Consider the following 288,358-nt stretch of genomic DNA (forward strand, 5'->3'; position numbering starts at 1 on the left):
AATTAGGGCATATATTGGACTTCATCAGTTTCAGGATTTTTTTTTTCCTTTGTTCTTTATCGGAAAATGAGTTTTTATGTGGTGGACCTGTGAAAAACACTAAACAAGAACAACATATAATTTGTTTCACTTTAAAGCTCATTCATGTATTTATAAATTTATTTTTCTTCATAAATTTATTATCTATTGAATGGTGACTGCATGACAGATTCCAGAAGAAAATGGTTTCTTCTTATCTCAGGTTTTCTCTGGCTTCCAATAAACTGGGAGCTCTAGGAAATACTGCACTTCTTAATATTTGGCAGCTTGTATCTTCATTTGCATACAATTTAAATATTTTAAAGTAAAATTAGAAATTATAATATTTCTAAATTTACTTTAATATGCCAAATGATGTTATTCTCAGACTGTTAAGACTCATATAGCCCATCTAGAATGTTCCTCCAGACTATCCCTTTTTTTTTTTAAAGAGTATTTAAGGTATTATTTTTATTTGTACTTAGTTTGTGGATACAAATCTATAAACTGATATTATCATCAATGAGCTACTATAATCATATTGGGAATCAAATTTGTTACTCTGAGAGCTCTCTTATCTGTTATACTATTAAGTTTGCTCATGTATAGTTAGAATCATTTATTTATTTATTTACGTAGGCTCCATGCCCAGTGTGAAGCCCAGTGCAGGGACTGAATTCACAGAGATCAAGACCAGAGCTGAGCTCAAGAGTTGGACACTTAACTGACTGAGCCATCCAGGTGCCCCTTTAATTAACTTTTTAATTTAGGAATGAGTAAAAGCATATTTGCTAGAGATGATAATCCAGGAATTGCTTGGGAAATGGCTGCAGTTCATTTTAAAGTTCTTAAGATACTGCCCCCCCCACCAATCTGTGTTTTGTTAATTTTTCAGTCCTGACACACATTACCTACACTTGGAGCAATAAATTGTAAATACCTATTTTTATTTCTGTAAGGTAATACTGAGGTTTGTAAAAATATTGTTTTACAAGATATTAGTTATATACCACTAGACTAAGCACTATTAGTCTATTTTGATACATGAGGAAAAACTGATGTTTGTAAAATGTATTTAGTTTTTTGCTTTCTAGATTTGATAGTGTCTAGTGCACACTGCTGTTTCCTTTCAGAGACATAATTTTAAAAACAGTAACAGTGTAGAATAAAAATCTGTTATTCTGTCATATTTCTTAGAACATTCGGTCTCATCAGATAGGTGCTTTTATTCAAATACACTTAGTTGTAATTAGGCCAAATTTGGACTTTTCCTAGACTGAACTCTTGAGGCCTTGACAGTAAACAATTTGTTTGATGGTGATATTTTTAGTGCCATGACAGTTTCACTTTCCTTGTGTTAGAGTATGCTCACTGCTTTATCAGATATATAATAGCACAGTGTAGGAATGTTGTTCATGATCAAAACACTCCTCACAGGTTACACAAAGACCACCTTAATGACTGAAATAAGCCTACTTCTTTGTGCCTTAGTTCTCTCACTTGTGAAAGTGGGGTACTAGTGTTGTTTCCTATTCTGGAATAATTTAGATTTCCTTATTATTTTTTTTAAATTAAGGGAAAAACCAATTCCAAGGCTTATAATACTGTAATAATAAAAAGAAATGCCAGGTTTTCTTTGTATATACTCACAAGCCTACTTCCAAAAATTCCTTATTCCAGATATTAAATTACTTAATAAGAAAGAAATAAATGTAAAAGCCACTCTTTATTGCACATGTACAATATCTTTAACAATCTCTGTGTTAAACAAATCACTAAAGTAGTTACATTTTGGACATGCATTGCTCTTTAAACTACTGAAAGTCAGTAAGTATTTTAATTCTTCAGGTGAGTAATCCTGTAATTTGGAAAGGATTAATATATCTCTTTCTATTGGGGGTCTTTCACACTTACTATTCTGTTCTTACAATAAATAAAAATGTTGCATTAATGCTATTATTAGGTCTGTTTAAAGAACAGCCAGCTTTTTTGATAATAGAACAGAAAATAAGTAGAGATAATTGGAAACCAAAACTGAATATACCCTGCTAGATTAGTTCCCAGAAAGTATAATTTATGTTTAATGCACATAATTTGCCCAAGAATAAGTGGTGATTGGCTAAATATTTTTTCAGCAAAGATACTATCTACCCAGATTATCATTTCATTTTGCTTTTTCCTACTTTTCAGTGGAGAGAAAACCTGTCTTTACAATTAAGTATAAAAGCAGAATTGTAAAATTAGAGCCAATAAATCCTAAACCAGGAGGAATTATGAAATTAATAGTGCATTGTTGCTAAGTGCTAGACAGACTAGCTTCTCAGTAAACTGTAGTTACATGAAAAACATTAATAAATAAGTCCATTATTCCCATACCTATAAACACCGACAATTTATATAATGCAACATTATAAAAACTTCAAAGCACATTTTAAAAAGGTTTAATTGCTATCTACATCATTTGTGATTGTTCAACTATAGTAAGATATGAAAATTCCTAAAACGGAAAGAAAAAATAGCAAAGAAAGCAGAAAACAATGAATCCAATGACCCAGTTCACTGAATAAATATAGATGATCACCATATCCATGTCAAACCACCATCCACGGCTATCATCCTCAAAGTGCAGATAATCCATCCTGTGTGCACCATGTGGGAATTGCCTTCTTGTAACTGGAGCTGCACGTCTATGGAAACCTACAAGATGCATCAAAACGTTATTGTAAAGCGCATGGAATTCAGGTATGCGCTCAGAGAGGAAGCTGTTTATGAACACTGGGACCGTGAACAGAGCGTATCTTGATGTCACTGAGTGATATGTTGTATTCCTGACAGTTTTTTTTCCCCCCAATGATAAACAATAGTCAGAGTCTCTTTTAGTTATGGGTTTTAAGGGCAGGATCAGTAAAATTAGCAAAGAGTATGGGGTATGGAGTCAGGAGACCTATTCTTGTTCTGTCACCTTCTTGGGCAAGCTATTTGATCTCTTTGGGTCTCTGCCTGCTCATCTATACCATCCAATGACTTAATCACAGCAGATCCTCACAAATTTTTAAATTATTTTCACAGGTGAGCAATTTCTACATTTGAACTCGATTCAGGTTGTATTGTGATCACCAACTTAACCTTTTATCTCATACCTCGAGAATTTTATTGGTATTTGAATAAAATTCTATGAGGAGGGGCACCTGGGTGGCTCAGTCTGTTAAGCGTCTACCTTCGGCTCAGGTCATGATCCCAGCATCCCGGAATCAAGCCCCACGTCTGGCTCTCAGAGGGTCTGCTTCTCCTTCTACCTCTTCCCCTGCTCATACTTTACAAAAAAAAAAAAAAATTCTATAAGGAAAATATCTCGTTTTAGCACTGGAAAAACTGGACAAAATCGTATACCTTTGAAGAAATTTAGGTTTAATTTTTATAAATTTTAAAGCATGGGCTTACTTAAGGAGATTGGTATGTAAAAAGCCAATCTCAAAATCTCTAGCAACAACCTTGAAGAAAATGCACGGGGTATGTGAACGTGGAATGTTAGCAGTAAGTCAAGATGCTACCAGGTACTTCTGCAATGGACATAATTCTATTCCCAACCTGATTATGATCCAGGCCTCCCTAGTTTTCACATACAGATAGTTTTTTTTTCTGTTATATTCTGTCATATGGTGTTTAGATTGGCTCTAGCTGGTTTTTCATGCCCTTGTCTGCTCTTTGCTGATGATGTCAAGAGAGACATGAAGCTCTAAAACGAAAGCACTGCTTAAGAACATCGGAGAAGGAAAAACCGTAACAGGAACACAGGAATACATAAAATCATTTAAATTGAAAACAACATAGAACCTGGACCTGCCAATTGACATTTCACTATGAGACGTTAGTTTGTAAAAAGCCCTCTTGCTATGGTAAAAGTCACATCAGTGGTTGAAAGGATATGAAAAATGCAACCAGTCGGTCATTTGATCGGACTCCACATGCCAGAAAATTATAAAACCAACCAACCAACCAGCCATCAAACAAAAATACAAACGGACCAAAAATGCCCTACTGTATCCTTTGGCTACTCAGGGCTCTGAAACTCAACTAGTATACTACAGAAGCCAACTAGATCTGATCAGAAGTGTTTAGTAAAGGGACTAATTTTACCAGAAATTAATGCACTCAGTATTTAATAGGTGTGAAATTTTTTGTATGTGAGTGTATACTTGTCAGTGCTTACGTTTTGGTACCAGAAAAACTACTGGCCATAGCTAAAGAAAACAAAATCTATATGGGTAAAGGGAACATCTAGAGGAAACACCACCATGGGATCCTTCCCAGGCAGTTGGTGGCTCTTTGATCTCAGTTTTTAGCTGAAGTGTTTGAGAGCTGCCTTACAGCGCAGGAACACATGTGCAGGGAGGAACTTTCCTGGCGGGGGTCCTAAATGCAGAGCATTTCAGGAAACCATAAAACCGCCACAATGGTCCAAGTGCTGAGTCCTGATTTTAGCTGGTCAGGCCAAATGTCCACTTGCATTGCTATGTGTTTGTGGATTTTTTGGTCCCTATAGTGAAGGTAATCACCAGTCGGTGCCTGAAGGTGACCAAGATCAGAAGCAGCCTACAAGTCCCAAGCAGATATCTTGGAGACATTAGGATCCTGGTGCCCAATTCTCAGGCCAGGGTGATCAGAGGGTGATAGGATCATTTTGCTTGGCCCCCATGGCTGTACAGTTGGGTGAGGATATCCTTGCAGATCAAAGCGCCTACAGCTTCAGCCTCACTACTGCCAGCAGCCCATCGCTGCGCCACCTTCCACGTGGACTCCTTCTCTGACAGGTTATTTTCCAGAGTGGTGTCTATTGTTCACACAGAAGCCAGTGCCCCCAAAAGCTCACAGTTGTGTATTGCACAGGCCACTCACTGACAGTACAGACCTCTGGACTTGGGACTCCTTGGGGGTGACTGGTGTTGGACTCCAAAGTGGCTGCTGCAGCCCCAAATTAGCTCTATGTAATATGTGCATAGGTGCCACCCCCAAGGGTATAGAGGCCTTCCAAACACTCTAACACAGCCTTCCTCCCACCTTATTAAGGGAGCCATTTTTCCTATGGCTTCCCTGGACAAAGCTAAAATCCCATCTGTCCTGAGACTGACCTTGCTAGTCATGTTTCAGATGTTCTAGCCCTCAATTTCAGGCAGTAAAGTAGACCTTTCCACTCTGTTACAGCTATGGGTAGATCTATACATACAGCAATCTGGAAGAAAGACAGAGTATAGCAGGAGAGAGATGGAGGAATTTAGGACCAGATACATGTATCTACAGAAAGAGACATAAGATAGAACCTATGGAGCAAATGCAGATGGAGATACAGGTGTATCTGTGTATATGTCTAACTGGCAAATAGAATTCTTTTCTGATTTGCAGACTCTGAACATAAAGGTGTTGGAAAGTGGGCCTTAAATGAGGAAATCCAAAATCTCTCATCTCCCAGGGTAAAATGTTAATATTTTGAGGCAGAATTAAAAAAATAAGGAATAAACTGCTGGCACCCATATTAAAAAAAAAAGTGGTGGTTCTTGTATGACCAAATGAAAGTATTACTGAGAAATATTACATCTCCTTGTGATATATTGCACTTTTTCCCGGTAATAGATACCTGCTAATTATTTAGAGCTTGAACATAAGCTTGCCCAATGGCAACATCTCTTGGTTGACCAATACATAGTTTCAGAGTCTTCTAAAAAAAAAAAAATCCAAATTTTAAAGGACTGATAATCTGATCGTAATCTTTGGTTTTTACTTACTAATGCCTACTTTAAGTATTTCTGTCCTTATTAGTTTTAGTGGGGACAATACAATAAACTATGGAAAAGTTATAATTTTGGTAGCTGCTAGCAACTCCAGTGATAAAGGTTCTGTGAGGCTCAAGCTTTAAGCAGATTCTTGTTCATCCAATTTAACAATAGAAGAACACTAAACATGTTCCAGACTAAGCTGCTTATTCTGATGGCAAGGTTACACTCACTTGGGTAGTAGTATTTAAAGTCAAACTTCTTTGATCAAGGATAATTCTAGATAACTGTTTATAGGATTTATATTTAAGAAAAGTTGTTCATAGTTAAGTCATATGGACATCTTAATTTTTGTAATCAATGAACATGCAATAACTTTTTAAATAACATTTAGTTGTGTCTTTTCCGATTACTTTCATCAATATTTTATAATTTTCAGTAAATTATATTTACTTACATTATGTAGATGTAAAACATGAAATTAAAAAGGATGAGATAAAGGAGAAATGGTAAATTAGAGGGCCATATTTCAAATAGGTTTTTAATAATTCATAATGTTTTTGGCTGACTTCCTATCACATTTTATTTTTAAATTATTAATTTTTATTGCTTATAAAAGGTTTACAATAGGATGATGTTTCTTCCCGTCTTTTTTGTTTGCTTTGTTAGTATTAAGTCTCTTGTGTACTTTGCACTAATATTTATCTAAAACTAGATAATATAATGTAAAATCCATTTAACTGGGCATATGCAAACTTCAACATATTTTAACAGATAGAAAACACACCAACGAAGTCCGTCCTTCTGTTATTCGACTTCCAGTTTTCCTCAGCCAATATTACATACCATCATAACCTCTAAGTAAGAATGTCACTGTTAGTCTTTACTCAATATTACTGAAGCTTAACTTCTGTTTAGATAAGTAGAATATATTCTTTTATGTTCTCTTCCCACATTCCAGTGGGTTGCTTTGTACCCACCTGGGCAGGTATTCTTTTTTGGAAAGCATATTAAGGGAATTTCATCCCAACAGGTTTTTAAGACTATCTAACCACCATTTTCTAAACTGTAGTCATTATTTTAAGAGAAAAGGGGGTCTTTCAGTTAGTATAGGAGGGAGGGGAAGTGGGAAGAGTTTTTCGCACATTCAAAGATTAGCCTAATACACAAACACAAATATTTCCAAAGTAGCTGATATTCCTTTTCCAAAGCTTCTTCACAAATAGAGGCTGGAGAATAGGTAGCACTATTATTGGAAATTGTTATTATATAACAAAGTGATTTTTCTGACCTAAAGGATTATTTATAAACCTTAGATGTTTCAGATGTAAGCTTCAGTTGGTTGGGTCAAAGGAACGATGGTATTAATGGAATAGCCCTAGAAAAAAGTAGGGCCAAGAGAAGACATGGCACAAAAGACAAAGCATTATGGGTGGGGAGATCATATGTGCTGGTTTCCCCAGGACAATCTCAGTTTACTTTTGTTGTCCTGGTAGAAGTACTAATAGAGTGCCTCTCATTCTGAAAGTGTTCTCATTAATGCTAATTTTCAGCTCTAACCACCACAAAGATTCAGGCAGTAAGTTTTTATAGGTAAGGTAGATAAGGATCATTGGTTGTTTAATATTAATTTCTTTTTCAAGAAAAAGAGAGATGGGGAGAGAGAGGGAGGGTCAGAGGAAGAGAAGATCTTAAGCAGGATCCATGCCCAGCATGGAGCCTGATGAGGGGTTGATCTCATGACCCAAGCTGAAATCAAGACAGCCACTTAACCCCCTGAGCCACCCAGGTGTCCCTTACATTTTTTTCTAGGTGGGGAGTTAGTAAGTAGGTTTTTGTAAATATTTTGGGATTTTCAAAGCTATAAATTGGATGGGAGGATCATAATTTCTCAATCAAAATCTGATGAAAGGAAAATCACCTCACAGATATTGTTACTTGGTATGTATTAGATTATGACGTCAGAAGAATTGCAAGAACACTAACCAGTGATTAATTCCAGTAATCAGTAACTGATTCCCCTGTAAAATGATCACAATGAAAGGACCTAATCACTGGGCTACCATGAGGATTAGATGAATTAATACATAAAAAGCACAGGTCTGGTCCATTATAGAGGTTCAGTGCATGTCAGATTTTTCTTCTTACATTATTATTACTATTGTTACTATTAATATGTGAAAGAAGCTACCTTTTCTTGCCAGAGCTTGTTCTTCATATTATGTCTATCTTTTCTGGATAAATCAATGAGTTGACCATTGATGGTTCAAACAAAATGGTTTCTACTGTTTAAGTATGAGTTGATTTCTTCAAGGCAGTGGCTAATTTTAAGTACACTCTCAGAATCAGACACTGAAACTATGAGATCTACTCAACATTTACAGAGGCATATTTACGATCTGTTAGTCACTGAGGATTTTAAGGTATTTTAGGAAACTATTAGGAAATATTATTATATATTATATATATAATATATACTAAGAAGCTAAGGTAGTTTAGGAAAGTAGGAGTCTGGAACAGTGTTTCTCAATTTTTTTTTTTAATTAGCACCCCCATAAGGGGAAAAATAAGTTAAATTTAAATTTATGTATTCTAATCAATAAATTAACTTAAACCTACTTTCTTCCTAATGAGAGAAAATAAGTAGGAAAGAATAAGATTTTGTCAGGTACAGTTAAACTTTTGAGGGCCACAAACCAAAGTATTGTCTAGGATTTTTTGGTGGCTCCCCAAACCAATCTTTGCCCCCTAAAATCCTAGGATGGCCTAGGAGACAGTATGCCTAAAACTATCATAATAGTGAAATATATACATATATAGTGATATAGGCAACTACTTTATTCCAAGAGCATTTGGATTGGAATTAATGGAGTGAAAACTTCTGCACCAGGAATTCACTTTTACATGGACTTAACGACAACCTATTACTGGTGACAACCAATAATAATTAGTCTGGTATTCAGACATGGTTTAAAAAGTATCTAATAATATTAGTACTTCTACCTGTGCTATTTTAAAGTAAAGAACACAGTAAAAACATAAACTTCATCCTCCCCACCCCCCAATATATTACAGGGAAAAAAAAGCACTGTGCAGGGAAAATCATCCTCATCAAGAGATCAGAAAATTTAGATTCTTGTGCCAATATTAAACATAACCATTTGGTCGAGTCAAAATAGTGTCTCTGTATCTTGCAAGATGTTCATATGGTTTTCCTTCTTTAATCTGTTAAGGTGATGAATTCACACAGATTTTTTAAAAATGTTGAATAATTTAAATCTATTAAAGTGATGGATTAAAGTGACAGATTTTCCAATGTTTTATCATTCCTTCATACCTAAGACAAATTACATGTATTCATGATACTCATTTTCATATACTGATGAATTCAGCTTTATATATTTTATATGGAATTTTTATGCCTATGTTTGTAAGGAAGATTGGTGTATAATTTTCTGTTTTATGTTATTTTTGCCTGGTTTATCATTATTTTATTGGCTTTTTAAAATACGTTGGCAAATGGGTGACAATTCTATATTGGTCTCTGTGTGTCTGTGTATCTTGTAAACAGAATTAATGACTGCTTCTATTCTGTACTGTTTCTTGAAAGATATTCCTATAGCATACAATCTTGGCAGACAGGATGTTCCCCTTTGGGAACAAACTATATTTAAAATATATCAAATAATTATAATATATAAAATAATCATAAAATAATTGAATTTTGGGGCATCTGGATGGCTCAGATGGTTGAGCATCTGACTTTTGATTTAGGCTCAGGTCATGATCTCAGTGTCGTGAGATTAAGTCCCGCATTGGGCTCTGTGCTGAGCATGGAGCCTGCTTAAGACTTTCTTTCTCTCTGCCCCCACCTTCTGCTTGCACTCTCTCTCTTAAAAAAAATAAAATAAAACTTAGAAAAAGAACTAAATTTTATGAGCTCAGAGCTCTCCAGGTAACACAACCCAGTGTGTGTGTGTAGGTATCATCCGGACCCTATGTGTAATGTCCTAGGAGAAAAAAGGATCAGGTATCCATCATCAATTCTGCTGTTTTGGCTAATGTTGTGAGTAACAGACCATCCTTTGTTTCTGCCCCAGGAATCTTACACTTTTTGCAAACATCCTTGAAAGTGGAAGACTAATTTGTTAGCTTGCTAATAGGGTAAAATCTCAGACCCTTAAGAGTTCTCAACATTTACAGTCTTGTGTCCTTTTTACTCTATGAAACAATGTGCATAAAATTACAATCCTTGATGGTTTGGTGAATCTAGCCTATAAAACCATTTGGGCCTGTTGTCTTTTCAAGTTTGGGGGTAAATTTTTAAATTCCAATTCTTTACTAGTTGTATCAGTTTCTTTATTAATTGCTAGTCTGTTAATGTTTTCTAAGGTTTTCTTAAGTTGTTTTTGGCATTTTTATACATTATCCATTCAATCCAAGTTTTTAAACACATTGGACTAAAATTTGCATAACTGTGGTACATTTAGTGCTCCACGCAAATAATCTGGTCTTCTGAGTACATGGTTTATTTTGTACTTCTCTGCTGCTGAGAAGGTTAGGCATGGCCATGAGACTTGACCAATGAAGATGACTGTTCAAACAAAATATTCTGCATTGCTTCTGGGTAGAGCATTTATCAGTTTGAAAGGCTGCAGCAGTCTTTTCCCTTCCTCCCTAGCAGACAGACTGCTCAGTCAGCTTCGGTCATAAGGCTTAAGATGATGTAGCACAGAGGACTCAGCAGGTAAGGGAAAATTATTTCAACATCACTAGGCATTCTGGTTGAGAATCACAAAGTAATCTATAAAGCTATTCAAGAAAAGGATGATAATCCCTCAAGTTGAATCTGACTCCCCTCCCCCCCCTTTTTTTTCTTCATGTGTGAAAGTACTCTTGGAGAAATTTCATTGTGTGAAATTGAAGAGTGACAAAGGACTGTGGAGAAAATCTCCAAGTCAGAGTTAGGTTGAGAGAAAAATACAAAGAAGAAACCACATTCTAGAATTTTATAAATTCTATTTTCTAAAAACAATTTTACCTCTGAAGGATTTTTCTCCTATCCTAGAATATAAAGGCCATCACTCCTGCCCCTCTGTATGGTTTAAGTTTACATTCACCATCAGAGACTATAAATAAGGTAGGCTCCATTATTTTGAAGACTCTTTCAGAGACATAAAGATTGTGCACAATTATCTCATATATTTTTCAATTTTAGCAACTTTCACAGTGCTTATACTGGGTACTAAATGTGTTTGCTGAATGGATGGATGAGTGAGTGCCTGTATATAAGGAAAGACAGCAGAAAATAGAATGAATAATTAGCCTGTTTTCCCAGAATGTTTCAAATCAGGCCTCCCAAATATATTTTTAGCAGGAACGGAATATTATTATGAATGTATTTGAGATGCATTTTGTAGCTCTTAAGAAAAAATATTCTTTAGAAGTTAGTTCAGAGAGCACTGAAATTAGTATTAAAAGGGAAAGAGTCATCTGTATATGCCAAGCATTGGGCAAAGCCTCAGATATATCACTGAACAAGACAGACACACTGCATGCTCAGAGCTTAAACTCTGGTGGAATGAACAACGATGACAGACTATTACTGATTGATTCTTATTTTATAGTCATTGCAATAAGTATCAAATTCATCAACACTTTGTAAATAAGGGAATTAATTAAGGCTGATGGAGGTAGGATAACTTCTACTAAGATTTGAACCCATTTTTTTTTCTCTCATCTGGGGACCATTTGATTCCCAATTCTGCTAGTTAACAACTGTGCGATCCTGAGCAAGTTACTTCACCTTTCTTACTGAGTTTCTGGAGATAATGAATGAGGACAGTAAGATCCTTTCCAACCTTACCCATCTTAAATCTTACATGTAGTTAGGTGCTTTCAAAAAAGGATGTATGCGATATCCTTCATGTGTGATGAGACAGACAAAAGGCTGAAGCACAGTATTTTACTGCTGTCTTTTTCGTATTACATAAGACATTTATAGTGCCAAGTTGATTGATCTAAGTAGGCCTTAGCAGAGGTGGAGTGATATTTTTATAGTCAAAAGTAGGTATAGAGTTACTCTGTTAATATATTTGAAAAGCTAATACAAAATGAATTTTAAATGTCATCTTTTTCTCCTGTATTTTTAGGATACCAGAGTCAAATGTATAAGTCCTATAAACTTAATTTTTTTCTAATGAATACATTAACTATGTGTGGATTATTTATAATTCTATAACACCTGTTTAATTTTCAGTATACAGTTGAACCATGAACAACATGGATTTGAGCTGTGTGGGGGGTCACTTACACGTGGATTCTTTTTTTTTTTTTAAGATTTATTTACTTTAGAGAGAAAGAGAGTGTGAGCTGGGGAGGAGCAGAAGGAGGGAAAGAATCTCAAGCAGACTCCCCGCTGAGCACAGAGTCCCATGCAGGGGCTCCATCTCAGCACCCTGAGATCATGACTTGAGTTGAAGAGTCGGGGGGTTAAACAACTAAGCCACCCAGGTGCCGCACAAGTGGATTTTTTCCCAATAAATACATACACAGTAATGTAAATGTATTCCCTTTTCCTTATGATTTTCTTAACATTTTTCTCTTGCTTTACAGTAAGAATACTATATATAATACATATACAAGTAGACTGTATATCTTATCAGCCAGGCTTCCCGTCTTGTATATCTTATCAGCCAGGCTTCTGGTCAGCAGTTGGTTATAAGTAGCCTTGAAGGAATCAAAATTTAAGTGCGGATTTTTAATTATGGAGGGGTATTGGCAACCTTAACATGTGTGTTATTCAAGGGTCAACTGTAGTTTATAAAATTCTCAGGCAAAAATCACAAAAAATTCTCATGTTTTGTTTCTGTTAACAAGGTAAAAAATGAACACCATGATTTCTTTCAAAGATATTTTTGTGGCAAAAAAATATATAACACAAAATTTGCCATTTTAACCATTTTTTGGCATACAACTCAATAGCATTAATTACATTTACAAAGTTGTACAACCATTATCACAAAGACAACTTCTGTAGCCATTAAGGAGTAATTTCCCATTCTCCTCAGTCTCTGGTAACCTCTAATCAATGAATTTGTCTATTCCAGTTATGGCATAGGAGTCAGATCATAAAATATTCATCCTTTGGGGTCTGGTTATTTTACCCAGTGTAACATTTTCAAGGTTCACTGATACTGTAAGCAGGTATCATAAATTCATTTCTTTTCACGGTTTAATAATATTCCATTGTATGTATATAACACATTTCTGTTTATCCATTGATTTCTTTATGGCTACCTGGATTGCTTCCATTTGTTGTCTATGATGAATAATGCTGTAGTAAACATTGGGATACGAGTATCTCTTCGAGTCCCTGTTTTCAGTTCTTTGGGGTATATATCCAGGAGAAGATCTGTTAAGTCATGGTAATTCTATATTTAGCTTTTTGAGGAAACTCCAAAATATTTTTGCAGTGGGATGCATCATTTTACTTCACTACCAGCAATCTTTGAGGATTCCTATTTCTCCACATTTTTGTAAATAGTTGTTTTCTGTTAAAAATTTTTGTTAGAGCTGTTCTAGTAGGTGTGATCTCATTGTGGTTTTCATTCCCTTAATGACTAATGATGTTGAGCCTTTTTAAAATATCCTTATTGGTTATTTGTATATCTTTGGAGAAATGTCTATTCAAGTCTGTTGCTCATTTTTTAATTGGGTTGTCTTACTGAGTTCTTTATATATATTGTGGGTATTAAGCCCTTATGAAATATGATTTGTAAATGTTTTCTCGTATGGAGGCTGCATTTAATGAAGTTCAGTTTTTTAATTTTAGTGCTCATGTTTTTGGTATTATGCCCAAGAATCCAGTGGTCATGAAGATTTGCCCCTGTATTTTCTTCAAAAGAGTTTTATGGTTTTCTGTCAGAATGGCTAAAATTAATACAGCAAACAACAGGTGTTGGCAAGGATGCAGAGAAGGGGCAACCCTCTTGTACTGTTGGTGGGAAAGCAAACGGGGGCAGCCACTCCGGAGAACAGTATGGAGGTTCCTCAAAAAATTAAAAATAGAACTACCTATAATCCAGCAATTTCACTAATAGGTATTTACCCAAAGGATACAAAAATACTGATTCGAAGGGCACATGCACCCCATTTTTTATAGCAGCAATGTCCACAATAGCCAAACTATAGAAAGAGTCCAGATGCCTATCAACAGATGAATGGATAAAGAAGATGTGGCATGCATACAACACACACACACACAAATAGAATATTACTCAGCCATCACAAAGAATGAATGCTTGCCATTTGCAATGATGTGGATGGGGCTAAAGTGTATTATGCTAAGTGAAATAGATCAGTCAGAGAAAGACAAATACCATATGATCTCAACCATATATGGAATTTAAGAAAAAAACAGATCAACATATGGGAAGAGGAAAACAAAGGAGAGAGGGGAACCCTAAGAGACTCTTGAGGATACAGAACAAACTGAGGGCTGATGGAGGGAAGAGAGTAGGAGAACGGCTAGATGAGTGATGGATATTAGAGCACTTGTGATGAGCACTGGATATTGTATGTCAGTGAGGAGTCACTGAAATCTATTCCTAAAACCAACATTGCACTGCATGTTAAGTGCAAATTAAATTAAGAATAATGAACTAGTAATCTTATTATTTTCTGTTCTGTGTGAACTCTTAGGACATACCACATAAGCAATGTAGAATAAAACATAAATGACTAGAAACTTTGAGTTTCTAGAAACATGTAATCAGCCCTTTTAAGTTCTGTTTGGTATGTTTTGAGAAATCATCCTTATAGTCTTTCATTTTCCCAGATTAGAGAAAGCAACGAAAGAAAAAGCAGTCTCTGTGCCAATATTACTGTATTCGCTCTTTTCAATTTTAAGAAAAAGGAAATTTAAATGTAATAATGAAAAAAATAATGGGATAGAAATTAAATGGTGTTAGATTATATTATCATATTCTATTATAACATCTATGTATATAGCCTTGCATTATATCTAGTGTAGCTATAAAATATTTCAGCTATTTCAACACTGGTACAATTGTGATGTTTTTCTGTTTTAAGTATCTCAGGCTGTTTTGGTTAACTCTAACACAAGCCTAATTAAGGAAAGGTGAAAATTTGAAGTTTTATCTGTTCAGGCATTTGAAAGTTTTCAGTGCCAAATTATAAATCTGGAAACATGAAAATGTCTTCATATTATCCTATTAACTTTAGTGAGCTAATACTCTAATGCTATTAAAATTTGTAGGTATACATCTCATTTAATATTAATCTATTTTAAGCCATAATAAGTAAGTCCTTCTGCTTCATGTGCACTGCAAAAATAAAAGACGCAGCTACAGCTATGGTATAGTTAATCATAGTCTTTCTGCTAGTTGACAAGAAGGATCTAGAACTTCTAAGCATGTCTTCAGATTATTAGCATACTCTTCATGTCCCCAAAGGAAACAAGCTGGGACTTCCCTAGATACTTACTACTTTTTAATCCTTTTTAGAATTTATCTCTTGAGATTACCTTGATAGCCAATTCAATCCAATTTCCTCTTTTAACAGATATATTTTTTAATGTATTTACAGATGAACAGACAAATACTTAGTGCCTTGGATATAATACCATTTCATGGTCTCCCCAAATGTCCTGGCATTTTGCTCAGAGAAGTGTTCACAGCATATTGGCTAAACTCTAGTTTGTGCAATTACTTGTAGATTTCTTAAATTTGCACTGTAGTTTCAGTTGTTTGTATTTGCTATCCAAAACAAATGGACAACTGTCACACACTATTAAACTATCGCTACACTAAGCCAGGGTTAATTTCATTTTAGTGTAAAACAAACACCATCTCCTTTATCTATAGCGTTGAATTCCATCTAATTAATCTGCTCTTCATAATATTATGAATATGTTACTGCCTGGAAGTCAGAGAATTAAATAAAAGGTTTTTTTAAGGTCTTTCCATTCTGAGTCCACATTTCTGTATTGCTGTAGAACTACAAGTCCTAGCAGCTTCTAGAGTGATGTACCTCACCTTTGGTACTTTGGCTGCACATTGGAATCTCTGGAGGAGCTCTAAATACTGACATCTGGGATCCATCTCCAGAGATTCTGATTTAATTGGTCTGGGATATGGCTAGGGCACCAGGATTCATTCATGGTCACAGTGTGAAATAACAAATTAATACCCAGAAACTGTTTTGCTTCAAAAAACAAAACAAAGCCTTAGCTCTTTCCTTCCTTAATACAGGAAAAAAAAAACTATTTTCCATCTGTTAAAGTCAGTTGAGGACCTGGAAACTTTCCGAGATGAGAAGTTCTGTTTCATAATAATGGTCTTATTTTGTAGTTGCTCTATTTTAGGAAGGTTAATTCCTGAAATTCTGGATTAAGATTATGAATGCTGATGATTATCTCTCTTGGAAGTTTCTTTATCTTTTTATTAGTGTGATCAAGCTAACTGCTCACCTAAGTGGAGTGAAAAGAGTATGAGTAGTTTACATTTTACTTGCTATGAGGGATACATGATGCAAACCAAATTCCTTAGAAGCTGGTTATGTCATTCTGAAAAAAATGGTTTTTACTATGCAAATTTAATAATACTCTACAAAAAGAAAAAAAACCCCAAATTCCTTCCATAATGTCACAATTTTTGTTAGTCTAAAATAATATTTTTTTTAGATTTATATATACTTAACATAACTTACTAACAATTTGAAGGCTTCTGGTCAGTAAATATGAGTAATGTTAGATTGTATAACTATCTTATATGAGGAAATGCAAACTATAATTTGTTCTACTTAGTATCTGTCATGACAGGTGGTATGAGTGTTTTTGGTTGGACATGTCCCTATCTTAAAGAGAAATTCTAGTTTTCAAATCATTTGTATCTGAGCACTTAGCATCATTTCATTAAGAAATTGTTGGACTATAGATTCCATCTCTTCAATCCATCTATAATTAACACATTTTATTTAATGAGCACTTCCTTGTTACTTTATTTTTCTCTTAGATAAATGTTGAGGTTATTATGGTGCTTTCTAATAAAGTTATGGATGGAGGCACGAGTATATAGAGATATAAGAGGCATGAAACACTCTTGTGGATAGTTATCTCTTCATTGGAGAGATTGTCCTAAGGGTGAAGCAGCCACACCTGTAAATATAAATCCTATTTATCATGAAAAGAAATAAGATTTGGAGTGACTACAAGTGTTCACTTATGCTGTGCACTGCAGAACTCCAGAGAGCACCTTTCAAAAACATGACAATTTTAAAGGTCCTTCCAGGACTGCAGTGTGGCAGTCCTGACTTCAAAGCTCTGATTGCTTTTAGAATAGTCTAGGAGTTAAACTCAGGTAGATAATTCTCTATGATGAGGTAGCCTAGAATAAGCTAAGGAAGAGTAAGCTACACTGTATAAAATATATTATCTAGATTCTGGTGAATGCAAGACACCCATTATACTTGAGTTCAGGAAGTAGAAGTGGGAGGAGAACAAGGCATGTCAATTCAAGGCAATGGCTGTGAACCCAGAGACCTGAGCCACTGATACTATAGGACTCAGTGACTATTAATTCCCAGTGTCCTTTTTGTTGTTTTTAACAGCTTCCATTTTCTATTGACATTGTCCACTCTTTTACCTATGTTGCCCATCTTTTTCTCTCTTCATTAGCATTTGTTTAAATAGCTATTTTAATATCCTACTCTTATAACTCCAACATCTAGATCACTGGGGATCTACTATTTTTTGCTTCCTCTCAATTTTTGGTCACATTTTCCTAACCTTTGCTTGTCTCATAATTCTTTATTGTATGAATGATTCATGCAAATAGAAGTAAATATTATTTCCTCCCAAGACAGGGCTGACTCTTTTGTCAGACAGCTAGGGTGAGAGCCGGATCACCTGAACTTGATAATTAATCAGCTGGGGTAGAGGTAAAGTAAGGCTGCAGATTTCACTACACTCAGTTTACCTCACTCTACAGCCTATCCTATGTTTTTTTGCAGTCCTTTAATGGGACTTTATCTCTGTAGCCCTATGGAGTTCACAATGGGACCACAGGAGATTTGTACTCTGTTTTTCAGGTCTTGACTCCTTCTTGAGCATCGTCCTTTAGGTTTTTATTTAAGAGTTTAGTAGGTCTCTATCTTCTCTAATCTGAAAGGTCTGCTTTTCAGAGCTTGTAAATGGAAGTCTATTCATCCTATAAGGTTTAAAATAGGGGAAATGTCAGACTTCTGCAGAAGGTGGTGGAGTAGGAGGATCCTAAGCTTACTTCATCCCACAAATACAACTCGGTAATACTGACATCAGTGCAAATAACCCAGAAAAAAACCCGAAGACTGGCAGAACAGGCTGTCCACAGGTAAATGTAGAGAAGAGGCCACATCAAAGAAGGTAGGAAGGGTGGAGATATGGTGGAAAGCTAAACAGACCCATGGGGCTGTCTGTGGGAGGGGAGGATGCTGCAGGCTTGGAGAGTGAAGAGAAACAGACCCTCACACCAGACACCCCATATACGGGGAAACTGCATAGGAAGAACGAATCCCTCAACATTTGGCTTTGAAAACCAGAGGGGCATAATTTCTTGGATTTTTATAATCAGTAGGACTTAATACCTGGGACTTCAAAAATCAGTGGGCTTGGCTCTCAGAAACCTGCGAGGACTCAAGGAAAATGAGTCCCCACCTTTAAAGAGACAGCAAAACAAAGAGCCCCACTGAGATTTAGCATAGAAGCAGGAGTTTGAAAAACACATGGGGTGTATGAGAAGGGCGTTTGTTTACTAAACTCAGAGTAGTCTGTGCTGGAGGGGCAGGGATCTTTGGGAGACTTCTCCCAGAACAAAAGACCTGGTGCGTCACTCCAAAGTGACTCTTTTCCTGGGGAGCAGGGGAGACAACCACAAACACTAATTTGACTATGGCCCCGGCAGAGAGTTGGGGGCAGACATCTGGTCAGACTGCAGGTCTCACCAACCAGTGGAAGCTTCTTAGGGGACAACACAGGGAAAGTGCTCTGCAGTTGGGTGCTACCATATCTCCGGCAAACATGTGTTCTGACTCAAGCCTAGTGTGGCACCAGATTAGCCCACTAACTGCACAGGGACCAAATGCTCCCCAAAACAGGCAGAGAGAACCAGACTGAAGATAAAGGCAGCTCAGCCACAACACTGGGACAGAGGAGATACCTCTCATGTGCCAGGTTCTGGTGAACAGGGGACATGGTACTGCAGGGCACTAAATGACCTCTTCTTCATAAGACTACTACTTTCAAGAGCAAGAGATGTAGCTGACTTTCTTAAAAACAAACACAGATAATTAGACAAAATAAGACAAATATGTGTGAAATGAACCATAGCAATAGAGCTAAATAAAAGAGATAAGTAATACACCTGATAGAGAATTTAAAGTAATGGTCAGAATGTCTGTAAGACCCTAAGCAAAGAGAAAACAATAAAGAACAAATCAGAGATGAAGAACTCAATAACTGAAATTAGAGGAAGCAGAAGAATGTCTAAATGACCTAGAGAACAGAGTAAAGGAAAGAAATCAAGCTGAACAGGAGACAGAAAAAATATGGGGAACTCAGTGACACCATCAAGCTTAATAATATTCACATTATAGAGATCCCACAATGAGAAGTGAGAGAAAAGGGGGCAGAAAATTTATCTGAAGAAATAATAGCTATAAGTTTGAGTCTAGAGAAACAGAAATCCAGTTCCAGGAGGCACAGCGAGCCCTCAACAAAAATCAACCCACGTGGTTCCACACCAAGACACATAGTAATTCAAACAGCAACAAGTTCTTAAAAGTGACAAGAGAAAATTTTAAAAATTACATACACGAAAAAGCCCATAAGACACACAGTGATTTTTCAGCAGATACTCTGCAAGGCAGAAGGGACTGGCATGATAAACCCAAAATTCTGAAAGAAAACCTGCAACCAAGTATACTTCTATGATTCAGCATAGAAAGAGATAAAGAGTTTCCCAAACAAAAGTTAAAGGAATTCATCGCCACTAAATCAGCTCTACCAGAATTGTTAAATGGGACTCTGAGTAGAAAGGAAAGACCATAAAAGTAGGAGTAAGAAGAGCAGGAAGCAGAAAAACAGTAAAATTAAGTCTATTTTTAAAAGTTCATGGAGCCACAAAATGAAAAGATATAAAGTATGACACCCTATACCTAGAATGTGGGAGAGAAGTAAAAGAATGAGTTCAAACTTAAGCGACCATCAACTTAATACAGACTTAATAAGATATTACATACAAACCTAATGGTAACCATAAAAGAAAAATAGATATGCAAAAAATGAAGAAAAAGAAACCCAGGTACATCACTAAATAAAGCTAGCAGAGAATGAGGGAAAAGACATATATATGGAGACAAATAAAATGAAAACACAATGGTTCAAAAAGTCTTTGGATTCAGCAAAAGCTGTCCTAAGAGGGAAGTTTATAGCGATACAGGCCTATCACAAATCAGTACAAAGGTTAAAAACCACATTATCATTTTAAGAGATATTAAAAAGGCATTTGACAAATTAGAACATCCATTCATGATAGAAACCATAACAAAGTGGATTTAGAGGGAACATACGTCAACATAATAAAGAACTTGTATGAAAAACCCAAAGGTAACTTCATACTCAATGGTAAAATACTAAGAGCTTTTCCCCTGTGATCAGCAACAAGACAAGGATTTCCACTCACTTCTATTTAACATAGGACTGGGAATGGGAAAAAGTCTCTTCAACAAATGGTGTTGAGGAAAATGAATAGCTCTATCCAAAAGAACAAAATTGGACCACTATCCTATCCCATACACAAAAATTTCAAAATGGATTAAAGACCTAAGATGTGAGATCAGACCATTAAAATGCTAGAAAAGAGCACAGGCAGTAATTTCACATAGGCCATAGCAATGTTTTTCTGGCTGTGTCTCCTGAGGCAAGGGAACAAAAGCAAAAGTAAACTACTGGGACTACATTGAAATAAAAAGCTTCTGCACAGCAAAGGAAACTGTTAACTAAAAGATAACCTATTGAATGGGAGAAGCTATTTGCAAATGACTTATCTGATAAAGGGTTAGTATCCAAAATATATCAAGAACTGATAAAACTCAGCACCCTGAAAACAAAAATCCAATTAAAAAGGGGACAGAAAACATGAATAGACATTTCTCCACAGAGGATATACAGATGGCCAACAGACACATGAAAAGATGTTCAACACCATTAGAGAAATGCAAATCAAAACCACAATAAGATATCACCTTACACTGTCAGAATGGCTACAAAAACCAACAAGGAAATATCAATGGTTGGCAAGGATGCACAGAAAAAAGAACCCTTGTGCACTACTGGTGGGAATAGAAATTGGTATAGCTACTGTGGCAAACAATATGGAGGTTCCTCCAAAAACTGTAAGCAGCATTACATTTTGACCCAGAAATTCCACTACCAGGTATTTACCCAAAAGATATGAAAACACTAATTTGAAAAAATATATGGACCCCTGTTTATTGCAGAATTATTTACAATGGCTAAATTATGGAAGCAGCCCAAGTGTCCATTGATAGATGCCTGGATAAGAAGATGTGGTGTATGTGTGTGTGTGTCATGGGATATTACTCAGCCATAAAAAGGAATGAAATTTTGACATTTACAACAAAATGGATGGAGCTAGAGAATATAAATCTAAGTGAAATAAGACAGCCAATCGAAGAGAAATACCATATGATTTCACTCATATGTGGAATTTAAAAAACAACAAAAATGAACAAAGGAAAAAGAGACAAACTAAAAAACAGACTTGTTACTATATGGAACAAAGTGACGGTTACCAGAGGGAAGGTGGGAGGGGGTGGATCAAGAGTACATGTGCCCCGGGCACTGAGTGTTATATAGTATTGTACAATTACTGTATTATATACCCGAAACAAACACTGTGTTAACTATACAGAAATTAAAATAAGGGAAATTTCTTAAGGAGAATTCTTACTATATATTTGTTGTAGGCCCCTTTCTATATTATGACTTGATAGTTAAACTCTGTAAGACTGCAGGAAATTCCTTTTTTGGCACCAACTACTTAATCTCTAGTTTTGCCACAGCTCTTAGCAGATGTCTTAGAGGGGAAATTTGCCATGTTTGGATTACTCTTCCAATCTGACATGCCAGTCCATATGGTTATTGAAACCTCTGCTCATTTCTCGTACTCCTAGTAGACTTCTCTCCCTATGGCAAGAACAATCCTGAGGTAATTCCCAGCCTTAGAAAATACTCCCAAAGAAGCACATAGCTGGCAATATTAGCTTTCCTTGGGGACTTTCCCCACACTGGAATTTTAATTCAGTTTACATTTTAAAATTTCCATATCTCTTTATTACTATGATTTTTGTAATTTATTATTTCCCCCTAAGACAGGGGCATCGATACTGATTCTTCCCATCATTTATTATATTTTACTATATCTTATATATCCTGGAGGAAGAACTCTCCACTGTTACTCCCAGAAATAGTAGCTTGATATGTACTTATTCCTGCTGTTTTTCAGGGTTCTTTGGCTATTTTCTCATTGTCGTGGTCTGAATCAGGCCCCATGTACCCCTCTAATCTGGTTCCCTCATCCAGCACATCCATCTTTTGTTTTTGGTTTTTGTTTTTTTTGCTGATGATCAAATGAGATTGCTGAACCAAGAAAGAACAGCCCTGCATCCCATTTTATCACTGTATCTCAAATATGTAATAAGTCTACAACACAGTGGAGGTTTACTAAAATTGTTCATGTTTTCTGATCATTTGGGATAAAAGGTGTAATATAGCACAAACAATAGTCTGCAGCCACTGCACAGACCCAGAATCCTCATCAGAGAACCTTTATGTTCCCTGTTTACCTGTCATTACTCACAAGAGTACGCCACACACCTTAATCATAGAATAGGTTAAAATGATTACTAGGTGTTTCAGTGGTGGATTAAGTTTTTCATTTCTTCTCTTAAGGTCCATCTCCTTAATCTTCATTTTTCATTCCAAAACTGACCACAGTTTCCCAGGATGATTCATAATCAATACATGTATTGCTCACTGCCCCAACATAGTGGTCAGACATTAGAATAAATGAACACTGCTGAAATACTTTTTTAAAAAAATTAAATAACACCATTTACTAGACAATGACAGTCCAGTTTGAGTTTGGCTGTGCTGAGTTTCTTCTTCTTTTTTTTTTAATATATATTTTATAATTTTTTATTTTTTATAAACATACATTTTTATCCCCAGGGGTACAAGTCTGTGAATTGCCAGGTTTACACACTTCACAGCACTCACCATAGCACATACCCTCCCCAATGTCCACAATTCCACCACCCTCTCCCTAGTCCCTCCCCCCAGCAACCCTCAGTTTGTTTTGTGAGATTAAGAGTCACTTATGGTTTGTCTCCCTCCCAATCCTGTGCTGAGTTTCTTTATTCTTTCAAAATATTCAGTGTCCATCCAGTACCAGAGTCATCTTACTATTTTTCAGCAAGTTTAACTTTGTGTCATCCATTGTACACAGTAGTTAGGGAATGTACTGGTACTAGGGAAAGCAATTAAAATCATCAGCTCAGGGCCAATGTCAGATGCAGCCACTCTCTCTCACCCTAAGGATTTGTCTCCAGTGCTAATTTCAGATGCCAGTGGTCAGTGGGTGGGTTTTAAATTAATGTGCATATGGATACATTTATGTTATATATCCAAGTGTCTGGAAATGTATTTTCAGCCAACATCCAACTTCATATGGAATTAATAAAGCAAGTTCTATATATGCAAAATAATAAAGGGGATGAGTTTGTGTGTGTGAGTCTATAAGTATGTATATGAGAGACAGAGTGGGAGAGAATGAAAGTGCTGGTAGTTTTTAAGAGCTTTGGAGTGGTGATGTTTGCAAAAATGTACAATTTGTATTAGAATTCATCTGGATCATAAACTTAAGAAAAGGCATTCTAATTTTGAGTCCAGTGCCTAATGGAACTATTCTGCCTTAGATAGAGACCATGGATTCAATGACCCAACCCCAGATTAACACTGAGTCACATGAATGGGATGGACATACTCTAAATTAATGTGAGCTAGCACTTTAAACCTCTTGTCAGGTACTAGTTGCAGCTATGACTCTGTCAATCTTAGTTCTTTTCCCTTAAGTAACTGCTATTTCTAGACATTTCATCCTCAATTTATTAGTGTCCAATTTCCAATTGACATGGTTCCCAGCCCTGTTACTATCTCTGAAACAGGATCTAGAAACCAGATTCCATAAGAAACAGTTGAAGGAATGTGAATATTTCATGTATGGAATGAAGACTTGCAAAGAACATCAAATGTGTCTTTGTATATTCTAAGAAAAATCTCTGTATAATCTAGGAAGATAAAGACATACCAATAAAAGAAAACTTGTGAGAAGGCAGATTTTATTCAACAGAGATTTGTCTGATAGAATTGTTAAAATGTACAAACTTCCTTTTTTAGGTAGTGAACTCCCTAACACTGCATGTGATAAGCAGAGTATAGAAGCCTTCTCTGAGTGGGATCATTGAGGCTGTTTGTGTACTTGTTGGAGCAGTTACATTACGTATCCTCTGTAGCTCCTTATAATCTGTACTCTATATTTTGTGGGAACGCATCTAACTACTTGTTTTTAATGTAGTTTATGATACTGTCAGGCTTTGATACGTGGTTGGCTTCTGAAAAAAAAAATTTAAACTCCTAAGTAAATCCTACAGCAAAAATAAAGTCTGATTCTGTCACTGGAAAATAAATAGAAAGGAAAAGGTACTATGGAATTTGTAAGCCCTTTCAAAAAATTATCCTGTGAATAAAATTGCTCCAGTTTCAGAGGAAATATAAAGGTTAACGCACTCTCTGCTAAGAGGCACCATGAAGTCTGTAGCATATTTGAAAATTTCTGACTTATCTCCAGCTCTGTGAGAAGGCAAATTTCTGGTTTATATTCAGACTCCTGCTGTTTGAGCATGTATTGTTTTGTTTTCTATTAGAGATAAGCATTCTTTTCCATGTGGATATTCCTTCATTTATATTGAGCATGTATAAACTTGCAGAATTATTCTAACACCTTCAGATAATATTATGTCCAAATAAAACAATTCCCCAGGCTTTCACAAGAAATGAGTGAGTTTGTCATAAATAGATCTCAGATGCCTGAAAATCAGCCCCATGCTTTTTCTTACTGTCAGGAAAATTAAGACATGGAGTTTTAAATCATAACCTTTTTTTTTTTTTTTAAATTTCCTTGACTTGAGAGTATAGTCAGAAAAAAATTCAACATGGAACTTTTTTTTTTTTTTTACTGCAAAAGATCTTGGTAAAACTTCTTAGCTAGTTAGCTTCACATGCATAATTATGTAAAAGTGTTTGCTTCGAGAACCAACCAACATGACGTGAGTGGAAATCATGTCAACTGGATACTGATAAACTGAGGATACAATGCCTGGAAATGGTGGACACTTCAGGTAAGAGAACAAAGACTGACAGAGTCATCAGTGAAAATAGTACCTAATAACAAATAGAAAGTGTTAGCTCATGTTTACCTAGAATATTTCCATCCCTTTCCACATCACCCATTTTATGTATAAAATATGAATTTATAAGAAGAAAAACATTTAAAACATGTCAGCTTTGATCTGTCCACAGAAGCTTGGCAGGCCAGAAGAGAGATACATTCAATGTGTTGAATGGTAAAAATATGCGGTCAAGAATACTTTATCCAGCAAGGCTGTTATTCAGAAAAGGAGAGAAAAAGAGTTTCCCAGACAAACAGAAACTCAAGAAATTCATGACCACTAAACCACCCCTGCAAGATATAATGAAGGGGACTCTTTGGGGGAAAATAAGACCAAAAGCAACCAAGACTAGAAGAAGGAGCATCACAAGAACACCAACTTTGCAGGGAACACAATAGTACTAAATTCGTATCTATCAATCACTCTGAATGTAAATGGACTAATTGCTCCAATCAAAAGACAAAGGTTATCAGAACTGATTAAAAAAAAAATGGACCCTACAAGAGACTCATTTTAGAACTAAAGACACCTGCAGATTGAAAGTGAGAGGGTGGAGAACCTGTCATTCTAATGGATGTCAAAAGATAGCCAGATAGCCATACTCATATCAGACAAGCTAGATTTCAGACCACAGACTATAATGAGATGAAGAAGGGCATTACAGTATGATTAAGGGGTCCATCGATCAAGAAGATCTAACAATTAATACTTATGCTCCCAACTTGGGAGCACCCAAAAGATAAATCAATTAATAACACACTAAAGGAGGGGCACCTGGGTGGCTCAGTGGGTTAAACCTCTGCCTTTGGCTCAGATCATGACCTCAGGGTCCTGGAATCAAGCCTCCCCCCCCACCACCTCCTGCCCCACCGCCCCACATCGGGCTCTCTGCCCAGCAGGGAACCTGCTTCTCTGCCTACTTGTGATCTCTCTCTCTCTCTGTCAAATAAATAAATAATTAAAAAAAATAACACACTAAAGGAACACAGTGATGATAATACAATAATAGTAGGGAACTTTAACACCCTATTTACATCAATGGAGAGATCATCAAAGCAGAAAATAAACAAGGAAATAATGGCTTTGAATGATACACTGGACCAGATGGATTTAACAGGTATAATAAGAACATTTCATCCTAAAGTAGCAGAATATACCTTCTTCTCAGGTGCTTATGGAACATTCTCCAGAAAAGATCACTTGTGGGTCAAAAATCAGCCCTCAACAAGTACTAAAAGACAAGTCATACCATACATATTTCAGACCTTGATACTATGAAACTTGAGGTCAACCACAAGAAAAAAATTGGGACGACCACAGATATACAGAGGTTAAAGAATGAATGGGTTAACCAAGAAATTAAATAAGAAATAAAAAAATACATAGAATCAAATGCAAATGAAAATAAGACTGTCCAAAACCTTTGGAATGCAGCAAAGGCAGTCCTAAAAGGGACATAAATTGCAATACAGGTCTACCTCAAAGAAGCAAGAAAAGCCTCAAATACATCTAAAAGAGCTAGAAAAAGAAAGCAAATAAAGCCCAAATACAGAAAAAGAAGGGAAATAAAGATTAGAGCAGAAAAAAACCAATACAGAAACAGAAAAAAACAAAACAAAACCCCAAACCCAAAACCCAGAAGAACAGATCAATGAAACTAAGAGCTGGCTCTTTGAAAGAATTACTAAAATTGATATACCCCTAGCCAGATTAATCAAAAAGAAAAGAGAAAGGACCCAAATAAATAAAATCATGAATTAAAGAGGAGAGATTACAACCACCACCACAGAAATATGAAAAATTATAAGAGTATTATATGCCAACAAACAGTATTTTGGAAGAAATGGATGAATTTTAGAAACATAAAAACTACCAAAGCTGAAACAGGAAGAAATAGAAAATTTGAATAGACCCATAACCAGCAAAGAAATTGAATCAGTAATCAAAAATCTCCAACAAACAGAGAAGGCCAGATGGCTTCCCAGAGGAATTCTACCAGACATCTAAATAAGAGTTAATACCTATTCTTCCCAAACTGCTAAAAAAAAAAGAAGGAAAACTTCTAGACTCATTCTACAAGACCAGTATTACCTTCAATCCAAAACCAGATAAAGACCCCACTAAAAAGGAGAATTCTAGTCCAATATTCCTAATGAACAAGAATGCAAAAATTCTCAAGATACTAGCAAATCAAATTCAATGCTACATTAAAAGAATTATTCACCCCAAACAAGTAGAATCTATTCCTGGGTTGCAAGGCTGGCTCAGTATTTGCAAGTCAATATACCACGTTAATAAAAAAAGGATAAGAACCATATGATCCTCTCAACAGATGAAGAAGAAGCATCTGACAAAATAAAGCCTGCCCTCATCCTAAAACCTCAACAAAGTAGGGATACAGACAACATATCTCAACATCATAAGGCCATATACAAAAGATCCACATCTAATAACCTCCTCAATGGGAAAAAACTGAGAGCTTTTCCTCTACGATCAGGGGCAAGACAGAGATGTCCACTCTCACCATTGCTATTTAACATAATACTCCAAGTCTTAGCCTCAGCAATCAGTCAACAAAAGGCATCCAAACTGAGAAGGAAGAAATCACACTTCACCATCTGGAAGAAGATGATTCTCTATGTAGAACATCTGAAAGACTCCACAAAAAAATTGCTGGAACTAATACACGAAGTCAGCAAAATCACAGGGTACAAAATCAACATACAGAAATATGTTGCACTTCTATATAGCAATAATGAAGTAGTAGAAAAAGAAACCAAGGAATCAATCCCATTTACAATTGCACCAAAACCCTTAAGATACCTAGGAATAAACCTAACCAAAGAGGCAAAAGATCTATACTCTGAAAACTATAGAACACTCACGAAATAAATTGAAGAGGACACAATGAAAGGGAAAAACATTCCATCATCAAGAACTCTAAGACCAAACATTGTTAAAATGTCTGTACTACCCAAAGCGACCTACACATTTAATGCAATCCCTGTAAATATACCACCAGCATTTTTCACAGAGCTAGAACAAATAATCCTAAAATCTGTATGGAACCACAAAGACCCTGAACAGCCAAAGTAATCCTGAAAAAAAGGAAAAGCTATGGACATCATGATTCCAGACTTCAAGCTGTATTACAAAGCTGTGATCATTAAGACAATATAGTACTGGCACAAAACACACATATCAATGAAACGGAATAGAAAACCGAGAAATGGACCCAGAAGTGTATGATCAACTAATCTTCAACAAAGCAGTAAAGAATATCCAATGGAAAAAAAGACAGTTTCTTCAACAAATAGTGCTGGGGAAAACTGGACAGCCACAGGCAGAATGAAACTGGACCGCTTTCTTATACCATACACAAAAATAAATGAAAAATGGATGAGACCTAAATGTGAGACAGGAAACTATCAAAATTCCAGAGAAGAACAGAGGCAGCACCATTTTTTACCTTGGCTGTAGCAACTTCTTACTAGACACATTGCCAGAGGCAAGGGAAACAAAAGCAAAAATCAACTACTGGGTCTTCACCAAGCTAAAAAGTTTCTGCACAATGAAGGAAGCATCCACAAAACTAAAAGACAGCCTATGGAATGGGAGAAGATATTTGCAAATAACATACCTGATAAAGGGTTAGTACCAGAATCTGTGAAGAACTTATCAAACTCAACACCCCAAAACCAAATAATCCAGTTAAGAAATGGGCAGAAGACATGAATAGACACTTTTCCAAAGAAGACATCCAGATGGAAAACAGAATTATGAAAAGACGCTGAAAATCTCTCATCAACAGGGAAATACAAATCAAAACCCCAATGAGATACCACTTCACACCTGTTAGAATGTCTAAAATTAATAACACAGGAATCCAAAGATGTTGGCAAGGATGACGAGAAGGGGGAACCCTCCTGTACTGTTGTTGGGAATGCAGACTGGTATAGCCACTGGAAAACAGTATGGAGGCTCCTCAAAAAGTTAAAAATAGAACTATCCTCTGACTCAACAATTGCACTACTAGGTATTTATCTGAAGTATATGAAAATATGGATTTGACACGCACCCTGATGCTTATAGCAGCATTGTGAACAGTACCAAAACTATGGAAAGAGCCCAAATGTCCATTGGCTCATGAATGGATAAGGAAGATATAGTATGTATTTATGTATATTTATATATAAATATATAGATACATATACATGTACACACCCATATTTTTACACAAAGTAAAATATTACTCAGCCATCATAAAGAATGAAATCTTGCCATTTGTAGTGATGTGAATGGAGCTAGAGGGGATTATGCTAAGCAAAGTAAGAGAAAGACAAATACCATATGATTTCACTCATATGTGGAGTTTAAGAAACAAAACAGATGAGCCCATTGGAACACAAGAAGAGGGAGGGAAGCTAATCCTAAAAGACTTAATGACAGAGAACAAACTGAGGGTTAATGGAGGGAAGAGGGAAGGGGAGTGGGCTAAATGGGTGATGAGTATAAAGGAGGGTGCTTGTTAGGATGAACACTGGGTGTTGTATATAAGTAATGAATCACTAAATTCTACTTCTGAAACCAGTATTACACTATATGTTAACTAGAACTTAATAAGAATTTGAAAAGAAAAAGAGAAAACATGTCTGCTTGACTCTTCAGTATTTCCAAGATACTATTTAATAGGGTAAAAGGAATAGGTCTTTTCTAGTGTGAGTGAGCTATATGGCTAAATGAGTTCTCTAAGAGTTTATGTGAACTTTATTGATTTGGAAATCTAAAACTATGTTAAAATGTTTTGTTTTGTTTCTGTAGAACACTAATTTTGTGGATCCAAAGGCAGCTATGGGAATATCCATTCTGTTTCATACAACATCCCCCTTCTCACCTTACTTCCTTCTACCAACCTCAGAAAACTAGGCTGTAAAGAATATTTTCTTAGGAAAACAATTAACATGGCAAAGGTGGCATGGTATGTTGAGTATGGTAGTAAAACTATGGGAATCACAGACCCCAATTTTCAAATATGACCTCATTTCCTGCAACTGTATTATCTTTCAGGAAGATAATTCAATCAATATCTTATTAAATGTGGTTTCTTTCTTTCTCTCTCTCTCTCTCTCTCTCTTTTTTTTTTTTGTTTAGATTTTATTTATTTGACAGAAATCATGAAGTGGTCAGAGAAGCAGGCAGAGAGAGAGGAGGAAGCAGGATCCCTGCTGAGCAGAGAGCCCAATGTGGGGCTTGATCCCAGGACCCTGGGATCATGACCTGAGCTGAAGGTAGAGCTGAGCCACCCAGGTGCCCTAAATGTGGTTTATTTCTTATAAAAATATTAAGAAATGAAGAAAAATACTACATGTAATGTATATTATTGCCGAGAAGGAAATTTATGACCTAACTATTAATTTTTAATAAGTAAAAAGGATAAAAATTAATGACCTAAAAAGCCATGTTAATATGGCATAAAAAGGACAGAATAAACCCAAGGAGTGTAGCAATAGGGATTTAATAAAGTACAGAAATTAATGAAGTGGAAAGTAAAGATATAATAGAGTCAATTTCCAAAAAAATTTTTTAATGTTTTTTGTTTAAAATTTTTTTTATTTTTTGATTAAAAAGAATAAAATTGAGAAGTATATAGCAAGATCAGAAAAAGAAACCACCCAGGGTATGAATAAATAATAAGAATACAAAGAAAACATAACTTTAGATATGGGATAGATTAAAAGATATAAACAACTTTTTGTTAACAAATTTTAAAACAAAAAAATGGACAAACTTCTAGCAAAATGATACATAAACCAACTAAAGAAGAAATTGATAAAACAAATATATTCTAAAAAAGGAAATGGAGACAATTTTACTCATATATACATATATTTTGAGACACATATTTATGTCTCAAAATATTAGCAAACCAAATCTAGCAGGGCACAAAAATGATCAAATTGAGTTTATCTCAGGAATATAACAGTAGTTTCACATGAGAAAATCTATTACAACCTATTAATGCAATTCAGTACATTAACAGATTCATGAAGTAGAACTATTAAGATCACCTCAAGAAATGCTAAAAAAAATCACAAAATTAAAAATCTATTCAAGAAAAAATTAGCAAATTGGGAACAGATGGTGACTTTCTTAAAACCTGATATAGAGTATTCACTGAAAACACAGAGCAACAGTCTACTCCATGGTAAATATTAAGTGTATATTTTAATATCAGATATGCTATCACTTTTCCAATTCAAAATCAAATAGAAGCCCTAGCTCAGAAAGTATGGTAAGATAAAACAGAAAAAAGTATATTACACTGAAAGATATAAAACTGTCTTAATTTCAGATAAGACAGATATGATGGTCTTCACTGAAAGCTCTTCAAACTCTATAATTAGAGTGAATATAATTTATTAAACTTGCTAAATATTAGACCACTATCCCACATAATTACATGTCTATACAACAATAATTATGGAATAATTTTTAAAACCTAGCATCACTGCATAATAAATATTCAGAAGAGTAGGCTATTATTTAAAGAAAGAACTTCTGTAAATTAAGAGATTGATTCTAGATAAAGACCTAAACGAGAAGGTAAAACTATAAAGTTAATATAAAAAAAATCTAAGAGGAAATTTTTGGATTTGGGAATTTCTCAAAACTTCAAAACACAGTAAGGCAAAAGTAAGGTGGATTTAATTATATCAAAGTTAAGGATTTCTTTCAATGAAGGACAACATAAACAATATACAGATGATAAAGTGGGATAAGAAATCTGTAATGTCTAAAGCTGGTCAGGGATTAATACAGAGACTATAGAAGAAATGTGGGAAGAATGATAAAGGCAAAAACCCTTTTAGAAAAATGAGTAAAGGATTTAAAAAATAAGAATCCAAAAGACTAATAAGCATTTGACAGAATCTCAACCTGTTAAAGATCAGATAAATGCAAATTAAAATAATGGAGGTTCCTAAGTCTTATTCTCTAACACATGTCAATTTCCAAAATTCTAATTCTTCCCAACCTTCAAGCACTGTTAATAGGTACCTACATCAGTCTTTTGGGAACTGCTGGCACTAATTTAGTCAAGTTAGGTGTATGCATATTCTATGATGTAGACATTAGCTCCTAAGTCTACACACTAAATAAATATTCACTTGGTTCACATTAAGATATTCATTAGTGTTATGTATGGTGTCAGGGACTGGAAGGCATCCTGCGTTCCAGTCAGTGAATAGATAGATAAAATGTGGTAGATGCTTATCGAAGTAGAGCATTAATTAGAACCCACAGATTAGAGGTACAAATAGCAGCCTGGATGGAGCTAAAAGCTTGGTGCTAGGTAAAAAAGTAAGAAATGGGGGTGCCTGGGTGGCTCAGTTGGTTAAGCCTCTGCCTTCAGCTCAGGTCATGATCCTAGGGTCCTAGGATGAAACCTTGCATTAGGCTTCCTGCTTAGCAGGGAGCCTCCTACTCCCTTCTCCTGCTCTCCCTGCTTGTACACTCTTTCTCTCTGTCAAATAAATAAATAAATAAATAATTTTCCAATTTTAGTATATGTGCTGCCGAAGCGAGCACAATAAATAAAAATTTAAAAAAAGAGAGAGTGCAATATATATTTCTGTAAATTAAAATACATGCAAAGAAAATAACAAATACTATATAAGAATACTAACAAAAAGATACACATTAAATAAACCAAACATAATGGAGAGTAGAGTATGGGGATAAAAGGAAACTAGTGAGTGTGGACTAGTAATGATGGTATGCCATAAATTAAGAAACAGGACTTGTCCAACTCTGCACTCAAGGTTCAGAAATGGAGAAAAGAGGACAACAACATAGCAAGTATATAGAAATAAATCTATACAAAAGATGTCTAAGGCAATTTGTAAAGAAAATTATAAAGTTTTATTATAAGGCATTAAAGATTTAGAAGATCTATATAAAAGAAGATTAAAAACTAGTTAGTAGACAGGAAGAATTGTTGCTGTAAGATGTCAGTTCTCTCCAAATTGACTCATACATTGAATAAGACCTCTTTATTTCAATACAGTATAATTTTACATAGAACTTGACAAGATGATTATAAAATTCAAAGAGCCAGGATAAAAACACACAAAACCCAAAAACCAAGGCACTCTTACAGCACAATTAGTTTGAAAGGGGACATCAAGACTTATTATAAAGCTTTACTAATTAACACAATATGGTACTGAGGTTTTGGAAAGATGATGGAGTAAGAGAATCCTGAGTTCTTGTTCTGTGGACAGGAAGAGATAACAACTGCATCAATGCAACTGTCCTTGAAAACAACCTGAGGACTACCAGACCTTCTGCAGCTAATCCTAGAAAGAAAGTCACATAGAGAAAGGTAGGAGGAGTGGACACTGTTGGGACCAAAGTTCCTGCCTGACTAACCACAAATGGGAGAAACAAGAGGATCAGGTTACATGCCAGTCACCCTAGTCACCTGCACTGAGAAGATGAGTCCCATAGTATTTGGTTTCAAAAGCCAGCAGGGCCTAACTCTGGGAACTTTAAAAATCAGTGGGCCTAATTCCCAGAGAGCCATGGGGTGATAAGAAACTGAGTCCCCAAACATAAAGGGCCAGCATACTAAGTAACTTACCTTGAGACACAAGCACAGAAGCAGCACTTTGAAAAGTGCCTAGGATATACATGAAGAAGCTTTATTGACTATTCTAAGAATGTGTTTCCGAGGGGCAGGGATCTGTGGATTTTTCCACCAAAAGTACTGGTGAGTACCATTTCTCTTCCTCTTCCCTGGCCTAGACAGCCAGAGTCAGTGGTAACACTATTGACCTTGCTGGTACTGTGTATCCTGCCCTAGCATTTCCCTGCCAACCTGTCCCTTCTGACCGACCTACCTTAGCAGGCATTCCTCTAAAGTGGCTCCAGTCCTAACAATTCCTGTAGGTGGCCCTTGCTGGAATGGCACCACTCCAAAATGAATCCTGTCCCGGGAAAAGGGAGATAATCCCAGACACCAGTATGCCTGTAGTTCCTGCAGTTGGGCCTCTTAGCAAGCTACATAAGGAACAGCCCTGCCCTTCAGTATGCTTGCAACTATGGTAGAAAGGTTAACTCTAGACAAGTAGGCTCAGTGCTGTCCCACCCACCAATAAGCTCCAAGATAGCAGAAGGGCCTTTCAAAGACTGAGGGAGCAAACCCTGCCCAGTGTGCTGACAGCAAGTAAAGCTGGTCATTGCAGCTGGCTGGGCTTAAGACAATCATGGCTCAGACACAACAGGAGGGCACATGCAGCCCACACAAGAGATACCCCTGGAGCAGCTGGCTCTGGTGACCACGGGTAATTGAACTATAGGGCATCACAGGACCTCTTCTAAACTAGGCCACTACTTTCAATATCATGAGTTATAGCTGAACTACCTAATATACAGAAATAAACACAGAGAGTTAGAAAAAAGGAGGCAAAGGAATAAGTCCCAAATGAAAGAACAAGACAAAATCACAGTAAAAGAGCTAAATGAAACAGAGATAAGCAGCATTTCTGATAAAGAATTAATAATAATAGTCATACATTAACAGATATTTCTCCAAAGACATACAGGTGGCCAGAAGACACAAGAAAAGATGCTCAACATCACTCATCATCAGGGAAATGCAAATCAAAACTACAATGAATTATCACTTCATACCTGTCAGAATGGCTAAAATCAACATAAGAAAAAAATATTGGCAAGCATGGGCTGAAAAAGGAACCCTCTTGCACTGTTGGTGGGAATGCAAACTGGCAGCCATTGTGGAAAACAGTATGGAGTTTCTTTCAAAAGTTAAAAATCGGACTCTCCTACAACCCAGTAATTGTACTAGTGGGCATTTACACCCAAAATAGAAAAACACTAATTCAAAGTGATATATGCACCTTGATGTTTATAGCAGCATTATTTACAACAGCCCAGACATGGAAGCAGCGTAAGTGTCCCTTGATAGATGAGTGGATAAAGAAGATGTGAGAGAGATATATATATCATATATACATGTCTATGTATATATATATGATATATATACACACATGTATGTATATACATACATGTATATATCATGGAATATTATTCAGCCATTGAAAGAATAAACTCTTGCCATTTCTAAGTACATGTATGGAGCTAGAGAGCTACAGAGTATAATGCTAAGTTAGAGAAAGGCAAGTACCATATAATTTCACTCATATGTGGAATTTAGAAAACAAATCAGCAAAGGAAAAGAAAAAGAAACCAAGATACACACTCTTAACTATAGAGAACAAACTGATGGTTACTAGAGAGGGCTAGGTGGGGGATGCATGAAAGAGATGATGGGGATTAAGGAGGGCACTTGTCGAGATGAGCACTGGGTGACCAAAGAATTGTTTAATCATTATATTGTGTACCTGAAACTAATAAGACACTATGTTAACTACAATGGAGTTAAAATAAAACAATAAAAAATGGTCATAAAGATACTCATTGGAAACTGAGAAACAAGTGGAGAAGATCAGGGAGAAGATCTACAAAGAGACAGGAAATATTAAAAAGACCAGTCAAAGCTTAAATAAAGCTGAAATAAAATGCATGATAGAGGACATCAACAGCAGATTAGATGATGCAGAAAAGTTCTTTATAGATCTTGGATACCAGCCCTTTATCTGTAATGTTATTTGCAAATATCTTCTCCCACTCTGTGGGTTGCCTCTTCATTTTATGGACTATTTCCTTAGCTGTACAAAAGCTTTTTATCTTGACTCAAAAGTTCATTTTCACTTTCATCTCCCTTGCCTTTGGAGACATGTCTTAAAAGCAGTTGCTGTGGTTGATGTCGAAGAGGTTACTGCCTACATTCTCCTCTAGGATTGTGATGGATTCCTGTCACACACTGAGGTCTTTCATTCATTTAGAGTTTATCTTTGTATTGTGTAAGAGAATGGTCAAGTTTCATTATTTTTCCCAGCACAATTTACTGAAGAGACTATCTTTTCTCCATTGGATAGTTTTTCCTGCTTTGTTGAAGATTACTTGACCATAGAGTTGAGGGTCCATATCTGGGCTCTCTATTCTGTTCTACTGATCTATAAAGAAGTTCTCAAATTCAAGCCCAAAAAACAAATAATCAAGTCAAAAAATGGGCAGAAGACATGAACAGATACTTCTCCAAGGAAGACATATGAATGGCTAACAGACATATGAAAAAATATTCAACATCATTAGCCATCAGGGAAATTCAAATCAAAACCTGCTGAGATACCACCTTATACCAGTTAGAATGGCAAAAATTAACAAGGCAGAAAACAACAAATGTGGGAGAGGATGTGGAGAAAGGGGAACCCTCTTACTCTGTTGGTGGGAATGCAAGTTGGTGCAGCCACTTTGGATAACATTATGGAGGTTCCTCAAAAAGTTAAAAAGAGAGCTACCCTAGGACCCAGCAATTGCACTACAATTGCACTATGCAAAAATACAGATGTAGTTAAGAGAAGGGGCATATGCACCCCAATGTTCATAGCACCAATGTCCAGAAGAGCCAAATTGTGGAAGGAGGAGAGATGCCCTTCAACAGACAAATGGATAAAGATGAGGTGGTCCATATATGCAATGGAATATTACTCAGCCATCAGAAAGGATGAATACCCATCATTTTTGTCGACATAGATGGAACTTGAGGGGATTACACTAAATGAAATAAGTGAAATGGAGAAAGACAATTATCATATGGTTTCACTTATATGTGGAACATAAGGAATAGCATGGAGGACTTTAGGAGAAGAAAGGGGAAAATAAAGGGGGGAAATCAAAAGGGGAGACAAACCATGAGAGACTATGGACTCTGGAAAAAAAACCTGAGGGTTTCAGAGGGGAGGGGATGGGGGTTGTATTAGCCTAGTGATGGGTATTAAGAAGGGCACGTATTTCACTGAGCACTGGGTGTTATATGCAAACAATGAATCATGGAGCACTATATCAAAAACTAATGAAATACTGTATAGTTACTAACATAGCATAATAAAAAAACCCAAGCAACTAATATTCTTCAAATAAACTTGATAGTAATGAGAAAGTATATATCAAAGTTAAAGAAAAAAAAAGATGCCAAAGAATGGATCAGCAATCTGGAAGACAGGTACTAGACAGAAATGAAGCTGAAGAGCAGAAAAAAGATTAACAAAAAAATGAGAACAGGTTAAGGAAACTATGATATTATCAAGAGTAATAACATTTGCATTATAGGGATCCTAGAAGGAGAAGAGAGAGAGAGAAACAGGGTTATAAAACTTATCTTAAAAAAAAAAAAAAAAAACCAAAAACTTATCTAAAGAAAAAATAACCAAAAACGTCTCTAACCAATATCCTGGTCTAGAAAGCACAGAGAGTCCCTACCAAAATGAACCCATAAGGTCTACACCAAGACACATTAATAATAAAAGTGACAAAAAGTAATGCTAAAGAGAGAATTTTAAAAGCAATATGAAAGGTGTGCCTGGGTGGTTCAGTCAATTAAACATTCAACTCTTGGTTTTGGCTCAGATCTTGATCTCCTGGGTTGTGGAATTGAGCCCCCGTATGGTTCTGTGCTCAGTAGGGAGTCTGCTTGAAGAGTATCTCCATCTTCCCCCCCTCCCACTCATGCCTTCTTTCTCTCTCTCTCTCTCTCAAATAAATAAATAAATAAATCTTAAAAAAAAAAAATGGCAGCGAGGGCTGGGAGGAAGATGGCAGAGGAGAAGGGGACCTAAATTTCTTCTGGTCCCAGGAATTCAGCTAGATATTTATCAGATCATTCTGAACACCAACAAACTCAACAGGAGATAGAAGAGAAGAATAGAACAATTCTATGAGTGAAAAAGTGACCACTTTCTGGAAGACAGGACATGCAGAGAAGTGAATCCAGGGCGATATACGGAAAGATAGACCATGGCAGGAGGGAGCCTTTGTTGGCTGGCTACTGGCAAGTGAGAGAACAGCATAGCGCAAAATCAGAACTTTTAGAAGTCTTTTCCATGGAGGGACATCGCTCCAGTGGCTTAGCAAGGGGTGGAATCCTCACTGGGATAGTGTGGTCTCAGGACCCTCAGGGGTAGCAGAGCTCGGAGTGTAGCAAAGCTCCCAGGTATTGGAGAGGGGAAGCCTGCTGCAAGGACAGAGCCAAGGAGTGAGCTCTCAGCTTGGGGTTGCCATAAACCATGGTCTGAGGCATAGTTGGGCCACTACTCTTTGAGACAGATCCCACAAGTGGCAGATCCAGGCAAAACCCCCCACTTCCTCTACTGGGAGGAGCAGCACAGGAGCACATTGCAGGAATATGCTGGGTTTAGAGGCTCCAAATGGGGCTGTGTGCCAGAGATAGAAATGCTCCATCACAGGCTGGTTGAGCAGAGACTGGAGCTGGAGACCAGGGAGAGAGGAGTGACTGACTGCTTTTCTCTGAGGGCACACTGAGGAGTGGGGGCCCTGAGCACTCAGCTCCTCCAGGGCCAGAGATGGGGAGGTTGTCATTCTCATTCTCAACCTCCAAAGCTGTATAGAAAGCTTTCAGGGAACAAAATCTATTTAGAGCAAACCCAAGCAGATTACTCAACCTGGCCCCTGGCAAGGACCATGCAGCTCCACCTGAGGGAAAGACACTTGAGAATCACTGCAACAGGCCCCTCCCCAGAAGATCAGCAAGAACATCCAGCAAGACCAAGTTTACTGATCAATAAGAACTGTAAAACTCTAGCGCTGGGGGAATACAGCACATAGAATTCATGAATTTCCCACCATGGTTCTTTAGTCTTTCAAAGTTAATTTTTAAAATTTTCTTTATTTTTTTCTAATTTTTTTGAATTTTTCTTCCTTACCTTTTCAACCAACATCTTATCAATTCCTTTTTAAAAATCTTTTAATTTTCATTTTTACAGTCATATTCTCTCTCATCATTGTATTTAACCTTATTTTTTGTAAATATATCAGTTTTTCTTTCTTAAAAGTTCTGGGATACAGTTTCTTCTAACAGGCCAAAATATACTCTAAATCTAGTGTATGGCTTTGTTCTAATCTCCCACCTGATCACATCCCTTTTTTTTTCTTAAGTTTTTTTCTTTCTTTTTTCAACCAACTTATCAAGTCTTTTTAAAAAATCTTTTAAAATCTTCATCTTTACAGTCATATTCCATCCCTTCATCATATATATCCTTAATTTTGTATACATATGTTTTTCTTTCTTTAGAATTTTGCGATGCAGTTTCTTCTAACATACCAAAATACACCCAAAATCTAGTGTGTGCCTCTGTTCACCAGCCTGATCATATTCACACACACACACACACACACACACATATATATATATATATGGATTTATAAAAATATAATATAAATACACACACACACACGCACGCACACATACACACATGTTTGTTCACCACCCCCCCATACCCCATTTTGGGTCTCTTCTGATTTTTCAGTGTATATTTTTCTGGGGTCATTATTACCCTTTTAGTGTCTGGTTCTCTCATTCATCTATTATTCTCCGGACAAATGACAAAATGGAAAAGCCTACCTCAAAAAGAACAACAAGAGGCAGTACCAGCTGCCAGGGACCTAATCAATATGGACTTTAGTAAGATGTTGGAACTAGAGTTCAGAATAACTATTATAAAGATATTAGAGAATCCCTTTCTGGAGAAATAAAAGAACTAAAATCTAACCAAGTCAAAATCAAAAAGGCTATTAATGAGGTGCAATAAAAAATGGAGGCTCTTAACTGCTATGGTAAATGAGGGTGAAGAGAGAATTAGTGATACAGAAGACTAAATGATGGAGAATAAAGAAGCTGAGAAAGAGAGAGATAAACAACTACGGGATCACAAGGGTAGAATTCTAGAGATAAGATGTTTCATCACAAGATGAAACAATATTAAAAAACTGGGGTCCCAGAAGAAGAAAAAGAGAGAGAGAAAGAAGGTATACTGCAGCAAATTATAGTGGAGGACTCCCCCAATTTGAGGAAGGAAATAGGCATTAAAATCCAGGAGGCACATAGAATCCCCTCAGAATCAATAAAAATAGGTCAACACCTGTCATCTAATAGTAAAACTTACAAGTCTCCAGAACAAAGAATAAATCCTGAAAGCAGCTCAGGACAAGAAGTCTGTAAGCTACAAAGGTAGACTGGCAGCAGACCTATCCACAGAGACCTGGCAGGCCAGAAAGGACTGGTATGATATATTCAGAGCACTAAAAGAGAAAAATATGCAGCCAAGAATACTCTATCCAGCTAGGCTGCCATTGAAAATAGAAGGAGAGATAAAAAGCTTCCAGGATAAACAAAAATTAAAAGAATTTGCAAACACCAAACCAGCCCTATAGGAAATATTGAAAGGGGTCCTCTAAGCAGAGAGAGAGCCTAAAAGTAATGACCAGAGAGGAACAGAGACATATACAGTAATGGTCACCTTACAGGCAATATAGTGGCACTAAATTCATACCTTTCAATAGTTACCCTGAATATAAGTGGGCTAAATGCCCTAATCAAAAGACACAGGGTATCAGAATGGATAAAAAAACAAAACCCATCAATATGCTGTCTACAAGGAACTCATTTTAGATCCAAAGACACCTCCAGATTTAAAGTGAAGAGGTGGAAAACAATTTACTATGCTAATGGACATTAAAAGAAAGCTGGGCTGGCAATCCTTATATCAGATAAATTAGACTTTAAGGCAAAGACTATAACAAGAGATGAGAAAGGACAGCATATCATACTTAAAGGGTCTGTCCAACACAAGCCAACAATTTTAAATATGCCCCTAACATGGGAGCAGCCAATTATATAAACCAATTATTAACAAAATCAAAGAAACACATCGACAATAATACAGTAATAGTAGGGGACTTTAACACCCCCCTCACTGAAATGGACAGATCATCTAAGCAAAATATCAATGAGGAAATAGACTTTAAATGACACACTGGACCAGATCGGCATCACAGATATATTTGAACATTCCACTCCAAAGCAATAGAATAACATTCTTCTCCAGTGCCCATGGAACATTCTCCAGAATAGATCACATCCTGGGTCACAAATTGGGTCTCAACTAGTACCAAAATATTGGGATCATTCTCTGCATATTTTTTGGATCACAATGCTTTGAAACTAGAACTCAATAACAAGAGGAAAGTTGGAAAGAACTGAAATACATGGATGCTAAAGAGCATCCTACTAAAGAATGAATGGGTCAACCAGGAAATTAAAGAAGAATTTTTAAAAATTCATGGAAACAAATGAAAAAAACAACAGTTCAAAATCTTTGGGACACAGCAAAGGCGGTCCTAAAAGGAAAGTATATAGCAACACAAACCTTTCTTAAGAAACAAGAAAGGTCTTAAATACACAACCTAACTCTACACCTAAGGGAGTGGGAGACAGAAGAGCAAATGAAGCCTAAAGCCAGCAGGAGAAGAGAAATAATAAACATCAGAGCAAAAATCAATGAAATAAAAACCAAAAGAACAATAGAATAGATCAACAAAACTAGGAGCTGGTTCTTTGAAAGAATTAAAAAGATTGATAAACCCTGGCCAGACTTATCAAAAAGAAAAGAGAAAGAACCCAAATCAATAAAATCATGAATGAAACAGGAGAGATCACAACAAACACTAAAGAAATACAAACAATTAGAAGAACATGTTATGAGCAACTCTATGCCAGCAAATTTGACAATCTGGAAGAAATGGATGTATTCCTAGAGTTGTATAAACCACCAAAACTGAACCAGAAAGAAACAAAAACCTGAACAGACCCAAAACCAGTAAGGAAACTGAAGCAGTCATCAAAAATCTCCCAACAAACAAGAGCCCAAGGCCAGATGGCTTCCCAAGGGAATTTAAAAAAGAATTAATACCTATTCTCCTGAAAATTTTCAAAAAAACAGAAATAGAAGGAAAACATCCAAACTCATTTTATGAGGCCAGCATTACCTTGATCCCCAAATCAGAGAAAGAGCCCATCAGAAAGGAGAATTACAGACCAATATCCCTGATGACATGGATGCAAAATTTCTCACCAAAATACTAGCCAATAGGATCCAACAGTGCATTAAAAGAATTATTCACCACGACCAAGTGGGATTTATTTCTGGGCTGCAAGCTTGGTTCAACATCTGCAAATCAATCAATGTGATACATATTAGTAAAAGAAAGAACAATAACCATATGACACCTCAATAGATGCTGAAAAAGCCTTTGATAAAGTACAGCATCTTTCTTGATCAAAACTCTACACAGTGTAGGCATAGAGAGTACATACCTCAATATCATAAAAGCCATCTATGAAAAGCCTGAAGCAAGTATCATTCTCAATGGGAAAAACTGAGAGCTTTCCCCCTAAGTCAGGAACATGGCAGGAATGTCCACTATCACCACTGCTATTCAACATAGTACTTCAAGTCCTCGCCTTAGCAATCAGACAACAAAAAGAAATAGAAGGCATCCAAATTGGCAAAGAAGAAGTCAAACTCTCAGTCTGCAGATGATATGATCCTTGATGTGGAAAACCCCAAAGACTCTACTCCAAAACTGCTTAACTCACACAGGAATTCAGTAGTGTCAGGATATAAAATCAATGCACAGAAATCAGTTGCATTTCTATACACCAGCAACAAGACAGAAGAAAGAGAAATTAAGGAGTCAATCCCATTTACAATTGCACCCAAAACTGTTAGATACCTAGGAATAAATCTAAACAAAGAGGCAAAGAATCTGTACTCAGAAAACTATAGAATACTCATGAAAGAAATTGAGGAAGCCACAGAGAAATGGAAAAATGTTCCATGCTCATGGATTGGAAGAACAAATATGAAAATGTCTATGCTACTTAGAGCAATCTACACATTTAATGCAGTCCCTCAACTTTTTCCAAAGAAATGGAATAAATAATTCTAAAATTTGTATGGAACTAGAAAAGATCCTAAATTGCCAGAGGAATGTTGAAAAAGATAACCAAAGCTGGTGGCATCACAATTCCAGACTTTAAGTTCTTACTAGTTCTTAAGGGCTAGTATTCAAAATCTATAAAGATCTTATCAAACTCAACACCCAAAGCTGTACTCATCAAGACAGTATGGTAGTGGCACAAAAACAGACACATAGATCAATGGGAAAGAATAGAAAGCCCAGAAATGGATCTTCAAGTATGGTCAACTCATCTTTGACAAAGCAGGAAAGCATGTCCAATGGAGAAAAGACAAGTTGAACATCTATATGCAGAAAAATGAAATTGGACCATTTCCTTACACCATACACAAAAATAGTATCAAAATGGATCAAAGACCTCAGTGTGAGACAGGAATCCATCCAAATCCTCAAGGAGAACACAGGCAACAATCTCTGTGACCTCACCTACAGCAACTTCTTCCTAGAAACATCACTAAAAGCAAGGGAAGCAAAGGCAAAAATGAACTATTGGGACTTCATCAAGATAAAAAGCTTCTGCACAGCAAAGGAAACAGTCAACAAAACCAAAAGACAACTGACAGAATGGGAGAAAATATTTGCAAATGAAATATTAGGTAAAGGGCCAGTATCCAAAATCTATAAAGAACTTATCAAACTCAAACCCAAAGAACAAATAATCCAGTCATGAAATGGGCAGAAGACATGAACAGACATTTCTGCAAAGAAGACATCCAAATGGCCAAAAGACACATGAAAAAGTGCTCAACATCATTCGGCATCAGGGAAATACAAATCAAAACCTCACTGAGACACCACCTCACACCAGTCAGAATGGCTAAAATTAACCAGTCAGGAAATGACAGGTGTTAGCAAGGATGCAGAGAAAGGGGACCCTCCTACACTGTTGGTGGGAATGCAAGCTGGTACAGCCACTCTGGAAAACAGTTTTGAATTTCCTCAAGAAGTTGATAATAGAGCTACCGTATGACCCAGCAACTGCACTCCTGTGTCTTTACCCCAAAGATACAAGTATACAAATGTAGTGATTTAAAGGAGCATGTGCACCCGAATGTCCATATCAATGTCCACAATAGCCAAACTATGGAAAGAGCCTAGATGTCCACCAGCAGAGGAATGAATGAAGAAGACATGTGATATGCACACACACACATGTATGTGTATGTATATGTATATATGTATATATACATATATGTATACAGACACAGGTGAATATTATGCAGCCATCAAAAAGCCTCCAAATATATATTATGCAGCTATCAAAAGCCCATGAAATCTTGCCATTTGCAATGACATGGATGGAACTAGAGGGTATTAAGCTAAGTAAATAAGTCAGAGAAAGACAATTATCATATGACTTCACTGATATGAAGAATTTGAGAAACAAGACAGAAGATCATGGGGGAAGTGAGGGAAAAATGTAACAAGATGAAGCCAGACAGGGAGACAAACCATAAGAGACTCTTCATATGAGGAAACAAATTGAGGGTTGTTGGAGCGGAGAGGGGTGGGAAGGATGGGGTTGTTGGGTGCTGGACATTGATGTGCTAAGGTGAGTGCTGTGAATAGTGTAAGACTGATGTATCACAGACCTGTACCCCTGAAACAAATAATATATTATATGGTAATAAAAAAATGAAAATGGGGTGCCTGGGTGGCTCAGTGGGTTGAGCCTCTGCCTTTGGCTCAGGTCGTGATTTCAGGGTCCTGGGATCGAGCCCCACATTGGGCTCTCTGCTCAGTGGGGAGCCTGGTTCCTCTTCTCTCTCTGCCTGCCTCTCTGCCTACTTGTGATCTCTCTCTCTGTCAAATAAATAAATAAAATCTTAAAAAAAAATGAAAACATATAAGCAGTAAGAGAAAACAGTTACATATGAGGTAACCCCCATAAGGCTAACATCTGATTTTTTAGCAGAAACTGTTCAAGCCAGAGGAAAATGGCATGATATATTTAAAGTGCTGAAGAAAAAAATCCTACAACGAAAATACTCTGTTAGAGCAAAATTGTCAAATCAATATGTTGTACACCTGCAACTAATATAACACTGTATTTCACTTAAAAATATTTTTAATTTTTAAAATTATTTCAAATATTTAATTAAAAACTTAATTAAAAATTATGGTTTGGGAAAAGAATTAGACAAACAGATGAAAGGAACCCAATAAAGACCTCAGAAATAGGCCCACATACATTGGAATATAAAATATGACAGACTAGTATGCATCAGTGGAGAAATGATGAATTATTTTCAATAAATGATAACTGAAAAAAGATAAATAGGAAGAAACCCCAAATTAATTGTATCCCTACCTACAATATAGCAAAATAAACAACCCTCACAAAACTCAGGAAACAACAACACAATCAATTCCTAATACCTTTAGACTATTTGAAAAAGACACAGGAAGATATCTTAATGACACTGGGGATAGAGAAGAATTTCACGAGGCAGATAATACAGACCAGAAAGATGGTGAAACAAATGCAAAACCACAATTAATCAGAAGATTCCAGAAAGACAACAAACAAACCACAACTGGGATATGGTAGTGGCTATTCATTCATACAATTAAGAGAAAAAGGAGTCACCTGGAAATATTTTAAAACTCTCAAACATCAGTAAGAAAAATGCAACCAATAAGAAAATGGACAAAATTTATATAGGGATTTCACAGATGAAAAAAATGCAATAGTCAATATTCATATAAAGGTACGATTATTTCCCATTAGTTATTAGGAAATTGAAATTAAAAACCCAATGAGATACCACTTTTATACCTATCAGACTGGAAAATCTAAAGGACTGAAAATACCAAATGTGATAGACAAAGGTGATGATAAATCAGTACATTTAGGAAAAGCTTGTAACAAGTTCTGTGAAATCATATGGATAAGACAAATACAAAATCACAAAGAACCAAGTATTTAAATGATAGTTTCAGTATCTTGGGATACAAAAAGGTGAAGGAAATTGTTTGGTTATCTGAAAGGTGCACCATTCTTTTTTAAAATTTGGGTGTACAGTAGATGATAGGATACAAAGGAATCTTCTAAAGTATCTAATTCATATTTTTAAGTTTTCTTTGGTACAAAATCTTTCAAATAAGACTGATTTTCTTACACTTGCTTTCATATTATGCTTAAGTGTATCTATACCAAATCTGGGGATGAGTCTCTACAGCTAGTTATTACTTTATAAAATAGTACATGTTTATAAAATGTCTTTAAACTATTTTCTTGGTTCAAACCACTGTATAAAGTTATATCTGTCCTTAAACTACTTTCTTCATGCCTCAGGGATTTCATAAATCAATTTATTTTTTGCCTCAACCATAGAGGCCCCATTTCTATCTCCTTTTGGTTTCAAGTCATCGTGGTACTGATTTTTTAGGTCTTCTGTAGAAGCTCCCCTACATCCTGGCTCCTTGAAGATCAGAGTTCTCCATACCTGCAGCTTTCTAGTTGTAAATATCATAATATCACAAGTTGTAAATGCTAAAACTGCACAGTAGTTCATGCACTGACCATGGTTTTATAAAAGGAGAAATTACACATTATGTCCATATTGTATGATTATTCATTCTACAGAAAGAAATTCTCAAAGGTCAAAAAGGTATTAGAGATTGCCTCAACCTTATTTTATTAATTTAGGATGTGACTGCACATTAGCTCATTTGATACTTACAACTATATTAATTAGATTGCATATATATACATGCTCCCATTTTACATATGGGAAAACAGAAACAGAAGAATGGGTTCCTATGACACGTCTGAAGTCATTCCACTAGTCAGACCTGAACCCAGAAACTGGTATTCCTATTCCACTGTAATATCTCTGCAACACTCAGTACACCAAGACACTGCTATTTTCTACTTGTTTTAAATTTGGAGACAATTGTAAAATATAAAATTAAATAAACTTACCTATGATAATGAATTATTCAGGATCCTTATAAGGAACACTAGTGCTTTGGTCAAATACGACTTTTGTCAAATCTGATACTTTTGCAATGAGTTCATTACCCACATATTAAACATTATTGACAGCAAGGCAAAGTAAATTTAATCACTTGTTTTTCTCAATTTTTGCTCTTAATATATAGTCTCTATTTTCTTCATATATATATTGAAGATTTACCCAGAAGATACTTAGCAAAATTCTTCCTTAAAACTGATCAATGCAGAAACACGTTTCCACTAACACTTTAATTAGTAAAAAATGGCTTCAAAAAGAGACCTTGGACAAAGTTACCAAACTTTTTTGCATTAGTTTCCTTACCTCCAAAAAGATGGAATGCTTTTCTACAGCTTGGTAGTGGCCATTTTGCAGAGCTGGATTTCTGAAAGCTTTGTTTTATTTTCAAATATTCTTTAGGAAAGAATCTTTTTGTGGCATTGTTTAGTTCTAGAGTAAAGCAAAAGAAAACAGTAGTTAAACATTAATCTGAATACAGTGACAAGAATATGAAAAATTATTGTTGTAGTATTTTGATAATCAATTCAGATCACTTGAAGAGAGAAGGAAAAGTGGAGTCAACATTGTAATTTTAACTCAAGCAAACCTAATTCTCCCAAATTCACATTTCATACAACTTCGATGTGTCTATACATAGAATACAGACCTACTGGGTTATCTCCTATGTCCTCTGCTATGCCAGACACAGCCAAGAGTGAGACACAGTCCCTGTCTTCAAGAAGACTGAAGAGTAAAAGATGGAAATAAACAGACAAAAAAGGAGAAAAATGAATTCTAGATGTGTGAAAGAGCAACTTGAGTGCAATAATGGCTCGGGATGTATGACGAAAAGGAAAAACCTCTTGAGTACTTTTTCCTACTTCATAATCTCTATTTCATTCTATATGTGGTGGTCGAGCATTTACTGAATCTAATGCTACTGATTTTGAGGGAGTTTAAAAAATACGGAATCAAATTCTCAACCTTTCAGAGATTTGCTTATGAGCCAAAAAGAAAATAATTCAGTTGAAGTAAACACAGAGCAATCTGTGAAAAGGCAGGAGGATACTTATTTTAAGTTCTAGAAAATATCCAAACTCTATATAAGCCACAGAAAGCATGAGGACATAGAAAAGAAATGGTCACATTTAAGGAGAAAAACACAACTCAGGGAAAAAGAGTTAAATCTGCTATTACAGCCTGCATTCAATAGAATATGGCTAGTTTGAATCACTGAAATACAAGTCATATAAATTTTTTTTAAAGAAAATTCCTTATTTAAATTCAACTTAATTAACATATACTATATTATTAGTTTCAGGGGTAAAATTTAGTGGTTCTTCAGTTGCATAGAATACTCGGTGCGCATTACACCAAGTACCCTCCTTAATGCAATAATGTAGGTCTTAAAACCAAATCTTTTGACCTAGCAGTTTCTCACCCTCAGGTCCATTGGTAAGTACACACCCTATAGAATATGGAGTTCAGAAGAGTTCTGCATGCTGGGAAAAGAGAGGCCAGTCAGGAATATCTCACTCAGTATTGATGACTATTTGTACATCCTATGAAAATAAATTTAAACTTTATTTTCACATTCTTTACTAGTAAATCATTCAAAGCTAAAATCTGGCTTAGGAAGTCCCATTATTCAGCTAAATATGCATCCTAATGACAAAGGCAGATATAACAGAGACAAAAACAAACCAAGGAGTGTTTATTTGACAGTGTCAAAATTGAGTTATGGGTGTTACAGCCTGTGAGTCATGATAATTACATAATTTATGCTGAACTCATGTTTGTATTTAGGACTTCCTATTTTATTAGCTAGGCAAGCCATAGTTAAAGATTTATCCACTTTTTAAAAAAAGATTTTATCTATTTATTTGACAGACAGAGATTACACGTAGGCAGAGAGGCAGGCAGAGAGAGAGAGGAGGAAGCAGGCTCCCCGCTGAGCAGAGAGCCTGATGCGGGGCTCGATTCCAGGACCCTGAGATCATGACCCAAGCCGAAGGCAGAGGCTTTAACCCATTGAGCCACCTAGGCACCCCAAGAGTTATCCACTTTAATCTGATAATTCCATTTATTTCTATTACAATACTTTATACTCATAATATAATTTTTGTTCCAGAATAGTAAATGAACTGTTATCATTTTTAACCCTTCAGTCCCAGAAGAACTCAATTAATATTGTAAGACTTTTTCAAGTTAGAGCATTTATCCAAGCTTTCACCTCAAGCAGTGTGTTCACTTTGTACTTGCTGAGGTTCTTTAATGACTTTGGACCACTCAAGAATCATTTTAGTCAATGTTTCATCACCCAAGAATAAGTAGTTTACTCTCTGCTAGAGGAATAATAAGGGGAGGAGGAGATCTAGTAAATTAAGCCCAGTTTAACCATCACATTTACTGAGCTCTTACTATGATTAAGAGGAAATGTTAAGTACTTTATATTGTGATGATGCATACTTTTATTCTTTTGTATGTAAAGTTATACTTCAAGAATCAGAAAATGGCTTTTGAAGTCCTATGGATACAGATATAATACTGGATCCTCAAAAGACTATCACAGCATCCATTCCTAGCTTCTAAGAATCCATAATTCTGTCTTCTGTGTGTAAAGAAATTGGGTTCTCTCTTCCCTGTCCATTGCATCACATTCAATGCTACAGTCTGGTTTATCACTTTTAAAAACTGTCAAAGTCACACACGTCTATGATTTTAAAAATCCAATAGTATAGAGGGCAAAACCAAAACAATACAAAAAACAAAACAATCATGTGTACCCCCACTTCCAATCCCCAAGGACTGTTTAATTGTTCCTATTGTTAGTTTTTTTTCCTGGAGATCAACCTCCTCAAGTAAAAGTCAGTCATTTTTAAGACTTGGTTTACAAAGCACTAGCAATATGTGAAATGATCAGGGTAATACTGAATGAAAATGTTTAAAAATGTCAAAGTTACCTATTTAATGTGTAGAAGAAATGTATAAACTAGATCAAATAAATTCACAAATATATTGCTAAGGATGAGGCTTATGTCAGTATTTAAGGAAAAAATGGTGATATAAAGAAAATTCTTAAGAAAAAAGTAATTCAGGTGGCACATGGATACAGTAAAAATTGTAAAGGTGGTACCGGATGGGTGCTTCACATGGGTACAAAATGAGTTTCCCCAGAGAGTTAAGATCCCTTGCAAATGGCACTTTCTTGCCCCTCTTACACAGGTGCAAAGTAAGCACTGCCTTTGAGGCCCTGAAGATTTTAAGATACTTTGTGCACTTTCATTGTTTGAAAAGCACTGCTCTAAATATGCTTACTTTGATATTTCTTTATAATAAAAATATTTATTTCCACATATTAAAGCTTGAGAATGATTGCACTAGAAAATATCATGACACAGTCAGATACTCTTACTGATAAAAAGAATGAGTCTGGATTTCAGGCTCAGTGACTATTCTGTACAAGACAAACCAAAAAATAAAAGAGTGGAGGCATGGATGGACACAAGAACAAAACCACCATTAGCATAAGAATTAACAGACTGGGCTTACTGGTAGAGAATAAGAGGAAGTGTGAAATGCTCTTAATGGGAATAGGGATAATAGATGAAGACCAATTATAGAGCAGATAAAAAGAGAAGTGTGATATTCTTTCGAATGAGCTGCATGTCCTGGATAAAGCCCAGCAGGACATGAGAATGTCAGACGGAACACAGAAAAATTTTCAACTGTGTAGGACTAGCCCCAAAACACTAGGATAACTGTCATCACTGCTCCCGCTGACTAGATGCCAGTATCATCCCCCAATTATTGCGACAGCCAAAATATCCCCAGTGAAAAATCATAGGCCTCCTCCATGCTTAAAGTCCTGGATTAGCTTAAATGTCATTTCCTTATTTAGTTAAGGACTTCGGTAAAATTTTCTTTTCTTTTTTCCAATACAGTTTACCAGTATATCTGCTCATCAGCATGTTCTGCTAAGTAAAGGCCCGAAAATAGTGGGTATAGGGGTAGGGACATCAAAAGGGAGATGGAGCTTGAATGGAAGCAAACAGTGGAACAGGGGAGTCACTCTTGCTGAGGTTTGGTGCATCTGAATGGGGAGGAGCGATGGCGCTCAGTGATTTTGCAGTTGGGGAGGAGGTCATACTGACCCTAGCTCCTTTTGCAATCAATACCTGAGACACTCACATTTACTATATAACCATAGGTTAGGATCTCCAAACATGGATACTATGTCTGTAGTAGGACTGCCTATAGTAGGATCCTTCAGTGTCAGTCCACAATAGGGGAAGTGACATGCTTGGTTTGAAGGCTTCAGTCAGAAAGTCAATTCAAGAAAATACGACACGTTCCCTCAAACAAAAGCATGATATTCCTGTCTGAGGTATTCCTCCTCTGTCACCTTGACAACTCCCACTCCACATAATGCTTGTAAACCATGGCCTTTTCCTTTCCTTGATGTGCTGATTTTAGATGGCCTGCAGATCCTGTTATGAAGCATATAGCCCCTCCCTGAATAGACTAAGTGTTGGGATACTGATGTGGGGACCCTGCATCAGCAATGATGTGAGGTTGCCAGTCAATGAATGGGAAGGTTCTCACCTATCCAGTCTTCCTCCTCAGACCTGCCTACACTGGTGTCCTTCTCATCTTCAAAGAAAAAAAGTATTCTAATTAATTTGGGACATACCAGAATTTCCCCAATCTTACAAGCAAGCTTAGAATCTGCCTTGTCCAAACTTGAGGACCCTCCTTTTTTCCAAAGTGACTTCACCATTTTATGTTTTATTTATTTATTAATGTTTTTAGTTTATTTTTTTAACATGTACTGTATTATTTGTTTCAGGTGTACAGGTCTGTGATTCATCAGTCTCTAAGTACTCTAAGACAATAAACTAACTTCTCCAAAGTATCACCAAAAGCACTTGAAACCAGAAAAGGAAAAGAGTCTCTTTTACAATAGCAACAACAAAAATATACAGGCAGAAAGCTAGTAAGAATTGTGCAGAGACTTTAGGAAGGAGATTGCAGAAATGTATTGAGAGGTGATATACCATAATAACAATTACTCAATATTATATCAATGTAAATTAAAAATATGAATTATTCCCATATAACTTATAATTTTAATGTACTTTTGATTTATTAAAACATTCAAGATATAGTAACTTTATCAGTAAAGTAGGGGCACCTGGGTGGCTCAGTGGGTTAAGCCTATGCCTTCGGCTCAGGTCATGATCTCACAGTCTTGGGATCAAGCACCATGTCAGCCTCTCTGCTCAGCAGGGAGCCTGCTCCCTCCCCCCACTATGCATACTTATTATCTCTCTCTCTCTGTCAAATAAATAAAATCTTAAAAAAAAAAAGAGTAAAGTAATGGGGGTGGTACCTGGGTAGCTCAGTCAGCTAAGTGTCCAGCTCTTGGTTTCAGCTCAAGTCATGATCTCTGAGTCCTTAGTTGGAGCCTCCCTTGCTAAGGGCTCCGTACTCAGTGTGAAATCTGCTTGCGATTCTCCCTCTGCCCTTTCCCCTGCTCACAGGTGTACTTTCTCTCTCTAAAATAAATAAAAATCTTAAAAAAGCATAAAGTAACAGTTTATGGAAATATGAATGGAAAAGAACAGCTGCCAAGAAATACATTTATATTTTAGTAATTGTTGTTATTATTTTTTAAAGAATGGAAATTCAATTAGAATAGGAAAAATGGACTGTTCAACAATGTTACCAGGATAAATGTCTAAGGACATGGAAAAAAAGCACTCCATTCTTAATCAAACCAGGCACCATAAAGATGTTAAATGGAGTTAAACGTGGGGATAGAAGGACAAAATGGAAACCTAAAGTAAATGTAGTTAAGAGAATGTTTATATTATTCTTTAGTGGATAAGGCCTTTTAATACCTAACTTTGAAATTAGAAATAATAAACACCAAGGTTGCTACATGAGACCTCATAAAAATATAAAAGTTCTGCACAATCACAAAACATAATAAACATAACTAACGTACAAAGGACAAACAGGAAAATGATTTACTGCCTATGACAAAAGTTGACACTAATTAAAAAAAATATTTTTTAAAGGTTTTTATTTATTTATTTGAGAGATAGATAGCAAGAGAGAGAGAGAGAGCAAGCACAGAGAGAGAATGAGAGGGAGAAGCATACTTCCTGCTGAGCTAAGAGCCTGATGCAGGGCTTGATCCCAGGACCATGAAATTGTGACCTGAGCTGAAGGCAGACGCTTAACCCACTGACCCACCCAGGTGCCCCTAAAAAGTCTTCTTGTTAACAAGCAAGAAAAACCATAAGAAAAATCAGCGAAGGTCAGGGTCAGAGATTTAAAAAGAAACAGAACAAAACAAACAAAAAATGCCCAGAGTGTAGAGAAAATAACCCTTGGATAATGCTGCTTACAATAATTTTAGAACATAATTTTGCAACATATACATAGCTTTAAAACACAGAGGGTTTTAACTACCAGTTCTACTTCTGCAAATCCCTTGCAAAAAAATACTCAGTGATGTGTGCAAAATATCTATCCCTATATACCAGCAAATAATAACAAATAAATAACTAAACTAAATGTCCCATATAGTAGACAACTTAAGTAGATCATGACATAATGACAAGCATTTTTAAGTGAAGCCAAGCAGGTTAAAAAAAAGCCCTATGTACAATATGATCACATTTTTTTCTTTAAGAAAAATAATTAAGTTCACATATGTAAAATATTCTAGAAGGATACACAGTCAAGGTGGTCTCTAAATGTTAGGACTACGGAGGATTTTGAGTTTATAATTTTATCTGGACGTTCCAATTCTTCTCTAATGAAATTGTATTACTTACATAATTTAAAAAGTTATTTCTATAAGAAAACTAGACAATAATGTTTTGGCTACTAGCAATGTCACTTGCCCTAAATTATACTTTGGTATTTCCTAAGCATTTATCGAGTATACCGAAAGACACAGTGTCAGGAAACCTGATACTGCATTTGCTCTGAGGATGTTTTTGAGGACACTGCCTACTCTGTTTCTCAATATGCCCTAGAAGAGAAATCACATAAGAATTCCTTTTCAAGTGCCAGAAAAATGTTCGCTTATTCTTAGGAAGTGGGATGTTTCTTTTAACGAACCATGAGAATCACTTAATTGTACACTTACTTTTCTTTTTCCTTAGAAGGGAGAATATCTAAAACTAAACACTTCCTTTAATTATAGTTACTATATACAGTCATATGGTTTATGTATCTGCCCATCTACACTCACCTGCAGAATGTGGAGATAGCATTTTCCTCCCTAACATTTGGTCCACAGTAGTGCACTCAGTAAATACTAGCTCTGCTTACTTCTATCATTCTTCCCTTTTTCTTCAGCAATTCTCTATGTTCCACACTCATTAGTTTTTCCTCTCTCCATTAGTGTGTTTTAAATAGTATGTTAACTGGGTGATGGGCATTAAGGAGGGCCCAAGATGTGATGAGCTCTGGGTATTACACAAAACTGATAAATGATTGAACACTACACCTGAAACTAATGATATACTACTATAAGTTGGCTAGTTGAATTTAAATTAAAAAAGAAAAGAATAAATAGTATGTCATATTCCATCTTTACTGATACTTAGGTAATTATGTTAACGAAACAGAAGAGTTACCTGTCTGGAAAAAGACTCTGGAAATAACTGTCCGACACAATGGGCAAGGAGTGCTTGCAGGATTGTCTCTGGCAAGAGTCCGTAAGCAGGGCTCACAGAAGACGTGGCGGCACGGGTAACACATGTATGGGCTGAAATAAACATCCAGACACACTGCACAGATGTAACTTTCCTTTTCTTCTGCATATGCATTGTCATCATCTGTACTCATCTCATTATTCAAAGTCTGCAAAACATAAGCAAAAATAATTTTCCTGGCTCAGTATGAGATTGGTTTCCTTAAGAGTGAGTGCCTTTATATTTTGTTAAAATGAATAAAAATATTTATGAGAAGCACATTATATCTGTTTTTGTGATATGTTCAAAGTTACAGAAAGGTTACCTTGTAACATAAGAAGAAACTCAAAACATATACGCAAAAGCCAGAAGTCTTAATTTTTCTTTTTAGTTTTTAATATAATGCTGAATGCTAAAATATACCCCAAATACTGAAGCATACCCGTATCTCTATTTAACCAGTACTAGTTAAGTAAGTATCAGGTATGTCCGTCCCAGGATTATAGACAGATTCCCCATCTATCCTACTCCCACTAGGGTAAATAAAGTGCATGTCACAAGGTTATGGAGCCTTGTATTGGCACGTGCAGATGATGAAAAGTGAGGGCAAGAGGATATCATATTTATTCTCATACCATGCATGCATTCTCTATATTTTGTCCCTTTGTGGACCTCAAGGCCCCAAGAAATGGCCAAAGCCTAATGTACGTCAGGCAGCAGACAAGGCAAAAAGACTTGCAGTAATTCCGGGATGAGCCTTGTGCTGGGAAATAAGATGAGTCCCTTCCTGCCTCCCAAAGAAAATAGGTAAGAAAGAGGTACTTAGCAAAGAGGCAGCTTAGACATTAGCAGCATGAGATCTGGTAAAAGAATTCCTGGGACTTAGCCTCACAATTTCCCCATCTGTGAAGATGATGTGAGGATGACACAAGGTAATCCACTAGATAACAGGCACTCTGTGAAATCCCATATAAAAAACAAAGTTTAATACAGAGAGGATATGAAGTAAATGTCTCTCGCCAACAGAAAGCTTGTGGCTATGATCTGAACAATAATAAAGAAAAATCTGCAGGAAAGGCAACAAAATCCATAATTTTCACTCATTATTGACGTATGAATATTTCCTCCTAAACTTCTAAGATATTTGCAAAGCGAAAGGCATAAGTAAATAATTAGTACTGAATTGGGCATCCCAAATAAAAACATCTAAGGACCTAGATGCTGATTTACCTAAATTTTATTTCATAATGCCAACTTATTCTGCTTGCATTAGATGCTCAGGACTGTGCCTTGAGATTTGAACTAATTAACCTTGAAGAAACCCAGGGCATTAAAAAACCCCCATAATTTGTAGAACCTCTTAAAGCATTTCAAATTGTGACCCAAATATTTGCACAGAATTTTATTTCTATGAAGTACTTTTTGTCTCTACATATGCAACAAAAGTAACTAGATTTCAGTAAAATACACATTAAAGAAATAAAATCTTTGTTATTTAAAAACACAACAATATTTTAAAAATAAACTTGATGTAAGTTTGAAAACAGAAAGTAAGGTCACAACTATTCATCTATTACTTAAGCTAAGTGAAGCAACACTCCCCATAGAAATAACATTAATAAAGAAATGTGGAATTCACTATGTCTTAAGGAGTTAAACAGTTTAAGAGTTTTTATTAATTCAGAACAATTTATATCTGCCAATAAATACAGTTATACAAGAAGACAACAAAGTACCTCAAGGATAGAGTTCTACTGGGTTTTTCTCCAAATTGCAGAGATATACGGTTGTATAATAGAAAATCTGCTGTTGGATGGAGAACTACACTTTTTAAAGTTTTTTATTTAAATTCTCATTAGTTAGTCAATTATATTTAAAAAATTAATTACTCATTAAGGGAGTACTACAGACCTAGAAAGAGGTTTTTAATAGGTGTGTCTATGAACTCATCTTCTATCTCCTCGACAGTTTTTTTTTTTTAATTTTATTTATTTGTTTGACAGAGAGATAAAGCAAGAGAGGGAACACAAGCAGGGTGAGTGGGAGAGGGAGAAGCAGGCTTCCCCCAGGGCCCAATGCAGGGCTCCGTCATCCTGAGCCAAAGGCAGATGCTTAACAGCTGAGCCATCCAGGCACTCCTCAATATTTCAATTGTTATAGATGAAGACCCCAGAAATGTTTATCAGAAGTGGAGGAAAGAGGACAGAAAAGAGAGCTGGCAAGAATGAAAATCCTTTCTGGAACAAGGTATACCGTTAGGAAATAATTTAAAAATGTAAACTATGCTAAACCAGTTGGCAGAGTCAAGATTAAAAAAGATCGAATTTAACAGGGATATATATAAATTCCTAATTGAAGGCTCCAAAATGGACTGCACATGTAGAAGATGAACAAAACTTAGCTAAAAGCAATTTATGTAAAGAAGACCTAGGGATTTTAACTGACTTAACTAAGCTCAATATATGATGTGGTTACTTAAAAAGCAAATCTAAATTCAAGCGCAGGATAGGGTGGGTTTATGTGCCTCTCACTGTATAAAGATCACAACAGATTTGTAGTTACTTGGAGGAACACAGACAAACTAGAGTTATCAATAGAAACACTGAGGGCCACAGCAGCATGACTTCTGAAACTACCTCCTTGGAAGAACTGTTAAAAGATGGAGGATATTCAGGCACCTGGGTGGCTTAGTCAGTTAAGCCTCTGCCTTCAGCAGGGGTCATGATCCCAGGGTCCTGGGATCAAGTCCTGATTCAGGCTCTGTGCTCAGAGGGGAGTTTGCTTCTCCTTCAACCCACACCCCTTTGCTGGTGATCTCTCTCTCAAGCTCTTTCTCTCTCAAATAAATAAATAAAACCTTAAAAAGAAAATGATGGATTGTGAGGGTTGCTGGGGGGAGGGGGTTTGGGAGAAGGGGGTGGGATTATGGACATTGGGGAGGGTATGTGCTTTGGTGAGTGCTGTGAAGTATGTAAACCTGGTGATTCACAGACCTGTACCCCTGGGGATAAAAATATATGTTTATAAAAAATAAAAAAATTAAAAAAAAAAAACGATGGAGGACATTCATTCAGAAAAATATTAAGAGGCGATGAGATAAACAAGCATCTGCATGAAAGTGATCCTAATTTTCCTGTGTCGTTTTCATGAATAGATCTAAAAACAAACGGTATTAAGAGAAAGTAGATTATAAAATACCTATTTACAAGCCAATGACATGAACACAGAATACCATTTTTCCTCTTACACAGTACACTTGTCATGGAGCTAAACATTTATCTTGTGTTCCCCAGGAAATACTTTGGGACTAGAAATAAGACAAAGCTGTATATATTAACTAATTTCCTTACCACAAAACCCCTATGAAGTAGGTAGTATTACTATCAGCATTTTTTATAATAAAGAAAACTGAGAAACTGAGAGCTCATTAACTCAGATGGCTAGTGGTGCAGCTGGGATTTCAATCCAGTCCGTCCGGATCTGGAGCAGCACTCTTCTTCACTACCACATTCTTAAGTGAGTTTAGGGACTTCAAAATGTCCTAGCAAAAAATAAATGTTAACGTCTGATGATTATGATGTAGGTTAAAAGAGAAAGACAAATTTAGATAGGATCTACAGGGCAGTAAGTGTTAAGGCACAGTTATTAAAATTGGCAAATGAATATAATAGGTGTCCAATGTACAACTAGTTTTGGCTCCAAGGGAATTATTCCACAAAGAACCACACGCATGTAGGCTCTCAAACTCCTTTCTAGGGGCTTCCAGTCTCAGAAGGACAAAGTAAACTGATAAATAATCTAAAGCAATGTTTCCAAAAAACCCAGTAAAAACTAGCCCCCAAATTAACAGACCAAGAGTTGTTATTAGTAATAATGACAACAAAACAGCAGTGCCTCTAGCTCATTTACCATGTTGCGATTACTGCTATATTTGGTCTTATTCCTCCAACTTACTGTTTTTTAATAAGTGATAGGAGGGCAGAGAGTAAGAGCAAGACTCCAGAGCCTGTTTGGGCTCTGCCACTACTGCCAGTGAGACCTTACGCAAATCACTTCACTCCCTGGAGTCTCACTTTCCTCATTTGTAAGGTGGGGATACTGGAAGTACCTAACTCATAGATGCTAAAAGGATTAAACGAGGTAATATATATAAAACATAAAACCTGGAGTGTGTTTGCTGCTGTCATTATATTTAATGTTGTATATTTAATGTTGTATTAAAAAATGAGTTTTATGTTTACAGAAAAATTGTACAGAAAATATAAAGAATTCCCACATACCTCCTTCCACCAAACACACACGTGCGCGCGCACATAGTTTCACCTTCTGTTACCATTATGGTACATTTTTGGAGTTGATAACCAATACATTACTATTAACTGAAGTCCTTAGTTTATTTAGTATATAGGCTGCCAAAGCGAGCCCAAGTCCCTACTTTACATTAGGGTTCAGTCTTGGCTTTGTACATTCTATGGGTTTTAACAAATGAATGTCATCTATCCACAATTACAATATCACATAGGATTTGTTTCACTGTCCTAAAAGCCCCATGCTCTCCCTATTCATCCCTTTTACCTTTTCCCCAACTCCTGGCAACTACTGGTCTCTATATAGTGTTCCTTTCCCAGAACGTCATGTAATAGGAGTTACACAGGATGTAGTCTTCTCAGACTGGCTCCTTTCACTTAGTGTTATGCATTCAAAGTTCTTCCTAATTGATCTTGAAGTTAATCCAGGTCGCTAATGAGAACTGCTCTTAATTCTACATCAGTTAATATCTTGGCTTTTAAGAAAAGCAATAAATTTGCTTCATTTTCTAAGTAAATGCAAACTGCCTTCCACCCTTTGGATATTCCTGAAAGACTGTGGTCCAGTGATAGCAGGCTATCTTATTTTCTAGGACTGTTACATTTTTTTCAAAAACGTATCTTTATAATTCTATTTTCTTTAAATGTATGAGTTGAAATCAATATCATGATTTGATTTTGCTTCAAGCTGTCTCCAAAGAAAGTAACGAATATAATGAAAATAAGTTAAGATTTGCACCCAATTAATTTATTCTCTGTGTATATGTATTCTACCACATGCAGGGGAGAAAAAAAAGCCAAAAGCCAGTTTCTGCTAAGAATGACCTTGATGAAGCAGGAAAAAGATTAATTTTTATTAATTATTTATTTTTAATACACCATGCAAGAGAAACAGGACGTACACAGAAAGCATTTCTGCTGTATATCGAAGCTTTTTTTTTTTTTTAAGAAAAATCTCCTTTGTTATTGTTTTAGTTGTGAGCTTAACTAGCTATTTTTCCCACTGAATACCATTGTTATGTAATAAACAATGGCCAGGAAAACTCACTATTTAGATCTGGTTATTTGACAGGCATTTTTACAAAAATGAACAAAACAAACCCGTCACTTCAAAGGAAAAAACTGATAGTATTTGTTGCCAAATAAAATGATAAAATTTGGGCTTTCAAGCAAAAATCAAAATTTTAGAAATCTTCTGGATGCTTATAGTTTCCTAATACTTACAGAATTCTCTGAAGAGATGATATTAACAATTTTTTGATATTGCTTACTGAAATAAGATATTTAGAAGAGCTGTATGATTCAGTGAACTAAGAGTTAAAATGCATGATATTATAAAACTATGCATAAGTAAGTTAAGTACTCAAAGTGTAAAGACAGACCAATGGATTTCAATGTAACAGAGCAAAGTTCACATCAAGTGTCAGATTCCATATTGCAACTAACTTTTAATAATCTAGCACTTGTTAAGTTTTGGTGTAATATCAAAGACATCTATCCAAAATCATCTTGAAAAGCTATTATAATACAATTCCGTTTTCTATGTGTCTAGCTAGATTTTCTTCATATACTTCAATCAAAACAACAGAAAAAGCTGGGGACATCACATTGCTGGATTTCAAGCTTTGTTACAAAACTGTGATCACCAAGACAGCATGGTACTGGCACAAAAACAGACACACAGACCAATGTAACAGAGCAGAGAGCCCAGATATGGACCCTTAACTCTATGGTCAAATAATCTTTGACAAAGCAGGAAAAAATATCCAATGGAAAAAAGACAGTCTCTTCAATAAATTGTGCTGGAAAATTGGACAGCTATATACCAAAGAATGAAACTCGACCATTCTCTTACACCATACACAAAGATAAAACTCAGAATGTTTGAAAGACCTCAATGTGAGACAGGAATCGATCAAAACCCCCGAGAACACAGGCAGCAACCTCTTCAACATTGGCCACAGGAACTTCTTTTAAGACATGTCTCCAAAGAAAACAAAAGCGAAAATGAACTTTTGGGACTTCATCAAGATCAAAAGTACATCAAAGGAAACAGTCAGCAAAACTAAGAGGCAACCCACGGAATGGGAGAAGATATTCGCAAATGACACTACAGACAAGGGGCTGATTTCCAAGATCTATAAAGAACTTCTCAAACTCAATACCCACAAAAAAGATAACCAAGTCAAAAAACAGGCAGAAGACGAGCAGACTCTTCTCCAAAGAATGGAGAAATGGCTAACAGGCACATGAAAAAGTGTAAAAGGAACCCTCTTACACTGTTGGTGGGAATGCAAATTGGTGCAGCCACTTTGGAACACAGTGTGGAGGTTCCTCAAAACATTAAAAATAGAGCTACCCTATGACCTGGCAATTGCACTACTGGGTATTTACCCCAAAGGTACAGATGTAGTGAAAAGAAGGGCCCTATGTACCACAATGTTCTTAGCAGCAACGTCCACAATAGCCAAACTGTGGAAATAACTGGGATGCCCTTCAACAGACAAATGGATAAAGAAGATGTGGTCCATATACACAATGGAATATTACTCAGCCATCAGATAGGATGAATAACCAACTTTTGCATCAACATAGATGGGACTGGAGGAGATTATGCTGAGTGAAATAGGTCAAGCAGAGAAAGATCATTATCATATGGTTTCACTTACTTGTAGAACCTAAGGAATAAAATGGAGGACACTAGGAGAAAGAACAGAAAAATGAAGCGGGGGAGAGTCAGAGGGGGAGACGAATCATGAGAGACTGTGGACTCTGAGAAACAAACTGAGGGTTTTAGAGGGGAGGGGAGTGGCGGGATGTGTTGGCCCAGAGACGGGTATTAAGGAGGGCACATATGGCATGGAGCACTGGGTAATATATGTAAATAATGCATCAAAAACTAATGACATGATGATTCACAGAACTGTACCCTGGGGGACAAATAATACATTATATGTTAATAAAAATAATTAAAAAAAACTAATGACATACTGCATGGTGACTAACAACAAAATAAAATAATAAACAGAAAAATAACAACATATGGCAACAGATTGTACGCAGAAACAGATGTGAGAATACATATGTTGTTTCTTAGGCCAAATATTAAAGAGATTTGCAAAAATTAAAGCAAATACCATTCTCAATTTTTTTGAATAAATTATTTTTTATTTATGTGTGAAATTTTTGTTGAAGATTGTAAATATGTAAACCATATCTATAAAAATTAACACATTTAACTGAACTTTTTTTTAATTAAAAAAAATTTTTTTATTAACATATAATGTATTATTATCCCCAGGGGTACAGGTCTGTGAATCACCAGGTTTACACACTTCACAGCACTCACCATAGCACATACCCTCCCCAATGTCCATAACCCCACCACCCTCTCCCTAGCCCCTTCCCCCAGCAACCCTCAGTTTGTTTTGTGAAATTAAGAGTCTCTTATGGTTTGTCTCCCTCCTGATCCCATCTTGTTTCATTTATTCTTTTCCTGCCCCCCAAACCCCTGACATTGCATCTCAACTTCCTCATATCAGGGAGATCATATGATAATTGTCTTTCTCTGATTGACTTATTTTGGGAAGCATAATACCCTCTAGTTCCATCCATATCATCGCAAATGGCAAGATTTCATTTCTTTGGATGGCTGCATAGTATTCCATTGCATATATATCTTCTTTATCCATTGAATAAATTATTTTTCATAATATATGTTATGATTCCATATAATGAAATTATCTGTGTATGAATTAATAAATCTTTAGAATGTCTTCTCAGTTTTAATATATAACATGGTAAATATTTATAATCCATATACACAAAAGTTCTTTGGGATTCTCAATACCTTTAAGATTTTAAAGGGATCTTGAGCCCCAAACGTATGAGAACAAATACACTAGGAGGTAGAAAGCAAAGGTGAGTTGGGCCATAGGCCTGTATTAGATACTGTACTGAAGCATGTATGTTTTTAGTGAATTGGCAATACTAACAGTAATCTCATCTTACTAAGCAAGATGATTTAGGCAAAGAATATAATGCAGAGTCTAAATTATGGTCAGGTATCTGCTATCTGAGATCTAAAGATATAAAGCTCTAAGAAGTATGAAAAGAATGGCAGCACACAGTAGGTAAGGAGAGAGGAAGTAAGTATGGAGCATTTACTTCAGAAAGCCATACCTAGATACACCACCGTATAGAGAGAAAAATCAATCCGCTTAATATTTACAGTTCTATTAGATGACAAATAACCTCATTTATTTTTTTTAATTTTTATTTCTTTAAAGATTTTATTTATTGAGAGAGAGCATGTGTGCAAACAATGGGAGGAGCAAAGCGAGAGGGACAAGAAAACTCCAAACTGACTGCAGAGACCAATGCAGGGCTCACCTCAGGACCCTGAGAGCATGACCTGAGCTAAAATAAAGAGTGGGACAATCAACCAGCTGAGCCACCCAGGATCTCAATAAATAACATCATTTAAAATGAAAAGTAAGGGTGCCTAGGTGGCTCAGTGGTTAAGTGTCTGCTTTCAGCTTAGGTCATGATCCCAGGGTCCTGGTATCGAGCCCCACATTGAGCCCTACGTCGGATTCCCTGCTCAGCAGAAGGCCTGCTTCTCCCTCTCCCACTTCCCCTGCTTGTGTTCCCTCTCTCACTCTCTCTCTCTGTCAAATAAATAAACAAAATCTTTAAAAATAAATGAAAAGCAAGAGCTACTATAATACTCCGAGGTGGCCTCTAAAGCATCAAGGAAAGATAAAATGATCTTCAATAGGATTTTAGTTATACTTTCTACGTTATAATTATTTGATAACTGGCAACTCATATGGGGTTGCTTAATACAAATATTCACCTAATCAGAAAACCTCATTAATAAGCTATTCTAGATAGACTGCAAATTACTTTATCTGAACTCGTTTTTTATAGCACTTTGCAAAACAGAAATACGGCTTTAGATTAGAGCTAATTCTAGGAATCTATGTCAAAATAATCTAAATATCCTGTACTTAAAAAAAATCCAAAATAACATCCCAAGGTGTAGAGTGAATGTCAGTAGTTAGTACCTACAAAAGAAGAAACACACCAAATCCCTACAACCTGTGGTAAAGGAAAAACAAAATTCATGGGTCCTCAAATGAATACTGGGGCTGTTATAATTTAAAATTTTGAGTGGAAATTTCCCAGTATTTATTTCTGTAATTTTCCAGCATACCCATAGAAAGGAAGAGACTAAATGAAGTCTCCGCATACCTTTAGGAGGTGACCAATGATGGCTGAGAATATTTTTTCCCACACCATCATACTTCTCCGTATGTTTGTAGGTTATTACCATACTGAGTATTGCCCAAGCCATCAGATACAGAGTTATCCAGAAACCATTTATTCATTATGTTACTTCATAAATAAAAATCCCTTCAGGCTTCCACTCTGTATACTGATGAAACTAGATATGTGTATAAAATAGAACATTCCAAAGAAGTACATATGGTCACTTTCCCTATACTGGCCATGGGAAGACTTATATTTATCCCATTAAAAGCTCCGGGGGATGCAATTTTGTGGAGCTTATTTGTTCTCTTTTAAATATGAATATTAAACCACAGCAGTAATCAATTTACTTATGAAGCAAAAATCAAGTAAATGAAGTAAAAAACTAAGGAAATAGTCCTTGCCTTGAAAGAACAGAAAATGACCCACATTCACAGTAAATAATTGCAAATGCTCAGCCCAGAATTTATAAATTTCCCCAGATTACTTGGGTCTGGGGACTAAACGCAATGAATTAGAATGGAAACTCTTCTTCAGCAAAATTCGAAGAATATATTTCTGCCATTTCTGGCTTACTTTAGAGTACATATGTGCTCTAAAAATTTACTGTTTTTTTTTTTAATAGAAAAACTTATGACTTCTGGTTTATATAAGTTGTATTGCTCACCACCCCCATTTTTGGCATTTGAAATAAAATGTTTGCAATATTTTGCAATGCTGGTCACTTTTTCAAAGTATCTTCTGTTTTTAGTTTGAAAACCAAGGATGTGCTAGCAGTTATTTTAAAAATACTGCATGTTCTGCACAAGTTATTAGATCTTTATAAAATGATAAATGCTGCAGTATATATCCTATGCATATTTTTATGGAAGCATTTAAATTTAATAATTACATACACTAAAAAATTACTATCCTGTCTGAAATTAAAGGAAGAGTGTTTTGTTATATAACATTTCTAACATATTAGTGATTCTGAAAGTTTTCACCTCATTTACAAAGTCTTCTGCCATGTTTACTTAAGGGTAGAAAAGTGTGAATTCTAGGTCATTGGTTAGCTCCAAAAAGGAAAATATTGAGATATTATATCTTTATTTATGCTTATAGTTGGTAATACACAACCTCATAGTTAGAAGGCACTAGTTACCATTTTCTTAAAGACTACAAAAGGCAGTCATTAGTCTATGAAACACATTATTTTGTCTCGATGTTGGAGAGAGGAGAGGGATAGAGAATGTACTTCCCTTTGTCTTTTCTGGCTTCACTGTAACTATCCATCTGCTTTATTTACCTTTCTCTTCAAGTGTGTCTTGTGTACAATTTCTGCCTATTACTGACCTTTTTTTTTTTTTGCCATATAATTCATGTACCCTAAAACTCACCATTTTAAAGTGTACAGTTCAGGGGTTTTGGCATATTTATAAGGTGGTACAGCCATTTACCACCATTGACTATCAGAAAAAATTCCTCACTCTGAAAAGAAACTGCATACCTATTATCAGTCACTTCCCATTTCCCTCTCTCCCCTCCTCCTGGAGCTCCACCCTTGGAAACCACAAACGTACTTTCTGTCTCTACAGATTTGCCTATTCTGAACGTTTCATATAAGCAAAATCATATAAAACATGTCCTGTTGTATCTGGCTTCTTTCACTTAATGTTTTCAAGGTTTATCTCTGTTAAAGTATGTAACAGCATTTCATTCCTTTTTATGATCAAGTAATATTTCACTGTATGGAGATCCCTCATTTGGTTTACTGTTCCTGACTTCTTATATATGTATTCTCTGCCAATGGCCTTTTAGTAATGGTCTTTAAGAAAACTGTGTTCTGTACTTTCTATTCCCTATGTAAGCTTACCCTTTCTTACTGTCCTCAAAATCTTTTTCCTTAGTACTGATGCCAGCAAAATCTTTGTTTAATCTTATCCCTCTTCTCATCTCCAAATACAAATTTACTGCTGCCTTTTGTAAATGACTACACTAGGACTCCAATCTTAATATATTCTAACTTGAATTCACTTCTCCCCCAGATGTGACTCTTGATCCTTACCTCCTATATCCAATCCTTGCCAAGTTTAGTTCTTAAACTGTTCCAGTGTTTTCCTGTACTCCCTGATGATGCCCTTTATTTTCATTGCCATTTCCTAATTAAGCTTTTTAATCTTTATATTCTCTCAAAAAATATTTATTGAGTGCCTCCTGTGTACCAGCCACTTTCCCAGACTCTGAGGATACACTATGGAGCTTCTAGTCTTGTGGCACAGAATAAAAAGATGCTAGGAAAGCATAAAACAGAGGAACTTGAATTAGTTTGGGGTCTAGAAAGGCTTCTTTGAGGTAATGGTATTTAAGTTAACCTCTTGTTAGAAATCTTTTTTGTTATAAATGACAGAAAATCCAGGTTAAAATTGCTCAAAAGTTCAAATGGAATCTACTGGTGCCAGTAATAGAAAAATCTAGAACTGTATCTAGCTTTAGGCAAGAATTGACTCAGTACCCTAAACAACATCTCTAAAAACTATCTTTTTCTTTCTCAGGCCAAATTCCTCACAAATTTAGAACTTTTGCATAAGCTATTCCTTCTGGCTACTCTTCCACTTTTACTCTTCCCTAATTCCTACATACCATTCAGACCTGTGTTGGTTTGGTTTAGTGGAGACATTTGGGAAAACCTCTCTAGCATTCATTCCACCCATCTTCTGCCAACAGTTTATTGATTTTTTTTTTTAATTGGGAAATTCATCCTTCCTCACTTATAGCCATAACTATGTGTTCCAGCTGGCCTTAAGTGATTCAGGGGAAATGATATGGGAGGACTACCAGGAGGCTAATCCTGATATATCAGTAGCCCTACTGGAAAGACTGTACTATCTGTGAAACAAAGTGTCCTCCAGATTCTCTATACAGGACATCTACTCTCCATTTGCAAGTCCCTGTCATAGGAATCTAAAGTAGCTTGTGATCACATTAGATATAAAGGATTTTGAATCTGAAATTATTAAAAATATACCAATATTCATGTTTTTTAAAACTACTATTATTTCTGCTATTGTCAGAGCAAGGGAAGGGAGGCAAGGTAATAGAAGTGACTAGAAATGGCTAATAAATAGCCTTCAAACCATTTCTGTATAACTTCTGGCCATCAAAAAGGAATCACAAATATTATGTTTAATATATTTAATCTCTGTATTCCTATTACTTAGAACAATGCTTGGCACATAAAAGATGCTCAGTAAGTACAACTTATATTTGAGAATAGGAAGATTGGTAGAAGAGAAAATTGTACTTGCTGTACTGGAAAGACCCCAGAGAAACCATTCAGATGAATACAAGAAAAAAAATTAAAAATAAAATCACTTTATACAGAGAGAATGCATTATCTGGGGTTCTCCAGAATCCAAAGTACAGCAGAAGTTTACATGCTGTTATTTTACTAGGGAATGCAGGTGTGAGAGAAAAGAGGGTGAGTGAGATAAAGAGGAAGAGAAAATACGAGAGGCCTGAGTAGGCCTTTAATTGGTACCAAGTAGAGTCTTAGGAGAGGGTTACTAACTACTGTGTCCCAACTACATGTAGTGTGATCTATAGTCTGCTGAGGGAGGAAGGGAGAAAAAGGTATCTGCTGGTGCCCATCTCCTATTGATCCAAAGTGTGCTCCACTGGGCATTAACACCCCCTCATCTCCGGGTTACACACACATGAGAACTGAGTAGGCCTCACTGCATCTAATGCTTCAGTGACAACAGAGAAGCCTCCTGAGGCAAAAGCTCTTAACCTGCTTGCTGGAGTAGCTGTTGGACAGAGCCAAAGTGGAGTTGTTCTCCAAGGCAGTAGCTAGGCAAGAACAAATACTGCTGAGGGGATTTGTGGAGGCACAGATAAATACACTTTACTGTATTCATAGAGTGGAATACTATTCAGCAATAAAAAAGAAATAAATTACTTACATACAAAACATCAATAGTGAATCATAAAACCAGTGTTTAACGGAAGAACCCTTACACCGAAGAGGACATAACACCTGATTCTATTTTTGTAAAATTCCGTAATTAGTTAGATTACTCTGATCAGAATAGTAGTTGGCTCCAAGATATGAAACAGAAAATGGCTGAGAAGGGGAAGAGGAAAATTTTTGGAATGATGTAAGGTTTTGTACCTTAGTGGAGACTATATACACAGGCATGTGCATCTGTTAAAATAGTAAATGAACAACTAAGATTTCTATATTTCACTGTATGTAAAATTCATATCAAAAGAAAAACTACCCAAAAATGTGACATATTCATGCAACAGAATATGATTCAACAGGAACAAACTACTGTGGCACAATTTAATACAGGATAACACCACTTTTACAGAAATAACATAGGCAGAACAATGCCATGTATTATATGGAGATATATATTCCTAGATATGTATCTTTCTATACATATTTCTAGACATATATATCTTTCTATTTCTATATATATATATATATATATTTCTTTCTCTCACTCTCTCTATTATTTTTTCCTTTAAAAGACCAGAAGTTTATAAAATAAACTCCAAAGGCTGATTCTTTCTGTTGGCAATGGAAAATGATCTGGATTGGGAGTACTAACTAAAAGGTCTTCAACTTTTTATGCTTTTTTAAAGACAATATTTTAATTTTTTTTAGTTAAAAATGAACTAAGTCAGTATCTATATTAATCATTCAAAAACAGAAAAATAGAAGTAATACATGATTGTTATAGGAAATCTAAAAATTATATTAAAATATAAATAGATTCAAGTTCAATGTGGCAATTTGTATCCCAAACTATTTTTACTTCTTTGTCGGAAACACAGAATTTAAAAATGTCACTGGTTAAGAACAAAGAAACTCTGAAACTGCTGGCAGGTGGTTAAGAGAGGTCTACAAATTTTGAAACTCCTTCCACTTAATACCGCCAGGTGGTGTGAAGTATGTAGGTGTGTACGTGGTGCATACATAGCTACAATCTTCTTAAATGTATTTATAAAATGAATATGATCATGTATAATATTGAAGTTTTTTTATAAAACAATGCACTGGATGATCCTTGGTAGCAATATTATACTTTAACTTGCTCTCTAATATATTCACTTTCCAGAAAAATATATTCAAGACACTCCAATACTTAAATGAATTTCAGTATTTAGGATAATGCTGCTTTTTAAAAAAGAGATTATGTATTTGAGAGAAAGAGAGAGAAAGAGAGAAAGAGCACGAGTGGGAGGGGCAGAAGGAAAGGGGAGAGAGAATATTAAGCAAACCGCACGCTGAGCAGGGAGCCCGACATGGGGCTTGATCTCAGGACCCAGAGATCATGATCTGAGTGGAAACCAAGAACAGTATTCAACCAACTGTGCCACCCAGGTGCCCCAGAATAATGCTGTTTTTGATGATAGACATTTGAAAACTTCCTTTGAAATGAAGTTGAGAAAGAAAATGCAGAAAATGGAGAAAAATGGCAAGTAGATCACCAATAAATCACCTATGACCCCACTTCCCAATGAAACACTGCTAATATTTTATACACTTTCTATTTCTTTTAATTTTAAATAATATTTATAACTACCTGGTATTTAGAATTATGGTTTTACATTCTAATTTACTATGTTAGATTAAGAATTTCCCATAATACTAAATCTCAAAATAAACAACAGTTTAAAGACTGTATAATAATGTAACTATATGGTTTGCTTAAATAAGCTCCAATTATTAGCTATTTGGAGTACTTGCCTTTCTCTTTTTTACTGTTTTATATAACTTTGTGCTAGCTATTTACTCTGCCTCAAATGCTCCCTTCTATGTCTGTGAATTGCTGACTCTTTTCTTATTTCTTTAGGTCTCAGCGTAAATATTATTTCAAAGAGGCCTACCCATAAGATGCTATCTAAATTAAAGCAGCAACACCATCTCCCAATGCACACAACAAATGTGACACTTTATCACTGAGTTTAGAAAATAATGGGCAGCAGTGTCTGGGTGGCTCAGCTGGTTAAGCAGCTGCCTTCAGCTCAGGTCATGATCTCAGGGTCCTGGGAATGAGCCCCTTGTTGGGTTCCCCTCTCCTCGGTGAGTGTGCTTGTCCCTCTCCCTCTACCCCTCCTCCTGCTTGTGCTCTCTTTCTTTCTCTCTCTCTCTCAAATAAATAAAATCTTTAAAAATTTTAAGAAAAAGAAAATAATGTCAAGCCACTTAAGTTTCATTTTCTCTATATATGAGTAATAGTTTTTGCCTAATCTACTTCTTAGTATATTCATGGTTGTTACAATATTATACATAATATGTGAAAAGTTTAGGTGATATAAATTGTTTATCAGTATAGCATGTTATTATGGTCTTTTTATGGAAGGCAACACACACACACACACACACACACACACACACACCATTTCTGTCCAGCAGGGCTGAGGACAAAAACATTTCTAACCCAGGTTTCTTTGTTTATTTACTTTAGTATCTGGGTAGATTCCTGCTCCTGGCAATCAAAACAGCCTGAGATTCCGCTATTAAAAGATATGAGGACAACAGCTTGGTACAGCTTGGTACAGCTTGGTTTATCTCCATGGGAAGTCTGTACCAAAGATGGGATGGATTAAAAAAAACCCACAAGACTCATCTATATGCAGCCTATAAGAAACTCATATTAGACCTAAAGACACATACAGATTGAGAGTGAAGGGATGGAAGAAATGTTCCCCATGGAAATGAAAGCAAAACTAACAAAGAAAACCAAAAACCAAAAAACAAATCCAAAACAAAAAAATACTTCCTAGGAACACGTTTCCTAGAAATATACAACCTTTTGAAATTGTATTAGGAAGACAAAGAAAATCTGAACATACTGATAACTAGTAACAACACTGAATCAGTAATCAGAACACTCCCAATAAACTGAAGTCCAGACCCAGCTGGATTCACAGGTAAATTCTACCAAATATTTAAGGAAGAATTAATAAATATTCTTCTCAAAGTATTAAAAAATAGAAGAGGAAGAAAACGTCCCAAATGTATTGTACAAGCTAGCATTACTCTTGTGCAAAAACTAGATGAACACACTACAAAAAAGAAAACTACAGGCTAATATCCATAATGAGTACAAATGTTCAAATCCTCAAAAAATATTAGCAAACCACATTCAACAATACATGAAAAGGACCATTCACCACAACCAAGTGGGATTCATCTCAGGGAAACAAGGATGGCTCAATATTTGCAAATCAATCAGCATTATATGCCACACCAAAAACCAAAAACAAACCAAAAAAACTTCCCAAATAAAAACCATATGATCACTTCAATAGATGCAGAAAAAGCATCTGACAAAATTCAAAATCTATTCATGATAAAAACTCAATAAAGGGGGCTTAGAGGGAACATACTTCAACATACTTAAGCCCATAGATGACAAACCCATAGCTATTATCATCAAATTCAGTGATGAAAAACTGGTAACTTTTCCTCTGAGATCAGGAACAAGACAGAAGTGTCTACTCTCACCACTTTTATTCAATATGGTACTGGAAGTCCTAGCCCTAACAACAAGACAAGAAAAATAAATACAAGCCCTCTAAACTGGTAATAAAGAAGTAACCCTTTCACTATTTGTAGATAACAGGAGACTGTAACTCCACCAAGAAAGCTATTAGAAGTAAAAATGAATTCAAAAAAGTTGTAGGATACAAAATTAATATATAGAAGTTGGTTTCAGTTCTAAAAATAACAACAAAGTAGCAGAAAGAAAAACTAAAAAAGCAATTATCTTACCCTTGTACCAAAAAGAAGAAAATACTTAGGAATAAACTTAACCATGCAGGTGGGGGGGGGGGGACTGAAAACAATGGAAAGGCATACTATGCTCATGGATTAGAAGAACATCAACAGCATTTTTCACAGAACCAGAATAATCCTAATGTTACACTGGAACCACGAAAGACCTGAAGTAGCTAAAGCAATCAAACTGGAGGTATTATAAATCCCAGATTTCAAGATACACTACAAAGCTGTAACAATCAAAGCAGTATGGTAATGGTACAAAAAAAGACATGAAGATCAATGGAACAAATAGAAAGCCCAGGATTAATCTCATGTTTATATAGTCAATTATGACAAAGGAGGGAAGAATGTACAGTGGGGAAAAGACAATCTCTTCAATAAGTGGTGTTGATAAAACTGGGCAGGTACATGCAAAAGAATGAAACTGGGCCACTTTCTTATACCATATACAAAAATAAGCTCAAAATGCATTAAAGACCTAAATGAGAGATATGAAACCATAAAACCCCTAGAAGAAAACATTCATAGTATTCTGTTAAACAACCACCCTGTCAGCATTTTTCTAGGTATGTCTCTTGGGGCAAGGGAAATAAATGCAAAAATAAACTACTGGGAACTATACCAATCCATCAGTCAAACAATCAGTGCAAGCATTTTCACAATGAAGGAAACTATCCAGATAATGAAAAGGCAATCTACTAAATGGGAAAAATATTTGTAAGTGATATGTCTGATAGGGCATTAGTATCTAAAATATACAAATAACTTTACAATTCAATAACAACAAAAAACTCCCCAAATAAGCAGATCAAAATGGGCCCAGGATCTGAATAGACATTCTTCCAAAGAAGATATATAGATGGCCAAAGACACATGCAGAGATGCTCAACATCAATAATCATCAAGGAAGTGCAAATCAAAACCATAATGATATATCACATCACACTAGTCAGAATGACTAGAATGAAAAACAAGTGGTGGCGAGATTGTGGAGAAAAAGCAACCCTCATGTACTGTTAGCAGGAATGTAAACTGATACAGCCATTGTGGAAGAGAGATGGATGTTCCTTAAAAAGTTAAAAATAGAAATACTGTATAATCCGGTAATTCCACTACTGGGTGTTTACCCAAGAAAGTGAAAAGATATATGCAGCCCCATGTTTACTGCTGCATTATTTACAAGAGCCAAGATATGGAAGCAGCCTAAAATGTTCACCAACAGAGGAATGGATAAAGGAGATGTCACATGTAATAAACACATTGTATACAATACAACTCAACAAGAAAAAAAGAAAGTCATCTTGCCATTTGGGACAGGATATTATGCTAAGTGAAATAAGTCAAAACCAGGAAAGACAAAATCCATGTCATTTCAATTATATCTGGAATCTAAAAAAACAAATGAGCAAACAAACAAACAAACAAAAAGGCAGAAAAAGATCCATAAATACAGAATACAAAACGATGGTTGCTGGAAAGGAGGGGGATTGGGGGATGGGTAATATGTGGGAAGGGGAGTGGGAGGTGTAAGCTTCCAGTTATGGAATGAATAAATCATGGGGATGAAATTATTGAAATTGAAAATACAATTTCAAATGGTACTGTAATAGTGTTGTATGGTGACAGATGGTAGCTACATTTGTGGTAAATATAGCATAAGGTACGGAGTTGTGGAATCACTATGCTGAACACCTGAAATGAATGTAATGCCGTGTGTCAAGTCTACTTTTATGAAAAAAAATCTATACCAACAAAGAAACTTTTGTATTATAATTTAGAAATCACACTCATGTACTCAATAGTTTGGCTGGTAATTAGCTTTTTACTGTAAATATCACAAAACAATAAATTATAACTTAATTATATATAAAATTAAATTTTCATATGGTTTCTAGAAAGTACTGTAAAATTTAACTATACCTACTTCACAAATATCTTCATTTACAAAATGTGGCATAAGAGCTAAGTGACATTTAAGCAATATTTGCATTCTGATATTTTAAGATTTAATGGTCTATTAGTGTCTCTGAATCTTATTTCATAAAAAATTATGTTGATGAAACCAGTTTAGTATTTTAAAGACATGGTTAGCTAAGAGCATCTTCACATATATTTTAAAGTTTAAAAAATTTTATGAATATGGGTTGTTTCTTTTCTTGGGTGTTTCCATCTTGGTTTCTGCTTGTGCACTTGTTTTCTGATGTTAGCAATCAAACTTCCTGTCTGAAATTTCTGCCATTCAATTTTATGTGGATATAAAGCATTTCTATAATTATTGACTGTGCCAGAATGAATAATGCACTTACTAGTCTCATTATTTCCATTTCTACTATCCAGGTGGAAAGAGGTTATCTCATTTTAATAGAAAGCATTAAAAAGATTTTATATATGACTTGGTGCAATGTAAATAAAATATTATATTTTTCAACCCTTCCAACAAGTAGAGGACATGTATCTTGCATTGTGGAGCTAGAAAAGACATGAACAGATTATTATATTATGAAAATTTCCACAATTCAGGTCTGTATTAAGTCCCTTATATCTGAACTTCTCAAACATCTAATTTGTAAAGAAAAAGAAGGCATTTGTAATTTTAAACAAGGCAGTTGTGACATTTCAGAATTTCTGAGGTAAACCTTCAGTCAAGCTAAGGCCAAGGTGAAAGCATGTAACACCCAGAAGAAAGAAAAGATAGCTACAAAGTTATTACAGCACCATCTAAGTGAATTAGAGCTCCAGTACAAGCTGAAACACAGTGGAAATAAGGCCACAGGCCATACTTGGGAGCAGGACAATTTCTGACCTGTCCTCAGGCACCTCCTAAGTTAACAAGCTTAGGTAGGTTGGGTTCAGATGAAATGTGAGACTGAGTTGGGCAAAGCTGGGGCAGGAAATGATTTACCTTATAGATGTTTGTACCAAATAGGATTCCAATCAAAATAGTCTGATTATATGTATCTTTGACTGTAAATTGGTTTCTCTTGGCATTTTAACATTTCTGAAATTCATACGTAAGATACAGTTCTTTCATCTGAAAATCTTCCCACTTCTCTCCAAACGTATTAATTAAACTGTCAATCCACAGTGTCTTAAAAATTCAAGAAAAAAGGCAAATTTGCCCCTAAGTTTAAACCAAAGAAAAAAACAAAACAAAAAACAGAAAAAACAAAAAACTCAACAGCTGTTACGGGCTATGGAACATGACATTCATTTTATACTTGGTATGTTCTAGGCCTACTGTTAATGCTTTTACATACATATAATATAAAATTTAACTCTCAAAACAACCATTATCTTCCCTGTTATGGTCTGAACTGTAGTGTCCCCCCAGTATTCATATGTTGAAGCCCTAACCCTCAATGTTATGGTATTTGGAGATGGGGGCCTTTGACAGGTAATCAGGTTTACACAAGGTCAGGAGGGTGGAACCCTCTCCTGATGGGATTACCGTCCTTTTAAGAGGAGGAAAACAGAGAAAGTTTCTCTTTTCCCTGTACAAGCAAAGAACACCATGCAAAAAAGCAAGAAGGCAGCTGTCTAACCAAGAAAGTGGGAGCTCACCAGGAGCCCAATTTGCCAGCACTTTGATGTAGGACTTCCTAGTCACCAAAACTGTGAGAAATAAATGTCTGCTGTTTGAGCCACCCATTCTATGGATGGTATTCTTTACAGCAGCACAGGCAGACTAAGATAATCCCCCTTGCAGAGATTAGGGAAAGGGGGCTCAGAGTGACTGAGTAAGCTTAAGGTCAAGATAACTTATTTCAGCCACAGATCTGTTTAACCTAAAAACTAACTCTGAACCACTTCTTTATATTGCATCCATGAAATTTAAAGTTATCCTTTGAATCACATTTATTCTCTGTAAGTTTTTCCTGTATTTTTCATGTAATACACATTCTTCATCCTGGTCCAAGGTACAATCATCTTTTGCCTAAGGTGCTCCAAGAGCCTCCTACTAGCTTTTCCTACTACCTGGTACACATATCTTCTCTCTCCTCCTGTATTCCCCAAAGTCTATCCTTTTTTTTTTTTTTTTAAGATTTTATTTATTTATTTGATGCAGAGAGAGAGGGAGAGCACACATAAGCAGGGGCAGAGGGAAAGGGAGAAGCAGGCACCCCACTGAGCAAGAAGCCCGATGTGGGACTGGGTCTCAGGACCCTGGGATCATGACCTGCACCGAAGGTGACTGCTTAACTGACTGAGCCACCTGGGTGTCCCAACCCCAAGGTCTATTTTTAACACAGAAACTGGGGTGGGTGGGATCATTTCAAAATGTCACGTCATGTTATTGGACTGCTCAAATCTACAAGGTTCATAAAACCACTCAGAATAAAAACTATATTGTCTTTACAATGGCCTATAGGTCTTGCATGATCCTTCCCAACCACCCTTACTTCTCTGACCTCATCTTCTACCACAACTTACTTCTCACCATGCTCTAGCCACAGTGACCTGCTTGTTGGTCCTACTATTATCTTAGTTCAATACTCCTATGTTAAGACTTTTGCATTTACTGTTATGTCTAGAATGTTTTTTTCAGATAGTCTTCCCACCTCTTTCAAGTCTCTGATCAATTCTTATGTTCTCAGTAAGTTCTACCTTGACTAACCCTACTTAACACTACAGCCTAACCCCTATACTCTGACATTTCTAGTTGGCTCTACTTTTTTCCATGACATTTATCAACTTCTAATATACACATAAATTTACTTATTATGTTTATTGTATGACTCCTATGCATGAATGGAAGATCCAAGAGAGCAACAGACTTTATCTGTTTTACTCACTGATGTAATCCCAAGTGCCAAGAACGCTGCTTGACAAGTAGCAGGAAATAATAAATACTGGTTGAATGAATGAACGTAAAAGATAGATTGTCATAGAAGACAGACTATATTTTAGGTGAGAAATTAAGAAAAGGCCTCAGTCAACACTCATTAACTTACCAACAGAATGTAGAAGTAGGAGTTTAGGAGTTTAGATAACTCTAAGTCATTTCACATGTGTTTAAGGTCCATTATTTGTTGTGGAAAATTACGAAATATAGAAAAAAAAACACAGTAAAGATGAAAACCACCCATTTGCCAGAATAATCACTAATATTATATATAACTAGTATTTTTTCTATGTATAAACATACCATTAAATTTTTCTAAAAAAAATTAAGATTATCCTCTCTTGTTTTTCCCTAAAGGAGATATACATACACAAATGTCTTCCATTAAACACAACATAAAAATGTCTCCTTTAATGCTATATTTTCATCTAGCTATAATCACTTTTCTCTTTCCCTTCAGAGTCAAGTCCCTGGAAAGAGAAGAACATCAGTTCTGTCTATTCTTTCCCACAACCCACTACTAGTCTAGAACTGCTCCAGCCAAAGTCATCTACGACAAAATTGCCATACCCAATAGATTTTTAGTTCTCATTATACATAACAGTTCCACTGTCATGCATAAAACAATGCATTAAACATTTAAACATTCTCAGCCAATTTCTTCTCTTACAAACGTCATTATCAAGAATGCCACTTGAACAAAGTCTTCTTTTAATTTCTTACCCTGGTTCCTTTTCTGGCTTCCACTGACCACCACCCACAGAATGTTGGTATTCTGTAGTGCTCAGCCTTGGATCTTCTCTTTTTAAAAACTACCTATTCTCCTTAAGAAACCTCACCTTTCATTCTTATAGTTGTAGCTACTACCTTTTAAACTGATCACTCAATAGTCTCTAGCTTTAGCTCGGATCACTCTCCTGAACCCCAAATCAGTGAGTCTATAGTTATCCACGAATCTATTAGATATCTATGTCTCTCTGTATTTGCTACCCAGGCATAGGAAAACAGTGTGGTCAAAGACAGTTTAACTTTTTTTAACTTTCCCTCAAACCTGCAAAATCTTAGTGACTGTTACCATAATCCACTTGTTATTTATCCGAGAAAGAAATTTAGTAATCATTTTAGATTTTTCCCTCATCTTCATTTTCTATATCTTACCAGCAACCAGTTTACATAGATTGTTTAAAACCTGTGTGTTTATTCCCCTTTTCCCTTCCCACTGTTAATTCCTCAGTTCAGGCCTCATTATCTCTTGCCTGGTCTTAGAGTCTACTCCTCTTTCATGATCACTACAGTTCATGCTCTATGCTGTTGCCAGACAGATCCTTCTAAATGGAACATGGAATACATTGCTTTCTGTATTCCTACAGGGAAGAGAAATTTTTGCCATTCTTTTCAGTCCAGAGAAACTTAGGTCCAGCCTCAGTTACCTCTATCAGTTTAGAGGTAACCAATCAACCGATCAACTATTACTAACTGGTGGATGAAGCCACTAGGTTAAGAATACAAGCTCTGCCACCATCCTCTTTTCCTTTTTCACATGATACTAAAATACTTAGAAACGTGATGATTTTAGGCTAAGAGACTAGCTTGGTGCCTGGTGGCAAGTTTAAATTTGGAGCTTTATTTTCTAATTATAAAAGGAATCCATGCTTATGGTAACAAGGCAGAAAAGATGATGCAATAAGTCATAAAGGCAAAACACACTGTGGCAGACGCTACTGACTGGATAACTCAATACTTTTCTCAACCCCTTTCTCCTTTATAAGAATTATTTGTCATTACAGGAGCCAGAAAGTTTAAGTAGTTGTTTACCCTGGATTTCTTACAGCTAGAGTTGGCCCAAATTTGGCCAATGAGAAATAAAGAAAATAAGCTGAAAATTCCTGGTAAGACTTTGGATTTCTCTATGAAAAGGGCAGAAATAGCTGATACTCTTCCTGCCCTTTCCTTGAACATGATGATCCCAATATTTGGATCTTACCAGCCCTCTTACAACATGAGGCAACACACATGAGAACAGAAGTGGAGGCAAAATTAGAATCTTTATCTTGATTCTAATTTGATTCTTACCTTGATAGCAGAAACTATCTCTAGACTTATTTATTACATGATAAAAATAAACACTGACCTGTTAAGCTCCCTGTCTGTCAAGTTTATTTCATTTATGGCTATAATCACAATAAGCATCTCCATTCTGCCTCCCCACTCCCTATCTTTCTGGTGCAACCATCCTGGAGGCAACACTGGTGAATCCTTTCATGACTTTTTTTTGGCTCATACCACATATAAAAGCACATGTACACATAAATATTCTGCTGCCAATTTTTTCACTTATCAATATATCATGTTAGTAGACAATGATCTTTATTTTCCTCTTATTTGTCTAACCTAGTGCCTGACTAACCTTTTTTAAACCTATTTTACATACATAAATATTATCATCTCATAGCCTCTTTTGATATTTCAGATTTTCTTTTTTCTTTTGCTTGCCTTCCCCCTCCCTCCCCTCTGTCGCCCTGATCCCTTGCCCAGTCTCCCCATCTCATTTCTTACAGCATTCCATCTTATACTTTTCATTTCCTCTATGAGGCCTGATCATTCTCATTTTACTCTGCAAAATGTTCTGATTCCTTTGTTGTGCCCTTACTATTCTTTTCACACCTTTCATAATACCTATATGATCCCTCTATGACATTTCTAAGATCCTTCTAGGTATAGACTACTGTAACTGGACAGGAGTGGTCAAACTATTTGGCCTCTGGGTCAAATACAGCCTGCTGCCTGATTTTGTAAATAAAATTTCACTGGAACACAGCCATGATCATTGCTGCATGTTCTGTGTGCTGCTACTAAGGAGTTGTGACAGAGACTGTTTGCTCAGCAAACTCTACAGTACAGGCCATTACCTACTAGGCTAAGAAGTCTCATCATGCTTCTGAATGTAATATACTAATTTCTACCACAACCAACAAATATTTGTTGAGTCAACAAATAATTACGTCAGGCCCTGGAGATTTTCTTAGTCAGCTTGGGCTATGATAAAATACCATGAACTGGGTACCTTCAACGGGAATGTTTCTCACAGTTCTGGATGTGGGTATCCAAGATCAGGATACCAGCACAGTTGGGTTCTGGTGAGGGCTGTCTTCCTGACTTGCAGATGGCTGCCTTCTTCCCTTGTGCTCACATGACACTCCTTCACAAGTGTCTCTTCCTTTCCTTATAAGGCCACTAATCCTGTTGGATCAGGACTCCACCTTTATAACCACTTAGGCTTAATTCCCTCCAAAAGCCCTATCTCCAAATACAGTCACACTGCAGATCAGAGCTACAACACATGGATTTGCCAGGAAGGGGAGGGGAACAATTTAGCCCATAGCAGAGATACAAAAGGCACTATGGATGCAGCTGTGAACATATCTAGCAAGACTTATAAACTAATTCTTTAAAAAAAGAAGAAGTGTCAAGAGGAGGTATTTTCAAGAATTGGAGTGCTAAGTAGCAGAAAGAGGAAATAATTAAGGAATGGGACACCAAGGGCCTGATCTAGAGCTGTTGAACTGGGAATTTAAGATATTTTGAAACCAAAATCAGTAGGAGATATTTTTCATTTGAGTGGAGGAACATACACTGGTTTTATAAGGAAAAATTCTGATTTTTTTCCTCTTAAGCCTTAAAATAATCAAATCTCTTGAGTTTACATTTTTATTTTGATTTGCATGTTCCTATTTCTTTTGAAGATTTTTTTTAAAAGAAGTCCAAGAAGGAACACTGGAAAAAAAAAAAAGTCCAAAATATTATTTCCCGACTTCCAGGCAGGTGCAAATCCCATGGGGCTACCACTAAGAAAGAGAAAGAACACAGCTCCAAAACAAGTCATTCTTCAGCCTCTAGCAACCATCCTTATGCCTGCCAGTCAGTGCCTGAGCCACTGAACCCAGCTACTCCTAAGCCACAGCATGTCAAGGGAGAGGAATAGAGAGAATCTCTAGCAGACTCCCTGCTGAGGATGGAGCATGAAGTGGGGCTTGATCTCACAACCCTGAGATCATAACCTGAGCCAAAATCAACAGTCAGATATTTAACCAACCGAACCACCCAGGTGCCCCAAAATAATTACTGAATTTTTGGCATTTGATTTTTAAGAGACTGGGATTCTGAGTGTAAATGGACTCCCCCCCACCCCCACCCCCGCTCCTCTTATCTCTGTTACGTTAGCTCAAGATATACTAGACAAAGATTCTATGGGACTGGGCAAGAATCTGGTGGATCTCTGAGAATGCACTCAGCAATACATTCACCCAGGCTTAAAACCGGTGGGAGGAGGTCAGACAGGATAGAAAATCCATCAGGTTTAGAGTTTTGGTAACAGGGAAGCCTACAACCTCCCATCTCCGGAATGGAGTCTCAGGAGGAAGTCAGGTCTCGGAATTCTTTCCTGCTTAGTGCAGTAAGGGAGTGGCAGAGGCTGGCATTTATTTAGCAGAGTGGGTCGTAAAGATTTTTCAGTCAATACAAAGAAAAAGTAAAGTGACCAGGTAGATAGCTCAGAAGGTATCAGCAGGCCAAATATCCATCCCATCTGCCAACATGCTGTACTTGAAAGGTTCTAAAAATTTTAAGATGCAGACACTAGGGGGAAAAGAAAGGGAGAAAGGTTGTACTGATTAAGATCTGGTTTGTGGCCTTCAATAGAAAAATGCTCAAAATGGAAAATCATTCATTCATACATTTATTCAACAAATATCCACTAGGTACTTATTATATGTGAATAATTTTTCTTTAAAAAATAAGGAAAATTACATTTCCTGTATATGCGACTTTGTGGACTATGATTCAATCCTAGAGTAAATCTCTCCCTCTCTCATCTTTTCATTATATCATTTAATCTCTTTTAATAAAACTTAAATATGTCTACCTTTCTCTAATCTTACTCTTTTGCATTTTTTTTACACCTGACACCACGATATTAAAGTTATCAGAAAATAGCAGTGATTAAGAAATGAAACATGGAAGCTACTTCAAATATATAGACATATTACAGAACTCTTTTCATTTCTGATTCTTAAAGAAATATACATTTTTAAAATGTCATTGTTATGTCATAAGAAACTGTATTTCTAGTCTCAAAATATGACTTTAAATTTGCATAATACATATTCCAAATTTGACAGTTTTGGATTTCTAACATATGCTAGCTCCTGTATCAGTCATCAAAAATATATTTTAAGAAACAACTGGAAAAGATTTTTATATTGTCAAAAAAGATTTTTGGTCAATATGGGGAAGTAAGTCAAGGCAGTAAGCCTCCCTCCAGTGCTACTTAAATAAAAAAGCTAGATAAAATGTTCAAAAACCTAGTATCTATGTTGAGAATATAGGTCAGGAGTCAAAACTCTAGGCTCTATATAGAGCAAGCAAGCTAGAAAGCCTCTTTGGTCTGTGGAATGTGGTACAGAAGCCAGCTACACTGGACAAAGAGTCAGCAGAAGGATACCTGGACTTCAAACCTACACTATTTGTTGGTGTGAGATCTCAATTAGTACTTCCAAAGAACCTTGGAAACCCTGGATAGAGAAAATAACATAAAGTTAAGTCCTGTACTAGTGAAAGCAATATGATGACAACAAAGCCAAACACAAAACTGACCACAAGGGGTTTCTTCCACAATTCAGGGCACTTGAGAGTCACAGAGAACCAACTCCTACTGAAGTTAGTTTATAATAAAAAAATTATTAAGTATGCCATAAAACTGGTAACTAAAAATTATAAGTACATGTATGAATGGAAGAACTAACTTGGACAAATACACAGAATGGAGAAATTTATAAGAAACTTTAAGTGCATTGAAAGATTTTATTTTATTAATTTTTATTTTTAAATTTTTTATTTCTTTTAATTTTTAAAATTTTTAATTTTATTTTATTTTTCTTTTTTACACTGAAAGGAGATTTTAAAAGTAGAACAGCATCAATAAGGCAAGAACAGGTTACCATCAAAATATGATTAAAAAAAAAGCAAATTCGAAACTGGACCTAAATGGAGACTGTAAATATAAAAAAGGTTAAAAAAGATAAAATTACCAAACCAATAAAAAGTGCTAAAAGAAACATACAGAACAGCTAATCTTAAATATTCTCAACTAAGTTTAGAGAAAGTAGGCTCTTCCTTGAACTCTTCCAAGTAGAAAATAGGGCTATAAGGATTTCTGAAAATAACCTAATTCAGTACTACATTCAAAGCTTTTCTAAAGAGTTCTTTTAAATAATACTCCATACATTTCTCAAATAATTTTATTATACTTTTCTAGTCCAGTGGTTTCCAATTTCACTGTCATATCTGTGGGAACAGTTCTAATATGTTGTTTTTGGTTTTTCCTGCCCCTTACTAAGTCACTGCCTGGCTCTCTCCTGTGACTCTTCTAAAACCTTCACCATTCCTTTCAAATTCTTCCTGGGTCTACAATTTATCTTTCTCTGATGGCTTCTCACATTAAACACACACTCTGCACAGAATTCTCTCGGTCTTGAATTTTGTGCTCCCCCTCTCCTTCTTGTCACAGCAAAACTTTAAAGAACTGCCTCTACTTGTTTTCCTCATTTTTTTTTTTCACTTTTGCAAATATTCCTTAACCCCTTTCTGTTGGATTACTGTTACTAGATTCAACCAATATTTCTGTTTTCATCTCTTGATCTCTTAGCTACACCTGACACTACTGATTATTCTCTTTTTAAACATTTTTAATGTCTTGCAATATATGTCACTTCTCTTGATTTTTAAATACAACATTCTCAAACCTGAAACTAATATAATACTGTATGTTAACTGGAAAGAAAAGAAAAACAAAAAAAATAAAAAATCTAATACAACTTTTTTTCTTATCTTCCTGCTTGTTCCTCCGTGCATCTTCCTTTTTCCTCTCACAAACTGGGGGCTCCTTAAGGCTTAGTCCTAAACTGTCTTCACATTTTTTCTTTTCTATATATATAATTTCCCTCGGCAATGGACCTACAGCCTTTGCTAATAACTGTATCAAGATGACGTTCAGCTCTTTAACTCTGTCCTAGACTCTCTTTTGAGCTCTATAACTATGTATCTAGTGTCCATTTGGTATTTTTGTTGTGATTTCTTAAAGCAACTCCATTCAATATGTCTCAAACTGAATTCACAACCTTCTATCTGTAACGGAGTCAGCTCTGATTTTCTTTAACTTACTGAACCCATCCAGCTGCATAAGGTAGTACTCTAGTTGTTATCTTTAATATTTCTTCCTAATTTATCAGCACATCCTGTTTACTAGTCCTTGAATTTCTCTTGAATCTACTTCTATCTTAGAAAGATAAAGATAGGATTCTTTACAATCCTTCAGCAGGGGTATTTCCAATGAATTACTCACAGGTCCTTATATCCATTTTGCATCTTAACAACTTTTGCATATTTTGCCAAAATAATTTTACAAATTCCAATTCTTATCACACCACACCATGGTTTACAAAACCTCCAGAGGGGGTGCCCGGGGGGCTCAGATGGTAAAGGCTTTGACTCTTGATCTCAGCTCAGATCTTGATCTCAAGGTTGTGATTTCAAGCCCCACGAGGGGGTTCATGCTGGTCATGGAGCCTACTTAAAAAACAAATACAAAAACAAAAAACACCACAAAAACCAACCTCCAATGCTTTCCTTTTGCTCCCAGGCTAAAGAACAAATATCTATCCACTCTCCCTCCTACTCTTCATCCTTCACTATCCAAGTTATTGCACTCTGAGCTCTATCTAGCCTGTCCTTCTTGTATTTCCTTACAAGATACACATCTTGGCACATGTTGGTTTATTTATCTGGAATGTTGGGCTCTCATACCTCTTCAGTTACTTCCTACTCACTTATTAGATCTTGGCTAAAAAGACACTTTTTTCAGGGAAGTTTTCCTGACTCCTTAATCTAAAATAGGTCCCCCAATGACATGCTCTTATAGCAACATATTCTTCCCTTTCACTGCACAGTGAGTCTTTGTGTATGACAGCTTGATTAAGGTATGCCATACCCACTAGGCTTTCACCTCTGTGCCTCATACGTTTCCTGTTATGCACTAGCCATTGAATTACATCTGTGGAATACTGTGGGTTTAAGAAATTGCCAGTGTTTTAAAATAATTTAATTTTTAAATTCTTCGTTTCTAAACTATTCTATTTTATAATCCCTGCCCTCTAAGTCTATTTGCATCCTTATTTTCTTTCTTGATTGGGTAAAAAGAAGAGGATTATAGCTGGGGAGTTGAGAGCTGTGTATAAACCCAGAGATACTCTTCTTCATTTGTGTCACAGTATGGGAAAACACACACACACCTGATAACTGCTGCTCTAGACTGCCAAGTAATAAATTGCTTATTTTTCAAAATAAACCTAAAGCTCTCAGAAGAAGAGAAATAATTTTAAGACATCTGAAGACATGCCTCTTTAGGCTAGTCAGCAACATGTGACTAAGGGAAGTCACATTTTGTTCACTCTGTTGTATCCACTGTGTGGTGTCCTAGTTTTAACCTCTCCTCTGGGAATAAGCAAGTTTTTTTGATAAGTAACTATAATAGGCAGAAAGTAGAACAATCCAGTCTTCCAAAATAGTGCTTCAAGTTTACAGGATATTATGTTCCTTATACTGATGGTTACACAAAAGAAGAAGATATCAGTTTATTCCAGTTTTACAGACATCAACAAAAAATTCAGTTCACATACATAATATTTACTTTGATCAAGCTCTTCAAGCATGATGCTGTGTATAAGCTAAATTTTAAAATGTTGACCTATCTGTGGAAATCACTGCATATTACAGAATGTTTGTGTACTCCTCAAATTCATACACTGAATCCTAATCCTAATCTATATGATGGTATTTGGAGGTGGGGTCTTTGGGTGGTGCTTAAACCATGAGGGTAAAGCCCCTATGAATGGGATCAGCATCTCTATAAAAAGAACCCAGGGAGCTCCCTTTCCCTTCCCCAAGCTAAGAACACAATGAAAAGACAGCCTTCTATGAACCAGAAAGCAGGCTCTCAACAGGCACCGAATCTGCTTGTGCCTTGGTCTTGGAATTTCCAGCCTCCAGAGCTGTGAGAAATGTTTTTTTGAAAATCTGTCTGCCCATGGTAATTTTGTTGTAGCAGCCTGAGCAGACTAAGACATTGTATCATCCATTTAAAGGCTGAATATTATACAAAGTACATTATTGTTCTAATTAAAGAGGTAATAAATACAAGAAAAACACAAAGGAAATAAAATCCTAAATAACATTTTTTTTGATAAATATGGTTAATATTTTGTTATTTGAATTTTGGTTTCGGTGTGTATATGTATGATTTTCTACAAAAATAAGATCATGGTATATGTATTTTCCCACTGTAAACATTTTGTAAACTTGTATTCTTTTCTATCCTCATAACAGATGCAAAATATTCCAGAGCAGTGATTGTTAACTGAGTTGATGTTTTGGGACGTTGGCCAAGGTCTGCAAATAATTTTTATTGACTGGGGATGTATAAATGCTACTAGTGTCTATGCATCTGGTGTTTAGAGGCCAGGAATGCTGCTAAATATATTATAATGCACAGGCAGCCCCGTTAACAAAATCATCTAGTCCAAAATGTCAAGAGGGACAAGGTTGAGAAACCCTATTTTAGTGCGCAGTGCATTTTAAATGCTGCAATCATTGGAAGGTGAAATCAAATCTTAATGGCACTGTCACTAATTTCTGAAGAAGTATTACTAAATCTCCACTGTACTTTGTCTGTGGAATGCATAAAGTCTCTTTTAATATTCCTAAAACTCTTTGTGATGTATTCCTACTGGGTAGCTTTTAAAAAGCAAAGAAATATCCTTCAAACAATGCTTTAATATTCAGTCATAGAGGTATAATTTCTTAACTCAGCATATACATCTCTCACAGCACTCTGCATCTCTCCTTCCTAGAATTTCTCACAATGTAATTTCACATTGATTTATGTATCTCCTCCACTAAATTACAACTTCCATGTTTTTTTTCCTCATTATGTTTCCTAGCACAAGGCCTTACACATAGCAAAACTTAAATGTTAGATGAAGGAATGAATAACAGTAGTAACTAGTGCAATGAAGTAATTACTTTTTACACTTTGGTTACATAAGCAAAAGAAATTATAAATATAAATAAAATGAAAGTCATGTGTATTAACTGCACTTAATATTCAAAAGCAGCATACACATTTACTGTGTCAAATGTTCAACATTAAAAGGAGGGTTACACATAGTTAAAATGGCAGAAAACACCAACAGCATGTATTCGCACACCTTACAATCTGTGATTTTTTTTATGAATGACTTAACACCATAATGTAATTCATACCCAGTAATAGTTTGACTTCTCCATTCACTAATTCATCTATTTACTCTTTTTAAGAAAAGAAGATTTTATTTATTTATTTGAGAGAGAGAGATCACAAGCAGGAGGGGAGGGTAGAGGGAGAAACCTACTCCCCAATGAGCAGGGATCCAGATTCAGACTCAATTCCAGGGTCCTGCGATCATGACCTGAGCCGAAGGCACATGCTTAACCAACTGGGCCACCCAGGTGCCCATTATCTATTTACTCTTTTTTTCTGATTAATATACAGATGTTGAATGCCAAGTACATTCCTTCAAATTAAGTGGATTCCTTTAAATTAAGTATTTTATTATTCAATTTTGTCTCTTTCAACTCTATTAGGGATCAAAGACCAGAAATCATACTGAAAGAAGTTAGTTGAGTTTTCCTTCCCTTCCCTATGGTCCTCCTGACTATTTCTTATGTTATACAAATGAGTGACCCCATGTGATAATTGTCTTTCTCTGCTTGACTTACTTCACTTATCATAATCCCCTCCAGTCCATTCATCACAGAGAGAGACAAACCATGAGAGACTTTGGACTCCAGGAAACAAACTGAAGGTTACAGAAGGGACGGGTGTCAGGGGATAGGGTAGCCAGGTGATGGGCATTAAGGAGGGCACGTGTTGTGATGAGCACTGGGTTTTATACACAATTAATGAATCACTGAACACTACATCAAAAACTAATGATGTACACTAGATGTGGTGCATAAATAATGAATCTTGGAACACTGAAAAAAAAAATAATTTTAAAAAACAACAAAAGACTAATGATGTTCTATAAGTTGGCTAATTGAACCTGATAATAAAACAAACACATAAAGAAGTCAGTTGAAAGTATCTACAAGACTATTAGCTTATATCTCAATGATATAACATCAACAAAAAAGTACATCAGTTATGATGTGGTCACATGTTAAGTTCTTGATATTCATCAAAATTATCTGACTTTACCTTCAGATAATTGTTTTGTATGAACAAAATTTCTAAGTTATATCCTTTCCTCAGTAGCTCAAAATCTAATTTGGGGAAGCAAAATAGATGAAGAGCTAAAAAAAAAAATCCATTACAGGGATATACATTTTTAAAAAAAAATTATTTACTAGAGATAGAGTGCACAAGCAGGGGGAGCAGCAGGCAGAGGGAGAGGGAGAAACAGGCTCCCTGCTGAACAAGGAACCCCATGTGGGGCTCGATCCCAGGACCCTGGAATCATGAACTGATCCGAAGTCAGGTCTTAACTGACTGAGCCACCCAGGCATTGCCTATACAAACATTTTTTTTAAAAAATCTTTAAAAACTTATGCTTCAGAAAGGTGTTAAGTTCAATTCCCAGTTTTGCCACTTAATATAGTTTGTACTCTGAGATAAATTACTTAACCTGAGTCTCAGTTTATTCATTTGCACAATGAGACTAATACCACTTAACCTCACATATTTGTCATAAAGTTTAACTGAGATCTTACATATAAAGCATCCAATAAAGAGCCTAACACAAGTGCGCATTAAATAAATGACCCCTTTACAGCCATGGGCATACTCAGCAAATATAATCTAGACTCTGCCCTCAAATTCTTAGGCAAGAAAGAAAAGAATATTGTGCTATAATTTGCTTATAGTTAGACATGTGTACAGGGAAATGAATAATGCATTTACAAGTTAAGTTCCCTTTTCCTTGCCCAGATATTTACTGTCAAATTGAAGAGAGAAGCAGATGCTGCCTTGGTGGCATAATCCATTTATTTTCTCTTCAGTTGGGCAAGACGGCTTATCAATAGTGATACTCCCCTCTAAAATGGGATAGATATAAGACAGGACAAATGCAGTAGTTTGCCCATTTATTTCAAAGTATCTTTTTAAGTCTTTCTGTGAAATATATTAGTTCCTTAAAAGGAAAACAAAGCAAAACAAGACTAAAGAAATCTTTTGTTTTTGTGCCAGTATTCAGAAGGGAAGAGGTGAGCGGAGGAAACTCTTGTCAGCCTATTACATAGTGGGCAGGATTTACCTGGCCCATAGGTTTCAACTAGGCAGTGTTGCCTGCACTGAAAGCCCTTAATAAGTGAAAAGTGATGGGTGCCTCCAAGCTCCTAAGATTTAAAAGTAGGTCATTACTTCACATATATGACAAAACCATTCATGCTCCATTGGAAAATCAGCTTTATTTCAAAAATAGATTTAGAAGTTAGAAAAAAAGTCAGAGGGGAACAACTGTGACACTAATTCCAATTTCCAAAGGCACATGTGAGTTACTCTGATACCCCACAGCTCAGCTGAACAGTATCCATATTAGAAGAGCAATTTTTATCTTAGATGAACACATCAGGGCCTTTGTAAGAATTTTTGAAAACTATTTTCAATTTTGCTTGGAAAGGAACACACAAATAATTTTCAGGCTTTTATCTGGGCACATGAGAATACTAAAGAGAGACTGTAGCTCTCTATGAGGCACAAGTAAACACAGAGAAGGCAACTCAAATTTGTCACATGTGGGGTGCTGCTGGATATGACAGGCTATCGCAGCAGAAATTTTAGGAAAAACAAAACCAACGTGCATTTCCTCTTAAAAATTGTGACAGAGAGGTAGGATAGTTTTCAGTAAGTGGTAGTGATTTATAAATAAAGACAGCATAAAAATAGTAAAGCAAAGTAAAGTAAAAAAAGTGACTAGTGAATTTAACAGTGTTTCATTGGATGGGTTGTTTGAAATCATCCCTCAAAGGAATTGAAAGATATCAACCACTAAAGAACTGGCACACGAGAGCCAAGAATGGTATGAACAAGGCTATGGGCTTGGAAATCAGCAATTTGGATGTGGGTATGCAATAAAAGATAGAGATGGTAGAGGAAGTAATAGTAGATCACTGTGGGCTGGTGGTTTCCTAATCAAGGATTTTGATGCTGTGCTATGAATCAGGATAGGTTTCAAGGAATGGTTCCTGTGATAAAGAAAAGTGCTTAAGGAAGAGGGGTCCAGATCTGCATATGAGTGACAGACGTTAAGAGGGACTAAAGGCAGGACACATTCCCCAAGGCTGTTGCTGCAGTCCAAATATAAGATGACAACAGGCTGGACTGAGTTTTTGGCTGTAGCACTATAGACAAATGGGCAACAGCAGATGATACATTTTTCTTAAGTCAGTAAATCAGAATATACCAGTTCTTTTGGAATTAACCAAATGCTTCTCAGAAGTGGAAAAATTCAAAATCTTACTTTGGTATATTCTTCTTCTTCATGTATAAGATGTACTTTGATTTTAAAAACTAAAAAGAAGTTACTTAGATGGTAGTATCAGAAACACCAATGTTGAAATGTCAGCAGAGGATATACAGATAGGTTTTTGTCCCCTCCATGCAGATTCTCCATACCTAAGACATTTGAAAGTTTATAACAGAAAAGAAAAAAAAAAAAAGAAAAAAAAAAGCATGCCTGGGTGGCTCAGTTGGTTAAGCATCTGCCTTTGGCTCAGGTTGTGATCTCAGGATTCTGGGATTGAGCCCCACAACAGGTTCCCTGCTCAGCAGGGAGCCTGCTTCTCCCTCTGCCACTCCCCCTGCTTGTATGCCTTTCTGACAAATAAATAAAATCAAAAAGAAAAAGAAAAAGGAAAAGCAGAATGTCAAGTACACTAAAAAAAAAAAAAAAAAAAAAAAGGCAAAGATTTTAATACAAATCCTGCATTGCTTCCTAACTTACAATGTGGCTGGAGGGGAGAAAACCCTAAAATCTAGTACTGTAGTTAGAATTCCATCTCTTAATTAAGAACACTCAGATGCTTTGTCTGTTGTGTGAAAAAAAGCCCTTGAAATACAGTAGGAACCTTAAAAAATAATGCTAGCTGAAAGTTAAGGGCATGATGCGAATTCCAGCTTCATCACCTCATAACCAAAATGAATCAATACTGAAAGCTAATAAGGAAGATAGAAAAATTAATGGTGACTGGTATTTGTTTTTTTAAAAATATTTTATTTATTTATTTGACAGATGTAGGCAGAGAGAGAGGGAGAAGCAGGATCTGCTGAGCAGAGAGCCTGAAACTAGGCTCGAGCCCAGGACCCTGAGATCATGAACCAAGCCAAAGGCAGAGGCTTAACCCACTGAACCACCCACGCACCCCTGGTGACTAATATTTGTAACCAAAATCTCTTAAACTCATGGACAGAATGGGGGTGGGGATGGGTAAAACGAACTAGAATAGGCCATGAATTAAGTACTTCTCTAACCTCTATTTGAAATTTATCACTTCCTTCAATGATGAAAATGGAAGACAAACCTCAGCCATATTAGTGGTACCTGTGACACTGTCACCAACAGAAATTAAAGATATTTTGATATGACATGACAGTTATTACAGATATCCCCAAATAGCATTTATACTTATTACTGTGATGACTTTACAGTAACATTCAGACCCACAGCTAGATTCTGTTATTTAATGACTTAAAATAAAGAAGCATATATATTACTATACCACGAATGTGTATCATGTTCGTAACTTTTTCAATATGTTTACTTTCTTATTTATGTATTTTATTTTATACATCTAAAATTTTTTTTTTTAAAAGGAAGTGTATACTGGCTTTACCAGTTCACCAAAGAGGTCTGCGGTACAAGAATGGTGAAAAACTCATAGTCTAAATGTAAGATAAAGGCAATTCATTTTGCCGCAATTCACAATCTATTAATAGAACTCTTTGGGCCAGAGAAGTTTACGAATTCAGAATTTTAAAACATTCAGATTGGTGGAGAAGCTGCATATAACGTAATGTGCCAGCACAGTGTTGGGTAGCATCTTGGAATCAAGCATAATTCAGCAAAACAGATGAAAATACACACCAAGTGGAAAAAATAAAAGCAGTAAATACTTTCCCATTACTTCAAGCCAGGTCTTACTGCAAATGCATTCTAATCAGGACAGGTTTTGTGAGCGAAAGAAAATGAAATAAAAAATTTGGTTTTCAGAGGTTTTTGAATTTTGGAATTGTGATAAGGGATTATGGTCCAATTTGTTATGGATAAATAAATACCCATCTACTCTGTCTTCTTCCCTACTTACACCTACTTTTCAACTCCATAATTTTAAAATAATCTTATTTCCCCTTAAGTTTTGAATGTTAGTAATACGATTTTCTTAGAAGTTTGGTTGCAGCAGTTAAGCTTGTAGTAGAAAGCCATCATGTCTTTTTCTACAGTTCAGAGAAATCAGGTAATGAAATTCTGATAATCGGTAGTTACTCTGAGTGAGCAGTGAGCAACGTCTCTTTTAGTGAGGACTCTGGTATTTCTGGCTACTCATCATCTATAATATTCTGGGTTCATTCTCTCAGCAACAAATTATTCATTCAGTTATATGCCATACATATACATTATAATCATAGTAACTTTATAATGAGGAGCTAGTATATTATAACCACTGTAGTTATAACAATCCTTAACCATCTGGAGGCTGAAATGTGAACTTCAACTCTAAGTTTAGCTATTAATAGAGCTTTTTTAGTAACTATATAGAATTTTTCATTGCATTTTTCTTCTATGTAGCAACAACACATATTAAGATGTTCTATTGATGTATGACCCATTTTGGGGAAAACACATTCATTTACCAAAGAATACAGATATTGGAAAGAAAAAGCAAGAATAGAAAACAGAAGACACTTTATAATCCATCAACTTGTAAAAAAAAAAAAGGCATGTAAAATAAATAAACAAGGCACAATGTGTTTGCTCTGCTGGGAAGTTAAACTAGTATACCAATAATGATGTAAACCTAGCTTGGCAAACACTGAATAAAAAGTATGTATATTTATATCTTAAAAATGCATAAACTACATTAGAAAAAATATTGGTGAATCTTAGCAATGCAAGGTTAAATCAAAACATTATATAATTAAATTATAAAATATTATATAATTAAAACAAAACATTATATAATTTCAGAACAATAAGCTCTCCGTATAAAATTCAAAATGAATAAAACTAAATAATATACTGATCACACATTTGTGTATATGTGTTATAGAACTAAAACAAACCAGAAATACATTTAACAGAGGATACTCTATGTAGTTCTGCATTGGACATTGGGTTCCTGAGAATTCATCAAATCATTAATACCTTAAAAAAAAGAAACCCAAATAAGTAAGTAAATATGCATAAGTGAATGATTTCTTTTCATGTTCTATAAGAAAAGCCAATTTTGAGCAACTGGGAAAATACTAAGTATTTTGCATTAAAAAAAAAAAGTTAACAGGTCTTCAATGAAACTACTTACTTCAGGGCTGTTAACCAAAATATGACAGGATAAATTAGGAATTGTCAGTGGTTAAAAGGTTTTTTTACCTATTTCAGTTACATCTTATTAAGGGATATACTGGAACCAGCTCAAAGAGCCAAATGTGCATATCTCTTTTCAATTCTTCTTTCACTGACTTCATATTGGTTGCTTGAAATCAGCCTCAGTGAGAGTATTTATACTACATAACTAGGCAAGTGTTACAAGTCAGGGCTCCTCACCAACCCCTACTCCCTGCACAGAGAAAAATTTTACTCAAGTATAACTGGCATATAGAAAATTCATAAATGCACCATGAATTCTAACCAAATGAAAACACCTGTGTATCCACTATCTAGATGAAGAAATAGAACATTACTAACATCCTGAAGTACCTCTCATTCTTCTTCCTAGAAAACCCATTCTCAGGCAGGAAACTTACTCAAAGTCACAGAGACAGTAAGTTTCAAAGTCAGGACTTAGCTACAGCGTTCTTATACAATGTCGTTTTCATTGCCATCCTATCTTTTTCCCAGTTTTACTTGCTGGGACTCCCGTAACATAGGGTATCTGAACTAGCAGCTTAGGCAGAATCTCTTAGTTTGTAGTGGGAGTTTTGGCTGGGCAGAGACATTGTCAGTATACCACAAACACTCCTTTGGAAGGTTGCGGCGGGAGACTGTTAGAGGAAGAAAGGTACCTGCTGCTCACATAAATGTTGGAGGATTCTTTTTAAGGGTTTTAATGCTCAAAATAAACCACTCAAGGCTAAAATTAACTTTCTCTATGACACATATGAAATAAACAAAACTCCTTTGTTACTTATGAAAAGGTCTTTGAACACTGTATCTCAATGCCATTGTGTTTCTAAAAATTAATGTTAACTATTTCCCTATTTAAGAAATATGAAGCAATTAACTGATACTTTTAAAAAATTGATACTTTTGTTCATGATAATTAGTTACTAGTAAACTATATATTTAAAATTCATATTCATTGGTTGTTTCAACACTCAGGTATGGTAATAGGAATGAGTCATCAATTTCTACAAATACCTTAGATTAGGGGTGCTAATTCAGCTGTTCAGTTTTTGGGTTTTTTTTTTTGGCTGTTCAATTTTGAAACATGAAAAGAGTAATATATAAGTGAATGGTTTATTTTGGCATATAGCACAGTGCCCAACACATAGGTGACACTCAGTAAGTGATTCCCCAAGACTGGTTTTATTTATTTATGCATCTAGCAAAGGGAAGAAAGTAATCTTAAAGAATGGGTAATTCAACAACCTCATATTTAGGTTTGAAATGAATGTATCCCTTTTGTCTTTATTTTTCTATTTATTTGATTAAAATAGTTTGTGTCACCTTAGTGACATTTACCACTGTAAGTGAAGGAATATCCCAGGGGGTTACTACCTGAGATATAAAAGCTACTAAGGTAACTTAAATGCAGAAAAAAATTTTAAATAATAATAATAAAATGACAGTTCAAAAGATGTTCTTAAGAATACTGGTAAAACTGGCTATGAGGTCAATAAGAATATAATTTTGTTTTCTGGTCAATAAGACTCTCAAATTGTATCAGCTAAGTAGCATAATCCTATTCTCAAGCAGTATAAATACACCAAGATAAAACACCAAGCTTCCAAAGTTCAACTTTTGGCTCCATCTCTACCAGACAAGTAATCATGAACAGTGACTTAACTTCTTTATGCTTATGTTTTGTCACCTGTAAAAGAAGAAAAAATCAAAAAATCTTCCTCATAGAACTGTTTTGACATTAAATTAACTAATACTCATATGGAGTTTAGATGAGAGCCCAGAAGTCAGTAAAAGTTATGTTATTATTTTTTTTTAAGATTTCATTTATTTATTTGTCAGAGAGAGAATGAGAGAGAGCAAGCATGAGTACAAGCAGGGGAAGCGGCAGGCAGAGGGAGAAGCAGACTCCCCACTAAGTGAGAAGCTTTATGCAGGCCTTGATCCCAGGACCCTAAGATCACAACCTGAGCTGAGGGCAGATGCTCAACTGACTGAACCACCCAGGTGTCCCTACATGTGTTATTATTTTTACTTCTTTATCATGATATTTGTATTTATGGATACTGCCTTAAATTTGCTAAGAATATAAATATATGTTAAACATGATATGCTTAAATCACAATGCACATAAATTTTTATTGTTCACTATATGTACCTAACTACCAACCTCTCTGAAAAATAAGAAGTTATTTTAATATTTAGCATTGTAAATAATGGAATACATATTTTGCTAATTTATATTTTTACCACATTAAGTGATATTGAATACATCTTTAAGTACTACCGACAGCATGAACTAGCAACTCATTATCTACTATCAACTCAGTCTTGGAGGTCAGACTACTATCTCTATCAACCAGTCCACAAAGCCAAGCAATAACCCTTGAAACAACTGGCTCCAAATGGCCAGGGGTGGATTAATAACAGCCTCCTAACTTTGTGCCCCCACTTTCAAATTAGGACAAACTGAAGAAAACCAAACACTCACTCCTAACCAATCACATGGGACACCCTGCTTTTAGTTAAGTCCCCAATAGCTTCTCCATGACAACAATCTCTAATAAGGATACATCTAAAGCCTTTCCTTTTTCCTACCATAAAAACTTCCCATTTGCAGTGCCTGGGTGGCTCAGTTAGTTAAATGTCTTAGGGTCATGTGTTCAAGCTCCCTGCTGGGCTCCACACTGGGCAAGGAGCCTACTTAAAAAAAAAAAAAAAAAAAAAAGGTTTCCCATTCATCTCCCTGCCTTTGAGTCAGCCAAATGCAAGTGATGGTGGCTAACTCACATGCTATAGCAAGTTTAAAATAAATAGCTTTTGCTTATTCACATTTGCATGATCTTCATTTATCTCCATGTGGTATTCATTAACAAAAGACCCAAAAGAATTTGCCATTTAAAACATATATTTGAAATATTTAATCAGATAATGGCATTTTCAGAAAGAAAAAGAATTGGGGGAAGGGCACTCAATGAGGTTATTGTGCCTAAAAAGGTGTTTTTTTTTTTTTTAGAAAAAAGGAAAAAGTCCTATAATCTCATGTATTATAATACCCTGAGAATCAATGAACAAAAAATATTGGTATTAGAAGTATGTAAAAGAATACAATTAACAAATAAAGTCACTTCTATCCAAGGTTGCTCTTGTGGGCAGAAGCATGATACGCTAAGTGATTAAATGATTTCTGAGCTTACAGAGAACTACTAGAAAGCCAATTGTTAAATCTAATATTTCTGCATGTATTAAATAAATCTATTAGGAACAATGAAATTTTTTATGTATGAGGAAACTAAGGCTCAGAAAGATGATAAATAATCCTTACCTAGTCATACAGCTACTTATTATGTGGTTAGGGCTCAATCCTAAAATGAAAGGATTCCAAAGCAAGACAGTGAGGAACTGATTTTTCTAAATTAACAGATTATTTTACAAATGAGATAACTCAGAAAATGTTAGTAGTGGAACCTAAGGCTTTTAACCAAAAATTGCAGAAATTAATTTTTTTCCTTACTTAAATACAAAGTAATTCACTTTAAAAGAAAGACTATTCTTTTATAAATAACTCTCTGAAACCAAACAGGTCATACTGAGAAACACAAACACCATATGATTTCACTCATATGTGGAATCTAAAAAAACAAATGAGCAAACAAACAAAAGCAGAATCATACCTGTTAATACAGAATATCAACTAATAGTTGCCAGAGGGTTAGCGGGATGGGCAAAAGGGATGAACATCGGGTGGGAGATATAGGCTTCTAGTTACAGAATAAGAAAGTCATAGGAGTAAAAGCCACAGCAGAGGGAATATAGTCAACCATATTTTAATAGTTGTACAGTGACAGATAGTAGTTACACTTGTGGTAAGCAAAGCATAACAGAGAAAAGTTGTATCATGACATCATACGCCTAAAACTAAAGTAACATTATGTGTCAACTATACTCACCCCCCAAAAAAACCCCACCTCTGGAATCAGTTATAAAAAGATAGTAGAAAACAATAAAACTTCATTGATAGGGGAATGACTAAAGAAATTACGGCCTAGTGCTCGCTTCGGCAGCACATAGACTAAAACTGGAAGAAATTACAGCCTAACTATACAGTGGAATGTTTTGTAACCATTAAAAATGATGATGAATATCCCAGACCTGGAAAAATTGTCACGAGTTTAAGTTAGAGAAAAAGCAGTTTATAAGAGTCTATGCAGAATTAATCTTTTTGGGAAAATGTCTATATACATACATTCTGTATGTGTAAATATAGGCATTACATAATGTGTAATAGACATAATACTACATTCATATATTTATGTATTGTGTTTATTAAATTGTATATACGTAAGTCTACAAGAGATATGGATCTCTTATCCCAAAATGTTACAAGTAATTGTTTTTTGCTTCTATAAATAGAATTATCAGAGATGTTTATTTTTTCAGTGTTTGAATTTTTATAATGAGCATAGAGAACTCTTATAATCATAAACAAACATAAAGAAACAGATTGTGTTTATGTTAAAAGGTCAGAAAACAGAACCACGTCTCTAAGATGCCTTGGTGAGTAGATACAGAGCAAAGGTGTATCTGCAATGTTAAAAATTACAAGGCTGATTTTGTTAACTGTTTCCTTTGCTGTGCAAAAGCTTTTGATCTTGATGAAATCCCACAGACCTGTACCCCTGGGGATAAAAATATATGTTTATAAAAAATAAAAAATTAAAAAAAAAAAAATTACAAGGCTGAGAGCTGAATGACTAGCTTAAGTTTTCTTAGGACCAAGAAAATATCTCTAAATCAGAATAAGCTTCAAGAAAAGTATTCTGCTCCTCCAGATACTAATCTCTTGCAAACACCCTCATCCTCTGCAATCTCTCTCCAACTCATGCTTTTACTGTGGCTCTCCCACAGAACAGTCCTCTCTGTCCTTGGACTCACACAGTGAGTGTGGTCTCCTCAGCCTCTTCACAGACTTACAGAGACCTCCTTCCTTGCCTGAACATTTATTACCCAGCACATCACTTCTACAGCCTTCTCATAAAAGAGTGCTCCTCCTACAATACATTCTTCCCAGTAAGATCAAGTGGGGTTGGTATTCTCTAGCCCTAATTCCTCTTACAGAGTAGTGCTCTTCTACTTTTGAGAAAAACAAACAAGCAAAAAAATCCCACCAATAACACTCACACACACGGCTACCGAAGCTGCTGCTTCTACTCACCGCTGTCCGCCTTACTCCATCACTTAGAAGAATCCCACCTCTGTACCCTCACATTCAGAAAACCCACTCTGACACTCAATCCCTTCATTAAAGATGGTGTTTCTCTGGTTGCATGTACAACATTTCTCCCTTTCATTTTATCCACTCTTTCTGTAGAACTAGTCTTCCATATCTAATCAATTACCTGAGAAGAGATAAAAACTGTATCTCAGCCCAAAGACACCTTAAAAAATTTTATTATTTATTCATTTATTTGAAAGAGAGAGAGAGAAAGCATGAGCAGGAGGGGCAAAGGGAGAGAGAACCTCAAGCAGACTCCTTGCTGAGTATGGAGCCTGACACGGGGCTTGATCCCATGATCCCAAGATCATAACTTGAGCCAAAACCAAGAGTCCGACACCCAACTGACTACATGACCCAGATGGCCCCCCAAATATATCTTTAAAACTCAAACTTATATAACCATATAACCATATATACAAAATCAACTGTTGAATTCATCTGCCTAAATATCCCACAAACATGTCAGTCTTGGCATGTCTACCTATTCCTTACGTCACTCCCCTCCCAAACTTGCTCCTTAACCTGCATTTATAATTGAAGGAATTAGCATCCTCAATTCATTCACCACCAAATCTATTCTTTCTGTTTCACCATCACATCTAATTAGTTCTCCAGTACTGTTGGCACTCATTTTCTCTCAAATTTGTTGATATCCAATGTTATTTTAAGCTCCCTTACCAGGCTTTCTGTAACAACCTCCTAAACTAGTTTCTCTGATTATCATTTCTAAATCTTATCTTCCTCCCTTCCTCCTCTACACTTCTGCTATACTGGCTTCTAAAACACAGCCTTATAAGGTCATTCTTAATTTTGTTTTAAAGTTCCTAGCAAGGCATAAAATTGTCTTTTAGTTCTGGCTTCTACACATTCTTCCACCTTGACTCCTGGTCAGAAGTGCTCCCATTTATACTCTTCTTCCAACATTACCATTTTCTTGTTTAGCCTCTGAATAAGCAATGTGCTCTCCCCTTTCACTCTTCTCTGCCTCACCTCCTACTCAACTCCTGACTGACTGTCTCACAAGACTTCATGTAAGGATTCCCAGGCAAAAATATCTTCTGACCCTTTAACTTTCCTGTGCAGTTGCCTGTCTTTCCAGGGTCCTGTCTATATCTCTTTTATGGCACTTGTCAAAATTATAAGGACATCACTGCCTTATCTCCATCTCAGCTATTAGACTGTGAATTCCTATAGAGCAACCACTCCACTGTGCCTTTTCTTTATCTATTTTCCTAACCTAAGAGTATTCTGTACATAAAAAGTGTTCAGCATTAGTGAATAAATGAAATAAATCAAAAAAATTTTTAAGTTTACCCATTGTCAATTTGATTTACTTTTTAGATGACCGGTTTAAGTATTTTTTAAAAGTAAGGATCCATAACTTGTCTAGTGGCTGGTTAGTTTTTTTGAGGAATGTTTTTAAAAAAAATTAGTTCAAGGGACACCTGGGTGGATCAGTCATTAAGTGTCTTGCCTTTGGCTCTGGTCATGATCCCAGCGTCCTGGGATGGAGCCCCACACTGGGCTCCCTGCTCAGCGGGAAGCCTGCTTCTCCCTCTTCCACTTGCCCTGCTTGTGTTCCCTCTCTCACTGTCTCTCTCTGTCAAATAAATAAATAAAATCTTAAAAAATTTTTAGTTCAAAAATTGTGATCTTCCTTTAGAAATGTGGAAAACACGATTTATTTATGGGAAAATTTATCATAGAACAGTAGCAGCTGACTTCTGATAGTGTGGGTTCTCCTAATATCAAGGTATCAGGTATCATTTCAGATGGCTCAGATACATTTACCAAATGACTTTCTAAGGTACATTACATGAGTCCAGGGAAGGACATCTATTAATGTCTAGGGAAAAACATGGGAATTAAATTTTCTTTTCGCTAATGTTCTGTACATTTTCTTAGGCATTTTGTTTTATGCAGTATGCTCGAAGCTTGCCATATTCTATAGTTAGCTAGGTCCATTACAGTGTACAATATCCAAACAAAAAGATTATATAAGAAGGATGGATAATCACAAGAGACTGTCCTATATTTTTACTATGGCTTGCTTTATGACTGCATTATTACAAAACCTAGTTTTATTTGATGAGTCTATTTATAAATGCATTTTCTTCCAGCTCAAACTCTCCTAAATGCTTTCTGTAACATGACACATTACAAAAAGCATGTTGTAAAACTCCAGAGATTTTCTGGTGCCCCCAAGGTATAAAGTTCTTTATTACTATTTAAACAAAAGAGGAAATAAAGTAAACAATTTTGGTCTGAGGAGCCATACGTTACCAGAAACAAGACAACAGTATGGTTCTGTCAGTCCCCAAGGAGAAGGAATCATTAAATGAAACACCATCTCTACGAATTTCATCTTCATCTTGTCATCAGGCCCTATTCATCGCCATTCTGACCCTGCTTCTTAAATAGCAACTTCCTAGAAAATAGCTAAGGACAGACTTCAGACGGGTTTAGTTCTCCAAAGGTTTTAGCTGCCTAAGGAGTAACCTCTCTTTAAGCTAGAAAGTAACCCTTTATCATCTTGATTTTAAAAGAAAATCAATACATATAAAATATCTGTAGATATATAAGTAGATCTATAAATTTGTAATCTCTCTGTATTTATTTATCTTATGTAACTATATAGAATTTTTAAATATTTTCCATTTTTCAAAGGTGAAGTGGCAGAATTTGGGCCTGGTTTTCAGGCTCAGAACACCCAAATGTTCAATCTTACCCTTTACAAAAACACTGGGGTATAACTATTAAGAAAATGTTAAAGTCTAAGAAGAGAAGATATACACCTAATGGTAAAGGCAAATTTAACATAAAAAATAACTTTATTAATAATACTTGACATTTCTCTAATTCTTACTATATGCAAAGTACTGTTCTAAAATTAAAGTGTATTATCTTATTTAATCCCCACAGTAACCTGAGGTGTGGGCAATATTATCTTCAATTTATAGACATGGGCACTGAAGCCCAGAGATGTTGAGTTATTTGACAGCTATTAATAGGAAAAGCCAGGACTTAGTGAAACTGTTCTGATTCCAGAGCCCAGGTTCTGGGCTGACACTATGCTAAGCTGCTTAACCTCTTAGATTCTTAACCATGAGACATATAATTTAAAAAAAAAAAATGAGTGAAGGTTGTCAAATGGTACAAACTTTCAGTTATAAAAATAAGCAAGCGCTGGGAACATAATGTACCACATTAACTATAGGTAATGAGACTGAATTGTGTATTTGAAAGTTGTGAGAGAATCTATCTTGAAAGTTCATATCACAAGAGAAGGAAATTTTAACTATACATAGTGATAAATATTGAGATAAATGCCCTGAAAGAAATACAGTCATGGAAATGAATCACAAAGCAACCTGATCTAATCTGATGGGTACAGAAAAATTTCCAAGGAAGGGATGCTTTAACGGATTTGTGAAGGATGAGCAGGATTAAAAAGGCAAAATGGGGACGGAGGTGGGAAGGGGCCTCAGACAGAGGTTACAAGTGGGAGTGGAAGGAGCACAGATCTAGCAGAGAACACAGCAGGATGAAGCTAGAGAGGCACATGGACATGGACCAGGCTGGGCTTTTTCAGCCATGTTAGAATGTTGATATTCATCCTAAGAGCAAGGTATCTAGGGAGGGTTTCCAAGAAGGGAGAAGGTGTCTGTGTTTTGTAAAGATCACTCTGGCTGCAACAGGGAGGAAAGATTGGAAGGCCAAGAGGTTTCCCAGGTGATCATGCTACGTTACTAATGTATTAGGCAATGTGGAAAAAGAAGAGGAGGCAGAGATTTATAAAGTAAATAGCATTTTGAATAACCAATAGACTTTATACTTAATGCTTGCAAAATTATTTGACTTACGAGTAGTCATTTGCATATATATATATATATATATATTTTTTTTTTTTTTTGCTTTTCAGCCACATAACAAGAACTTACTTATTCAACTAATATTTATCAGGCCAGGTGCTATAACATATCAGGCACCATTCCACACACTAGGGTTACAGGATTAAAAAAAGTAAAACACTCTCTTCTAATGGAAATGAGAGATAATATACAAGTAAGCAAATGAAAAAATAAGACACTTACACGTAAGATAAGTACTGTCAAGAAAATAAAACAGAGATCCTTGAGATCTCTACCAGTGGTTAGAAAAGGCCTCTCTGAGAATGAAGCATTTGTTCAAAAACAAGCACAACCACCCATCTAGAGAAGGAGTCAAGAGCAGAGGCAAAGTCTGAAGGTGGGCCTATGTTTGAATATAACCAGGAAACATCAACAAGGCTAGTGCAGTCAAAATGAAGTGAACAAGGGGGAGAGACGTAGAAGAATGGTGAAGAATACCGGCTGGGGGAGGGGGCAAATCATTCGGGTCCTGACACTGTGATGAGGAATTCTTATTTTCTTCTCTGGCATTTTCATTATATGGCAATGGGAAGCCATAGGACATTTTGATACAGGGGAGAAACATGATCTGTGTTAGCTGGGGACAGGATGGAGTGAGAAGGTGTGGGAGCAAGCACAGTAGCAGGAAGATAAATTTGTACTGTGGTCTAGGCAAGTGACAGTGATGATATGATTATTGCTGGAAAGTCGAAACAAATGGATTCAGGACATACTAAGACAACTATACTTGGTTGATAGAAAATGTCTATTTTTGTTAGATTACAGAAGTTTGCTATTTCAAGGAAACCTATGGGAAATACTTTTGCAAAAGAAAGAATTTGTCCTCATTTCAGCCATAATATAAATTCAGATTTTGACATATCTCATTTGTTTAAAAGTGAATATTGTCTGTATTATTTTAACTCAGGGTTTTTCCCTACCTTTCCAGGGGCACACAAGCATTATAATGAGGAAACATCTCTTACTAGAAGCACCTTGAGGATATAGACTAGAGAGAAAAGTGAAAACTATGCCAGTACTAACTCTACCTTCTACTCTAAGATCTTATAGATTTTTAGTTTACCCTGCCCACAAAGCTTCTAGGACTCTACTGTATTTACCAGGCTGATGCAATAAATAAAACACATTAGAAGCCTCAGTCAGAAACTTTTCAGACTGAAAAAGAGTACCCTGAGTAACAGTTTGGTAACAAAAATGCTAAACCCCAGGTGAGCAAATTTTATCTCATTTTCTTTAAAACTATAAGAGTTATCTGTGAAAATTTCTAGTTTTTAATTTTTTTTCTTTGAAGAAAAAGAAATGTTAGTATTCCAGTAATTTAGAGAGACTATTACTTCAGTTGTGATGGTCCGAGGACAAGATGGATATAGATGATGTAAATATTTCTAGAAACTGAAGGCTCAACTGACAAATTTATCATAAAATATCTACAGGAGACATAAAATCCACTGACATACCTTAAACTCTTGGCATTAAGAAAAAAAACTTATAGAAGGGGACTCTAGAGCTTCATGTTTATCATCCAGCAAGTATAAATATTAAGTTCACTAAATTGACATGTGCAAGAACGCAAGTGAATCTAACCTGTCTATTTAGCTCTCATTTCCTCTGTGTAGAAAAGGACAACAATCTTCAGGGAAAAGCATTCATCTCCAGTTTAAAGCTTCATTTCTTGTGGTCAATAGTCAGAATTCTACCCTTCTATCATTTCTTGCCCTTCATCCATCCCTGATCCCTCAGAGGACTTGGGGAGTCACACAGCTCATATGAAACAGGGAATCTTAGGTGGGAGGCAGGAGGGTGTCCTCTGCGAATACTGGCTCTCGGCTGGGGAGGGCAGGCCTCCTTCCCAGAGTGTAGAAAGATTATCATCTGCTAACTACAAGAAAAATAAGCTTCTCTATCAGTTTCCTTTCCAATCAACTATTTAAGGCATAAAATTCATGTTTAACACCTTCAAAACTTTATCTGGATTCTCTCAAAACTCTTCGGTCAAGAAGCCTAGTTCTCACAAATCAAGAACATTTGCATCTAAAACAATTGTTTTTGTAAGAATTAAAAACACTGTGTCATCAACAACAACAAAATAAATAAGCAAGCAAAAAACCCAGACGCTCTACTTCATTAATTTGTTTTTTTTCTGAACCGTTTGCCCTCTAGTCACGGATAATGCAGGTACAGAACACAGCCAGCTGAACAGTGGAGGGAAACAGGGAGAGGCACAATGGAGGAGAGCGTCAGTTAATAGTTCATAAGATTATCTGCTTCAGTGAGACTTCTGTACTTCTTAAATTCTGTAACTGATAACTACAGCCCTAGGAAAGTTAATTTTTTTCCATCCTTAATTTACAATGTAGTATAGCATTGAGAATTAAGAACATCCAGTTCATTAAGCTGTTAAAAGTATTTAGAATGTGACCATTCCTCAACCTTAACATTCGAAGGCATAAATTAATATAATAATAGTTGCTGCAGAATCATCTATGTGGTGCTAGGCAACGAGCTTCCTTACCTCTTCCTTCTGCAGAGTTTTGTATGAGTTAAGAAACCTTCCAAATGCAATAAACACAATAACTGATTATATGTAGTTTTAACAAATAAAGTTTTATTTTCTTAGGCACTAAGAAGCCTGAAACTGTGGGCTGCAAACTTCCATAGCTCTGGGCCTTGTGTTCTTAAGACAGGAAGGACAAGTGTCTAGACCAGACACATTGGTTCCTTGTGCACACAAGAAAAAGCTTTTCCTAGAAGGTCCTGGAAGATTCTGCTTCTTTTCCACTAATTGCAATTATGCCACACAGTCAGTCCTAGATACAGGGCAGAATGGCTAAGTTTTTTCCCTAGGGTTTGCTTTGTTTTATTTTGGGGGAGGGTCCTCCATAGTAAAGGCAGGCGAAGAAGGAGGAGGCTAGAAACAGGTGCTAAATTAGTGAACTAACAATGTGTGCCACAATTACACTTGGTATAGTTCCAAAATAATATATCTTACGTTAAAAACAACAACTGGAAGAGGCCCAAATAGAAATCTATTTCTATGTACTTAATAAAATGTCATGCATTCACTTGTTCATATTGAATTCCTACGTATAGTAGTAAACACAACCTAAAAAGACTCTATTCTTGCGGTGCTTGGAGTCTAGTGGAGATAAAGAAACAATAAGACATATATATAGGTGATAATAAGTACTGTGAAGAAAAAGTACCTTTAGGAAAATAAAGAATATATGTGTAGGGTCACTTAGGGTAGTCAAACATTTGAGTAGAAATGTGAAAGAGATGAGAGACTCACGTGGGTACCTGGGGGCAGTTCCTTCCAGACAGAAGGTTCAAGCCCTCGGTATGAATAAAAGAACCAAGTGACTGGTGTGGCTATAGCTCAGTGGATGAAGGGATGAGTACTGATACCATCAGAGAAGGCAGAATGTTACAGTCCGTCTCAGTTTCAGTGAATAATCATTGGCTGAAGCAGACCTGTCACCCAGTTTCTACTGGAAATGTAAAACCAGTGACAGTGTACCAGGCACTCCAATACAAATCAGCATAAAATCCAGTTTATAAATGAGGGCTCTGAGGCTCACATTGGATAAGGCACTTACAGTCTCTATTATAAACACAATATGGCCTCATCATTTTGGCACATGGACTGCTGGTCCTTGTCATTTACTATGTCAGCAATGTTGGATTAAGCAAGATTTAACAGACTTCTTACATAGAGGATCCATCCAGACTGATCTGCATTTCGACCACCCAAAAGGAGAGCACAAATTACAGAGTATTTCCATATTTAATATACTATTGAAACAGAGATTAACATTTTGTGGAAAGCTAACTGTGGAATACTTCTATGTATTATAGTTCTATGTGTATTCACTGTGCTGATAGCTTATGTGCAAGAGAGATACAGTAGCACTTGCTATTCAGACCTATTTGGTTCCTGAGTTCAGAGGGTGAGGAGTGAAAGTACACAAAGAAAATGTGTATCTCTAAAACTTGCTGAAGTCTACTTGTTTCTTAAGTTTAAAGAGTGAGAGATAACTGTATATTTTGATGGCTGAATAATACTTTAGCGGTTTCATCTATGATTTTGAAAAGATAACATTAAAATATACTTTGTTATATTCAGCAGAAAATCGTAATCTCAAGTACAACTTTTATCAAGTTTCTTATTTTAAATGCATATTTGTTGTCCTTGAGACAATGGATTTGCAAGGTAAGCATTTTCAGATAAATATAATGCTTATTTTTAAGATGACTTATTTATATACAGGCAGACACATTATAAAATATTCATAAGGGCGAGCATATCTTTAAGAGAAAGGTAACAGTTCCATGACAGAGGGCACCATGTTTCATAAGATCACTGATTTAAAAATGTTTCCATTTGCCAAATGAGGCCAAATTAATAATTTAGTTTGCTCTAAAATGCCACAATCAATACAACAGCTTCTAACTCAAGTGAGCAACAATACTTTAAAAGACAATTGCCTTATAAAATAGATTCCATTCTTGTTTTGAGCCAGACACATAAAAAAGAAAGGGCAGTATTTTCTAGCAGACAGGAAAATGCAACACACAGCAAAAGCAATTAGTACAAGGAGCAAAGTGAGCTGTCTATAAATGACAAATGAGAGCTGGGTACAAAATAGCTGAAAGCAATGAATCTCGAACATTAAAGAACACATGAATCACCTGGGGGAACTTATTAAAATGCAGATTCTGATTCAGTAGGGAGAGTGGGGCGTAGGGTAGTATACTTCTAACAAGTTCTTGAGTGAGGTTAGTGCTACTTCCTCATGGACTCCACTTCTGCAGCAAACCCTTACATACACTGTTTTATAGATTTCTGACAACTGCGATGCTGTTTTGAGAACTATACTACAAGGGTCAAAGTAATACTCAAAGGCTTTCTTTAAAACATTCTGTTATGTTTTACTGGCAAGAGAAGCAATAGTAAGTTCTTTAAAAACAAAATCAAACAAACAAAACACCCAGAAAGCACCAATCACCATTATAAAGTTGCTCTTCAAAATTATAAAAATTTTAACTGATTCTTGAGATTAGGAGAAAAGAGACCAACTTGGATTTTAAGAACTCTGAGGTTTCTTACTGAGGAGATGTCACTCCCTCAGCCTAAGGCTGGGAATATTGGGTTAAAAGGCCTGTTATACCCTGACAGGATAATGACAGTGTAGCAATTGGACAGGACCAAGAGTACGAAGTTAAAAAACACATACCTACCAACAGTCACTTATCCTGAGGAATTTATCCTGAGGAAATAACAAGACTGGAGGTATACATTTAGAATATGTTGTATCAGCCAAAAAGTGTCAACTAACAAAGTTACCAAAGAAGGGGACTGTTTAAATAAATTATGGTATAACCATAAAACGAAATATTAGGTGGCCAGTAAAATGTTGAGATAGCTCTATGGTTATCAAAATGGGAGCATGTTTACAGAACACTGTTAAGAAAAAAAGCTAGAATATATTGTGTGCAAAATTGTGCCTCTTAACTAAATGCAAACTTTGGAATAGAAGGTCATGAGTCAGTTGGGAGGTTTTGCTTGTTTGTTTGCTTATCTGAATATTCTATTTTTTTCCAAACAATGATTACTTTAATAAAAGAAAATGAATAAGCATTTTTTTCTGGCACAAATATTTGGGATTTAGAGTTATATCCCACAAATTCAGAATTTGAGTAAACTACTTAACTTCTTTGTATGCAAATCAGTTTCCTCACCTATAAAGCGGGCATACTAACAGTACAAACTTTATAGACTGGCTGCAAGCATGAATATAGGCTTATAGAAGTAAAGTGCTTAAAAAAGAACCTTATACAGTGAGGGCTATATCAAATGTGGCTCTTACTTTTAAAAAAATGTTTAGTCTCTTGCTGATCCCATGTCTGAGATGAGATTATCACTAGCAAATCTGCTTTTGCACCTGAGTTGATATGCTAATTCTGGGACCTTTCAAGCTTCCTGGCAGAGGAGAGTGTAAATGAGAGAAAAAAATACCCTGAAGTGGTCAAACAGCAGGCAAAGCAGAACTCTGGACATAACTACCCGCAATTTTCAACGTGCAGAAGGACTACTTGTAAACTGCCAGTAAGAGGATAAACTTATATCTTTCCAAGATATAATTTGGTAGTGTGTTTTAAACCAAAACCTTAATAATTCTGCTCCTAGGAACTTAGCCTAAAGAAGACAGCAGTGATATTCAGAACACAAAGAGTTGAGATTCAAAGAGGTCAGTTTATATTAAAAAAAAATTTGTTCACAATCTAAGTTTTCAACAGTGGGATATAGCTAAAAAGAAAAAAAAAACAAAACAATACATCTGAATACAGAACCCAAGATAGACTAGAAAATCAACATTAACTTAAAGATTTTTAATATAATATGGATAGGAGAGTTTGGGGGAACTCAATATTTTAGTATATGTGCTGCTGAAGCGAGCAGAACTCAGTATTTTAAAAGAAAAAATAAAGACATAATATTTAAAAGAAAATTCTGTGTCAGACATATTTCCTTTATTTGGGTATTCAGGAGACAGTTTATATCCCCAAATAAAGGTATAAATAAAGCTGCATTTATTTGGGTCTTTATTAAGCCTCATTTGGGATATATGCAGCAACTGTACTAACACATCTAAAAATCAAACTGTTAGACTTCCTTCACACATGCTGTATTGTTTCCTGTACTTGAAAAGTAATAATGTATTTTACTTTTCTCAACAGTGACATTCCAATGCTTTTCAAGTGCTTTTCTCCATCACCAGATCTGCTTAATATTTATTCGGCTTCTAATAGAAGCCAGGTATAAAGGAAAAACAGTCACTGCCTGCAAGGAGCTGTAGTGAAAGCTGGCACAAAATGATACATGATGCCTCCCTATGGTGGCTCAGACCAGGCATTTATACGGAAAAGGGAGAAAGTGCCAAGCAATTCTGTGTGTTTTTATAAAACAAAATCAAATTTTTAAAAAAGATTTATTTATTTTAGAGAAAGAACAAGCAATTGAGCGTGCATAGAGAGGGAGAAGCAGAGAGAGAGAACCTCAAGCAGACTCCCCATTGAGTGTAGAGCCCCACGAAGGGCTAGATCGATGTCATGACCCTGAGATCAAGACCTGAGACAAAACCAAGAGTCCGACACTTAACCAACTGAGCCACCCAAGTGCCCCCCAAACTAAATTTCTGAGTGTACACTCTATAACCATACAAATTAAGTTTATTATCTACATGTAAACTTCAAAATATAATTTAGAGCACATATATGTTAAGTAATTTAAGTGTGAATTGTAGACTTCATTATCTCAAATTCCTTCCTCAAATCACTCATTTTTTTTTTTTTTTCCATTTAAAGGAGAAGGAGTATATTTAGGCATTTCCTCCCTCAGCAGTCCTTCTCTTGGTTAGGCTTCCTCAGAAGTATTATCACATTGTTTAAGACAGAGATTAATGGTAGTTTCTTTATTAATGCTTTCTTTCAGATAGTCAAAATAAACATTTACTTAAAAAGTAAAAAACCTTAGGGTGCCTGGGTGGCTCAGTTGGTTAAGCAACTGCCTTTGGCTCAGGTCACTGTCCTGGAGTCCTGGGATCGAGTCCCGCATCAGGCTCCCAGCTCCATGGGGAGTCTGCTTCTCCCTCTGACCTTCTCGCCTCTCATGCTCTCTCTCACTGTCTCTCCCTCAAATAAATAAATAAAATCTTTAAAAAAAAAAAGAGTAACAAACCTTAGAGAAATAATATTGAGAGCCACTTTTCATTTAAGGATTATTATTGATTCTCCATTATTGTCATATTGATTATATTATATTGGTTATCTATTGCTATTATAGATAACTTTTATTAAGTGTTTCTTGTTAAGTGTTTTAGTCTGCCCTAAGTACCTAGCATTTATTAGGCATAAACCCTCACAGCCATTTTAGCAAAGAAAGTAAGGCACAGGGATTTTAAATATATTTAAAGTTAGTTAAATAATAGATGATGGACTAAGATCAAAGCCCATAGTCAGAGTCCAGAGCCCATGCTTATTATCACTATCTCATTCTGACCACTAAAAACAAGAACTAGAGGTCATTCTTTAAAATGAAAGACACAAATTAAAGCATGAGTAGATTAATGTACTTCAAATGTAACAAGCATATGGAACCATCAGGAGCTTAAAATATTTAGGTAAACAGATAGTTGCTCAATAACGAATCGTTAGGAAAACTAAGATGCGCAAACAAAATACAGCCCCAGTCTGCTGGGGCCAGATGCTGACCTTTAACAAACAAACAGCCAGCCCCCTATCCACTGTAGTTCCCACAATATTTCCACAATATCTATTACCAACAGACCTAAAGGCAAATCCATTTAAATGGCAATCCCTATAAAAAGTCAGAGCAGGACCTCGCATAAAAGGGCCCAGGCTATCTAACGATTACCATCATCATGATGGCTGTTTACGTAACACACAGGTAATATTAAGGTAGACATAAAGCATACAGCACCAGTTGCACAAGGACTGCTTTTGTTACTTCTGGGATTCTGTCATATATTCTTATTTTTGTGCAAATCACCTGAAAGAGATCTGTGAATTCTCCTCTCTGGGTCTAGTGAACTGGATTCAGTGTGTTTTCAAAGTCTTCAAAGTCATTGGCAAGGGTGAAATTCAGAAACAATGTGTCCAGACGCCAAGGTTGTGAGAGTAATTTACACTGTTTGGTGTTACTTGGGAGATGGCAGGTAAAAGAGGCAAAATAAAAGCAAGCTGGTAACACTTGCCTTTCAAATTCCCAGCATTCTATACCTCTCTCAACTGTTAGGGGCTTACTCAATTTCTTACTTTGCTCTCTTCTTCAATGGTAGCTAATGAAGGCTGCTAATGCATAGCGCATGTATCATTTAATCACGTCAACAACCTGCCAGGCAGTTACTCTGCATTGTTCTGTTGAAGAGACAGAGACCTTGAAATTGGACACATTTGGTTTGGAATCACAGCATTGCCATATAGCAATTGTAGGACATTAGGCACATTTTGAGTCTCTTTGTATTCCAGTTGTTTCATATGCAAATGGAGAGTAAATGCAGAATATTACAAAATTAGAAATACCATTTATAGGATAGGCATTGTATAAATAAGCCTCTGCCACACATATTTTACACTTCCAAAAATTCTGATTTCTGTAATGCCATTTTAATGTTTTGCGATCATTTAACCCTATTTAGCTTTACTTTCTAATATTATCTCAAAATGGTGATGTTTTACCAACTGGGAAGACTTAAAATGTTTTAATAGTTCACACTCTATAAAGACACATATAGTTAGCATATGACAGTCTTTCTGCAAGGTAATTCGGTGATAAGTATCAACACTTTAAAACTGTATTTTTGATGAATCATTTTAATTCTAGAATTTACTCTAAGGAAATAATCCTGGATAAACACAAGTAACTTGAGGTATGTCATCTAAACATGTCCCAAAACTGTCCAACAATTAAATATATCTTCATATGTTCTGATAATTCATTTTAATATTATTTGGTTATTTAAACATTATAGAGGTATATGTACTAACATGGAAAGATCTCATAAGATTACCAAAAGAAAAGCAGTTTTGAAAATAACATACAAATTGACTTTCATTTTGTACAAAGAAGTGACAGAAAATGTATAAGAAGATGGAATTATAGGAAATCTATACATACATTAATAGCAGTAGGATACTAGGCACATACCTTTACCCTAATGCTAGCTCTAAAGCTAATCCTAACACAAACACTCACCCTAACGACTTACCACGAACCCCTAGCCCTAACCCTAAACTTATCCCTCTGGAGATGTCCCTGAACTACAGGATAGGCACATGCCTCACCCTGGCCCTAACCCTAAACTTTATTCTAGTCCTAAAACAAACCCTAATCCTAGATCTGAGGGGAAAAAAAGATTTGGTATATACATACAGTAGAATATTATTCAACCATAAAAAGCAGATTAAAATCTTGCTTGCTATTTGCAACGTCATGGATAGAGCTATAGAGTGTAATGCTAAGTGAAATAAGGTAGAGACAAACACCTATGATTTCACTCCTATGGAATTTAAAAAACAAAAGAAATGAGCAAATGGAAGGAAAAAAAGAAACGGGCAAACCAAGAAACAGACCCTTAGCTACAGAGAACACTCTGATGGTTAACAGAGGGGAGGTGGGTGGGCATGGATGAAACAGGAAATGGGGATTAAGGAATGCTCTTGTGATGAGCACAGGGTGACGTATGGAAGTGTTGAATCACTATATTGTACACCTGAATTTAATTAGTTGGCATTAAAATAAAAAGTTAAAAACACATGTTGCTGGCAGTTATTACTGTTGATTTCTATATCTTTTTATTTTCTCTTTTTTAAAAATAAGCCCATATTTTTGCTATGTTGTAATAAAAACTAGATAACAGTTTATGTAAATCTAGTTATAACGAAATATATATAAGAATTGATAGTTATTATATGGATATAGGGAGAAAGAGTCCAAGACAGAAAAATATGTATAGATTCTAAAAGCACCTTAGTAGGAAATTTAAGCATAAATTAGTATAAGAAAAGAAAGAATGGGAGGATGAAATGTCATCAAGGAGAAACACAGTAACAGTAAATCAAGGTAGAAAAATGAGGTAAATACTTTACAACTAGTACCATCTATGATATTTCGTGTTCCCTGTTCCTGGGAAATTGTCATCTGGATATGTCTGCCTATCTAGATACGTCCTGTAAGCAGTTATGGTCATTAGAACACATGGAAAATAAGGCACACCATTTTGACATCAGGACAGCTTTAAATTCCACTTTTCTAAAATAAGGACATGTTGGAACATATTCTGAGAAGAAATTAAGACAATGACAGGTACCTTAAAAGATGAGATTACTTGATCAAATGTTACATTATTCATGTTTTAAACTAAACTAAACTAAACTACCTACCTCCAGGTAGCTGACTATGAAAGCCCATATAGTTTTGTGTTTAATTGGTGTCTATAATATCAGCAAGAGAGTATATTCTTACACTCCCTGCCACTCTCTGCTTGCAACACTTTTTTTTTTCTCCACTCGTTAACACCGCCTCCTTCAGGGTGACATCATTTCCTCGAGGTCTCTGTTTGGGACCCCTAAACTTCACCACTATATATAAACAGGCAAACTCTGCACCTGGGTGGCTCAGTGGGTTAAGCCTCTACCTTCCACTCAGGTCATGACCTCAGGGTCCTGGGATCAAGTCCCACATCGGGCTCTCTGCTCAGCAGGGAACCTGCTTTCTCTCTCTCTCTCTCTCTCTGCCTGTCTCTCTGCCTACTTGTGATCTCTCTCTGCCAAATAAATAAATAAATAAATACCAATAATTTATTAAAAAAAAACAAAACAGGCAAACTATGGCTCTTTCATTATAACATTTTTCATGTCATACAGTATTTACTGGTTTACTATCTTCGCTAATAGACTGTGAGCTCCATCAAGGGCAGGGAAAAGGGTTGTTCTGCACTCTCTTGGATTCCCAGGGTTTAGCACTCAGGCTGATATAACATAGGAACTTAAACACTACGTGGACGAATGGACGAGAGCTATATGTGTTGATGGCACCTTGGTTCTTTGTAGATCTGGCATCGACTTACATTAAGGCTCATCATAAAACATCTCTCCCAAATTTATTTTTCTACTTACTACAAGGAAAGCTACCAAGAACATGGGTCAGCACTTCAAATATCCTCTTTGTGAGGAGCTTAATGGAGATGACTTTTCAGCAATACCAAAAATACTCATTTCCCCAATGGTTTTTACTTCACGGGCACTATGTATTATGTACCTAGTCTTTTCCCTCTGTCCTGGCTGTGTTGATCTTCTGTGCTAACTTCACTCCCAGTTTCATCTTCTTTATTTGGGCTTATCCTTCTCCATATTTCCTTATTTAAAAATATAATCTTTCTTCCTCGGCCTCTCTCCTTACTCGTGCTCTCTCTCAAGTTGATAAATAAAATCTTTTAAAAAATATAATCTTTTGTATGCCTCAAATCTTTCTAGGAAATAATCAGAAGACCTAAACAGATTACTATAAAAACTCAGAAAAAATTATAATAATCTGTGGCTAAGACAATACTCTGGGTAATATGGTACTTGAATGGATTGTTAAGGATGATCAGTTTTCAGTTCTCCTATACTCAATTAGTATCCCTTTTGCATAATTTAAGTTTGAAATATGAGTCTTTAGGAGGACATTTTTTAAATTCTACCTTGGCTTTTTTCCTCTGCCACTTCTTTTCTGTTTCTCCTCATACCTACAGATGTCATCTATTTAAAGCCCTCTCCAGATTATTTGATAGTCTTCCTTCTGATCTCCTAATTTCCAGACAGCTTGCCTCAGTCTCCACAATGAACCCCCAAGAGTAATCTCACTAAAATGTAAACTGCTGTCAGTGCCTCCTAATTCTCAAAGGTCTCCTCAGCATTGCCTGGGAATCTGTCACCAAATCCCCTCCAGCCCCGCCACAAGCTGATCAGTCTTTTGTCTAGTCATACTGAACTATATAAGGTTCAAAGACAGAACCAGGTTAATTCATGTCTCTGTAATTTTCTTTACGTTACTCTTACTGCCTAGATTGCTCTTTACCAACCTGAATAACCAGCAAAAAACCTTTCCTCTTTTAAGGTAACTAAATATCTACTCATTATACTGGACAGCTCAAGCACCACGTCTCTTGTGAAATACTTTGTCTTTCTCGGGTAGAACTGATAACTTCCTCCTTTGTACCCCCAGTATATCTGATAAAATACCTATCATTTTATTTCCATTTTTCTCCCTTCAGTAACCTAGGTTCTCCATGAAAAGGTCATGCTTCATTTATTCCTCAGTGCCTAGTATAGTGCCTGACACATGTCTGTTGAACTGAATTCCTCAATTCAACTGCTTATTTCTTTTCTTCTTTTTTCTGAGATGATTCTGCTAAGAAATGTTGCTGTGCAATGCTGAGGAAAAGCAACAAGAGCAGCAGCCCAATCAGATGGCTCTCAACACTCACAAACTGACTGACTCAGTCTGAGCAGGAGATGCAGGCTCCAAGATGAAGAGGTACAGTCACTATCCATCAACAACCTTCAAAGCAGTGTTTTTCAAACTGTGAGTTTTGACCCATTAAGGAGTCAAGAAATGAATTCAGCATGTCAAAATAGTATAGAGAGCCCTGAAAAACAATTCTGACAGTGACCATGTACCCTCCAGTTAAAAAAAAAAAATTCTTCCTTTAATTTTAGTCATTTTTATGCATGCAGAGTATAAGAATACCTCCAAGCCCTGAGCTAAGAGCAATACTATTTTATGACTGCAATAAAAAAATCACTTAAATCAACAGGCTGGGCTCTTACACATACTTCAAATTCTAACTGGGGCCATGACCCATTTCCTTCCCACTGCCATCTGCCAGGATCCCTACCATACTCCTTTGGCATATTAGATGTTGCCTTCTTCTCTTCAATCTTCTTGGGAAAGGGGACCCTAGGGCTGAAAGCTGAGTCTTTTCTGTAGGTCTCCTGTGCAACCAGACCCCCAAGCAACCCAGCTTTCCCTACCAAGTTCCACCCTTGCCTCCTTTTAAATTTTTTTCTGGACCATTTTCATTAGTGACCACACACCAGCTTGGCTTACTGCTGGCCTTAACCCAGCCTCGCCTGTTGAAGAGACTGTCTAGATAACCTGCCACTTCACATGGATTCTGCTATGCTGTTGTCTAGGGTATAATGTTACTATCCCAGCTATGCCAATCTACTCATTGGATGTACTTTTCTTCAGGTATGCTCTGATATTATTCTGTCAAATTCCACCAGTGTAAAGGATATGGGTATTTATTAATTTTGGTTCTCTAGGAACTACTGAAAGATCTGCAACTGTTTCAAATATTATAATTAATGTAGTTGCAGTGAAGAATAAAGCTCTACTTTATTTTTTTAAATTTTAAAGAAGATTTTGTTTATTTGACAGAGAGAGAGTGAGGGACATCACTGTTGGGATGGAGGGGCAGAGGCTGCTAAGCTGGGAGCCCCATGCTGGGCTTGATCCTAGGGCCCTGGGATCATGGCCAGAGCTGAAGGCAGATGATTAATGACTGAGCCACCCAGGTGCCCCTAAAGCTCTACTTTAAAAGCTTCAATGAAATTGATTTTCTTTATAAATGTGAATGATTGATAGTAGGTTGAATTTTATGCTATAGTAATGGTACCTGGTAAACAATTCATGGAAAATACTATTTGCTATTTGCATAAAAACTATGTTTACACAGATATGCACACATACATGTATTTATATTTCGTTTCTTTCTTTTTTTTTTTTTTTTGGTAAAGATTAACTGCCCCTTAAGAGTTCTTTCAAGTTTTTATTTCTGAACACTTAATTTTTAAGCAAACTTCACCTTCCTGAGATAGTCTTAGTTTTATACATCACTGAATATTTTTATTTTAATAAGTAGGAGCACTGATTGCCAGTTTAACAACAACAAAAAGCTCACTTCATTTAGTCATTCAAATATTACCTTTCACATCCAAAGTCACCTTGGTATTTTGAACAGAGTCTTAGCTATTTTCCAGGAAGAATCAACTCATTCCTAAGAAAACTATAAAACATATAAACAAACCTAATAAGAGCATATATATTAATAAACCCTCAAAATATGAGAAAAGAAGTTTTATTTAAAAGGAGAATTTGGAAGGGTACTTGTTCTTCAGTATGCTTTGCTTCTTTAGCAGTAAGAATAAAATTTTTGATGAGATGAGTGAATTATTATTTGTGTAATACGCAAATGACCTAAAAAATAAATACTTTATCAAGTCAGAACATCAGAAACATGTGAACAGTCAGAAACTCTTACATACACATGCTGATACACAAAAAAAGAAACACAGATGCAAAATACCTGTAAAAACTTGTAATACATATGCTTTTTTTTTTTTTACTCCAAATACAAGTGACTCAAAAGAAGACACATTCTAGCAGTTAGTAGATACAAGACAGATCCCCGCCAAATGAGGCCCACCAGAACTAACAGCATTGTTAAGTGCCAATCTATGTGCACGTGTAGGGCAGGGGGTAGGAATGGTGGCTGGATTAAAAAAAGATCATGAATTTATAGATAAGAATCTACTCTTATAGAGAAGTATTTAGGAACTAAGTTAACTGCTCATTTATAGATTATGTCAATAACAATATTTTTAGTATATGTGCTGCCGAAGCGAGCACAGTAACAATATTTTTAATATGTCATAATTAAAGTATTATTCAACTGCAACACATTGTTAAATTATACAACACCTTCCTGTGTTTCTTTTAAATTTCTTCCTAATGTTTCTTTTAAAACATTAACAATGGTTCTTTTGTATCTCAACACTACCACATACTTGCTACCTGACTTAGATTAAAATAGTTCACCCGTTTTATAAAATAAGAATTCCTATGTGATATGGTTACTGTACAAATTAGAAACAATGTATGTAAAGTGCCCCATACTCTTTGCTTAATCACACAGCTAATAATCAGTAGTTTCAGGATTTAGGGGTTTGAATGTAGTCAAAAGCAAAATTATTACCATTAGTACAAGTACAGTACCATCCTAAGTCTTAATACTGGTTTTCAAATAAAGAATGTGGGATTTTTTTATATAAGAAAACTAAGAGTAAATATTCCATATAAAAAAGCTCTCCCTCCCACACCAACATGCATACACTCAGCTATACTTGTTCTCAGTTATTTTATCTTTCATTATATGAACATTTAAGACTCGTGAGTGATCTTTGACAAACTATTCAATTCAGTTATGAAAGAAGAGAAGGAGGAAATTAGAAAACACCTTCTATCATATTCACCCAACAGTTAGTAACTGCCTACCTTGGCTGAACCTACAAAGCATCAGGAGGAAAGATACAGAGACCCTGCCCATTAGAGGCTCACAGTCTAGTCTGAGCATACACAGAACCTTACAGGCTGCTCCCTGTTATAAGCGGGGGCTTATAAAGAGCCTAGGAGACTGGGAAGCAGCTAAATGTGCTAGGGTAAACTGACCAACGATTAACATTTAAATGAGGGTTGCTGGGCGCCTGGGTGGCTTAGTGGGCTAAGCCTCTGCCTTCAGCTCAGGTCATGATCTCAGGGTCCTGGGATCAAGTCCTGCATCCGGCTCTCTGCTTGGCAGGGAGCCTACCTCCTCCTCTCTCTCTGCCTGCCTCTCTGCCTACTTGTGATCGTTCTCATCAAATAAATAAATAAAATCCTTAAAAAAAATTAAAAAATGAGGGTTGAAGGATGAGGGGGATGAGGAGGAAGAAAAAAAGAATTGTGGGATGGGAGCAAACTGAATGAGTGTGGGTCCCAATTTCAGAAACAAGGACCATGGATTTTTAGGTAAGAAACTGTTGTAGCCAGGTACGTTTTAGCTGTAATTCATGAAGATATTAAGGGCTTGAAAACAGAGCCTCACATAATGGGAGCAGAAGAAAAGAGATAGTTTAAAGGCAGGAGGTATTAATTTTAATAACCAATTACAAGTGGGATAACAAATAATATGTGGGTAACAAAGGAAATGGAATCATGAATAATTCCCAAATTTCTAGCTTTGGCAACTGGTTAAATGATGCTATAAATTTAGATAGAAAATCCATGAAAAGTGGCAAGAAATTCAACGCTGGGGTTGTCTGTCTTAGAAAACTTCAGAATTGTACATGGATTCAGTCCCTATAACAATAGGTATCTTTTACAAAGTAAGTGCATAAACCTAGCTCAGTGTGGCTACCTGTGACAAATGTATATATGAACAAATCTTTTTTAAAAAGATTTTATTTACTTATTTGACAGAGAGAGAGTACAAGCAGGGGGAGCATCAGGCAAATGGAGAAGGAGAAGCAGACTCTCTACTGAGCAAGGAGCCCAGTGTGGGACTGGATCCCAGGGCCCTGAGATCACGACCTGAGCCTGAGGCAGATGCTTAATGACTGGAGCCACTCAGGTGCCCCTGGCATAACATTTTAAAGGAATGACTCCAACAAAAATACTCTGAGTATTACGGTAAAATGACAAAGGATTATTGCTATTTAGAAAACCTAGACATATAAGACCATAAAGTTAGAAAGCGAAATAAAGTATTGCCACTGACCATGCTATTAATCTTTAAATTCCTTACTAATTGAGTAACAAATGGGGAAGAAGAGACATGTAAATAGTATCTATCCGTCAAATTCTTATTTTCTGTGAATGAGGCTCTAAACATGTAGGAGAAATTAAGGCTCAGGTACACAAGTTCATGGCCTGTACAAGACCTCACTGCTAAATTGTCAGTGGAGCCAGGATTCAAACCTCAATCTGTTAGTTCTTCTGACTGTCTTTCCCGTATGCTATTCTGTCCCCCTCAATACAAGCCACAAAGAATGACATGTTTTCTGCAAAGGCTGAGCGTATTCATTTTTAATGCAAGGAGATTATTCAGGGGAGTCAGCCTCAATTCTAGTGGCAGTGAATGAGAACAAGACAGGTGGGGTGGTAGACAACATAATTTCAGGGGGTCTTTTCAGTTCTAACATCTGTGACTGCACTCTTCACTAGGGCTCCTGAACTGTTTTCTTCCAGCTCCCAATTCTATTAGTTTTCCTTCACAGAATTTGGTGAGTATCACCCAATATACATTGAATGAGAGAGAAGATCTAGTCTCTTCTCAGAGGCTTGCACGCAATCTTGTTATCAGTTCATGGAGAGTGTACACAAGAACCCATAAGCAAAACTTGACCCTCTGTGCCATTTATAACTATAATGCTTCTTAATGGTAATTATGATTATTTTCTCATGGCATTGATTTTTTAAATGTTTTTCACTTCCAGTTTCCTTAAGAAATCATATGTTGGCTGTTTGATTTCCTATTTTACTACTTCACATTGCTTTAAACTAGAGGCATAATTTAAAAATCAATAAGGTAACAAATTGCTCTTTATCAGTTGTTTCACCTAATTTCTGATCTACTAGCACAAACACTGCTCACTTAAAAAAGAAACGAGATAATGAGCAGTATTCAGTGAACAGTAAGATGGTGGTTCAAAATCCTGGCTGTACGTCACTAAAATAACACAGAAAGCTTTTTAAATATTTTAATGACTAGGACAACTCCCGATAAATTTAATAGGACTCCTAGGGAGGGGAGTTGAAAATATGGTATTATTTAAATCTCCCCAGAGGGGCACCTGGGTGGCTCAGTTATTTAAGCATCTGCCTTTGGATTAGGTCATGATCCCAGGGTCCTGGGATCCAGCCCTGCAGCAGGCTCCCTGTTTAGTGGGAACCTGCTTTTCTCTCTCCTCCTCCCCCTGCTTGTATTCTCTCTCTGTGTCAAATAAATAAATAAATAAATAATCTTAAAAAAAAAAATATCTCCCCAGAAAAGTCCATTTAAGTTAAAGGGAAAAGTTACTGGGGGTAAATACCTTGGCTACAACAAGTTTTCCATGGGGTTTTCTGGATCAATCAAAGACAAATGAGGATTAATTCTTAACATTCTGAAGTATACAGCACTTGTAATACAGATTGCAAAATGGTCGTAATAACTCCTTCTATGGCTGTATTCATGCTCCTTCTCAATGTGACTTTTTTTGTTCCTCTCACCAAGAGGAAGAATCTGTTTCTCCACCTATGAATCTGGTCTATCCTCATGATCTACTTTGACCAATGATATATAGTAAATGTCATGTTCTATGATGTCCAAGACTAGATTTCAAGTGTATACAGCTTCTACTCTATCCATTTTAGAAGGCAATGTTGCCTTATGAAAATTCTTAAGGATGAAAGATCACACGGACAAAGAGAAAAAACTCAAACACCATCAACCTCTCTATGAGTGAATTAGGTCATCATGGACCTTTTAGGCCAAGTGAAGTGCCAAATGATGTGGGAGAGTAGTAACCAGCTGATCCTAGCCCAAACTGCTAGCCAAAAGATTTAGAAACAAATAATGTAGATGTTATTTTAAGCCAGTAAAATTTGAGGGAGTATTTATAGCAAGAGATAACTAATATAGTAGTCTTAATGGACATAATAAATATTAAAGACAAAATAATACATTCTGTTCTACTTTGCCAAAAGTAATACTTATGTGCTGTAAATACCTTGTATATTTTAAAAAGAGAAGGAAAAAAAAACCCAGAAGACCGTTTTGCAGACAGTCTTTCGTTTTGTTAATAATTCAGTAACATATATTTAGGTTAGAACTTGAAATATAAGATCAAAATGTAAGCAAAGGGGGCGCCTGGGTGGCTCAGTGGGTTGAAGCCTCTGCCTTCAGCTCAGGTCATGATCTCGGGGTCCTGGGATCCAGCCCCGCATCGGGCTCTCTGCTTGCAGGAGCCTGCTTCCCCCTCTCTCTCTCCCTGCCTGCCTCTCTGCCCACTTCTGGTCTCTATCTGTCAAATAAATAAATAAAATCTTAAAAAAAAAATAAGCAAAGACTTTTTTTTTTAAGATTTATTTATTTGAGAGAGAGAGAGCATGAGACAGGGGAGGGCCAAAGGGAAAGTGAGATTCTCTAGCAGACTCCACACTGAGTACAGCACCTGCCCCAGGGCTCAATCCCACAACCCCCAATCATGACCTGAGCCAAAATCAGGAATCAGTCGCTCAACCAAATGAGCCATCCAGGTGCCCCAAGTAAAGACCTTTTATACCAGAGAAAAATCTTCTGTAAAAATATTTATTTATTTATTATTATTTTTTAAAGATTTTATTTATTTATTTGACAGAGAGAGATCACAAGTAGGCAGAGAGGCAGGCAGAGAGAGAGAGGAAGAAGCAGGCTCCTGCAAGCAGAGAGCCCGATGTGGGGCTCGATCCCAGGACCCTGAGATCATTACCTGAGCCAAAGGCAGCGGCTTAACCCACTGAGCCACCCAGGCGCCCCTATTTATTTATTTATTTTTAAGATTTTATTCATTTTTTGACAGAGTGCAAAAGAGAGAGCCCAAGCAGGGGGAGGAGTAGGGAGAAGCAGGTTCACCCACTGAACAAGAAGCCCAACACAGGGCTCAATCCCAGAACCCTGGGATCATGGCCTGAGCTGAAGGTAGATGCTTAACTGACTAAACCACTGAGGTGCCCCTAAAAATAATTTTATATCATTTCATGTACATTCAACATTTAAAAATTGTCAATTTCTCACTTTGTATAGGAGAAAGCTTTTAAGTCTCAAAACTTTTTAAAAATCACCTAACCCAAAGTATATAATATTTATATTATAAATTACCCCAAATGTCCAGTTTTCAGTATATTGCTTTTGCAAAAATTCACTTCATTTAACAATTACTTATTGAGTGCCTATATACAATAATTAGTCACTGAGTGTCTATATAAAAAGCATGTCTTAGTTGTTATCCAAGGAAGATCCAAAAGAACGCTGGTTTGGTTAATTTTTCAGTGACTTTAAGGAATATGCCACATAGTAGAGGTAATAAGACAAATTTGGGGAGTTAGAGCTATAGGCACAATCATTTCTTTTCTTTTTCTTTTCTTTTTTTTTTTTTTGTAAGAACGGAATTGTTTATTGTGCGGTAAGCTTTGTCCTACTTAGAATTTTTTTTTAATTTATTTTTTATTTTCAGCATAACAGTATTCATTATTTTTGCACCACACACAGTGCTCCATGCAATCCGTGCCCTCTATAATACCCACCACCTGCTACCCCAACCTCCCACCCCCCGCCCCTTCCAAACCCTCAGATTATTTTTCAGATTCCATAGACTAAGTATGAAAGACTCTGAGAAAAAAAATCTTCTTTTAACTGTGTCTTAAGAGATGATCAGCATTTCAAAAGGATGCTCTGGTTCCAGGATGACAATTCATGTAAGTAAAACCACAGAATAATTAAGCTAAGAGGTGAAACATTTCAGATACAGTAAGCAGTCCAATCTGGCTGGAACAGAAAGTCTGGGATACAACTGACCGTAGGCCTGCAAAGACATGACATGGCATCCTAGATAGTTAGTTATCCTGTAGGCAATTGTAGTCAAAGAGGTTTGGGAAGACGTAAAAGGAAAAAATGTGGAGCCAAAAACAAAATAAAAGAGATTGGAAAAAGAGGATTTCTGGGAGGCCACTGAAATAGTTCAGATGTGAAGAATCTTATCTATTGCTGTAATAAACAGTAGTCTTGGGAGTAACAAGAGAAAGAAGCAGATACAGAAGGTATGTGGAAAAAGCAAAGGGAAATCCTAAGGGAAAGGGAAATCCTAAATCTTTCCACAGGTAGCGGTGTGATGAGGCTGTGCGTGCCTCTTCAGACTCACTAGAATTCAGAAAAGTAACTTTTAAATAAGATATCAAGTCCTGGCAGCTTTTTTTTTCTTCCTTACTGCTCAGGATCAAGACAACTTCATGTAAAGGAAAAGTAGGCAGTTTATCACCAAGGACACCAAGAAATGCCCAAAGGCTGTATTTCTAAGTTACATCATCTGCTCCTTGGGAGTCCTCAATCACTGATTACTATAATCTTCTTAGAAGACATAATACTGGTACCCCAAAGAATTCCCCCACGCCTTTTCCATGCCCCCTGAAGCAGAGTCCCTAGGAATAAACCACCTGTGCCCTGGTGCTTAGATCTTTCGTTTTAGCTTTCATGACACACCATCAAGAGCCTTTAAAAATATTGATGCTTTAAACTGGCCTAGATTTTTCTGCACAGAAAACTATAGACTTTTTGTGTCTCTTTGCTAGATGATCTATATACTGCTGAAACTGCTAAGATCTAACCACCCAATCAATTCCAGACAGTCATGTTAGCCAAAATATTTTGCTTTTTGGACTTCTTGACTGCTTGATACCTCAAAACTTAAAATAATGGTAATAATAGTAAATAGTAAAATAGTAAAAGTATTATTAAAATAGTAAATAGTAAAATAGTAAAGCTACCAATTATTGGGTGCTCCTTATGTAAAATGCATGTGCTGGACACAGTGCAAACATTTCCTAACTTAGTCTTATGCATGCCTTACGAAGAATATATTTTAAAGTTTATTTTTTGAATGAGGAAATCAAGGCCCAGAGAGGGTAAGTAATCCATGTAAGTGATTACCTAGCCAGTGTTGTACAGAGTCTGCCCACAAGCCCACAGTTTGAACCACATTACTACATTACTTCCCATTATATGCATGAAGCTCCAAGGCCTAACAGAATCATGAGATAAGATGGAAAGCAGTGGATAGAGCACAGTGATTAAGAACACAGATTCCTAAGCCCTAAGACCTGGGTTTGATCCACTTAGTTCTACCACTAGTTCTACCACTTAGCTGGGTGGTGGATACCCACCATTAGGTGGGTCACCCTGAACAAGATCCCTAACCTTTACTGGTAAAACAGCAACAATACAGTAACTATCTCATGGGGTTGCCATGAAGATTAAGTAAAGAATATATTGAAAGGGAATGGAAGAGTACCTGGTACAGAGTAAGCGCTATGTCAGTGTTCACTGTTGTTATTGTTGTTGTTTATCATTATCATTACCATTGTGTGATTCTGAAGCATGTTACCAACTTGAAATCAATTCTGTGTGATATACCATTTAAGAAGGTTTGTTCACTTGTTTTCATTAATATTGATCTTATGACTTTTGATAGATGTAGTCTAGTAACATCAAGGAGAGATGTTTAAACTTCAACTTCAGTCAACGTTAGAACAAGCATTTAAGAGTTAGCAAGTCTGTGTACTGGAATTAACTAGGGTGCTTTAAAAAAACTGTCTAGGGCCTGTCCCAGACTTAGGGCACTAGAATCGCTGAGGGATTGTAAAAAGCTCCCCTAGTGATCCTGATGCAGCCGGTCCAGAGCCGAGGATTTGACAACCACCATACCGTGTAATTCTTGAGGCATCAAGAAAACTTATCTGGAGAGATTAAAAATCTCCCTCTCTTCCCTAAACATGTTACTGAGATCAAGTTGTATCAGAAAGCTAAAAATAGAAACTTTCATGCTTTGGAAACCTTGTGAAAAGGAAGCCATCATATCCTCAGTATTTATTACTGCCTTGTGGGAAAGAAACTTTTGGCATTTGGTATAACAACAATCACCTACCAGGTGCCAGTCAAACATTGTGTACAAAGATTGTTTTGTTCTCAAGTATGCAGCCCCGAACTTTGATAAAATCTAAGTGTTTTTAAAAAGCAAAATATCCTAACACTGAAACTAGTCACTTTAAAATAAAAGAATTGGGGGTGCCTGGGTGGCTCAGGTCCTGATCCCAGGGTCCTGGGATCGAGCCCCGCATCGGGCTCTCTGCTCAGCGGGAAGCCTGCTTCCTCTCTCTCTCTTCCTGCCTCTCTGCCTACTTGTGATCTCAAAATAAATAAATAAAATCTTAAAAAAAAATAAAATAAAGGAATTAGTTCCTATCATTTCATGTGTGCTGAAATGAGCACTCTTCTTTGGTTTACACCTACCTATTGTGGCTGCAAAGGCTATCCATTCTCTTGGATGAGCTGGGACATTCTTTTTTCTTTCCTCTTTAGGCTTAACCCCAGGAGTAAACCCATTCATGTAATATAGATCACATGATCGCAATGCATGCAAGTTAGGGACTGCCAAAGAATGCTTCAGAACCTGCTAAAAGCGTGGAATTCAGCAATTCAGTTCTGGATAAGCAGGGACTCTTGATCCTATCACAACATACACTATTCTGCCAACCTACTACTAATTAGTTTAAAGGCTAACTCAAAGTTCTAGCTTCTAGATCTAGCATAATGATTAGAGACTTAGATAACTACTGAGTTAACTGAAAGAGAACGCACTTAACTAAGCAAGTTTGTGGCAACTCTTTCCCATTTAGTTTATACCATCAGAGAAGAAGTCATACAGTCTTTCATATAGCACTTAGTTGTTTCAAAGTATTATAAAAAATAACATTAAGACTGGTCTTTTAGGGTACCTAGGATGTCACTAAGTACTAAAAACTAACATGGACATCCTAAATGAAAGCTATCCTTTTTATCACCAATACACCTGTGGTCTCTGACTAGGATTTCTATGTACTAAAACGGACCTAGCAGTCAGTCTTGGTATAGTCTTGTGCTACTTGGGAGTTATTTATGTGCCAAGAAGGTGTGGTTTATTGTTCAGCATCCCTTTACCCAGAGTCCTGGTTCCAGGCTATACTGTAAGTTAGACCAATACTACCTTCAGTACCTTACCTTTTATCCAACAGCCCTTGCTCTCAAGCTGTTGTCTCTGTCCAGAGCCCACTAAACCTTTGTAAAAATGCCTTATGCCTCTTATTTTTTCTGAATCAGCTCCTCCATCCAAACTTAATTGCCCTTTAACCTACTTAGGTAAGACCTGAAGGACTAATAGAATTACTTCTGTCAAATTATGATGCTAATGTCCAATACAGGATTAATTAATTATGCCTCTGGAACACATATTTATTTTCAGAATAACCCAAGAAAACTACAAAAATGGAAAATTCCAAGGAAGGTCAGAGAAAACTCTCATTTTTCCCCTGAGCTTTCAAGATCTATGATAGCTGTTTCTTTCTCTCAAGATTGGCTTAACTCATAAATTTCACTAAAACTGTATGTGGTTTATGCAGAATAATCTCCTCCTACCAAAGATGCCAACATCCAAATTCCTGGATTCTGTGGGTAGGTCAAAAAGGTCAAAAAGAAGACTTTAGATGGAATTAGATTTGCTAATCAGATGACCTGAAAATAAGGAGATTAGCCTGGATTAATTAGGAAGGCCCAACGTAATTACAAGTCATTACATGGAAAAAGGACAAAAGAAGAGTCAGAACCAAAGAGATGGCATCATAAGAAAGACTCAACCAGCTGTTTTTTGCTTTGAAGATGGAAGGTAAGCATGAGCCAAAAAATGTGGACTCTGAAGCTAGAAAAGGCGAACAAATAAAATGGTTGCTCTCCTTGAGCTTCCAGAAAGTAATGCAATTCTGCCAACACTTCTCATTTTAGCCCAGTGAGACTCATTTCAGACTTTTGATCACCAGCGCTATAATAAATTTGTGTTGTTATAAGTAACTAAATGTGGGGAAACTGGTTATAGTAACATTAGGAAATGAATATACCACCAAAGTACACAGAGGGAGCTAGTACTCTAATTTCCTTAAAATACGTGCTTAGGATTTTTCCTACAGGATTATGCTGCTGCTTGATAGAAGCTGCCTCATTTGTATTTGCTAGTAATTAGAAAGCATGGGCAGATGATCAACTGTTGTGCCTCGAGATAAAAGGGAAAAAGAAAGATGGAACAACTATAAATAATTCCCCTTACACCATAAAAATGTCTTGAAATGTTCAACTGGAAAAAAAATACAATTACTGAAAAGAACTCATTGGCTGGTATGGCGTTATTCTGAATATTTTTTTATTCAAGAACAGGGGAAGGATGGGGACGTCTGAGTGGCTCAGTTGGTTAAGCTGCTGCCTTTGGCTCGGGTCATAATCCTAGGGTCCTAGAATCAAGTCCCATGTCAGGCTCCTTGCTCAGCGGGGAGCCTGCTTCTCTCTCTGCCCCTGCCTGCTACTCTGCCTGCTTGTACGCTCTCTGATAAATAGATAAATAAAATCTTTAAAAAATAAAAAAGAATAGGGGAAGGATGGTTTATCAGATGGGAGTTAACAAGACTCTGCTAAACATCAAAGTGTAAACGATTCATTGTGATCTATAAACTGATATCATTTCACTCGCCTCTGCCAGCACCCATCCCACACTGAAACACATCTGCCACTGGTTTTATCCTGAACTTAGGGGACAGGCCAGTTTCCGGAAAACTATACATGTCACTTGAACCTTAAACCAAAATAGATGCAATATTTATTGCTCCTTCAAATTACGGTATCCCAAATATCATCACAGTGTAGCTGTTTTATTCCCATATAATAAATGCCACTGGAAAGGAACGTAGTAAAAACACTGACAGATTTTTAGCTCATGGTAACAAGGGGAAGCATGCCTATTATTTTGTAAACTCCTTCTCACAAAGCACAAATTCTTTTACTGTTAAAATCTGATAAGAGACTAAAATTTACACCATTCCATACTCCACCCCCGTATATGAAATTCTTTGATGGAAAGAAATGCTTTTGTTTCCCTGCAGAAGGAATTTTGGTGCCCTCTGGTGTTGGAAAACTAGCTAATCCACCTCACCTTTATAAACTAGCACTCCAGGGAGGGTCATAAAAGCATACAGTTAAAGAGTGGAACAGCTTATCCCAACACAGACATACAGTTCTTTTTTAGTGGAAAGATATATAGATATACAGTTACTTAGTTATAAAGATATAGAATTATTTTTTAATGGGAAGTTTTGCTCTTGGTTTATTAATCAATGTTTATTCTGATAGAATATTAGACAAGTACTATTAAAAAAACCTGAGCCCATAGGTAGAAGACTCCTTGCCTACACTACCTGTTGGAGCCTCCCTAGTTTTACAAAAAGGATAACAAAGGTGAATGGTTTCAGATTTTGCATAAAAGGAATGAATAGAAAGGGTGACATTATTAGGATGATAGGATTTATAATTAATTCTTCAACTGTATTATACAATGTGAAAGGCATTAAAAAAATAGAATAAAACCTAAGATAACACCTGTGAAAAATACTATCTTTGGAACATAACTAAAAGAGTTTGAGCCCCCCCATATAGCACTCCGAATCATATTTTTCCTTCCTCTGAGAAATATCGACTATATTCAATTTGATGTTTAAATAATTGATGTGTAAATGTATTTTTTTTTCAGTTTCCTGAACTTTCTCTAACACTGTTAGGCTGCTTCTAAAATTAAAAATTCCCTTTAATTATTGCTTTTTCAAGAAAGCCCAGGGGACAGCAGTTATAACCAGTCATGCAGAACCAGGGAGAAGGTTCCAGCTACCTCCCCAGTTTGGGGGCATCTGGAAGCTGATATTGTACAGTTATTATGCATGAGAAGAGCAGGCGAGACTTACGTCTCAGCATCCAACAGTTTCAAGGAGGTTTGAGTAGGACAAGAAGGCTCCGACTATGATTTTTTTTTTTAAATAGGTTAGTACAGAAATGGGACAATGAAGGATGACAGGTGGACAGCATATACCACAATGGTCGGTGTGGTAAATGAAGTCAAATGTAGAGTTATAGAATGAAAACCAGGCAGTCTTCCCAGAGCACACAAGGCCAAAAAAGCTGAAAACATAGTCTAGTTCTATTCATCCAACACACCTAGCACTAAGCTCAGTCTCACCTGATAAGCTCCAATCTTCTCCAAGCGTCTCTCTGGCAGTAGCTCACTGATGATTCTGTTTTTTCTCTTCCCCAAACAAATCAGCCTTTTCCACATTTTGGGACAGGACAGCACACATCCTTGCCATTCTCTTACACCCACTGCCTTTTCCCCTCAGTGCCTGAGGAACTGACTGCCTTCACGCTCCCCTGTAATGTCCAAAGCCTGCCTTCCTCCCGCTTCCTCCTGCTTCACAAGCTACCAGCTCACAGGAAAGAGCTGATCCAAGTCAAACACCTTGTACTGCACCTAGCACAAACCGGAGCTCAGTAACTTTAAGCTGCTCTTTCCATCACTCCCACCGCTACAAACTCTCCATTCCATTCCCTCCCTCGGGCTTGCCTAGTCAAAACTCATTCTCTTAATGCCAGACTAAGAAAAGCTTTGTGAATATACCAAATATTACTTGGGCAGAAATATTCGTACTGTCTTTTACTACATGTAAGGAGCTATTTTAGGTGTTAGAAGGTAAGATAAAAGTATCTTGTCTTTTCCAGTATAGTTTTTCATCCAATTCCTTCTCCGCCTGGTTCTAGCCAGCTGCCTTTCTTCTGTACCATCCATCAGAATAAATTCTCATTGCTCTTGTAAATAAATCCTTCATCAAAGACTCCAGAAATTTACTTCTAACCCACTTTTAATTGCTTTTTTTGTTGATCTTCCTTCTTTTCAATAGTTCTCAACTCTGGCTACATGTTGGGATCACTTGAAAATTAAAATATACTGTATGTATATATATATATATATATATACATACATATAAACATATATACATATATATACATATATTAATAAACACAAACACATGTACTGATGCCCAGTGTAGACCAAGTGAAATATAACCTGATTGAGGCCAGGCAGTCGCATTTTTAGAAGCTCCTCAGAGGATTCCAACCTGTAGCTAAGGTTAAGGAACCAATGTTAGCCAGAACTGGTTAATTTTCCATGCCTGAATCATTGGATATGCCATTTATCTGTTCAATTCATATACTCTGCAACCACTTATTGAGCTCTCACCATGGATCTAGCCTAAAACTACTCAGCAGCTATATGGCATCCTCATAATCAAATATATGTTTCTGACTACTCCATCACAATTCTTTCTCAGCTAACCTCTTTTCTCTGTCATTAATCTTACCACTTCCACACAATCGTCCTACCCTTTCCCAATCAAGCTTGATTCTTTGTGAATTCTCTGGAATTCTCCAGTGCATCTCACGTCTTGGTCAAAACAACCCCAGATCAAATAAGCTCTTGGCCAAGATTCTCTACAATACGGCACCTCTGCAAATACCTAAGAAAAAGATCACTGATGTTCATATGTGTCTCCTCTCTTCACTGGAAGGTCCATGAGTAGAGGAATCCTATTCCATTCATTGCTGTATCTTCAATATTCTGCATAGTTATGGACCAAGAGTGTTCTACCCCATGGATATTAGTAAAATGCAGAAAAGGATGCAAAAATATAAAGGTATGTGGTAATAAGATATTTTCTTAATCATCTAAGAATGATAAAACATGTGAGGAGAATCTTTCTTCAGAGGTCATGGTATAATGGTTAACAGCATGGATTCTGGGATCTGTCTGCCACATATCACTTCTATGGGACTAGGGAACCCTCCAATAAAAACTGTGGGCATTGAGTCTATATTAAGCTTTCCTAGCACACAATACTGAACATGGTGTCACAATTTTTGATGTAAGAAGTTCATTCTATATAACTCAATGGGGACAGAACCTTGGGAGTATGTACATGGTTTTGTCCAGAATTTGCCCTATACATCTTTTCCCTTTGCTGAGTTGGTCTGTATCTTTGCATTGTAATAAAACAAGTCTTGAGTATGATCACGGGGTGAGTCTCTTGAGTCCTCTTAGTGAATCATTGAATGTGGGGTGGTCTTGGGGACTCATATAATCTATAACCCTGGCTTAATCATGAGAAAAGTATTTGTCAATATTAATTGAGGGACATACTACAAAATAGCTCAGCAGCATTCCTCAAAACTGTCAAAGTCATCAAAAACAGGGAAAGTCTGAGAAATTCTTAAAGGCAAGAGGAGCCTAAGGAGTCATGGTACCCTGGATAAGATCCTGGAACAGAGAAAAGAACTATGCTCCATATATATAATGGAGTATTATGCCTCTATCAGAAAGGATGAATACCCAACAATTTTTATCAATATGGACAGGACTGGAGGAGATTATGCTGAGTGAAATAAGTCAAGCAGAGATAGAGTCAATTTTCATATGGTTTCGCTTATTTATGGCGCATAAGGAATAACATGGAGGACATTGGGAAATAGAGAGAAGTGAGTTGGGGAAAAGCAGAGCGGAAGACGAACCATGAGAGACTGTGGACTTTGAGAATCAAACTAAGGGTTTTAGAGGGGAGGGCTGTGGGGGTTGGGTGAGCCTAGTGGTGAGTATTAAGGAGGGCACGTACTGCATAAAGCACTGGGTGTGGTGCATAAACAATGAATTTTGGAACACTGAAAAGAAATAAAATGGAATGGGAAAAAAATAGATAAATAAATAAATAAATAAATAAACTATAGGTAAAAACTAAAACACTGTGACTAAGGTAGAGCCTGATTAATACTAATATATCAATACTGATTCATTACTTATAAATGTAGCATACTAATATAAGTTATTTTTTTTTTAAGATTTATTTACTTATTTTAGAAAGAGAGAGAGAAAGTGTGTGTACACATAAGCAGGGAGAAAGACAGAGGGAAAGAGAGAGAATCCTCAAGTAGACTCCCTGCTGAGCATGGAGCCTGACTCAGGGCTCAATCCCAGGACCCTGAAGTCATGACCTGACCCAAAATCAAGACCCAGCCACTTAACTGACTGACCCACTCAGGATCCCCACTAATATAACTTATTAATATGATAAACTAGGTGCAGGCATATGGGAAATCTCTGACCTAGTTTCACAACTTTTATATAAATCTAAAACTATTCTAAAATAAAAAAGCTTTCATTATAAAAAATTCTTGACCACTTACTGTGTGTACAGAGTATTGTGCTAAGCATTAGAAAATTTAGATCTTAAGGTAAAGGAATTAGCAATTCCATGTAATTTGGTCCACAGTTAGTTATCTATATTTTGAAATCAATTGAAATGGCAGGAAAACAAAGTTAAGGTATTTGGTGATGTCTATTAAAACTGACTGCTTATTGATATCTTATTATCTCATGAGATGGTGACTTCCTGCAAGGTAGAATCAATTCCAAAGTCTCGACATAATGAACAAGCCCTAAATGTTGTTTCATTAATAAAATGTAAGAGCTGGCCAACAGGCTACATAAGAAAGATGCCCCAAATCCACATACCTCAATATTATCAAAGCCATCTATGGAAAACCCACAGCAAATATCATTCTCATGGGGAAAAACTGAGAGCTTTGCAGCTAAGGTCAGGAATATGGCAGGGATGTCCATTATCACCACTGCTATTCAACACAGTACTAGAAGTCCTAGCTTCAGCAATCAGACTACAAAAAGAAATTAAAGGCATCCAAATCGCAAAGAAGAAGTCAAACTATCACTCTTTGCAGATGATATGATACTATATGTGGAAAACCCAAAAGACTCCACTCCAAATTTGCTAGAACTTGTACAGGAATTCAGTAAAGTATCAGGATATAAAATCAATGCACAGAAATCAGTTGCATTTCTTTACATCAACAATAAGACAGAAGAAAGAGAAATTAAGGAGTCAATCCCATTTACAATTGCAGCCAAAACCATAAGATATCTCAAAATAAACCTAACCAAAGAGGCAAAGAATCCGTACTCAGAAAACTATAAAGTACTGTGGAAGAAACTGAAGAAGACCCAAAGAAACAGGAAAATGTTCCATGCTCATGGATTGGAAGAACAAATATTGTGAAAATGTCTATGCTACCTAAAGCGTTCTACACATTTAATGCAATCCCTATCAAAATTCCATAAATTTTTTTCAAAGAAATGAAACAAATAATCCTAAAATTTATATGGAACCAGAAAAGACCCCAAATAGCCAGAGGAATGCTGAATAATAAAGCTAAAGTTGGTGGCATCACAATTCCAGACTTCAAGCTATATTACAAAGCTGTCATCATCAAGATAGTATGGTACTGGCACAAAAACAGACACATAGATCAATGGAACAGATTAGAGAGTCCAGAAATAGACCCTCAACTCTATTGTCAACTCATCTTTGACAAAGCAGTAAAGAATGTCCAATGGAAAAAAGAGAGCCTCTTCAACAAATGGTGCTGGGAAAATTGAACAGCCACATGCAGAAAAATGAAACTGGACCATTCTTTACACCACACACAAAAATAGACTCAAAATGAATGGAAGACCTCAATGTGAGAAAGGAATCCATCAAAATCCTTGAGGAGAACAGAGGCAGCAACCTCTTCAACCTCAGCAGAAGCAACTTCTTCTTAGAAACATTGCCAAAGGCAAAGGAAGCAAGGGCAAAAATGAACTACTGGGACTTCATCAAGATCAAAAGCTTTTGCACAGCAAAGAAAACAGTTAATAAAACCAAAAGACAACTGACAGAATGGGAGAAGATATTCACAAATGACATATCAGATAATGGGTCTGTATTCAAAATCTATTAAGAACTCATTAAACTCAACACCCAAAGAACAAGTAATCCAATCAAGAAATGGGCAGAGGACATGAACAGACATTTCAGCAAAGAAGACATCCAGATGGCCAACAGACACATGAAAAAGTGCTCCACCTCACTCGGCATCAGGGAAATACGAATCAAAACCACAGTGAGATACCACCTCACACCAGTCAGAATGGCTAAAATTAACAAGTCAGGAAATGACAGATGCTGGCGAGGATGCGGAGAAAGGGGAACCCTCTGACACTGTTGGTGGGAATGCAAGCTGGTGCAACCACTCTGGAAAACAGCATGGAGGTTCCTCAAAAAGTTGAAAATAGAGCTACCTTACAACCCAGCAGTTGCACTACTGGGTATTTACCCTAAAGATACAAATGTAGTGAACTGGAGGAACATGTGCACCCAAATGTTTATAGCAGCAATGTCTACAACAGCCAAACTATGGAAAGAACTTAGATGTCCATCAAAAGATGAATGGATCAAGAAGAGGTGATACACACACACACACACACACACACACACACACACAATGGAATACTATGCAGCCATCAAAGGAAATGAAATCTTGCCATTTGCAATGATGTAGATGGAACTAGAGGGTATTATGCTTAGTGAAATAAGTCAGTCAGAGAAAGACAACTATCATATGATCTCCTGATTTGAGGAAGTAGAGATGCAATGTGGGGGGTTTGGGGGGTAGGAAAAGAATAAATGAAACAAGATGGGATCGGGAGGGAGACAAACCATAAGAGACTCTTAATCTCACAAAACAAACTGAAGTTTGCCGGGCGGTGGGGAGGTGGGTAGGGAGAGGTTGTTGGGGTTATGGACATTGGGGAGGATATGTGCTATGGTGAGTGCTATGAAGTGTGAAAACCTGGCAATTTACAGACCTGTACCCCTGGGGCTAATAATACATTATATGTTTATAAAAAAATAAAAGAATTATTAAAAAAAAGAAAGATGCCCAATATCATTAATCATTAGAGAAATGTAAATTAAATATGCAATGAGATATCACTTCACACCTGTCAGAATGGCTACAATAAACAAACAAACAAACAAACAAGAAATAACAAGTGTTAATGAGATTATGTAGAAAAAGGAATCCTTGTGGACTGTTGGTGGAAATGCAAATAGTGGCGCAGATACTATGGGTGAACAGTACGGAGGTTTCACAGAAAAGCAAAAATAGAATTAGCACATTATCCAGTAATTCCACTACTGGCTATTTGCCCAAAGAAAATGAAAACATTAATTTGCAAAGATCTATGTATCCTTATGCTTGCTGTACCATTACTTACAGAAGACAGAGAAGCACCAAGTGTCCATCCATCCATAAATAGATGGGTAAGGAAGATGTGGTGCGTATGTATATGTATAAGTGTGTAAATACACACATACATATTAATATACACACACACATATTCAAATGATGGAATATTACTCAGCCATAAAAAAGAATGAGATCTTGCCATTTGCAACAACATGGATGGACCTATAATACTAAAGATATAATACTAAGTAAAATAAGTCAGACAAAGGAAGACAAACACTATATGATTTCACTTGTATGTAGAATTTAAGAAACAAAACAAATGAATAAACCAAGAAAAAAAGAGACAAAAAACTAACTTTTACATACAAAGAACAAATTGGTAGCTGCCAGAGGGGAGGTCAGTTGGGTTATGGGTGAAAGAGGTGAAGGGGATTAGGACTGAATTTATCTTGATAAGCACTGAGTAATGCACAGAACTGGTTAATTGTTTTATTAACAGCTAAAAGTAAAATAACACTGTATGCTAATTATACTTCATTAAAAAAAAATGAAGAGAGTAATGAACTAACTGAAACCATAAATTGACACAAAGTAGATTGAGAAATAAATACCACTCTGTCTCCATATATGACCAAAGGTCATGACGTTCTTCCTAAAAGAAGACCGTTTCATGACCAAGTTTATGTGTTTAATGAAACCAGTAAAATCTGTGTTGTTTTAATTGTCAGATTTTCATTGCTAAGGCTTTTTCTTTCAATAAACCATTAATTTTCTGTTGGAGGCAGAGAAAAAATGAGGAATAATCGTTCAATATGTGGATTACTATTATAGTTCAGATATAAAAAAATTTCTCCTCTTTTAAAGGGACAACTGAGTATGTGTTTGGAATATGATCTCTGCATGATTTGAAGATGATGAATCAAGTGATAAAAGAGTAAATGAACTCCTTTAAAATCTACACAAAGTTCAAAATGATCACTATGTAAAAGTCCATGGAAATGAAATTTAGTGCCTTTGTGGAAGATATGTATCTTTTCTAGATAAACCCAAATAAGCAGGTCTTTGTTATAATTAATTGGGTCCTATTCTCCCCAGGGCCTAAATCACACCTTTGTAATATACAAGTAGTCTTAACTCATTTAATTCACTGAGAACAAAATAATATAGTCATTGTAAATGGTTCAGTGATTTATTACAAACCATGATATTAGGTCAATTACTTTATATTCTCATGCACAACACTCCAGAGAAAAATGAGGTAAATTCTTTGTTTCACAATAGTTTCCTGAGGGTTTTAAAGAGACATTTTCTTTTACTCATATTAAATAGACTTAAGGTTAAAAAATGAAAACATAATAGAATGAAATGCTGTTTACAAAGAATTGTTTTAAAAATATTATGCAATTATACTAGGGACAGTTTTACTTTCCCTCAATCCAGAGGAAGAAATATTTTCTCCAGGAAGAAATTTTTGATTAATTTCCTCAAAATGCTAGTATTCCAGTCTTTTCATGATGATATTAACCACTTAGACAAATGAGGTGGGCCAAAAAAAAAAAGAAAAGAAAAAAAAAGTCTCAAAAGAAATTAGAAAATAGTTTGAACCGAATTATAATAAAAACCATATAACAACCATAATGTTATAGGATGTAGCTAATGCAGTAACTAAAGGGAAGTTTACAGCATTAAATGCTTAGATGAGAAAGACAGATTGCCAAACAATAACCTTCTAAGATTCCAATTAATAAGCTGCTAACTATTTTTTTTCTAAAAGGAAAGAAAATGAAGGAAGAAAGAAAATATTACAGGTAAGAGCAGAAATTAAGAATTTAAAAGTAGCAAACAATGGAAAATATAATTGAAATCCAAGGCTGGTTCTTTGAAAAGATCCATAAAATTGATAATTTAGCAAAACTTAAAAAAAAAAAAAGAAGAATAAAGAAAAAAGAGAGCAAGAGAGAAGATACAAATCACCATTAATTATAAGCTTTTAAAGGGGTATCATTACCAATCCAAGACATTAAAAGAATTATAAGGGAATATTACAAACAATACTAATATACAATTTCAACAACTTAGATAATTCACTGAAAACAACAAACTATCAAAACTTAGCCAAAATTAAAGAGATACATAAATTGTTCTATTAAGTACTAAAGAAATGGAATTCAGTTCAAAACCTTCCAAAAAGCAAATCTTCAGGCCCAGAAAGTTTCATTAACAAATATTTAAGAAAAAATAACATCAATTCTTCAAAATATTTTCCAAAAAACTGAAGAGGAAAGATTACTTCCTAACTCATTTTACATGACCAGTACTATCTGGATATCAAAACCACACAAGAACAGCACAAAAATACAGAAAACCTTGGGCCAATATCCATCATGTGCAGAGGTTAGGAAAAAACTCTCAAAAATTATTACAAATAATATCCAGCAATATATAGGAAGAAAAATACAATATAATAAAAGTGGTGTTTATTGTGGGACTGAAAAGGCTGACTCAGTTTAATAATCAGTATTAACACTGAAAACACACAATTCTATCAATTGATGAGAGAAAGCATTTGACAAAATTCAACATCCATTTATAATAAAACTTTCAGCCAACTAGGAATATAAGGAAACTTCCTTAACCTGATAAAGGGCATCTATAAAACACCTAAAACTAACATACTTAATGGTGAGAAGCTGAGTGCTTCCTTCCTAATATCAGGAAAAAGACAAGGATGTCTGTTCTCCTCGTTTCTACTCAATACTGTACTGGATGCTCTAGCTACTTCAATAACAACAACAACAAAAAACAACAAAAAAAAAAGAGGGAAAAAGAAAAAAGGAAAAAAGATTCTGGATTGGAAAGGAAGATGTATTTAATAATGTATTACATAAATACATAAATAATGTATTTATTTGCAGACACTATGATCATCTACTAGAAAATACAATGGAATCTAAAAAACAACTACTATTCCTACTATGTTAGATTAGAAAGGTTGTAAGATATAAGATCATACTAACTCAATTTTATTTCTATGTATTATCAATGAACAATTGGAAATTCAAACTTAAGGAAACAGTATGATTTTACAACAGTAAAAAATATGAATACTTAGGAATAAATCTGACAAGATGTCAAAAGATCTGTACTTTCAAATAACAAGATACAAAATCAAAACAAAAATCAATTGTGTTTTTGTACACTAGCAACATACAATTAATAGCAATATAAAAATTTAAAAAATTAACAACATCAAAAAGTAAATAGGTATAAAGCTAACAAAACATGTATAGGTTCTGAATGCTAAAAAGTGTAAAATATAGATGAAAGGAATCAAAGACCTAAACAAATGGAGAGACATACCATGTTCGAGGATTAGGAAAATCAACACAGTAATGATTTCAGTTTTCCCCAAATTGATCTACAGATTTCATATAATTACAATCAAAATCCCAACAGGACTATTTTGGTAAATAAACAGGCTGGTTCTAAATTTTACATGAAAAGGTAAAGGAACTACAATAAATAAAACAAGTTTAATAAAGAACAGTTAAGTTAGAGGAATCACAGACTCCTACTTTATGATTTATTATAGCTACAAAAATGAAGAGAAAGGACTCCTGGCAATGAGAGAGACACAAAAATGAACTGAAGAGAATAGATAATGCAGAAATAGAACCCCCACACATACAGCCAATTGGTCTTTGACAAAGTTGCAAAAGCATTTCAATGGAGAAAGGTCAGTGTTTTCAACAAATGGTGCTGAAACAATCAAGCACTCTATGTAAAACAGTGAACCTCAACTGAAACCTCACACTTTATCAAAAAGAAATAAACTCAAAATAATCATAATTCTTAATGTAGTACTTAAAATTAAAAAACTTAAAAAAAATTTTTTTTTAAAGATTTTATTTATTTATTTGACAGAGATCACAAGTAGGCAGAGAGGCAGACAGAGAGAGAGGAGGAAGCAGGCCTCTCACTGAGCAGAGAGCCCTATGCGGGGCTCGATCCCAGGACCCTGGGATCATGACCTGAGCCAAAGGCAGAGGCTTAACACACTGAGCCACCCAGGTGTCCCAAAATAAAGAAACTTTTAGATGAAACCTAAAAGCACCTAAATCATTAGGAAAAAATCTTTATAACCTAAGAATTAGGCAAAAGAGATCTTAGGTATGACACCAATGACATAATCCATTTAAAAAAAAGGGAAATTAGGCTTTATCAAAATTAAGTATGTTTGCTCCACAGGGGAAAAAAAAATAAGAGACAAAAAGGACAAACTACAAACTCAGAGAAAATCTTTACAAATCACATATGCGATGAAAAACTTACATCCAAAATATATAAAGAACTCTCACAACTCAACACAATGAACACAACCCAATTAAGAATGGCCAAAATATCTAAACAGACACTTCCCTACACAATATATACAAATGGAAAAATAAGCATATGAAAAATGTTCAACATCATTAGGAAAATGCCATCAGCAAAATGCAAATGAAAACCACAATATGATGTGACTACATACCCACTTACAACAATTTAAAAAATATTGGGAATACCAGGTGTTTAAGTGAGGACTCACAGCAAAGGAAATTCTCATATACCAGGTCTTGAAATACAAAATGGTATAACCATTTTCCAAACTGGAAAACAATGTGACAGTTTCTTACAAAATTAAATAAATACTTACCGTGCGATCCAGTATTCTCATTCCTGAGTATTTACCTTAGAGAAATGAAAACTTAGGTTCACAGGATAACCTGTACAGGAATAGTTTGAACTGCTCTATTCATAACTGTCCAAATCTTGAACAACTCCCTTGTCTTGAACAGGACAATGAACAAACTGCGGTTTATTGGTATAATAGAATACTACTGAGCAACAAAAAAGAACAAACAATAGATACATTCAACAACTTGAATGAATCTCATAGGCAACTGTACTGTATCAAAGAAGCTGGTCTCTAGAGGTTATATATTATATATTCTAATTTTATAGCATTACATTATTATTTTACAACATCATCAAAAGACAAGCTAAAGTAATAGAGCACAGATCAATGGTTTTCAGAGATTAGAGATAGGACAAGGATATAATTACAAAGATATAATCAAAGCACAATCAAAAAGGCACAAGGGAGATGTTGGGGGTGATGGAATTGCTCTGTAACCCCACTGTGCTGGTTGTTATATCAATCTGTTTGTTCAGATCATAGAGCTATATGCCAAGAATATATTTTATCACATAGTAATTAACAGAAACCCAACAAGGTTATGGTGAATAAGAAAAGAGGTTTGTTCAGCACTTTCCCCCAAAATAGAAGTTTAATTAATATCTGTTGAATAAAACACTGAAAATTAGTTTTAGTTTCTATTTCAATATTAATCCCACTTATACCCTTAAGCTTCAAAAATTTAAATAACTTTTTATAGTGTCATTAACATTTTTATTATGGTATCTGCCACATAAGGATGTCTAGTTTGTGGGGAAAAAATTACTAAAATATCAAATGAAAGTCCTAAATCTAGATTTCCCAACCAATTATTTTAAACTTAAAAAATATTATCATTAACAATAGGTAACCTTTTCTTTATATCTTGTATGTTTATCTTCCTTATTTAAAAAAAAGCAGGAGGTACTCGGGTGGCCTAGTTGGCTAGGTGTTAGACCCTTGTTTCAGTTCAGGTTACGATTTCAGGGTGCTGAGACGGAGCCCCATGTCTGGCTCTGTGCTCAGTGGGGAGTCTGCTTCTCTCCCTCTCTCCCCCCTCCTCTTTCTCTCTCCCTCGTCACTCCCACTTGTGTGAGCACTCTCTCTCTAAAATAAATAAATGGATCTTTTAAAAATAAAGAAGGCAGGATCTACGTTGAAGTCATTACTCAAAGGCATGGTATATGAAACACATATTTGATAAATGTTTACAGAATTAACTACTCTTTACTGAAGATGGAATGAGCTGAATAGCTAAGCCATTAGTTTATCTCAGGGATGAAATCTTTCCGGGACTTATCTTTTGGCTTGAATGAACAAAACCGTTAAAAATTCTTCTTCTTAGGGCTCTAACTGGGGTGTGCACTCATATCACTAACTCATATGCCACTTCCAAGCTTCTGCAGACTTTTACGTTTTCTTTGCTAAGGAGACATTCGGCATTTGTTTGCCAGTAGCTCCCGTGCAACCAAACAGTCCTCCTAGGACCCTGCCGTAGTACTCCCTATACCGACCTGCCACAGGTCTGACTAGAATTCCTTCGTTCTGGTTCACTAGTCAAGCAGTTTGGTTAAACCACAAGTATGTGAATGAACAAAAGTACCCTTTAAAACAACAACAACAACAACACTGATGTTGGTCTTGCTTAGCTTTAAATTGTATAAAAATACTGTTCCTATACTGAAAAATAATCAGTAATATAGTTTAAGTTTTCAGAAGTACCCAGCTCAAGAATTAAACACATTTTTTTAAATTGCGAAGATGTTACCTGCATAAATTTATAATACAGAGCAAGTATAATTTTTATACTTCTTTTAAAGTTCTATTTGTTTGAGAGTTATCTGAAGCCCTCTATATCGTTTTTAAGGTAGACTTTCTAATATTCACTTAGCATATGACCATCTGCAATTAATCTATGGGTTTAAGTCAAATTTTCAATAAAAAATATTGGATTTCATAGCTTCAATATATTAACCATGAAGCATATTATAATGGTGCTAAAATATATTCATTTTTTACATTCTATAATATATGCTTTGATGCCACATTACACCATCACCTGCAAATAAACCGAACTACAATGCTCTTTTCAGCATCCAGTCAAAAATATAATAATTACCCATAATTATACTCTCTAACCAAATGATGAAAAATAATTAACCTGATTGAAGCACTCAATGTGGTAATTTTATTCTATTCAGTCTATGACTAGGATCATAAGCAATGAGTTTGCTGAATTGTTTAAAAAAATGATTATGCAAAGTTGCAGCTTTCTATATTTAAGCTGTATGGATGTTAATATTCAACATACTGATTAATAAGAATTGCTATTTACTATAAACAAGTAGGTAACAAAGACAATTTGCAAAAAAAAAAAAAGTGTACATAGAAATATCCTGGTCCTCAAACTTCCAAATTTTCAGGAGCACCTCATCCACTGGCTTTAATTGGTCTCCAGAGCACCTGCAATTTATTGCTCAGCACTTTTGCATAACCATTTTTGAACCTATCATTATAGATACAGGAGTTTAAACCATAGAGAAGCACTCTTTCCTGTAAAATTACAATAAGGGTCAATTGTTATTAAGATAAACTTCACAAATCAGTAGATTTAACCATATCTGGATCATATGAGCACATAATTACATAATGTTCCTTAAAAATATCCATTTAAGCTAAAAGTGATGAAAGTCAACTAATTTGTCACTCAATTAAATTAGAAAGACTTCTTTGTTTCAAACTGACCTGAAATAAAATCACTGCAAACAATCCCAACATGAACAAATTTTAAATGTATATGACAATCTCACCTCAACATCATGAGATTAGTATTCATGTAAAATACTAAGATTTAGGAAAACTTCCTGAAAGGACATTTCCTAACCATATGTGAACAGAGACAGGATTACACTTGCCGATTTTAAGAGAGGTGCATGATTATGAAGTTCACCTAGACAGAAATGTCATTTCAACACTCATTAAAACCATGTTTTTATAATATAGGTATTCAAAGTTAGCTCCTCTCCCCAAACCCCAAGATTTTACCACACAGAATTTTTAGTAAACCTTTTCAAAAAATTACCTGCTTCTGTAGCCATCTTTCATGCCTTCGTTGTTTCCTTCTCAGATTTTTCAATTTACTCCTTTCTCTCTTACTGAGCCTCTGGTTAATGGCCCCCAGGGAAAAACTGCCTGAGCGCAGAAAGTCCAGTGCTGAGAGGGGCTCTTCCTGGTCCGAGGCCTCCAGCATGCTCCTGCCAGCTGAGGGCAGGTCCATCACGAAAGTCAGGTTGTTAGAACTTGCATGGTCAGAGTACACCGCAGAAGCTTCTAGACCACACTGAAATTCTCCTCCTCTTTGTGTCTGGGTCTCACGGGGAGCCACTGAAAATCTGTGCAGCAGCAGCATATTAGGATCAAAATTGGATGAAATCTGAAAGGAACAGTTATTTTTACTAGATTCTAAAGGCAAGCCCGAAAGGTGAATAGGCTGTGTTTCATTTAGCCTGGGACAGGCAGCAGTCTTACTATGTATTTTATAAAAAGTAGGTAACAAAGTCAGTTTCTCGCTGATGTTCAGATCCAAACTATGTGATTTCCTATGAAAAGCTCTTGTAGTGCATCTGCCAGTCACAAGCTGAGGAACAAAAAGCTGGTATTTTGGATCTGATGCTTTGAAGAGCAGTTTTTCATTCTTCATCTGAAAATATGTTGACCGCACCTCCAGGCAGAGTGCTTCTGTTAATCTTCCAGAGCCATTATTATTTTGGGCCATATTTAAAACCCCGTGATTTCTGTTTCTGGAGGCACCACCTGTCAGCAGAGTTTCCTTGTCACAACCTGACTGAACTCTAGGATGTGACAAGTATTTCAGCGATGGTCTCATTATTTCTGCCCGTGTTGGCTGATAATCGGTCCAGCTCTTAGAGAGATGTACAGCTGCAAGCTGGCCACAGGAACATTTTGGAGTGCTGACAAAATTAAAGCCCCCTAAACGGGCCCCACAGAAAGGGCAATTCAGTTTTCCAACTGTCCACTGGGCCTACAGGTAATAAAGGAAAGTAAGACAATGCTTTCATTGTAAAGTAATCAAACAGAATGTGAGCTGTATTTTTTTTTTAAAGCCAACCACATGAAAGTTTTCTATGCCACAGAAAAGGCTAGCTTTCTGTTTTCTGATTGGTAGACAGAATAGTAAAGGGAAACAAGCCTTCTAATAAACAGAGATAAGCAACTCCAAAGTTCTAGAATGATAACATACTGCACATCAGCCCACCCCAACAATACTCCCAAGCATTCATTCTAAAAGAATCTCTCAAACAATAGGCTGAATATGGATACAGTGTGAACTAATGAAAAGAAAAATACACTATGGAACCAGGAAGCAAATCAGTCTACAGAGCTTAATTTGCAAGTAAAATCTCACAGAAAAGTGTCTGTTTTGATACCCTTCTTGCATACCAAACACTGTGGGAGGGAACCTTACCCAACCAACAGAATAAAGCTCTTCCTGCCTTTTTACATACAACCAAAAGATACTGGTTGCATACATAACAGTGCATTTTCTATATGTAAGTGCGAAATTAATAATGAACTGGCTTAAAATTTTTTTTTCAGGAGAGACAGTGGAATATCTGCAGCACCCTCATACATTTTGTAAAGTTCAGGACAGTGAAAGCCAGGGCACTGGCTTGTTCCCAGGAAATCATTACAATGTGAGAATGAATGCAGAGGATATCTATCAAATGTTATTTTTTAACAACAACAAAAAAGTCAGGGGAGAATGGCAACTATATTTTTTTCAAAAATCACATTAACACTTTTTCAATGCGTGTTTCACCCCAAATGTGAGAAATAATAATATCATACTGTTAACAAGGTGAGTTCTTGCTCTTATAATATTTCATTAAGGAGCCTTAAAAATTTGGTAATTTGATATTGATTGTACCACTGAGAATCATTAGTTATCCAGTTTATTTTATACACATATGCATACATGAATAATATAGGATATTTCATTTACTCAGTAGTCATTGTTCTAGGTGCTGGAGATAACAGTAATAAACAAAAGAGAAAAATTTCTGACTTTATGGAGTTTTTATTCTGGTAGGGGAGCTAGGCAATTAACAAGACCAGTAAGCCATATATGTATGTGGGTAAGCACGTGTGCATACATGCGTGTGTGTGTGTGTGTGTGTATTTATGTTTATATTTATATAGGTTATATATGCTCATGCATGCTTACAAGTACTATATATTACATATTGTATGTGTGTGTGTAAAACATAGCTATTTAAATCAGAGAGGAGGAGAAAGGAAGTGTGGAGTGATAATATCAGAGTAGGGGAACTGACAGTTTGCAGAGGCAATGCCTCATTGTGAGTAAAGATACATGGAAATAAGGGAAGCAGTAAATAACTGTGGGAAGAGCAATCAAGGAAGGGGAAATACCATGTTTTAAAGTCTGAGATAGAAAAGTACCTGGAGCTCTCCAGTAATAATGAAGAAGCCAGTAGGTGTAATCAAGAGTTACAAACCCTTTCTTATCTCTTGAAAAAATGAATTCAAGAAAAATAGCTCCAAAAAAAATCCTGGAAGTAGTAAATTCCCAATTTTACTCAGAAACTAAGGAACTTACTTTTTGTATTAGGCAGTTTATCCATTCTGGAAGAGCTTCTATATCCATGTGCCACACATGACAAATACTCTGATCATCAGCAGAATCATATCTGTCCTGTTGTATCAAAATGCATGATATTAGTTATTACCAGTCCTGGATTTATTTAACAAATTTCCTATTTGAGTAAAACACAAAAATATAAATTCAGTTTTATCTGAATTTATTTCAGGAAGAAAATTACCCCTGCATTCCTCTTCTCATTCCCAACCCCAAAGCAAACCCACAAAGACAAAAACAAATTTTCAAGGAATAGCTGCTTGTGAAAAAAAAAAAAAAAAAAAAAAAAAAAAAAAAGAAAGCCTCCATTCCATTGATTTTATCAAATTAAATTTAAAATTTAGCAAAAAGTCATAATAGACAAATCTGGCACCCTATTCCTTTTCCTGAATGTGAGGAAAAAATAATGCTATTCATGACAACTTTCCCAGGTCTTTAATCCCTGATTCCATCTGGACTCTACTAAGATAGAAAAAAGAAGCTGCCAAACAATCTATTGAGGTACTCAAGAAAAGTACAAGAGGATGGGGGAGAGGAATAAATTCATTGGCAACCAGAAAAGCCTCAACTAAATTTCAGCTGTATTAGAAGAAGAAAATTTCAGAGAGAGATACTTTTGGCTTTCTGAAACAGATGTGTAGGAAAATATGTGATATACAGGTGAAACTGTACACATATCAGAAAAATGCAGAGCAGGCTAGAATGGAGATACAGGACTCTTTATAAGCTTAATTAACCTTAGACCAATTTACCTTTACCTCTCTGGGTCTCAGTTTTCTCACCTGTAAAAAACTTCTTGATAATTGCTAAGATCCCTTCTGGGTATACAAAATTGCATTCTGTGATGGCAGAAAAGAGTTTCTTGAGAAGAAGAGGGAAAAATAATGCTTCTGTCCATATACCCATTCCCAGCATCAGATTTTACACAGCAGTAGCTTTTCCAAGTTGCCAAAGCACAAATTTTTTTTAGACTTCCCTAGCAGTGACACTATTAGGTACTATAATTACATTAACAAACTAAATAAGGAAATTACATAAACATACTTGCAAAGTCTGTATGCACAGTGATAAGAATGAAATAATACAGAATCTCTGTAAGAACCTTTTGCCAAATAATCTACATTAGATTATGATGTGGAACCAAGATCACCAAATTTCTAGGTTTAATTTCCCAAGTTGGCGCCTCTGGGCACTCTACCACTTTCTCTTCCATGAATACATCTTAAGATACTAAATGGTGGCCCAGTATACAAGAAAAGTTTCAGTATGATTTATTTACATGTCAGAAAGATCTATAAAGAAACCACCTTTACCTAATTTCTGTCAGGCTCCCAAAAGATCACAACTTAATTAAAATGCGAAAGGGAACTATTGTTGTATGTTAGACCACATTTCATTATTTCATATGCTGTACACAACAGTATTTGATATACTATAAATGAGAGCACTAAGCCAAATTCAAGATTGTAACAGAGGAAAAATACTTTTGTTAAAAGGTCTGAAAAAAATTTCCATTTCTAATGTCTGAATCAACAACACAGGCTGAAAATAGTTCAAAGACAAATACAAAGTCCTCTGAGAAGGGTATATAGTGGGCCAAAGAGAAATTTTATAGTTTTATTAATGATGCCTAAACTCTAAATCTGGCTAACAGACTGCAACTTATGACGTGAATAGAAAGAACCAAGATGCCCTTCAACAGATGAATGGATAAGGAAGATGTGGTCCATATACACTCTGGAGTATTATGCCTCCATCAGAAAGGATGAATACCCAACTTTTGTATCCACATGGAAGGGACCGGAAGAGATTATGCTGAGTGAAATAAGTCAAGCAGAGAGAGTCAATTATCATATGGTTTCACTTATTTGTGGAGCATAACAAATAACATGGAGGACATGGGGAGATGGAGAGGAGAAGGGAGCTGAGGGAAATTGGAAGGGGAGGTGAACCATGAGAGACTATGGACTCTGAAAAACAATTTGAGGGTTTTGAAGGGGCGGAGGGTGGGAGGTTGGGGGAACCAGGTGGTGGGTATTATGGAGGGCACGCATTGCATGGAGCACTGTGTGTGGTGCAAAAACAATGAATACTGCTACGCTGAAAAGAAATTAAAAAAAAAAAAAAGAAGAGTAAGAAAAGGCAAGGCAAATCCATGTCAAAATGAAGAAGGTATTATTGAATGAAAGCAAAGTTAGGAAGAAAGGAGGAAATACTAGAAACAGTCTCTAGCTCAATCATCTTACTGCTCCCTAATATATATGTCCTCACAAGAGTGTTGGGCGGACGTACAAAGGTTTATTTTATCCTAGATTCTCACAAAACCAAAGAAGGAAAAATTAGGTAGAGGGAAGTAATTACTGGCTCCAGTATAGTAAAGTAAGCACATAATCTGGTGTATCCTCCCTCTCAAAACAAAGTATTTATCAATGACAATTCTAAAAGTAACCAAGAGCTGAACTAAAAAATATAGCTGGGGAGATTTCCATGAACCAGAAATTATGAGGAGCCTCTGGAAGATCAATGAGGAAATAGCAGCACAATGTATTCAAGTTCCAAGTACATAATAGATGAGAACAACACAAATAATGGTACATATCAATGTGGTGAAAATGAGAAACAAACAAACAAACAAAAAGCCCTGATGGTTATCAGGGGTAGAATGGATGTCTGTCTGTCTCCAGGCAAGAGGTGTACCTAAGGAAGAGAGAAATAGAGCAACATCTTAGGGTAGCTGGAAATGCCTAGAAAAAAATGGAAAGCAGTTACAGAACTCCAGAAGATGAGTTACTAAGGATCAGTCTCTATTCTTGCTGAAAATAGTACCATGACATATAAAGAACATGAGCTAGATTTGTTTGTACTAATAAGATACACCTCTACTACTACCGTTTGCTATTTTTAAAAAGTCAAGTGAATTAGAAAAAAATGCACTCTGAGCTATGCTATTAAAAGCATACACAACCTAAAAATAAGTAGTACTACAACTTTTCTAAGGAAACAAATATAAATATAAAAAGTACCTAAGATGCCATGTACCGAGTTGACAACATTGGTTAGATTTGAAGGAAGAAAGACGAAGGTTGGGAGTTACTAAAAGGAAATGTTAACTTTCTCATTATTGCTTTACTGGGAGAATATATTAAATAATACTTGTATAATTAAAATTTAATTTGAAAATTGATTCAAGTAAAAATAAGAGAAACTGATTACTTCTGATTCTGGCAATGTAAAAGTAACTGGTATTAGACATGCTCTCAGCAAGCATTTTAATAGATAACACTTAGCAATAACTTACACCTGTCAGAAAGGCTAAAGTAAAAAGCTCAAAAAATAACAGGTGTTGACAAATATGTGGAGAAAAAAGTCATTGGCAATCACTTTTGGTGTGACTATAAATGGGTACAGTCACAGTGGAAAACAGTATGGAGGTTTTTTAAAAAATTAAAAATACGGGAGACAAACCAAAAGAGACTATGGACTCTGAGAAACAAACTGAGGGTTTTGACAGGAGGAGGGTGGAGGGGATGGGTGAGCCTGGTGGTGGGTATTAAGGAGGGCACAGATTGCATGGAACAGTGGATATTTCATGCAAACAATCAATCATGGAACACTGATCATGATGTACTGTATGGTGACTAACATAAGAAAAGGAGAAGAAGAGAAAATTTTAAAATTAAATAGAATTAAAAATTAAAATAGAAATACAGTATGATCCAATAATTCTACTAATGGGTAATTTGCCTGCCCCCTCAACAATGAAAACACTACTTTGAAAAGACAGATTCACATTTACACTTACTGCAGTCTTACTTATAATAGCCAAGATATAGAAGCAATCTAACTGATAAAGATGTGGTACACATATACAATTCATTCTCACTTTTTCTATACCACACTATATTGATGGTCCTAGTCAGCAGAGTATGGCAAGAAAAGGAAAAGAGACACACAGATTAAAAATAAAATAACAAGATACAACTTCTCATCAAATAAGATGGGTAATAAAGAAAAAAGAACATTAAGTGAAGAAGAAAGAAGTAAAACAGCGATACATGCTAGAACATGGATAACACTGAAAACATTATGCTGGGTAAAAGAAGGCAGACACAGAAGGCTACATATTGTATGACTGCATTTATGTAAAATATCCAGAGTCCAGCACATCTATAGACATAAAGCAGATCAGTAGTTGCCTGGGTTTTGAGGGAAGGGTAAATGGAGAGTGACAACTTAATGAGTATGGGCTTTCCTCTTGGGAGGATGAAGATGTCCTGGGATTAGACAGTGACGGTGGCTGTGCAACACTGTAAATGTACTAAATATCACTAGTAGTAAATTTTATATTAGGTATATTTTAGCACAATTTTTAAAAAAGAACAATGTAACTCTTTTATTTGTAGTCAGCATAGTATGAAGAAAATACTACTAAGGAATTCACCAAAATGGCTGTTTAAATTAAAAAGTTTGCATAATTTCAGTATACAAAGTCAAAGTCAAATTTCAGTATACAAAGGTCTGTGTATCACATTTCTGTATATTAACAACAAATAATGGGAAAGCAAAAATGTTTAAAATATCACTTAGAAAAGTATCCAAAAATACGCCCTCATTAGGTATAAATTTGATGCAACATATTCAAGACCTGTCCACTGAAAACGATAGAATGCTACACAAAGAAATTAAAGAAGACCGAATTAAACCAATGAATGTATCATATTTTTAAGATATCAGTTCTTCCCAGATTAATTTACAGATTCACCACAATCCCACTCAAAATCCTAACAGGCTTATTTGTAGGAACTGACAGATTACAAAATTTACATGAATGCAAATGATCTGAAACACCCCAAGAAATTCTGCAACAGAAGGCGAAAGGCAGAGTCCATACACTTCCTACTTTCAACACTTACTGGATCAGTGGAACAGGATAGAATCCAAATAGACCTGTATACATGCTCAATTACTTTTTGGTAAATATGCCAAGGTGATGAGAAAAGATACACTCTTCAAAAAGTGGTGATGGAACAACTTGATAACCATATGAGGCTAAAAGAAAACAAAAAAGTCCCAAACAATCTTTTTTTAAATTAACATACAATGTATTATTTGCTTCAGGGGACAGGTCTATGATTCATCAGTCTTACACAATTCACAGTGCTCACCATAGCACATACCCTCCCCAGTGTCCATCACCCAGCCACCCTATCCCTCCCATTCCTCTCCCCTCCAGCCACCCTCTGTTTGGTTTCCTGAGATTAAGAGTCTCTTATGGTTTGTCTCCCTCCCTGGTCCCATCTTGTTTCATTTTTTCCCTCCCTTTCCCCCACGACCCCACACCCTGCCTCTCAAATTCCTCGTATCAGAGAGCTCATATGATAATTGCCTTTCTCTGATTGACTAACTAGAGGGTATTATGCTAAACAAAAAAATCTTGATGCTTACCATATACCATACATAAAAATAACTCAAAATAGATCTGAGTCCTAAAAGGTTACACTGTAAGTACAAACTGTCTAGAAGAAAACATAGAGGAGAAAACCCTGTGATAGGAAATGTATTCTCAGAGTAGAAAAACACAATTCATTTAAAAAAAAATGATAAGGTGGATTTCGTAAAAATTAAAACAATCAACTATTTGAAAGGTATCAGTAAAGAAATAAAAACACAGACCACAGACTGGAAGAAAATTCACAAAACCTGTATCCAACAAGAAATTTTTAGCCAGAATATTAAAAAAAACTTCTTACAACTTAATAAGAAAAAAAAAAAAACTCACAATTTTAAAAATGAGTACAAGATTTTTAACAGACACCTCACAGAGGGCACATACTGATGTTCAAAACCACATTTAAAAAAAGGTAGAACACCATTAGTCACTGCAGAAATGCAAACTCAAACAACAATGGATTCCACTGTACATTTATTTTAAAAGTTCATAAAGAAGAAAAAGAGGAGGATGAAGAGAGAAAGAAAAAGAAAAGAACTAGCAGTATCAGTACTTACAAAGAGCAACCGAAAATCTCATACATTGCCAGCATGAAAGCAAAATGGTACAGTCATTTTAGAAAACCTTCAGTCAGTCACTTAAAAACAATAGCTGCACTAACCCTAAGACCTAGCAGTAGCTGGCAATAACCAGGAGAAATGAAAATAGATGTCCACATAAGATTTGTATACAAATATTCATAACAACTTTATTATAGCTCAAAACTATAAACATTCTAAACGTCCAAAACAACTATGGCATCCCTACAATGGATAAACAACCATAGGATCCACGTAATGTAGTAATATTCAGTTACAAAAAATCAACTACTGACATATGCAACAACATGATTCAATCTGAAGTGTGCTTGCATTTACTTCCTGTATTCTTAGAGAAAATTCCTTTAAAAATGTGAATTTTTAACAGTTTGAGCCAAAGCTCATCTTAACAAATTTAAGTGGACTATACAAATCTGTCTGTTAAAGAACCTTGGGAAAGTTACTGAAAATGACTCAATAAAAATAAGCAGTCTAGCTTTACCTAAATATCTTGCCTTAGAAACGAAACAAAGGTATGGATAACATCTTTGCAGAATAGAATTAATCTCACAAACCAGAACAGAATTAATCTCACAAACGTCTGGCCTCATACACATTAGCCCCTTACATTAGGAGCTGACCTTTATTGAGATTAGTCTAATTGTGACGAATTTTTTTTTTAATTTATTTGACAGAGATCACAAGTAGGCAGAGAGGCAGGCAGAGAGAGAGAGGAGGAAGCAGGCTCCCTGCTAAGCAGAGAGCCTGCTATGGGGCTCAATCCTAGGACCCGGGGATCATGACCAAAGCCAAAGGCAGAGGCTTTAACCCACTAAGCCACCCAGGCGCCCCTGTGATGAATTTTTTTAAAAGACTGTTATTGAGAACACAAGCTGGAATGCACAAATAAAGTCATTTTTACTTTGACATTAGGTCCGAAACTTTCTCTGAGTTTTCAAGGTTTTATCTATATATGGACTAAGTAAGTATTTCTACACTGGTACAAAGAGCAGCAGCATATTAATGTCAAAGTAAATTAATGGCAGTCATTCTATCAATATTTATTTATTTATTTTATTTTTTATTTTTAAAATTTTTTTATTTTTTATAAACATGTATTTTTATCCCCAGGGGTACAGGTCTGTGAATCACCAGGTTTACACACTTCACAGCACTCACCAAAGCATATACCCTCCCCAATGTCCATAATCCCACCCCCTTCTCCCAAACCCCCTCCCCCCAGCAACCCTCAGTTTGTTTTGTGAGATTAAGAGTCACTTATGGTTTGTCTCCCTCCCAATCTATCAATATTTATTGAATGATTACTAGACACTATGTTACCATATACAGGGAGATAAAATTTATACACACACACACACAGGCCGGGGACTATGCTGGGTACCTTACATTTATTATCTCATTTTGTTATTTCATTGTACATACTCCATTATATTATGTAATCAAATAAAGTGATCATATTTAATCTTGTAAGACTGGCCATAATAACAAAGAAACCATCATCGACTATAAATTGTAGAGATGCTTCTTGAACATTCTTACAAGAATAAACTGGAATCACAGTTCTCAGAACTATGAAGGGTATTTTAGAAGGTACTTACTTTTACTAGCTCACTAATATTTATGCTATATTTACTATGCCCAGGCATAGTAAGGACTGTTTTAAGGATTTAAGGATTTTTACTATTTTACAGAGAAGGAAACCAAGACAAGAGCAATTAGGTAACTTTTAAGTAACTCGTCCAAGGTCACAGAAGCAAGGATTTCCAGCAGAGAGTCGGGCTTCAGAACTTCCGTCTTCAGTCACTGAGGACAGAATGATACTACTGATAGTATCATGATACTACTTTTCCCTTACAAAAAAACAAAACAAAAAACCCCAAAAACCTGAGCCATAACTTATTTTTAAATTAACCACAAATGATACACTAACTTATAGAAGATGAATGGTAGGTTTAGAAAAAAATTCTACAACTGATTCTGAATGGGACCTAACCTGATTTTTATTTGACAACTATTAATATGAAGCAAGCACACATTTTTCTCTAAATAGTTAAGAGTTAAAGCATTGTTTCATGCCAACAGAGGAAGAAGAAAATCAATTACAGCAACGGATACACGTGAGGGGAATGTGAAAGGCTAGGTGAAGAATGTACAGTATTCTCTGTTTTTTCCTCAGGAAACTTAGGTATAGCAAACAAAGACAGCCAGGGTCAATAAAGTAGCCTCAATTATAAATGAGACTGCCAACTACTTCACCTGTACTTACACACAGTCTTAGAAAACATATGTAATATTCATGGTATTTACTTCCAATATAGTTTAACAGGTAAAGCAGGGCATCACACTATGAAGTTTATAAGTCTACTGTCAACTAATTTTTAAAACCTTTTTTTTTATTACATAAAATGTATTATTAGCCCCAGGGGTACGGGTCTGTGAATCGCCAGGTTTACACACTTCACATCACTCACCATAGCACATACCCTCCCCAATGTCCATAACCCCACCACCCTCTCCCGACCCCTCTCCCCCCAGCAACCCTCAGTTTGTTTTGTGAGATTTAGAGTCTCTAATGGTTTGTCTTGTCAACTTACTTTTAAAAATCAAAAACATATGTGATAAGACAAATTTTAACAGATGTATTTTAAGATAAATGACTACAATGGAAGCAACCCGATTTTAGGAATTTAAAGCCTTTAAAGTAATAGCATGAATGGTTATCTCCTTTGGGAAAAAATTAAACTGAAAATTACAAAAGCAGTATTATTAGGACTTAAAAAAACCTCACAAGACAGTTTTTTCAGGTCTCAAATTTATATTTGGGGGAGGAAGGAAGAGAAGAAGGAGGAATTAACAGCCAATTTCATTTAATGCTATCGAGAAATACTGACAAAATATTTTGTAACTGAAATAATTTGTTCAAGCAGCAGGGGGAGCCAAGGCATTGTTATTTTTTTGTTTATTCTTTAAGGGTAGGGAATGTTTCTGGTTGCTATGTATAGGGTGAACTTCATTTAATTTTAAAATTATAAATGTTATGCACTATCATTTTATCACTAAGTGATCTTTAAGATTTTTAATTAAGCTGACAGGTTTAATGTAAGAAGCTGACATAGACAATTTAATATTATATGATATTTTTGAAAGATGTTTAACATTTGGCATTTACAATGTTAGCATTATTACTCCCTCAGCTAATTCATTAAAAGTGAGCCAACTGTATATTTAACTACATGGCTATAAACATAACAGGGAAAAGACTGGGTAAAAAAAATATGTCATTTACATTATTAATTAGAGTGTTACAAATATAAAGGAATCAAATTCTATTATCCTGACCCTCCCCTTTTTTTTTCCTATTTGTACTCTGAGAAGGTACTTGAGAATGAAAACTTTTTTTACTCAAAAGGTCAGAATGAATAAAAAAATGATTTAAAGCCTCACTTAGGGTCTCCCCACATTCAACCTTGTCAACTTTCCAAAAATTCACTCTTCACACAACACACACAACAAAAATTATCTTTTTAAAATTCAATGGTCATATCACTCCTTTTCATTAGCTTCCCAGCTTTTAGAATAAAGATCAAAGCCCTTAATTTGGTTCACAAGGCCATAAATGATCTAACTAATACCTTTCTTTGTAGTTTTAAATCCTGCCACACTCCCTCTTGATCTCTGAACTCCAATCATGGAAATCTTCTAATTCCATGGATAGCCCATATTCTCTCCAGCACAGGGCCTTTCAACACGCTGGTCCCAAAGGGTAGAATGTGCTTCCTCATGTATTGCTGTCCCTAGTCTTCCACCACATCCCCACACAAGTCACTTCCTCAGACAAGCCTTCCTGTGACAGGTTAGTTCAATCCTGTCTATATCATGTTCTTATGGCTTTCTATACTTTTTCTTTTTGCCATTTACATGGCCATAAATTAATATTTATGATCAACCACCATCCCAAAAGCTTTGCAAGGACAGGGCATCTCCCTTGTGCTCTTGTTTGAATTTCCAGTGTCTATTATAGGAACTGTTTGTTGTTTCTTAGCTTGGGCTCCCTTACCAAAATACCAGACATAGCCTGTGTGACTTAAACAGAAGACATTTATTCCTCTCATTTCCAAAGGTTAGAAATCTGAGATCAAAAAAAAAAAAAAAAAAAAAAAAAAAAAAAAAAAAAAAAAAAAAAAAAAAGAAATCTGAGATCAAAGTGGCAGCATGCTCAAATACCAGAAAGATCGCTCTTCTTAGCTTGCGATGGTCATCTTCTCACTGAGACCACACATGGTGGGCAGAAAGAGAGACCTCTCTCTTCTTATAAGGGCACAGTCTTTTCAGGTTAGGGCCCTATTCTTAAGATCTCATTTAACCTTAATTACCTCCTAAAGACCCATCTCCAGATGCAAACACACCGGGGAATAAAACTTCACCATGAGCTTATAGAGGAGATACCATTAAGTCTAAGCATGTGGAAAGATTAGGTATGAAATAAATATATGCTGACACTAACAAAAGAGAACATAGAAATATTTCAAAATAAACAATATAAGTATGATTTGTCTCATTATTGTAGCTAAACAAATTATGTTTAGCCCCAGGTTTTTGTTAGTTTGATTTTGATTTTGGTTCTTGCTCATATTTTATGATCTTAAGCCTAAAAGCTGGGGTAGGAGCCCCTGTCCTCCTTGTGGACACTGTAAACTGTCTCAAAATTTCCTTCCAAATTCCTTCTTGCATGCCTTACTACAAGCCAGGGGCTGGAAAGCTAAAGTTCAAATGTCCTAGATTGCCTTACAGCTCAAGTTCCACACATGACCTAGCTTCCACCAGGCTGATATACCTTCTCAGTATTATGAAAGCAGAAGCGATGACTGTATCTGTGCTCTTTTTTTCTAATAGGCTTGGTTTTGAAGGTATTTGGTTATTCTGCACCAAGTCACTGTGATCCCAGTATCAAGTTTTTGATGCTAAAAAGCAGAGTGTGGGACCTCCATTTCCTGGCATGGATGGGGCTAAAGAAATGTGGTCCTTGAGCCAAAAGCTATGGATGCCATCTTCCCAGTTTCCTGATCCTCTGTGTTTTTCTGAGGGTCATTTCAAGTCCATGTGGGGTGCTGAGGTCAGCAGACATAGTCTGAGATTCACTCAAGGTGAGGAGATTCTAAGGGGGACCCCCTACATAAATTTGGGTTATAATCTCCGTACAAGGGTGAACGAATAGTAAATGTGTTGTACAAAGGAAGACAGAAGGAAACTTGCTAATGTCAACTGTGGTACTCAGTAAAAGGAAAGGGAAAAAATCTTCCCCTCAGGTCGCAGAACAATTTCTTAAACAAAAAGTACAAAAAATGAAGGAGATGACTAAGAGTCAACTACAGTACATGATGAACTCCTGTTCTTTTAAAAATTCCACAAAGAGTACAATATAAGTTACAAAAACTGGCCAAAGATATTTGCAATAGAAAAACCAATAAAGGATTAGTATTTAGAACACATAAAGAAAAACAAAAAACAAAAAACAAACAACAACAAAAAACCCCAAAGGAAAAGCACCTACTAAAAAACAGGTAAGAAAAAAAAGCCATTTGACAGAAAACACCAAGAGCCTGAGAGATGAGATGTGGAATGCTAGTGACAGTGACAATGGGGGTGATAAGCAATGCTCAAGCACTGCTCCTAGCATTGTCAGCAGAAACAGTTCAGGGCTACCCAGCAAAGGCTGAGCGTGCACATGCCTTAGGAGGCTGCTGCCTTTACTCTCAGAAATTCACTCCTGCCCATGGGTGCCAAGGTATGTATAAGAGAGCTCATAATAGCACTGTTTGTAAGAGCAAAACACTGTAAGACTCCGGTGTCTGACAAAGCAGGAATGCATTATACACTGTGAAGTATTAATGCGCCAGAACACTATACCAAAGTAAGAATCAGTGAGAACTGTACTAAACATGGCGATTTCAGTGAAAGCAACAATTCCTGGAAAAAGACCCACTTACAATGTGATTTCATTTACAGAAATTAAAACAACACAACACTTTCAGAAACAAACTTATTTTATACACATGACTTTTTAACTGTATAGTTTAATAGGCAATAAAGGTAAGAGGTGATAAATTAAGCATTCTTTCAGCATAGTATCTGATAAAATTATGTTTATGTTTAGGTTCAGTATTTTTAGTTTCCTTTCATTAAAACAGATCTTTTGCGGGGTGCCTGGGTGGCTCAGTGGGTTAAGCCTCTGCCTTCTGCTCAGGTCATAATCCCAGGGTCCTGGGATCGAGTCCTGCATCAGGCTCTCTGCTCAGCAGGGAGCCTGCATTCCCTTCCTCTCTCTCTCTGCCTGCCTCTCTGCCTACTTGTGGTCCCTCTCTGTCAAATAAATAAATACATTCTTTAAGAAAAAAAAACCCAGATCTTTTGTTCATCGTTAATAATTTTTATGAAATGCTTCCATGTGTAAAATGTAAAGCGTTTTTATAGTTAAAGAAAGATAAAAAGAGAAGCAAATACCAATATATCCACTACTCAGTTTAACTAATATACAACCAGTACTTTAGAAGCCCCCTCAGGATCCCTGATTACAGACTTCTCCCAGACTTAACAATGATACTAATTCTGAAGATTAGCTTTTAAGAGGTTTTTATATATGTATGTATATGTATGTGTATATATATGTATGTCTTATTTTACATGCATATATTTTAATATTTTATGGAAATACAAACATTGAATATAGATTTATTTCTATAAACATATATTTAAAAAATTATTTTATATATTTTTAACTTATAAGGCAGTTTTAATAGTTATATATATGCATCTATGTGTGTGTATATATATATGTATATATATACAAATATATGTAATAATAAATATAATAAATAATATAATACATAATTAATATATTATTATATAATTATATATTGTATAATTATTATATTATATTAATAATAATAATTAATTAATAAACAATAAATAAAATGTATATGTATGTATACATATACATTTTATTTTAAATATGAAGCTACGGCAACAAAAATGCAGTTCAGTGGTTACCTGGGTCTGGGCATGGGTGCAGGGCAAATGGGCCTAACCTAACTTTTTGGAGTGATGGAAGGTTTTGAAACTCTATTATAGTGACAGTTGCTCAACTCAAATATTTACTAAAAGTCATGTAACCATATTCTTACAATGGATGAATTTTATGGCTTATAAATTATACTTAAAAAGTTATTTGTGTGTGTGTGTGTGTGTGTGTGTGTTTTACTGTTTTGGTTCTTCTGGGAAGCCTTCCATAACTAGACCAGGCAGCAGTTAGTTTACCTCCCTTTGTTACTGTACTTATCAAATCAGGATATACTGCTTGGCCTGTCTTCATCTAGGTTTAAAGCCCCTAAAAAAATAAAATCAAATGAAATAAAAAAATAAAAAATAAAAAATAAAGCCCCTAGAGAAGTAGAATGCTTTTTTGTATTCTGCATCACTTTCTTGCACAACCCATGTCACTACTAAAGTAGCACTTAATGTTTTCTTGCTCATTAAATAACTATTAAATGAATTAATAACCAGGATTTCTGCACTTAAGTAAAAGTATCAGCCTCTCTACTGAGAAGGTGTGAAATTGCATGCTGTCCTGAGGGAGGAACGAAAGGAGTAAAGAGACGGTGGAGTTTAGAGTACTTGTTCTGGACCTTCAGTGTCAGGTCCAACTCTAGCTGCATTGCTTAGGAAAAGTATGATCTGGAGCAAATTATTTAACTGTCTGTACCTCAGTTTCCTTATCTATGAAGTAGAGATTATCTTCCTCAAGACAATCTATTCTTACTGTATAGGGAATAACATAAGACATTTAGAACAATGCCTAATGAACAAACACATAAGAAGGTACTTGACATCATTAATCAGTGGGGAAATGCAAATTAAAACTATAATGATATACCAGTATACATCTACCAGAACAGCTAAAATTACAAAGTCTGAAAAAGGGCTGACAAAGATGTAGAGCAAATGAAATTTACATTCACTTTGGAAAACTGGTAGCAGCTTTTAAAAACATTAAAATACACCTGCTCTGACGGCCAGGAAGGAATACTGACCAGTGAAGTTTAGGAAGATGCAGGTTGGAATATGAATGAAGGTGACTGTGACTGACTTCCCAACAGAACCCTGGAAAGCTCCCTAATTTCGATTCTGTGTGACAGAAAAAGGCAGGCATGAGAAGGTCTCATTACTGTCTTTTAGGATTGCAGTTGAGACAAGCATGCTTATAAAGTGAATTAATATTTTAAAGCATTTAGAAACAATGCCTGAATAGCAATGTTATACCAGTAGACAGAGTTAAAAAAAATACCTACTCTGTGGGCCCTCAGAAAAAATAAAATGGAAACACAGAAAATCTTTTGCAAGAATATTGATAGTAGTTTTATTCATAACCCAAAACTAGAAATTCAGATATCTAACAAGAAAAAAAATTGATAAATTATATATACATAAACGATAAATGGCATTCTACTCTATAAAAAAAAAAGCAACAAAAACCCAAAAAAACTACAAATACAAAACATAAATGAATCTCTAAAACATTTGCTAACCAAAATAAGTCAGGTACAAGTGACATGCTGCATGTTTCCATGTGAATGAAGGTGGAGAACTGGCAAAACTAGTGTACGGTGATAGACATTAGTCTAGTGATTGTCCTATGAGAGGGAGAGGAGGGAACTGGCTGGAAAAGGGCAAGACAACTTTCTGGAGTGATGGGAATTTATATATTGATCTGATTCACAGCAGAAAGGAGTGAAAAAATTTATCAAATTGTAGACTTCATTTTTTTTTTTTACTCTGTGTAAATAATACCCAACAAATTACTCTTAGCATAAGTTCCCCCCCCCCAATTAAAATGTTTTGTCCATTTTTAAGAAGTATCTGATATGTAGTAAGTATGCAAACAAAATTAGCTACTATTAGCCATTCTAGCTGGCTACTTTGTTAGAGTGGTGAGGAAATAATCATTACATATGGTTGAGGCGAAAAACAAAACAAAACAAAAAACCCACAAACTAACAAGAACCAAAACCTGAGTGTCTCTCAAAGAAGGGGAAACAAACAATGACAGCTGATTATAGTCACTGTATTGAAAGAAGAACTCCCTACAGTCTATGAATTACTGTCGAGTTGTACTTCTTTCATACTGCCTCTTCCCTAATGCTCTTAGAGCAGTTGAGGGATTTTATTTTTATTGTTTAAAAGCCACTTATTTTCCCCAGGATGTCTAATTAAGAGCTTTTAAATATTACTTAGATTTTCCTAATGACTTTCAAATTACACATGAAGTTGCTCTTCTAGGTTCATATTGAATACTAACTATACACACAAACACACACACACACATACATATATAGATCTACACCTCTATACATGCACACAAATATATATGTATTTATAAATATATATAAAAATAGGTTTTCCACTTCTTACTAGGATCTTGAACTTAATTGTGACTAAGGCTCATTCATGGTGGGGATATGAAAAACACTAACCATTATCTTCAACTTACATCTATGATACTGCACTTCAAACTTTGATGGCATGTTCATGTCAGGAGCTAAATGTACAGTTAATTTTAGCCGTGGAAAATGAGACGGCTTGTGAATACCGCTTTGAAATGTTCTCAATGGTAAAGCAAAATAAAGTAAAAGAATCTAAGACAAGTGTTAAAGAGATAGGTGTGCACCTGTGGGTCTGCCCACAGCATTCAGATACTAGCAAAGTGTTTGAAGACTGGAGTTCACAGTACTTACCTTAAGAACTTGATTCTCAAGATAATTCATCAAACAATCAGAATTTGCTATACATTTTCTACATTTCCAACAACGAAGAATACTTATGTCTTCTTGATTATGATTTTGCGTTATCAATTCTTTGCTTCTTTTCATCTGTGGAAAAATTAACACATTTTTAAAAGTTGGAACTGTATCAGATTAAGTGCGATTTTCTAAACTGTTACCACATTAGTTACACGTGGATCAAAAGAAAGAGAATTATCATTTAATGAGGTACCTACTAGTAATCAGGTCTTAGCTTAGCAGGACTCTATAAACTATGTCCTGGATTGAAAATTCCATTTACTTATGATGATGATGCATTTTGTTAGTGATTACCAGCTTATTTTCTTTTGCAGAACATTTTGTGTCTGTTTATTTCCATCTTTCTCTCACTAAAAGTCATAAAAGGCAACTGCTAACGGGTCAATTAAATAAGTTAATGCAGTGGTTTTAAATGAATCCTAACAAAGAACTACAAATATTCTTCTAAATAGGAAGTTTTAAATACCCACAGCATTAAATTTGAAATACAATAGAATTTATTGAGTTGCAGTTAGTTATGTGAAAATTGGAAGTACTTACTTTAAATTGATGGCAAAATCCCTTAACCTGAATGCAGTAATTTCTCTTGTATATTGTACTCAATGAAACAAAAAGACTTATAGAAGAGCCCTACCAATTTTGTAGTCTACTTTTACACCTGAGATTTTATGTAAATAATGGAAATTAGACCATTTGGGCAGAAGAGTTTCACACGAATAATGATCCCAAAATAGGTGGAGTATATTTATTAACTTGTCTGGTAACCATTTATTAGAAAGAAAGGAAATGTCTACTAAGCTATCCACAAGGGACTGACTAACTTCCCTGGCCACATTTCCTCATTTGTTAGCTCCTTCATCTTTCATCCGTTCATTCAACATTAACTGACAGCTAACCAAATGCCATACAGTGAAGTCAAACTCCAGGGGGCAATAGGCTGAGTAACACTTATTTTCTGTCTTACAGGTGCTTGGAAAGTTTTAAAAAATGATACTTAGGCCCCACTCCTAGAAATTTTAACTTATTTGGAGGTGGGGAGTGAGTTAGGAGTGGGCACTTTTAAAAAAATTATCCCAGGTAATCCTGGATAACTTTTTAAAGTATGGTCAGGTTGAAGACAGAGATGTATTACACAAACTATTAACTAAATTGCAACAGCTCTAAGGACTACAGAAGAGGGAAAACTGATGAACCCTAACCACATTTAAGGATTTAAGGAATCCTGTATAGGAGGGCACAGCATGCCCCTCTTGCAGCCCATCTAGCCCTGACCTTCAGGTAGCTAATTCCAGTTCTGTCTCCACAGATATCATCAGAGCTCATCTCACTTAAATTATGTCCTCAATAATCTCAAGAACATCTTAATTTGCAAATGTCTTATCTCCTCCTGCTTGATGTGCCTTTCTTCATTGTTGAAACCCTCTCTATTTGGCACTCCTTTCTTCTCTTAGTATCTTATGTCCCCATCTCCCTTTTAACCACAAATAGTTCTCAGCCAAGATTAGGGACTCCAAGAAGAAGTCCTATCAGAATCAACAATGGAGGAGGTAGGCAAGATGGTAGAGAAGTAGCAGACTGAAATGACATCAGGTCACAGGAGTTCAGCTAGATAGTTATCAAACCATTCTGAACACCTACAAACTCAACAGGAGATCGAAGAGAAGAAGAGCAGCAATTCTAGGAACAGAAAATCAACTACTTTCTGAAAGGTAGAACATGCGGAGAAGTGCATCCGAAGTGACAGGAAGATAGACTGTGGGAGGAGGGGCTGGGTCCCGGCAAGCAGGGGAGCAGCAGAACACAAAATCGAATTTTCAGAAGTGTGCTCCCCTGAAAGACATTGCTCACGAGGCTAAGTGGGGGTGGAGCCCTCGCAGGGACAGTGTGGTCTCAGGTCCCGCAGAGTCACAGAAAGATTGGGGGTGTCTGAGTGTGGCAGAGCTCCCAGCTATTGAAGCGGGGAAGCCAACTACAGAGACAGAGCCAGAGAGTGAGCTCTCAGCTCAGGGTTACCTTAAACTGTGATCTGTGGCACAGCTGGGCAACCCCTGAGCAGGGACCCCACAAGTGGCAGATCTGGGGAGACTCACGTTCCTCCCCCAGGAGGAGGAGCATGGAGCAGGAATTGGCTGGGTTTGGAGACTCCAAAGGGGGCTGTGTGCCAGAGATAGAAATGCTCAGCCACAGGCCAGGTGAGCTTGGAACGTGATCAGATACCAGGGAGACAGGAGTGACTGACCTATTTTCTCTGAGGACGCACTGAGGAGTGGAGCACCAAGCTCTCAGCTCTTACTGCCATTTTCACTCCCATCCTCCAGAGCTCTATGGAAAGCATTCAGGGAACAAAAGAACTGAGCGTGAACCTGATCAGATCTCTTAGCCAGGTCCCTGGAAAGGGCGGTGCAATTCTGCCTCAGGCAAAGACATTTGAGAATCACTGTAACAGGCCCCTCCCCAAAAGATCAGCAAGAACATCCAGCCAAGACCAAGTTCACTGATCAATGAGAACTGTGGAACTCCAGAGCTCAGGAAAGCAACACATAGAATCCATGGCTTTTCCTCCATGATCATTTAGTCTTGTAAAGTTAAATTAAATTTTTTAAAATTTTATGTTTCTTATTCTATTTTTAACTTTTCTTCTTTCCTCTTTAAATGTTTTCAACAGTTTATCTTAACAATACCTCTCTAAAAAAAATATTTTTAAACCTTCATTATTATAGTCATATTCTATCCCTCATTGTATTTAACCTTATTTTTTGAATACATATAGGTTTTTTCTTTTCTAAAAAAACTTTGAGATACAATTTCTTCTAATAGATCAAAATACACCCTAAATCTAAATTTACACCTTAAATCTAGCACGTGGCTTTGTTCTAGTCTCCAACTTGAGCACATTCTCTCTTTCTTTTCCTTTTCTTTCTTTTTCCAACCAAATGATCTTATCAAGTTCTTTTTCAGAATTTTTTAAAATTTTCATCATTACAGGCAATTTCTATCCCTCCACCATGTTCACCCTTATTTTGGTATATATATAAGTCTTTCTTTCTTTAAATTTTTGGGATATAGTTTTTTCTAAGAGACCAAAACACACCCAAAATCAAGTGGGTGGCTCTGTTCTATTCACCAGTCATATATATATATATATATATATATATATATATATATATATATATATGAATGATATACACACACACACACACACACATACACACATACATATATATAAATTTCTTTTTAAACCTTTTCTTTGGCCCCGGTTTGGGGGTCTCTTCTGATTTGGTTAGTGTACATTTTTCTGGGGTCTTTGGCACCCTTTGGTATTTTATTCTCTCATTCAAATAGTCTTATCTGCATAAAATGACAAGGCAGAAAACTCACCACAAAAAAACACAACAAGAGGTACTACTGACAGCTAGGGACCTAATCAATACAGACACTGGAATATGTCACAACTAGAGTTCAGAATGACAATTCTCAAGGTGCTAGCTGGGCTTGAAAAAGGTATGGAAGATACTAGTGTGGAGAAATAAAATCCCTTTCTGGAGGAAAAAAAAGAACTAAAATCTAACAAAGTTGAAATAAAAAAGCTATTAATGAGGTGCAATAAAAAATGAAGGCTCTTACTGCTAGGATAAATGAGGCAGAAGAGAGAATTAGTGATATAACAGACCAAATGATGGAGAATAAAGAAGCTGGGCAAAAGAGAGACAAACAAGTACTGGACCATGAGGGGAGAATTCAAGGGATAAGTGATACCATAAGACAAAACAACATTAGAATAATTGGGATTCCAGAAGAAGAAAGAGAGAGGGGCAGAGGTATATTGGAGCAAATTATAGTTAAGAATTTCCCTAATATGGCAAAGGGAACAAGCATCAAAATCCAGAGGTACAGAGAACCCCTCACAAAATCAATAAAAATAGGTCCACACCCCGTCATCTAATACGAAAACTTACAAGTCTTAGTGACAAAGAGAAAATCCTGAAAGCAGCTCGGGACAAGAAGTCTGTAACATACACTGATAGAAATATTAGATTGGCAGCAGACTTGTCCACAGAGACCTGGCAGGCCAGAAAGAACTGGCATGATATATTCAGAGCACTAAATGAAAAAAATATGCAGCCAAGAATACTATATCCAGCTAGGCTGCCATTGAAAACAGAAGGAGAGATGAAAAGCTTCCAGGACAAACAAAAACTAAAAGACTCTGCGAAGACCAAAACAGCCCTACAGGAAATACTGAAAGGGGTCCTCTAAGCAGAGAGAGAGCCTAAAAGTAGTAGACCAGAAAGAAATAGAGACAATATACAGTAACAGTCACCTTGCAGGCAATACAATGGCACTAAATTCAAATCTTTAATAGTTACCCTGAATGTAAATGGGCTAAATGCCCCAATCAAAAGACACAGGGTATCAGAATGGATAAAAACATAAGGCCAATTGATATGCTGTCTACATGAAATTCATTTTAAATCCAAAGACACCTCCAGATTTAAAATGGGGGGTTAAACAATTTACCATGCTAATTGACATCAAAAGAAAGCTGGTGTGGCAATCCTTTTATCAGATCAATTAGATTTTAAGCCAAAGACTAAATAAGGGATGAGGAAGGACACTATATCATACTCAAAGGATTTGTCCAACAAGAAGATCTAACAATTTCAAATATCTATGCCCCTAACATGGGAGCAGCCAACTATATAAACCAATTAATAACAAAATCAAAGAAAGAAATTGACAATAATACAAAATAGTAGGGGACTTTAACACCCCCCTCACTGAAATGGACAGATCTAAGCAAAAGATCAACAAGGAAGTAAAGGCCTTAATTGACACACTGGACCAGTTGGACATCACAGATATATTCAGAACATTTCATCCCAAAGCAACAGAATAACACTCTTCTCTAATGCACACGGAACATTCTCCAGAATAGATCACATCCTGGGTCACAAATCAGGCCTCGACCGAAACCAAAAGACTGGGATCATTCCCTGCATATTTTCAGACCACAATGCTCTGAAGTTAGAACTCAATCAAAAGAGGAAAGACGGAAAGAACTCACATATGTGGTTGCTAAAGAGCATCTGACTAAAGAATGAATGGGTCAACCAGGAAATTAAAGAATTGAAAAAATTCAGGGAAACAAATGAAAATGAAAACACAACTGTTCAAAATCTGTGGGACACAGCAAAGGCGGTCCTGAGAGGAAAGTATATAGCAAAACAAGCCTTTCTCAAGAAACAAGAAAGGTCTCAAGTACACAACCTAACCCTACACCTAAAGGAGCTAGAGAAAGAACAGCAAAGCAAGCCTAAACCCAGCAGGAGAAGAGAAATAACAAAGATCAGAGCAGAAATCAATGAAATAGAAACCAAAAGAACAGTAGAACAAATCAATGAATCTAGGAGCTGGTTCTTTGAAAGAATTAATAAAATTGATAAACCCCTGACAAGACTTTTCAAAAAGAAAAGAGAAAGGGCCCAAATCAATAAAACCATGAATGAAAGAGGAGAGACAACAACCAACACCAAAGAAATACAAACAATTATCAGAACATATTATGAGCAATTATACACAGCAAATTTGACAATGTGGAAGAAATGGATGCATTCCTAGAGACATATAAACTACCAAAACTGAAACAGGAAGAAATAGAAAACCTGAACAGACCCATAACCAGTTAGGAGATTGAAGTAGTCATCAAAAATCTACCAACAAACAAGGGCCAAGGGCCAGACAGGCTTCCCAGAGGAATTCTACCAAACATTTCAAGAAGAATTAATACCTATTCTCCTGAAACTGTTCCAAAAAAAAATAGAAATGGAAGAAAAACTTCTAAACTCATTTTAGGAGGCCAGCATTACCTTGATCCCAAAACCAGACAAAGATCCCATCAAAAAGGAGAATTACAGACCAATATCTTTGATGAAAACAGATGCAAAATTTCTCATCATAATACTAGCCAATAGGATCCAACAGTACATTAAAAGGATTATTCATCACAACCAAGTGGGATTTATTCCTGGGCTGCAAGGTTGGTTCAACATCTGCAATCCAATCAATGTGATACATTAATAAAAGAAAGAACAAGAACCATATGATATTCTCAGTAGATGCTGAAAAAGCATTTGACAAAGTACAGCATCCTTTCTTGATCAAAACTCTTCAAAGTGTAGGGATAGAGGTTACATACCTCAGTATCACCAAAGCCATCTATGAAAAACCCACAGCAAATATCATTCTCAATGGGGAAAAAACTGAGAGCTTTTCCCCTAAGGTCAGGAACATGGCAGGGATGTCTACTATCACCACTCTATTTAACATAGTACTAGAAGTCATAGCCTCAGCAATCAGACAACAAAAAGAAATTAAAGGCATCTGAATCAGCAAAGAAGAAGTCAAACTATCACTCTTTGCAGATGATATGATACTTTATGTGGAAAACCCAAAAGACCCAAAACATCAAAACTGCTAGACTCATACAGGAATTCAGTAAAGTGTCAGGATATAAAATCAATGCACAGGTATCAGTTGCACTTCTATACAACAGCAGCAAGACAGAAGAAAGAGAAATTAAGGAATCAATCCCATTTACAAATGGGTGTAATTACACCCAAAAGCATAAGATACCTAGGAATAAACCTAACCAAAGAGGCTAAGAATCAGTACTCAGAAAACTATATAGTGCTCATAAAAGAAATTGAGGAAGCCACAAAGGAATGGAAAAGTGTTCCATGCTCATGCATTGGAGGAACAAATATTGTGAAAATGTCTATGCTACCTAAATTAATCTACACATTTCATGCAATCGCTATCAAAATTCCATCCATTTTTCTCAAAGAAATGGAACAAATAATCCTAAAATTTATATGGAACAAGAAAATATCCCAAATAGCCAGAGGAATGCTGAAAAATAAAGCCAAAGTTGGTGGCATCACAATTCCAGACTTCAAGATCTATTAAAAAGCTATCATCATCAAGACAGTACTGGCACAAAAACAGATACATAGATCAATGGAACAGAATAGAGAGTCCAGAAATAGACCCTCAACTCTATGGTCAACTAATCTTCAACAAAGCCGGAAAAGGACGTCCAATGGAAAAAAGACAGCCTCTTAAACAAATGGTGCTGGGAAAATTGGACAGCCACATGCAGAAGAATGAAACTGGACCATTCCTTACACCACACACAAAAATAGACTCAAAATGGATGAAAGACCTCAATGTGAGAAAGGAATCCATCAAAATCCTTGAGGAGAATAGAGGCAGCAACTTCTTCGACCTCAGCCGCAGCAACTTCTTCTTAGAAACATTGCCAAAGGCAAGGGAAGCAAGGGCAAAAATGAACTACTGGGACTTCATCAAGATCAAAAGCTTTTTTTTTTTAAAGATTTTATTTATTTATTTGTCAGAGAGAGAGAGCAAGAGCGAGCACAAGCAGACAGAGTGGCAGGCAGAGTCAGAGGGAGAAACAGGCTCCCTGTGGAGCAAGGAGCCCAATGTGGGACTCGATCCCAGGATGCTGGGATCATGACCTGAGCCGAAGGCAGCTGCTTAACCAACCGAGCCATCCAGGCGTCCCAAGATCAAAAGCTTTTGCACAGCAAAGGAAACAGTTAACAAAACCAAAAGACAACTGACAGAATGGGAGAAGATATTCACAAATGACATATCAGATAATGGGTCAGTATTCAAAATCTATTAAGAACTCATTAAACTCAACACCCAAAGAACAAATAATCCAATCAAGAAATGGGCAGAGGACATGAACAGACATTTCAGCAAAGAAGACATCCAGATGGCCAACAGACACATGAAAAAGTGCTCCACATCACTCGGCATCCGGAAATACGAATCAAAACCACAATGAGATACCACCTCACACCAGTCAGAATGGCTAAAATTAACAAGTCAGGAAATAACAGATGCTGGTGAGGATGCGGAGAAAGGGGAACCCACCTACACTGTTGGTAGGAATTCAAGCTGGTGCAACCACTCTGGAAAACAGCATGGAGGTTCCTCAAAAAGTTGAAAATAGAGCTACCTTATAACCCAGCAGTTGCACTACTCAGTATTTACCCTAAAGATACAAATGTAAGGATACAAAGGGGCATGTGCACCTGAATGTTTCTAGGAGCAATGTCCACAATAGCCAAACTATGGAAAGTACCTACATGTCCATCAGCAGATGAATGGATTAAGAAGAGGTGGTATCTGTATACAATGGAATACTACGCAGCCATCAAAAGAAATGTAATCTTTCCATTTGCAATGATGTGGATGGAACTAGAGGGTATTATGCGGAGCAAAATAAGTTAATCAGAGAAAGACAATTATCATATGATCTCCCTCACATGAGGAATTTGAGAGGCAGGATTCGAGGTTTGGGGGCTAGGGAAAGAAAAAAATGAAACAAGATGGGATTGGGAGGGAGACAAAGCATAAGAGACTTTTAATCTCAGAAAACAAACTGAGGGTTGCTGGGGGAAGGGGGATATGCAGAGGGTGGTTGGGTTATGGACATTGGGGAGGGTATGTGCTATGGTGAGTGCTGTGAAGTGTGTAAACCTGGCAACTCACAGACCTGTACCCCTGGGGGTAATAATATATTATATGTTAATAAAAAATAAAAAATTTATTAAAAAAAAGAAACGGGTAGTCTTTATAACTTATGTAATGATATAACTTATATAAAAGAAAAACTAGCTCCAAAAATATAATACAACTTTGACATACCAAGTAGACAAGGATACATAAAACAAAATGGATATAAGAAAATTATATACCAATTTATTTGTGAACATGGATGCTAGAAGCCTAAATAAGATACTAGCCAAGAGAACCCAACAATTAAAACAAAGTTTTATGACCAAATAAGATTATTTTCAGAAATTCAAGGAATGTATAAAATGGAAAAGAAATCTATTCAATATATTCAACAAACTAAAAGATTCAAAGGAAAAAACACACAACCACCTTACAAGATGCAAAATAAAACTTGTGAAATTCCACACTTACTCATCATTTAAAAATGAAAATATTTAGCATTGTAGACACAGAAGGAAGTTTACCTAACTTGACAAGGAAGGAATTTATTGAAAACTTCAGTAATTATTATATTTGATCACAAAACTTTAAAAGCATCCCCTGAAAGTCAAGAAGACAATTTTGCTCACTATTCACCATATTATTCAACTTCACAGCAGAACTATTAGCTAACACAATTGAAGGAAAGTAAGGAAAAGGCTCAAGGACTGAAAAGAGTTAATAAGTGAAAAGGAAACTAAATTTCTGTTCTAATACAAGACATCATTTTTCCTTTTTTGGGCTGCAGATATTTCCAACTTCTTAGGACTACGTAAATCACAGTGGTTAGCAAGTTTGTTCCATGATACTGAGGAGCAAACATGTATGGATAAACATTTCTATCACACACACACACACAATTTCTCAGTTCCCTTACCACACTGCTCATTCTCTTGATTTTCAGCTCAACTACATCACTTTCATGTACTTGGTACTGTATATAAAACTTTTATATACTGGTATATGTATTTGCCTTAAGCTGTTAAAATTCAACTTTTTAAAAAAGATTTTATTTATTTTAAAGACAGAGAAAGAGAGCATGAGCTTGTGGGTGGGGGAGGGGCAAAGGAAGAGGGAGAGAGAGAATCCTAAATTGACTCTATACTGAGCATGGAGCCTGACCCCAGGGCTTGATCTCATGACCCTGAGATCATGACCTGAGCCCAAATCAAGAGTCAGACCCTTAACAGATGAGCCACCCAGGCACCCCTAAATTCAGCTTTCTGATTTACATTCAATACTTCCAGTATTATTAATGAGCAGAGAGACACCTCCCACCCCCTTCCAGTACATTTCTTACCAGTTTACATGATAAGAATAAAAATCATGGGAAATACTTTCCCACACCGTTTTCCTTATTTGAAGGACATAGTGCGCTATTGAAAGAAATCTTCTAGGACACAATGTTACATTTAAAAATAAGGTAATGCAGTGCTAGTAATATACTAATTCTCCTTTAGAATTGATTTCTCAGTCTAAGTACTTATTTATGGATACATGTACTCACTTTGTGAAAATTCATCAGGCTGTACACTTGCGATCCATTTCCTCTTCTCTATGTAATAACTTTCAATATAAAAATTACATTAAAAACTTGTAGCGACTTCAAAGTCAGTCTTTGTTGCCCTCTCCCCTATCATAAAATCCCATGGTTGCCTCTATTTTGAGAAAAGTGGGTAAAGAATGCTCAATATGGAGCAATGTCTATAGTGGTAACTTTCATCATTTAGTTCTGGTTATGAGGTCAGTTTTTATGATAGATGGAAGTCAAGGAATTCCAACGGGAATGAGACAAGGAATCAGAGATGTTTTCCTACCTCTGCTTAGAAGGGGATTACATTACCAGGGAAAACTGGAGAATGCAGAAAATATAACAATGTGCCCCTGCTGGCCTTTCATTATAAAACCAATGTGCCAAAAATCAGTTCATACATGGAGACAGTCCAAGTCCCTTTTACCACCAAAGAACTGGTTAAACGCTAAAGGAGACTTTTGTAATTCAAACCCTGAACAAGTTGCGGTGGGTTAAGATAGAAAAAGCTAATGTTAAGGCTTCTCACATAAACATTATAGTTCACAATGTGCTACTTTTCCACACCAACTTCAAATCTAACAGGAGACAACAACAAAAAAATACACTTTCATGTTTCATGCATAGAACTTTGTATTCTAATTTTGTATCATAATAGTACAAAAAAGAGACAGTTTTAAATCAGTGATTTCCAGCAGTTTCATCATCTTTATATATTATTATCTAAAATTGGGGCAGAGAGAGGGAGAGATGAATAGGTGGAACACAGGGGAATTTTAGGGCAGTGAAACTATAGTTTGGAATACTAGAATAGTGGATACATGATGTTATATGTGTGCTAAAACCTACAGAACCATATATAACATGAAGAGCAAACCCTACTGTAAACAATGGACTTTAAAAATAATACATCAATATCCTTTCATTAATTCTAACAAGTGTTTCACATGAATAGTAGATGTTAATAGGAGAAACTGTACAGGGGGAGAGGAATGCATGGGAGCTTTCTTTCTGCTCAAATTTTTTTTTATAAAGCTAAAACTGCTCTAAATATAAAGTGTATTAATTAAAAATATATAATTATTTTGATGTCTAGTAATAGCATTATTTACTCAAAGTTATTAGTATTCATTAACAAAACAGGGTAAATTTATTTTTGCCTTGGTTATTTAAATAATTCAAAATAGCTCTTCCTCTGAAATTTGATACAATATTGGTTTTGCTAAATATACGAAAAATTTCTACATTGTAGAACAGGTATGGTACCTGTTTAGGGTTACTGAAATGCCATAACAGAATACCACAGAATTGGGTGGCTTAAACAACAGAAATTTATTTGCTCAAGTTCTGAAGACTAGAAATCCACTATCAGAGTGCCAGAAATTTGGGTCTCTCTTTTTAGCTTCCAGACAGCTGCTTTTCCCCTGTATCTTCACATGGACTTTTTACAATCCATGTACATTTCTGGTGCATCTTTCCATTCTTATTAGGATAGCAGTCCTATTAGATTATGGCCTCACCCTTATGATCTCATTTAACCTTAGTTACAGTTTTGAAGGCTGTATCTCCAGATACAATCATATTGGGGGTAAGCATCTGGACACATGGATTTGGTAGGGTAGCCTTGGGGGCAGAGTTCAGTCTACATTTCTTCCTCTGGTCTCCAAAACACATGCCCTTCTCACATGCAAAATACATTCACCCTATCATTCTAACAGCTCCAAAATTCTTAACCTATTCCAGAATCAATTCCCATTCCCAAGTAGCATCTAAGTCAAGAATGGGTGACACTTGAAGTATTCCTGAGGCAAACTTCTTCTACAGCTGTGAACCTGTGATACCAGAGTAATTATGTGTTTCTAAAATAAAATGGTGGGACAAGCAGAGGATAGACACAGTTCTATGCATGAAATATAAAACTGACTTTTTGTTGTCTGGTGTTTTAAACTTAAAAAAAAAATAAAAGAAAAAGTCAATGGAAAAAGAAAATTCTGAAAGAAAAGAGGAGACAAGTCCCAGGCAAGTTCAAAACCTATCAAGCCAAATTTAATTGGATATTAAGGCTCAACAATAATTTTCTTGGGCTCAACGCTCTGCCCTTGAGGGCCCACCAAGGTGGTGGTTCTGTCTTCTGTCCACTGTGCAGGCTGCTCAGCACCCTTGGCCATGGGAGGCAGTCTTGCTCCTGAAGCTATGAGCAATGACAGCCCGGACAAACTGCAAAGGTGGCCCCACACTATGAAGCTCGGGAGAGGAAAGCCTTGCCCTCTAGGCCTGTGTATTCAGGGCCTGGATGGACAATGGCAATCCTGCTAATCTCAGTTACCCTCATGGTTATTGTTCACTTTTCTTGAAGGATAAGATGTGTTCATAGCTGGATAGCTCTTTATCCTGTTTTATAAGATCCCATAAATTTAAAAGCCTTTCCTTCTTCTGTCCTCTTTAGTTCAAACTGGCAATGTCTCTGCTGGTATGATCTCATCTCTATTCTTTGTGTTTGTTGAAAAGGCTAATTAGATCCAAAGGTAATCTCTTTTTGGAGGAATTAGGACTAGATTCCTATTGGATTAGGGCCTGATCCTTGACCTCATTTAACCTTAATTACCTCCTTAAAGGCCTAACTCCAAATAAAATTACATTAGGGGTTAGGGCTTCAACATATAGATATGGGGAGAGAGGGAAGACAATTCAGTCCACAACAGTACCTAGCGATACTACGCCAGTTTTCTCAACTTTCACATTATTAGAATGCTCATGTTTTATTGTGTTTCCTGTTAAAGAATGTGTAAAAGTAAAGTTCTGGCATTAAAGAAAATATTTAGTTCATAACTCCTTAAAAGGTAAAATTTATCTGCTAGTGAAAAAGAAAGAAATATGGCCAAAGAATTTGCAGGTCTTATCTATTATTTATGAATTTCTTAAAAATTAGCACCAAAGGATGTAAAATTGGTAAAAATGTGACATGAGTATTGCATACTAAATTAGAAAATAAAACACTAAACTGATTTAGCCAATTCAAATATTTCTAATTTTTTTTTTTTAAAGGAAAAGCTATAGTAAAGGTTGATGTCAACCTCAACCCTCAATACCATATTAACTCAGCAGAGTGGATGTTGCTATTACGTTATATAATAATGAAGTATCTATACCCCTCAGGTCTGCTTTAGACTGGCTGGGAAGCAGTACGTCTATAGATAAACATGTCGGCGGGCGTCTATTTTCTGCTGATGAGATAGGATTCCTCTTTAATGTACAACCAAAACAGACATTAGCTCTTATAAAGCAATGATTCCATGAAGAAGAAGGAAGGAAGGAAGAAAGGACGGAAGGAAAGAAGGAAAGAAAAAGAAAGAAGAAAGTCAGTCTTACTCGTTTGTAATGATGACAGCAGTAAAAAATCAGAACTATTAAAAGAAATTGGAGTATTTTTATTTTTTTAGGATTTTAATTATTGATTTGAGAGAGGGAGAGAGAGCATGAGCAGGGGTGGGGCAGAGGAGAAGGAGAAGCACACTCCCCACTGAGATGGGAGCCAGACTTGGGGCTCAGTCCCAGGACCCTGGGATCATGACCTGAGCTGAAGGCAGATGCTTAACAGTGAGCCACCAGGCACCAAGTAGTTCATATACATATGTATTTATTTCCTGTATATATAAGGTTAACAAAAAATATATTGATGTCTGGCAGGATTTTTAGAGAATGATTACTAAATGATTTTTTAGAGCATGATTTTTTAGAGAATGACTACTAAAATCAGAGAGAAAATGACTTACATAATAGGTATATTCCACTACTGGTTAAGAAACACACTGGTCATACCTTCTGGGGCTTAAATTTAAAATGTGTATATGGGGGCACCCAGGTGGCTCAGTGGGTTAAGCCTCTGCCTTCGGCTCAGGTCATGATCTCAGGGTCCTGGGATGGAGTCCTGCATTAGACTCTCTGCTCGGCAGGGAGCCTGCTTCCTCCTCTCTCTCTCTCTCTCTCTCTGCCTGCCTACCTCTCTGCCTACTTGTGATCTCTCTGTCAAAATAAATAAATAAATAAAATCTTAAAAAAAAATGTGTATATGATTTTTTTTTTCTTAAAACATAGTGGTGTATTTTTAGCTTTTAGACTAAAGCGTAGTTTGTCAACTAAAGGTCATATATACTAGTATATACTAGCAGTGTTTGGTACATTCTGCCTCCAAAAAATGAGAAGGATTATTCCTTTTGCAATATAAAATGCAGACTGTTCTTAATGAAAAAGAAATCTCATTGTTACATAGGACACAATAATCCCAGGAGTAATCCATGACTATTTTACAGAAGTGGGCTTTGGAAACATGATTGTGAACATGAATAGAACACCTAATGTAGTAACTCTAGTGAGAATAACCTGCACAGATATTATTTTGTACACTGACGTCAGGTCAGCTCTCCTTGCTGATGGTTGATCTTGATAAGTGTTGTCAACACAGAAGAATAAAATATGCCCAAATCCAAGCAAGCCAATGAAAAGAAGAATAACATTGTAATCAATTGTCAGTAAAAAGTTAAAAAATACAAATGACTGAGTTTTCAAAGTAATAAACAGCCACTATATTTGTTTGTGACCTGTGTAATAACACATCAGGACCCAAAAGTAACCTTATGCTAAGCAAAAATTAGAAAGGGGTCTTATAGATATGACCAGATCCCTATGGAATGTATATGCCTTATGGGGATCTGTAGTAATTTCTGGAACACACGTTATTTGGTGAAAGCTAGCTTACAATTCAGCATTCCTCTTCCATTAGTTTCCAGTCTTTCTCAAGGGTATCAGATCCTGTATAAGTACAAATAAGAGACTGAATTGGCTGACTTCTAAACTGCCAATTCTGCAATTCTAGACTTAGTAGCTATAGTGACTAAAACAGCAGTTAGAGCCAGCAAATTATTAATTCTAAAAATATCTAAGTCACAAATCACAGAAAGAGAACTCAATTTTCTTTAGTAACTGTTGATGTCACACACTTCTGGATTCAAACATGATAAAGTCAATTTCAACAGCTTTATTTAAATGGTGCTGCACATACTTATGTATTCACATCCAGAAACATTGAATTTGAAAATCATCCAACTTTTGTTGATAGCCAAGTACTAAGGAGTTCATGCTACCTCCTCTCCATCTACCTACCTTTCACCCATCCTCTCTGCTACCTCCCCTGGAAAAGCTGAACTCTTAGGCATGATGCAAAGCATATTTAACTTCAAGAAGAAAAGGCAGTATGAATCTGAAGTTGCAGTAGCTACCCAGTTACTTCCTACCTTCTCCTGTAACTACATACAGTTACATACTACAATGCAATACCACCTCTTTATTCTTTTAAGTTTCTCTTTTTTTTCCTTTTCTTTCTCTCATACATATACCTCAGGCACTCAGTCCTGAATGCTCATTGCAGTTTTTCAATACAAGTCATACTTTCAAGAATTGAAAAAAAAAAAAATTGTTAAAGTAGCACATTTTGTTAACTTTTGTATTTTGATTAATTTTGTCCATTTTAACTGCTACCATTCTTTGGTAAAAGAATGAACGAATTGGGGCACCTGGGCAGCTCAGTCAGGTAAGTCTATGACTCTTCATTTCAGTTCAGATGGTGACTCAGGGTCATAAAATTGAGCTGCATAACTGGCCCTGTTCTGGGCATGAAAACTGCTTAAGAGTCTCTCCCTCCCTCTGCCCACACTCCTCCCACTTATACACACACATGCACATGTGCTCTTTCTCTCTGTGTCAAAAAATTAAAATTAAAATTAAAAAAGAAGGAATGAATTCTAAAGATGAATGGAAATAATAGTGTGTAGGACCCATATATTCACTAATTTCTTCATGCTACTTTCTAAGGGGGAAATATAAGAAAAAGTAGAAATTACATACAGAATTAACAGAACTGTAAGGAGAGCAAAATACACTTTAAAAATAAATGGTGTGCTTTTGTATTCACATGTAAATACTAGAAATCACCACAGAGTAAGTATGCCATTTTTTTTATTTAAAATTTTTTATTTTTTATAAACATATAATATATTTTTATCCCCCGGGGTACAGGTCTGTGAATCGCCAGGTTTATCCACTTCACAGCACTCACCATAGCACATACCCTCCCTGATGTCCATAAAGGTCTGCCATTTTTTGTTTCAGTAATAGATTTAGTCATTTTGGAGATTTTTGAGGCATCTAAAATATGTTTAATGTATTTTAAATAAAACTGCCAATAATATCCCTAACTGGACTGAGAAGAGACAGCAGAAAGAAGAAAATAAAATCAGGAGATTGTTTAAATTCAATTTTAAGTTGTGCTTTGAAGCTACAGATACTCATTCATTCAATAAGTATTTGCCAGGCATCTACTATTTCGTCAGGGAATATGAAGAATAACAAACACATGTACTGTGAAAACATATGAGACGTTAAGAGGGGTTCTAAGCCAGCTGGGTGAGAGAGAGTACACAAAATTATCAGGGTTCTGGGAGGGAAACATCTCAATGAAGAATTGATCTTGAGGTTCAACAAAGGCTTATTTCCCCCAAATCTTTCTCAGACTGATTTCTAGAAAAGTAAGTAAGAGCTATAAGGTATTTACTTTATGTTAAATATTTTAATATGATATGAGCCATGGTCTTTTTTTTTTTTTTTTTTTTTTTTTTTTTTTTTTTTAAAGATTTTATTTATTTGACAGAGAGAGATCACAAGTAGGCAGAGAGGCAGGCAGAGAGAGAGAGAGAGGAGGAAGCAGGCTCCCTGCTGAGCAGAGAGCCCGATGCGGGACTCGATCCCAGGACCCTGAGATCATGACCTGAGCCGAAGGCAGCGGTTTAACCCACTGAGCCACCCAGGCGCCCATGAGCCATGGTCTTAATCAAAAGGTGGCACTAAGTAGTTGTCTAACTTGCCATGCTTTTATTGGATGGCTATATTCTTTTCGATGGGTCAAGTATCCACAACCAAGAAATGATTCCAATGCGAAAGTGGCAGCAAAGATAAGCTCAGTAACCTGGCTTCAAAATCCAGTTTTCCTCTAAGCAAAAGGAACAGTTACACAGAGAGGCTTTTTGTTGGCTATAGAGGCAACTATATACTTCGTTACTGGGAAAGATTGTCAGTAATTGAGATTCAAAAAGAAAAAATAAAAAACCAGTAGGTATGTCCCAGTGGGTAAAGCACTGACCTGGAAGCTAAAAACCTTGGGCTTCTTTACTTAATTATCCCATCATCTTCCCCCCCAAAAGGGTTTACAGCTCCTGGTATTTTACCACTTGCTCTTTCCTGAGCAGTCTTTAATTGTGAATAGTTCGTGAGTTACTTAAGTCTCTGATTAGTACTCAAGTCACTGTACCACCAGGGATGACACTAATGCATACATTTATTTCTTCCTGTACTCTGTAAGTAAAAAAAAAAAGTAAGATTTAGTTTTAGATAAAAATTTTTTTTTTTTTTTTGAAGATTTTGTTTATTTGAGACAGAGGGAGAGAAAAAGAGCACGGGGAGGGAGAGACAGAGGGAGAGGTAGAAGCAGACTTCCCCACTGAACAGGGAACCCAGTGTGGGGCTCAATCCCATGACCCTGAGATCCTGACCTGAGCCAAAGACAGATACTTAATGAGTCACCCAGGTGCCCCAAGTTTTAGATAAAATTCTAAGTATAAAGCATAATGAAAAACACTGCTGCAGTTATTCAGCCAAAAGCCAAGACTCTGATCAGGGTGGGAGCAGTGGTGGTAGTAAGTAATGGTCAAATTCCAGATACACACTGTAGACAGAGCAAACAGGATTTCCAGACAGAGTGAACATAGGGTCTGAGTGAAGAATCAAGCATACCTCCAAATTTTTTAGTATGAACGACTTTAAGGATGGAACTGCCATCAACCGATATGGGGAAGGATGCAGGTGCATGGAGTTCAGTTTAGGACACATTAAACTTGAGAGGCCTATTTAACTTTCTTTTTAAAAAAAGATTTTATTTATTTATTTGACAGAGAGAGAGCACAAGTAGGCAGAGCAGCAGGAAGATGCGGGCTCTCTGCTGAGTAGGAGTCCCAAGGGGGCTCGATCCCAGAACCCTGGGATCATGACCTGAGCTGAAGGCAGATGCTTAACTGACTGAACCACCAAGGCACCCCTTGACTTGCAAGTATAACAATTAAGTACACAGATGGATTCAGGAATCTGGACTAGTAAACAGTGTCTGAGCAGGAGATTTAAATGTGGGATGGTTCTCTAAAGCCAGACAATGGTTGAGATCTACAAGTTTTTAAGTATGGAAAAGAACCAAATACTGACCCCTCATTCTCACTCAGTTCCTCCTGAGTTTTATAATCTTAGAACATAAACTCTCCCATGAGACAAGTATGGGGCCCTGTCTGAGGACCTGTCTCTCCAAAAAGAAGCTTCACACTGAACAGGTGCTGAAAGGACATCACCAGAACAAAAATACCTGTTAGGGAAGTTTCTCAGTTTGTGTATATTGGGGCGGGGGTGGGGCTCCTTGGCTCATCTTGGTAGTATAAATTCAAGATCTAAAATCTGACAGAGATCACAAGTAGGCAGAGATACAGGCAGAGAGAGGGGGGAAGCAGGCTCCCTGCTCAGCAGAGAGCCCAATGCGGGGCTCTATCCCAGGACCCTGGTATCATGACCTGAGCTGAAGGCAGAGGCTTTAAACCACTGAGCCACCCCCAAGATCTAAAATCTGAAGTTAAGGCTTCTCAGTGATCGAGGAAACATGAGAATCTGAAAATGGATAAAGGAAAAGAATCAAATCAACCACTTACTTATTCTACCTTTGCTAAACAGACTATTTTAGGATAACCAAAGAGTTAGTGAGGAAAAGCTCAATGAGGCATCATGCTAATAAATATAGGGTGATTAATACAATCACCATTTTTCAACCCCTAATAAAATGATATATTTATGGGAAAAGACCCTCAAAAGATACAAGAAACATTAGAAAAAAGGGTAATTAACATTATTTTATAATATAAACACAAGGCTGTACCACATGAACTCAAAGATCAACCCTAACATCATCACTAAAGAACCATAAGTAAATAGAGGACAACTGTATTAGTTTGCTAGGGCTACCATAACAAAGTACCACAAACTGGATGGCTTTAGTAACAGAAATTTGTCTCACAGTTCTAGAAGCTAGAGGTCTAAAATCAAGGGACCATCAGGATTGGTTTTCTCTGAGCTCGTTCTCTTTGGGTTTTAGATGGCTTCCTTCTCATGGATCCTCATATGGTCTCTGAAGGCACCCATCCTGATGTCTTTTTGTGAATCCAAATTTCCTCGGCTTATAAGGACAACAATCAGACCGGATAGAGGCCTACACAAACAGCCTCATTCTAACTTAAGCCCCTCTTTAAAGACTTTATCTCCAAACACAGTCACATTCTGGGATACTGGGAATTAGCTCTTCAACATATTAATTTGCAAGGACACATTTCAGCCCATAAAAACAACCAAAAATAATGCACCTCCTGAGATAATGCAATTAAAAGTACTCAGCACCATCTATATTCTTTAAAAAAAAATTAAATTGGAACCAAATCGAGCATCAAAATCTGAGAACCATTTTTCTTTACTAAATGAAGAATAAGGGGACATTTTAAATGACAACAATAAGAATACAACTGGCCATATACAGAATGTGAAAAATTCCACAAATGACTTTAAGAGATATATCAATCAAATGCAATGTGTAGACCATGTTCAATCCTGATTTGAAGAAGTTGGCTCTAAAAAATGTGTTTTTGAGACAAATGGGGAAAAGTACACATGAACTACATATTGGATCATACTAAAAAATGGTTAACCTTGTGGATGTGAGAATATAATGCATTAATATTTTTTTAAAGGTCCTCAGGCTACAGAGAAATATTGTAACTTTGGTTATTTATAGGCAAAACTATATAATAGAGAAACAAATGACATAATGTAGGAAGAAGAAAAATGAAAGAATAATAGCTATTAAAGCTGGCTGATGGATACATAAGGATTCATTATGCCATTCTCTCTACTTCTGTGTATGTTTGAAATTTTTTATAAATAAAGTTAATAAAGAGAATTTTCAAATGAGACTTTTCTCTGTATTCTGCTCAGAGACTAGGTCAATATAGACTTTCTTATAATCTCTCTGGGTCAGCAATTTTTTCCCCCTCATCTATTGTTTTATTGAGAATGTTGCCCTTTCTAAATCCTGGTTTTACTGGGAAGTTTCTGTTGCCACCTCTCTGCCCTCATGTGTAGCCAAGGACTCTGGTATCCTGGATGACTAGAGGTATTAAAATCCGTGTCCCTAAGTAAAAACAAAGGAAACAAGCCCCTATGTCATTGAACCTAGGCAACCTCACTCCAAGAGCAAGGACACTTTCTGTCTTGGGTCTACTTTCCAAGCTCTCCCCGCCTTTGTCCTTGGTTCCACTGCTTTCTTTTATTTTGTTACAATTTCATCTATGAATCTACATGATACATAATCAAACATTTCTAAACAGGTCCTAGATATCTAGAGCACAGGTTTCAGGTTATCGTAACTGGTAGCCTCTCCTGTGCAAGAAAAACTTCTTATTATTCCTGTTATTTAGCAGTGTCACTCAGAGTTATAGCCATGATTCTTAGAATTTGTTCTGAAAACTTGAAAACCCAGAAAGAAAGGTGAGGGAAGAGGATTAAGGTGAATTAAGGGTAAAGCTTCCTTGCCATTTTTTTCAAAAAAGATAGTATGGAGGGAAGCCGGGGTGGCTCAGTCAGTTAAGCGTCTGGCTCTTGATTCCGGCTCATGTATTGATCCCAGAGTCCTGGGATCGAGCCCTGCATTGGCTTCTGTGCTCAGCAGGCAGTCTACTTGTCCTTCTCAGTCACCCTTTGCCCCTCCCCAACTTACACACACATACACACACTCTCTATATATAATCTTTAAAAAAATAAAATAAAAAGTGTAGGATGGAATAGAATTTCTCTAGCAGACCAAGGGCGAACTGTGAAGAAAGGAAGACAATTCATTCCATACGCTCTATAAACAATACGCAAATAAATGTGCGGCCTCATGAATTCTAGGCCAGAAATTATGGTTCTAGTCACCAAAATTTTACTTTATGAAAATCTGAGACATTTTATTCTCTACACTGAAGGAAGAGTCTGTTGAAAATGCAAAACCAATCCTCACTTTCCTGCTTCTTTAGAGGCTTCCTCGTACTTTGCTGACCAGGTTGCTGCCCAAGCTCTGTCCCTGTCTGCCCTATAGTCCAGCAGTCCAGACTTTTTGCAGATCCTCCACTCTACTGGCTCTCTCCTCCGACTCCTATCGCTGGATCCCTGGAGAGCTCACCGCTAGCCTCTAAGGGGTACCTCCATATTCTTCAAGTCTCAGCTTAAATACCCCTTTCTGAGGGGGTATGGATAATAAACTATTATTTTCCACTGAAGACCTTTCTTGTTCTCCCTCAGAACATTCATCACACTTTTAATTACTTGTTCCAGGTCCATCTTCCTTGCTGAGTTGCAAGCTTCACTTTGTGAAGGCAAAGTTCTTATTTTCTTGAGTCTTAAGATTTATAAGGATAGGAGGAGTGAAGTGGATTGAAGCCCTCATGGACAGTTTAAAGTTGGGATGGGGCAAAGTCCTCTCTGTTAAGCTATCTACTGGGATAGAGGAGGCAAAAACACCACAGCCTGCCCACCCCCACCCCCCCACCTGCTGGCATCTTAGATGACTACGGTTAAGAAAAGCAGATGGTAAGGCATGGAAATGGCAACTAGTTACAATATCAAGATCTACTTTCAGTCTTGATCAGCTTTTGGGTGGCATCAGAAGTATTATCCTTTAGCCATTCTAACAATAAAACAGGGCCCAATAAGCCAACAGAGCCTGCAAAAACTGCACACACTCCTAGCTTACCATCTGGATATTGGTACTTTTTTGGTTTTAACATTTGCATTGACTTGGTGTACTTTACATCATGACAAACCTATCATTTATTCTCCCATTTACCACTGCCTGGCAAGCAAGTGCTTGTCTACGTAGAACCGTGCTATCCTACATAGACAGCCCTTCATCATGGATCACTCTGAAATTCAATAATGCTCATAACTAAGAATATGTGGCTTATGATCATCCTGAAATGGCCATGCTGCACTAGTGATTCTCTCTGTCTTCCCCTTCACTGAGGCCCTCAGAGGCTACTGAAGAATGTACCGTTTGGCTTGCCTTCTTTAAATGTTTCTCAACCTGTGATGCGCTAATTTATCCCACATTCCAAGTAGTTACTCATGATTCAGTGCATTTAATATGCATAATTTCACAACAAAACATTTAATGATAATCAGTTAGACTGTCTAATGAAACAGATTCAATTTTTAAAATTTCTTTTGAGAATGCCAGTATTTAAGAAAGTGGCAGTAGCACTGTTGCCCTCATACAAAAGCCTGTAAGGGATTCCAAAATAATATCTTGACAAAAGAAAAGAAGAGCTTAAATATTTCACTATTTGCCGAACACCTGAAGCATAAATTGAATACTCAGGATACAAACATATTATTCATGCAACTACTACCTATGAAGCCTTTGAAATTAATGTTACATCACGGTTCCTTTCAATAATAAACCTTCCTCTGTTCCACAGTATTTCAGAGATTTCATTTTAGGAATGAATCACAGGAAGACCTGACTAGACTTTGTGTGAAACAGACAAAGTAAAAAAATTACCATGATCACTCTTCTACCCACCTACTCAGATCTATGGTGGCAGAGCTTGCAAAAATACAAAAAGCACTCAATCCTGTTTCTTGTCTCTAGAAGGCTTTCACCAACTGGTTCCCTGTTCCCTTCTGTTCTTTAGACGGGGCATCATGCCCCACCCTTTACTGTCCATCCATTTCCCTGGGAGAGAAACCGACAGGACCCATGCAAACCCAGATACAACGGCAATTCTGCCTTACACTGTCAACAGGGTTCTTTGCATTTCAGTTCTCCGAATGCTCTGTGGCACGTGCCACAAACCCCTACAATTCCCGCCTGTGCACTTGCTGCTACTTGTGTGGAACACAGCAAGTGAAAGAACATCCAGGAGTTTCAGGGCAGTGTCTGAGAGGCTGAGAGGGATGTCTTCGCAGTTTGCTAGTTGGTAGAGGACTTACCTACCTGAGGGAACTGACTGAAGGACAGAAAGAAGCCTCTTAGTCTGTATTTATCAGGCAGTCTGTATCAACAACAAGGGTGGCAAGGAAATGTACAGAAATTCTTCTGAGCAGAGGACAACCTACTCTTAGAGTCACTTTTTCCCCTGGTTTTTGTGTTTTATGAGGTTTTTGGTTTTTTTAAATTTTATGTCATGTTTTCATTTTATTCTGTATCTTCATAGGAACCGCATGAGAGAGAGAAAAAATTACTGGAGGCAACTATTCAGATACCAATTTTGAACTGGGAAACATTTGTACAACTTGTTACAAGATTAATAATTTTATGGATATTCCAGTGTTAAGCTATATGGCATGTTTTCTTCTTACCTAGAAATAATTTATATCAGTAAGGTAAAAAACTGCAAAACTTGGGAAAACACTATTTCGAGAAGAGGAAATGCACATGGCTAGCAATCATATGGAAAGTGGTCAATTTCACCAGAAATGGGGAAAGTTAAAGTTAAAATAAGATACCATTTTATGACCATTACATTGGGGAAAATTTAAACATCTCACAATATCCCATGTAAAAAACGATATGAAGCTACACCAACAGTCTCATCAACTGCTATGGGGAAGTACAAGTAGGCACAACTGTTTTGGAAAGCAATCTGCCAAACTGTGGTAAAAGAGAATGTTTACCTACTGATTTACAGTTTTACATCTAGGTCTTTTTTTTTTTTAAAGATTTTATTTATTTATTTGTCAGAGAGAGAGAGAGAGAGAGAGATAGCATGAGCGAGCACAGAGCAGCAGGCAGAGGTAGAGGGAGAAGCAGGCTTCCTGCCAAGCTAGGAGCCCGATGTGGGACTCGATCCCAGGACACTGGGATCACGACCTGAGCCGAAGGCAGCTGCTTAACCAACTGAGCCACCCAGGCGTCCCCATCTAGGTTTTTATGTACATAAAAAATATGTAAGAACATCCACCTTAGCAATACTTTGCAGTAGGTCTGACGCATAAATTTCTGTTCATTGATACAATTTAATACTGTATAGCAATAAAAGCAAACTAGAGGGACATGTATCTAGAAAAAATTCCAAATTATGTTAAATAAGGAAAAAAGGCTGCATAAATATTAAAAAATGACATACACAGCATAGTGACAGTTACGAACAAAACTTTTAGGGCATGTGCAACAATGTTAAATTTTGTTAACAGATACATCCTGAGGTAGTATAAGTTTAAAAATATGAATGGGAATAAAAGACACCAAGTCTAAGATAATTGTAACCACTAAGAAGGAATATAGGGGGCTTAAATCATATTTTTAAAAATCAGAAATAATAGTAAAATGTTAATTTTTATTTGACTAAGTAATGAAAACATGACTCTTCATGTTATTATTCACTATTTGAAATGTTTTATGATTTTTCTAAACTACAAATTATTTTTAGTAACATGGAAACCACATATTCTACACCCTATATCATAAGCATTTCTCAATGTTAATATCTAAAACATTTATTTTGCTTTCAAGAGTACATAAAGCAACATTAGAATTGCATTTGAGGCTTACTTACAGTCCTACATAAACAATGAAGAGAAAAGAGGCTATGACCATAATCTTTGGGTCAAAGAGATTAACTTTGCTAGTGCTTCTCACGTGTTGTGTATCTGAAATATCTGAGTATTTTTTAAAAGAACAGATGCTCAGTAAATAAATAAATAAACAAATGGACAGATGCTCAAGCCTTATCCTAAACCTGCTTGAGAATCATTGCTTTGAGAACCACATACAGCTAAGACTGAAAACCACTGATCTATCAACATGGCACAAAGAGAAAAATGAGCAATCCTGATTAAGATAAGTCACATGGTTGAAATGGTAGAGGGACAGGTTTGTCAATGACTATGCAGACAGTTCTATGCCTCCCACCTATGCACTGTACAAGAAAAACATAAAACGTGAGAACAATTAAGAAGGCATGTATAATAATTTCATAACAGCTAGCATCACGAGGGGAAAAAAAGAAAGAGTAGTTCAAATGAAATGCATCATCACAAACGAAGTGTTCTTACATGACAGTAACTAAATTAGACTAGAAAAACAAAAACAAAAACAGGACATCACAGGACTGTAAGAGAGTGAAGCTGGGGTACTTATTTCCCTAGCTCCTTCCTTGCCTGGTCACAGAAAGGCCAGAGCTGTAAGTTGGACAGACTTTTCCACATAGTTACCCTCTTTGGGCTTTAGTCATGGTTCTCTTCTTAATATCCATTCAGGCCTAGGGAAAGTAATGGCTCCCACCACTGCTAGTCCTGGCATGCCTCACCATCCATTGTTGGCTTATTTTAATCCAGGCATACCTTTCAAGTTAAACTCTTCTCCATTATCCCACTTAAGACTGCAACCTACTTTCTACTAGAATATAGAACTAGATATAATTGTGAAGCATGAAAAAATTGTACCTGAGTATCTGATTAATAAATTTATTTCATAGATCTAATGTTATAAGCTGGTGATCCTATTATCCAGTATTCTAGTTCATATATATGATTCAGAAACAAATATATATTTAAGGTATGACTTGTGCCTTTGAGGGAAAAAAAATCAAGATGGAGAACAAGTTCAAATAGAAAGTGAAATAATAAAAGACAGAGAAAGTAACCAACATATAGAACTATCTGGTAAACTATAAACAAGAACTAGGAAGTCAGGGAAAGCTTTGTGGAAAACAGTGGTATTACAGTGGGGTCTTAAAGAATAGAGAGGATTTAGAGAGTGTTAGTCAAGTAGAGTGGAGAGAAACGGATACTTTGAGCAAGAAAACTAAAATAAGCCAAAACACTAAATTGGGAAAGGATATGGTTGTTTGGTGAGCAAACAGTATAATGCCTGACTAAAAGAGAGAAATCTTTATTTAAAACTATACAGCCTTAGCTGGTTTTAAGTCAGATAGGTGTAGCCATGTAAATATTTATTATACAATTTATATATTATCCTAAAGACCAGTAGTCTGAGAAAAAATGGGTTTTGCCATAAAACCAAAAATTAAAAGAAAGTATGGCCAGAAAAATACACCTCAGTTTTAATTTCTATCTCTATTAAGTAAACTTTAAACAGTCCTCAATCTACTCATTGTACCATTGGCCCAACTGTCTACACTATTCATTAAAAGCTGTCTACTTTGGTGCCCATACTTCAATTCTAGCCCCTTGGATGAATTTTTTTAATAGGCTTCTAAATAGGACAAGCAATTCTCAACCAGAATACCTCTCATGCTTATCTCAGCCATTTTATGAAGGATGCTTTGAAGCTGCTTTAAAAATGTGTGCTAATGATGTACTGATTGTTTCTAAAGTCTTCCAGCTATCACACCATCAGTGAATTAGTCAGATAAAGAGATTATAGAATTTGAGACCAGTTCTATTATTAATATAACCTTCTTCAATATTTCTGCTTGCTATAGAGAAATTTATCAGGATTTAAAAAAATGCAATGGATTTTCTTAGCTTTTCCACTTTTCTAAAAGATTTGCCACTCAAGCCATTTCCTTACATTTTTTTCAAAATCTAAGGAAGCAATAAAACACCTTGTTAAACAATTAATGTTTACAGTACAAGAATAGTTAGATTTCATCAATATGATTCTATTTTAATATACTTTATCATATACTAGGGTGAAAAAGATATTTTTTGAAGATTTATTTGAGAGAGAAAGGGAGAGAGATGGTGCCCATGCTTGTGTGCTGGGGGAGGGGCAGAGACAATTTTAAGCCGACTCTGTACTCACACAGCCCATTATGAGGCCTAACATGGAGCTCCATCTCATGATCCCTGAGATCATGACCTGAGCCAAAATGAAGAATTGGATGCTTAACCAACTGAGCCATGAAGATGCTCCCAAACACATTTTAATGGGGGTATTTTTGTGTCCCCATTTTACTGTGGACTACAATCAATTGTCAGGGTATGAAACAAATTATTAGTTTCAAAATACTTAACAAACATGCAAATGTACACATAGAAATAAATATTTCTATGTACGAAAATACACACAGACATAGAACTTTAGCCTTCAAGTAGGCATTGCCCCCTTCAGAATGTTCCCTCTGGGAAGGATGCAGTTATTCTAACAATGTTGCCATTATTTAAAACTATTACTAAGTTACCCTTTTCAAATAGCTTTCATAGCCTTTCAAATAATCTTTTTTTTTTTAATTTTTTATTTTTTATAAACATATATTTTTATCCCCAGGGGTACAGGTCTGTGAATCACCAGGTTTACAAATAATCTTTTAAACATCCTTAATAGTGGTAAAATCTTGAAGGTACAAATGAGTTTCACAATTATGTAGAAATCATTTTATCAAGTTTCTCAAATAAAATATGGGTTCAAAATGAGTTAGTTTTTTTAATTGAAAAACTACAAACACAAACCAGTCCTTATAAAAGTGATCCTTGAAGTATGTTTCTTTTACTTATAAATGGACTAGAAACTGCAAAAGATTTGAAATAATTGTGACTCGCAGCAATACTGTTACAAGTGTTTAGCTTCCTAAAGTGACTACTTAGAATGACCACTCTCTTTCAAAAACTTATTAACAGCATGTTTGCAGGGAGGGGCAGAGTTTCATGACTCCACAGTCACACTTTGAAGTCACAGGGCATCTTTTTTTCCATGTAGTTAACCATATTTACTTCATTAATTCTCTAAATATCCCTTATGAGAGAAAGGCCAGATTATCATTTCTTTTCCCCCCCCAGGTAGCTGAATGAAGGCTGAATAAGGAAAGAATCTTGTTTATTTCACGAGTCGATAAATGAGTCTAGGCATACTGTGCCCTAACATTTGTGCTATGTAGTTAGCAACATGTAAATGAAATGTTTTAGCTTTATGCTGCTGGATAGAAAGGCATTAAATGAGGTAGATGTGTCATAAAATATTACAGAGATCTATTAAAATGATTATTAATTCATTGCACACTTGCCTGAAAGAATTCTTGCTTCATGTATGACAGCTACTTATTAAAGAGGCTGGCGTCTACCTTAAAATACACTCATAAGCATTCTGCTGGAGTCTACTCTATCAAAAAAAAGAATGCTACTTGATTTTAGAAAGAAAAATATCTTCATTTTGAAAAACCAAAAATACAAATCAAAGAGAGGAAGAAAAATGGGCAGTAAAAGATCAGCAAACTCATGTAAGAGCAGCAAACCCTAGGGAAACTGGTGAACAGCTGCTGGTTGTGGAGAGTTAAAAAACAACATAAATGCATGATTACAAGTCAAATTTCACTGAAATTATTGAAATGGTTATTCTCCTAAACTTTTAATTCTTCTGTTTGAGAAAAAACCTGCCGCTCAATATTCTAGAACACCTATGTGCCCACTTCTTCCATTCTATTTATTCATTAAATAAATATTTAGGGCTCCCAGCAGCACCATATTTAAATAGGATATTAAAGATCTGATAGGCCAAAGACAAATTTAGTCCTCACTGTTACTCCCTGATCCTATTCAACAACTGAAACTGTAACAGCGCTCCAGCTGGTCTTAAGGGCTAACTTGCTTCAAGTTAACACACTCCTTGTTTGCTGATTTAAGGCCCTTGATCTGTAATAAAACTAATTTGTTTTCTTTGAGATCTGCAGACCACTGGCTTTGGACTAAGAGACTAGAACCCTCCCAGGGCACAGAGGCCCACAAGTATGCTTAAAGCCACCTCAACTTTCTGATTAGCCCAGCAATCTTTCAGCCCATTTTTTTTTTTTTTCGTTTTAAGGCCACACAAATGACTCCACTGATCTCCCTTTGTCCATCTGTAAATCTTGCCCTCCACTGCATAAAGAACAGAGTACTCTTGTACAACCACCCCGGTACCAAGAAACCAGATCTTGCACAGCCTCCAAGTACCAAGATAACTCGGTAGCTGGTATCACAAGTCTACATGTAATCAATAAATGTTATAGAGTACTATACTCCCTTAACTGATTAAACCCCTTTAAAAACCTCTGGGCCACACAGAAACCTAGGAAGGTCTTTGGACAAAAGTCTACCTTCTCCCCCAGAGGGCTGGTCTTCTGAATAAAGCTCATATTCTTCTCCAACCAAAACTCATCTCTTGAGGAGAGGAGGGATGGGGGTAGGGAAAACAGGGTGATGGGTATTGAGGAGGGCACCTGCATTTGATAAGACTGGGTGTTATACTCAAATAATGAATCACCAAGCACTATACCAAAAATTAATTATGTGCGATACAGTGGCTAACTGAACATAACTTGAAACACACACACACACATAAAAAACAACAACAAACAAACTAAACAAACAAAAACTAAACAAACAAACAAAACCCTCCTCTCTTGGATATTGGTCTTTCCAGCAACAGGAAGCTGAACTTAGGTCTCCCCAACAAAATGATTCCAGTCTTTTAAGCAACACTTTTTAGGGGTAATATTCCCAGAATCTGAAAAAAACTCAACTCCATTTTTAATGAGAGGTCTTAGTAATTAAGGACTTACAAAGCATAAAGAGTATCCAATGGGCATCCTGAGCCCTACATTTTGTGCGGGGTTAAGTGACTGGACCAAGAATAACTCTCAGCCAGACAAGTTCTAATCACACCTCCCACAACGGCTGGCTGCTTAGTTCTGATAAAATCATGTTTCGGCGTGGGTGCCTCAGCTGTCTGGTCTATAAAATGGGGTATTTTAATAGGTACCTGTCCATACAACGCTCCTTTGAAGTTAACTAATGAATGCTCTCTTGGATGCACCTGAAACGATCAGATGCTACTAAAGTATTGAGTACTATCTGGAAAAGAACACGGGGTAATACATACACATTAGTGCTAAATAGGGCAGTAAGAATAACAGCCCCCGCCCCCAACCCTCTCCTCATCTCCGCCCCGCTGCACAAAGCGTCCTTATAACCTCAGCCTAGCCAAGTCTGTACACTCTGGATCCACGACTGCAACAAAAGCAGCTAAAAGGCCAACACCAAAATGGACCAGACAAAAGAAAGTGGCTCTGAGCGGAGGCAGCGGGCCACAGAAGGGGGGTGTGTGCCGACTCCTCCCAGAAGCTCTCAGATGAAACAGGACTCAGTTCCCCAGCTCCGACCCGGAGGGCGTCCGACAATCGACCCAGTCGCCCACCACCCGCTCCCTGCCCTCCGCCGGAACCCTGCTCCCCCTGCCCCCAAGCACGGCCCCGATCTTCACGGCCCTGGCTCGCATCTCCAGACCCGGTGTAATTCCACCCGGTCCAGGGTCGCGCCCGGAAGGCTCCGCAGACAGCCTCAAGGGCGCAAGTTAAACCGCGGGGGCCGCATCACCTGAGGCCGGGGCGAGAGGCAGCCAGGCCAGCCTCAGCCCCAGCCCCAGCCCCAGCCCCAGCCCAGCCCAGGCCAGCCCAGCCCAGGCCAGCCCAGCCCTCCCGCAGTCCTAGCTCCCCGCGACTGGAGTCCGGCAGAGCCACCGCAGCCGGTCAGGGCCGGCGGAGGCCGGACACCGTCGGGGAGGCGCGCCCCGCCGGGCTCTGAGCCGCCAGACCTTACCTGCGTCTGTGTCCGGGAGCCGTGGGCTCCGCGCCCCCTCCTGGCGCGCCCCGCGCCCCGCGCCCCGCAGCCCGGCTCGGAGGACTCGCAGCGCCGCGGCTCTAGCGGCCGCGATGCCGGTTCTGCGAGACGGGAAGCGACAGGAGCCAAACCCCGCGGAAAGCGCTCCGGCTCGCCTGGGTCTCGGCGCCCCGGCGCTCCGCGCTACACAGCGCCCAGCTCACTCACCTCGGTGGGTTCCGCCCCGGCTGAGTGTGGGCGACGCCCCGCCCTGACCCACTGCCTACCCGAGCGAGCGGCGCCAGCAGTGCGGGGCTCGGCGGGACCTGGACCAAGTTGTTCTCTCTTGCCGTCCCGGGCCTCCTGCAACCTCGGCCTCACCCAGTCGCAACCGGAGGTCTGAGTTCCGAGCCCACCTGCTGGGTCTGTTGCTTCTTGTGCCTGAATTTCCACCTTTGTTCAGCTGGGATTCATTACTAAAGTGTTCTTGACTTCATTCTTGACGAATTACGGTTCCTTTGTGAGTTGAGGACCAGAAGTAAATCAAAAGTGCTTATTCGGGGAGTGTTGGGTGGGAGCAGAGGGTCCTCTTGGAGTAAATCTTGCCTTGTCAACAGCATATCAAAATAATGAATACAGATGATCCAGAGACTATAAATAAGGTCCGGCACATAAAAAGCAAGTTTTATTAGTTGGTTTGAGGAAGGGGAGGAAGCTCTAAGGAGGGGGCTTCTGAAGACTGTATCGGCTTTTCTGCTAGATAGAAATTTCCATTTGCCTGAAGTGGCTTATTTGGACTCCTGTGCAAGACTGGGGTTGCATGTAATGATTTCCCACCAGAGAATCTAAGGCAATCAATAACAAAACCAAAGACGTCAAAAAGTACAGGAAACTACAGACCAATATACCTTACAAATATTAATACAAAACTCCACAATAAAAACCTGGCAACCTAAATCCAACATAAACAAAACATTTTATAACATGACCAAGAAGGACTTCCCTGAGGAATGCAAGTTGGTTTATTGAAGTAATACTCTTAGAAGAAAAGGCAAATGGACATTGGGGAGGGTATGTGCTATGGTGAGTGCTGTGAAGTGTGTAAGCCTGATGATTCACAGACCTGTACCCCTGAAGCAAATAATACATTCTATGTTAATTAAAATAATTAATTAAAAAAAGAAAAGGCAAAGGCCACAGGATCATCTCAATAAATGAAGAAAAAGCACTTGATAAAATCTAACACATTTTCATGATAAAAACATTCAACTAAAAGGGAACCTTCTCAACATGATAAAAGGCATCTATAAAAAACCCAAAGCTAAGATCATACCTAATGGGGGCAAAAATGAATAGTATACCCTACGATCAAGAATAAGACAAGAATGTCCTCTCTTCCTACTTCTTTTCAACTTTGTACTGCAGGATTTAGCTAGGACAATTAGGCTGGAACAGTTAAATACCAAACAGTAAATACAGCAAATAGAAGACAAAGAATTATTGAGGAAAACCAAGACAATCGCCCTTGGAACTGAAGGGCATTAGGACACAAGCTTTCAGCTCAATGGATAGAAATGATCTATACCAAGGTGTATTATTGTGAAATTTCAAAGCATATAACGGTCAGAGAAAAGATTTTAATAGATTCCAAGAAAGGAAAACATAGATCATTTATGAACCTTCAGAAATTAAAATGATATTGGACTTTTTGATAAAAACAAATTCTGAGGGAAAATTATTTCTAATCTAAAAAATAACATGAGGTTAAAAGCAGGTATTTCAGATATGCAAAATTTTAAGTATTTTTTTTTCATGCATCCTTTCTCAGAAAACAATCGGAAAATGTGCTCCATTATAACAAATGGTTTGCCAGAAGAGGGAAGTGAAATGTATACCCAAGTCAACTACGGTAGGCACAGTGGCTCTCAAAAAGATGTTCACATCCTAATCTCTGGAACCTGTAAATATATTACATTACATAGCAAAAAGGACTTTGCAGATGTCATTAGAGTTAGGAACTCAAAATACGAAGACTATCCTAGATTATCCAGGTAGGCCCAATGTAATCACATGATTCTTTAGAAGCAGAAAACCTCCAGCTGGAATCAGGAAGATGAGACATAAGGGAATATGAGAGAGATTTAAGGCCTGAAACTTGATAGAATCTCCCAGTGCTAGAGGAAACCATACAAAAAACACAAGGAAGAATGTAGGAAGCTCAAAGAACCAGAAGCCTGGCTAGATTCACAGTTTTTTGTTTTGTTTTGTTTTTTAAGAAATAAATTTTTAGAAGTACAAAGTTTATTACCAACAGGCCTGGCAGAAGAAAGACAAGACAAAAAGTCTTAGCATTTTCTGAATAAGCCATGTAATTTAGTCTCTTATTTACTATGAAGCCATAGAATATAGTCAGAGAAATGACAGGGTTGAAAAATCTGGCAAATAAAAACAGGATACCCAGTTAAAATCAAGTTTTGGACAAATTTTTAGTATAAAAATACTTATACTAAAAAAATCTTTCATTGTAAGTTCAAATTCAACTGGTTATCCATAGTGACCTAAAAAGTGAGCCCTGAAAACAATGGTCCTCAACACTGACAGTACATTGGTAGCTCCTAAAGGGCTGGTGAGGATACCCATGCCCACTGTCACCCTGGTATGACTGAATCAGAATTCCCTGGGGTGGGCACCCAGTTGAGTCCAGTGTACGATCAAGGTTAAAGGGGTTAAGGTATACAGGTCTGGTAAACTGAAACCACCCTCCCCTGCCAGTTTACAACCTGTAAGTAAAAAAATATTCTAACGAATTTTCTAACAAATATTCATAGTCTCAAAGTTACCAATGAAGACTATGATTTTCAATACTTTGCAGAAGAGCTTTAATTTTTTTTTTTGTACAGACAGATAAAAGCTCCACTTCATGGTTATAAGGTACCAAATAAATACTAAGTTAACTGCTAGGTAATTGGTATCTCAATATTTACTGATAGTATATGGCACCCTACCAGATATAATGGCTAGCAGAATATGAAGTCATCTCAAAGTCCCTATGTCAGTAGTCTTCGTACTACCTCAGAGTTGAGGTTTCTAACTTCTGGCTTCAGTTACAATTACCATTCAAAATTAAGATCAATAACAAGGGAATTATAACTTATGCCTAGAGACCCAAAACTGTGTGCCACAACTCCTGTCATTTGAGATTAGAGCAGGGGCTTTTAGGTGATTGGAGACAGCAGGCAGTTAGAAAGAAAAACTTGAGTTAATGGCGTCATTTGCAGAGGCAATCTTGGAAGTTGTGAGACCACCATGACAGAGAGTCCTTAGGAAAATTCTAGGTTTAGGACCATAGCAGAAAAAGAGCTAAAGAGGTTCCTGTTGGAAAGACTGGAAAGAACTGTAAGAAAATCATGTTGTAGAAAGCAAAGGCTTTCCATGGAAGTGTGAAGAACAAGTAGATAGTGTCGGACATGGCAAAGAGGTGAAGGAGGAAGAGGAAAGGCCACTGGGTTTGATGACTCACAAGGCAGTACAGGATAGTTCAGCTGTTGGGCTCTGGAACCAGAGCCCCTGGCTTGAATTCCACTTAAAATCATAAAACCTTAGGACAAGTTTCCGTATCTCTCTTTGCCTTAGTTTCTTCATTCAAAAATAGGAAATAATGTAGAGTTATTATGAAGTTTCAATGATTTTATCTACATAAAGTGCTTAAAATGGCATCTCACATAGACTAAGGACTTAGAAAATACCAGTTCTTAATTGCTAGTATTATTGACAAGCTTTAAGAAAACAGTTTGTGTAGAATAATACTTTAGTTGGGTCTCATTTCAGTGAAATGACGCAAATCCAATTCAAGTTGACCCAAGGACAATATTCACAGGAATAAGTCTATGATAGTTTTATGCGTATTCAGATCTAAGTGCTCAGATGTTGCCATCAGCAGGATATCTCAATCTTTTGGCATTATTTTTCCGTGTTGGCTTTATTTTTAGGCAGGATCAGCCTATGCAGTGGCAAATTTGGCCTCCAGTAACTCCATGCTGAAATTCAAGCTGTTTAGCGGTTGCAGTGGAAAAAGAATACCTCTTTCCCACTAGTCGCAGCAAAGTTCTAGAACTGAGGCTTAGTATATAGACTTTGACTGCATGCCCACTCTCATCAATCACTATGAAAAGAAGGAGGTAACTACCAGGTTGGCCAAGTGAGTATCATTTACTCACCCATAAAACTCATGTGTGAGTGTATTGAGATGTGGGTGTTGGGAGGAATGAGTCTCCTTACTCAGGCCATAAAGGTTGAAAGTGGAAGAGGTATAATTTCCAAAAAGAATGATGGGTATTATTATCAGAATATGGAGATGGATATTTAGGCAGGCAAAAATAAAATTTCTATTTTAAGGGGTGAATGTATGGTTAAATGAGCACAGAATAAAAGATTACTGAACATCAGATAAAGAGAGCCAGGCTTAAGCTTGAATGATGGTAGAAATCTGTATGTAAGTTTGGAGACTTTCTTCAAAATGTTCATCATCTCAGGAAGAAAAATAAAAGCAGTCTAATGATATGATTTACATGAGGCCCAGACTTGGGAAAGTTAGCATGCTCAAAGGACAAGGATCAAAGGAATGAATGTTTCTTAAAAGAAGTGCTGTGAATCTGTGAATCTGTGAATCTGTGGGTCCCAGATTGGGCAGGGATGCAACAAGGCCAGAAAAACACTGGCAAAGTAATCTCTATGTTCCTGCAGTAGGAATATTACACAACTAATGCTGAAGCTATAGAGCAAAGCAATGCTCCTAGAGATGGGTATGTAACAGGAATGGAGATGGGAAAAGCCTTCAGGAAAAAGTAGTTGTGTATTTTCCCTTGGACACTCTTTCTTCTTGATGTAGAAGACTAAACATACTGCAATTTGAACTCAAATCAACTGAAATCTGAAAAAGCTGAATAAATCTGATTTTGTATTTACAAGTAATCAATACATACAAATTTGTATTTTGTTACTGTTGGAATGAAATGTAACTCCATCCAAAACACTCTAGGGACACTAAATCAGAGGCTTATTTAGTTACTATATTAAATTATAATTATATATACTACAGTTATATATACTAATTAAAATACTTAACATATTTATCATAAATATAGATTAAATAAATTAGCATTACTAAAATCAGGACAGAATTTTTTTTTTAACCAGGTTATGTTCATTCCCTAATCTTTAAAACACTAATAAGAAAAATCTTCTTTCAAAGAAAAGCATGATATTATGAAAATATCAAAGAAGACTTGAGATTTATGATTTATTAGCTACATAATCTTGCGCAAGTCACCTACTTACTTAAGATTGATTTTTTTTTTAAAGATTTTATTTATTTATTTGACAGACAGAGATCACAAGTAGGCAGAGAGGCCGGCAGAGAGAGAGAGGAGGAAGCAGGCTCCCTGCTGAGCAGAGAGCCTGATGTGGGGCTCAATCCCAGGACCCTGGGACCATGACCTGAGCCGAAGGCAGAGGCTTTAACCCACTGAGCCACACAGGTGCCCCCAGTTTGATCTTAAATGGTATGTCTTAGTCCTGTTCTGTTCTGATTATCAGAACCTGATCAGAATCAGTCCTGTTCTGATTATCAGATATGAACATTATGTGACAATGTCTTATAAACAACAAAATCATTTAAATAGGTCATTTTTTATTAGAAATATTTTACAATTTAGATACGTACTTGATTAATACAAAATTAGATAGACAACATTAATTTCTAGCCTACTCATAAAGGATACACATTTTAAGACTAACTCTTCATTTAAGTACTTCCTTCCAAATTATTATACAAATTATTATATAATATAATAAAATAATAAAAAATATAATACAAATTATACAAATTATTATACAGTCTTCTGCCCCTCACCTGAGTTGTATTTTCTCAGGTAATAATTTAAAGTAGTTGTTCAATCAATTTGTTTATCGGAATCAATACAACCAATTCATTTATTGAAACAGAGACTATTACTAGTTTCGAAGAGGTTACATATCCTTTCCACCTTCAAATGTTAAGGGACCCATTCCAAATGTTATTTGTTCAGTTTTAGAATTTAATCATTTTTAAAGATTTATTCATCTATTTTAGGGAGGGTGGGGAGGAGAGAGAGAGAGAGAAAGAGAGAGAGCACACACATGAGCAGAGGGGCATAAGGACGGGGAGAGACTCTCCAGCAGACTCCTTACTCAGCACAGAACCTAATGTGGGGCTCCATCCCATGCTGAGATCATGACCTGAGCTAAAGTCTAGCGTGGGAAGCTCATCCTTTGAGCCACCCTGGTGAAAACCCTGGTTTTAGAATTTAAATGAAATTGGCTTACGGAAGCAGTTGTTTTTCATCAGAGAGTAAGAAAGAGGGAGAGAAAAGAAAACGCAAAAAAATGTGATTTACATGTGCTGCCTTGCCAAAATAATTCAAGCAAATATAACCACTTAAATATTATGACAGTTTTTATTCTAGCTCACTCTAGCAGCAGTGGGTCTGAATCTATCAGACTGCCTACTCTTGCTTTCCCTGCAAAAGGCTCAACTTGCAGTGTGTCCTAAATTTTAAGTTTACGGTCTTGGGCCCTGAAGACATGAAATTCACAAATTTACCAAAATAGCATCATTTATATTGGTATATATCATTTCATATACCTCTCTGTCCCATAAACTATATATGTTCAAAGTGAATGCTACTACTGTCCTTGAATGGAGGAGTCACAAATTTACAGTCTTATAGCTTCATTTGCAGACTTTACTGTTAGCTATCCAGTAAGTGAAGATGCCCATTTCAGTAATTCTTGAAATAAATAAACAAACAAAGAAATAAAGGAAGGAAGGAAAGGGAAGGGGAAGGGAAAAGAAAAAAAGGGAAGAAAGGAAAAGAAAAGAGAGGGAAAAGGAAAGGTTATGGTTAAAGGCTTGCTGGAAGAGTATTACCTAGAGGGCAAAGTTCTAGATACAGCGCCTTCATGAAATTGAGCCATTTTTAAAAAAAATTTTTTAATGATTTTATTTATTCATCTGACAGAGAGAAATCACAAGTAGATGGAGAGGCAGGCAGAGAGAGAGAGAGAGAGGAGGAAGCAGGCTCCCCGCTGAGCAGAGAGCCCCACCCGGGACTCGATCCCAGGACCCTGAGATCATGACCTAAGCCGAAGGCAGCAGCTTAACCCACTGAGCCACCCAGGCACCCCGAAATTGGGCCATTTAATTAGATATTTCACAGGAACGGAATGAATGCCACTGTGATGCCTGAAGGCGCTCTGAATACTGGGGATAGTTTAGTCCTGTCTTCTCCAGTCGGGGTCATGAGGCGGATTCTACTTCTGCAGGGTTTATCCACGTACAGCGAGAGGGCGTTAGCTCCGGCACAGACTCCTTGGCCGTAGCTTCAGCCTTCGTCTTCCAGGGCCAAAAAGCCAAATGCTGATTTGAGGGTCATTTGTGTAACACAGACATCATCTTTATTTTGAAAACCAACTACGTTACTATTTTGTGGTGTTGCTATATCCAAAGTTGAATGAAAAAAAATTGTCTGAACTGATTTCATGAAGCATTGAGTCCATGAAAGAAAGAAAGCAAAGAAAGTTAATATGCGTGCCCTCAGGAAGCATTTTGTTTTGTCAGGGGATGAGGCTTCTGAGAATCTTTGGGTCTAGATCATGAACAGGGCATAGGTGGGGAAACTTAAGAACGAATGACCATAAGATCAGAGAGGAAGGCAAGATTGAGGGCATGACGGCAGTACCTCGTACTGACAGAGCTCGCTGAAACGTACCTTGCACATCTACCAATCTGGAGTAAAGATAAGCAAGGAGGACCACCAACGTGTACTGTAATGAGCTCCTCACCACTGCGGCGCTTAGCAATGATTAATGATTGTTTTATAATACCAGACTTTTAAAATTATTCATATAATTTATGCCAACATTGCAGCACCCTTTAAAATAAATTTTCAGCTTTATTCTGACACTCAAGAATTCATTCTACACAGATGATTTTCAGTTTTGGCCTTGACTTTGGCCACATAGGATTCAAATACTATTCAAACAAAATGCATATTTGGTGCATTGCAGTGGGAGATTTAGTTAAACCTTCCATGCAACTCAGCAACTGCTTCCATAATATCCTGGAAGAAAGCTATTCAGTTCTGTTAGGGCTCTTCCGGTGATGAGCAATTTACTTGTGAACAAAGCAAAATTTTCTTTGTCTTGTTAGTAGACAGCTCTAATTAATCAAATTTTCTTTACCATATCATTCTGAAATCTTCCTCATGACATTTGGTTCACTACCCTTAATTCTGTCCTCTGGTGGAACAAAGTAATAGAATACCTGTTTCATAAGGTTAACCTTTAAAGATCTGCAGGCAATCCACTGCTGTTTCATTTTCAGGCTAAGCGTGATCAGGCCTTCCGCTATTTATGGTACACACAGGCCATACACGTCAGTGCCCTAGAGCTCTCCTCTAATATTTGATACCCTTCTTAAAAAATGTAGAACCCAGATTTAGAGCCTACATTCGCTCAAGAGATTTTTATTAAGAATCTCTCTTGTGTGTATGTAGAGTGGGAAGATACAGCAGTGAACAGAACAGATAAAAATCTTTCCCCTGTTGAGCTTACATTCGCATAAGGAGCGTTAACAAATAAGTAAAACCCACTGGTGTGTCAGAAAGTAAAATACGCTATGGAGGAAAGCAAAGCAGGGAAGGCAAATAAGACGTTCTGAGGGTAGGGGTGGGGTTCCATGTCATAAACCTCCCTTGAAGTACTGTTTCCAAGGATGCTGCTTCCTGTTGGGACCCTGACTGATACAGTGCTATCAGAGTAGATGTGGAAGAGGTAAGCCAGTGCACACCTGAGGACACACACACTCCAGGAGCGGCTGGTACAAAGCCATGTTGCTACACACATAGTCTGGGAGTGCAGAGTATAGAAGACATTTCATCTCCCTTAACCACTGCATTATATGCCCATCGGAGTAGTCAAAGGTTGTAGCCATACTCTGTGTTAATAACTTTGTTATAACTCTAATCTGATTCTTTTAAGGTTTTATTTAATTTTTTTTCTTTTAATATTTTAGAACCAATACAGGATTATACATGTGTATCAATTTTTGTCCTTTTCTTTTTTTTCATTAAACTTATCTTTAACAGGCACCCACTATGTCAAATGTCATGCTACTTACTGGGAATCCAGTGGTCAATAACATAAGAGTGGTTTCTACTCCTCTGGAAGTTTTAGCCTAGGGTAGGCAACAAATAATCACACAAATAAAAGTAAAATTAAAATCCCAAGTGCCGTGTAAGGAAGGTACAATGTAGTATGAGAGACCATACCTGAAGAATTCGACTGCAGTATGAATGTTCAGGAAAATCTGAGAAAAATGATGATTGAGATAAAAGTGAAAAAAGAAAGTGGGCAATTTGGTGAACTGGGAAATTAAAAACATTCTAGAAGAAGGAAAGAGTCTGTAAAGGCTCTAGAGATGAACATGAATTGTCAGTTCGAGAAACTGGAAAGAAGCCCTTAGGTTTGACACAGATCCAGAGAATAAATGTATAAGGAAAAATGAGGCTAACAAAATAAAAAATGGCTAGATCATGCAGGGCCTCATGAGCTATGGTAAATATTTTGTTATTTCCAAAGTAGTGAGTAGCCACTGAAGAGTTCTAGCAGCTGTGTGAACGCATCAAGTAAGTGTTTTGAAAATACCTGTCTGGTAACAGCATGCAGAATGAATCAGAAGGAGTTAAGAATAGACTCAAGAATACCAATTAGGGGCTACTTTAGTAACCTGGAGGAGAAATGTTGGGATTACGGAAGGAATGGAGTACCCTTCCTCTCTGAGAGATCTTGAGGTGAAATTGTCACAAAAGAGAAAGTTGGTGCCTATGACGACTGTACTCTATTTCTGGTTTGCATAATTGGCTAGATGGTAGTAGCATTCAGATTAAAAGTAGACTACTTTAAGAGACCCATGCTTTAGAAAGAAAGGTGGTGAATTTGGATATAGGAAATCTAACATTGTCCATAAAGATATCCAAGAAGAAAAGTCAAGCAGGCAGATGGGAATGTAGGTCTGGGGCTCCAAAGACAGGTCTCCATACAACCAGCCAACTATATAGCTTGTCATCATCATACTGGTTTTCTGATACATAGCTAAGAAAATTCCAAAAATCCTGATTCTATTTCTAGCTGTTTTTATTTCTGAGTCCTCTGAAATTTGGTAATGTACTTTCTATGTACTCTTCCAGTTTGGTGACTATTAAACCAGACAGTGTTAAATCCTTATCAAGACCTTAGTTTGGAAACCTTAAATCCCAAGTGGATACTGACTGTGATTCGAAACAGCATTCTTCAAGCTGTGTGTGTTCTTTGGGTTATTAGCATATATTTTACATTTCTGGCCGGCCCTGTGCCTTCTTTTCTTTCTTTTTGGTATATGTGTCTTTCCTATTTCTGCTGTGTACTTTTGGCATGATAGCCTCAAAAGATAGAAATGGGTAGCTAAAAAAGTAGAGAAAAAAAGAATAAATTTTTAAGGTATCAAAGCTTTAAGTGTTTACTTGAAAAATGACTAAGGGAAGAACATTACATAGCAACCATGTGTGTTTATTGCTTTTTGGTAAATCTAGGCTATTCCTTTTACTGATTCATTGTGTGTCTATTCTGGTACTTAGTATAAAGTTATCAGCTAGCTGTAATATCCCTGGTTATATGTAGAGTATGGCTCCATGTTTTCCACTGTCCTAGATGATGTTCCAAATCCCAATCTTTCATACACAGAGCTGAATTCTAAGGCATCTTACACATCTCTATATAACCCAGAGGTCAACTGTCTGTCTTCTTCTCCGTTAGCTCTTTTCTGTTTCTACAAGGCAAAGCTCACCAAGCATACTGCAAACTTTGCAGCTTTGCGGATCCCGGCAAGATCACGCTAATCCCCACCCCAGCATATCTCTTTCAAAAATCTGATTTTTTTAAAAAAATATCCTATGTATTTATTTGACAGACAGAGATCACAAGTAGGCAGAGAGACAGGCAGAGAGAGGAGGAAGCAGGCCCGCCACTGAGCAGAGAGCCCGATATGGACCTTTCGGGGCTCGATCCCAAGTCCCTGGGATCATGATCTGAGCCAAAGGCAGAGGCTTTAACCCACTGAGCCACCCAGGTGCCCCTCAAAATCTGATTCTGCTGTCCCTTCCCAAGTCTCTGCTTCTGGCCACACCATCACTAGACTCCTCTTTAGACACTCCCATCTCACAGGTCTCAGCTGAGACCCCCTGGTTTCTGTGCTCCTAGACCTTCCTTCCTCAGGAATTTCTATCTCTGCTTCTCAATGTTTCTTCTATAGAGCTATTTAGTGTTTTCCTAGTTTCTAGCTCTAACTTTTCACACCTCCCAGAACTCACCAACAAAGGACCTTCCAGGTACTAGGGCCCAGTCTCTGAGAACAGTGGGAGATGGTGAATCATATGGAATATTTAAAAAAAAAAAAAAACGTGAGATATTTATGACATTTTCTCATTCCTCCCACACAGAAGGAAAATCAGGCTCTTTTTCTGTGTCTCAAAGCCACCCCAGGGTAAAGAGTACTTTTGGGAGGAATGTTAAACTGGAATTACTATAGAGGGTATTCACTAAAAAATACTCTAACCTTAGACTGGAGGGGAAAGTAAGAAATCCGGGAAATTCGGAGGGGTGGAGGGGATGAATTATTTGGAGAGGTTGTAAGAAATGTAGACAATTTATACCCAGAAAGAACTGCATTATAACAACCTATGTTTTATTTGAAAAAAGTTAATGACGGGCAATCCAGTAACTAGTAAGGCAATTGATCTTCAAGTAGAGAAATAGTGTGATAAATATGCCTACTAGTTTGAATCTATACTCTACCACAACTGGCTAATGACTGAGAAAATTAAGAAGGAATCCACTTTCCTGAGATGTGTGAAAGATCCATCAGAATGACTAGCTTTATCAGTGATCCACACCAGAAATTTTGAAAATTAGTATATGGATGTTAGAAATGATTCTTTATTCATGTTGTCAGGCAAAAACAAAACAAAACAAAACACTTCACAGTTACCTCCAGGCTTGCATAAACAGCTTATAAAAATCTTCTAATCCCAGGAGACTATGCTGTTGAGAGTACCCTAACCCTAAGCCTATGGAAGACACTGGGTCATGTGTATAGGTACTTCTGGAAGTGTCTCTTATCTGATCTTACCGGAAAGTTGACAGACTCCTATAACTAGAACATTACTGCCTTTGCCTTGGTGAATCTTTCTTCTGTCCTTTATTATTATTATTATTATTTTAAAGATTTTTAATCTGGGAGAGACACAGCAAGAGAGGCAACAGAAGCAGAAGGAGTGTGAGAGGGAGAAGCAGGCTTCCTGCTGAGCAGAGAGGCCTATGAGGGGCTTGATTCCAGGACCCTGAGATCATGACCTGAGCAGAAGCCAGAAGCTTAACCCACTCAGCCACCCAGGCACCCTCTTCTGTCCTTTAAAGGACAGAAAGACAAGGACAGAAGACAAGCACAAAGTCTTTTTAAAGGACAGAAGACATCGATGTCATTGAGTTTACACAATAGGTTAGTCATTTTTTGTCCCCATTGTGTGTGTGTGTGTGTGTGTGTGTTGTGGTAAAATACGCATAACAAAATTTACCACTGGAATGATTTTTAAGTGGACAGTTCAATGATATTAAATACACTCATAATAGAGTGCAACCATCGTCACCATCCACTTCCAGAACTTTCTGTTTTTTTCAAACTTAAACTCTGTACCCATTAAATAACTCCGTATTATTCCTTTTCCCACCCAGTCCCTTTCAATCACCATTCAACTTTTTATCTCTATAATTTTAACTACTCTGAGTACCTCGTGTACGTGGAATAATACAGTATTTCTATCTTTTCAACTGGCTAATTTCACTTAACATAATGTCCTCAAGCTTTATCCATGTTATAACATATGTCATAATTTCCTTCCTTTATAAGGCTGGATATTATTCCACTGTCACTTTTTTTCCTTTTGGCCCACTTTTTTCCTCTAGGATTTATAGCTGGAGAAATTTTGGCTTGAGACTTGTTTTCATTGAAATACTCCATCTGGTAGCAAGACTTTTGGGGGAGGAGAAGAGTCCTTACTTATGTCTGTTGAACCAGACTATTGCTATTTACCAAAAGTATCTAATAATTAGGATTGATCAAATTGGCTTAAGTCAGTTAATTAGTGTTTAGTATAAAATATTATCAACATCTTTATTTATTTATGAAATCTCAGGATTATAAACCACTTTTTAGAAGAAATGTAGCCATATTCTGTGAATAGTTGTGTTACAGTCAAGTAGGAAAATTTTTAACAATAAAAAAATTCTTATTTTTTATTCATTTATTTCAAAACTACTTCCCAAATAAAATAATTTTAAGCAATTCTTTAGAGCTAGGCTTTTGATATCTAAATGGAGTCAGAGTTTGGATTCAGCCTTTTAGAAATATGACTTTTCAGCCACAAATACATAGAAAAATGATTTTTTAGTTTCAAGGTTAATTTTTTTGCAGGTGTTCTCATTGCTTAACGCAGTGGGGCACACAGGAGAAATTCTCTTACAAATGCTGTGCCTGTTCTAGGACAGGAACCTTTCATTTCTGCATTATTATTACAATTCAGAAAGAGCCCAGGGAGGAGCCAAGGTGAACAAAGAGAGGGAATTACAAGAAATCAAACAGAAAATGTTGTCCAAAGGAAGCAAACATGATAGGAATTGGAGACAAAAGAAATGATCAAGTTCAGACTGATGAAATAAATAAGTGCCCACTACAAAATCTCTACCTTGGGTCTAAGTGTTTAAAATTATAATTTTGAAGTGTAAATTATTTTTAATTGTTTTCTAGTAATGGAAAAAAAATGAATGCTTTTCTCTGCTGGGAGATAAAATAACATATATCGAGCTGATTCACTAAACATTACCATGTGCTAGGCTCTTTGAAAAAACAGTACCTTTATTTTTTAACTCCTTACTATTCAGCTCAATACTAAGCACATATGATTCGCTTATATATGCAAGTTCATTGTAATAGGAAAGCAGTAAGACTGGTGGAAAGATAAAATTGGCACTTTTAGAGGATGTACATTTCCTTAAGATGGAAACAATCTAGAAAAAAAACAGGAGGTATCACAGAACCCATCCAGATGTAGCAACAGCTTCTTAAAGTAAGAGAGTGCCCCATGGAGACTTTAGCTATGGATGATGCCGCCGGTGCAGAGTAAGGATTCCTTCAATGCAAAGACTTGCCTCTGCTTCCTAGGGTTCTGGGCCTGTTGACCCACCAGATAGAGGTAATTGGGGGAGAACAACCCAAGAACATTCCTAAAGATTTGCTGCAAAACAAAATGATGAGATGGTCAGTCTCCCAAGAGCATCCTTCAGCAGGACAAGCTTGCGTTGGAGGTCATTTCTGAAAAGTGCTACAGAGAATAGAGCCTTTACTGTATTACACATGTGGGCATCCTCAAAGGTAAAATTTAAAGAACTCAGCGTAAGCCTGAGGTATGTAAGGCTACAAAAGACAAGAGTCAAGTGTGTGTATATAATATGCTTGTAAATATTGCCACTAGGTATGCATGTTATTTATAGCTGGCCAGATCTTACAACTTTATTTTTTTAAAGATTTTATTCATTTTATTCTTTTTTTAAGGATTTTATTCATTCATTTTCATTCATATTTTTTTTTAAAGATTTTAATTCATTCATTTTATTCAATGTCAAATTCATTTATTTGACAGAGAGAGAGAGATCACAAGTAGGCAGAGAGGCAGGCAGAGAGAGGGGGAAGCAGGCTCCCTGCTGAGCAAAGAGTCTGATGTGGGGCTCAATCCCAGGACCCTGAGACCATGACACGAGCCGAAAGCAGAGGCTTAACACACTGAGCCACCCAGGCGCCTCCAGAGCTTAGAACTTTAAATGCCAGAACTAGAACCATTTTTCCTGGGCCTCAATCACCATTCTGAAACTGAATCTATCACCTCTTCCTAAATCTGTATTACCTATTAAAAACAGGTAAATTATTTACTTTGAGGTCAAACATCACACTAGACATGTTAAGATCCTGAAGAGCTCAATTTGTCACTGAAATCAGCAATATTTTAGGAATATAATGTGTGTTTTCTCTATCTTCACCCATTAACTCCCAAAGTAGCAAGTTGACATCTGAAAACCATTTTTAAAGGACTAGTCAATAAACTTCCATAATAAAAAATTACTTTAACACAGAATAAAACCTATTTAAAATGTTTTAAAAAACCCAAACTTCCTTGGGGCACTGGGGTGGCTCAGTTGGTTAAGCATCCAACTATTGGTTTTAGCTCAGGTCATGATCTGAGGTTGTTATATTCAGGCCTGTGTTGAGTTTCATGCTGGACACTGGCCTGCTTAACATTGTCTCTCTCCCTTCAACCCCCACCACTGTCTAAAAAAATAATAATAAAATAAAAACCAAAGATTTCTTGTCTTATAACAATATTTCTATCTTAGTATTTTATACCACCCCCAATGAGAGGACAGGGAATATAAAATTTATGGGTATTCTTAAAATATCTGAGCTTGTAAACATTAATTCATACTTAGCTATTCTTAATGAAGATGGAAGCAAAAAAAAACATTAAGATTTGTGCTTTTGGTAAAAACAAGGCACTTTAGAGCCCCGATGATACTTTAATGTTTATCCTTTCCCCTAATTCCATTAGCACAATACCCCCTCCTTCTAAGTAGATCTTTATGATTGTTTTAAAGTTACAATACCAATATTCAAATACAAGAAACCAAAGATCTCATGTATGGCTTTAACATATCTGTGAATTTATGCAATGGTTAACTTGTCAGTTATTTGGCTTTAATACCTCAATCGTGCATTATATATTATACACGTTTTTTCATCAAAAAGTTTTGGTGCTTATAACTTTGGTTGTCTGGTCATCTCATTCTGCTCTAACTTGCAGCATAAATTCTGGGTGAGTCATATAAATTCTTTGAGTCTTAACCTATCTGTCAACCTCCTTTTAATATATGCAAGTATCTGAATGCATGCATATATTTAAGGGGAGAGGATTCGCAGCTGCCAATAGCTTCTTAAAGGAGCATACAATACAAAAGGGGAACAATTTTAAAAATCACTGATGTAGGTATTTTTTTAAAAAGATTTTATTTATTTATTTGACAGAGAGAGAGATCACATGCAGGCAGAAAGGCAGGCAGAGAGAGAAGGGGAAGCAGGCTCCCCGCTGAGCAGACAGCTTGATGTGGGGCTCCATCCCAGGACCATGGGATCACAACTTGAGCCAAAGGCAGAAGCTTAACCCACTGAGCCACCCAGGCACCCCTGATGTAGGTATTTTTAAAGGCCTTGTAATAAATGCTGTTTATTGGTGCCTGTCTAGATTCCCTTTACAGGCTGGTCCATTCACCTGTGAGATGTTGTCAGTGTCAAGAGAACTCAAGATGCCTTCCTGCCTCAGGGAAAGTCCTCAGGGAAATGGGCGCCACCTTGCCTAGATGGCTGTCTAAACCACCACCCCAAATCCCTGACACAAGGCAGGAGAGACTTCAAGCAATGACTGACTGGCATGTGGTCGAGAGGCAAATCTTGGGGTAGGATCACTTCTCTGGTGCCATTTGAGCAAGTCTTATCTTCCTTCCCTCTTTCTTCTCTTCAAAGTATTCCCGAAGAATCACTTGAATAAAAATCCCTGCCTTAGGCTCTGCTTCCAGGGAAATAGAGTAAGACAAGCATTTTTGAGCTCTGGGAAATGGTTTTAGGATACAGACTCAAAGGATGGGCTGCAGACTCAAAGACATCAAAGGATGGGTTTCTATAGTTTCCTCATTCATTCTGGATTATTCTGCAGCTAGACAGTTAAGTGAGATACTTAAGATAATTACGTGAGGATACTATCACACTGATAGTAGGTAGAGTCTGATGGTCCCTAGCATGACGCTGTGGAATAATTGCTAAGACATTACTTAGCAATGGTTCACCATGGCGCAGTGGGATGGGATAGAGCTGAAAAGGGATCTGTCACCTGGTTCAGTGATCAGTGGGTTGAGCAATGTGGGGAGATAACTATAAGGACTGACACTGGGTTGCTCTCACTAAGTGCGAGCAATGCTTAAGAGATAACAAAACATATCTATTCATCAACCATATACAACAAAGAATGAGGATCAGTGGGCCTCCTTGGCACCACTGAAAGAGACTCTTATCATCCACATCCACACGCTGATGACATAGCTGAGAACCTAATTGTAAAAGTAGTAGAAATTCAGAGAAGATTGAACTCTCAACCCTGGCAAGTGTTTTAGATCTAAGTCAGTGTGCCCAGATAGGAGTGTGACTGTCAGCCATGGGAAGAGGGTATTTGGGTAGATGTACATGAGAACCTTTGAGAAAGATGAACTCCTGGATCCCCTTAAATGTTCTGAATCTGCAGAATTGGCTTATTCTTTGTATTTGAAAATAAAAGTCCACTTGCTTGAAGCCCATGCAGAAACTTCAAAGGAGGTGGATGCCTTATAGAACCCCCAATCTTCTGACAATCTGCCCTGTGTTTTATATTGGCCACCAGAAAATAAAATCTCAGCATCTCTTAAGCAGGCAAGTGGTAGCTAAGTTTAAGAGAGCAGAGAAATTGGGGCGCCTGGATGGCTCAGTGGGTTCAGCCTCTGTCTTCAGCTCAGGTTGTGATCTCGGGGTCCTGGAATGGAGCCCTGCATCGGGACCTCTGCTCAGCGGGGAGCCTGCTTCCCTCCCACCTCTGCCTGCCTCTCTGCCTATTTGTGATCTCTGCCAAGTCACTGGATAAAATCTTAAAAAAAAAAAAAAAAAAAAAAGAGAGAGAGAGAGAGAGAGCGGAGAGACTATGCGCTCAAAGTGCTACAGCTCCTAGACGACACATACTAAACCCAACCAGGAAATGATGCCTGAGAATCGATCCTGATGTTGAATCATGAGGGTAGGATGATCAACTGGCTAGGGCAGTTTAATGACATGGGAGCACTCTCCTGTGATAAGGATTTAAGCCCTTTGCAATAGAAGTAAGTGATGATTATACTACATTTCTGGAATGACATGCAGGAAATATTTTGGAGATGTTGGAGCCCGGTTGGCCATCTGTAGAGGAAGGGATCCAAAGGCTTAGAGAAGTGGGAATGATTGAAGGGTTTTTTGTTGTTGTTGTTTTTAAACGGAAAAGCCATTAACTGAACATATCCTTTGGGAGGGCCCACATCAGAAGCAGGAACAGAAGCAGTTTGCATATGAATACATCACGTAGTCTTGTCTCAGGGCTATGTTAATTCTCTCACTCCTCTTCTAATGTAGTTTGAAGGGACCTTAATCATCTGGTCACTCTGCTAAATTTCTCATTAGTCTACTATATTGATGATATGTTAATTAGATCTGATAAACATGAGGCAAGCATGTTACGATTCATATGCCCCAAAGGGTGGGAGATTCAGGGGCCTCCTGCATTTGCAAAATTTTTAGGGGTCTCTCATCTTCTCACTCAGGATAAAGCAAAGGAATGGCTTCTTGAATGTGCAACTGAGTTGCCAGCTTCGGAATCATACCATGTCAGCAAGACTTACCGTCCTCAGAATGCATTTTCTGTCTTGAATCAACGGCAGTCATACTCTCAGTTTCAAAGGGGAACACTTCTTTATTGATATTATAAAAATCTAATAGGAACACAAAGCCATCTATGAAAAACCCACCGCAAATATCATTCTCAATGGAGAAAAACTGAAAGCTTTTCCGCTAAGGAACAGAAAGAAATAAAGGAAATCTTTATAGATGAGGGCAATAGTAAGCAGTAAAGGAGAATAAGTCAGAGTTACATCAAACCATATACCTAAAGGATCCAACCTCATCAGTAGGGGATGCCCCATGGAGACCACGAGGCTGGAATTCTGATTCAGAGGCCTGGTGGTGCATCCTTCCCTCAGGTGACTCTTCCATCTGACCACCCCATAAGGGCCATATTTATAGGGCAAGTGATGGGGTCTGAAGTTAAAACATTTGCTTGCCTATATGCAGTTTGTAGGTAGCTGCATTCTTGTGTCTTTACATCTTCAAGGAGCTCAGGCTAGGTATGTTTGCCTCCCCCCAATCCCCCTACCACCCGTCCCCAGATTCCATTCTAGGGGCCAACCCAGGCTGGAGCCAGAGGGGATGCAAAGCAAAATTTATAGATCTAGGCCTCCAGACCTGAAGGGCAAATTCTGACTTGGAGGCCAGCTTATAGCAACCAATCAAGCTCCCATGATCCCTTTTGTAGCACAAGTCTCGCAAACAACGTTCTTTAGCTTGCCTGCATACCTGAACTTTGGGGTGGTCAGTTATGCAAGATACATCACAGAAGCCTCCAACCATACAATACAGTGTTATTTTCCTCTCCCCTATTCTGCTTCTTACACTCATCTTTTATCTGAGCTCACTCTGTGAGTAAAACACTTGAACAGAAATCCCTGTCTCAGGCTCTGCTCTCAGGACTATGAACCTACCTACACAGTCGTTATGTAGTTCCAGCACAGTAGGAATCTATGATTCTACCAGGTGGAGGGAACATGGAGTTCAGATTAGGTTACGGATAGCAGAAGGGCAGGGAAGGCCAAGGGAAGCATGGGCAACAATTTCTTGAGATCAGTGCTGTTTGCCAGATATCTTTACCAGGGTCTTGTACAGTGGCCTTTTGAAGAAAATGGCTAGAGTGTAATGAGAAGCTGCAGAATTGCTTTAAAATTAAATCCTATTGATTGAACAGCTTCCGTATGCCAGAGATACAGAGGAAGAGTGGATGAGTGACAATTGGTGGCTACAGTCTAGATCAATGCACTTCAAGTTTTAATGAGTGAATAAGTCACTTGGGGGTTTTTAAAAAAAATGCAGATTTTCATTTTGCATTTCTCAGAAGTTCCTGGCTGACACCTTTATTGCTGATATGCAGACCATAGTTTCAGCAGTAAGACTCTCCACTGCAGTGGTGCTGTATAATAAAATTATAAGACCTTGGACACCTGGGTGGCTCAGTTGGTTAAGTGTCTGCCTTCAGCTCAGATCATGATCTCAGGGTCCTGTGATCAAGCTCCACATCAGGCTGAGCCTCCTCCTTCTTCTTCCCCTGGCTCATATGCACTCTCTAATAAATAAATACTTTAAAATAAATAAATAAATAAAACTTATGTGCAATTTCCTTTTTTTTCTAGCAGCCACATTAAGAAATAGATGAATTTTATATTTTAATTGACTCAAGATATATAAAATATTAACATTTCACCAAACAACATGAAAACTATTAATAGAATATTTTACATATTTTTATACTAAGTCTTCATTCTTCAGTTTGTGCTTTATGCTTATAGAACATCTTAGTTCAGATGCTAAATTTTCATTGGAAATAAGTATATATTTGCATTCCATATCATCTTCAAAAGTAGATTCATATAACTCAAGTTACTCAAAACATACTTAAAAGTTTCCTAATAACTGAATCAAGCATAAGCTTTTAAATGTAGTTTATTAAAGGGGAATACAATTTAAAAGTTTCCCAATAACGGAATCAAGTATGAGTTTTTAAATGTAGTTTAATTAAAAGGGAATACAACTTAAAATTCTGTTCCTCAGTCACACTAACCACATTTCAAATGCTTAACAGCCTCCATATTAAGCTGAGTAACTAATTCATGCAAGATAGACAAGAAGGATGCTGAATGGAACATGAGGGGCTCGATCCCAGGACTCTGGGATCATGACCTGAGCCAAAGGCAGAGGCTTTAACCTACTGAGCCACCCAGGCACCCCTATGGTACATTTTTCCCCCCTCCTTGGAGGAATGAGGATTTTTCAGGGGGTAAATGACAAGAGTCTGAGTGAATAATGAGAAAAGTCCTTGTATTTTTCTGACCATTTGTGGCTACAATTATTTTGACTTATTTTGATAGTGCAGAGGCACCAGTATCTGGTTTTCTTCTGCAACACTGTGGACCCAAGGACTTGCTATTATTGTTTTTACTTAACAAAATACTAGATGTCAAACATTTCAATGATTAAAAGAAACTTGGCTCTCAGGGAAGAGGTGCCACATGTGCTGGGACCTGCATAATTCTCCATCTGTCTTTTTAGAGGTAGGTATATTTCGATTCTAGACTCTGGCTATGGAGATAAATTGGCTTGTATTTGGGAGGGGTACCTCTTTGTGCCCACTACTAACAGTTTTGTGTGACATTATTGTGATACTTTGCCTAATTCTGTGACACCTAATTTGGTTTCCTATCAAAGGAGCCATTCGTTCCACAGACCCCCAGTATGGGCTTCATACCCTAGAAAAGATCTATCTTCCTCTCTTCCTGCCTCTTTCCCTACTTCTTGGTGGGGACACAGTCGGAACCAGCTCTCTTATCTCACTCTCTTCAACTCAGACTCTTAGCGTGAGCTGGGTCTAATTTTCTGCCTTTCCTTCTGAATTGCTGACCCAACATGGTGGCCACCTACTGAGCTGGTGAAGCTTTGCTGCCCCCTTCTGGTTTCAAGCCACAATAAATACTTGCTTAATGAATTCTGGAATTCTATTTTAATTATATGCTTTTCCAACTGCTAGTATGTAATCAAAAGCTGCATAAAAATTTTTTTAAAGTTAAATAGTATTTGTTGAGCTGCTTCTGTGTGTCAGAGATGTTAGCAATGGAGATACAGCAGTGAATAAAATAGACAAAAATCTAGGCCTTCATTGAATCGTCGGGGAGACTGACAAGAAATACATAAACACAGTATATGGTAAATCAGGAGTTTTACAAAAATAAATAAAGCTGAGAAGGGAGATAGGGAGTGAGTGAGACATTTAAATTTTAGATAAGGCCAACGAGGTTCTCCTTGAGACCAAAGGGACATGAGGGAAGCAGTGAAGAACAAAAAATCAGTGGGGCGGAAAGCTGTTTGGTTTGTTTGAATAACATTAATAATATTAAGAAGACTGTGTGGCTGGAGCATTAGGGCAGAGTGAATGGTGGAGAGTAGGAGGACACAGTTCAGAGAGCTAAGGAGGGATTACAAAGGGCCTTGCAGTGAACTACATATTTACATAAGTGACTCCAATTATGTATGTATATATTCAGGGTCATGTGTGTAATATATAATTATATAATAGATATAATATATATACACATTATTATATATATAATATATATTATATTATTATATTAGATGTATATATGTATTATATAACTATACATATATACATATGTATATATACATATATATGTGTATATATTATGCATTATATAATTATATAATATATATTATATAATATATACAGTAGTGTGTATAATATATATAATACATATTATACATTATGTACTATATTATATTTTTAATATTTTTATATATATATGATACTCTTCGGAATCAGACATGACATACTTAAATAGATCGCTAATATTATAATATATAATATATATATTGTATAATATAAATTATATATATATTTATATAATATATATTATATAATATAAATTATATATTATATATTTATAATATAAATTATAAATATAATTTATATTATATTTATATATATAATTTATATATATATTATATTTATATATATAAATTATATATATAAATTATATATATAATATAAATTATAAATATATATATTATATAATTTATATTATATAATATATATAGTAGTGTGTATAATATATATAATGTATATTATACATTATGTATTATATTATATTTTTAATATTTTATATATATATATATATATATGATACACACTCTTCGGAATCAGACATGACATACTTAAATAGATCGCTTTGAGGATTATCTAATGAAGAGACTGCAGGGGTGGCAAGGGACAGGGAGGCAGGGAATAACAACTACTTGGACCAGCACAGTAGAATGAAGATAATGTGATGTGGTAAAATTCTGAGTATATGCTAAAGGTAGAGAATTTGCGGATGGATCTAATTATGGGTGTGAGTGAGAAGGCTCAATGATGATCCGATTGCTGAGCAAACAAATGGGTGCAGTCGCCATTTACTGAGATGGAGAGATCTGGGGAAGGGCAGGTTGGAGGGACACAGGTAGAGAAGAAAACAAAAGTAGTTATTTGGGGGTATTCTATTTGAGATGCCTATTGGGACATATACCTAATTGGAGATCAGAATAAATATCTACGGTAGTGATATAATCTTGGAAGAGATAGCCTATAGATAGACAGTATTTAGAGCTAGAATTCTGGATGAGATCAAATTAAGAGCACTGATTCAATGTGGCAGAATTCGGTTAAAACCAAATTACCACTTGCAATGTGAACATGGTTCTGACTGCAGTGGTGCAGGTTCATTTTGGATTTAAGTGCCCATTTTGCTATGGGGTGTATGAGTTTACTCTCCTGTTATTTTTCTTTATATGAACTTTTATGAAACCAGAGTTCACATAACTCATTTTGTCTGGTCTTCACATGGCAAAACTCTAATGTTTATAAATTGTACCTCTGACTTTATTCCTTTAGTTCACTATAGTTCAAGTATTGGCCAGCTGTTCTAGGACTGTGAACACAGGTGCAAATGATGGCAGGGTTACACAATGCCTGCCATGCTTTGCCCATTCCCACGTCTTCTCCTTCAACTAGAAAATTTGTGCATATCCTCAAAGACTCAGTTTGAATGTCAGGCCCTTTGGAAGTCCTTGATGTGACTGGCCAGTGTCTAGTGTTCCCTTTATTGTGTTTTCATCATGCCTTTTTTTACCTCTCTTACACCCCTTGTCAGATACATTGAGAGAAATTTTAAAAGCTTTGAACAAATGCAGAATTAGACTGTGTTCTTGAGGGGGAAGAAATACTCCATTTCTCTCCCAATCCTAATCTCCCATTACAGTTTTATGCAATCTGTCAAACTTTTTTATAAATTTACAATTGGATTCTAAAATCTACGTGGAAATGCAAAGATACTAGAGTAGCCCCAGCAACCTTGAAAAAGATGAACAAATTTGAAAATGAGTACTGCCTGACTTCAAGACATACTACAAAGTTTCAATAAGCAAGCTAGTGTGATATTGCCACAAAGAGGAACTGTTCAATAACGCAGAACAGGGATTCCAGAATAGGTCCACACTAAAATGAGTAACTACTTTTCAGTGGCGCAAAGGCAATTCAGTGGAGCAAAGATTTTCAGCAATTGTTACTAGAAGAATTGGAAAGTCATATGAAAGAAATGAACTTTTTTACTTTGCAGAATACCAATGTACAGCCTGAAACTCATGAAACAGACAAAAAATTTTGTGACCTTGGGTTAGTGCAAAGCTTTCTCATATACACCACCAAAAGTATGATCAATATGAGAATATAGATAGAATTTTATCAAAAGTTAAGAACTTCCACTCTTCAAAGGCATTTTTAAGAGTGAAAATACAAGCCACTGGGAGAAAATATTTTAAGTTTTGTACCTGAAACATATACCCACTGTAAGTAACTTAGTAATAATAAAAACATGTAGCAAAAAATGGACAAGCTATTTGAACAGATGTTTTGGCCAAAAAGACATACAAATGTCAAGCAAATGAAAAGATGTTCAATGTTATTCATTATGGGAGAAATAAAATCCCAACTACAACCAGATAGCACTAGTGTTGTATTACTTCTTAATGAGAGAGCACCAAATAACAATAAGCATAAAAGCCAGAGCACCGTTTAGAACTTATTAAGGCATGCAGTATAGCAAATGAATACTAAAGGATAAAGATTAAGATGGGCCACTCAAAAAGAAAAATTTAGTAATGGTGAGTTATTTTAATATTATAGGGCATTAATGACATTATCTAACTGCTGTTAATAGAAGTCTTTTTTTTTTTTTAAGATTTTATTTATTCATTTGACACAGAGAGAGAGACAGTGAGAGAGGGACACAAGCAGGGGGAGTGGGAGAAGGAGAAGCAGGATTCCCACTGAGCAAGGAGCCTGATGTAGGGCTTGATCCCAGGACCCTGGGATCATGATCTGAGCAGAAGGCAGATACTTAACCAACTGAGCCACCCAGGCATCCCTGATGAAGTCTTTAACAGGCCAATACGCATTCTTCATATTGCATCATTAAAAGATGGGTTGGAAGAATTTGCCTTTTTGTGGGATGATGTATCTGTTAGCAATTTTGCAAACTGGACATAAAATTATATTCAAAGAGGCACTTGGAGATGTTTTCCTCAATCATGTAGTTCAAGAAATTCTTTAGAATTCTTCTTTAGAAATTCATGATTATTTAGTATAGTAATAAGAGGCTAAGCAATCAACACAAAATCAACTTGAGATAACAGGACACCAAATAATGCTTAACCATTAAGGAATTTTAAGGCCTTTCTTCTCAGCACTACCATTAATAATTGACTATCTGATCTCATTGCTGAACACATCAAAGAAATGAACGTACCGTTGGCCTTCACAGCCCTTGGGTTTGGCGTAGTCTGTCATCATCTCTGAAGGCGGTCATCAATTTTCTTAGTGTTTTCCTCTCTATTGTTTTATTGTTACTTTCATTAATAGCAGCAAGATACCTTTCGTGGTTTTGATTTAAAGATAATACCTTCGCTATGAGTTGAAGCGGTTTTTTTTTTAAAGATTTTATTTATTTATTTAACACAGAGAGAGAGAGACAGAGACAGAGACAGAAAGAGAGAGAGATCACAAGTAGGCAGAAAGGCAGGCAGAGATAGAAGGTGAAGCAGGCTCCCTGCTGAGCAGAGAGCCTGATGTGGGGCTTGATCCCAGGACCCTGAGATCTTGATCTGAGCTGAAGGCAGAGACTTAACCCACCGAGCCACCCAGGCACCCCAAGTTAAAGCATTTTTTAAAGTACTCATATGTTGCTACCTTCAGTCTTTATTAAATATATTTGCATATTAAAAGACATACAATGTTTAAAAATATCCTGGAATTTTAGCATGGCATTAATATCTAATATGCTCTTCCAGAAATACATCAGATGTACTAATCTTGGACTGGAAAAATAGAATACACTTGCCTATGTGGAGAAAAATGAAGCCTAAATTTTACTTTGGGAGAGTATTCTGGAAACTTGGATGTAGACAGATTCTTTCTGTGGAACATTACTTCCAACACTCCAGGCTTTGGGTGCATTTAAGGATTTGAAGGATCTCAATGTGGACCTCTCTCAGGGCACAATAAGAGAACACTGAGGAGGCAGCTAAGGTCCAACACCAGGTGTTTTCATGAGCAGACTCTGCCAAGGTAATCCTGGGGCATTGTGAACAAGTCCACTGAAAGGGTTCTGGAGCACTGCTGTTGCCAGCACAGCACAGTTCTATGGTGAACTCCAGTATAAGTGTGGGACATGGCCTAGACGAGGCCAATCATAACCCTATGTGACCTTTGCTAAAGTGATTGGACCAAGAGATGGCATGTGACCTGACCAAGCACACTCTGGTCCATTCCTACATATTTGATTGGAGCTGGAGGGAAGAAAACCCTTTTTCCTCTTAGGTTAGCAAGTAGACTGTGGCCCTGTTGCCACAGCATGGAGAAAGCCTTCTTGCACAAAGAAGAGCATAGATCAGAGAGGAGGGAGAGAGAACAGATTGTGCTTGGGCCTCTGGTTCCAGTCTCCAACCACATCAGAGTTTCTCCGGTCTTGCATCTCTTTTTTCACATTTTAGAGGTATGATAAGGTTAATATCATTTGTTAATAATCTAAATGAGAATGTAAATGTGATTAACACCTAATTATGTGGAGGAAAGAAAAATCAAAATGTACAGTGATAACATTGGATATTACTTAATTCCCAATACACAATCAGTAAGAAATAAAAATTTGACAAAGAGATATGATGGTTTTAAACAATCAACTTAAAAGGAGTGAAACTGGGCCAAGCAGCAAAAAATAATAAAGTTTCTATTATGTAAAATCCTATTACAACATTTTTTTATGTTACTTTTGGAGAGAAAATGACCCAGTAATACTCCATCGACTTTGGACGCTGTTTATGATTTGTGTGGTACTTGAAAATTTGTCTCACCATGGGAATCTTAGCTAATAAGACGGTGAAGAAGGATATTGAGATGTTTGTTAAAAGGAAAATAACATTTGGGTTATGTTTCAGATGAAGAATCATTTAGGATGCCTCAAAAAATTGAGTTTTTAAGTATTTCAAAATTCAAGAATTTTAGCAAATCACATAATTTTGTCTTGGCATTTCACTGATGACCATCCTTCATAATGTGTGTGTTTAATATGATAGTCCAGCCTCTTTTTGTCAGTCATGAAAAACACCTCGGTCTTAAGTACCTACTTTCCAGGAATCTTTTCGACTTCTCCCTCCTTATTTGTACCTACACATATATATTTAAGGAGCAAAAAGTAATATAACCAAAACCTTAGCAAAATACAATTAAGAAGCCCAATTTTAAGTTTGTAGAAGTTTCTAAGAGGAGATGTTAGAGCTCATCTGGTTCAATGACGATATTTTATTGGTAAGGGATAGAAATCAAGGAGATTAATTTGAAGCCCAATGTTGTGTTTGCTACTAAGAAAAACAATGCTCCCCAACTAAATAAAAATGATTTTTAGGTAATATATTGTTTTTCTGTTTCTTTTTTTTCTTTCTAATATTTATTTATTTATTTGATAGAGATCACAAGGAGGCAGAGAGGCAGGCAAAGAGAGAGGAGGACCCTTGGACCCTGACCTGAGCTGAAGGCAGAGGCTTTAACCCACTGAGCCACCCAGGCACCACTGTCTTGCTGTTTGTATGCCTGAGGTTTTACTGGCTTTTTATACTCAAACTTCTTTGGCCCTATTTATTGAGTGATAGGGTTTAGTGCACGAATTCTCAAAGCATATATCTTGGACCAACAGTATCAATAGCATCTGAACACTTACTAGAAATACAAATTCTTGAGCCCATCCCTGATCTGGTGAATCAAACTCTGATAGGAGGATCAGGCAATCAGTGTGTTAACAAGCCCTTAGGTTACATGGATGTACTAGGCTTGTGAAATACCACTTGGTCCGAATGTCAGTAAACTGAAGTCTTTGAGTTGAGTTTCTTTAACTAATGGGTGACAATTGGCAGCTCACCAACCTTAAAGCAAATCTACTATACTTTTCCCTTTCTTAAAATCCTCTAAGACTTCCCCCCACAGGCTACATAACACAGACAATTTAACCCTTTTAGCCCATTGTGAAGTGATCCCCTCCAAGGCCTTTCAGCTTCTCCCTTAACTTTTGGTGCCAACAACACCAATATCTCTGTTCCATTACTCATATTACTCCCTTGCCAGGAATGCTTTTTCTTACCCCTTCACCTGACTCACTTTTGTTATGCATCAGACTAATGGCCCAGGACTTTTAGGAAGTCTTTGGCTTCCTCCCAAAAGAGGTTCTATATCTCCTCTATTGTTTTCGTAATATTCTACATCCATGACATCATTGACAGATGAAAACACGTAGTTATTCAGTACTTAGAGGAAGATGAAAGAGCGTTCCAGGACAAAAGAACAGCTTTTACAAAGGTCCTGTGCTGGGAGAGCATGGCACAAACAACAAAATGACAGAGGTGGTGGAATGCAGAGGATGAGAGGAAACAGTGTTATAAATGGAGGCTGGAGAGATGGGCAAGGGCCAAATCATGTCGCACTGTAGTTAATAAAAGGGAGATTCATTTGCATTTTAAGACCAATAGGACAATGTGGTTATACTTTGGGAAAAGTGAATGTAGTTAAGATTTACATTTTAAGAGAACCACTTTGACCTTCTGTTTGAGGGTATTAAGAGCAGATGTTAAGTGACTGATTGGGTAACCACTTCAGTAACTGAAGGAAGAGACAATGGTAGCTAAGACTTCTCATGTTTTTATAGTGAAAATAAAGAGAAGGGAAGGGACTCATCAGATTTCTGGGATCTGGTGATGGCTGGAGGGGTGAGGCAGAGTTAGAAGTCAAGAATGACCCTAAGGCTATTGGTTTGTATGACTTGTTCATTCCATCATTTACTTGGACAATACTGGAAGACCACTAGGTTTTGGGGAATTTGCCACGGATTTGAGGCAATGTCATAATCAAACTCAGAGGCAGGTCAAAGGTGAATATAAAAATTTGGGGTTAACCGCTCAAAGGTGGTCTTTAATATAAAAGGTTTTATTTGATCAGTGGGGATAGAGGCCAGATTGTCATGGGTTGAATAATGAGTGGTTGCCAGAGAGAAGATGAGTAAGGTGTTGGGCAAAATGGGTGAAGGGGAGAGAGAAATATAGGACTCCAGTTATGGAATGAATAAGTCACAGGAATAAAAAGCAGAGCATAAGAATACAGCCAATGGTATTGCAAAAGAGATGTAATGGGACAGATGGTGTCTATACTTGTGAACATTACATAATGTATAAACTTGTCTTCACTAAATTGTACACCTAAACTAATGTAACATTGTATGTAAATTTTTTTAACAGGTGGAAAGTAAGGAGACAGAATTGGAACATTTTATTAAGTGTATTGAGAAGTGAAAATGTGAAAAGAGAATGATAGGATTGCCACTGAAATGGGGAGTGTAGACAAATTTGGGTTTAAATAGAAAGAAGTTGGGGGAGTTTCCATCTACAAGTTTATATTCTGTCAGGAAAGTTACAGTTGATCATATACACAGTGTGAAGGGTTTGTAAACCCTCATTCTGTTGATTAGCATTTTAGGGATCACATCAGGGCTTTGAAATCAGACATTATATTATTAAGAGATGCCAGGTATGCAGAGTGAGGCATTGTGAGGTACATGGGATTTGACTTCACTGGTTTTGAGTTCAAGTCTTCTCTCTACAATTATGGACACATGGAAGGTTAACTCTAGTCTCATAAGATAGTTGTAAGGGGTCATTGTAAATGAGAAAACTCAGAACCAATGTTAATTACTTTAGCACAACAGTGTCTATGGCCATGGAATTTTACAGCCTGAAGTTTCTTTGTGGATCCTTATTCTAACAACAACTCCAGTGAAGGTCATGAAGAAACAGAGGCCCAGAGCAGCAGGGTTAGGATGGGATGTAAGTATCCCATTCTTTATGTACTTTCCATTATTTCATATTGTTCAATAGCCTTTGGAAGAATTGATTTGGGTGGTTACCTTGTTTTGGCTTGCTTAACTTTTTATGTCTATCTTATCTATTTCTGAAAGAAAATTTAATGCAATTTATAAAAAAAATATGCCTTTTTTTTGTATTCTGGGTAGGTGTAGTTTTGAAGTCAGTATCTAATAATTCAGTAGTAGCAATATTGGCTATATTGTTTACACCTGCCATCTTTATACTACCCAATAAGGGAACACTATGGTTTAAATAATCTGAGCAAACTTAACAGGTATCTCAGTCCCTGTGTATTCTGAAAGCATGGCTCATTCTTTATGAGCAGTCAATGTCCTACTACTTAATACTGCCTTTAAGAATAAGTACCTAGGGGAGCCTGGGTGGCTCAGTGGGTTAAAGCCTCTGCTTTCAGCTCAGGTCATGATCCCTGGGTCTTGGGATCGAGCCCCGCATCAGGTTCTCTGCTCAACGGGGAGTCTGCTTCCTTCTCTCTCTCTCTCTCTCTCTCTCTCTCTCTGCCTATTTGTGATCTCTGTCAAATAAATTAAAAAAAAAAAAAAGAATACGGTACATAGCCGGCAAGATGGCGGAGGTGTAGGGGACCCTATTTCAACTGGTTCCCTGAATTGAGCTGTGTATTTGCCGACCACTCTGAACAACCATGAAATCAGCTTGATATGTAAGAAGATATATTGGGATCTATACCAACTGTATATCTCCGGTGGCTGGTTTTGAGGTATGAAGTAGGAAGCTGAGACTCTGTGAACAGATATCAATGGAAGGGGTAGGGAGCTGCCATGAGTGCTGGTGCCAGAAAGATGAAATAGCACAGGAGCACAAAAGAGTCCCACTCTGGAGCCTAGGCACAGACTCGCAGACTGGTAGCCACGGGAAGAGGACTATAGGGCAGCCCCCCACACTGAAACCTGGAGCTGCAGGAGTGTGTATGTGAACTGGGGGTGGCTGGTGGTTTTAGAAGCACAAAGGGCAGAGATGTGCCTGGACCTGGAAGCGAGGGCTGGGAGTGCTGATGTGGGATGCACAACCCAGGTCGCTGTGGTTTTTAGCAGTACAGATAAGAACAGAGTCAGTGTGATCTGGAGGGCTTTCTGGAGAACAGACTGCAATCTCCCTGTTCTGAGACAGAAATTTGGACACAGTCACTTCTGCTCTGACTCTTGGAAGGGACACAGAAACTTGCCAGGGAAAGCTGCCAGAGAACAAAAGCTCCTCCCCTCAACTGGTTTTCACTGAACCCATTCCCCACCACAGGGGGCAAGGCAATTCTGCCCAAACAGGGTTGCCTGAGTAACAGCGGGGCAGGCCCCTCCCCACAGAAGACAGGCTGAAAGAACAAGAGGCCAAGAGCCCTAAGGTCCCTATGAAATGGTTGCATTTTGCTTGGATTGTGGTCAATAGTTTGGACTCTGTACATTCCCTCAACCATCTCTCACCAGAATGACTAGGAGGAGGAACCCACAACAGAGGAATAATTCAGAGACTGTGACCTCTGCCACAGAACTAATGGATATGGACATAAGCAAGATGTCAGAAAGAGACTGCAGGGTAACAGTTAGGCAGACAATAGCTAGGATGGAGAAAACCATTAATGGCAACATAGATTCTCTAAGGGCAGAAGGGGCAGAAGTGAGAGCTGACCTGGCAAAACTTAAAAATGCTATCAATGAGATCCAATCTAATCTAGATACTCTAACTGCTAGGGTAAATGAAGCAGAAGATCAAATTGGTGATCTAGAAGACAAACTGATCAAAAGAAGGATCAGAGGGAAGCCTGAAACAAACAGCTTAGAATATATGAAAACAAAATTAGAGAAAAAATGATGCCATGGAAAGTTCCAATGTCACAATTATTGGGATCCCTGGGGCGGGGGGTGGGAGGGGGGGAGAGGATGGACCAGAAGATATAGTTGAGGAAATCTGAGCTGAGAATTTCCCTCATCTGGAGAATAAAACAAGTGTTCCTGTCCTAGAGACAGAAAGGACACCCCTCTCTCCCAAGATCAAGGAGGGCAGACTCATCCCTCACCATGTGATAGTGAAACTTGCAAAATTAAAACCAGAGAAAACATCTTAAAGGCAGCTATGGGGAAGAGATTCCTTACATACAGAGGGAGGAACATCAGAATAACATCAGACTTGTCCACAGAAACCTGGCAAGCCAGAAAGGACTAGCAAGACATATTCAGGGCACTAAATGAGAAGAACATGCAGCCAAGAATAGTTAATTTGGCAAGGCTGGCATTTAGACTGGATGGAGAGATAAAGAGCTTCAAAGACTAGTAAAGACTGAAATAATATGTGGCCATAAAGCCAGCCCTGCAAGAAATATTAAGAGGGTTCTTCAAAAGAAGAAAGACCCCAAGAGTGATATAGAACAGAAATTTTACAGAGACAATCTATAGAAACAAGGACCTCACAGGCAACATGATAGCAATAAAATCATATCTTTCAATAATCACTCTCAATGTGAATGACCTAAATGCACCCATAAAATGGTACAGGGTTGCAGCATCCTTTCCTGATTAAAACTCTTCAGAGTATAGGGATAGAGGGAACATTCCTCACCTTCATAAATTCTATCTATGAAAAACCCACAGCGAATATCATTCTCCTTGGGGAAAAGCTGACAGCCTTACCTTTGATACCAGGAACACGTCAAGAGTGGGCACTCTCACCACTGTTCAACATAGTACTATAAGTCCCAGCAACAGCAATCAGACAGCAGAAAGAAATAAAATGTATCCAAATTGGCAAAGAAGAAGCCAAACTCTCTCTATTGCAGATGACATGATACTTTATGTGAAAAACCCAAAAGACTCCACTCCTAAATCACTAGAACTCATACAGCATTCAGTAGTGTGGCAGGATACAAAATCAATGCACAGAAATCAGTTGCTTTCTTATACACTAACAATGAAATTGTAGGAAGGGAAATGAGAGAAATAATTCTATTTACAATAGCACCAAAAACCATAAAATACCTTAGAATAAACCCAACCAAAGAGGTAAAGGCTCTATACTTGAGGAACTATGGAACACTCATGAAAGAAATTGTAGACACAAAAAGATGAAAAAGCATTCCATGCTCATGGATCAGAAGAATAAACATTATTAAAATGTCTATGCTGCCATGATGTCCTTCAACAGATGCATGGATAAAGAAAATATAGTCCATGTGTACAATGAAGTATTATGTCTCCATCAGAAAGGATGAATACCCAACTTTTTTATCAACATGGATGGGATTAGAGGAGATTATGCTGAGTAAATTAAGTCAAACAGAGAGAGACAATTATCATATGGTTTCACTTACTTGTGGAGCATAAGGAATGACATGGAGGACATTGGGAGATGGAGAGGAGAGGTGAGTTGGGGGAAATGGGAGGGGGAGACAAACCAAGAGAGACTGTGGACTCTGAGAAACAAACTGAAGGTTTTGGAGGGGAGGGGGATGGAGGTTGGGTGAGCCTGGTGGTGGGTATTAAGAGGCACGTATTGGGGTACAGATCTCTCATGGTTCACCTCCCCTTCCAATTTCCCCCAACTCCCTTCTCCTCTCTATCTCCCCATGTCCTCCATGCTATTTGTTATGCTCCACAAATAAGTGAAACCATATGATAATTGACTCTCTCTGCTTGACTTATTTCACTCAGCATAATCTCTTCCAGTCCTGTCCATGTTGCTACAAAAGTTGGGTATTCGTCCTTTCTGATGGAGGCATAATACTCCATAGTGTATATGGACCACATCTTCCTTATCCATTTGTCCGTTGAAGGGCATCTTGGTTGTTTCCACAGTTTGGCGACCATAGACTCTGAAAAAAAATCTGAGGGTTTTGAAGTGGTGAGGGCGGGGGGGTGGGAGGTCGGGGTACCAGGTGGTGGGTATTATAGAGGGCACGGATTGCATGGAGCACTGGGTGTGGTGCAAAAATGATGAATACTGTTATGCTGAAAATAAAAAACAAATTAAAAAAAAAGAGGCACGTATTGCATGGAGCACTGGGTGTGGTGCATAAACAATGGATTTTGGAACACACACACACACATAAAAATGTCTATGTTACCTAGAGCCATCTGTACTTTCAATGCCATCCCAATCAAAACACCATCGGCATTTTTCAAAGTGCTGGAACAAACAATCCTAAAATTTGTATGGAACCAGAAAAGACCCTGAGTCACCAAGGAAATGTTGATAAAGAAAAACAGCTGGGGGCATCACGTTGCCCGATTTTAAGATTTACTACAAAGCTGTGGTCACCAAGACAGCATAACACTGGCACAGAAACAGACGCACAGACCAAAGGAACAGAGCAAAGAGCCCAGATATGGACTCTCAACTCTAAGATCAAATAATCTTCGACAAAGCAGGAAAAAATATCCAATGGAAAAAAGAGTCTCTTCAATAAATGGTGTTGGGAAAATTGAACAGCTATATATAGAAGAATGAAAATCGACCATTCTTTTACACCATATCCAAAGAGAAACTCAAAATGGATGAAAGACCTCAATTTGAGGTAGAAATCTTCAGTAACCTCTTTGGCATCGGCCACAGAAACTTCTTTCAAGACATGTCTCCAAAGGCAAAGGAAACAAAAGCAAAAATGAAGTTTGGGGACTTCATCAAGGTCAAAAGCTTCTGCACAGCAAAGGAAACAGTAAACAAAACAAAGAGGCAACCCATGGAATGGGAGAAGATATTTGGAAATGACACTATAGACAAAGGGCTGATATCCAAGATCTATAAAGAACTTCTCAAACTCAACACCCAAAGAACAAATAATCAAGTCAAAAAATGAGCAGAAGACATGAACAGACACTTCTCCAAAGAAGGCATACAAATGGCTAATGGACACATGAAAAATATTCATCATCATCAGCCATCAGGGAAAGTCAAATCAAAACCACATTGAGATACCACTTTACACCAGTTAGAACAGCCAAAATTAACAAGGCAAGAAACAACAAATGTTGGAGAGGATGTGGAGAAAGGGGAACCCTCTTACACTGTTGGTGGGAATGCAAGTTGGTGTAGCCTCTTTGGAACACAGTGTGGAGGTTCCTCAAAAAATTAAAAATAGAACTACCCTATGACCTGGCAATTGCACTACTGGGTATTTACCCCAAAGATACAGATATAGTGAAAAGAAGGGCCATATGTATCCCAATGTTCATAGCAACAATGTCCATAATAGCTAAACTGTGGAAAGAGCCAAGATGCCCTTCAACAGATAAACAGATAAAGAGGATGTGATCCACATATACAATGGAATATTCCCAGCCATCAGAAATGATGAATACCCAACTTTTGCATCAACATGGATGAGACTGGAGGAGATTATGCTGAGTCAAGTAAGTCAAGCAGAGAAAGACCATCATGTGGTTTCACCTACTTGTAGAACATAAGGAATAGCATGGAGGACATTAGGAGAAAGAAGGGAAAAAAGAAGTGGGGGAAACCAGAAGGGGAGATGTATCATAAGAGACTGTGGACTCCCAGCAATAAACTGAAGGTTTTAGAGGGGTGGAGGGATGGGTTGGCCTGTTGATGGGTATTAATGAGGGCATCTATCACATGGAGCACTGCATGTTATATGTAAACAATCAATCTTGGAACAGTATATCGAAAACCAAGGACATACTGTATGGTGACTAACAAAAGAATATGGTAAATAAAACCAGATTTACTGTTAATATCCTTTACTTGCCACTATGTAATTATAGATAGCAATGGAGAAAAATATTCAATTAAACTCTCCTAAATTATTTCTACATTTTTTTCAGTTATTGCCTCTCATCATCATTTGTTCCCAGTCAATGCTCCTTGTAGTGTTTATGAATATTTCATAAATCTTATCTTTTGCTTCATGTTGAAGTTTAATGACTTTCTTTCACCTTTACTGTCCTTTTGATATATTATTCTCATTACTGTGGAAGGATAAGGGTTGAATAGATTTTTTTGAGCCAAGTATAAGATTTGTAAAACTTGCACAATTGTCCATTTTATCAGAATTTGTGATTTAAAAAAATCTGGCTAAGAGTCTTAAGATGTATTTATAAAACATGTATTGATTTGAGGTTAATAACACTCATGTTTGAAAAACACTTGGATTCTATATGAATAGATATTACTTATTAACTGAAATGGGCCTTCCAATTTCAACAATTTTAGAAGACTGACAAAAAACAAGATGAGAAATTTCTTTTTTTTTTTAAATTTTTTAAGATTTTATTTATTATTTTTTTAAGATTTTATTTACTTAACACAGAGAGAGATCACAAGCAGGCAGAGCAGCAGGCAGAGAGAGAGGAAAGGAAGCAGGCTCCCTGCTGAGCAAAGAGCCTGATACTGGGCTCAATCTCAGGACCCTGAGACCATGACCTGAGCCGAAGGCAGAGGCTTAACTCACTGAGCCACCCACGCACCCCTTATTTTTATTTTTTTTATTATGTTCAGTTAGCCACTGCTTAGTACATAATTAGTCCTTGATGCAGTGTTCAGTGATTCATTAGCTAAGTATAACACCCAGTGCTCATCACATTTCTTAAGAGACAAAGTCACTAAGTGAAACCTGAGTGGGTCTATAACCTTCCTCCTCTTCCTCTTCTTCTTGTGCAAGAAACAGTTATCCTCAACAGTTACTGGATAAATGCTTGTTGGTCTTCTGAACACACTAAGGAGATATTATAGTTGAAACTTGTCTAGAAAGTCAGCTAGCTAAATGCTGTGAAATAGGGACTGGTTGTCTAGGGAAAAAACATTTTCTCTTTTCAAAGAACGTGGCAGCAAAGTAGTGATTCTATTTACATCAGTAGGATGTTTCCAGAGCAGGAACACAGTATCATCATCCTTTAGTTGTGTGCCATGAAAATGCTTAAGAGGTAAGAACCTCTTATAATGTAGTACTCCTGATTTGTTAGTATTGACATACTCTTTGACAGACGAACTTCTTTATGAAAATGATACTGAAGTGAATGGTTTTGGAAAGAGGTTTTATTCTATTTGCATTTTATAGATGAACAAAATAGTTGGCAAATTTTTTGATGAAATAAAAGCAAACTATTAACAGAATGCAGGCCAGGACACATCTTCTAATCAAGGACTGGGATCTAGTTTATATATCCTCTGGCCTTTAGTAAAAGATGAAATCGCCCAGAGCTAATAAGAATTGCTACTGTTTCCACAATTCTCTGGCAGCCCATTTAGATGTGTAACAATGTATACTCAATCTGTTCCATTATATTCTGAAACCTTTTTCTGAATTTTGTCATCTGGAAAACAACCAGCTGGTCATCATTTTCTTTTTTACTTAATGATGTTAAAAATATTTATTGCCATCTATTTTTTCAGCTTGAACAATTCCAAATTTGTGTAACCTTTTCACATAGGATTTTATTTTTTTTAACCCTGAACTTACACTGATAATCTTCCTGAAACCCTCTCCAGGTTCTTTCCTACCATGGGATGTAAAACTTAATGAAGTTGCCTTAATACCACAGGAGGCCTGGCTCAGTCCCCAAGGCTCAGCCTGCCCCTTATCTTGTGCACTCCCCTAGTGCTTACGTTCCAGATAATGCTATTTTCCAATCTCAGTTCTATGTCTAGAGAGCAGTGTGCACCTGACATTCCCAGCTAGACAGCCTTAGGAGTAGGGGCAGAGATGTAATTCTAGGGTTAATAAGAATGCCCACATCTTCCATTTACTCCCTAGAGTCTGTTACTTCCTTCAATTGAGTCAACACTTTAAATCCACAGTTACATAAAGTTTTCAATACAAATATACTCCAAAGGAGATAATGTAGCAATGTTATTTACATAAAATTATTAATGCCTAATATAAACCTCAGAGATTATGTAATGATTGCATGTAAGTGCCCAATTTAACTTCACTCACTCCATTGCACTATCACTTTTGTTTAGAAGTGATAATGGTTCTTCCCTAGAAATTACTAGGTAGTGATGTGTTACCTTCATCAGTTCTCAATAAAAGCTGAATTATCCATTGCTTAGACCTAACTCTGAGTATATTGCTTCTTGACCTATCTTTAAGCATACTGATTCTATTTTTTCCTTTTTTCTTTTTCAAGTTTCTATTTAAATTTCAGTTAGGGGGCACCTGGGTGCTCAGTGGGTTAAAGCCTCTGCCTTCGGCTCAGGTCATGGTCTCAGGGTGCTGGGATCAAGCCCCACATCGGGCTCTCTGCTCAGCAGGTTGTCTGCTTCCCCCTCTTTCTCTGCCTGCCTCTCTGCCTACTTGTGATCTCTCTCTCTATCAAATAAATAAATACAATCTTTAAAGATAAATAAATAGGGATGCCTGGGTGGCTCAGTTGGTTAGGCGGCTGCCTTTGGGTCAGGTCATGATCCCAGTATCCTGGGATCAAGTCCCACATCAGGCTCCTTGCTTGGCAGGGAGCCTGTTTCTCCCTCTGCCTGCCTCTCTGCCTGGGCTCATTCTCTCGCTCTCTCTCTCTCTGACAAATAAATAAATAAAATCTTTAAAAATAAATAAATAAATAAATAAATTAGTAAATTTCAGTTAGTTTACAGTGTAATATTAGTTTCTAATTTACTATATAGTGATTCAACACTTCCATACTACTTTTTCCTATGGCCATTTCCAGTCTACTAATGATCCCATCAAAGGTATTTATTTCTGTTCTTCAGTCTTCATTTGTTTAAGAATGATTGCACATGACTGGATTGAAGAAAAAGGGACTCAGCCACAATAGCAAGGTACAAGCAACATGCATAGGAGATACCCCTGAAATACCAGATTCCAGTAAATAGGAGACACTGCACTGCATGGCACTATAGAACATCATCTTCATTACTCCACTACTTTCAAAGCAGGAGATGCAGCTGAGTTAACACACAGAAACAGGCGCAATAAGTTAAACAAAATGAGGAGACAGAGGAATATGTTCCAACTGAAAGAACAGGAAAAAACCAAAGCAAGAGACTTTAGTGAAACAGAAATAAGTAATATGCTTCATCAAGAATTTAAAGTAATGGTCATAAATATACTCACCAGACTTGAGAAAAGAGTGGATGACATCAGTGAGACCCTTAACAAAGAGAATAAAAAAAAAAAAAAAAAAAAAAAAAAAGAAGCAGTCACAGGTGAACACAATAAATGAAATGAAAAATACAGTAGGTGGGAAAAGTAAACTAGCAAAAGTAGAACAAATCAATGACCTGAAGGACAGAATAATATAATCAAGTTTAATAGGAGAGAGAGAGAAAACAAAAACAAAAAGAAAAAAACTCTGCAAAATGAGAATAGACTTAGGAAGCCAATGACTTTACCAGCATAGTAACATTCACATTAAGGACCCCAGAAGAAGAACAGAAATAAAAGGAGGAAGAAAAATTATGTGCAGGAATAATGACTGAAAACTTCCTCAATCAGAGTAAGAAAACGAAAGTTCAGATCCAGGAGTCAGAAATCCCCCAACAAATAATCAACGCAAGGAGGTTCAGGCCAAGACACCTACTAATTCAAATGGCAAATTTAGTAATCAAGACAGAATTTAAAAGCAGCAAGAGCAAAGGAGATAGTTACATAGATGGGAAGCCCCATAAGGTTATAAGTAGATTTTTTAGCTCAAACTTTGTACACCAGAAGGGAGTGGCATGTTATGTGCAAAATGCTTAAAGAAAAATACATGTAAACAATAATACTCTACCCAATAAGGCTATCCTTTAGAAAAAGAGAGATTATAAAGTTCACAATCAGTCAGAAGTTAAACGAATTCAGCACCACTAAACAAACCCTACAAGAATTCCTAAAGGGGACACTCTGAGTGGGAAGAAAAGACCATAAGTAAGAATAAGAAAAGTAGGAAGCACAAAAGCAGTAAAAAAGTGAACCTGTAAAAAGTGTATCTGTAAAAAAAATTTGTCAAGGGACTCACAAAATAAAAGGATGTGAAGTATGATAACATAAACCTAAAACATGGGGAAGAGATGAGTAAAGAATTGGTTCAAGCTTAAGTGACCATCAACTTTTTTTTTGTTTTAATTCAATTAGCCAACATAGAGTATATCATTTATTTTTGGTGTAGTGTTCAATGATTCATTAATTGCGTAAAACACCTAGTACTCATCATATCATGCAACTATAAACTTTAATATAGACTCCTATATGCAGAATATTACATACAAACTGAATGGTAACCACAAATCAAAAACCAGTAATAGGTACACAAAAAATAAAGAGAAAGGAGAAAGGAATCCAAGTATATCATTAAAGAAAGCCAGCAAACCATGAGAGAAGAGAGCAAGGAATGCAATAAATTCAACAATGGCAGTAAATACATAGCTATTAGTAATTACTTTGAATATAAATTGACTATAAGCTCCAATTAAAAGATGTAAGGTGACAGAATGGAATTTAAAAATGCAAGATCTATCTAAATGCTGCCTACAAAAGATTCATTTCAGACCTAAAGACACAGACAGATGCAAAGTGAAGGGATGGAGAAGCATTTATCATTCAAATGGAAGTGAAAAGAAAGCCAGGGTAGTAATACTTGTATTGGGAAAAATAAACCTTAAAACAAAGACTGTGACAACAGACAAAGAATGACACCATATAAAAATAAGGGAAACAAACCAGTAACAAGATATAATGATTGTAAATATTTATGCACACACAGGAGCACCCAAGTACGTAAAACAGCTGATAAGAAGCATAAAGGGAGTAATTGATAGTAATACGATAACTGTAGGGGACTTTAATACCCCACTTTGGACAGATGGACAGATCATTCAAACAGAACATCAACAGGGGAAAAATGGCTTTGAAAGACACACTGGAATAGATGGATTTGGCAGATATATTCAGAACATTCTTTCCTACAACAGCAGAATTCTCATTCTTTTCAATGCACATGGAACATTCTCTAGAATAGATCACCTATTTGGTTACAAAACAGGTCTCAACAAATTAAAAAAAAATCAACATCCTACCATGGATTTTTTTTTTTTACCATAATTCTATGACACTAGAAATCAACCACAAGAAAAAATATGGAAAGAACACAAATAAATGGAGATTAAATAGCATACTATTAAACAAGAATGCAAGGGTGGTTCAATATTCACAAAATCAATGTAATTCATCACATCAATATGAAAAAGGATAAAAATTATATGATTATTTCAATAGATATAGAAAAAGCATTTCAACAAGTACAACATCCATTCATGGTAAAAACGCTTATCTAAGTAGATTCAGAAGGAACATACCTCAATATAATACAGGTCTTATATAAAACCCACCCTCAACGGGGAAGAACAGAGCTTTTCCCCTAAGGTCAAGAATAAGACAAGGATGTCCAGTCTCTCTGCTTTTATTTAATCATAGTACTGGAAGTTCTAGCCACACCCATCAGACAAGAAAAAGGAATAAAAGGCATCCAAACTGGTAAGGATAAAATACAACTCTATTTGCAGATGACATAATACTATATATAGAACATTCAGATGACTCCACCAAAACACACTAGAATTGATTAATGAATTCAGTAAGGTCACAGGATACAAAATCAATGTACTGAAATCTGTTGCATTTCTATACAGTAACAATGAAGCAGCACAAAGAAAAATTAACAAAGCCATATTATTTACAACTGTACCAAAAATAATAAAATACCTAGGAGGTGAAAAATGGAAACAGCCCAACTGGCCATTGACTGATGAATGGATAAAGATGTGGGATATATGTGTGTGTGTGTGTGTGTGTGTGTGTGTGTGTATAACTTGGCCATAAAAAAATAATGCCATTTGCAACTACATGGATGGAGCTAGAGAGTCCTAAGTTAATTGAAATAAGTCAGTCAGAGAAAGACAAATGTCACATCTGATTTCACTCATATGTAGAATTTTAGAGAACAAATGAACAAAGGGAAAAAGAGACAAACCAGGAAACGGACTTTTAAAAAAAATTTTTTTAATTTTTTATAAACATATATTTTTATCCCCAGGGGTACAGGTCTGTGAATCACCAGGTTTACACACTTCACAGCACTCACCAAAGCACATACCCTCCCCAGTGTCCCTCCCCCCAGCAACCCTCAGTTTGTTTTGTGAGATTAAGAGTCACTTATGGTTTGTCTCCCTCCCAATCCCATCTTGTTTCATTGATTCTTCTCCTACCCGCTTAAGCCCCCATGTTGCATCACCACTTCCTCATATCAGGGAGATCATATGATAGTTGTCTTTCTCTGCTTGACTTATTTCGCTAAGCATGACACGCTCTAGTTCCATCCATGTTGTCGCAAATGGCAAGATTTCATTTCTTTTGATGGCTGCATAGTATTCCATTGTGTATATATACCACATCTTCTTTATCCATTCATCTGTTGATGGACATTTAGGTTCTTTCCATAGTTTGGCTATTGTGGACATTGCTGCTATAAACATTCAGGTACACGTGCCCCTTTGGATCACTACGTTTGTATCTTTAGGGTAAATACCCAGTAGTGCATTTGCTGGGTCATAGGGCAGTTCTATTTTCAACATTTTGAGGAATCTCCATGCTGTTTTCCAGAATGGTTGCACCAGCTTGCATTCCCACCAACAGTGTAGGAAGGTTCCCCTTTCCAGGAAACGTACTCTTAACCATGGAGAACAGATGGTTACCAGGTGGGGGAGGGGAGCGGTTGGGAGGTTAGATGGGGGGAAATAGGTGGTAGGGATTAAATATTACACTTATGATGAAAACGGATTTTTTTAAAGATGCTAATTCTTAAAATTAAAAGAATTTTTTATTTCTTTTAGCCACTGGAATAATTTTGAGTCAGAAAACAGGATGAGGTATGGAATTAATTAATCACTATGTTGTATATCTGAAATTCATATGACATTGTATATTAGCTATGCTGGATTTAAAACATTTTAAATACCTTTTTGAGAATTCCAACACCTATGTCTTAACAAAGTCTGATTTTTATGATTTCCTTGTCTCTTGTGCTTTTCCCTTGTCTGTTGGAATGCCAGGTAAATTCTTTGTTGAAAGCCGGACATTTTATATGAGGTAATGGGTACTGAATTAAATAAGCCTTTAGTGTGAGGATTTGTGATTATCTGGCTAGGAACAGTGCTATTTAATGTTTGCTGTAGTTATAAGTACCAAAATCTTAAAATTCCCCTAGGGACCTTGTGTTATCTCCCCTCTTCACTTTGGGTTTCCCTAAGTACACCTCATCAGATAAAGTCTTTGTCTTGAAGCTCTTTGAACTGTAATTCACTGTAGTTACATATTTTGTTTATGTAGTGGTAAACTAGGGGGAAGGTGCTACATTCTATGATATTATTTGTGGTCCCATGTCTCAAGTATATGACCTTCACAACTACTATTCTGTAATACAGTTTTTATTTCCCCCTTAGCTAAGACAGAGAAGCTAGAACATGCAGGAAGGTAAGCAGTGCACTTCTTTCAGCTCTGATAAGACTCTGGGAGCCTTTCCCCTTACCACATAGGGCTTTGGTATTGACAACTCTTTGGGCTTATCTCACAGTGTTTGCTGTTTGTCAGATATTTATTATGAGAACATGGTAGGGATGCTGGAGATAAACTCATAAAGCATCAGTTCACCCTTAAACTGTGACCTCCAGGAGTTTCTCATTCTCACACTGGTCCACATTCAATCTCCAGCAAGTCATTAAAATTGCCACTTAAGTGTTCTTACCAGTTAATGGATCTAGCAGCTTTTGCTCTGCGTAAGCACACACTGGCTATTACTTTTGAGACTCCTATCTCTCTTCAGATTCTCGGGTGATGGTTTGTCCTATAATCAGTTTTCTAATGGAGGTCCAAGAAAAGAAAATGTTTTTCGGTTTATTCAACTATTTCTTGTTTTAAGGACAGTATTGGTGACTTCCAAACTCTTTAGAGGTCAGAGCTGATGGTGGAATTCTATTACTTCTTTATGCAAATTTTATCTTATGTTATTCCTCCCAGGTCATTTCTCTTGAGGAAATAAGACTATTTTTTTAATTGAATGACTGTAGTTACATTTACACATAAATCAGGTCTGACATTAGCAGAGTTGAAATAATAAAACAAGATGATTTTAGAAAATGAAGCAAGTATTGGAATGGTTTCAGAATTCTAATAATGGGACCCTCAGAATCAAAAATTCATTTTCCCCAATACATCCATTCCTCCCCATGAAATGTTACATAAAGGCTACCTTGATATGGGGCTTTAACTGATATAACCTGAAAATTTAAGAACAAAGTATTACAGGGCTTTAAGTGATATAACCTGAACATTTAAGAACAAAAGTATCTTGTAATAGCTCCTTTTTCTAACTGATTCTTTGAGGTAAGAGGAAGACAAGGGGAGTTAGAGAGGAGAAGGGAGTTGGGGGAAATTGGAAGGAGGTGAACCATGAGAGACTATGGACTCTGAAAAACAATCTGAGGGGTTTGAAGCGGCGGGGGGTGGGAGGTTGGGGTACCAGGTGGTGGGTATTAGAGAGGGCACGGATTGCATGGAGCACTGGGTGTGGTGCAAAAATAATGAATACTGTTATGCTGAAAATTAAAAAAAAAAAAAGTAAATCTGTTTCTTTTTTTTTATTCTACCACACCTCCAATGAACTTGTAAATATTCTATGGCTCTTTTAAAGGTCACATCATATGCCACATACTATATTACACCACCTCTAACAACCTCAAATAAAAATAACTTCTCCCACCGATTCTTTAATTATTACAGTGGTGCACTCTCAACAGTTAACACCGGATCACAAGAGCCAAGTGTGAACATGCTTCTCTTTCCAGTTCCAGATTCAGTGACATCATATGGGTAGAGAAATCAGCTACTGTAGGAACACTTACACGACTAATTTGGCAAACGCTACAAAACAGGGTCTTTGTTTTCTCCTTAGAAAGCTAGTTAGACATTTACCATCACATCATCATGAGGATCTGTGTAGACGCATACATGGATGGACGGTGGCTGGGGGAGGAAGGAAGGAGTGAAAGAAGGAGGTGGAGAAGGAGGGAAGAACTGTTTATGGACTTTATGTTTTAGTGTGCTCTGTGGTGTCTCTAGATTAGATGTTGCAGGCCAATGTTACTTGTAATCCTGGTTATCCATTACATCTATTTAACTGGAGAAAAACTGGGTCCTTATTTCATTCTTGGTCATTTGGGAGCAGCTTAGTTTTCTCTTGGTACCAAGAGCAGACCTGAACTAGATAAATCAGCATATTGGTTCTCTCTGGCCACGGTGATGATTCAAGGGTAATCATTTGACATAAACTGATTTTATCAAAGCCAATAAATAGTGGACCTGAGACTTTAGTTGGAGGTCTTGGAACAGCACTCTCATTTCAATGAGGTCCTAGGTTGGTAGATACGAAGTTTAAAACTTCTGGTGGTCATTTAGCCAAAGCAGAGGTAGACCTCTCTATGAATAAAGTTAACAAAGAGAAATGAAGAACAAAAAGATGAAGAGAGATCGATATTAATGAACTGGAACTATACTCATGTCACATGACATTTCACGTCCGTGAGCTAGGAGCTTTTGTTTTTGTTTTGTTTTGTTTTAAATACGCACTAGTTTTTAATTTGGATTGGGTTTCTGTCACTGGCCACCAAAAGAGCCCTCACTAATGTAGTAAATAAAATATGTTTTAAATATTATTATAACCCTACATCAGCATAATGCCTTGTTTCTAAAGAGGCTCAATGATTGTAAGTATGAAACTATTGAGACTATACCAAAATAAAAGGATAGATCTAATCAGGGGTTAATAATTAAAATATATGAAGAAGTTACACAAATCAACAATAAAAATAAACAACCCAATTAAAAAATAGGCAGAGGAACAAGAAGGACATTTTTTTCCCCCCAAAAATGGCATATAGATGGCCTATACCACTATGAGAATATAAATTTTTGTTATTTGCACCACTCAGGCTGTGGTATTGTGTCATCATGGCACTGGTAAACTAACATAAAAGTTTTCTAATTAAGAGAGGTCCTAGGACATTGGGGAGGGCATGTACTATGGTGAGTGCTGTGAAATGTGTAAGCCTGATGATTCACAGACCTGTACCCCTGGGGCAAATAACACATTATATGTTAATAAAAAAAAAAAAAGAGGGGTCCTAAGAAAATTTGTTGTAGGGAGAAGAAATGTAGTGGATAGTAAGAAGGTGTTACTGACCTCTCTTTTTCTGGTATTTGTTGGTTTATAATTATAAAATTAGAGACCGTGTATAAATTTAGTTTGATTTTCATTGATGGTGCTTTTCAGACCTCAAATTGAATTGTACTCACTAAAATGGGAATGAGAATTCATTAGGGAGCATGGAAGGTAGAGCTCATAAATTATGTCTGAAAGGAGTACTGGTGGAAATAAATCTGTCTTGTTCAGATTGTTCAGAAAGCTAGTTATGCATGCAGTACTGGCACCTTTGGTATTACACATAGCTACACATGTCACCCATCTCATTGCATATGCTCCAAGACATGTGATGGTTTTCTTTATGGCATTACTGTTTTTTTTTTTAAAAGAACTGCTTATGTTTTGACCCAGAATATAGTCCCCAGTCATCAGTATCCTAGACTAGGAGAGGAATATAAATATTGTCTACATTTTCTTTTGCCTTTATTTTCTAAAACTAGAGAAAAGCATAATTTCAAAATTCTGACATTTCTTATTTTCTGTATTGCCTTTTCTTTTGGCAGATCATGTCATGACCATTGCTTCTTTCTCAGGGTGTGTGTGTGTCTATAAAAGAGACTGAGATGAATAGAGACAGAATTAGCATATTTAAATGTTCTCTATTTCAAAATTAACTTTGACCAATAGAAGTATTTAATGGGCCATATGGATGGCTCAACAGAGGAATTTAATTATCTGTTTAATCTTGGCTCAGATACTACACAATTTCAATCAATACATTGCACTTATAAGTCATAAACATCTGATAATGCAATTCCAACATTAACTGACTTGGGAGTTTCAGTGCATTTGCCACCAGACATCCGGTACCACCTGCCAATACTACTGACATATTGAGTTGGCATTTTACTTAACTAGTTCTTATGCTTCTTAGTGTGAGAATATGAGCTATTTTCCTAGGAGATCTCCTTTGGAGAATGTAACATGAATAAGAGGCTTGAAATGTTTTATTTTTTTTTTTAAGATTTTATTTATTTATTTGATAGACAGAGATCACAAGTAGGCAGAGAGGCAGGCAGAGAGAGAGGAGGAAGCAGGCTCCCTGCTGAGCAGAGAGCCCGATGTGGGACTCGATCCCAAGACCCTGAGATCATGACCTGAGCCAAAGGCAGAGGCTTAACCCTCTGAGCCACCCAGGCGCCCCTTGAAATGTTTTAAATACCAGGATATCGCTGGAATGGTGCAGAGGAAAATAATCAGAATTTAAATAAAGGAAATAAGCAATATATTTATGGTAATTATATGAGGGGGGGGGATAAATGAGGATGACTAAGCCAGAGAGCAGTTAATACCAACCAAAATATGATCAGTGTAAAGCAGTTTGCAGGAAAATCCTAAAAGGAGTGTAACAAAAGTTATCCCTGATTGTTTGATGAAGCTAACCTTGTTAGTATTCATGTAACCCTTAACTGAGCTTCATTTAAATCCATTTACAAATACTCATTCTGCTTACATTTATATCACATTAATGTATGTAGTGTCAGTGATCATAACAACTGAACAGAAGGCAAATACATCAAGTATCCCACACTTGGTCATCAAAATTAGGAAAAGAACTCACACTGCAGCATAAACTACCATCTGTTTTTGAAACCCTATGCAATGAACTCATTCATTTGCTTGGTAAGTTTGAGCTTTATTTACCTTCCCTTAGGGTTTGTTTGTGTGTTTGTTTGTTTGTTTTTTAAATATTTTATTTATTTATTTGTCAGAAAGAGAAAGAGAGAAAGCACACAAGCAGGCAGAGAGGCAGGCAGAGGGGGAGAAGCAGGCTCCCCACCGAGCAAGGAGCCTGACGCGGGACTCAATCCCAGGACCCCAGGATCATGACCCAAACTAAAGGCAGCAGCTTAACTCATTGAGCCACCCAGGCATCCCTACCTTCCCTTAGAAATGTGTTAGGGTTATAGGGACTTAGGGTTATAGGGACTTCCTTGCACGGCTTGCTTCCTATACCAGTTGTGGTTGGCCTAAATATGGCCCCCCAAAGATAACCATATTAAATCCCTGGAACCTGAGAAGGACACCTTACTTGAGAAGAGGGTCTTTGCAAATATATTTAAGGATCTTGAGATGAGAAGATAATCCTGCCTTATCTAGATATATATAGAAAGAGACACCCAATATAGATAAGATACACACATAGAAAAGAAAGCAGCGTGCAAACAGTGGTAGAGAATGGAGTGATGTAGCCACAAGCCAAGGAAGCCAAAGAATGTTAAGTGGTACCAGAAGCTGAAAAAGCCAAGGAAGGATTCTCTGCTACAAGTGTTAGAGAAAGTATGTTCCTGTCAACATAGACCTTGATTTCAGACTTTGGGCCTCCAGAACTGTAAAATAAATTTGTTTTAAGCCACTAACTAGTTTTGTAGTAATGTTTTACAGCAGCCCTAGTGAACTAGTATGGGAACCAATACATACGCATATGTACACACAAATTTAAACACTATTCAGACCATTATAATTTTAAAAAGATACTTACTTAATTGACAGAGTGAGAGAGAGTGCACATGCGCCCAAGCAGTGGGAGTGGGAGAGGGATAAGCAGGCCATCGATCCAGGGCTTGATTCTAAGACCCTGGGATCATGACCTGAGCTAAGGCAGACACCCAGCTGACTGAGCCACCCAGGCACCACAGTCTGGTACCCCAGACCATTATTAATATTAGTTCAACTTTTCCTTAGTCTTAAAATTATTTAGACTCACCCTCTGTTTTCCAAAAAATACTATTGAAAGGTCAAGATCAGCTTTAGGAGAGCAAAATAAGGATATACAGGATCTGGTTCCATTCAGGATAGTATTCTTCCTTTCTTAAAAAAAAAAAAATTCTTTTTAAGATAGCATTCTAATTATCTCTTACTGCTTAACAAATTACCTCAAGCCTTAGGGGATTAAAAAAAAAGGATGATCTTCTCTCACAGTTCTGTGGATTGACTATGCTCCATGGGTTGTTTCTACAATGGGGTTCACATTAAATGAAGTCACATAGCTGGTGTGACATGCATCATCTCAAAGTTCTACTGGCTGGCTGGTATTTCAGATGACTCACTCTCATGGTGAGAATTGATTCTAGTTGTCCCCTAGGAATTCATCTGGGGTTATTGCTTTGGAGCGCTTTACATGTTTCTTCTTGGTAATTTGGGCTTTTTCTAAGATGGCAGCTAGCTTTCCAGAATGAGCTTCTCAAGAGAAAGTTTTCAAAACACAAGACAGGAAAGTGTCAGACCCACTCTGCTATACATTATCGCTCAATAGGTATAAGACTTACCCAGATATTACCCAGAGGTATAAGTCTCAGCCAAGAATGTAGAGAAATTAACTACAATTGTTGATAGGGAGTATCACCAAAGTCACATTGCAGGAATGCATGTGAAATGCAAAATATTTTTTGACCGTCTTTGCAAAATACAATCTGCTGTGCATAGTACTCAGGTTCAAAACCAACACCAAATTTAGAAAAAAAAAATTGTGTTTGAGTAAAAGGGATTAAAATTCAAAGGCACTTTGAGACGATCATCTTCCACAGGAGACTCCTTGTTTAATAAAGCATTTGTCTAGAAGCTTCAATTTTGGCCTCTATTTCTCCCAATTTCTACTGAAAGAAACAGGGTAAAAGTACATCACTTCCAAAAACTGAGAGCAATGAGCAAAATCATATGAGTTCTTTACATGGCTCATCTAGGCTCAGATTAATACAATAGAGTACACCTAAAAAATCTGCATAAAGACCTTCCTACCATTACTACAGTCTGTTCCTAGACCCAGAGTCCCAGGGTTATAGGGACTTCCTTGCACGGCTTGCTTCCTATACCAGTTGTGGTTGGCCTAAATATGGCCCCCCAAAGATAACCATATTAAATCCCTGGAACCTGAGAAGGACACCTTACTTGAGAAGAGGGTCTTTGCAAATATATTTAAGGATCTTGAGATGAGAAGATAATCCTGCCTTATCTAGATATATATAGAAAGAGACACCCAATATAGATAAGATACACACATAGAAAAGAAAGCAGCGTGCAAACAGTGGTAGAGAATGGAGTGATGTAGCCACAAGCCAAGGAAGCCAAAGAATGTTAAGTGGTACCAGAAGCTGAAAAAGCCAAGGAAGGATTCTCTGCTACAAGTGTTAGAGAAAGTATGTTCCTGTCAACATAGACCTTGATTTCAGACTTTGGGCCTCCAGAACTGTAAAATAAATTTGTTTTAAGCCACTAACTAGTTTTGTAATAATGTTTTACAGCAGCCCTAGTGAACTAGTATGGGAACCAATACATACGCATATGTACACACAAATTTAAACACTATTCAGACCATTATAATTTTAAAAAGATACTTACTTAATTGACAGAGTGAGAGAGAGTGCACATGCGCCCAAGCAGTGGGAGTGGGAGAGGGATAAGCAGGCCATCGATCCAGGGCTTGATTCTAAGACCCTGGGATCATGACCTGAGCTAAGGCAGACACCCAGCTGACTGAGCCACCCAGGCACCACAGTCTGGTACCCCAGACCATTATTAATATTAGTTCAACTTTTCCTTAGTCTTAAAATTATTTAGACTCACCCTCTGTTTTCCAAAAAATACTATTGAAAGGTCAAGATCAGCTTTAGGAGAGCAAAATAAGGATATACAGGATCTGGTTCCATTCAGGATAGTATTCTTCCTTTCTTAAAAAAAAAAAAATTCTTTTTAAGATAGCATTCTAATTATCTCTTACTGCTTAACAAATTACCTCAAGCCTTAGGGGATTAAAAAAAAAGGATGATCTTCTCTCACAGTTCTGTGGATTGACTATGCTCCATGGGTTGTTTCTACAATGGGGTTCACATTAAATGAAGTCACATAGCTGGTGTGACATGCATCATCTCAAAGTTCTACTGGCTGGCTGGTATTTCAGATGACTCACTCTCATGGTGAGAATTGATTCTAGTTGTCCCCTAGGAATTCAGCTGGGGTTATTGCTTTGGAGCGCTTTACATGTTTCTTCTTGGTAATTTGGGCTTTTTCTAAGATGGCAGCTAGCTTTCCAGAATGAGCTTCTCAAGAGAAAGTTTTCAAAACACAAGACAGGAAAGTGTCAGACCCACTCTGCTATACATTATCGCTCAATAGGTATAAGACTTACCCAGATATTACCCAGAGGTATAAGTCTCAGCCAAGAATGTAGAGAAATTAACTACAATTGTTGATAGGGAGTATCACCAAAGTCACATTGCAGGAATGCATGTGAAATGCAAAATATTTTTTGACCGTCTTTGCAAAATACAATCTGCTGTGCATAGTACTCAGGTTCAAAACCAACACCAAATTTAGAAAAAAAAAATTGTGTTTGAGTAAAAGGGATTAAAATTCAAAGGCACTTTGAGACGATCATCTTCCACAGGAGACTCCTTGTTTAATAAAGCATTTGTCTAGAAGCTTCAATTTTGGCCTCTATTTCTCCCAATTTCTACTGAAAGAAACAGGATAAAAGTACATCACTTCCAAAAACTGAGAGCAATGAGCAAAATCATATGAGTTCTTTACATGGCTCATCTAGGCTCAGATTAATACAATAGAGTACACCTAAAAAATCTGCATAAAGACCTTCCTACCATTACTACAGTCTGTTCCTAGACCCAGAGTCCCAGGATGTAAATCACTTAGAAAATTAGGCAGCTGTTGCTCTATCCCAAAGGGGCTCAACTGTCTGTTTCTCTATCTCACTCTCAACCTTCAAATATTATTTCTCCCTACCAAGTTACTACTCCTATTTAAAGGTAATTCCACTAGGAAACAACTGGGCAAGAACTGGGGAGGGGAAGAGGCTTGGAACTGTGGTGCTACATAGGCTTTGGGGAGTGTAATGCTAAAAAAGTAAAGGACTTTTGGGGAGGATTGAGACAGAAAGGGCTTGTTTTAGATTTAAGGTTCAAAGTAATGCAGTTCCAGGTAGTAACGGTAGACAATGAGGCTGTTTCTGGAGAACAGAGGTGAATAAAGAAACGCCTGCAAGAAGCTGAGCATTCAGCTTGAAATAGTGTACATGATTCTGTCCTTCAGCTATAAATTTACTAGACAGCTATATGTAGAAGAATGAAACTTGACCATTCTCTTACACCACACACAAAGATAAGCTCAAAATGGATAAAATATCTCAATGTGAGACAGGAATCCATCAGAATCCTACAGGAGAATATAGGCAGAAACCACTTCAATATCAGCCACAGCAACTTCTTTCAAGATATGTCTCCAAAGGCAAAGGAAACAAAAGTGAAAATGAACTTTTGGGACTTCATCAAAATCAAAAGCTTCTGCACAGCAAAGGAAACAGTCAACAAAACAAAGAGGCAACCCACGAAATGAGAGAAGATATTTGCAAATGACAGTACAGACAAAAGGTTGATATCCAGGATCTATAGAGAACTCCTCAAACTCAACACACACAAAACAGACAATCATATCAAAAAATGGGCAGAAGATATGAACAGACACTTCTCCAATCAAGACATACAAATAAATGGCTATCAGACACGTGAAAAAATGTTCATCATCACTAGCCTTCAGGGAGATTCAAATTAAAACCACATTGAGATATCGCCTTACACCAGTTAGAATGGCCAAAATTAGCAAGACAGGAAACAACATGTGTTGGAGGGGATGTGGAGGAAGGGGCACCCTCTTACACTGTTGGTGGGAATGCAAGTTGGTGCATTCTCTTTGGAGAACAGTGTGGAGATTCCTCAAGAAATTAAAAATAGAGCTTCCCTAATACCCTGCAATTGCACTACTGAGTATTTACCTCAAAGATACAGATGTAGTGAAAAGAAGGGCCATCTGTACCGCAATGTTTATAGCAGCAATGGCCATGGTCACCAAACTGTGGAAAGAACCAAGATGCCCTTCAACGGACGAATGGATAAGATGTGGCCCATATACACTATGGAGTATTATGCCTCCTTCAGAAAGGATGAATACCCAACTTTTGTAGCAACATGGACAGGACTGGAAGAGATTATGCTGAGTAAAATAAGTCAAGCAGAGAGAGTCAATTATCATATGGTTTTACTTATTTGTGGAGCATAACAAATAGCATGGAGGACGAGGGGAGTTAGAGAGGAGAAGGGAGTTGAGGGAAATTGGAAGGGAAGGTGAACCATGAGAGACTATGGACTCTGAAAAACAATCTGAGGGTTTTGAAGGGGGGGGGTGGGAGGTTGGAGGAACCAGGTGGTGAGTATTGGAGAGGGCACGTATTGCATGGAGCACTGGGTGTGGTACAAAAACAATGAATACTGTTACACTGAAAATAAATTAAAAAAAAAAAAGAAAAAAAAAGACCTAAATAAAATGAAGATAAAATAGGCCTGATAAAGAGTTCAAAATAGGAGTCATAAAGATACTCATTGGACTTGAGAAAAGAGTTAATGAGTTCAGTGAAAACTTCTACAAAGATAGAAAACATAACCACCAGTCAGAACCTAAGTATTCAACGTCTGAAATGAAAAACACACTGGAAGAAATCAACAGCAGATTAGAAGATGCATAGTGGGTCAATGATCCTGGAAGACAGGGTAATGGAAAGCAACCAAATTAAACAGTAAAAAGAAAAGAGTAATAAAAAATGAGAGTGGGTTAAGGGAACTCTGCAACATCAAGCATAGTAGCATTCATGTTACAAGGATTCCCAAAGGGAAAAAGAGAAGGGGACAGACAACTTATTTGAAGACATAGTACATGAAAACTTCCAGAATCATAGGAAGCAACAAATACAGGTCTTATAAGCACAGAGAGCCCGTAACAAAAATCAATCCAAGGACGTTAAGAAACATAGTAATTATTTGCAAAAAGTAGTAAAATATAAAAATTGAAAAGCAGTAAGAGAAAAGGAAACAGTTGCATACAAGGTAAACTGTAACTGTCCCTCAGAACAATGTATTACTTAGAATATAACCCATGAGAAATTTTATTGGTTACCAAGCACGTTTAGATATAGCCTCAAGAAAAGCACATACTGACAACAGACCTCTGGGGGAGAGGACGATATACGGCCTTCAAGAGGAGCAGCTGGGAACACCCCGCAGGCTCAGGGCTGAATGCTGCCTGCTTCATATTTCCGTTATCTCCCCTTCCCCCCCCCCACCCCACAGGGCACCTGTGGCTAATTAGAGAAGTCCTTTGGATGTGCTTGCTCAACTATAAACTTTATACTGCTTGACCAGACATATTTTGCCTCCCTTCTTGTTTATCTGTAAGGCATATGACTAATGTTTGGCCTTCTTCAGCTCTTCCGTTGGTTACTGTTTGTATCTAATAAAAGTGGGACTGAGGGGTTGTTCGGGGCAACAGTCTTTTCTACTGTTGTCCCCTGCTCCCTTTCTCTTGCAGCTGACTTGTTTGTGCCTCATTCTTCTCCCGTGTGCCATCAGGAATTGGCTATAAACCCCATAAGGCTATTGACTGGGTTTTCAGCAGGCCAGAGGTAGTGGCAGGATATATTCAAGTGCTGAAATGAAGAACCCCCAACCAGTAACACTCTACCTAGCAAGGTTACTATTCAGAATGAGAGAAAAAGTTTCCCAAATGAAAGTTAAAGGAGATCATCACCACTAAACCAGACTTCTAAGGTAAGTTAAAGGGAATTCATTAAGTTGAAAGAAAAGGGCCAAGCCAGAAGAAAATTATAAAAGAAAAATATTTCACAAGTAAAAGCAAACATACAGTAAAGGTAAATCAAATCAGTAAATTCAGTATAGAGGTTAAAACAAAGTTATCAAATCAATTATATCTACAAGAATGAGTGAAGGGATACACAAGTAGATATAAAATATCATATTATATCTATAAAATGTGGGAGGAGGGAATAAAAATTTAGTGCTTTTACAATGTGTTCTGACTTAATACACACTGCTATATACATAAGATGTTACATATGAACTTAATAGTAACCAGAAATCAAAACCTTGTAAAAGAAAAAAAAAAGGATAAAGGAATACAAGCCTAATATCTAAGAAAGCCATCAACCACAAGGGAAAAGATCAAGGGAAGAAGAAACAGAAGAACTACAAAACAAGTAGCAAACAACGAGCAAAATGGCAATAATCAAAATACCTGTCAGATAAATGTAAGTGGACTAAATGCTGCAATTAGAAGACAGAGTGACTGAATGGATAAAGTTAACAAAAACACAAGACCATCTTTATGATGCCCACTAGAGACTTACTTCAGAACTAAGGACTCATATAATCTATAAGTGAAGGAATAGAAAAATATATTCCATGCTAATGAAGGCAAAAAAATTTAGAAAGAAAGAAAGAAAGAAAAGCTGGAGTAGCAGTACTTTCATCAGATAAAACAGATTTTAAAACAAATACTATAGGGGTATGTGGGTGGTTCAGTCAGTTAACTTGTTTTTGGCTCAGGTCATGATCTCAAGGTCATGAGGTTCTGCCCCACTGTCAGGCTCCTTTTTGGGCATGGTGACTGCTTAAAATTCTCTCTTGCACTCTCCTTGTGCTCCTCCCCACCATCAATCAATCAATCAATCAAATACTGTAGCCAGAGGTAAGAAGGGCATTAAATAATCATAAAAGGATTAATCCAACAAGAGGATTTAATTGTGAATATCCATGTACACTACATAGAAGAACCTAAATACATTAAGTATTAACACACCTAAAGAAAGAAATTGACGTTAATACAGTAATACTGGGGACTTTAACATCTCCCTTACATCAAGGATATAGTAGCCAGAGAGAAAATCAGCAAGGAAACAGTACATGAACAGTGACTTTGAAGGCCACACTAGACCAAATGGCCCTAATAGATACATATGAAACATTCCATTCAAAATACACTTTTTTTTTTCAAGTGCACAAGAAACATTCTCCAGGATAAGTCACATGTTAAGCCATGAAACAAATCTCAATAAATTTTAGAAAACTGAAATCCCTTCAAGCATTTTTTCTGACCATGATGGTATGAAACTAGAAATCAATTATAAGGAAAAACTGGAAAAAAAACCCACATATGCATGGAAGCTGAACAACAGGTTACTAAATAAACAATGCATCGCTGAAAATATAAAAAAGCAAATATAAAAATACATGAAGATGAATAAAAGTACAAATAAGAGGCCCATTTCTTCAGGACACAGCAAAAGCAGTTCTGAGGGGGAAGTTTATAGTAATACAGGTCTATCTCAAGAAAAGAGAAATCTCAAACAACCTAAGTTTACAACGAATTAGTCTAGAAAAAGAACAAGGAAGGCCTGAAGCTAGTAGGAAGAAGGAAAAAATGAAGATTAGAGCCAAAATAAATATGGTAGAAACTACAAAAAGTAGAAAACACCAATAAAACCAAGAGCTAGTTCTTTGAAAAGATAAACAAAATTGATGAACGGTCAACCAAACTCATAAAAAAAAGTAAAAATCAAAAATGAATGAGGAGAAATAATGGACATCAAGAAATACAAAGAATTAGAAGATTATGAAAAATTATATGCCAATAAATTGGACAACCTAGAAAAAATGGGTAAATTCCTATATATAATCTCTTGAAACTGAACAGACCAATTACTGGCAGTGAAATTGATTTAGTAATCGAAACACTCCCAACAAATCAATGACTAGGACTGTATGGCTTTATAGTTGAGTTCTACAAAATACCTAAGAAATAGTTAATATCTATTCTTCTCAAACTATTACAAAAAAGTAGAAGAAGGAGGAAAACTTCCAAGTTCATTTTACAAGGTTGGTATTATTCAGATACCAAAACCAGTTAAAGACAATAAAGTACATGCCAATATGTCTTATGAACAGAGATAGAAAATCCTCAACAAAATATTTGCGAACTGAATTCAACAATACCTTAAAAGGATCATTCATGATGATCACGTGACATTTATTCCTGGGGTGCAAGCTTGGTTCAATAGTCAGGAATCAATCAATATGATACATTACATAAATAAAAGGAAGGATAAAAACCGTATTGTCTCAATAGATGCAAAAAAAAATCATTTGACAAAAATCCAACTGCTGTTCATGACTGAAACTCTCAACAAAGTGGGTTTAGAGGGCATAAGCCTCAACATAATAAAGACAATATATGAAAAATCTACAACTAACATCATATTCAATGGTAGAAAATGGAGAGCTTTTCCTCCAGGATAAGGAAAAGGCAAGGATGTTCACTCTTGCCACTTCTATTCAACATAGTACTTACTGGAAGTCCTAGCTGTAGTAATCACACAAGAAAAAGATATAAAAGGCTTCCAACTTGGTAACTACCAAGTAAAACTGTCACTCTTTGCACACAACATTTTTCTAAATGTAGAAAACCCTAAAGACTAACAAAAAACAATCAGAATTGATCAATTGATTCAGTAAAATTTCAGGATGCAATATTAACACACGGAAATCTATTGCCTTTCTACGCACTAATAATGAACTAGCAGAAAAATAAATAAGAACATTCATAATTATACCAAAAACAGTAATATACCAACAAATACATCTAACCAAGAAGGTAAAAGACTTACACTCTGAAAACTATAAATACAGATGAAAGAAATTATAGAATACACAACAGAAAGATACACCGTGCTCACAGATTCAGACATCCAATACTGTTAAAATTTCCATACTACCCAAAGGACTCTACATGTTCAGTGTAATTCTGATTAAAATACAAATAGCATTTTTCATAAAACTAGAACAAAAAATCCTAAAATTTGTATGAAACCACCAAAAACCCTGAAGAGTCAAAGCAATCTGAAAAAGTACAAAGCTGAAGGTATCACAATCCCAGATTTTAAACTATACTACACAGGTAAAGTAATGAAACCAGTGTGATACTGGCACAAAAACAGATACACTTATCAATGGAACAGGATAAAAAAAAAAAACAGAAATAGACCCATGCCTATATGGTCATAATCCATGACTAAGGAAGCAAGAGTATAAAATTGGAAAAAGATAGTCTCTTCAACGAATGGTGTTGGGAAAACTGGACAGCTCCATACAAAGGGATAAAAATGGACCACTTTTTTTTTTTTAAAGATTTTATTTATTTATTTGACAGAGGGAGAGAGATCATAAGTAGAAGAGCAGCAGACAGAGAGAGAGGGAGGAGGAAGCAGGCCTCGTGCTGAGCAGAGAGCCTTATGTGGGGCTCGATCCCAGGACTCTGAGATCATGACCTGAGCCGAAGGCTGAAGCTTAACCCACTAAGTCACTCAGGCACCCCTGTACCACTTTCTTACATAATGTGCAAAAATAAATTAAAAATGGATTAAAGGACTAAGTAGAAGACCAAAACCATAAAAATCAGAGAAGGAAATATAGGCAGTAATCTCTTGAACATCAGTGTTAGCAGCATTTTTTTCTAAATAGGTTTCCTCAGGCAAGAGAAACAAAAGCAAAAACTAACTATTGGAAAGGAATCTATTCACGAAACAAAAAGGCAACCTACTGAATGAGAGAAGATATTTGCAAATGATGTATTTCATATGGGATCAGGATCTAAAATATATAAAGAACTTACACAACTTAACATCCCCCCACCCAACCAAAATACTCAGAAAAAAATATGGGCAGAATACCTGAATAGCCATTTTTCCAAAGATGACAGAGGTCCAGCAGACACATGAAAAGATGCTCAACATCATTAATCACCAGGAAAATACAAATCAAAACAAGATACCAACTTAAACCACAGATCAAAAGGGCAAGAAATTCTAGGTGTTGGGGAGGGTGTGGAGAAAACGGAGTCCTTTAATGCCATTGGTGAGAAGGCTTATTGGTGAAACTTATTGGAAAATAGTATGAAGGTTCCTCAAAAAATTAAAAATAGATATGTGATCCAATAATTTAACTATGAGATATTTATGTGAAGAATACAGAAATATTAACTGGAAAAGATATATGCACCCTCTGTTTATTGCAGTGTTACTTATAATAGCCAAGATACAGAAGAAACCCAATAATGATAATATATACATACGTATATATACATAAGTGTATATGTATATGTGTGTGTGTAGAAAGATTACCCAACCATAAAAAGAAATCTTGCCATTTGTGAAATCATGGATGGATTTACAGGATATTCGGCTAAGTGAAATAAGTCAGGGAAAGAGTAATACTGTATAATTTCACTTATATGTGGAATCTAAAAAAAATAAAAACCCCAACTCTTAAAGACAGAACAAATGGTGGTTGCCAAAGGATAAGCAAAATAGATGAAGGGGATTAAGAGGTACAAAATTCCAGTTATAAAACAAGTACATCATCGTGATGAGAAGTACAGCATAGGGAATAGAGTTGATCATACTTTAATAATGACGTATGGTGATAGATGGTGTCTATGTTTATTATGGTTAGCATGGAGTTATGTATAGTGCTGTCAAATCAAGTGTTCTACATTTGAAACAGATATAACATTGTATGTCAGTTTTATTTCAATAAAAGAACAACGAGGTCTGGAGGTAAGACAATTTTAATTTTGATAAATTTGATGGCTAAGTGATATCATCAAGATTCAGGCTCCTTCCATCTTCCCATTTTGCTGCACTGCAAATTCCCTTTTAAACTTTAAATGGCTGCCATAGTTCCATGCATCAAAGGTAGGAATAAGTCCCCCAACCAAAGAGGGATTCCTTTTTCCAAACTGTTCTTTTTAATACAGAAAGAAAGTTTCCCAGAAGTCTCTCAAATTTCTCCTCACATCTTAATGGCCAGAAGTTTATCACATGACTATGGTTATATAGTCATGTGATAAATTATCACCCTAGCCCTAGCAAGGGCTGTGGGGTGATAATTGGCTTAGGTCAGTGGTCTCAAACTAATTATGTATCAGAATCATCTGGAGGTCTTGTGAAAACATGGATTTCTTGGCTGCGGCTTCTAGAGTTTGATTCAGCAGGTCAGAGGCATGGTCCAGGTATTTCCTTTTCTACCAAAACTGTGAATGATATGGATGTTGTGGGTTGAGACCACAGTTAGATAACTGTTGGTTTAATCAAACATGATGCAGTCCTGGTCCTGGAGCTAACGATGGACTATTAAGAGGCAGAGAGTTTCCCTAATGGCTTTTTTATTAAAGGAAGAAAGTGTCCTACAATGGGATTTAAGAATATCAGACTCAAAGGACCATGCCATGGGTTATAGATAAATGCATATAAATTGCCAGTCACAGTGTGTTCAATAGATGGACCTCTTATTGTTTTTACAAATTCTGTTATATGTAGACATTGTATTTATAAACTAAATTTTACCTGAAAATTTAAGTATGCTTTTTCATCTTTATTCAGGTCATTGACAATATATTAAACAGGCCAAGAGCAGACAGAGAATACTAAAATGTACAGTAGATTCCCCAGACCAATAACATTAGTCCACTAATCAAAATGCTTATGATTTAGTTCCTTAGTGATTTCACTTCATTAAAAATGCCATTTTGTCTTATTTTTCCATTTTATCCAAAAGCATGTCTTGAGAGACGATAAAATAATTGGCTTCCAAGTGGCATATGTATCTCTAAAAAATAGAGAATAAATTAAATGTTCTAGTATTTTATTAACAATATCTAACATTTTTATGGAGTGCTCACCATGTGTCAGATACTGTTCAAATTATTTTACATGAGCAGGTACTATTATTATTCCTATTTTACAGAGGGGGAAAGTGAGCAGATAAAAGTTGAAAGGTTTTCTCAGGGCCATGCGACAGGTCAAATGAGGTAGTTTGATTCTAATATAAACATGATCTCTACTAATAGGCACCACCACACATAGACAGTACAGGAAATGGGCATGATTGTAATTCAGTAAGACAGCTGGTACCTAAAACACTCTCTCGCGCACAGACACATACACACGTCTCTTACACATTCCTTTAAATGTTACACACTTTAGTAGGTTCTAGTTTTTTGAAAATGGTTCAACAAGCCAAGGTGCATAGGACAAGATGTATCAGGGGTTAGGGAACCACTGTGTGGAAGAGGGCCATAATGAAGGATAACAGAAGTATTATATATGGAAAAGCATTTTTTAAATGTTATATTGCTTATTTCATAGCTTAGTAAGCATTTAGAGTAGAAACATTTGCAAATGTTTTCAACAACTTTTGCAGTTTCACAGTGGGTTGGAATCGGAATGAAACAGTGAGGGATGACAACGGGGAAAACAGGAATTGGCATTAGACTAAGTCAATTCAGGATCCAAACCCTCTGTCATGATCCTGTCCTAGTTGTCTAATCAAGTTGCCACATGTTTATCTATGGTATTTCTTCCTTAGAAAAGAAATCTACCATTCACACTAGAGCCTGTAGAAGAAAATTAACTGCATCTCCCAATTCTAGAACAAATTTCACAATAAGGGGTTCTTCAATGTTCAGACAATGGAGGGGGGGTGCAAAGAGAAAGGCATTCAGAATGGTTTTTCTCAAATTTGACTACTTTCAACAGAGATTCTTGGGGGAGTGGGTTCCATGTTTTCTGTGATAATGTTCTAAACAGTTTTACTTTGTTCATAATCTAAACAAATTAGTAGACATTTTTCCAGGATTACCTGGAAGACCGCATTATGCAGCAGAGGTGTGCCATGATCACAATATCTGCTCTTGTACGTCTGATCCCTGTTGCAGTCAGTGAAGACCAGCCATGCTAAACTTCTCATGGGATGCTTCTCAAACTGGTTTTTCAAGACACCCTATATGGTTCATCTGTAAGTGACCAAGAAGTACCAACTAAATAGAAACCTCTTTATTTGAGGTTAAGGACTATCTTCCAAGTATTTTGGGTCCCTTGCCTCTGTTTTGAGGATTTTTCTGTCTGGGCTCTCAGTGACCTTCTTTTATCTCCTGTTTACTTGCTTGCTCTTTGCAGCTTAGCCAGGAGTCTTGCATCCCAAGAATACATTAGTTAGTACCTTGTAAATGCCCCAGATCTACCTGGCCAAGAATTTAAGCCAATCTAGGCAACTAGGCAGAGGAGTTAGTCAAAGCTCTTTGGCTGTCATTTCTGTTTCTGACACTTTGTGTTAGGTCTACTGCACTTGCAAGTGTCATAGTGGGCTCCTCTTTCCCACAGAAATACATCAGGTAAAAACTCAAAATCATTTTTTAAACTCTGAAAATAGAACAGTCGTCTCAAGCATTGTACAACACAGAAGCAGTAAGTTATTCTATCTTAATTATGAATGCATCAGATATAAAGGCCATCTCCTCCTCCCAGATTTCTCATGAAAAGTACATATAGCATTTGGGTTGTTCATCTAGGCTAGCCTGCCTTTTTCAGGGGGTCAGGAAACCTACATAGTTCATGAGGCTCCCTTTGCTGTGCTAGGGCTGAGGTTGCCTTCCCTGAGCATGTATTTAATTCAGTAGTTCTATTTTGAGCATACATGGGAATCACTGGGAGGGTTGGACCCTACCCTCCGAGTTTCTCAATTTTTATTCTGATGGTTTCCAGGTGATTCTGGGAGGTTTTAATTGCTACTGCTTTAACTTTAGGCTTTTTTTTTTTTTTTTCTTGACAGACTTACCCAGTTGGATGTAATAGGTCTGTCCTGCTTCCTTTTTCTCCATTAAGAACCACCCCAACACTCTTTGGGGAGTAGCTTACAACAGGGAGACTTCTTAAAAATAAGGGCATGGTATTTTAAAATTTAAAAAATCACATTTCAGATATTCTGTTACAACTTACGATTTTTAGATCCAGGTAACAGAAATGATTTTAACTAAAATCATTAGTAGACACCATGTGGCTCCCAAAGAGATCCCCTCTTTCAGGCAAAGCACCTATTCCCCAACAGCTCCAAGGACTGTGGTACTGGTTTCTAGTTCTTCTCAGAGAATTGCCTTTGACTACTGAGAGCCATTTCAGCCAGCAATGTCTACAGATATTTCACACCCACTTCCGCTTATTCCTCCTCACTGACTGATACAGAGGTATCCAAGTCTCCTTGACTCAAGGTGGGACAACTCTGCTCTGTGGTACAATTATGCTCTAAAATTGTTCTGTCCAAAATGCTCTAGCCACATGTGGCTACTGAGGCTTTGAACATGGCTAGTTGGAACTGAGATGTGTGGGAAGTATAAAATACAGAGATTTCAAAAACTAAAAAAGAAGGAATGTAAAATGTGCCACTCATGTTTTAAAGTAGTGATTATACATTATAATGACACTATTGTATATATTTGAGATTCAATAAAATATATTGAAACTGATTTCACCTGTTTCTTTTCACACAGTATGCTTCTACTGGGTTATCTGGTTGGGAACTTCCACAGCTGCATGAGTCAGATCAAGGCTAGACTAGGGCCTCCTGAAGAAGTCAGGATCACATGAGTAGAAGGCGGTCAGCTACCCAGAGGAAGGTCATGATTCCTTAGAGAGTTTCCTCTCTGAACCATTTCTTGAATCCTGAATCTACTGACTAAAGAGAGATTGGATCTCCATGAGGAAAGATCCTACAACGCTATGAAAAAAAACATATAGTACTGTATATACTTGATTCTTCCAGCGCTCCTCCAAAAGACACTTGCAGTCATTTATGAAGGTAAAAATAAAGCAGGGAAAAGGGAATACCCATACATTCTGAAGGCTGTTTGATACAAGGTCCATACTGACAAAGACATCAGGGAATGATCACTCATCCCCTGATAGAATAGGGACATACCAGGGTCACAATAAAAGGAGCTGCAATCACACAGCAGGTCATTTAGGTCCATGTTTCCAGTTCCCAAGTATATATTGATAATAGAATTCTCACATTTATTCTTCAGCCCATTAAACCCAAGCTTGGAAAGCCAAGGAGATCCCCTGAAGGCATGCGTTCCCTACTCCTGCCAATCCAGTAAGTCAAGTAATAATTCATCCCAGGGAAAATTACAGAGATTAACACTGCACTCAAAGTCTTTTTTTTTTTTAACATTTTATTTATTTATTTGACAGAGAGAGATCACAAGTAGGCAGAGAGATAGGCAGAGAGAGAGGGGGAAGCGGCTTCCCACTGAGCCAGATGTGGGGCTTGATCCCAGGACCCTGAGACCACCACCCAAACCAAAGGGAGAAGCTCAACCCATTGAGCCATTCAGGTGCTCCTGTAATCAAAGTCTAAAAGAATACAAGGAGAGCTATCTCAATCAGACCTCCATTTAATGGACTGATCTGTCAGCTGGAAAAACTGGTTGGGTCATGACATGTGAGTGTATTATCACACACTTAACCATGTAGTATCTCCAGTTGAAGCCCCCAGTATATAATTGGTTGGTGTTCATCTTCAAATGCATATTTTTCCTCCATCCCCATCAGAAAGAGTAAGACGTGATTTGTCCTTACACTAAACAGCCAGTGGCATAGCTCAGTCTATCTCCAGGTCAGTAGTAACTCTTCTGTCTGCTCTAGAACTTAACTGCAAGGGAGTTGGGCAGGAGTTGGAGAGTCTGTAGGACATTACTTTCATTCTATGTTTTTATGGCATACGGTGACCCATAATGCCTGGGGGGGAAAAAAACTCATGTATAGCAGAGATTGGGTAATAAATCTCACAAAAATGCAGGGGTCTGCAACACTGGTAAAGATGTTACATGTCCAGTGAGCTGAAGTATGTTGAGACATCCTCTGCAAAGTGAAGGACAAAATGCTGCAACCTGTACTTCCTACCATTAAGAGATCAGCAAAATGCCTGGCAATCCTCAAGGGCTTTTTGAAGCAGCACTTGTGAATATCATTATGGGGAGGTGAATGTCTGTGAGTTTTGAATGAAGTTCAGAACAAGCAAAGGCTCTAGTAGGTCGAGGCTGCAGCACCAGCAGCTCTGCCACTTGAGTCATATAAACTAGGTTATTAGAGGTGTCTGTGGTAGAAAATGAGGAAAATTCTCAGAAAATTGTCAGTAGATGAACTGCGGGGCAGAAACCTAGAATTCTGGGGCGGAAAAGGCTATTCAATTCCTTCCAAAAATTGCACACTATCCATAAGACAAGTCTTAGAATGTGCCTGAGACATGGGCGAGATTGAGCATCTGAGCATGGTACACGAAGTAACCATATGGCCATAGGTGCCTATCATGACCTGGGAGACTGTCAAACCCCTCCACACACAAGGTTAGGAGGGCCCAGCAGCATGTACTGTAAGACTGTAAGATCCATGGGGAAATGAAGGAGTACTTTCAAAAGAGTTGAGCAAGTCTAGAGGCATAAAAAAGTGGTATGAAGAGGTGGTGTACATCCATTACCTATCACTATTGCCCAGGCACTTATCCCTGAGCTCACACTTACGAATTTCCGGAGGAATGGGCACTGCCTATGGCCAGCTGTCAGCTTCTAAACACAAATGGACTGATTTTAAACTGTAACTGCACCCAGGGGCACACAAGAAACACTATGGTGAAGGGAGAAAATCCCCCCCTTAAAGGGCAAAACTTCAGTTAGTGTGGAGAAATAAAGAGGCCCACAGTAGGATAAACATGTAAGGGTAAATGGCTCATCAGGTTTATCAGGGACACAGAATGAGCCAGAAACATAGATCAAGGTCAAGGAAATGAAGAGAAGAGACATGGAGATAAACGTATGGAGTAGATACAGTATGTGCAAATTTTTATATGCACACTAGGGATTATCCTTTCTAGAATGAGGCACTAAAAATATACCTAGACAGCCGTGTTGAGACCAGAATATTCTTTTTGAAAACTGAAGGGACTACGTGCGGCAATGCCTATTTTCATAGTTGTTCTGATTTAGGGAGTGTGGGGAGGGAAAGTAAAATACCTGGTTCAGTTACTAGGATTACAGATTAGGAAGTGGACTCAGATTTACTACAATGAAATTAAGCAGTGTGAATTTTATTCTTTCAGGTTCCAGATTGGGTAAGACTGAAATTCTTATCAGTTTCCTAGCTTTATTACAGGAGACCACAAGAGATATTTATGATGAATTTTCTGGCTTCCAAGTTCTTATGGTATTTAAAATTATTACGATATTCTTAGAAAATTATTTTTGTCATTTGAACATATTGGGAACGAGGTTTCAAAAATCTTTGTTCATAGTTCTTTCTAACCATTATAATTTTTGAGATTAGAAGTAAAGCTCAAGAGACCTGAATGAGTGTTCACTGAACATAGGGGGGCAGAATACTGGCCCTTTCAAAAATCTCCATGTCTTAATCCTAGAATCTGTGTAAACGTCCATGTTTTAATCCTAGTAACTTTCTCTTATATCTCAAAGGGGGCTTTGAAAATGTGACTAAGATTAAAGACCTTGAGATGGGAAGAGTAGCCTGGATTACCCAGGTGGGACCCACCTAATGAACTGGACTCGACTTCCCTAGTCTTTATCTCTTCATGGGCAAAATGATGTATTACTGAGGATGAAATGAAATGCTACACAGGACGGCACCTGTAAAACCTTAAAATGCTGTGCAAACTATAGATTCTATCTGATTTAGAACCAGTTGATGTGATAATCTCAGGGGAAGTCCTTTTGGTGCAAACAACCAATTACACTGATTGTTTCTCATGCTGGAGAGTGCAGTAAGGTAACAGAAATAAATTATTTCCAATCCTGTTTTGGTACATGAACATTTGGCAAAATCTAAGCTTAATGAGGTCATGACGATAAACACAGAAAGTTCTGTTAGTGAAGATTATATATACATCACAAGAGGAATAAGGGACAGAACCATTGCTATTTTAATATAACTTATGGAAAGGTAATTAACATATGCTACCAGAAACCAAAGGGCAGATTCCATTTCCTTTTTAGCGTACTGAGTCTGATTTGATTATGCGAATTCTGAAGCACCAACAGCTACTTAGTATTATCAGTCTCTTGGTCCTGATTTCTTAATCAGCTGGATAATACAAAATAGCAGCTTATCTCTTGAACATGGTTCATTAGCTTAGCTCATTAATTTTCAAAGGGACCACAGATCTTAATTAGGTAGGTGGATGGGCCACTCTTTGCTCTTGGAGAGAATAATTTCCAAAGAATCTTTTAAAATTTAGGCCAGTTCATTCTAAATTTTTTTTTTTTTAGGACAATCAGACCTTGGCAGTTAAGCATCTTAGCAAGTTTTTTTTTTTTTTTTTTTTTAACAAGGAAGCTAGCTATTCAAGCTAGTTCTAGTGAAGGGAGATTAACTTCAAAGATTCCACAGGCAACTTCAAAGGTATAAGAACTGAAATACGGGTCCACTTGTAAAACCAGGAATTGTGAAATGAGAAAACATGGCCTGCTCATCTGCTTTTTATGGAGCTTTTGGTCTTTTCCTTCTGTTTGTCTCTAAATGCTTATTCCACCTTTTATGCAGATCTCTGTTTTCTACGGAGTTGGGGGCACACATATAACTAAAATCACTATCTCAGGCCAACGTCCATGTCCATTGATATCAATTTCAAATATCTTTTCCCTCATAGTGCTTCTTAGTTTAAATTAAATGTGGAAGAATGTGATTGATCGCTAGCAGGTTAGACAATTAGATACTGTCAGTCCGAAGGGTACTCCTAGTTCAATGAGCTGTGGTGTTGAGGTCACATGGTCCACATTTGGCTGCAGTAGTCTCCAACTTCTAAGTTAGGTGTCTAAGCTTGCAGTGAAGAGGGCATGGGGAGGCAGATACCTCTTTTATATTTAGTCCCACTTAAAGCTTGAGTTTCCTGCACCTGAAGAAGGAGTCAATTTCCCATTTGGTTTATGCCCTTGACCAAGGTTTTTCCCCAACTTCAAATACTTTTTTTTTTCATGAAGAACTAATGAATTAACCTAACACAGTATCTTATCTCCAATAGACAGGTCATAAATATTGTTGTAACAATTTTTGTCCTTTCTGAATCTATAATCCTAATCTTTTTGCAGTCATTTCCATTAAGTATACAAATGATATGTGTTCACAGTTGGGATTATACTAAGGTTGTTGTTGTTTTCCCTTAAGAACTAATATAATGCTTATCACCCTGGAGTGCCATAAAGGCGATAAGGCATGTTTTTCTGCTTTCTGAGAGAAGTTTCTAGGATCTAGTATCAAGTATGTACTGATTTTTAACTAGTAAATCAAGTAAAATTCAAGTTAGCAATAAAAATTTTAGTTCACAGAGTCTAAAACAGAAAGCCAAAGCCAAAATCTAAATACCTCATTATAAAGAAAACTTTGTCCTGTTTTATTCGTGGCACTCCATTACAAGAAACATCAATGTTACTGTGAGCAGAGCCACTAGCAATTTTTATGTGTCTGGTAATCTTGTGAAAAGTATCTCTACGGCTGCTCAAGTTATAAAATTCTAACTAATTTTAAGTTAATGGAGAAATTGATTATAAAACAATTTTTTCCTTTTTAAAGTTTTTTTTTACTTGAGAGAGAAAATGAGAGTGCAAATGGAGAGAGGGCAGAAGCAAAGAATCTCAAGTACACTCCCTATTGAACTGAGTATGGAACCCGAAATAGGACTCTAACCCAGGACTCGGAGATCATGACCTGAGCTAAAATCAAGAGTAGGACGCCCAAGCAACTGAGTCACCCAGGCCTCCCACAAAATTATTTTCTGATGTAATTTTGAGCATGGGTCTATTAGCAAAAACCATTAAGAACTAAGATAAAGGACTAACAGAAAGGATATCAGCTTGTCTGAATTTACCTTCACTATGGTTTATTTCTGACCCAATAAAGGGGATAAGTGACATCAAGGATACAAATGACTGAGTTGCCACTCCTCAGTGTCTCTCATTTTTCATGGAGGGACCCACTGCTGAGTACTTACAGTAAGCCTCATGTACTGAACAAGCCACAAGGTCAGAAGACAACAACAACAATAACAACTATGTAGTGCTATCTTTTATACTTTCTGGCTGGAGAAGAGACTAAAGTAAGTTATTGCCTATTCCCTCCATGGTTATATAACACCATGTTCTATCTCTTTGTCACTAGGTTGTTTTGTATACCTGCCTATGGCTTACCACATAACACTACTTTTTCAATTTCACTTCAGCAAATTAAGGCCCTGAAAAAATATATCTCAAAACACTATTGCCAGGCTCTCCATTAGAACACACACTCTGGAGCCAGAAAAAATGAATTTAGGTCCTGGCTCTGACAAGCTATTGGATGTTTGTCAAGTTTTTTAACTTCTCTTTGCCTCAGTTTATCCAGCTTTAAAATCAAAATAAAAAGACTTTTGATTCTAAATATAACCTAATCATCATTACTAGACAGATCCTCTCACAATAAAAAGTTATAATACTGGGAAAAATGTATAAAACATCTATTTTGGGCATTGGGCAACCAACAGTAGAACTCTGTGGTCAATGGGTAATGGAAGAACAAGTGAGATAATCACCCCAGCTTCCTGCCTGAAGGCACTTTCCCAGCTTATATTTTTAAGTAGAAAGTAAACAGGTCAATAGTCTCACTTTGCAAAATAAAGAGACAGGATTTGGGGTTGCTAAGGTGAGTGAGATTTGAGGGATAGGAAGTTAGAGTAGAAGGAGCTGGATACATATTCACTGAAGGATCCCCTTGATTATTTGGCTGAATAGACAACTGTTTAAGGTTAGAACAAAACCCCATGAGACCTGGAAAAAAGGAGCTATTAGGGGATTGTGAAGTGAACACAGATTCTAGATATCACATGGTTCTGGGAGACACTGGGATTAGAATTAGTGTAGAGATGTCACTGAAAACCCTAGGCATTTTATTGCTATCCCAGAAAAGTCACACTTTATGACTAGGGCTAATCTAGTCTTAAAGTGCGGGATATTCTAGATGCTCAAATGAAGACTAAAACCAAATTTTCACAGCATAAAGCTGACCCATCCATATACTAACTATGTGACAGAATAAATCTCAGTACTCTCTCAAATAAGATAAATTCAAACTCCCAAAAAGTATCACTCAAAATGTTCGACACAAAGAACAAGAATAAGTAATCCATAATGGGAATAAACAATCAATAGACATAGACTCAGAGATGTCACAGATGTTGAAATTAGTATACAAGCACTTTAAAACCACTACTGTAATGCCTGAGAACATTTTAAAATGTGGGTATAATATAGAGAAAGGAGTATAATAATGTATTTTTTTTCTTTGAATAACATCGTTTGCTTTATCTGAATTCAAAGTTTTCCTGTTTATACTTTCATTGGTATGTGAGAGATCAGAGAAGCAAGGATCAGGAAATTTGCCAGTAGGTTAACAGAAACCATTCAAGCTGAAGCATGACAAAACATAAAGGACAAAAAGAAAAAAAGAAAAAAGAAAAAAAAAAAAGAGAGACTCAATGACCTTTAGGACATTATCAGTGGTCTTACATACATTAATTTTGAATCCCAGAAAGAGAAGAGACAGAGACTGAGGGTAAAATATATATTTGCAAAAGTCATGATCATAGTTCTCCAAATTTAGTGACAATTATAAGCCCAAATATCCAAGACATTTAACAAATCCCAGGTAGATTAAACATAATGGAAACCACACCCAGGCACATTGTAGTCAAAATGCTAAAAATCCAAGATAAAGGGGAGATTTTCAGAAGCTTGAGAAAAAGGCACATTACATATAAGAAAACAGTAAGAATGAGTTCTACTTCACATCAGAAGTAATATATGCCCGAAGACAATGGAACTACATTATTCAAGTTCTGAAAGAAAATTATCAGTGTAGAGTAAAAATAGATGGAGATCAATGGAACACAAGAGAAGCTTGAAATAGACCCATGCCACTATTAACAATGTCAGTTAATTTTGACAAATTTCAACAGGGGAAGGTAAAGCTCCTTTTTTCCCACCTAAATTATGCTAGAAGTGAATCTCTAAATGGAAAAAAAGAAATGAACTTTAAAACCTACTTGACACTATACTTAAAAAAGAAAAGTTAAGATGAATCATAAGCCCAAATGTCAAAGTCACAGCCATAAGGTTTCTGAAATAAAACCTAGGAGACCACTGTCATTATCTTGGTGTAGACAAAGTTTTCTTATCTCAAACACTGCAAACATTCACCCTGAAAGAAAAAAAAATGACAAACTGTACTTCATGAAAATTTAAAACTTCCCGCTCATTAAAATACTCCATAAAATAATGAATAGTGAAACATATACAGGAAGAATATATACATATTACGTATTCCTGACAATGGATTTGTATCCACGATATACAAAGAACTCTTAATATTCAATAATAATCCAAACAGCTTCAGTTCAAAGTAGACAAAGGACTTTAACAACAGATACCTCTTGAGTTGGGGGAAATTGGATGGGGAGATGAACCATGAGCGACTGTGGACTCTGAGAAACAAACTGAGGGTTTTGGCGGGTGGGGGGGAATGAGTGAGCCTGGTGGTGGGTATTAAGGAGGGCACATATTGCATGGAGCACTGGGTATGGTCCATGAACAATGAATGCTGGAAGCTGAAAAGGAAAAAAAAAAACAACACAGATGCCTCACAATGGAACAATACAAATGCTCAGTAAACAAACAAATGTATGCTCAGTATCATGATTCATCAGGGACATACAAATTAAAAGCAAAAGGAGATACCACTACACACCCATAAGCAATGACAAAATTTAAAACGGGTGACAACACCAAATGTTGGTGAGGTTGGGGAACTCAAATTCTCAGACATTGTTAGTGGGAATGCTAAATGATACAACCACTTTGAGAAGATGCTTGGCTGTTTTCTGTAAACTGCAACAAGCACCCTACCTACGGTCTAACATTTGTAATCCTAGTCTAAGAGAATTGAGATCACATGATCAGAGAAAGATGTGCACACAACTATGGACACCAACCTTATTCATAGCAGCTCAAAACTGTAAAGAACACAAATGTCCGGGGAGCCTGGGTGGCTCAGTGGGTTAAAGCCTCTGCCTTCAGCTCAGGTCATGATCCCAGGGTCCTGGAATCGAGCCCCACATCAGGCTCTCTGCTCAGCGGGGAGCCTGCTCCTCCTCCTCTCTCTCTCTCTCTCTCTCTCTGCCTGCCTCTCTGCCTACTTGTGATCTCTGTCAAATAAATAAAAATCTTAAAAAAAAGAAAAGAACCCAAGTGTCCATCAATGGGAAAATGAGTAAATCAATTTTGGAACACTTCCATGTTGGCTTATTACTGATTTATGTTACCAAAATGGCTGGATCTGGGCCAAGGAAGCCAGGCACAAAAGAGTATTTACTTTATGATTTCACTTCTGTGTAGTTCTAGAACAGGGTAAACTATGACAGAAATCACAAGAGTGGTGGTATCTGGAGATGATTCAGGAAAGGGAGCTTTTCTACAAAGAACATGAGGAAGATTTGTGGGATGAAAGTTCTGTATCTTGCATGCAACTGTCCAAACTCATTTTTCCCTATGTACATTATACTTCAACCCCCCCCAAAATGAGGTATCAATAGTAAGCACTTTGTGAGTGTTATGCAAATCAAGTAAGCTATTATATATAATGCTAACAATAGTGTGATAAATTAGGATTCATTTAGAAGCATTAGAAATTACTATTATAATTCATGTTGTTATCTCCAATGTCGTATTCATTTAACATATTACGTGTGGCTCTGCACAAATATTCCAACCAAGGAATATATTTCAGAGTGTTAGAAATAATATCTCATGTTGTACAGAATAAGGCTTTTCTGGTAGTATTCAGCACTGCTGTGAAAAAGGCATTGCAGCTGTTTCTACTCATGAAACCTCTTGACACTGTGCAAATTTCCCAGCTGTGGTTTCCCTGCCAGCTGACTTCTAGATGGCTCTAAGTTTTCCTTTCCATTCAATTATCTAGAATTTTAAATACAAGTAATTAATCCCTTGATCAAATGGTATAGAATTAGACTGCTTTCACTGTGCCCTATCCTCAAGAGATCTCAAGCTCCCACAGAACATAACACTGAAAGCAAATTTAAACAGAACACAAGGTGGTTTTAGAAAATGGGTTTTGTGGTAATCACCTCAAAATCCATACCCGGAAGCATTCATCCAATGGCATCAAACAAGAAATATCTCTTGCCTGAATTCTTTAGGCAATTGCTTCACGTACCCAGTGCAGTGGTGCTACCATTTCAGTGCGATGCTGGGGTGGGAATACCACAGAATTACCTTCTACAAGGGACAAAGAGAAAACCAAACAGTACAATGGTGTTGATACTAAACAACATGGGTTATTTATCTTTTAAAAGGAAGTGTGTTCTGCACCCCCTCTGACTCGGTAAGAAAACGCTGAGGGGCAGAGGCCAAGGACCGAAATCTGAATGATAAAATTGCAGAGTTGAAGAAGACGGTTTCCCACCTGCAGTCAGCGGCGCAAACCAGCTGAAAATAATTTCTGAGGTCCTGTCCGCTTTCAGAGATTTCAAAGTTAAAAACATTCTACCCTCTGGAGGGTGTGGGTTTCCTTTCTGGCAGGTGCCTATGAAGTACACAGTAACTCAGAATAAATACCATGGGATACTAAAAGACCAAAATAATTCATTAAATTAGCAAAAATTAAGCCCCACTCTAACTCCAATTTGCTTGGGTAAGGGAAATCACCCCCCCCGCCCCCCGCCCACTCCCGACTGCCAGCGACGGCCGGGTATGGGCCCGACGCTCCAGCGCCATCCATTTTCAGGGCTAGTTGATTCGGCAGGTGAGTTGTTACACACTCCTTAGCGGATTCCGACTTCCATGGCCACCGTCCTGCTTTTTTTTTTTTTTTAAGATTTTATTTATTTATTTGACACTCAAAGATCACAAGTAGATAGAGAGGCAGGCAGAGAGAGAGGAAGAAGCAGGCTCCCCGCTAAGCAGAGAGCACGATGCGGGGCTTGATCCCAGGACTCTGGGATCATGACCTGAGCCAAAGGCAGAAGCTTTAACCCACTGAACCACTCAGGCGCCCCCATAGTTAATGTTCTTGGGAGACGTGCTGGTAGTCTGACTGACTGGCACCTTCGTTTGTAATATTATCACCACCTGCTGGCAGTTTGGGATATTGCCCCCCCAAAGCCTAGGAAGGCAGAAAGCACCTAGCTTTCACAACTATTAAATTGTTGTACACTGTTTCTACTTAATTCCAGGTAGTGTACTCATATCCGACGTTACTGAAACCTAATAGTCTGTATTCTTTTTCTTTTCTGCACCGTTCCGAATCTGGTAATCTTCCCTGTACAAAGTTTGTAGACCTGTGGCTGCCCCCTTTGGATGTTGGTCATTTTGCCTTAGCTCCTTTCTTAGAATCAAACCTCCTTATAAGAAAAGTATTTCTTGTACTTAATAAATAATCTTGACTGACTCACTGGTCGAAATAATATTTTAAACATCAGAAAAAAACCACTAATATTTCAATGCAACATAATAATTGATGTGCCTCTTTGAATATTCCCTCTCACCTCCCTGTGACTTGGTTTCCTCAAAGATAAAAGCAGCCATCTACTGGATCTATACAAACTTGCAATCAGCACCTACCCACTTTTTCTCCTGGTTAAAACTGAAGCCGCTACTTAGAACCCCCTCATCCCACAGAAAGCAGATTCATATCCCCACTCACTCCACGTCATCTTCTCTTGCCAGGGTGACCTGCCCATGTCCTCTTGCTAAATCCAATAAACACGATTCAATCATTATTCAATGTGACCACTTGTTAACGTTCTGTACCTTGGACTATATTCTTCTTCCATGCATACTTTGTCTCACGTTTCCATGGTGCCTCACACTCTTGGCTCTCCTCTGACCTCCTTGGCACTCTATTCTTTGGGTCTTATAAGATTCCTTCCCTGCAAGGTTGTTCTTTAAGGTTATTTCCTGCCCTTTGTGATCCTGCTGCTTCATACATTTTTTTTTTTTTCTGGAAAGTGTCATTTACTATAAGCACCTGATTTCCAAATCTGAATCTGAATCCCAGTTTTCCTTTGGGGCTTAAGACCTTTTCGCTTACATGTCTCAGAGGTGAATGCAATTCAGCACACTCAAAATGCACTCTGTCATCTCTTTTCCAAACTGTCTTTTCTATTTCCCATCTCAGTGACCAGTCTCATTCTCCAATCTGAGGCCGAAGCCCAAAACCTTACCTTCACCCCTTTCTTTTCCCTACTCTCACAGTCAATCAGTTTTCCAAGCAATCCTATTCCCTGAGCCTATGCCCAGTCCCCCAGATGTCCTCTCCTTACTGCTACTTCCTAGTTCCGGCATCATCCTCTCTTTGCCTGGATTACTGTTTGCAATCTTGTTCCCTCTGATCCCTCCTAACATTGTTGATAGAGTCATTTTCTAAAAGAAAAATAGGACTATGTCTCTCCCATGTTTAGGAGACTTTGAAGTTTCATGCTGCCCTCAGGAGAAAGTTTAAAATCTTTTAACAGTTTAAAAAGTCCTGCTTTCTTTCTAGCCCTGATTCGCCATTTCTTCCAGGACTCTGCCTTCTCACCCCAAGGGAAAGGGCGTTCTTGTGATCTCTAATCTGTAATCTCTAAGAGTTGTACGGGCTGACCCCGCCCCCTTGCCCTCAATGTGTCCCCATTCACTTGCTTATCTCCTCTTCATTTTTAAGTTTCAGGCTAGCTGTTACTTTTTTCAGGAGAGGCTTTCCTAAAAACTTGACATCTACCCGCCCCAAGACTGTTATCCCACTTCTTACTGGCACTAGCTGTGTTCTCCACACTGGACTGTAAATTCCTTAAGGACAGGGTCTGGTCTTGTTTACCATTATATCCTTTTTTTTTTTTTAAAGAATTTATTTATTTTATTTGACAGAGCTCACAAGTAGGCAGAGAGGCAGGCAGAGAGAGAGGGGAGGGGAAGCAGGCTCCCTGCTGAGCAGAGAGCAGACATGGGGCTCCATCCCAGGACTCTGGGACCTGAGCCAAAGGCAGAGGCTTTAACCCACTGAGACACCCAGGCGCCCCCAGCATTATATCCTAAGCATACTGCCTGGCACGGAGGGGCACACGTTAATTAATTGCATCCAGTTGAGCTCAACCAAAAAATCATCTTTTAGCTAATTTTTAATAGTAACATTCTGTGATGCTGAAAGGTAGAGTCACTGTTATGGTAATGATTTTCTTTTCTTTTTTTTTTTTTTTTAAAGATTTTATTTATTTATTTGACACTCAAAGATCACAAGTAGATAGAGAGGCAGGCAGAGAGAGAGGAAGAAGCAGGCTCCCCGCTAAGCAGAGAGCCCGATGTGGGGCTCGATCCCAGAACCCTGGGACCATGACCTGAGCCAAAGGCAGAGGCCTTAACCCACTGAGCCACCCAGGTGCCCCTGGTAATGATTTTCTTAAAGATCTTTCTCCTTCTTATATAAATCTTAAAATGGAGGTTTACAGAGGCATGTCTGTTGTAGAGTTTCTTTCTTTCTTTTTTTTTTTAAGATTTTATTTATTTATTTGACAGACAGAGATTACAAGTAGGCAGAGAGGCTGGCAGAGAGAGGAGGAAGCAGACTCCCCACGCAGCAGAGAGCCCAATGCAGGGCTTGATCCCAGGACCCTGGGATCATGATCTGAACTGAAGGCAGAGGCTTTAACCCACTGAGCCACCCAGGCGCCCCTGTTGTAGAGTTTCTAATAAGAACTTTCAAATCACGTCACCAAGAATCTTGGTTTCTAGAACAACTTCTTTTTCTCGAATACAAACAAGAAAATCCATAATCCATCATGCTGGGAATGGCATTAATCAGGAATTAAAGTTTAACCTTTTTACTGGTTTCCCAAGGCTGCCAATAACCAAGTCCCCCCAACGAGGTGCCTTCAAGCAACAGAAATGTCTTCTCTCAAAGTTCAGGATGCTGGAAGTTTAAAATCCACGTGTCAACAACCTTGCTGTCTTCTGAGAGCTCTAAGAAGGAAAACCTGTTTCATATCTTTTTTCCTAGCTTCCATCCCATCCCTGACCACGCAGATTTCAAGTCTTTGCTGGGAACAGCACGATTCATGGCCTCGCTCATCTCCGTGCCATCCTGGCGTTCTATGCAAAAAAAAAAAAAAAAAAAAGGACGGGAGAAAAGGGATGCCATTCAGCTCTCTGTTCCCCCTGATCTCTACAAAAGTCCCACCCAACGATTTCCAACAGTATTTTACTAACTAGCTCTTAGCCTTAGCTGCTTAGCCACATCTGTCTCAAAGAGAAGAAAAGAAAATGTACATTTCCAGTCTTGTGAGGGATTCTGAAGCTTCTTCTATCTATTCTTATGGATATGTCTGCTCTGCACATTTTATTAGCTCTTGAGAGGGAATTCTTAAGATTGTATGCCTGCCAGGCCGTGCTGGGTGCTGACAGCTTCCCAATTTGCTTTCCCTCAGGCTCTGTTATATATATTAAGATTTGTGTGCTCCCTCGCCATTCTGCTGAGTTGTTCCTGCTTTCTGCCAGCGCTTGCTAGCTCTGCGCAAAGGCTTGCTCTTGCTGCCCTCAGGGAGCCCGACACGGGATGGGGGTACGTGAAGGCCAGCTGGTGGGCCAGTCTTGGGGTGATCAATAGGCTGGTTTCCCAGGGGCTCATGGAGTCTGCAAAGTGGTTCATAGCATTTGCGTCCCTTCATGATTACTGTTCCAAAACCTGACGGCTTTTCTACCAGCTACTTACTTCTGTCTCCCCGTCATGTAATTCATGACAGCATTCTGGCATTCCAGTGAGCAGGAGAGAAAAGGGCCCCTTTGGCAGTTTCTAAAAGAAAATATAGCTCTGTGTGGGATGCCAGGAGTGATGAAGTGCATAAAGTGAAACCATATCTCTTATCCTCTTCAGTGTGCTCAATCATAGATTTTTTTTTTTTTCTCCAGCAGTATGCTGGGACTGCTTCCACTGGACTCTTGCTTGGAGTTGCACAAAGCCCCTCCTGTGTTTTTTGGGAGAAAGATGGTAGAAAACTTATTTTGCCATATTGATGGCATCATTCCTAGAGTTTCTAGTTGTACCTTTGTTCAGTATTTATGTGGTGTCCAATTTTGCACTGTTACAAATAATACAGCAAAGTGCATTATTGCTCATGGGTTTTTTTGTCTGTTTTGCAGAAGCGTGAACATTTCTTTAGGCTACGTTACTAGAGTTGAATTGCTGGGCTGTAGGATATACCTCCTCTACTTGTTTAGAAATGGCCAAGTTGCTATCAAAATTGATATTAAAAATATATGTACGAAGATTTATTTATCTATTTTAGAGAGATAGAGACAGAAAGAGAGCAGAGCAGGGAGAGCAGAGCAGAGAGGGAGAGAAGGAATCTCAAGCAGACTCCCCACTGAGCCTGGAGTCTGATGTGGTCTTGATCCCAGGACCCTGAGATCATGACCTGAGCCAAAGCCAAGAGGAGGACGTTTAACTGACTGAGCAACACAGGCACCCTGGAAATGTATATCATTAATATGACATTCCCATCAGTAGTATATCAGCATATGATGCTCCACTCATCTGGTACGTTCAGCCCTTTTCATTTTTACTAGTCAGGTGTTATAGCCCATCTTGTTTTAATTTGCATTTCCCTGACTGGGAGGTTGCATTTAGATTTTCCCTTCTCTGACTTTCCCATTCATATCTACTTTTTCTGTCGTATTGCTCTATTTTTCTTGTTAATATGAAGAAGCTATTGTTTTATCTAGATAATATTTGTTTTGTTTTTGATTGTGTACAGTGCAAATGGCTTCTAGTAGTTAGTGACTTGTCTTTTCATTTTGTTTATAGTGGCTTTTGATTTTCAGAAGTTTTAGCTTTAATGTAGTCAGGGTAGTGCTCCTTTCTTTTGTTGCCTATGATTTTCTTGTCTTGTTTCAAACTGAATTAACAGAGTAAACTATATGTTCTTTAAAAATTTTTTAAATTTTGGGGCGGCTGGGTGACTCAGTGGGTTAAAACCTCTGCCTTCGGCTTAGGTCATGATCCCAGGGTCCTGGGATTGAGCCCCACATCAGGCTCTCTGCTCTGTGGGGAGCCTGCTTCCTCCTCTCTCTCTGCCTACTTATGATCTCTGTCTGTCAAATAAATAAATAAAATCTTAAGAAAATTTTTTTAAATTTTGCTTTTCACAAGTTATTAATCCATTTGGCATGTGAGGTGATAATATGATGATGATTGTTATGTTTATGTTTGGATAACCTTTTTTTTTTAAGATTTTTATTTATTTACTTGACAGACAGAGATAACAAGTAGGCAGGGAGGCAGGCAGAGAGAGAGAGAGAGGAAGGGAAGCAGGCTCCCCGCTGAGCAGAGAGCCGGATGTGGGGCTTGATCCCAGGACTCTGGGATCATGGCCTGAGCTGAAGTCAGAGGCTTTAACCCACTGAGCCACCCAGGTGCCCCTGGAAAACCTTTTCTTTTAGCACCGTTATTGACATTCTTCTGCCAATGATTTTTAATCCTTTGAAATATTTGAACACATTAAGTTTCCACATATATATGTATATATATGTTATTATTTATTAATTGTATTAATTTCTTTATCTCTGTACTTATACCACTCTTCTAAAATCACTCTTTCTTTATAATAAATTTTTATTGCTGGTAGGCAATAGTCTATCTTACTATTCTTCAAATCTGTGTGGTCTATTCTTGGCTCTTTGCTGTTCTGTGAATATTTTAGAATGGGCTTGCTAAATTCCATGAAAAAAACCCAGTGGGAATTTGATTACAATTCATCTGAGTTGAACATAGAGATCAGTTGGGAGAGAAATGATGATAATGAATCTTCTTGTATAAGAACACTGTATGTCCTTCAGATTATAAAGGTCTTTTATATTACCTTTCAATAAAGTTAAAAAATCTTCATAAATATCTTACAGATCTTTTGTTAATTCCATTCTTTGCATAGAGAGTGAACAGGTAAATAGTATATGTTGTTATTTGTTATAAAAACTATGTTTTTTTTTAAAATTACATTTTAAAGTCTTTGTTAGTATATAGGATTGCAACTGATATTTTAAAATTGGTTCTATATCCAGAATCTTTGATGAACTCTCATGAATTCTAATAATTTGTCAAATTTCTTGATTTTCTACTAAAACATATCATCTTTATTTTCAATCATAAGTGATTTATTCCTTTTTCTCTTTCTTATCAGCTCTTTAAAAAATTGGAATTCGGCTGTAAAACTATCTGGTCTTTATCATTTTTAGTGGGGAAATGGGTCAGTTCCACAAATGTCAGTTCTGGGATAAGCGCAGGGCTTATCACATATTTGGGGTTTTCCTTCTCTGGTTCTCTTCCCATCATGATTAGCCCCGACACCTTAATTCTCAGTAGCCCCCCATCCTGATCCTCTGGCCAAAAAGCTGGGGTGTTGGCCTCATAGCAGCTGTCATGCTATTCCTCTGACTGGCTCTGTCTTGAGGTAAAGCTGCTAGAGCAAAGAGGAGAAAGAGAATAATGATTTCCTCCTATGTACTCTCTGAACAACAGGGACTCCTTATCTCAGCTCTGAGATTTTTCTCTCAGGCATTTAGGAATTTGTGTGGCAACAGCTACTGCATGTAGCTTCATGAGTGAAACTTGACTGAAGCAGAGATTGGATAAGAAAACTGTAACCCAGCAATTTTCCCCAGAGCTTCTATCCTGCAGTGATGTCCCTCAACCTATTCACAGTCCTGAGACCAGCAAAATAATTTCTCTCAGAGTTTTTTTCTGTGTCTCCCTTCTCTGTTCCAGAATTCTGGGTGCTCTAGAGTCTATGCCTAGAGGCATAGGAGGGGGAAAACAAGTCCAGAAAACTATCTGCCATATTGGTATTCTTGGTATTTTGATTTGTCGCCCTAATCTATTTATTCTTACTTATTTTTCAGATTTTCTGATTTTTAGAGTTCTCAGATAATTGTCTTATGCATCCTATTCAAGGTTTTCCATTGTTTAGGGGGAGGAAAAGGGTAGGCATTGCTTACTCCATCCTAGATGGAAGCAGAACCTCCACATTGCAGTGTCTCCTCATGATGGAGAGGGGAACAGCACAACTTCAATCACTAAATCTCCCACCCCCACCCCCCATCCCCGACCCCCAGCTCCAGACTGTTTATTTTAAATTTAATTTTTACTTCCCATCTATTCTCTTTTGAATCTTCCATTACAATTTATCTGCCCTTCCCTTGTCTCATATTTTTCATAATTTTCATATCTTTGTGTTTTTTATATATTGGGAGATTTTTTCCCCCACTTTATTTTCTAGAATACAAATTTGGTTCCTATCAGCAAATGTCTTCTTGATTAATTATCTGTGTCCTTGTAAAGTAAAAATGTTATAATTTTAAGTTTTAGAAAATCTTTTTTTGCATTATAAATAATCTTTATGAGTTTTAAAAAATTTTTTTTTGTTTTTTTAGATTATTTATTTATTTATTTGACAGAGAGAGATCACAAGTAGGCAGAGAGGCAGGCAGAGAGAGAGGAGGAAGCAGGCTCCCTGCTGAGCAGAGAGCCCGATGCGGGACTCGATCCCAGGACCCTGAGATCATGATCTGAGCCGAAGGCAGTGGCTTAACCCACTGAGCCACCCAGGTGCCCCTTTAATTTTGTTTTTTTATTTTTTTATTTTTATTTTATTTTTTTTAAAAGATTTTATTTATTTATTTGACAGAGAGAAATCACAAGTAGATGGAGAGGCAGGCATAGAGAGAGGGAAGCAGGCTCCCTGCTGAGCAGAGAGCCCGATGCGGGACTCAATCCCAGGACCCTGAGATCATGACCTGAGCCGAAGGCAGCGGCTTAAACCACTGAGCCACCCAGGCGCCCCAATTTTGTTTTTTTAAATGAAAGCTCTCAAATGTCTTTTCTATCAGTTCTTCAGTAGGATTCACCTCTTCTAGATGTTTAGCTTGGTCCTTGTCTTACCCTGTTAGGCTGCTATAACAAAATACCACAGACAGGGTATAAACAGTTATAAATAACAGAAACTTATTTATCACAGTTCTGGAGGCTGGAAGTTTGTGATCAAGGTGTCAGTGCGGTGATATTCTAGTGAGGGTCCTCTTCCGGGTTCTTACCCAGAGCCTTCTGATTGTGTCCTAACACAGTAGAAGGAGGCAAGATCTCTGTGGTATCTTTCTTATAGGAACACTAATCCCATTCATAAACTAAGCACTTCCCAAAGGACCCAACTCCTAAGGCTATCACCTTTGGGGATGATATGAACTTGTAGGGACAAACATCCAAACAATAGCAGTCTTCCTCCATCAGGTTTTGTTTCCTTTAGTGAGTTTTAATTTTTATTTACCTGTCTATGGTTTTTTTTTGAAAGCATCTTAGGCTGGTAGGCTCTCTAGAGCTGAGAAAATGACATCCATGTGAGGAGTAAGTGTGGTGGCAAGGCAACTTTAGCCTTTTCCGAAGACCTGATCCTGAGAGCAATTCCACTAATCAATGCACCTGTCACTCAGGTCCTCTGTGCTTAGCTTCCCAGAGTAATCCCCAAGCAGCTGTAGGTAGACGTAGAGCTTCTATTTGTTGGGACCTACAGGCCTCCACCTCCGGAATGGCCCAAAGGAACCATGTTTTTATTCTGCCCCCCCCCCCACCAACAGCAGTTCTCATGTCTGCTCCCTGTAGAGGTTATGACTAACTACCTTCAGCACCTGGTGACTTCTGCAGACTCCCACCAGCTCTACTATTCTAATTTTTGTTTATACCACAGAGAAGGATGAGATGAAGGAAGTTTAGGGAGGGCACCGAAGATTCCTGAATGCCCCATATTTACATTCTCAGTTGAAAAACCATTGAATGGCCTGCCAACTTTGTGGGCACTGATTTAAAGTTAACAACTTTGGTTTGTTTCATTTGCCAAATATTACCTCATCTCAGTGACATTTGATTTTGTCACAGTGTCTTATTAAAGAGTAATAAAGTATCACCCCTTTAAAGTTTACTCTCCAATTCTCTGAATGCAGCATGTAAAACATAAATGGTGATGTGTTCATTTTTATTTTCACATATATCTCACATTGCGGTACTTCAGAGTGCCTCAGGAAGATTTAAAATGAGACAAGTTTCTGGAAAATTATTTTCTAAAATCCCAGACCCGTTCCTGTAAATCTGACAGTTTCCTATTCCAAACAAGCAGGGGCTATAGAACAATGGGTAATTTTTTTCTGTTAGGCTGTGGAAGCAGAACTTTCATTTTATGGATGAGAGACTGAGCCCAGGGAAGAACAAATAACTTGTTTCATTGTTGCATTACACACAGGTGAGGCTGGGGTACAGGCTTTCATGTTGTTCTTCCTACACAGCCACCCTGGAGCAATGAAATGATTTAGAAACAGTCACAGTTGATGGTCTGAGATAAAGAGAGGAAGGGACAGAAAGACTGATAAGAGAGTATGGGAGGATGTGAGGTACCTCTCATGTTAGTCAGCAGCTTAGCCAACTCAGTTCTTGACTCTGTTGATGGGTGTTCCAAAGAATATGATACTTCTCATACGTGGCCATATTCTTCTCCTTCTTCTTCTTTCTTCTTTCTCATCTCTTCTTTCTTCTTCTTCTAGAGATAGAAGTTTATTGACTACACTGCAAGGGAGCTGCTGTCAGGACAGCAAGGGAGAGACCACCTGCTGCTATATGTGGCCATCTTGTTTGGACATCTTTCCAGGAAACAGAAACTTAAGAGCTAAAATAGCTGAGAACATGTCCCAGAAGGCCAATTTATCACTCCAGGATAAATTGGTTATACAGGAATTAAAAATTTTAAAGCACTTAGACAAAGAAATGATCTTATATATTAAAAATAAATAAAATTAATGAAGTTTATCTTTAGCTTCCCAAGTCTTCTCTTTAATATTTAAATAACAGTTCCTAAAATTTGTATTTAAACTTTACAAGGTATTCTTACATTTATTATCTTGTTTGCTTCTCCCTTGTCTCTTATCTTTTATCAGTTCCCTTTCTCCCATAGCCTGGATCACATATCTGGAAGGTTCACAGTAGTTGATTTTATTCTTCAACTTCTTTTGGCAACAGAACAACCTGTATTTATATTTTTCAACCACCAACACCAAGACATTAAAAGAGAGTAAAAGGAAGAAGAGAGAATGAAGAATTCCTTATACTCCCTGTACTATTAAAAAATTTTCTAAGGAGAAAATTTATTACCAGGCATTACTTTTGTGAATTACCCTTCTCAGGATATTTGCTTAGGAACTTGATGCTTAATTGTGAAAGAAAGGTTTTGTCTCAGTTAATGGAATTTATACCCAGTCAATGGCTTTAGAAGTCAATAAATGGAGCAGTTATTTTGGGGAATACCTAGTAGATAGAATGTATTCTGCCCTACTTACGTTAACCCAGAGGAGAGATAACTGATGGCTGGAAATATCATCATTGCATGGTCCTTGTCACCTCATGCAATGATTCTTAAACTAGCTATGAGGGAAGCCACATCCTAAATGGACATCAAATATTGAATGATATCACCTTTTTATTAGATATATGAGTCAGTTCTTAAGTCATATATATTTATGTTTTCCATTTATGTGTTTTTTCTTAGCAGCGTAAATTAAATGTTGATAAGAATGGCTGTCTTCCTGATGAAAGGTTGTACTCACAATAATTGCATCATCTTATTTCACTGAGAGGTGCCATAACTACCTTTGCTTTATGACCAATTTAATGCTTCACTGCAAACATGTTTTTTCTGCCTGGAATTGCTAATAAAGAATACCCACCCCAGTGTGTGGAGCTCATTGGACTCTTGTGAGAGTTGCTCCAGTTGGGTTTATATTTAAGCCAGTCATAATTCAAGGGCTGTAGAGTATAGCTTTATTTTGAACTGGTTGGACAAATATTCATGTTCTCACACAAATGTTCTTCATAATAATGGGTTGTTTATTTGGTATAAATTGTACATAGCAATATTCATATGCCAGACTGGTTTCAAAAAAATAAAAGGTTTATTGGCTGGTATGTTTGAAGAATGGTGAGGAGGCCAAGTTCTTTATCAAGGAGGTGTTCAGAGTTATTTGAAGCCATTATTTTCAGACGGTTTCACACTAAGCTGGAAGTGCTTTCACCGTGGCCTTTCTGCAGCTGGAGCTGGCTATGGTATTTATTCATTCGCTCAACAAATATTTAATGAGTGTATTCTAGATGCCAAACTCTGTTCTGGCTCCCGAGGATACAACAGTGAACAAAACAGGCAAAATCCCTGCCTTTGTTGAGCCTATTTTTAGCAGAGAGATGGATTATAAACAAGGTAAATAGCATGTTAGATACTGATCAGGTGCTAAGGAGAAGAATAAAGCTAGAGAGTCTTGGGAAAAGGATTGCAACTTATATAATGGGACCAGGAAGGCCTCCCTGAGAAGGTGACTTTTGAGCAAAGATTTGACAAATTGAAAAATAAGCCATGCAGATAGTTTGGGGAGGCTAATTCCTGGCAGGAGGAGCAGCAAGTGAAGAGTTGAGGCCAGAACATGAATTGGTGCATTTGAGGAATGGTGAAGATGAGGTTGGGGGTGGGGGGCCAAAAGTAGGTAAAGGAGACAAGAGTAGAGGGTGAGCTAACCATAAACACTGGGGATACTCATGAAGTAGGGCCTCGTAGGAAATACTTCAGCCCCTTTTTTTCAATTCAAATGAAACACTGGACAAATAAGGAATTCAATTTCTACTTTCAACAGATATTACTGATGCTAGGAACATTCCCTGGGTGTCAGCAGCTAACATATATCTTCCCATTAGCTCTGTAGGATACCTTGTTCTGCCTTTTCTTAACGAAAACAAAGACTAATGTGTGCTTGGTGTTGTGTCTACATTTCCTAATAGAAATAAATTCTGGAGGAGTTATAATTTACTTGGCTCTCTGCTACTTCTTTACGGCCATGAGCAGAAAGCCTCTCCCGCCACCTTCTTGGAAATACGATGCAAGAAGTTATTATTACTTTTCCCATATTAGTTCATCTATTTTGACATACTATTTCAATGTATGCTTGGGAGTCAGTGATTATGGCTTTGACTAACATAACCTCAGTTCTGTAATTGAAATCATTCACACAGTGAGTACTCAAAAAACTATATTACCCTGAATAGAATTAACTCAACTCTGAGTGTAGATGACTCGATTCTTTTTGACCTAATCCTTCATTTGACTTGCAGACCAAGTAGATGGGACCTTTTCAAGCAGTTCCTACAATGTATGAATGCTTAGGGAGGATGTTTCTGAAATGGAGAACTAGAGGTAGGGGAAACACATTCAACCTGCTTAGGTTCTCCCATGTTAGGATGACCAACTGCCCCTCCTGATTCCTTGCCACTATCATTTAAATACTGTAATTATTTGGGATGTGGTTTTCCTGCTAAAACATAAGCACCACAAATAAAGAAATCATAACTGTTTTGTAATTGTTCTCTCTCCATTGTTTAATGTCATGCCAGGTCCATTTTAGGCACACAGATTATTTATTGAATGAATTAATTCATGAATTTAAAGATAATGTATTGTTCTGACTTCCTTCCAAAATTCCAAAAATTTCACCTGGAAACTCTGTTCAAGGTGTTCTGCTTCTTGAGAAATTGGGTAATTCTGACAACAGATGGGTAAGGAATTGGCAAGCAGCCATGCCTTCAACATGCGGACTTTGAGTTTAGTTTCTTGAGAAATCCCATGGAGACATTTGATTCAGCCACCTGACTCAGACTAATCTGAGTGGACTGTGGAAAAAAAACAAAAACAAAAACATAAAACGAAAAACAAAACAACAACAAAACCCAGAAATCAACAGAAACAATAAAAGAATAAAACAATAAAAGGACCTTATGACTGGGAAGCTTCATGTATTTTTTAGCTTAACTCTTTCCACCTTTGTTCTCACATCAGAGTTTCCATTTTGCCCATCCCTTCTCCACTGCTTAGTGCAGATGTGGCGGAAATAGTATGGATGGGTGAAAAGTGGAGCAGGATGTGAATTCCTGATTCCCAACTAAACCACAGCTTATTCACCTATAAAAATGTAATCAAGACTCCCTACCTTATAGGTTTGTAAGAATAAGTGCAAAATAAATAAATAAATAAATAACAATAAATAAATAAAATAAAATAAATTAAAAAAAGAATAAGTAAAATAATATATGTCAAGTGCCAGGTTAGATTTTGGTATATAGATGCCTGTTCAAACTCTGCTTCTCTCTCCCTTCAAATGGTGGCCCAGAGGTTACGAGAAGGCTTTGTTCCATCTTTCTTTCCATTCCCTGGGGCTTGTGTGCCTATTAGGTGTTTAGGGTTGAAAGGCACAGAGTCGGAGGGACACAAGATGGTAGAGAAGTAGGAGGAGGCACTGTTTCAACCTGTCCCCTAAAGTGAGTTGATTACCTACCAAAGAACTCTGATCACCCATGAAATAAGCCTGAGATTAGAATTATACACTTCTGGATCTCTACAGGGACAAAAGACACCAGTGGGCAGAAGCATTTCAGGGTGCACCTTGCCTGCCCCATGGTTGATACATTCAGCTACACATCTGTTCAGACATCTCTCACCAAAATGACTAGAAGGAGGAATGCCCAACAGAAGAAAAATTCAGAGACTGGGCCCTCTCCATGAGACACAGGGTTGCAGATTGGATACAATGACAAGACCCATCGATATATTGTCTACAAGAGACCCATTTTGAACCCAAGGATACATCCAGACTGAAAGTGAAGGGATGGAGAAGCATCTTTCATGCCAATGGGTCTCAAAAGAAGGCTGGGGTAGCGATTCTCATATCAGATAAATTAGATTTTAAGTTAAAGACTGTATCCAGAGATACAGAAGGACACTACATAATTCTTAAAGGGATTATCCACCAAGAAGATCTAACAATTGTAAATATTTATGCCTCCAATATGGGAGCAGCCAATTACATAAGAAAACTGTTAATCAAGATAAAGAGTCATATTGATATGAATACATTAATAGTAGCAGATCTTAACACATCGCTCTCAGTAACAGACAGATCATCCAAGCAGAAAATCAATAAAGAAACAAGAGCATTGAATGACACATTGGACCAGATGGAACTCATAGATATATACAGAACATTCCACCCTAAAACAACAGAATACCCATTCTTCTTGAGTACATATGGAACCTTCTCCAGAATAGACCACATACTGGGTCACAAATCAGGGCTCAACCAATACCAAAAGACTGAGATTATTCCCTGCATATTCTCAGATCACAATGCTTTGAAACTGGAGCTCAATCACAAGGAAAAGTTCAGAAGGAACTCAAACAACTGGAAGCCAAAGACCACCTTACTTAAGAATGCTTGGATCAACTAGGAAGTCAAAGAAGAACTTAAACAATTCATGGAAACCAATGAGAATGAAGACATTTCAGTCTAAAACCTATGGGATACAGCAAAGGCAGTCCTAAGGGGGAAATACATAGCCATCCAAGCCTCCCTCAAAAAAACTGAAAAATACAGAATACACCAGCTGTCTCTACACCTTAAAGAATTGGAGAATCAACAACAAATTAAGACAAGTCCACACACAAAAAGGGAAATAATCAAGATTAGAACAGAGATCCATGAGATAGAAGCTAGAGATACGGTAGAATGCATTAATGAAACTAGAAGCTGGTTTTTTGAAAGAATCAATAAGATCGATAAACCATTGGCCAAAATAATCCAAGAAAAGAGAGAAGGCCCAAATTAATGAAATTATGAATGAAAAGGGAGAGATCACAACTAAAACCACGGAAATAGAAACAATCATCAGAAATTATTATCAACAGTTATATGCCAATAAGTTAAGCAACCTAGATGAAATGGATGCGTTCCTGGAAAACTATAAACTTCCAAAATTGAACCAGGAAGAAATTGACAACCTGAATAGATCGATATCTAGTAACGAGATTGAAACTTCCCAAAAAACAAGAACCCAGGACTTGATGGATTCCCTGGAGAATTCTACCAACTTTGAAAGCAGAAATAACACCTATTCTCCTGAAGCTGTTTCAAAAAATTGAAGCAGAAGGAAAACTTCCAGACTCTTTATATGAAGTCAGCATTACCCTGATCCCCAAACCAGGCAAAGACCCCACCAAAAAGGAAGATTTCAGACCAATAACACTGATGAATATGGATGCTAAGATTCTCAACAAAATCCTAGAAAATAAGACCCAACAGCACATTAAAAAGATTATCCACAATGGCCAAGTGGGATTCATCCCTGAGTTTCAAGGATTGTTCAACATTTGCAAATCAATCAATGTGATAGAACAAATCAGTAAGAGGAGAGAGAAGAACCATATGGTCCTCTCAATTGATGCAGAAAAAGCATTTGACAAAATCCAGCATCTGTTCCTGATTAAAACACTTCAAAGTTGGGACGCCTGGGTGGCTCAGTTGGTTAAGCAGCTGCCTTCGGCTCAGGTCATGATCCCAGCATCCTGGGATCGAGTCCCACATCAGGCTCCTTGCTCAACAGGGAGCCTGCTTCTCCCTCTGCCTCTGCATGCCATTCTGTCTGCCTGTGCTCGCTCCCCCCCCCCCGCCTCTGATAAATAAATAAAAATCTTTAAAAAAAAAAAACACTTCAAAGTATAGGGATAGAGGGAACATTCCTGAACTTCATAAGATCTATCTATGAAAACCCCACAGAAAATATCCTCAATGGGAAAAAGCTCACAGTCTTCCCATTGAGATTAGGAACATGACAAGGATGCCCACTCTCACCCCTCTTGTTCAACATAGTATTAGAAGTCCTAGCAACAGCAATCAAACAACAAAGAGAAATAAAAGGTATCCAAATTGGCAATGAAGAAGTCAAACTCTCTCTCTTCACAGATGAAATGATACTTTATATGGAAAACCCAATAGGCTCCACTCCCAAACTACTAGAACTCATACAGCAATTCAGTAATGTGGCAGGTACAGAAATCAGTTGCTTTCTTAGACTTGAACAATGAAAACACAGAAAGGGAAATTAGAGAATCAATTCCATTTACTATAGCACCAAGAAACATAAGATACCTGGGAACAAACCTAACCAAAGAGGTAAAGGATCTGTACTCGAGGAACTACAGAACACTCATGAAAGAAATGGAAGAAGATACAAAAAGATGGAAGACCATTCCCTGCTCTTGTATCGGAAGAATAAACATTGTTAAAATGTCTGTACTGCCTAGAGTAATCTATACTTTTAACACCATTCCAATAAAAATTCTACCAGCATTTTTCAAAGAGTTGGAGCAAATAATCCTAAAATTTGTATGGAATCAGAAGAGACCCCGAATTGCTAAGGAAATGTTGAAAAAGAAAAACAAAGCGGGGGCATCACGTTGCCTGATTTCAAGCTTTACTACAAAGCTTTGATCACCAAGACAGCATGGTACTGGCATAAAAACAGACACATAGACCAGTGGAACAGAGCAGAGAGCCCAGATACGTACCTTCAACTCTATAGTCAAATAATCTTCCACAAAGTAGGAAAAAATATACAGTGGAAAAAACACAGTCTCTTTAATAAATTGTGCTAGGAAAATTAGACAGCTATAAGCAGAAGAATGAAACTCGACCATTCTCTTACACCATACACAAAGATCAATTCAAAATGGATAAAAGACTTCAATGTGAGGCAGAAATCCATCAGAAACATACAGGAAAATATAGGCAGTAACTTCTTCGACATTGGCCACAGAAACTTCTTTCAAGACATGTCTCCAAAGGCAAAGGAAACAAAAGCAAAAATGAAGTTTTGGGACTTCATCAAGATCAAAAGCTTCTGCACAGCAAAGGAAACAGTGAACACAACAAAGAGGCAACCCACGGAATGGGAGAAGATATTTGTAAATGAACTCATATAGCATCTTGGGCATCTTGGTTCTTTCCACAGTTTGGCGACCATGGCCATTGCTGCTATAAACATTGGGGTACAGATGGCCCTTCTTTTCACTACATTAAATTTTTTAAATTTCTTTTCAGTGTACCAGAATGATATTACAGACAATGATAGTACAGACAAAAGGCTGATATCCATGATCCATAAAGAACTTCTCAAACTCAACACACACAAAACAGATAATATGTCAAAAAATGGGCAGAAGACATGAACAGACACTTTTCCAATGAAGACATACAAATGGCTATCAGACACATGAAAAATGTTCATCATCACTAGCCATCAGGGAGAGTCAAATCAAAACCACATTGAGATATCACCTTATACCAGTTAGAGCGGCCAAAATTAACAAGACAATAAACAACGTGTTTTGGAGAGGTTGTGAAGAAAGGGGCACCCTCTTACACTGTTGGTGGGAATGCAAGTTGGTGCAGTCACTTTGGAAAACAGTGTGGAGATTCCTTAGGAAATTAAAAATAGAGCTTCCCTAGGACCCTGCAATTGCACTACTGGGTATTTACCCCAAAGATACAGATGTAGTGAGAAGAAGGGCCATCTGTACCTCATGGTTCATAGCAGCAATGGCCTTGGTCACCAAGCTGTGGAAAGAACCAAGATGCCCTTCAATGGACGAGTGGATAAAGATGTGGTTCATACTCCACTATGGAATTTTAATGCCTCCATCAGAAAGGATGAATACCCAACTTTTGTGTCAACATGGATGGGACTGGAAGAGATTATGCTGAGTGAAATAAGTCAAACAGAAAGAGTCAATTATCATATGGTTTCACTTATTTATGGAGCATAAGAGAGAACACAGAGGACAAGGGGAGATGGAGAGGAGAAGGGAGTTGGGGGAAATTGGAAAGAGAGATGAACCACGAGAGGCTATGGACTCTGAAAAAACAATCTGAGGGTTTTGAAGGGGTGGGGGTGGGAAGTTGGGTGAGCCTGGTGGTGAGTATTATGGAGGTCATGTATTACATGGAGTACTGGGTGTGGTGCATAAACAATGAATTCTGGTACACTGAAAAGAAATTTAAAAAATTTAATGTAGTGAAAAGAAGGGCCATTTGTACCCCAATGTTTATAGCAGCAATGGCCACAGTCGCCAAACTGTGGAAAGAACCAAGATGCCCTTCAACGGATGAATGGATAAGGAAGATGTGGTCCATATACACTATGAAGTATTATGCCTCCATCAGAAAGGACGAATACTCAACTTTTGTAGAACATGGATGGGACTGGAAGAGATTATGCTGAGTGAAATAAGTCAAGCAGAGAGAGACAATTATCATATGGTTTCACTTACTTGTGGAGCATAACAAAAAGCATGGAGGACATGGGGACGTAGAGAGAAGGGGGTTGGGGTAAATTGGAAGGGGAGGTGAATCATGAGAGACTATGGACTCTGAAAAACAATCTGAGGGGTTTGAAGTGGCGGGGGGGGTGGGAGTTCGGGGTACCAGGTGGTGGATATTATAGAGGGCACGGATTGCATGGAGCACTGGTTGTGGTAAAAAAATAATGATACTGTTATGCTGAAAATAAATAAATGAAAAAAAAAAAAAAAAAGAAAGACACAGAGTCCAGATAAATTCTAAATCACTCACAAACTGTGGACAGGATAAAAGACTGAGAGAAAACTGACGAGGATAATGAAAAGAGCATTAAAGAGGAATAATTTGCAGTCAGGAAAATTTATGAAGCTGGCTAACATTTTTAAAAAGAAGGCTCCGTTTGTGGTAGTGTTATAGAAATTTAAATAGGAAGTGAAGTTATCATACTATACCTTTTGTAGAAGTTACATACAAAACCCAACACATGATTTATTTTTGTTGCCATTATAACCTATATTTTGTTATACATAAGATAAAATAAACATTTATTTCATGATTTGAGTTTCATTTTTTAAGGATTAAATTCAGGCCAAAAATATACCCCCTCTCCCCCCAGCAACCCTCAGTTTGTTTTGTGAGATTAAGAGTCTCTGATGGTTTGTCTCCCTCTGATCCCATCTTGTTTTATTTTTTCCTTCCCTACCCCCATGACCCCCCACCCTGCCTTTCAAATTCCTCATATCAGAGAGATTATATGATAGTTGTCTTTCTCTGAGTGACTTATGTCACTTAGCATAATACCCTCTAGTTCAATCCATGTTATTGCAAATGGCAAGATTTTGTGTTATCTATCTATCTATCTATCTATCTTTATAGGCCCATATATATATATATATATATATATATATATATATATATATATATTTCACATCTTCTTTGTCCAATTATCTGTTGATGGACATCTAGGTTCTTTCCATAGTTTGGTTATTGTGGACATTGCTGTTATAAACATTTAGGTGCATGTACCCCTTCGGATCCCTACATTTGTATCTTCAGGGTAAATATCAAATAGTGAGATTGCTGGATCATAGGGTAGCTCTTTTTTCAACTTTTAGAAGAACCAACATACTCTTCCAGAGTGGCTGAACCAACTTGCATTCCAACCAACAGTGTAAGAGGACTTTCCTTTCTCTGCATCCTCACCAACATATGTCATTTCCTGACTTGTTAATTTTAAGCATTCTGGCAGGTTTTGATTTGTATTTCCCTGATGCTGAGTGATGTAGAGCACTTTTTCATGTTTCTGTTGGCCATTTGGATGTCTTCTTTACAGAAATGTCCATTCTTGTTTTGTCCCATTTCTTGATTGGATTACTTGTTCTTTGGGTGTTGAGTTTGATAAGTTCCTTATATTTTGGATACTAGCCCTTTATCTGATATGTCATTTGAGAATATCTTCTCCGATTCTGTTAGTTGTCTTTTGGTTTTGTTGACTGTTTCCTTTGCTGTGCAAAAGCTTTTGATCTTGATGAAGTCCCAATAGTTCATTTTTGCCCTTGCTTCCCTTGCCATTGGCAATGTTTCTAGGAAGAAGTTGCTGTGGCAGAGGTCGAAGAGGTTGCTTCCCATGTTCTCCTCAAGGATTTTGATGGATATCTTTCTCACATTGAGGTTCTTCATCCATTTTGAGTCTATTTTTGTGTGTAGTGTAAGGAAATGGTCCAGTTTCAGTCTTCTGCATGTGGCTGTCCAATTTTCCCAACACCATTTGTTGAAGAGACTGTGTCTTTTCCTGCTTTGTCAAAGATTAGTTGACCACAGAGTTGAGGGTCCATTTCTGGGCTCTCTGTTCTGTTTCACTGATCAGTGCCATACTGTCTAATGATGACAGCTTTGTAATAGAGCTTGAAGTCTGGAATTTTGATGCCACCAACTTTGGTTTTCCTTTTCAACATTCCTCTGGCTATTTGGGTTTTTTTCTGGCTCCATATAAATTTTAGGATTATTTGTTCCATTTATTTGAAACAGACCGATGGTATTTTGATAGTGATTGCATTAAATGTGTAGATTGCTTTAGGTAGCATAGACATTTTCACAATATTTATTCTTCCAATCCATGAGCATGGAACATTTTTCCATTTCTTTGTGTCTTCTTCAATTTCTTTCATGAGTACTTTATAGTTTTCTGAGTACTGATTCTTTGCCTCTTTGGTTAGGTTTATTCCTAGATATCTTATGTTTTGGGTGTAATTGTAAATGGGATTGACTCCCTAATTTCTCTTTCTTCTATCTCGTTGTTGGAGTATAGAAATACAACTGATTTCTGTGCATTGACTTTTATATCCTGACACTTTACTGAATTCCTATATGAGTTCTAGCAGTTTTGGAGTGGAGTCTATTGGATTTTCCACATAA

The 288,358-nt window shown here is 36.9% G+C and overlaps 1 protein-coding gene across 1 annotated transcript; it reads right to left on the reverse strand.

The window, feature by feature from the left end:
• Positions 1-730: 730 nt before the first annotated feature.
• RNF180 (ring finger protein 180) lies at positions 731-193,668 on the reverse strand. Its single transcript, XM_045075286.1, has 7 exons — positions 193,463-193,668; positions 162,574-162,708; positions 146,699-146,794; positions 144,143-145,102; positions 54,973-55,198; positions 47,639-47,764; positions 731-2,715 (listed from the first exon to the last, which is right to left on the reverse strand). Exons 2-7 carry the CDS (start codon positions 162,706-162,708, stop codon positions 2,516-2,518), a joined length of 1,743 nt encoding a protein of 580 aa, XP_044931221.1. The 5' UTR covers positions 193,463-193,668; the 3' UTR covers positions 731-2,515.
• Between the last annotated feature and the right edge of the window lie 94,690 nt (positions 193,669-288,358).

Source organism: Mustela putorius, unplaced genomic scaffold (genome assembly GCF_011764305.1).
Source record: "Mustela putorius furo isolate JIRA1106 unplaced genomic scaffold, ASM1176430v1.1 tig00000145_pilon_pilon_pilon, whole genome shotgun sequence".
NCBI lineage: Eukaryota > Metazoa > Chordata > Mammalia > Carnivora > Mustelidae > Mustela > Mustela putorius.

Coding starts and splice junctions, on each gene's coding strand:
- RNF180 (XM_045075286.1), bottom strand. CDS start 162,708: ATGAAAAGAAGCAAAGAATTGATAACGCAAAATCATAATCAAGAAGAC. Junction 145,103..146,698: donor TAAACTGCCTAATACAAAAA/GTAAGTTCCTTA, acceptor TATTACCTGTAG/GCCCAGTGGACAGTTGGAAA. Junction 47,765..54,972: donor CAGAGTCTTTTTCCAGACAG/GTAACTCTTCTG, acceptor GCTTTACTCTAG/AACTAAACAATGCCACAAAA.